General features: G+C 47.4%; 3 protein-coding genes and 1 pseudogene across 4 annotated transcripts; 2 read left to right on the top strand and 2 right to left on the bottom strand.

The window, feature by feature from the left end:
• On the top strand, positions 582-1294 carry LOC102181054 (60S ribosomal protein L9). The gene has a single exon (XM_018041699.1). The coding sequence runs from the start codon at positions 610-612 to the stop codon at positions 1186-1188; it is 579 nt and encodes a 192-aa protein (XP_017897188.1). The 5' UTR covers positions 582-609; the 3' UTR covers positions 1189-1294.
• Positions 62357-90519, top strand: GPR26 (G protein-coupled receptor 26). Its single transcript, XM_018041735.1, has 3 exons — positions 62357-63056; positions 74027-74140; positions 87161-90519. Exons 1-3 carry the CDS (start codon positions 62389-62391, stop codon positions 87390-87392), a joined length of 1014 nt encoding a protein of 337 aa, XP_017897224.1. The 5' UTR covers positions 62357-62388; the 3' UTR covers positions 87393-90519.
• On the bottom strand, positions 107749-109679 carry LOC102171683 (annotated as a pseudogene).
• CPXM2 (carboxypeptidase X, M14 family member 2) lies at positions 136985-272684 on the bottom strand. Of its 2 annotated transcripts, XM_005698585.3 has the most exons (14): positions 272072-272684; positions 261155-261253; positions 240304-240413; positions 219133-219272; positions 181608-181692; positions 180523-180673; positions 172184-172272; positions 162068-162191; positions 160348-160544; positions 159121-159300; positions 151896-152193; positions 145845-145984; positions 143745-143844; positions 136985-138327 (listed from the first exon to the last, which is right to left on the bottom strand). In XM_005698585.3, exons 1-14 carry the CDS (start codon positions 272379-272381, stop codon positions 138074-138076), a joined length of 2277 nt encoding a protein of 758 aa, XP_005698642.2. In that variant the 5' UTR covers positions 272382-272684; the 3' UTR covers positions 136985-138073. The 2 variants fall into 2 exon arrangements, with proteins under 2 accessions (XP_005698642.2, XP_017897143.1); XM_018041654.1 differs by lacking the exon at positions 261155-261253 and having other exon boundaries at positions 272072-272383.

Genomic DNA, 288358 nt, shown 5'->3' with positions numbered 1-288358 from the left:
TTTTTCTTGTATGAATGAGACTATATTATATGTCTCATTCCGTCATGCTTTCTCCACTTAACACTGTGTCTTGGAGCCCCTTTCATGCTGTTCACGGAGGCCCACACTCCACTTACTAATGCCCACACAGTATTCCTTAGGATAAACATGACTTATGAACCAGCTCCTGTTTATGACCATCTGGGTTGTTGCCAAGAACTTAAGGGGCCTTCCTGATGGCTCAGACAGTGAAGAATCTGCCTGCAACGCAGAAGACCTGAGTTCGATCCCTGGGTTGGGACGATCCCCTGGAAAAGCAAATGGCAATCCACTCCAGCGATTTTGCTTGGGAAATCCCACGTACAGAAAAGCCTGCTGGGCTCCGTCCATGGGGCCATATAGAATCAGACATGACTGAGCGATCACAGTTTTCACTTTCCCGTTTCTCACTATTGTAAACAATGAAACAATAAACATCTTTGGCACATAAATCTTTGAAGACTTTATGTAGATCATCTCTTTTGGATAGATTCCTAGAAGTGGAATTGTTAGATCTGGAGTTTTGATATCTATACTTATCAAATGATCTTTAAAAGCCTCTCATCCCTCTTTGCCGCATCTACTGCGAGAATGAAGACCATTCTCAGCAATCAGACTGTCTACATCCCAGAAAATGTCGACATTAACTTGAAGGGACGGACAGTTATTGTGAAGGGCCCCAGAGGCACCCTGCGGAGGGACTTCAATCACATCAATGTAGAACTCAGTCTCCTTGGAAAGAAAAAGAAGAGGCTCCGTGTTGACAAATGGTGGGGAAACAGAAAGGAACTGGCCACTGTTCGCACAATCTGTAGTCACGTACAGAACATGATCAAGGGTGTTACACTGGGCTTCCGTTACAAGATGAGGTCGGTGTATGCCCACTTCCCCATCAACGTTGTTATTCAGGAGAATGGTTCTCTTGTGGAAATCCGAAATTTTTTGGGTGAAAAATACATACGCAGGGTTCGAATGAGGCCAGGGGTGGCCTGTTCAGTATCTCAAGCCCAGAAAGATGAGTTGATTCTTGAAGGAAATGACATTGAACTTGTGTCAAATTCAGCTGCTTTGATTCAGCAAGCCACCACAGTTAAAAACAAGGATATCAGAAAATTTTTGGATGGTATCTATGTATCTGAAAAAGGAACAGTTCAGCAGGCTGATGAATAAGATCTCAGTGATCCTGCTGCAGAAACAACAAGATAGCAGATGGTTCTATGGACTCAGTTATGATCCTTTAAAGAGACAATAAAAACTCTTGATTTGAAAAAAAAAATAAAAGCCTCTCATCCATTTTCACGCCCACAACAATATACAAACATTCCTATTTACCTGCATATATGTTAACACTTGATGTTATCTTTCTTTGTAATTCTTGATTATATGACATGAAAATAAGCTCTCATTGTTGTTTTAACATGCATTTCTTTTATTACCATGGACCATGTGCACCTTCACATGGACAACACAGGACGAGATGGTTGGGTGGCATCACTGACTCAATGGACGTGAGTTTGAGTAAGCTCCGGGAGTTGGTGATGGACAGGAAAGCCTAGTGTGCTGCAGTCCATGGGGTCGCCAAGAGTCGGACACGACTGAGCGACTGAACTGCACTGAGTTCTCCTGTGTAAAATTCCCCTGTTGAATAAATAGACAGAAACAAATGGAATGTCACCCAGGTTTTCAGTAGATGCGGGGCGTGGGGAGGGTGAGAAGGAGGAGAGAGCAGTCGTTTCCATGGGGGAGGAGCTGGTGAAGCAACAAGCAACCTTTTCTCCACCCTCTGATCTCTGCGGCAGAGCTGAACGGAGCTCACAGGGTGTGGAAGACAGGACAGGTGGGCCCAGCCAAGCAGCACTTCTCAGGACTGCCGTTTACGACGGCGCAAGTTGTCCCTGGACCACAGGTACCTTACCACGGGGTGCAGGTGGGGCTAGGCACCAGCCAGAAACCCAGGCACTCTCGGTTCTTGGCTGAGACTTGTGCAAGTCATCACCTGCCGGAGCGCCTGTCTAATTCACACAGAGGCTCCAGAGGCGGCAAAGGGTTAACCTGGCTACACCAGCCTTTGGAGGCCCACGTGGTCAGGGAGTAGGTGGGGACATGGGCCGCAGGGCTAGGGGACCTTTGAGACTGCCTCTCACCTCTGCCACCCCAGCCATATCTTCAGAGGGTGCTGAGGCACCCCCATTCTAGCACACACCTTCCCCACCCAGACCCAAACCCCCTTCTTTCCAATGGGGGGACCATGGTTCAAAGTAGGGAGAAATACAAAAGCTGGCCAGGCTTGAACAATGTGGCAGATGAATTACTCAAGCCACCAAACACCCAGGCACTACAAGACTGGACTCTCACCTGGCCTTGAACTTCAACAGACCCTTCTGTGTCTGGCAGCAATGAGTAGCTTTATAGATTTCCTGCGGTGAGACGCCAGTATTTCTCAAGGACAGGAAATGCTGTAACAGAACTCCTTTCTTTTGTGGACTTCAGAGAGGTTCCAATATGGTATCCCACTAGCCTTTATTTATTTTCTGGAACATAAGGAGTTAAAATAAGAATGAATCAAGTCGCTGTAAGTATAGAGCAAGGGATCCACGAAGATGATTGTTTGGGACATTCAAATTACTGGTGGTTTAGGGCCACATGGAGGGTTTCCCAGGTGTGGTAAACAGTCTGCTTGTCAATGCAGGAGACGTGAGAGAACGCAGGTTCCATCCTTAGGTCGGGAAGATCCCCTGGAGGAGGGCATGATAACCCACTCCAGTACTTTTGTCTGGAGAATCTCCTGGACAGAGGACCCTGGTGGGACACAGTCCATGGGGTCGCAAAGAGTAGGACAACTGAAGTGACTTAGCATGCACGCACGCACGCAGGGTCATGAGGAACGCCATGAGAAAGGTAACACTTTTGTTATGACATTTCATCAACTCCACTGCTTCATAATGGAAAAGTGTAAATAATCTTGCTCTCTTAAAAACCTAGGGACAGAATGCTAAGGGCTTGTGGTTTCTCCAAATTTACAACATTATTTTGTCCAAATAGTCGAGGGATGAACTAAGAATATCCGAGGGGAGTAATCGGCTGCCAGAGATGGCGTGATTATCAGAACTTGGGGCTGGGCAGGTCAGACTTCAGGCCTGCATTCATCACCGACACGCTGGAAACAGGCCCAGAGAGAAGGGGTACATTGCTCATGAATCTTTAGCTTCGTGGGATCAGAACCCAGACCAGGGCCAGGACTGTCTGATTCCTTTCTCGAAGCTGGACTATCACACCCCGCTTCCACCCCCATCCATGGCCTCCAGCATGGCTGTCCGTGGTCCAGCCTCAGCACCAGCCCTTCTGCCTGGAATGGCACCCACGACCTGCCAGGAGGAGGCTGGCGTGTCCTTTGGCAGAGGGCAAAGCCAGTCATCCCTCACCAGCTAGCACTGGCCGGCATCCGCACACACTCCCCTTGCTCCAGCAGATACGGCCAGACACACCCTAATCAGTGGGAAGTAAAGGGATCCATCCAGGGCTTTGACGGCAGGATGGGAGTGTAGACCCAGGCTCCCAGCTTCCCCAACAGACCCTCAGCTGGGGACCAGAAGGACCATTTTCCAAGCAGTAGCAAATCTTTTGTGCTTCCCCCACCATTGCTTCCAGGAACAGTCTGTCAAAATAAATCGTATATTGTGGATTCTGGGGGGGACTGGGGGGACCAGCTGTTACCAAAATGCCTGGGCTAATTTTAAATCTATTCATTATGCATGATTAATTACCGAAGCCCTGAGAGAGAGACGTGAACATAGCTCCTATAGCATGTCAAAGTCACTCCGAGGATGTACTGAGTCCTCCTTTCGTTGTTGTTTTTGTTGTAAATTTTTAATCTTAGGGGAGACTTAGATTTGCTTTGATGTTTTTGAAATATGGTTGATTTACAAAGATGGGCTTAGATTTGTATACAAGTTGCCATGGGACAGCATTTGTGTGTACCCTAAACCCTGCTTCCCCTGTTATTAGCATCTTACCTTATTGTGGTACATTAATGTGTCACAGGTAATGAACCACCGCTTTAAACTAAAGCGCATATTTGACTCTGGTTTCCTTCGTTTTTAGCTAATCTCCCGTCTCTCTGCTCCAGGATCCCAGCCAGGATTCCACATTACCTGCCCTCATGCCTCTTTAGGCTTCTCTTGGTTCTGACGATACCCGAGACTCTCTGTGTTGTCAATGACCTTGACAGTCTTGAGGGGCACCAGTCAGCTATTTTGCAGAATGTGCCTCTATTGGAATCTGTCTGATATTTTCCCCACTGGCGCTGTGGGTTTTGGGAAGGAAAACCACAGAGGTAAGGTGCTATTTTCATCACATTGTATCAAGGGTGCCTACTATCACTGTGAGTTGTCATTGTTGAGGTTAATTTTAACCATCTGCCTAACAGCGTTCGTAAATGCCTACTCTGTGTTCCTAAGATTTCTCCACCGTAAAGTTGCTCTTTTTTCCTGTTCTACTCACCTCCCATATTCTGTTCTTTGAAATAAAGTCACTGCATGAAGCCCACATCAATTCTTTGAAATTCTTCTGCACAGGAGGGTTTATCTCCTTCCTCCTTTTATTTGTTTATTCATTCATCTAGTTAGCAGTATGGACTCATACTTACTTAATACATCGGGTTATAATCTGATACTACCATATTTATTTTTTGTTCAATTTGGGAGCTCTTTCAGTTAGCTCCTGTGTCTTTGACATAGCCTTATCACTTTCCGTGCGTGTGTGTGTATGTGTGTGTGTGTGTGTGTGTGTGCATGCATGCACACATGTGTCAGCACTCCCATACTTTCTGGTGTAGGACACTGTGGGTTTATCTTGCATATGTCCTTCTTTAGTCCTAGAATCAGTCAGTTCTCCAAGGATCCCTGGTTCCTTTCATTGGAGAAGGGTATAAGAAACCAAGATCTGGGTGCAAGGTATGCACCTTGCTACTGGAGGGACACCATAAATTGGGGGAGTTTCATCATCTGCAACGTGGAGGCCCCCAGGGCTTGCTGGTCTCCCATTCACATCACTCATATGTTACAAATCAGAGACTCGGTTTCCCAAGGCAGAGGTGAAGCATCTTGCTAATTCAGTCTCCTGGCAATACGGCATTCCCCTGAGCCCTAGGCTTGAGTGGTCTGAAAGAGAGGCCCCCTAGGAGATCTCATCCCCTTATCTCCAGATAGGAAAATTGAGTCTCCAGAGCAGCAGTGTCTTCCTTAAGATCCCGGAACGAGCTCACAAAGCTGGGCCCGTGGCTAGACAGCCTCCAGATTCTTACATGGCCCCTCCTCCAAGCCTGGCACTCGTCCATCACCACCACCTCCCCAGGTTGCGTCATGGCTGGACACTGACTGATGCCATTTCCCGTAAGGAAAATGTTCCCGGAAGTCGTGAAACTCTTCCAGCCCCATATTTCTAACCTGGGAACTCCGTGTGGGGTGTATCTTCTCCAGCTCACAGCCTTTCTGCTCAGTCTATGTGTCCTTGTAGAAAAAATGCTACTTGGAGAATTTCTCCTCTCTCAATACCCATCTATCCCGGTCCCAAGGGACAGAACCACCCCCCCATTGTCACACTTGTCCCATGGGCAGAGCTCCAACGTGATGGGGAAAGGGTTCAAGGAAATCTGACTTACCCACCTTCTTGCCACCTTACACCCAGATTTGTCTTTCTCAGGAAGTGGTGGCCTCAATCAGAAGCCACTTGCTGCAGCCACTTCCCTTAAAGCCACCTCTAGGGCTTCCTGGATGGTTCACTGATAAAGAATCTGCTTGCCAATGCAGGAGACAGGGGTTCAGGCCCTGGTTGGGGAAGATACCACATGCTGCAGTGACTGGGCCTGGGTGCCAAGGCTGCTGAGCCTGTACTCTAGAACCCAAGAGCCACAGCTACTGAGCCCACGTGTAACTAGAGTAGTCCCCCACTCACTGCAACTAAACAGAAGCCTGCACAGCAACCAAGACCCTGCACAGCCAAAACTAAAACAGGCAAAAAGCCCACCTCGAACCTCCAGGCTGGACATGTCTCCCTTAAGCGGAGGCCAGCTTTCTTCTTCCTATTTCCTTCTAAGGGAATCCTTTCCTCCGCGCATTTCATTCTGATCCCATCCTCCACTGCACGTGGCATTTACTCCCGCACCTCCTCTTCTCACCTGCACCACCTCTACCATGGGGACACAGTGCCTGCCACTCAAAGCGACCTCCCTCCGTTGGACTGCCTGGGACACTTCTAGGAAGACAAGCACAGGCTGCCAGGGTTAACTTTAGTTCATTCATTTTATAGATAACTGTGTGGGGCTCGGAGAGGCAAAGAGACTGGCTCAAGGCCCACAGGTCTCTGGAAATGAACCAAAATCGTCTATCTCAGATGCTCTACCATGAAATGACCTATCTATCTATTTATCTATCTACCTATCTATCTAGTTCGACCTATTTATTGATCTAATCATCTACCGATTTAAGATCCTCACAGTAGATTTGGCGGTCTCCTAGGGTGGAAGTTCACTTCCAGGCAGGCAGGGATGTTTCCTTAGCCCTGGTGGGGTTATAAGAGTCCCTATGCCCAAGGAGACAGGGGTCCTGAGGAAGGAAAGCTGCTCTTACATGCCACCTGCCCTGAGCAGCCTTCAGCACCATCGCTGGGCTCAGGGTCAGATGTCAAACTGTCCCTTTTCCAGAAGCCGCTGGAAGCTGTGGAGAACTTGGTAGAAGAAAGAGGATGCTCGGTTTCCCAGCCTGGATATTGAGGAGCTGGCACAAAGTGGCTCTGAGGAAGGCCTTGGAAAGTCACTTCGTTCATCCTGCTAAGAACACAGACTCCTTGCCTCTCCTTGAGTCTGGTTTCCTAAGTTTTGGATGGGATCTCATCCAGGGGGTTCTAAGACCCAGCATATTTGTAAACCCCTGTGATGGGTTGTTTTGACATCAGGAGAATCTGCAAGGGACAGTCAAGCCTAGTGAAAATCAGGGCTGATAAAACCTCCTCCCTTGGGGGCTGGGCTGCAGAGAGAGCTTGGGCTTTGGGTACCAGGTACCAAGCGGCCCTAGCGTCCATCATCCGTGCCCCTTACTCACCAGAATCCAGGGAGCCAGAGTCTCTGCTCCTAAGCAACTCCGGCTCCTGAAACTCTGGAGCTAATATGTGCAAATTACTTCAGGGAATGTCCATTGCCCAAATCCAATTTGAATACCACTATGTTGCTAAGAGCACTTGCCACTGCAAATGAGCTAATGCAAGACTGACGTTTACAAAAGTCTTTACAGAAAAGTGAAATGGCCTGGGCGGTGGGAAGATCCCCAGTTTGCAAATTTCCTTCCTGCTTTCCTTTCCTTCTTGTTTATTCTTCCTGCTCCTCTCCCCCGCTGCATCCCCTGCCCTGTTTTTTTTTTCTCTCTCTCTCTCTTTTACTTCTGCATCCTGAGAACATTTTAATTTTAGAAAGAAATGCTATATAGGCCAAAGTTATGTGATACGTAGACGTGTGGAGTGTGGGAGGGGAGGATCGGAGGAAGTATATAAACACCTACCAAATTCCCAAAGCAAGGAATTAGCTTTGAAGACAATTCTACAAAAACAGTAAGCCCAGCAGTGGTCTTCAGTCTTCACAGTCTTCCTAGAGGCAGCCCCTCAAGTGTCCTAATACTGAGAGGTGCAATGACTTGCTTGGTTCCTGGGGATCAATCCACCTTCATCCCAAGGAAGGTCAGGGCAAGCATGAGAATCAAGTGTGTTCCTTTTAGTTGGAGACCGTTGGTTTACAATATTGTGTTAGTTTCAGGGGTACTGTATAGTGGTTTAGTGTTTTTGTAGATTATATTCCATTAGAGGTTATTCCAAGATAATGGGTATAAGTCCCTGGGCTATACAGTATATCCTTGTTGCTTATCTATTTTATAAGCTTCTCTGGTGGCTCAGACAGTAAAGAATCTGCCTGCCAGATTTGATCCCTGGGTCAGGAAGATGCCCTGGAGAAGGACATGGCCACCCACTCCAGCATTCTGGCCTGAAGAATCCCATGGACAGAGGAGCCTGGCGGGCTACAGTTCATGAGGTTGCAAAGAGCTGGACGTGACTGAAGCAACTCCGCACGCATGCACACACACACATGATATCTGTCCACCCTGTATTTCCTGCTTGTCCTCCCACGTTCTCTCTCCCATTTGGTAAACCCAAGTTTGGTCTGAGTATCTGTGAGTTAGCCCTGTTGTGTAAATGCATTTTTCTGGCTCCCCACAAAGCAGCTCAAGCAGACGTCACTTTGCTGCCCAGTCTCTCCACTCTTGGCTGAGCCTTTTAGAACGTGTGACTGGTAAATCCTAATCTGAATTTAGGATTGCATGAGAAGAGATAGAAATCTAGGAGTGAACGTGAAAAGCAGTTTCCCAAATAAGCAGGAGCACTTTAGTTCTTGAGTCTAGAATGGAAGTTGATGGGTTGATCCAAAGGCTGCCTTGGAGAGGAGCATTGGCTTGGGGTGGTATCAGGTGGGATGTTTTATAGAAAGAAACAGGAGTGTTGGTTAGTCAAGCAGAAGTCCGTTAAAAGAGCACCCATTCCATCTGAGAATTTCCAAACAACAGCTGTCCTCCTCGTGTGCCGTCTTCTTGGGCTGTACTCCCAGCCTCCCCACTGCCCACCGTGCTGGGACTGACAGCCGCTTTCTCCTGGGCCAACACCTCTGCTCCCTGGTTCAGCAGACTCCCTCCCTGGGTCAGCTGTGCTTGTCATTTCAATGAAACAGTTTACAAAAACTGATGAAATAAGGAGCTTTCTAGGTGCCGCTAGTGGTAAAGAACCCGTCTGCCAATGCATGTAGACGTAAGAGATGTGAGTTTGATCTCTGGGTTGGGATGATCCTCTGGAGGAGGAAATGGCAACCAACTCCAATATTCTTGCCTGGAGAATCCCGTGGACAGAGGATCCCGGTGGGCTACAGTCCATGGGGTTGCAAAGAGTCAACACAACTAAAGTGACTTAGCACGCATGCATGATAAAATAAGAAAGCCTGAAAGAGAGTGGTTTCCACAAAAACTAAGTTCAATTCTTTGAAAAGTCTCTTTCTATCAAGGGATCTCACTAAAAATAACTGCAATTGAATTAGGCATGGGTGAGATGGCTTTAAAATATTGAAGAGAGTTGTCTAAGCCTGAAAATATGTGCACTTACAAGGCTTTAAATTCTCACTTATTTTAAAGAAAATTGGAAATTATAGGCGATGTGTTTGGGGCAGGCTTTACATAAGAAAGAAGGCTGGAAACTCCAAGCAAAGGGCTTGGTCTCAGAGAAAAGCTCTGGGCATGCCATGAAGTTCTTGGCTAATGGATGATGTAGGTTTTAAGTTAAAATATAATAAACTGTTTGATGTGTTATTGTTTTATGATGGAGGGGAATTGTAAACATCGTGATGGGTCATGTACTGCTCACAAAGGAGGTCAGGTTTTCCCTTCGCCAGTGGAAAGCCCCTGGAGAATTCTACATAGGCAGTGATGTGAGTGGTTCGACTTCCCAGGTAGATCCCTGACTTCGTAACAGAGCTGGATTGCAAGGGGTGGGGATGCAGGGATCAGAAGAAAAGATTAGCAAAGAGGCTAGAATCTGGGATGAGTGATGAGTCTTGAAACAAGCAAATGGAGATGGGAAGAACAGGACAGAACAGAGAAATATTTGGGAGGTAGAACAGACAGGATGAGGTGTTTGGATCTAGGCAGTTGTGGGCTGGGTGACTGGAGATGCCTGTAATTCATTCTTGGGAGAGATTCCTCTGCACTGAAAAGGACCAGGCAAAAACGTGATTGAAGCGAGACAGCAGTTGGCGCATGCCCTGTGCTGTGTCTCAGATGAACTTCCTCTTCCCGTCTGTCTTCCCAGGACAAGCATGTCTTCCAGACCCGCATGGAAGTGTCCAGTTCTTGAAGCCCCATCCCAAATGGAACCGGTCCCCTAGATGGATCTGCAATCCTCCTCTATCACAAGCTCTTATATTGTAGCACTGAACTTACTACCTTGAATCCTAGAGTTACTGGTTTGTTCATCTCTCTTTCCCACTGAACTGTGAGCCTGAAACCAGAGGCAGCATCTTCCTCAACTTCACGCCCTTCATTCATAGCCCAATGTCAAGCGCGCTCTGACACCTCAAGCAGTCATGATTAGTCATAAACTAATCAGCAGTTGTCATCTTCCCAGTGATTGTTTGAATATATTGGTTTCTCCGTCTACTCTACACTTTGCCATAGCTTCTCTGCTGATAGTAATTTTCATCAAAAATTTATCAGTTCTGCCCTGCCTCCTATATCCAAAAAGGATCTGATACAACGGCATCGGTGGTATGTAAAACACCATAAGAGCTTGTTGTTGTTCAGTAGCTAAGTCACATCTGACTCTTTGTGACCTCATGGACTGCAGCATGCCAGGTTTTCCGTCCTTCACTCTCTCCTGGAGCTTGCTTAAACTCATGTCTGCTGAGTCAGCGATGCCATCCAACCATCTCATCCTCTGTTGACCCCTTCTCCTCCTGCCTTCAATCTTTCACGGCATTAGGGTATTTTTCAATGAGTCAGCTCTTTACATCAGGTGACCAAAAGTATTGGAGTTTCAGCTTCAACATCAGTCCTTCCAATGAATATTCAGGGCTGATTTCATTTAGGATTGACTGGTTTGATCTCCTTGCTGTCCAAGGGACACTCAAGAATACTCTCAGAGCGTTAAATCTGTGCAAACCATTTATAGAGATTAAAAGATTATGCAAAGTTATCAGAACCTAAGAATATTGTTATTTAGCATCGAATTTGTTCTTAAGATTACTGACTACCCAATGCTAAAAAGGCAATTAAGCAATTTTTCAAAATCGTGTTTTACCCAACAGTTGCATAGGATGCCAACAGGCCATGTTAGTGGGAGAGGGAAGACCACAGGGCACCCTGGGTGTTCTGTCCCCAAATTAGTTTGAAAAGTTAAAGATGTTCTTTTTATTAGAAAACTTCCTGAGGCTTGAATATGTCCAGGCAACATCCTGAAACTCTCAGTGCCAGGTATGGGGGTGGGGTTGGGGGGAGAATTTAACCCTTCATCTTGGCACTTAATTAAATCTCCCAGAATGTTGCTCTGTGGAACCCCAGGCTGGGGAATATTGGTTGGATGCAGGCAGGAACACTGCAGTGTCAGGAGAGGTGGCTACAGTCTAATCATTAGGAGCCCTCAGGCAGATGAGCCGCTGTTCCATATGTATGGGCTGGTCAGAAAATTTCGCCTTCTGTTCTGTGCATTCTTTGTCCCTCCTTTTATTTAAGGTATGGTTTTTAAATACAGTAAAACCCCTTCCCCTTTCACGTTCATTTCTGCCGATTTGGACGAACACATGCAGTAGTGTAACCACCGTTACAACCAAGGTACCGAACAGTTTCATCACTCAACCCCCGATTTCCTCGTATCCCCTTATAATCAAGCCTCCCCCCAAGCCCCCAGGCAACCACTGATCTGTTTTCTGTCTCTACAGCTTTGCCTTTCTAGAAAATCATATAAATGGAATCAAGCAGCATGGAGCCTTTTGAGTCAGTATAATATTGATGAGTTCACATAAGTTTTGCTTCTCAATGGCTCATTGTTTTTACTGCAAGTGGGGAGGGACCGTCTCCATTGATTATCCTTCCAGCAGTTGAAGGACATGTGGACTGTTCTTGGCGATTACCGAGAAAATTAAACTGGGCTCCAAAATCACTGCAGATGGTGACTGCAGCCATGAAATTAAAAGACGCTTACTCTTTGGAAGAAAAGTTATGACCAACCTAGATAGCATATTCAAAAGCAGAGACATTACTTTGCTGGCTAAGGTTCGTCTAGTCAAGGCTATGGTTTTTCCTGTGGTCATGTATGGATGTGAGAGTTGGACTGTGAAGACAGCTGAGCGCCGAAGAATTGATGCTTTTGAACTGTGGTGTTGGAGAAGCCTCTTGAGAGTCGCTTGGACTGCAAGGAGATCCAACCAGTCCATTCTGAAGGAGATCAGCCCTAGGATTTCTTTGGAAGGAATGATGCTAAAGCTGAAACTCCAGTACTTTGGCCACCTCATGCGAAGAGTTGACTCATTGGAAAAGACTCTGATGCTGGGAGGGTTTGGGGGCAGGAGGAGAAGGGGACAACAGAGGATGAGGTGACTGGATGGCATCACTGACTCGATGGACGTGAATCTGAGTGAATTCCGGGAGTTCGTGATGGACAGGGAGGCCTGGCGTGCTGCAATTTATGGGGTCGCAAAGAGTCGGATACAACTGAGCAACTGAACTGAAGAAAATTCCTATAAACACTAGTGCATCCATGCCCGGTCGCTTCAGTCAGGTCTGACTCTTTGTGACTCTGTGGACTGTAGCCCACCAGCCTCCTCTGTCCATGGGATTCTCCAGGCAAGGATACTGGAGGGGGTTGCTGTGCCCTCCTCCAGGGGATCTTCCTGACCAAGGGTTTGAACCCACATTTCCTGAGCCTCCTTCATTGCACATGGATATTTTTACACTGAGCCACCAGGGAGACCCATAAACATCAGTACATAGGTTCTTAATTTTTTGTGAACACAAGTTTCAGATCATTTGGGTACATACCTAGGAGTGGGAATGCGTGGGAATGCTGAGTCAGGGGTGAGCGTATGTTTAACTCTGGACGAAACTATCGCACTCTTCTTCCAGGGTTGTAAGCTTCTGTTCCATAGGGGAGCTGGGGGAGCAGAGTGGTCTTTCTGCCCTCCTCCTGCTGTCCCCTCCCTTAGGGAGCCCCACCAAGGAGACTTTGGAAGGTCTCTGGCCCCTAGTCTTTTGTGTGAGCAGCAGAGGAGGTTTGTGGAGGACACCCAACCCGGGTACGAATCCCCCTTAGGTCTGTGCCCCCGTACCCTGGTCATCTATAATTCCTTATTTACCTACTCCGACTTTAGCAACTTCCTAACATCTTAGCTGAATTCTCCTCAATGGTGTCCCTTTACGCAGGTGCTCAGAGCGCTGTCTGAACCTGGAGGTACCAGCCTGTCCTCAGATGTCTGGTTAGTTGGTTGCCCTGTGACCAGGGCTCACTGGTGGGTTCAGGAAAAGGTGTGACCCTGCAGACTGCCCATCTCCTAAGGATGGGAGCAAGCCTCTTTCCAGCTCTCTCCATCCTCTACGGAAGCTGGAAGTCCTGCTGATGAACATCTAATCATGCGAACTTGAACCCTGGTGTACCTTTCTCCTCTGACTCAGGGGTATTCAGAGAAAGAACAGGTGAAGTCTGATGGAAGATTATTTGTTCATTTGGTCAGTCTTTATTGAGCCCTACTTTGAGCCAGGCGCCGAGCAGGAACTGGAGATTGAATAGTGAATTAAGAGGGCTTGCTTGCTCCCAAGCAGCTTAGTCTAGTAGTGAGGCAGGTGCACAGGTCCGTGAGGACAGAGTGCTGCAGCAAATGTGGTCCAGAGGGTAGGAAGTGGGAGGTGTCCAGGGAAGCTTCCCAGAGAGGGTGATGTCTGAGACCGACCTGAACCTGGCCAGGGGGCACAGGGTGGGCTGTATCAGTGGCGAGTGCTGTTCACGTGGTTGGAGCATGGACATGGCATACCAGGGGGCTGGAGAGAGTTGAGTCTGCTGTGCCCAGCAGGCTGATTCATGGACGGGTCAGAGTGCGGCTTTGGGAGACAGCTGGGCTGTTGGGTCTCTAATCCTGGCCCTGCCACTTAGCATCTGGGTGGCCTCTGAAACACCACTCACCTTCTCTGTTCCTCAGTTTCCCCTTCTTGAAAGTGAAGGTGTGGCAGCCCCTACCTGAGACCCTTGTGAGGGGTTAGGTGTGTGATAACCCGGAAGACACGGAACTCAGGGCTGGGGTTATGAGAGCTCCAGGATTAGCCAGAGTCAAGCAGGAGCCAGGCCCGGAGGGGTCCAGAGAGCCACCCTACCGTGCTGGATAGGGTCTTGAAGGAGTGGGGAACACTGGAAGTTTTCAAGCAGGAGAGTGATATGATTAGATCCACTTCAGAAGGTAAATCTGCCTGGAGAGCAGGTGGAGGGGTTGTGATGGAAAGATATCAGAGACATGGAGGGCATTTAGGAGGCAGAGTTGATGGGGGTCTGAATCAAGGTGGTGGCAGGCCTGGAGAGGGAAGTGGATGGATTGGAGTGGATGGAATGTGGAGGGAAAGTGGATGGGGTGGACACACCTGGCGTTTGACTTAAAGAAAACGTGAGGGCAAGAGAGGAGCCAGGGAGAGCCCAATTTTCTGTCTATGGAGGATGCTACATGCGTATGGGAAGGAATAGAGATGCTCTTAATCCTCATAGCAGGCGTCATGTCTTCTGAAGTTTTACATTCTCTGAGCCACGTATAGCCCCCAGAATAGAGAATGTTTTGAAAAATCGGTCAGCAGAAGGCTTGCCTTCCCCACTGGTGAGTCATCAAGGTAAACCTAAGTGGAGATCTTTTAAACATCTAGCTGGGACCTCCCTGAGCTTCTTTTAACTCATCATTAAATCCCAAAGAGAAAGGTGCATGAAAAGAAGGGAAAGTACAAAGAAAGTACAACGTAGCAATAAATGTACTTCTCTGGAAAAAAAAATAAAATAAAATCCAGCACCTTGTAACAAAAACACAGTAGTTCTCTGCAACTTGCGTCTCGGCCAGGACTTTGAGGCAGCCTCCTGTTTCATGCCGTGTGAAAGACTGCCACTGCTGGGGAAACTGACAAGAAAGTCATATCTTTGGAAGTTTGGTAAAGCGGATATTGTCTTTCACTTTTCCCTTGAACTTAGTCAGAGAGGATCCCCAAGACGCAAAAGTCACCTTTTCTTTCTCTCTCACCATCTCCAACACCCATTGTTCCCTCTGCCACCCACTCCAGTCAAATATTTCAGCTGTAAAATTGGCATGATTTCAAGGTCAAAAATGGGTTCATTTTCCCTCCGGTGAAAAGTCATACACACTCATTCAATTTATAGGAGGTGATTACGATACTTTGTCCTTCAAAATGCCTTTCTGGCTTATAGTAGCACCAGAAGAAAATTCCTAAACAACCCTCTTTGAAATTCACTGTGTCTGAAGAAAGATCAGGTACAGCTTTTTCCAATAAGACATTTATTCTGCTATGTCTCTTGTGTTCAGCCAGGAACAGTCATGAGTAAATTGAGAAAGAGACAGATACAGAGAGAGACAGAGACACAGAGAGGGCTCCTCTGAATGATAAAGATGAGTGTGTTCCTCCCAGGTTTCTCACTCCAAGTTCCAAGGCTCCTGACAGCTTGTTTTGAGGCTGACTTTGTGTCCCACACCAGCCAGGTGCTGGAGGGAAACGAGTGTGATGGGCTATAGGGATCCTTCAGGATGGCCTGCTGGCAGGATGATCAGACGTAGCCTAATGCTGAAGGTGAAAGCAATAAGATGCGATCTTCATGGAGGAGCCTGGGGAGGAGGACATAAGGGTTCAACTGGTAACTCAGAGGAGCAAAGGCAGCTCTCATCTGGAGCTCCAGTGATGTCCCCAGAGGTTGGTGGAAGGACTCCATTCAATTCTCACAATGCCTCTGTGAAACGGATGTCACCATCCAGCTTGCAGACAAACAAAAGGTGTTCTGAGAGGTTAAGCAAAGGACCCAAATCAAGAGTCAAACTCAAGTCTGTCTTTTCCAAAGCTGTTACTTGTGGTAGGCAGAATAATAGCCTCCCAATGACACCCATGGGCTTCCCTTGTGGCTCAGCTGGTAAAGAATCCACTTGCAATGCAGGAGACCTGGGTTCACTGCCTGGGTTGAGAAGATCCCTTGGAGAAGGGAAAGGCTATCCACTCCAGTATTCTGGCCTGGAGAATTCCATCGACTACAGTCTATGGGGTTGCAAAGAGTCAGACACAACTGGGTGACTTTCACTTTCACAATGATGTCCATACCCTACTCTCCAGAACCTGTGAATATGTTAGGGTTCGTGGCAAAGGGAATGAAGGTTGCAGGTGGGATTAAGGTGGCTAATCAGCTGACTCTGAGATGGCAAGAGTCTCCTGGATTAGCCAGGCAGATCCAATGCAGTCACAGGGGGCCTAAAAAATGGAAGAGGGAGGCAGAAGAGAGAGAACTAGAAAGATGGCACCTGGGCAAGGATGCGACCTGCCATCTCTGGCTTTGAAGATGGAGAAAGAGCGTCATGGACCGGAAGGGCAGGCGGCCTCTGGAAGCTGGGAAAAGCGAGGAAAGGGACTCTCCGTTAGGGCTTCCAGAAGGAAGACAGCCCTGCTGATTCCTTGATCTTAGTGCAATAAGACCCGTGTTGGCTTCTGACCTTCCGTGCTGTGAGAAAGTAAAATCTGTACCATATAAGCCACAAAATCTGTGGTAATTTACTGTAATATCAACAGAAGACCAAGACATTATGCCACACCCTTCACATGAATTCTTTTTCTATCATTTCAATAGACATTTCATGCCTAGAGAGCCACTGAACTTGAACAACTGAGGCAGGGGAGTCAGGCTGCTTGATTCAAGTCTCAGTTCCACTCATTACTAGCTGTATTACCTTGGGCATATTGTTTAAAATTTTATAAGCCTCCAGCTTTTATTCTCTGTAAAACAGAGATGATAAAAATACCCCGGCCCACAGTGGTGTTGTGAGGGTCAAATGAGATAATGCGTAAGAATGGACTTGCATACTGCTTGCTGCGGACCAAGTGCTCACCACAGTGTAGTTATCACATTTTATCATCAGCTTCTTCTCCATCACTGCATCCCCATCATATCCCCATCCTCATCATCACAGATGTCATTAAAGAGTCTCTTTGTGGGGTGGGGGAAGGTACTGGGACCTGTGGGGATTGGATGTGAATAGACAGTTGAAGCCTTTCCAGCCCCACGTCCTGCCTCTGTAGACATCTCTGTGCGGCATCCTCTCGCTGCAACTGGAGCCTCCCCTTGGGTTAAACCTGGGTCTTTTGGAGCCAGGACATGCTCTGGGCTAGGTCTGGGGCACGTTGGCATGTACTTCTTGATGTACACATCTGAGCTCTGCCCATCTGTAGTTCCTCCCCCTCCCATCCCAGCCCCAGGGCCCCAGGGACCAAGGCCTTCCCTGGCAGCAGCCCAAGATCAGGTAAGGCAGAGATGCCTCATTCCATGAAGGGAAACCGAAGTTCAGATTCCCAGAGAGACCGTCTCTGGGGTCCTGCCAGCTTCTCCAGAGATGACCTGATTGACCCCAAGTCCTTGAGCTTAGCCTCTGTCCTGGCCAGCCCCCCCCCCCCACACACACACCTCTGTTCCCATCCCTCACCTCTTGGCTCAAGGCCTCCATCCAGCAGGACTCCTGTGCTGCTCTAGCCAACTGGAGCAGAAAGGGCACCCGATTCAGCAAAGCGAGAATTTGCAGAGAATTCCAGGAGAGGCAGTTGGGTTGCAAGGGATGGGAACCACAAGTCCAACTTAAAAAGAGGTAAAGATGACTAGGGGGCAGCCCTGTGAGGGTACCGCAACTCCAAGGACAGAAAACCAAGTGAAGCCAGGTCTCTCACACGCTGGAACCAGCAGAAAGCTGCCGGGAGGCCAGTCTCCCCTATCATCTCAGACAAAGCAAGTCCTGCCCACCTCTCTCCTCACTGGACATCTGCTGTGAGCTCATCACTACTATGATGTCATTGCTGCTAGGCCACAGACAAGATTGGATATATTAAATCATGTGTTCATCCTGATATCTCTGATTCAAAGTCAAGGCCAGGGGGCTCTTCCTCACCTTCCACCACCCTAGATTTGATTCTCAACTTCTTTCCCAGGGAGAACCCTGGTTCTCAAGAATGTCACTATATGTGGTCATCTGCTTCACCCCATGATATATTCAATACATCCAAGAGCATCAACCCTAGTCCTAGCGTTAGTCGTTCAGTTGTGTCCAGCTCTTTGCAACCCCATGGAGTGTAGCCTGCCAGACTCGTCTGTCCATAGACTTCTCCAGACAAGAATCCTGGAGTGGGTTGCCATTTTCTTCTCCAGGGGACCTTCCTGACCTAGAGATTGAACCTGGGTCTCCTGCATTGCAGGAGGATTCTTTACCATCTGAGCCAGCAGGGAAGTCAACAGAGTCAGACCTACCGCATTGTTACCACTACCAACAGCAAACCTGCTTGCTCTTCTGTTGTCGTTGGAATCTATTGCAACAGGGGTGTGCGTTCTGGGGACTCTCTTCAAAGGCAAGGGCCACTTTACTGCTTCAACCAACAAGGCACCAAGAGATCCAGAAAAGGAGGCACTGGCCAGTCCGCCTCTGCCATGGGTGCCTGCCCACCCTTAAGCTCAAACGCAGCCCTGGATGGCACACACACAGTCTCCATGGTAAAAACAGAGGGCCAGACCCTCAGGAAGCTGGGTTAGTCAGTGACACTATTTTACCTGGTGTTTGCAGCCAAATAGAGCTTCAAGGGTATAAGATGTCCCCTGTGGCCCAGCCTCAGGTCAGACACCTCTGGAGGCACAACAAACATGGCTGCAACAGACAGAACGCACAGTTTCCCGAGGGTGTCTGAGCCTGCTGCTAAGCGAGTTTCTCTACATTCATTGCCGTCCTCATGCACTCACTGGCTGGCAGCCTTGCAGAGCTCCCAAGCTTGCTGGGGGCCCATTGGAAGCCTCAGGTCTGCATGGCCCTTACTCCCCACACGCCGAGCTCTCTCCACCCTGAATGGACCTCCATTTCTGGATCTGAATGGATGATCACCCCGTGGGGCTTGGGAAGGCTTTCTATGGGCCAGATTATACTCTCCAGAAGTACGGAGGGGTCAACGCCTGGTGGGGCAAGTCTGGACTCAGAAAACAGAGCCGGGTGGGTCAATTCCTGCCACCTTCTCCCCCCAGGGAATGGAGAGTAACTGCTAATGGGCACAGGCTTGCTTTCTGGGGGTGATGAAATGTTCTAAAATTGGATTTTATCGATGGCTGCACAACTCTGAATATGCAAAAACTACGGAACTGTACACTTTAAATGGGTGAATTATGTGGTATGTGAGTCATATTTCAATAAAGCTGATATAAGTGAAACAGTGAGATAAATATATGTTATTTTTTAAATGTATATGTATGTATGGACACATACATAAGGTAAGATGTATGTGATGAAAGATATATATGTGTGTGTACATGTTTCTGTGTATATATATATAAATATATACAATTGCATCGATTATTTGAATATGAAGAACAACACATATATAGAAAGAGGTTACAGCTGTTGACTGTTTTTTGGTTCTCTTCTTCCTACTTTTCTGCAGAGTTTTAATTTTTAAAAATAAAATTTTGGGGAAAGTAAACCTGCTGTCATAGAACTACGGGGAGGAAACCCACATTTTTGAGTCAGTCAGTGGTTTCTGCCCTGTTAGGACTCTGCAAAGCCATTCACTTGACTGCTAACCATTTGGGCCCTTGCCAAACGATCCCTACCCCAGCTGCCCGGCTCCACAACTCACAGTCAGAAAATTCAAGCTTTCGAAGCTGGATCTTGCGGGCCTGCCTGTCAGGGGAGCAACTTAGTGAGGACTCCGCCTCCTTAGAGTCCCCTGGGGCACCTGCTGATCACGCGGATCCCGGGGGCTGGACCCCCTGCATTAGAACCTCTGGCCAGATGTCCACAGGTTGAACCAGCTCCTGAGACGTTCTTGTGCCCGTTCACGCTGCAAAGCTCTAGATGAGTGGATTGTTCAACGTGCTTTTGCACCTTCGTCGGCCATGGGTTTTGAGGATACATAGCGAAGATTCTAGGTCAGCATAGACAGCTATGGGTGTGAATGCAAAATGCAGTCACCCCACCCCCACCCCCACCCCACCCCCGGAAACAGACACTGTGGATATTCCCAGAGACACAACTGACGTCACGTAGCCGTCTTGTCAGAAAGGATTCTTCTCAACGCGCCGTCGCCTCAGGAAACGTCAGGGCTTTCCCCCGGGTCCCAACGGCACGCCTGTGGAACAGTAAGAACAATGAGCTGGCGACACCCCAGATTTCATGCCCCCGACTTTGGGGCAAGAATGGAACCCGGAGACGCTCACGGATCACGGCGTGTGTTTCCTCCCACACATCTCCCCCCCTGGTGCCCGACAGCAGGGGGATGACTCAGCTGCCTGAGGCTGCCACCCACCCACAGGACACAGGTCTCAGGAGGGGCCCTGAGAAAGGATGCCTGCAGGTGGCTTGCTTCCTTAACATCCTGGTGCTTGACCGAGACCAGCCCTGTTTTTCACATCTTTGTCAAGGTATTGCCCCTTCCTTCATACCTACCTCTGACTATGCGTTTGATTAATGACCCAAAATATTATCTGTGATGATCTGTAGGCCTCTGACAGAGTGAGAAAAATAATCTCATTAAGTCCTCTTTTTTTCTTTTTTTAAATGTTTAAATAAGATCCACTCAGAAGAATTTCAGGTTATGCTCCATTGAATCAGAAGATGAATCTTGGCAGATGAGAGACATTTAAGTCCATTTGCAAAGATTTGTTTACTTGCTGTTGAGATATATACATTTTTTAACAGCCAAGTAAGACCCAAAATACTTCCCTGACGGCTCAGATGGCAAAGAAACTGCCTGCAATGCAGGAGCTGCTGCTAAGTTGCTTCAGTCCTGTCTGACCCTGTGCGACCCCATAGATGGCAGCGCACTAGGCTCCTCTGTCCCTGGGATTTTCCAGGCAAGAACACTGGAGTGGGTTGCTATTTCCTTCTCCAATGCATGAAAGTGAAAAGTGAAAGGGAAGTTGCTCAGTCGTGCCCGACTCTTAGCGACCCCATGAACTGCAGTCTACCAGGCTCCTCCGTCCATGGGATTTTCCAGGCAAGAGTACTGGAGTGGGGTGCCATTGCCTTCTCCTGCAATGCAGGAGACCCGGCTTCAATCCCTGGGTTGGGAAGATCCCCTGAAGGAGGAAGTGACAATCCACTCCAGAATTCTTGCCTGGAGAACACCATGGACAGAAGAGCCTGGTGGGCTACAGTCCACAGGGTCGCAAAGAGTTGGGCACGACTGACCAACACTTTCACAAAATCCCAAACTGCTTACTGCTTGAACTCAGGTTTGTGAGAACAGAGAAAGAATCTTCCTAATCAGAATGAGGAGTTTTGTCTGGATAATCTTACGAAGTTTATTTGAGGGGGAAGATATTAAAATGTAAGTAATTGCTCATATAGTGGTATCATTAGATGGCACGAGTGAGGTTTCTGCCGGGCTTGCCCCCTGCTCTGAATTGTCAGGCGACACTCTCCACTCGAGGCTTCTCCTGACTGATCGCCCCGGCAGGCTGGCTGTCCTGGAGGTCAGGCCTCCAGAGGAGAGACAGGTCTGGAGCAGAGTTCAAGGCCCTGCCCTGGCTGGAGGGTAGGCAGGAAAACGATGGCTGGAGCTGTTTCTCTGAGCCTGGCTGTGTCAGTGGGACACAGGAGCTGGGGACAGAAGGAAGGCTTTCTCTTTTCCCCACCTGCCTTCTAGGGGGTGGTCAGCAGCTTGAAGAGTTGTTAAGGGGCAGTTGGGATATTTAAACAAAGTGAAATTTGGGGAAAGTTGGATCTAGTTACCTAAAATCTTAGCAAAACAGTGTGAGAAGTTTCTCAGAAAAAATCTTTGGGTTATGTGTATAAAATAAACCTTACTAGCTACCCAGCACCTTCTCTTTTTTTGCCTTTTCCTTCTTCTTCTTCTTCTTTTTTTTTTTTTTTTTTTTTTGCAGTACTGTAAGGCTTGCAGTATCTTAGTTCCCTGACCAGGGATAAAACCTGTGCCTCAGAAGTGAAAGCCCCAAGTCCTAAGCTCTGGACCACCAGGGAATTCCCTCCCCAGCACATTTTTAGTAGAGCTAACCTCATCATCAAAATCTCTGCTGCTTTTTGAATCATTATCTGGGCCTGTCTTTGGCTCAGAGTGCTTCCTTTGCCTGCAGTATTTGAAAGTGTTATCTCTCAAACTATGTAAATTGCCAGGCCAGCTTAGATGCAGCTTTTTCCAGGAAACCTATCATGATTGGTCTATGGAGAAATTGTATCTTTCTCTTTAAACTCCCGTAATCAATCATTCCGATCTCTCTCTCTCTGTAAGATTTAACTGGATGCTTGCTATTTTTATTTTTAGATCACTCTATTACAGTTTATATATATTCTCTACTAGAATCATAGTTTAGCATGCTATTTAAATCATTTACAGTAGCTTTATAGTTAGACAGACATGTGTTGGAATCCTGGCTTCACTACGTACTGGCTAGACTTTGGGTAGTCTTTTACTTTATATCTCGGTCCTTTTTTCTATGAAATGGAGGGTTATGGACTGAATATTTGACTATGCCTCCCAAACTTGTGTGTTGAAACCCTTACCACCAGTGTGATGCTATTAGGAGGTGGGGGCCTTTAAGAGGTCATTAGGTATAGATGAGGTTATGAAGATGGGGGCTCCCATGATGGGACTGATGACCTTATAAGAAGAGACCAGAGAGTTAGCTCACTCTCTCACCCATGTGAAGACACAGTGAAGAAACAGTCGCCTGCAATCCAGGCAGCTGGGCCTCACCAGAAACCAGATCCACTGGTAGCTTTGCCTTGGACCCCCCAGCTTTCAGGACTGTGAGAACAAATCTCTGTGATTTAAGCCACTCAGTCTGCGGTACTTTGTTATAGAAATCAGAGCTGACTAATACAGAGGTCTAGTAAAAATACTGACTTCCTAGGGATTCTGTGAGGTTGGATGATGCAGGTATGCTTGTGAAGGCTTAGAAGATAGAAAGGCACATAATAGATGCCCAGGGCATGCTGGTCATCCTTGTCAAATTGTGATCTCCTTAAAGTACAGACCACAGCTTGTTAACTCAGCTTCCACCCTACAATGCAACACCTATCAGTGTGCCTTGCTCTTAGCAGACATTCAGTGACAGCTTGCTACATCAAAGAGTGAATTATGAATTAATAATGAAATGATATCCTCATCTGCTCTTCAACTTGGCAAGTATGCCTCCTCTCCAGAAATTCCATGACTGATCTTAAATTTTTTAGCTGCAAGCACATCTGGCTCCTGATACTCAAAAGGAAAGGTTCTCAGTGAAGCTTCCCCTCCACATTTTCTCTGGAGAGTACTTGGACAGTGGCCCAAGGTCATTCTAAGAATTTGCAAAGACCAGGAAAGAGGAAGGGAATACACAGTAAATGCATTCGACTCTGTTTTGAGCACTGTATATGCCAATTTCTTTATGTTTGTTTCTCATTTCAATCTTTAAGACAGTGTTGTTATTCCTTTTCTTTTTTTTTTTTTTTTTTTGTATAAAGAAACTAGAGCTTCAGGAAGCTAGGTGGTTTATTTAAAGTTACACAGAAAGTGGCAGAGTAGCATTTGATAATCATCGAGGCATCTCCAAAATCTTACTTTGCCTTCATTGTGGGTCCCTGTGTCAGTGACAGGGCCAGCATTGGCTGCCTGATTAGCTAACCCACAATTCGCATCTGAAATGGCCAAATAGAGATTGAGAGAGGACAAAGCTAGTGCCTGGAATGAAGGCCAAGACTTGTTTAAATCAGCAGGCAACAAGCTTGGTGAGTGGTAAGATCCTGCAGAAGCAGGGAAACGGTTATCATGTGTGTGTTGGGGGGTGCGGGGGTGTTGAGGGGTACTGTCAGTACCATGGACAGCTCCCCAGTGCTTCTTACGGAGAGAATGTGGGGGTACCCTGGGCAGCTCCAACCCCTCCAGATAACTGTCTTAAATGGGCTCTGCTTAGAGAGACTGGTGGAAAGAAACCCAGCTCCAGGCTTCCTGGGGAGTGAATCTATCAAGTATCACTGAAGACTGATGTCTTTACTTTAGGGCTGAGAGTGGGTGAAGGGCTTGGTTGGGCTACTTGGAAGTCAACAGGCTGACTGAGATTTTCATGGACTGGACTCTCCTCCATTGGCCTCCACTTCCTCCAGGGCGCAGACCATGCTTTCTGCAGCAAGGGGTCCCAACCAAGTGCCTCTTAGCCAAGATCTTGGCACATAGAGTGTCAGGAGCTCCTGGGAAATGTCAAATTTTGATTGAGTAGCAAAAGAACCTTTAAATTCCCAGACTGAAAGCTAGTAACTGGCTACAGCTCCTTAAGCAGCATTCCTAAACCTCTCCCTGAAGTATCCACAAAATTTAGACAAAGACGACCAGTCACAATAGCACTGAAAACTATGATGCTATGTGAACTGAGGCTAAAATCTAAGGCAGATGGAGCTCAAACAGCAAAACCTACTGAGGCTCTGCCTAATGGGATAGCAAATCACAGACAGTTGCCAAACTCCCCTACCTCCCACCACACACAAGCCACACATACACACACCCCACACACACCACAGACAAACCACACACCCTCCTACACACAAGCCACACCCACACACACACATTAAACACACCTCACACACACTCCATACTTCACTCACACACATCACACACAAACACACATGAATGTTGCACATATTTCACACACACATTACACACGTACCTCACTTACACACTCTCCATATTATACACACATACTCCATACATCACACACACACCACACATCACACTAACCACAAACAAAGCAAGGAAGGGACTTAGGAGACTACATTTAGGTCATGGCATCACTTATGATTATTACAGAGCAAATTAGTTTAAATTAAAATCTTTAGGTAGCAAGCTAATTCATTACTCAGTGTTTAGCTATAGCTCCAACCAGAAAGGATGTCATTTGCCCCACAATTTTTCTTGTTGTCTGAGTTGTACGTTGACAGATGCTTGGAATGTGCATATCAAAGTTGGCTGAAATTAATAACTGAGGCTAAGCATTTCCAGACAGACCTAGATAATGGCAATGACAGGATTTGGAGGGTTTCCACTGCATTTACCCCTTCTCTGAGCTCCCTAAGGTAAGAAGTTAGGCAAGACTTTCCCTGAAGATACTTACACAGAAGAAAATCAAGATGCAAGACGTGCCCCTAGCAGAGTCCCCTGGGGAAGGACGGGACACCCTGGATCAGCCCTTCCTTGGACCCAGATGTGATGCTGTGAGAGTGGCCGCCTGCAGCAGAGGCCAGCCTTGCCTCCTTGTCAGGTAGCACCTTAGAAATTGTAACAAACTAACACAACATTGTTAATTAACTATACTCCAATATAAAATAAAATTTCAAAAGATAAAATTGTGATGTAAATTCCAGTATTTCCAAATGGCTTAGGAATTGGCTCCTAGACTGCCAAGGAGGGAGGGCTGCCTTGTAGGAGAGAAGGAGAGAGAGAGGGGAGGGGAGCAGGAGACTGGGGGCTTGGAAGTGTGTTGGAGCTGCCCTGCCGGTGCCTCACCTGCCTGCGGGGCCATAACAGCAAAGGCACCACATTGTGTTTGGGTGGCAGCCAGGCTTTGTGCATCACGGCCCATCCATCATCTCAGTAACAAATGCTTCAGTTCACTTACCGGGAAGTAATGAGCAAACTGCATTTTTTCCATCACATAGATGAGAGGTGCAGAAATGTGCGGGTGGCCTTGGATACTTGGCAGCCTGGATAAACTTACTAGAAACAGCTTATCCCAGGGTTCCCGGGTGGCTCAGTGGTAAAGAATCTGCCTGCCAATGCAGGAGACCCAGGTTCGATCCGGGAAGATCCCACATGCCACACAGCAACTAAGCCCGTGTGCCCCAAGTGCTGAGCCTGTGCTCTGGAGCCGGGAGCCACAACTACTGAAGCTCGTGTGCCTGAAGACTGTGCTCGGCAACAAGAGAAGCCTGTGCAAAGAGAGGCGGGTGCGTGAGTGGCCCACATACTACAATGAGGAGGAGCCCCTGCTTCCGCAACGAGAGAAAATCCTATGCGGCAGGGAAGATCCAACAGAGCCAAAAATGAGTTCATAAATAAGATTTTTTTTTAATTTATTTTTAAAAAACAGCTTATTCCTCCAGGAAAAAATGGACAAATGCGATTCTGCCCATCCTTGGAGGTAGTGGACCTCGGAAAAGGCCTGCTGAGGTTAGGAAAGGAGAGGTCTTTTCCTGCCTCTCTTGGAACACTACATCCTCTCCTTGGCCTCCACCCCAATCCTCCATTGAGGAAAGTCAAAGTCATTGTCAAGGCCAAGAGGCCTGTTGGACATGGCCCTAGGAGACAGAGGCTATAGAATCAGGATAAAGGATTTGAACCTCTCCTGTTGTACCCTTGCCTGGTAGGGCTTCCCTGATGACTCAGATCCCTGAGCTGAGAAGATGCCCTGGAGAAGGAAATGGCAACCCACTCCGGTGTTCTTGCCTGGAGAATCCCATGGACAGAGGAGCCTGGTGGGCTACAGTCCACGGGATTGCAAAGAGTCAGACACGACTGATTGACTACCTGAGTGACTACCACACACACACACACACACACACACAGAGGTATCTTCACCTGGTACCCTCACCCGGAAGCACTTCCTCTCTTAGAATTGTCCACTTCCAGATTGCTCCTTTAGGTTCAGTGCTTCTTTTCGTTTGGAAGCAGATGATCATCTTCTTAGAAAGACAGGAAGGGACTGGCTGGTGATCAGGAGAGATGCTGTTCAAGGTGCTTAGGACCAGTGGAGGGGGTTCCTTGCTGCTCTGTTCACCCAGCCCAGCTCGCTAGAGTTGGGGACCAGAGAGGGACCTCAGGCTTCCTCTGTATTCAGCAGAGGAGCTTCTTGCATTTCTTACAAGGGCTTAGTTTTCAGATCTGGTGCTAAGCCCTTTCCTGGACGCATCATATAAATCATCAGGACCATCCTCTGGCATGGGGATCTCTGTAACTGGGGGAGGGTTGGGACCCTGGCTCTCCCCAACCCGTCACCCTGCCATTCGCAGGCCAGGCAACGTCAGCTCATCGGGTCACCTGCGCATCAGGTATTTTTTAGTGGCATTTGCCCATGTCCCTTTAAAAATGATTTCGCATATTTGCTGGCTGTGCCCTCATTGCTGTGAGGACTCTTCTCCGGCTATGGTGAGCAGAAGCTTCTCTCCAGTTGCGGTGCGCGGGCTTCTCATTGCAGAGGCTTCTCTCGTTGTGCAGCACCATCTCCAGGCACACAGGCTTCAGCAGCTGTGGCTCGAGGGCTCGGTGGTTGCAGCTCCTGGGCTCTAGAGCACAAGCTGAGTAGTTGTGGTGTACAGACTTAGTGGCTCCACGGCATGTGGGACCCTCCCAGATCAGGGGTTGAACCCTTGTCTCCTGCGTTGGCAGGCAGGCTCTTCACCACAGAGCTACCAGGGAAGCCCTGGGTCAGGGATTTTAAAGATTAAGAAACTGAAAGTCAAAAGAGGCATGGAACACTCCAGGAGCAACGTGAACAGAAAGTCAGGCAAGAACTCAGCTGAGGTGCGGCTGCCTCCATAGCACATGCTCTTTTACCCCAAATTCACTTCTTTGCCTTCCGTTCAGTGCTAATCTTGCCTCTGTCACCAGCAACCCCAACTTCCCTCTGACCCCATGACCATCTCTCAGATGCAGCCAGGAGCTCAGTGACTCATACTCAACCTGCCCCTGAGAGTCTCATCCTCAGACCATGTGAACTTTGGCACATTAACTGACAGTCTCCTTATCAATAAATACACAATGCACATTAAATAAAATGATGTAAATATAGCCTTCATTCCAGCATCTGACACAGAGTTGATACTCAATATGCTCTGCTGGTGGTGGAGGGGTTATTATTATTATTGCTGCTACTGTTGGCAGTTCTATGTATCCGGCTTGTCCCGGTCTCACCAGCTGGATGTGAACCTCAGAAAAGTCCCGTCCTGCATCTCTGAGACAATATTACTGAAATAGACAGCTTAGTGATGTGAAGAAATCACATTCCAGAAATCACAGCTTCTAGCTAACCTGTAAGCTATAAAGGTTAAGAACAGTTTAAAAAAAAAAGAAGAAGAAAGAGGGAAAAATGTCTATTTTTATGCCTTGAGACAGACAGCCTTAGCAAAGTAACAGGTCCTCTGCAAAACGCTTTTTGAAAATAAGTTTCTTATTTTAGCTTAATGACATTCCAGACTGAGCCAAATGATTAAATATTGAAACAGGACTGGCGATCTTGAGTTTCATCCGCTGATCAATTTAAGATGAAGCAGCAGAAGGGGAAAAAAAAAAAAAAAACACGCAAATGTCAAATAACCAAATCCAAATGAAGTCTGAGCCTTTGTAAAATGTCACAGGAGGTACCGGCAGCATTTATACATTATTTTTAACTGGAAGGTAAAATACAGAAGGAAGTGATCAGGACTTCCCCCCCACCAGGTTCTGCCTGGGAAGCCAGTGCTGCTGAGAAAGGTCATCCTTGTTGACTAACAAATGTACACAGTAGAGGATCAGAAAGGCCATAAGTAAAGTAATAGACACACATCCTGCCAGGGCTTCTTTCTGTGAAGCCAGTCAGTGCCTGGCAGGTATGAGAAAATTCAGAGCAGACAAGAGAGGAATCCGCACACCGGGATCCACCGCTGGCCCCTGTGGCTCAAACCTAAGCCCAGCTGCATCAGTATTTGGGACTGACAAACTAGGAAAGCCAGAATAGCATCACTACCATACCCCACAACTTTGTAGCAGTTTTCATAAAAGCAAAAGACTGAAAAAGTCTAAATGTCCATGGGGCTGGGGAGTCCACTTGAAGAAACCATGGTATACTTTTTCAATAGAATTCCTTGCAAAGGAATGAGAGATTCTTTCCACTAAATTCCCTTTTGCACTATTTGAATTTTTACTGTGTGTTTATATCACCTTTAACATGATAAAATTAAAAAAATTAAATTAAAAAATAATTAAGATTAACAAACAAGCCGAAATCCAGTTGAAGTCAAGAATTGCTTTTTCTTCAACCTGTCTTCACCCTGCCTTTGCCCCTAGCCTGGGTCTGCATGATGTTGAAACAAATGATTTATTTGGAGAGTTGGATCCAAGTGGTTCAAGAATCAAGCTATGCAAACTGTGAAATTAACTTGCCCAAAGAAATGCCCCAGCAGCCCTGGCTGGACACACATTTATGTTAAAACTTGATCAAGCAGCACGCACAGCCCGGCTGCCTCCTGGAGTCACAAAGTGGCTTTGGCCCTGCACATACAGCAGATGTGAGTCCCCTGGCGTTGACTGGAAGACAGTGGTCCATCTGGACCAAGAGTGCTGTCTTCTCTAGTTACAGAGGACTGGTAACTGGAGTTAACTGGAGTTAACTGGAGTAAGTTATTTCTTACTTCTCAGCTAGCCTCCTTGCTGGGACTGAGAAAAGAAACATCTGATGCTGTCTGCTCAACTGATGAAAGAGCCAGTCTCTGACATGAAAAGAATGAAGGATGAAGCCCTTCCAATCTGGCTCAGGAATGAGGGAATGAGCGCACAAGCAGTCACGTGATAGCCACAGTCTTGGCCTTGGGCAGACCCTGATCACTTTTGCTGAGTTCCCGAATGAGGCATTGTTCTCTTTTCTCCACCTCCTGAGAAGGTACCAAGAGATAGCTGAGGAGTAAGTCCAACAGGAATTGGTGCATTTTGGATGACTGAGGCCAAAAGTGGGTGGCGGGTGAGTCAGAAGGACCCAGTGATGCCTGAGTTAATTCAGTGATCAGAGGCAGATGCTCCTAGTTATCAAAAAGGAATGTGTTTTCAAAACCTTTTCTTTTGAACTAGTTATAGGTTCACAGGCAGCTGCAAAAATGTGTAATGAGGTCCGAAGTTCCCCTCACCCCAGACCACCAGTGTTGACCTCTCATTGAACTGCAACACAGTAGCACAATCCAGGGGTTAACACTGGGGCAGCCCTCAGAACACACCCAGAGTCCATCAGGTTTACAAACTCTTGCTTGTGTGAGCACGTATGTGTCATTCCATGCAATTTTATCACACATGTGGATTTGTGTAACCACCACCACAGTCGAGACATAGAGCTATTCACCACCACAAGGCTCCCTCCCCTCAGCAACCTCTCTCTGCTGTTATCATTTTGTCATTTTGAGAAAGTGCTGTAAATGGAATCATACAGGATACAGCCTCCCGAGACGGGCTATTTTCCCTCAGCATTATCAGAAATGGAATGGCTTTATAAGAACCAACCCTCCCCAGCAATTAACACAAGTACAACTCTACAAGCCTTGCAGTTTGGCTGTCTGATTTACAGTAAGCCTTTAATAGGGAAGACGCAGCCATTCTACCAGCCAACCCACCGTTGGCTAGGGGGAGCTGATTGTAAATAAAGAAGAAAGAGGGATATGATGCCAGCCCTGATGATGGTGAAAATGATGAGGATGATAAAGGGCCAAAGGCTGAAAGTGGAGAAGGTGATGCTAATGATGGTAGAGGCAACAGTCACAGCAATGACAGCTATGCCAATAATGAAGGTGGTAACGACCCTGGCGATAATCGGGGTGCTAAAGACAGTGTGAGTGAACACTGTGAGGGAAGGATGAGGATAAAGGATGGTGGGAATGGATGAGGATAAAGGATGAGGATGGCAATGGTGGCTATCTCCATGGAGCTGGTAATGACGGTGATGAGGAAGACTTTAGAGTTTACAAAATGCCACAGTTTACATTGTCATATTCTCTCAACAAAACAGTTAGGGTGATTTCATTTTGCAGGTGGGGAAATTGAAGCAAGAATAAGTGAATGGTTCAAGGCACTTACTGGTAAATATGAGAGCTAAAGGAGACAGAATTCTTGGTCATTCCTGGGGAACCACTTTAGCTCACTTAGCTTCTTTCCATTTTCCCCATCCTGCCTGTGAGAACCATAGGGCTACAAGGAAATGCCTGTTTTGATAATGAGTAATGAAGAGGAGAGTGAAAAAGCTGACTTAAAACTCAACATTTAAAAAACAAAGATCATGGCATCCGGTCCCATCACTTCATGGCAAATAGACAGGGAAAAAGTGGAAACAGTGACAGATTTTATGTCCTGCAAAATCATTACAGACAGTGACTGCAGCCATGAGATTAAAAGATACTTGCTCCTTGGAAGAAAATCTATGACAAACCTAGACATTGTATTAAAAAGCAGAGACATCACTTTGCCAACAAAGGTCCGTCTAGTCAAAGTTATTTCCAGTAGTCATGTATGATGTGAAAGCTGGACCAAAAAGAGGGCTGAGTGCTGAAGAATTGCTGCTTTCAAACTGTGTTGTTGGAGAAGACTCTTGAGAGTCCCTTGGACTGCAAGGAGATCAAACCAGTCAACCTTCACTGGAAAGACTGATGCTGAAGCCGAAACTCCAGTACTTTGGCTACCTGTTGCAAAGAGCCTACTTATTGGAAAAGACTCTGATGCTGGGAAAGATTGAAAGCAGAAGGAAAAGAGGGAAACAGAGGATAAGATGGTTGGATGGCATCACTGACTCCATGGATATGAATTTGAACAAACTCTGGGAAATAGTGAAGGACAGAGGAGCCTGGCTTGCTGCAGCTCAGGGACTGAACGACCACAGTGACGTACCATTGCAAGGCAGCAGGGGTAAGGGGAGCTGGGATTCCTCCGTCCCAAAAAGGGATCCTAGCTCAGCTCCACCTCCGCCAACTCTGCACAGATCTCTAAGCCCTTCCTTCTGTCATATCCACTCTAGAGGACACAGCTCATCTCACACCTCCTCAAAGACCAAGGAGACAGTCATCTAGACCCAGAAGGCAAAAGGATTCATAGCCACACACGCATTGGTCTGAGAGCCGTGGCTGGTCACAAGGAAGAAATAATCAAACAAGTCAGTAGCTTGTTTCCACAAACAAGGTGGCCGAGTCCATGGGGAAGGAGAAGGGAGGGGAGGAGGCGATGGGGAAGAACTGGGCAGTGCTCCAGCCGATGGGGTAGACCCAGAGGGAGACGTGGGACAGTGGGTGACTCATGAGCCCCAGCTCACCAGGTGAGTTTTTAAAGCTGCTTTAGAGCATGTCTGTGGGGTTGATCTCAACCCTTGCATCTTGCACTCTTAGTCATCAGTCTGGAGGCTGCCCTTCATTACTTTTGAATGCAGCCAAGAAGAGTGTGGTTGTTTGAACTGTGTCTGTGTCCTCAAAAGCCAGCAGAGAAGACAGAGGTGGCCAGGAAGGGGGACTAAAACATGGCCCTCAGGGGCGGCGGCGACACAGAGTCAAACAGGTCTCCCAGCTCCCCGCCAGGTGGGACGTGGCGGGGAGCCGCTTGATGCAGACGGGAAACCTGCTGGAGAAGGTCCTGCCACCTTGTGTCTCAACCACGTCTCAGGATGCCGTTGCACGTGCGCTGTCGTGTCCGACTCTGTGTGACCCCATGGACTGTAACCTGCCAGGCTCCTCTGTCCATAGGATTTGCCAGGCAAGATTACTAGAGTGGGTTGCCATTTCCTACTCCAGGGACCTTCCTGACCCAGGGATGGTCTCTTGCATTGCAGGTGGATTCTTTACCACTGAGACACCTGGGAAGCCCAATTTGTACTACAGAGTTTCCCATTATCTGGATTTTGCTCATCAAATCCCCATGGATTCAGAAACTTGTTTTTCTGTTAAAGTGGTAGTTAGAATGGGATTCTTTATCAGATTCTGATTTTTTTTTTTTAATATTTATTTATTTGGCTGCATCAGGTCCTAGTGGCTCCATGTGGAACTCTCGCTGCGGCCCACAGACTCTAGCTGTGGCACAAGCTTAGTTGCCCTGCAGCATGTGGGATCTCTGATCCCAGCCAGGGATGGAACCTTCACCCTCTGCCTTGCAAGGCAGATTCTTAGCTGGTGGACCCCCAGGGAGGTCTCTCTGGTTTGATTCTGTTTGGTTTCTTTTTCTAGCAAGACTACTGTGTTCTTCCAGCAGAAAGCACATAATGTTGGCTTTCCCCCATGCTGTGATTTTAGCCATCGCAGAGAATCATTTGTTCTGGTTTTAGAGCACAAAGGTAAATTCATGGAGGACATGAGGACCAGAAGGAAGAGCATTCCAGGCACAAGTGAAAATGAAAAGTGCGTGACTCACCTGGGACTCAGCATGTTGGAGCAGAGAATACATCCTAAGCAAGGGGGGAAGCTCAGCAGCAAAGCTCAGATATTCCAGAGCCTGGACATTATCTCAGTGGATGATGGAGAAGATGAATAGCCATGGATGTTATTCCATCCCAAGAAAAGAGGAAATGGCTCCTCGTTCGATTGGGTCTGCTGTCATAGGAAGCTAGGTTCACACTTGGCCCAGCTCCACTCAGACCAGCCTCTGGATGGCTGCAAACAGTCCCCCCTTCATACGAGGCCAGGGTTGTTCCTTGTCTAAAACTGCCATGATAGAATTTGTTCCTCTCAAAAGCGCCATCATCTTTGAGTCTGACTTAGTCTGCTCATGGTACCACACCAAAACACCGCAGGCTAGACGGTTTAGCAGAAATGCACCATCTCACTAACGCCACTGTTGGTTCCAGCTTCACCATTTATTAGCTCTGTGACCTTGTGCATTTACGCCACCTCTCTCCACCGCACTTTCTCATTGGTAAAAAACTGAACAAATTTATTTTTAAAACATGGGATTCATATTTTAAAATCAATTTTCCTAAGGTATAATTTACGTACAACAAGTGCATCCACTTCAGTACCAACTTTGATGATTTTTGACAAATGTGTATTACCCAGGCAGCCACCACCACAATCAATATAAAGAACATTTGCACCCTCAAAATTTTCCTTGTGACCTTCTCCTATCAATTTTATCCCACACCCCAGCCCTAGCCAACCTGCTGTGCTGTCGCTACAGTTTTGATTTTTTTCTAGAGCTTCCTATAAAGAGAATCAGGCTTCCCTGGCGGCTCAGCTGGTAAAGAATCTACCTGCAATGTAGGAGACCTGGGTTTCATCCCTGGGTTGGGAAGATCCCCTGGAGGAGGGCAATCATATGCTTGTGCTCTTTGGTTTCTTTTACGTGGCATGTTTTTGAGATTCACTCATGCTGTTGGACGTCAGGAGTTAATTCCTTTTTATTCCTTTATACTCCAGTAAGTTAATATATCACAAAATGCTTGTTGATGAATGTTTACAATGTTTCTGGTCTGGAGAAATTATGAATAAAGCTACCAAGAGGATTGTATAAAATACCTGTGTGGAGTAAGACTTTGAGAGAAAATTCATACAATTTTATTAATAGTCCTGACAATATTTTTGTATCCAGAACATTTTTATCTTAATAATAAACACACCCACATGTAAAAGAAATTGCCATAGGATTTTAAAGGGCATTTTATGATTTCCCTGGCGATCCAGTGGTTAAGACTCCATGTGGACTCAGACTTTGATTTCTTTTGGGTAAAGACTTAACAGTGGAATGGCTGGATGTTATGATAAATATATTTTTAACTTTTAAAGGAAACTGCTAAATTGTGTCCCAAAGTGGGTGTATCATTTTACATTCTCACTAGCAATAGGTGAGAGTTCCACGTACTCCCCATCCTACACTTGATATTGGCAGTTTTTTAATTTTTTCCATTCTATAAAGTGTAAAGTGGTATTTCAGTGGGTTTAATGTCTATTTCCTTGATAATCAGTTGACCAGTTTTTCTGTCATTTATTAGCCATTCATATATCTTTTCTTGTGAAATGATTTTTTGTTTATTTCATTTTTTTATTTACTTAGTGCCACACTGAGTGGCGCTGGACTATTAGCTCTCCAGCCAGAGATTGAACCCACGCCCCCTGTAGTGGAAACACAGAGTCTTAACCACTGAACCTCCAGGGAAGTCCTGAAATGTCCTTTTAAACCTTATGGCCACTTTTTAAAATGTGGATGTTTGTAATTAAGATAAAAGTGTTCTGGATACAAAAATATTGTCAGGAACATTAATATAATTGTATGAATTTTCTCTCAGTATGTGGCTTGCATTTTAAAATTTTTCTTAAAACTATCTTTAGAAAAAGAGTTTTTAATTTTGATGAAGTTCACCTCATTCATTTTTAAAAATGGTTTGTGCTTTTATGTTCTGTTTAAGAAATGTTGCCTACTCCAAAGTAGTGAATATTTTATTTGATGGTTATTATTTTTGTAAAAGGTGTACAGTGTTTGCTTTTAAATCTAGGTCAATGATCTTCAAGTTTAACCTTTGTGCTTGGCATGAGGTAAAAGTCAAAATTCATTTTTCTCCATATATATATCTGTTTTATTCCCATACAATATATTGAAACGACCATCCTTTCCCCATTGAACAACCTTGGAAGCCTTGCCACACTTAAACTGATCACATATGTAGACATATTTCTGAAATCACCTTTCTATTTTTCTATGTATCTATGCTTGTACCAGTATAACAGCCTCTTAGTTATTTTATTACCATGGTTTTATAGCAAGCTTGAAATCAGATAGTGCAAATTCTCCAATTTTTCCAAAATTATTTTGGCTATCCTAAGTCCTTTATTTTACCAAATAAATTGGAACTCCTTAAATGGTTTAAGAAAATATTAAAAGTATCTAGAGGAAAAATATCTATTACCTTCAAAGAATGAAAAAAAATTATAACAATGACCAAGTCCTCAGTGGTAAACAGGAAGCCAGAGGGTTAGGGTTAGGGTCTTTGTCTTTTACAAAAAAGGAAGGTGACTCAACTGATCTGATTTTTGAAAAAATTCTTTTTTTTTTTTTTCTGAAAAATCTTAAATCCTCAAAATACTGAGGAATTTGAATCTGTTCACTAATTCTGCTTCATGATTCTGAATGTTTATAATATATGGTAGCATAAACAGAATTTATATTTTGTGTTTAATGAATATAAACTTGGAATGTGTAAAAATGCTTGATTTAACTTTTTAATCTCATTAGCAAAGTAGAAACAATGCTTTTATTAAAGGTACTTATTTATCATTTTATAATTTTTCTTTTTAAATGTTCTATAATCATGGAGTCTTAGTATCCATAGTAGTTAAGCCTTAACTTCCCAGGCTTCTTACTGGGTGCTTTTTAAGAATCACCTCCATCTTAGAAAGATGGACTTTTTATTAAGCTCCTTTTCCTGAGTACAGAAAAATTACTGTAGGAAAGCATTGTGTCACCAAACTGCTTATGTAAGCTAAATGGAAAAAGAATATATAAGGTTTTTCCTTCATATCAGCTGAGAGTTGTATCTGAGTGGAATGATTGAATAAGATATTTTTAACTATTAAGGAATAGTCAATGGGAAATAAAACATAAGGTTACCCCCCCAAAAGTGAAAGTAATAGGTTAGGAATACATATATATCAGGGAAATACTCATAAAAAGAGAGCTGGAGTAGCTATATTAGCTTTAAACAAAATTAATTTCAAGGCCAGAAGAAAAGAAAAAAAGCATTACGGATAAAGAAGATCAATGTGTAATGGTAAAAGAAAGGGCTCCCTGAAAAGAAATAACAATTCTAAATTGGTACCTATCCAGTCATATAGCCTCAAAATGTATAATAATAATAACAAACGGAAAGAGTAAGAAACCATCCATCAATTTGGCAAAAGTTTTCATTTTTCCCCCTACGTGGAGGCTAGCTGAAGGAAATATAAGTTGCAATAACTTTGGAAGCAATTCGACAACATTTATTAAAGCTGATGAAAAGAAGCCCTCCAGCCCTGGGTCTGCTCCTGGGTTCCCTGCCGGGACCATGTCCACTTCTGCACATGAGCAAGAACAAGGGTGTTTATTCACTGAAACCTTGCTTGAAATAAGGGGAAAAGGCATACTACCCACATGCAACTTGACTGGACAAACCGGGATAGTCATATGACAGAATAACATACAGCAGCTTAAAATAAATGAATGGACTGGCCTCAGTAACAAGGTGGATGAATCCCCAAAACATAAAGAACCACAGCAAACAGCCATCATTGTTTTTTGGGTTGCTTTCCCTGATGACATTTCCTCTGACTGATGGCACGGGGATGGCTGCCTTCCCAGGGCGGGTGATCAGGGCCTGGGCTTGTGGGTGCACCGCAGATACTACCAGTGTGTTCTCTGGAGACACGCCTCCATCAAGCACTGCTCCCCCTCTCTTTGGAGGGCCCTGAACACAACAGCCTGGGAGTGGGGATGCCCAAAGTAGGTGCCTAGAGAAACTCCCCCTTGGAGGTTCACAGCATTGGGGCATGACTTTTTAAATCATCCGGTGCTCCCACCCACATTCTGCAGGGAGAGAGAGAAGGCTGGGAGAGGATGCTGTCAAGGCCAACAAATGCTGCAGAGTGTGTGGCGTCAGGTCTGCAAGCAGCAAGCATGGTTTCTCATGGTCAGGCCAAGACGGCCTTCACAGCTTCCCAGGGAGGGATCAGACTTCGCATTAACACTTCCCAGGGGAATGTGCTGGGCTGAGTTCTGCGTGTTTGCAGTTCTTCCAGACTGCTAACTTCAAAAGACATGCAGAGCAGAGACGGGCCTTGATCAAGACCCACTTTAATGTTTACGTCTTGTTTTCTTAGCCAGACCCCTTGAGACAAGAGTCTATATCTTAGTCCTCGTATCATCTATTGGGAAAGTGAGTGACAGTGTTGGTGATCAGTCATATCTGACTCTTTGCCACCCCATGGACTCTAGCCCATCAGGCTCCTCTGTCCATGGGATTCTCCAGGCAAGAATACTGGAGTGAGTAGCCATTCCCTTCTCCAGGGGATCTTCCCAACCCAGGGGTTGAACCAGGGCCTCCTGCATTACAGACAGATTCTTTACCATCTGAGCCATCAGGGAAGCCCAAGCAGTACCTGGCATGGTTGTTGGTAGCAAGGGGCACTCACCCACCAATGCCTGGTGGTTCCATGCAGGCTCACACACATATTCATGCATTCAATTATTTATTCATGGGTTCAGTCAATGATACTGAATATCTGCTCTGGCCTGGTCCTGATGTAAAAATGAAGAAGACATGACTGAATCCTTGAGGAGCAGAGTTCAGTGGAATACACCTATGTAACAGAGTTCTGTGGTGCCAGGATGGATGCTGGAGAGTGATGGTCAGTGCGGTGCAGCTCAGGGAAGGAGCCTGGGGAAGCAGGACAGGGCTGAGGGGCTGGGTGTGTGATGAAGGCTTGAAAATGGAAGTACATTTGAACTGGGTCTTGGCAGCGGGCCGACAGAGGGCAGGAGAAGACTTTGGAATCACAGAGAAGTACATGAGGTCACTGGGCTTCCCACGTGGTGCTAGTGGTAAAGAACCCACCTGCCAGTGCAGGAGACATAAGGGACATGGGTTCGATCCCTGGGTCATGAAGATTCCCCAGAGGAAGGCATGGCAACCCATTCCAGTATTCTGGCCTAGAGAATCCCATGAACAAAGGAGCCTGGTGAGCTAGAGTTGCAAAGAGTCAGACACGATTTAGCGACGACAGTCCATGGGGTTGCAAGAGGGCGGACCCAACTGGAGTGACTTAGCTCAGATGCATAAGGGATCATTGAGGCTTCCCTGGTGGCTCAGATGGTAAAGAATCTGCTTGCAATGCAGGAGACCTGGGTTTGGTCCCTGGCTTGGGAAGATCCCCTGGAGAAGGGAATGGCTACCCACTCCAGTATTCTTGCCTGAAGAATCCCATGGACAGAGGAGCCTGGTGGGCTACAGTCCATGGGGTTGCACAGAGTCAGACACGACTGAGCGATGAACATTTTCAGTTTTTTCACAAGAGATCATTAGTTAGTGAACAAGTGATTTCATGTGCCTGGAACATGGGAGGAGAAATTGGGTTGATGGAGGAGAGGCTGGATAGGGAGATGAAGCTGGGCCTTTGGGCTTTTGGGTTGGAGCCACAGATAGCATGCTGAGGAGGTGGGACTCTACCACACAGACAGCAGCCACAGTCATAAAGATTTGTAGTCACAGGGGAGGGGGACACAATCCGATGATGGTGTGGCCAGTGATCAGGAACAGGGGGGGGGGGGGGCATCAGGAGGCCACTGCGCGCATCCAGGCCTGAGATGATGAAGCCCTGAGCAGCAACGCTCAGTTGGAAAAGGGAAAGGCGCTCTGGTTGGCTGTGGACATCACCCTGAAGGATGACTCATCTCTTGAACTCCCTTGGCCTCTTCAAGTACAAGCTTAGGCTGGCTCAGCTTGACCCCAGGCTGTATTAACTTAAAAGATGAAAAACTGTAGTCATTTACTTAGACAGAGAGGTAGCTTTGGAAACACATTTTCTCAAATTGTGGGTTGACTTTGCATCAGGTTGGTCCCATAATGAGTGATTAATTGAGTTATTAATAGTTATGCACGGCTGGAAGTGTTTGAGCAAAAATGATAACTGGCAATTTGAGGAACACTTGAGAGCTTTTCCCACCGGGTGATGCTAAATGGGATCAACTCTAAAGCTCGAAAGTCTGATAATTTTGTGATTCTGTTGTCCAGAGAGGAGGTAGAAAAACCTTGCCCTTCATGGGTTCATGTCCTGAAGGCTTTAACTCATGGCTGCAGGGCAAAGTTGAGTTCCCAATAAAATTTTATCTGCATGATATGAAAAGCTTCCAAGTGGAAACCAGGGCTGCCGGTGACTCATGTTATTGAAATATCTTTCTAAGCCACAGGAACTCAAGGATGAGACACACAGTTCACTGCCCAGAAGAATTTAAGCAAGAGAGAGTCTGTTGACAATAGGTCCAGTTTTCCCTGTGCTGCCTTTGATATATTCTTGCCTTTTCAGCATCTCCTAAGTGTCACTCTTTTCTAAAATGAGGAAGGAAGTCCAAGTGGGATTTGAGGAGTCTGGAAACATCACCGGCTTGATGTGGAGCAGGACTGCTCCCCTGGATAATGCATAGGAAAGGACAAGTTGAGAGTCTGGGAGCATCACCAGCTTGGTGATCCTCAGGATAACTTGTCTCTATACATAGGAAAAAGGTTTTGCATCATTGAAGTTGAAAATTCCTTGGAAACCAAGTGGAGAAGAATAAAGATTCTCTCCCCATTGGATGCAAGTATGGCTTTCCCGGAGTTCCACGTTTGCTGGCTGCCACAGTGTGTCCCGGGATAGAGCAAAGTAGTCGTAATTTCCCTAGATAATTCGCAAAATGCTTACCTTGGCTTTTAGGTCCACATTCAGAGGGTAAATACAAGGACGACCATCCCCCAGTTCTTGGGGGCACTGAGGGGGCTTGACATGTGTCCCCATCCTCAGCGGATACTGTCAGGCCAGTGACTGTCATGCTCTGAGAAGAGAGAGCGGGGCCACCTCATGACCTCAGGGGACCCACTCTGCTTGCCCCCAACCACGCTCTACAACTTACCTTGTCTCCTTTCTGTTACACCTTTCCTAGGACCTGTTCAGTGGGATCATTGCTCTTCCGCTCACATCCCCAGCACTTCCCCACCTCTGAGACTCAGCCTCCTTGAGAAACTGACAATTTGAGAAATTGTCAATTTCTCAAAAATCCTGTCACTCAGAACTTGTCTCCTCTTGCCTAAGACTCCTTGGCATTCATGTGTTTGTCTTTCTTTGCAGGGAGCCCTCTGCCCCATCCCCACTACCCACAAAGTGCAGTTGAAATGCTACATTTACCCAGAAGACTGGTCCTAATCCTCAGTTGAAATGAAACTGTTTGGGGGGCTCATATAACCTATTCTACCTTTCATGATGCAATGAAGCCTCTCTGCCCATATTACAGTGACCCAAATACAGGTCCCATATCTAAGTCACAAGCTCCTTGGGATCATAAACAGAATCTTCTCTGAACTGATGTCTCTAGCTCCAAGCATGGTGCCAACTATATAGTAGATACTTCAGCAAGGAATATGGCATACCTCTGATCCCTCTGGATACCAGAGTGTTCTACTAAGGACATACGTTACTGTGGACAGGTCCCTCCAAAGCTACAGTGGATTTGCCAATATAGTCATGATCAGACAGCATTCTTTATAATACAATCATGGACTTTAAAGTTCCTCTTAAAAATCCTATCAAAATGAGTGTCCTTTCAAGTTTATGAAAAATTCATTTTTCCTTTCATGTTATGAAAAATCCATTTAAAGATGATATGCACTCAAGGGAAATAAATACAGCAAAAAGGTCTTTGCAAACACCTCTGGGCTGACATCAGCTCTGCATAAACTCCAGCCCACGTGCTCCAGGCCGTTTGCCTCTAATGACAAAAACAAACAGCCTAATGAAAATAGAAACATTCTGTCAATTGCACAGTGAGAATTTGCCTAAGTATTTGAAAATATAATTGGGCTATATTTTTACAGGTCTAATCAAATGTTTTCTGTCCCAAGAGCTTTGGCAATTATTGGCCACGAATCAAACACAGGATATCTGAGGATGCTAAACAGGGCACAAACTTAGTACTTTCCCCTGGCATTAAAAATGGAAAAGGGTTGAAAACCAGAAAGCAAAAAGACGCATTTGCCTGCACCGGGCAAAGAATAGAATCAAGCAGTTCAATCGGCCCCAGAAAAATGGAATATGAGGAATGTTTGCAGCAACTTCCTTATCATCTTTGCCTGCAAATCCAGTCTTCTCCCCAGGCTTACTCGCTTCTTCTCAGGCTGGAAGCTCGGGTACTTCTCTGGGAGCTGTGAAAATTACCCAGCATCTTCCCTGGGGCTGCAGGCCAGGTGCTCTGAGGTGGGGCTAGGACTGACACGCGCGATCAGCACCCCAGCTGCTGTTGTTCCTGGTGAAGTGCGAGAGCTCCAGCCCTGCACCTTCCTCTTGCCATCCAAGCAGACCCAAGGGAGTCTACTGTCACTGGTCAGAGCAGAGGTCAGTGTCCTTGCACGGGGCTTTGGCACTGTGGTTTGAGCTTCTGTCCCTTGGCCTGCCAGGAGAGAGAGTGAGAGAGACTGACATTTACAGAATCCAAGACGATTCCTCCCTCGTTGCTCCTGACAGGCTCCTTTCAGAAGTGAATGCCAAATCCCCATCTTTTTAAAAGAGATTTGGCCCACGCAAAACTCAGGGATCAAGTTGTTGGATGTTTTTACCCCTAATGAGGGAAGTTCAGATGCTTTAACAGCCAGTTTCTGCACATTGAATTGCCTTGGTCATGCTGTCCATCTAATTTATGCCCTCAGATTGCTGGGCACGCAGGACGGGCCAGTGTTTAATATTAGGAGGTTCTCTCTGGATTTCTCTGATCTCTAGTCTGACATGTGGCTCTGTCACCACCTTCCTTAAGTGGGACTGCTGGGTCAGATGACTGCCCACCTGGGGAGAGCTCTCTTGGGGGACCTAGAAGGACAGCTGAGGTGGCTGCACGTGGCATCCAAAACCTTCAGAAGCAAAGGAAGAAATGGGGGCCTTGCAGTTCACCAGCAAACCTCTAAGATACAGAGCTGCATGAAGACAGCTCTCAGTGTGTGTATAGCTAGGCTCAAGCACCTGGGCACAGGAGAGACCCAAGCTATGGAGCTGGCAACATCCTCCATGCCCCCAGATCTTATTGGAAAGTTAGCTGTTCTCTTAAAAGAACAGGACAGACTGTCAGCTGTAGACTCTCTACCAGGGTCAAGGCTGAGAAGATTTTATGATCAGTTCCAGTCTCTCTCTCATTCCAAGTAAACTTACAAATAACTCGAATGAATGGACAGACCTCAGGAGTGGGGGTTTTGAGTCCTTTAACCTGAGATGGAATCCCGGCTTCACCCCTCGCTAGAGGCAACCCGAAGAGGAGAGTTTCAGTGTTAAGCTGTCCCCCATCCCTTCTGCTCCCATTCATTCCCCCTTAATAGTCTCTGCAAAGGGCTTCCCTGGTGGTTCAGTGGTAAAGAATCGCCTGCCAACGCAGGAGACACAGGTTTGATCCCTGGTCTGGGAAGATCCCACGAGCAATGGAACAGCTAAGCTCCTGAGTCACAACTAGTAAGCCTGTGCTCTAGAGCCTGGGAACTGAGACTGCTGAGCCCATGTGCCACGGGTGCTGATGTCCGAGTGCCCTAGAGCCTGTGCCCCACAGCAAGAGACGACTAGAGAGTGGCCCCCGCTTGCCGCAACTAGAGAAACGCCTGCACAGCCCAAAGTAATCAATAAAGTATATTTTTTTAACAGTCCCTGGAGGAGGCCCCTGGGCTTTTCCGCTCTTCCAATAGAGATTTCCAGCCATTTTCAGGTGAAAAAAAGGAAAACACAGACCCGAAGAACCTCTGGTAGGTGCAGCCCACAGCCTGGGGACCCAGAGGCAGAGTTATTCTGAAGAGCAGCCAGAGGGGCTGGCCTAAGGCCAAGGCTGCCTCCTTGCTGTCCTTCCTCACCTTCTGGGGTTCCTGGGGGTGGAAAGGAGAGAAACCGACTCAGTGACCTGAAGGCCAGGCCACTCATTAACATTCTGGATAAAGAGGACTGAGAACCCACTCCTTCTCATTAGCAACCTGAGTGATGCGTGGTGTCTTCTCTTGTGCCAACGTCCCATCCACAGACCCCTCCCAGGCCCTTTCTGAGCCTCTCAGCGAAAACACATATCCTCTTTACTAAGTGCCAATTCCCTGCCAACACACACCCAGGGAGCCAGGACGTGCGTGTATTTAGCACATATGAGACACATGCTGTGCTTTCGACAGGCAGGTGCTGACAGCAGGCGCTGTAGGATAGGAAACTTGGGGCGGGGTTGGGGGGGCTTGGGCTGGGGGTTGGTAAGAGGGGACAGGATACAGAGTCCCCTTTCCAGGACAGTGCAGTCCCCTCTACACAATTCTACAGGACAGGTAGAGTTTTCTATCCTGGAAGCCTGTTTCCTGTGCCCCAGGACCTGGGGGGCGAGAGGAGTGGGCTAGACTACCTGAGGCACGAGGGTCCCCTTTCTATCTAACAGCTGCTTGTGGGGGCCCGGGATCCTGGCACCTGGGCACGGCCACTCGCCAGCCTGCAAGCATGCTGACTGCCTGCCACGGCTGCACACAGAGAGGGGCTGCAGCACGCCCTCTCGAGCCGCACTCTGCAACGTACAAGCTGCACGACCACAGCCTTGGGCCAGTGACTGACCTTGGTTTCATTCATCACTTAAGACCACGTTTCCTAATCATGAGACGGTGAGGATAAGTAATGACAATAAATGGTCATCACACCTTCTTTTCCCTGCCTCTACATGCCGCCCCCGCCCCCTCCAAGTATTTACGCTGGTCACCTCCTTCTGATTTTGTTCAAGTTATCTTTCCACTTCAGGGCAATGTAATAATTCCTGGCTTATGTGTTTGCATACCCATTACCTCTTTGGATCCTTCAAACTGGGAGTGGATGGTTTATTGTTTCTGTGTAACTGGTGAGGAAATAGACGTGGAGAGACTAGGTCACTTCGCACAGGACGCAGAACGGAGTCCCCATAGTCCAGGTTCACAGATTACAAGTCAGTGATCGTGCTCTCTGCCTCCCCCTGGTGGAGGTGCAGGGAGAGGAGCTGCCGTCGGGCAGTGCACCCCACCCTCCGTTAGCACCGCAGTCCCTGCATCGCTGGTGAGAATCTGTTATCCAACCCTCACGCCGCCCAATGTCACGCATTCAGCGTTTTTCAGCGGTAACATCACCATACCTTGTTGTAAAAGAAGCAAAGATACAAGAGCAGGTGGCGTTGGAGATGAAACGTCCCTACTTGGGACCTAATACCTCCCCCTTCCAGGATCCTCTGTGAAAGTTCTAGAACCTCCTTCCAGCCCTTTTCCTGAGCATCTTCATGTATGCTCATGTATATGTATCAGTTCACTTCAGTTCAGTTCCATCACTAGGCTGTGTCTCTTCATGACCCCATGGACTGCAGCACGCCAGGCCTCTGTCCATCAACTCCCAGAGCCTACTCAAACTCATGTCTATTGAGTCAGTGATGCCATCCAACCATCTCATCCTCTGTCGTCCCCTTCTCCTCCCTCCTTCAATCTTTCCCAGCATCAGGGTCTTTTCAAATGGGTCAGTCCTAAACATCAGGTGGCCAAAGTATTGGAGTTTCAGCTTCAGCATCAGTCCTTCCAACAAATATTCAGGACTGATTTCCTTTAGGCTGGACTGGTTATATCTCCTTGCAGTCCAAGGGACTCTCAAGAGTCTTCTCCAACACCACAGTTCAAAAGCATCAATTCTTTGGCACTCAGCTTTATGTTTCTAGACAATATCTATTATTCTGAGAATTGACCTCCATAACGTGTCTTTGGAGCTCTCCAAATCCACTGCCTCATTTTTAAGGCCTCTAGAGTATATGGTTGATCTCTGTCTTCCCAGTACCCCCATGACAGACATTTAGATTGCTTCCTTTTTTTTTCCCCCTTAATTTGAATGTTATAAAGATCATTGGGGCTTCCTGGGTGGCTCAGATGGTAAAGAATCTGCCTGTACTGAAGAAGACCCGGGTTCAATTCCCGGGTCGGGAAGATCCCCTGGAGAAAGGAATGGCTGCCCACTCCAGTATTCTTACCAGGAGCATTCCATGGTCAGAGGAACCTGGTGGGTTACAGTCCATGGGGTCGCAAAGAGTCGGACATGACTGAGTGACTGACAGACACGTAATGACCATTCTAGATGGTGGTCTTGGTGCCTATGAATAAAAACATCCATATTACACCCATTTTACAGATGAAGAAAATGAGGTGAGATGAGGTGAATAGATTTGCTGGGACCAAAACATGGGAGTCCATAATCTTCCACCAAAGCTCTGTTCTTCGGAGCCCAAAGAAGAGAATGCTGGGACTTTCACAGAACGGGCAGATCTCATTGTCACAGGGCATTCGGAGCTCATGTTCTTCCTCCATCCATGGCAGCCAGCGCGAGTCTCTAAAATGCAGCTCTGCCTGTATCACAAGCTCTTTATTTTGCTACTGGACACTGCTGTCATCAGTAAGGAGTCCACAGCTCTCAGATGCTCCCAGAAGTCGGTGTGACCCACTGCCCCTCCAGGGCTTGACCCAACACTTCATCCCCTTGGGAGCAGCCTCACCATCCTCCCCCGTCTTCCCTCAGGCTCTCCTGCGCTGCCACATGGCTGTTGCCCTTGAACTTCCTCTCCTATGCCGCTGCTCACCTAGTCACCTTCCCTCAGCTCTCAGGGCCCCTTGGCCTGTCACCTCACCCACAGACTTTATCACCCCAGACTGCAGCTCAGTGCTTGCCTGCCTGTCCACACCAGGCCGGGAGCCGCTCGGGACTAAGGATGCTCCCGCCGCGTGTTTACTGGTACGTCCCTCGAGGGCTATTGGCCTGATAATGACTGTGGGTTTGTAGCACTATTGAACACACACTTGCATTCATGCCAGAGTCACACTCTGCTCTCTGCCTGGTGCCCTCAGAAGTTGGGTATACTCAAGTGTCGCTGACACTCCCACCTCAGTGCCTTGTGACAGTCACACAGACACCATGTAAGGTCACTTCAGTTGGCTTTCTTTTTGCTGCTAGAGTAGCCAGAGGCTCAGGGTTTCCCTCAACAGAAGAGGGAAAGACAGAAAAGAAGGAGACCGATGAAGAGGGAGAGATGCTCGCGAGGGGATGTCTCCACTGAAGATATCTCCAGACACAGCAACCTCGGTGGCTGTGAATATTGCCTACTTAAACGCAGCTGTGTTTGGAGGCCATGAAGCAGGGAATACTGAAATGGGCAGAGGCACTGGTGCACTGCTGCAGGATCCCCTCCCGGACCCCCGGCATGAAGGGAAACAGAAGCACAAGGAAACGTGCTCTCATGATGAGAACTTCCCGGAAGCCCAGATACTGAGAGGACCTGGGGCAACTCCACCTGCAAAGACCTGGGAGATCTGACCTTCTGATGTCACTGGCCCATCTACCTGATGCTGCTGGTTCTGTAAACATCAGCCTTAACAGGACCCTTGGAGGGCTTGCTACCCACGCACATGTTATCCCAGCATCCTCAGTACCTGTGTTCAGCATCATTGCTGCAGTAACATAGTCCTGGGACGTGGTTGTCATCATCCACTGTGCAGTTGAACAGTGGAAGTTGGAACTTGGAGAGATGAGCCTCACGCCCATAGGCTCAGGAGGTCTCTGTCTCCTGGCATTGCCGCTGGGTCCTCAGAGTCCATGGAGGCTGCAGACAGAGGCACCATGCCATCTCCACTTCCCTTCCCCTCCTCTCTCTCCCAGCTTCCTCTGTCCTCTGCTATGTTCCGTGCCAAGTTTCGTCCTCGGAGCAGACTCCGTGGGTAGTTGTTCCTAGGAACATACCGTCCCCAGGAGAAGACCTGCTGCCCTTGTGGAAGGGTCCGTGAAGCAAAAGCAGATTGAAAGCTCGGGGACTGGGATATTTTTGATTTTGAGGCAGGTGGCTGAGGCAGGATAATCCCTAAATTTAGAGAAATGTGTAAAATGTAGGCTTTAGACTCTTCTTGGGGGAAGACTTCCTGCCTGGGAACCGGGCATCTCCGAGTCCCTCAGCTGGCAGCCCAACTCAGCTTCTCACCAGTGCATTTGCAATGAGTTTCAGGTCAGTGAATGCCCATTCTTCAGGAGTGGTTCAAATGTTAGAGTCATGCAAAAGTTCCTCCATCTTCCAAGGGGCTGGATAGCAGTGTCCAAACTACAGAGGAAGAAAAACCAGCAGAAAGAGAATGGCCAACACATCTGAGAGGGCAGAGGGAAAAAAATCAGAGAAGAAATTATCTGTCAAGAAACAATAACCAAAATTAAAGGGAAAACATGGGGTTATAAGAAAGCCAGGAGAGAGGAGAATAAATTAATGATGTCATGAGGAAGGAGCTGGAATCTAGATGGTGTGTTTGTCTTCAGGGAACCTGGCATGGTTTCCTTAAGTTTGCTTCACTTAATTGGGACCTTGCTGAGGTAATGGAGACCTAGAGACCTAGCAAGATGCCCTGAGTGGTTCTGTAGCAAAGGCTGCTTTGGACAAGTCAGCTCTAGAGAACATCATTGGGGCAATCAGGGAAATCAGAGAAGGGTCTTGGTGGTAGATGGCATACAAACATTCTGAAACTAAGAGCAAAGTGGAGATTGTTTACTGAAAAAAAAAATCAGATTATGAAACATTTTGTGCAGAATGATCTCATTTGAGTGAATTAAAAAAGGAAGAATATGTACTGAGGTGTTAATGGTGGAAAGCTCTGGTTGGTAGGAATGTAAAAAGTTTCATTTTTACTTTCCCTTGACTATATTTTCCATTTTCTCCAGCACATGGGCAGGAAGATGGACCTGGCCTCTTCAACCAGTCTGTGTCACTCCACTGAGCTAACAGGGACCTGGGAGCATAACAATGTGCCCTGAGTGGTCCTGCAGAGCTTCTGAAACAATGAAAGATGAATTTAAAAACTAAACAGTTTAGGCAACATTACCATGTTAGGTAATGTTGGGATGACCCCCTGGAGAAGGAAATGGCAATCCACTCCAGTACTATTGCCTGGAAAATCCCATGGACAGCGGAGCCTGGTAAGCTACACTCTATGGGGTCACAGAGTCGGATACAACTGAGCAACTTCACTTTCTTTTCACCATGTTAGGTGGTGTTAACGGAGAAGGCAATGGCACCTCACTCCAGTACTCTTGCCTGGAAAATCTCATGGATGGAGGAGTCTGGTAGGCTGCGGTCCATGGGGTCGCTAAGAGTCAGACATGACTGAGCGACTTCACTTTCACTTTTCACTTTCATGCATTGGAGAAGGACATGGTAACCCACTCCAGTGTTCTTGCCTGGAGAATCCCAGGGATGGGGGAGCCTGGTGGGCTGCCATCTATGGGGTCGCACAGAGTCAGACACGACTGAAGCGACTTAGCAGCAGCAGCAGCAGTAGTAAATAACCCACCAGCCAATGCAGGAGACTTAAGACATATGGGTTTGATTCCTGGGTTGGGAAGCTCCCCTGGAGGAAGAAATGGCAACCCACTCCAGTATTCCTACCTGGAGAATCCCATGGACAGGGGAAGCTGGCAGGCTACAGTCCATGGGGTCACAAAGAGTCAGATGTGACTGAAGTGACTTAACATGCATGCATGGAAAAGAAGACCATACGCTGTGCATCTCCGTGGCTCCTGGAAGCTGCATGCCACCCTGGTGTTCCTGAGCTCATGGCAGGATCACTCCAATCTCTGCTTCTATCTCCACGTCTGTCTTCCCAGGGTCTGTGTCTCCGTTCAAATTCCCTTCTACTTATGAGGACACCGGGCGTCAGATAAAGGTCCACCCTAACCCAGGATGACTTCATTGTAGCTAATAATATCTGCTAAGAACTTATTTCCAAATCAGGTCACATTCTGAAGTTCAGTGTGGACATGAACTTGGGGGAAAGGGAACATCGTTCAACTCAATACCTGTAAGGAAATGAATCACCTACCAGATGCAAAGATAAGGCACTTAGAACCATGCCTGGCGTATAGAAAGCAGCATCGAAGTGATGATGATGAGATTCCTTCAGCTGGAATCTGAATCTGCCTGCTTACCCTGCAGATATTCACAACCAGGAAGACATTCAAAGCTGCAGAACCAATAGTCCAATCATAAACATTCTCCCCATTTTATTGCTATGCATGTTTTCATTCCTTGGTGGACTGCACCCACATTCCACGATAGGTTGAACCCCTACAGCAGGAAGTGGTGAAGTGGGAGGTGGGGAGTGGGATAGGGTGACGATGTCCACCAGGAAGGCTCCTTGGTCCTTGGGCCTGCGTTTGGTCACCCTCTCCTCTGTAGGCGATGTGGCCTAGCCTCTCTGGACACACCACTCGGTTCTTACAATGCTGTCACTTCCTGTTGGCATCCTGTCACTTCCTGTTGGCATCCTGTCACTTCCTGTTTGCGTCCTGTCATTTCCTGTTGGCATCCTGTCACTTCCTGTTGGCATCCTGTCCCTTCCTGTTTGCGTCCTGTCACTTCCTGTTTGCGACCTGTCACTTCCTGTTGGCATCCTGTCACTGCCTATTTGCCGGCACAGGTGTCTTGGGTCCCAGGAAGCTCAACTGCACTGAGTCTCCACAAAAACAAGGGCCTCCAAAGGGAATTGTAGCTGCCTTCATCATCCCAGCCACTGCCGCACTGGGGCTGTAGGTGATCCTGTTAGAAAAACCACCTCTGATTTTTAGCCAAACTGGAGGCAAATGCGTTTTACATCTTTGCATTTCCTCTCAGCCCTGTAGGAGCTCCCACTTCAAGTTTTTTATGTGCAAAGCTGATGTAGAGAGAGCAGCAGGGTGAGCGGTAGGAGAGGAGGTGTGAGGAGAGCGCAGGGGTCCAGATCGGCCTCCAGGTGTCTGTGGGGCACAGTGACTCGCTGACTTGAGGTGGCGTGGCATCCATTTCCTGCCAACAGATCTCCCCTTTTGCCAAACTAGTTCAAACTGGGATGCTGCCCATTACAAACAGGACGTGCAGCCTAAAATAACTGGGTATGTGCTTGGGACTTGAGGGTAGTCCCTGTCCTCTTGGGATTGATTTTTTTTTTTTTTGGAAGAAAGGAGAAAACTGAACACATAATTCTAGCTGTGACCAGAGTTATGAAAAGGAGATACATGGGGGACAGTGTGGTCTGATGCTTGGGTTTTAATATACTCCCTTGGGCTTCCCTGGCTCAGCGGGTAAAGCGTCTGCCTGCAATGAGCAAGACCCAGGTTCAATCCCTGGGTTGGGAAGATCCCCTGGAGGAGGAAATGGCAACCCATTCCAGTATTCCTGCCATGGAAAATTCCATGAACTGAGGAGCCGGTAGGCTACAGTCCATGGGGTCGCAAAGAGTCGGACATGACTGAGCGACTTTCTTTCTTGTTTCTATAGGAAATAAAACAAAGAAAGAAGTGTGTGTGTGTGTGTGTGTGTGTGTGTGTGTGTGTGTGTGTGTGAGGGGGGGGGGATTAAACATAAAAACAGCATCTTGTCCACCCCAGCTGAATATTCAGAAATAGTCCCCAAATCTTCAAAAACAACAATGTGCTAAGTCACCCAGGGTTTTATTTTTCAGGTGCTGGTGGGTGACAGGTGTTCTCTAAATCCAGCTCTTTTGTCAACTCCTCAGAGTGTTTCTAACACTATTTCACAGAGTAAAAGACTGGTGATGGAGGGTGGAACCTCCCCCAGGCCAGCCAGGGATGGGAAGGAGGGGGTGTCACCTACTACCTGAAGGGGCTTGTGCCTGGGGGCATGGCCACGTGTCATGTTGCCCAGGGAGCCTAACTGTGTCCCAGCAGAGAGCATCTGTTTGTGCCATTTGTGTGTGGTTAGTGACATCTATCAGCTTAAATCTAAAGCGAGGTTAAAAAGAAAGGACTGGCTCCTTCCCCCTGCAGTGCTGAAGGTTCCTCAAAGGCTTCAGGTGTTCTCACTCTGTGCATTTGCATAAAATATTCCTTATGTGGAAGATGCCTTTCCTTGTAGGAAAGTTTCAAGGCTCACCCCAGACGTTATCTGTTCCCTGGGCAGGCGACACATCATTAGCAAGCACCTTGAGTGCCAGGCCTGTAGCATCTTTGTGCTCTCAGTGAGGTCCAGAGGCACTCTGTACTTTATTGAATGAAAGAATGGGAGAATGGATGGATGGGTGGATGGATGGATGGTTGAATGGATGGATGGATGAATGGATGATAGATGGATGGGTGCATGGTTGAACGGATGGATGGATGGATGAGTGGATAGATGGATGGGTGGATGGATGGATGAGTGGATGGATGCCATGTGGGAAAGTGAATGTGACTGCTTTAAGACAGCTTCTTAGAATTAGCTTAAGGACACAGAACTGATTCCTAAGTTATCAGTGAAAAGTAACTGCAAGCTTCTGAAGTGACAGACACTGTTATGGGGCAAGCCTTTTGCAGATTCTCTGGGGTTGATAGCAAAGCCCCATGCCCTGAGGAACCCACCGCAGCCTACATGGGCCTCCTTTAGGAGCTCTATTTCTTTCATAAGAAAAAAAGCTTCTTGATTCCCGTATGGATGTATATAGCGAGCCTCAGCAAAAAATAAAAAGATAAAAACCAGCACAACCCAGAGGAACCAAGAGCCTGGGTCTTGTCTCAGCATTGTGTGACTGGATGTAAGGGTTGGGGGTTCCAGTAGCTGGAAGTTGCAGGGATGGGGTGGGGCCAGTCTAGGATTTCGGGACCATCAAGTTGAAGTTCATTGGCCCTTTGTCTGTTTTCCTGTTGTGGGCACTGTGCCCACTGATGGAGAAGACATAACGTCTGAAACTGCCTTCAAGTCCCATGTAGATGCAACTTGCCAAAACCTGGAGAGAGTGAGTGAAAACTCCCAGAAGTGGCAGAGGAAACAGTCAGCAGCAGTGAGCCTGCTTTCCCCAGTTCATGTCCTGACCCTTCTTTTAACTGACTGAAGAGATGGCCTGGAGACCGCTCAGGTGGCAAAGAATGTGGGCTTCGGAGCTAAACAGACCCTGGTCCTAACGCTGGACCTACTGATTCTTATTGTATTAATAAATCCTGGGCCAGTTGCTTGATTCCTCCCCAAATCCCTCTGTAAATGGGGATAAAAACGCGCTGTGAAGTGGAAGGATGAAACAGCATGAAAGACCCTGTTGATGCCCCCAGCCCTTGCCACTGTTCTGACTTTATATTGATTAGGGGAGCTGAGAGTGCTTTCCAGAGAGGACCTCAGCTTCCTGAACAAAGCCGAGAAGGGGTCTGAGTGCTGGGGGTGTTGGAGGTAGGAAGGCGGATTTTTCAGGAACAGAAGGAGGCGGGAGATCCACAAGAAGCCAGGAACTTTTCTCCAGGCTCCTCTACCTGGGCTGCTGTGAGGGGAGTGCCCTCAGGAGCTGGGACCCTCTCAGCCAGGATAGCATCGCATCCAAAGTGGATATATTTAGTAGATGTGTCTTAAGCCATGTCCGACTCTTTGTGACTCTGTGGACTGTAGCCCGCCAGGCTCCTCTGTCTATGGGCTTCTCCAGGCAAGAATACTGGAGTGGGGTGCCTTGCCCTCCTCCAGGAGATCTTCCAGACCCAGAGATCAAAACAGTGTCTTAAGTCTCCTGCATTGGCAGGCAGGTTCTTTACCAGTAGTGCCACCATTTAGCAGATAAATACGGAATAAAAAGACAGTCAATATAATTACTCAATATAGAAGTTCAAATTAAAACTACACTGAGATGCTTTTGCCCACTATCAGAATGGATATCTTTTAAATCAGTGACAATACCAAGTGCCAGTGAATGTGCAGAGCAACTTGAACTTTTATGCATATCTGATAGGAGTGTGAAAATGTCACAACCATTTTGAAAACCAGGGTGACAGTGTTTTATAAAGGGAACATTTCACAAGTCTTTCTATGAGGCAGCATAACCCTGATACCAGAACCAGACAAAGCCAGTGGAGGAAAAAAAACCATGGGTTGACATTTCTCAAAATGCAGATTCAAAAAAACCTGAAAATCTTAGGAAGAAGAATGGTCCGCTAGGAACGGAGAGTTGGTGCAGCGTTAAAGAGTTAATGAATGCATTTCCGTAGACAAACATCATAAAGGAGAAAATACAAAGAATGACACTTTCCCCAAGTTAGTCTACGGCGTTGACGTCATCAAAGTCAAATAATAATACCAAGCATTTTTTGTTTGTTTGCTTGCTTGTTTTGGGTTTTATGAACAGTGTAAGTTCAATATAAGGGACTTCCCAAGTAGCTCAGTGGTAAAGAATCAGCCTGCAACACAGGAGACCAGGCTTCGATCCCTGTGTCGGGAAGATTCCTGGAGAAGGGAATGGCTACCCACTCCAGTATTCTTACCTGGGGAATCCCTTGGACAGCGAGGAGCCCGGGAGGCAGGGTAAGTTCAATATAAAGAATTATTAACTATAGTTACTCAGAAGTAAAGGGAACTCTAAAGATCAGAGGAAGAGTCAGGTTGCCTTTTTTTTTTTAAACATGGTAAAAGATTTAATTTCTTTTTCACTTGTGAAGATACTTTTCCCATTAAAAATAAGAAAATAAATTATCCAAATTTATAAACCTACATAGGCATTTATAATGCCAAGAAAACTGATGTTTCCAATTGTTCCTTCATCTCCCTCTATAAGCAAATCCAATAAAATACCCATCAGCATGTTTTCTAAAAATTAAATTGGCAAGCCAATTATAAAGTTTATATGTCATCAAAGGACATCTTTAAGAAAAGGAACAGACAAGCCATGGGATAGGAAAGTAGTTGCAGCACATAAATCCAACAAATGTCTGCTATCCAAAATATATTTGAAAGCTCCTACAACTCAATAAAAGAAAGATCAACAGCCTGCTTCAGTGTTAGCTGCAATGTAAAATTGTATAGGTACTTTGGAACTCTGCTTGGCAGTTTCTTGTAAAGTTAAATATAAACGTAGGCATTTACTGAAGGGAACTAAAGCATACGTATGCTAAAATAAATTGTACAAAAATGTCCACAGCAGTTTTATTCAGCATATCCCATAAAACAGGTGTCCGTTGTCAGAATATGGCTCAACAAAATGAGACATATTCATACAATAGATTTCCACTCAACAACAGAAAGGAATGAGCTAGCAAAATACAGGACAGCATAGATCAACCTGAAAAAATAATATGCGGAGTGAAAGAAGCCTGATATAAAAGTGCACACACCGTATGGTTCCATTCATGTGAAATTCTAGAGCTTGCAGAATTAATCTAGATGACAGAAAGCAGAGCAGTAGTCAGCTGTGGGGTGGGAGGGGGTGGTGGACTGACTGGAAAGTGGCCTGAAAAACCTTTAGAGGCTAAAGAAACATTATGTGTCGTAATAAGGGTATGGATTACAGATGATGTATTTATCAAAACTCATCAGTGGTATGTGATTTGTGCTTTCACTATGCAAAGCAAACCTCAGTAAGAAAAAAATTCCTTATAATAAAAAAATTTTTTTAAGTGGATCTTCATAGGAGAAAAAAAGATGCTTCCAATATTGGAGTCACAGCATATGAACAGAATGACTCAGGAGATCTTACTGGCCACTGAAGTGCCTCACCGTTGGGGAGTAGGGTGAGGGGAGGGCCCAGTCATCCACTCTCGTCTGCCTGGATCAGCCAAGGGGGAGACCCTTTGGTAGGACCCTCAGGCACCAAAGCTATGACATCTGGTTGGGACAAGAACTTCTGATGCTGACAAGTGGTGTCTGAGAACATGTGGTCAGCCTTGGGTCTGAGGGAAGCACCTCCCTGACTATAACAGCCCGACCCTCACCTCTCTGCCATAAACTAATAGTTTGGTTTTCCATAAAGGGCCTCTCAGTGTTCATACAAAGTAAATAATGGACGTTTCTTGCTTTTGAAATCTTGCTCAGCCTCAGAGTTGTCATTTAGTGGAAGAGATTCATGTCTGCCTCAGTTTCCTACGTTACCAAACCACTTTCCATGAGAAAGTATCACCTTGATGTCTCTAGCGAATCTCTCTCTCTGTCTCTGTCTCTCTCACATGTACACATAGACACACACAAAGGCACGCACACGCTACCTCTGTACCTGAGTGCACACACACGCTACCTCTGTCCCTGAGTGCACGCACAGAGCAGGGCTCACTAAGCACACACAGGCCCCTAGGTGTGGTAAGCTGAGCCCTTGATTGTTCTGATCAGGGCACAGAAAAGGAATAGAAAATGCCCACCCCAACACAGACCTCCAAAGCTGGAGTGGCTCGTGGGCTTTAGCTGCACGGCCTCAGAAGGCACTGAATTCCAGCCAAACAGGGAAGGAAGGCCCACAATGCCTGTCTCTCCCTCCTTTCCCTGCTCCCTCTCCCCTTACCAAGTCCCTGGTGACATTCTCACATAGCCTAGATTCACGTGTGAGATTGCCTCACCTACCCAATTCATTTCGAGGATGGGGAGTCTGAATTACATATACCGACAGTTAGGGGCAGTGACTAGACCAGAATCCTGAACTCCTGCCTTCCAGGATGCCGCCTGCTGCATGATGCTGCCAGCCCAAGGCCTCTTTCTCATTGAAGAAGTGGATGAGAAATGCTAACAGGAATTTCTAACAGGAATGCCTGTTAGATAATATTGGAAAGTGATACTCAGATCAAGGGCTTCTCCCATGCTGAGGATATGATGGAACCATTGCCCCAGTCCTGGGGTGGGGACACAACTAGGGCAACTTCAGAATCACCAGTAAAGGGTGTCTTCCTTCAGACCACTGGGAGCATATACCCACAAAGGGAAAGATCCTGGGAGCAGCCTGCAGGAAGCCCAGCAGAAGTCAAGTCAGGCCACATATAGGTCAGAAAGCATCCCAGCATGAGCTCTGTGCTGTATTTGTTATAGGAGCTGCAAAATGGACAGAGGAAGTGAAATGGTTTCAAAATATTGCACATCTCAAAATGATATGGCGATACAATTCCATGATTATAAGCATGAGCTTTGGATTCCAACAGACTTCTCTCCGAGACTTCCAATACTGCTTCTCAATAGACACGGGTCCATGAGCCTCAGTTTCTGAGTATGCAAAATGGGAGGAAGTGGCCTAGAATCTGCTAAATAAATGACAGCTGGACCTGGCTCGTTTTTATTTTATTTTACTAATTTATTGGCCATGGCTGTGTGACTTGTAGGTTCCCAGTTTCTTGATCAGGGATTGAACCCAGGCCCTCAGCAATGAACGCATGGAATCCTAACCACCAGACCACCAAGCAGGAATTCCCTGCTTCATTTTTAAAGACCTGACTTCAGAAGTCAATAGACACAGCACCTGGAGGTCAGCGCTGGGCTCCACAGCCAATGTTTCTTTGAAAGTGATCAGAGGACAGGAGAAAGAGTGGGAAGAGAGGAGCTGTCCACTGTCTCAGTGCTGAACTTTCTGGAATACAGTCCTTGGCAGGAGCCTCCTGGCTTCCAACTGCTTAGGTCCCCTGGTTCCAGGGAGTGGTTGCAATGAAGTAGAGATAGGAGTGGGACAAGAAGCTTGAAGAAATATCTCTTTCTGAACATTCTGTTCCTGGGGATACGCGACAAGCTCCACTGCTCCACTGCACCTCAGAAACAGGAAATGAACAGAGGCTAGACAGCCTTAGATGTCAGTCCTAACTCTGAGGAGCCATTGTTCATGGACTGGTTCAGCGCCTCACAGCCTAACACTCAGGAAGATCAATCACACCCTTTTGTCCTCCTGGAGCCCATGCAGGCTGCAAATAAAGGACAGGCTGCCACCATGGGCAGGTTTAATGGATTTTCAAGGCAAAGTGCAAGCCTCCCTGGCTGGCTGGGTGGGCAGTGGTAAGCTCAGCGGGGAGGAAAGGCCCCATATCTGGGCTAGGCAGACTCTAGCTGGACTGCAACTCCTCCTGTTTTCCCAGCTGTGGGGGCAGCTTTTGGTATAGGTTGTGGAGCCCCGAGCTAGGTAAGGTGGGGAGGGAATTGGCATTCCAATCTCAGCCCTACCACAGGCCATGAGATCTTGGGCAAGCGACTTAGCTGGAAGACTCTGTCACCCCATCTGCAAGTGAAATGGCAGTCCCTGGCAGTAAGACCTGGCCCACAGGGAGCTCTCAGACATGGTTACAAGTATCCATTATCACTTCCTGACTTCGTACCTGCCCCCCAGCTGGCATGCAGCCCAAGGGTCCCGTTTACAAAGGGAGGTAGAGGAGGGGAGAGTGGGAGCGATGGTTGATCAGGCATCACCAGGAGAGCTGGAAGCAGGGGCATTCAATCTGCGCACCAGAACAGAGTCACGGTGATTCCACACATAGGTGCTGAGTCAGATGCGAATCCCTCCATGGTTCTGACACCCTGCGCAGCCACTTAACCTTTTCAACCTCAATTTCCTAAGCCATATGGTGGGGATAACTGCAGTCTCTCATACAGGGCAGTGGTGGAACTTAAATGAGATTAGGTAGGCAGAGGGTCTGGATGACAACCAGCCTCTGACAGGTGACAAGCATTCCATGCATCCTGTGTCCCCTCAGACAGAGGTGGCTCAGCTATTCCCAGGAGATCACCAGGAGAGGCTGTCAGGTAGCTGATTCCTTGCTCCCTTCCCTGGGCCCATTTCCTGCTATGCCTGGACTGTGGGGGCTGGGACAACCATGGAAGCTGAGGAGAGAAGGCTCTGCCCAGAAAGCCAGCTCCTCTGATAACCAGCATGTGAGCCAGAGCCCGGACGATCCCATTGGAAAGACTCTGCTCAGTTGATTCTGCTTGCCCAGCCGGAGGGCTGGACCAGGAGGTGTGCAAAAACAACCTGCCTGGGAAGGAACCACCAGTCTGGGAGTGGGCAGCAGCTGGCAGCAGAGAGCGAGAACGCTGGACAGTGAGTCATGGCCCTGAGCAAAGGGAGCATCTCTGGGTCACTCCTTGACCCCCCCGGGGTTCTCTAGGTCACATGAGGTAGCGGGTGTGTAAGTGCTTAGAAAATGCAGACCCGCTGGGAGACTCAGGGATGTGTCCCTATAGCAGTTAGAGGTTTCAGGGCCTGGAAGCTGTCATCTGAAAGGGACTGACATTTCTGTCCTTCAGTCTGGCATTGGGCTGGCCTCCAGAATTTGCCATCCCCTGCCTTTTCAGCCTTTCTGATGGCCTACCTTTGCTCCAGAGCCACAGATACACACCAGGCTTCAGCCTCTGGGCTCACATTCAGGCACCTCCCTCCCCTGGAACACAGGTTTCCAGGCTTCCCCTCCACTTGCAGAAATCCAGAATCCTCCATTCCCCAAAGGGATGTGTTCTCTGTAGCTACTTCAGTGAGACCTCTCTTGGGGCATTGGTGACACTTTGTATAAACCTTTCCTATCTGTCTAAAGATAGCTGTGAAGAGGACCACTTCAGTGTCAACATCTCATTGTAGTTTATGAGTCATGCGTGTCTGTGTTCAAGCACATGTGTGTGATAAATGCAATGGGGAGAACATGTTTCAATGTTAAATAGATGTGGATTCCAATTCACACGATGACTCTACCTTCTTAATTTACTTATACTGCCTTATTTATGGGGCTTCCCTGGTGGCCCAGATAGTAAAAAAATCTCTTACAAGGCAGGAGACCCAGGTTCCATCCCCGGGTCTGGAAGATCCCCTGGAGAAAGGAATGGGTATTCATTCCAACTTGGAGTGACCTTGAGCAAATTAAGGACCTTTCTGGGTCTCAGCTCCTTCACCTCATCAAGTTGGGATCATGATATCTGTGTTGAAGGGTTGAGGCAAGGATTCCCAAAGATAGGTCTGTGTATCTGCCTCCGTGTGGAACTATAGTAAACCATCAAAGCGGGTGAGACTCAGCCCTGCTGAGCCCTCCCTCGGGGCTCAATGACAGCACTTAATGACTCGTGTTAACACTGTCACGAATATCCCATCACTTCTTTCCAGCTCAGAGAAGCATGACGTGCAGATCTGGCCACAGTGTTGCCTCCTGGCAGGCACACTCCAGGCCCTGAAGATTCATCTCCTGGTCATGTGGGCCCCCTTTCCTGAGGAGCAACAGAAACCCCATATCAAAGCCTGGACAAGGACAGGCATCTTGCTTCCTCGGTGAGCGTGACCTCATTGCTGGTCTGGAGCTGTCAGACCTGTGCTCAGTGAAGCCCAGCCTGGGAGCTGAGAACCTGGTCCCTAAGGAGACCAGCCCTCCCACAGCACCACCCCCCCCCCCCAGCTGGCTCCACCCTAGGAGAAGGAAATATTGTTCACAACCAGAAGAAAATGAGCTTCTTTTCTTTAATAAACTGAGTTAAAATGTTCTGAGCAGCTTTCTGCCATTTTAACCTTTCAATGTTGCCTTTAAAATTTCAGAAAGCAAATGATTTTCAAAATGATGTGTGGTGTGTGTGTGACCCTTGGTTTATGGCTGCTGTGCCTGGTCACCTGATCACCAAGATCATTTTGATGTTGCAAAGTTGAGATACTTTCTAGTTCCAGACCAAGGACACTCACTTGAGAAAGTGACTGAGGACCTCTGGAATGTGCAGAAGGGGGGCAGTCTATGGAGTTAGAGATGCTGGCTTCATCCCTGACCAGTTTTGTCACTTAATCTTTTTGAGTCTCAGCAGCTTCATCTCAAAAATGTGGATGAGAAGCTTTTTTTTTCTTGTCGTTGGGCAGAGATGAAATGGAGTGCAATAATGTTTGGATGTGTCTTATAAACTCCACTGTGCCGTAAGAGATGAGTTAACACTTCACTTTGCACTTCCTACACATGCTGGTGACCCTCCAGCAGGAAGCTCCAGGCCAAAGCATTAGGCCACTGCTAGAGGATGTACCACGTGATGAGTTGGCATCCAGCCCCGCCACCTGACCGCTTCTCCTGGACTTTGCTCCTCAGGGCATAGTCATGGACCACGCTCATCAGTATCACCTGAACAGCTCACTAAGAATGCAGATTCCCAGACCAACCTCAGAAGTATGACCCAGGAACCTAACTCTTAACCAGCACCCCAAGCTTCTCAGGCGATTCTGATAAACCCTGAAGTATAAGAAGACTAGACCCAACAGTGCTCAGAGCAATGTATTTAGCTCACGCATTTATTCCACAAACAGTACCTGGTCACCTGTCTCTTGCTAGGGGCTACTTGTGGGAACAAAGTCTTTGGGAGCAGGGGAGATATGCAAGTGAATATCTCACTCTGATGCCAAGTATCTAACGAAGACATAGCCAACCCTGAAGTCAGCAGGCCACGTGATGGGCCAAGCGATGAGGAGATGGCTGGCTTCCGGTTCATTTCCTCCTCTGGTGGGCACAGCTCTGCGCACACAGTGTCTTAGTTATTTCTTACCAGAACCCTGAGAGGTAAAGAAGGACAATGAGGCTCCTTGAGGTCTGGTAACTTGCCAGGATCCTGTGACATCAGTGGTGTGTTAGTAAAAGTTCAGTCACAGGGTAAGATGGGAGCCCTGATCTGCACACCCTCCCCCTGGGATCTTTTTTTTTTTTTTCTAAGATTTATTTATTTTTGCCTGCACTCCGTCTTCGTTGCTGCACACGGGCTTTTTCTAGCTGTGCCGAGTGGGGGCCCTTCTCCAGTTGCAGTGTACCGGCCTCCCACTGTGGTGGCCTCTCTCATTGCAGCCTGTGAGCTCCAGAGTGCAGGGTCTGTAGTTGTGGTGCTCGGGCCCAGCTGCCCCTCGACATGTGCAATCTTCCCGGAGCAGGGCTTGAACCTGCATCTCCTGCACTGGCAGGCGGATTCTTAGCCGCTGGATCACCCAGGAAGCCCTCCACCTGGGGCCCGGACAGAAAGAGAGCAGGGCCACAGCTGGGGCATGCTTCCCGGAGGAGGAGATGGGAGCCTGCTTGCTCAGAGTGCTCAGGGTCTCCACCAAGCCACACCAGCCACCCTCCTGCCCTTTTTCTGAAGGTTTCCTGCAGGGTGTGTCATTCAGGTCCTTCGCAGACTGGAACCAGCTGCCCCACCAGACCCACAGCACATGGTGTGTGGGCTGGCAGAGGGCCACAGGGGAGCCTGGGCTGGGAGTGCTGAGTTATCAGCCACCCCAGGGCTCTGCTGAGACTGGCTTTGGACAGGCAGAGCCATCCATCCACCTGTGAGCACTCAGGGCCAGATAAAGGCCTCTCTGGACTAGGGGGTGTCTCAGCATCACCCCAGTAGGCTTGAGGATGCGGCTGAAGCCCAGGCTGAAGGGCGGTGGGAAGACAGCCCCGTGAACCAAGCGCCCCCAGGAGTGTAGCTGCTGCCCTGGGGACAGGCTGGGGGGACCCTGGGAGACATCAGGGGCCAGGGCCTTGATCACAGAGGTTGGAGAGAGGTGTGTTCCTTCCCATTTCAGCAAACAGAGCTCCTGCCGCTCAGCCCACAGAGGGAGAAACTTCAGCACTGCGAGGCTCCGAGGGACAGGTGGGGCAGGACCTCCCCGTCCACGTCTGGCCAGGCTAGCTCTGGGGCTCGGATGGGTAGCCCTGAGCCATGAAGGTGCCCAGACATCCCTCCCTTTTCTCGGGCAGACTTCCTTGACTCAGCCTGTCTTTGACACACATTCAGGGAGGATTGGGGAGTGGGGGTGGGAGACAGGAAGCTACCAAGAGCCAATCACCCCGCACCGGAGCCTTCAGGGCTGGTTCTTTCTGAGTGTGTGTGCGCGCGCGCTCGCGCGCCTCAGCGGGGAATTTCTGTGATAGAAGCAGCCAGATTCTGGAGTGAGCCAGACGAGAGGAGAGGGAAGAACAAGAGGGGAGGAGAAATCTGGTGAGGGGTGCGAGAGACAGACGGAGAGAACAGCAGTGGGTGAGAAAGAAAGCACAGCAGAGGGGAGAGAGAGAGAAAGTGGAGAGGAAGGCAGAGAGGAAGAGCGAGGAGAGCGAGCAGCGGAGAGACGGGAGGCAGAGAAGGCAAGGTTGCAGGAGGGGCCGCGGAGACCGAGACGGAGCGCGGAGGGATGGGGTGAGAGGCGGCCGCCGGCGCCCGCAGCCCGGGATCCGAGGGCGCGCAAAGCTCCGGGTTCGGCGGCGCACGGGCGCTTGCCCGGGAGGTGGCGCCGGGCTCCGGGGCGGCCGCGCGCCCTCTCCGGGGGGCGGGGGACTGGGGGAGCCATGGCGGCGGGGACCGGGGGGCGCGGGGCGGCGGCGCGGCCGCCGAGGGGCTGAGCCGGCGGCGGGCTGCGCCATGGCGGCGCGGGGCGGCGGGCCCTGAGCGCCAGCGGCGGGCGCGCACCATGAACTCGTGGGACGCGGGCCTGGCGGGGCTGCTGGTGGGCACGATGGGCGTCTCGCTGCTGTCCAACGCGCTGGTGCTGCTCTGCCTGGTGCGCAGCGCCGACATCCGCCGCCAGGCGCCGGCGCTCTTCACCCTGAACCTCACGTGCGGCAACCTGCTGTGCACCGTGGTCAACATGCCGCTCACGCTGGCAGGCGTCGTGGCGCAGCGGCCGCCGGCTGGGGACCGCCTGTGCCGCCTAGCCGCCTTCCTCGACACCTTTCTGACCGCCAACTCCATGCTCAGCATGGCCGCGCTCAGCATCGACCGCTGGGTGGCCGTGGTCTTCCCGCTGAGCTACCGCGCCAAGATGCGCCTCCGCGACGCCGCGCTCATGGTGGCCTACACGTGGCTGCACGCGCTCACCTTCCCGGCCGCCGCGCTCGCCCTGTCCTGGCTCGGCTTCCACCAGCTCTACGCGTCCTGCACGCTCTGCAGCCGGCGGCCCGACGAGCGCCTGCGCTTCGCCGTCTTCACGGGCGCCTTCCACGCGCTGAGCTTCCTGCTCTCCTTCGTCGTGCTCTGCTGCACGTACTGCAAGGTGCTCAAGGTGGCCCGCTTCCACTGCAAGCGCATCGACGTGATCACCATGCAGACGCTCGTGCTGCTGGTGGACATCCACCCCAGGTGAGGGCGCGGGGCGGGGCACTCGGTGGAGGAGTGGGGTGGGAGCTTTGTCGGGGAAAGGGGGTCCTTGACTCCCCCCACGCTCCATCGTGCAGCTTTGGGCAAGCTCCTTTAACACCGAGCCTCTGTGTCCTGTTTGGAAAACTGAGGTAGGAGAAAAGGGGCAACGTTTTGGGTCTCAAGACAGGTGCTTAGAGCATCAACCAAGCAGGACCTCCCCAAAGGTGGGTGCGATATGAATGTATACAGTCCACGACTCTTGGGGATGGAAACCGCAGAGAATCGGGACTTTGCCGGACTTCTTTGGCATGTGTAGTGTTCACTTTAAGTAACAGCATATACGGGAAGGCAGTGATCTCTGTTCACTGCTGAAGGCCTTTGCATGGCTCCCATCAGGCCCTGAGAGCCTGGCCGGGATGCTTGGGGTGCTGCTCAGAGCTCTTCAGACAGCAGCGTGCCGCTCTGCCGGCTCTTTCCTTTCTCTGGTGCCTGGCACTGCTTCTGTCTCCTGCTCGTGTGTGTGTGCGCGCGCGCGTGCAATAGAAAGAGAGAGAGGGAAGGGGAGAGAGAGTGAGTCCTGGGCGGCCCCTTCCTCTGTGGTCCTTAAAGGAGCCTCTGAAGGGCTATGGCGGGGTGAGGGGGGTCCTCCTGCCCCCCCCCAGACAGCACCCTCTGGTGTCCCCTGGACTTGGAGTCCCTGCAGAGGGAGGGTGTCATCCTGAGACTCCCATGGTGAAACCTGCCCACCCACCTCCATTCTCCCCTGGCTGCTGTTTCTCAGGAAGGCAGCTCGGGGTGGGCAGTACGGGTTAGGGTGCCTCCATCTCCCCACCCCGACCCCAGGAAGTCTTACCATCCTCCCTACCCCTGCCCCCCAGCCCCTCAGGGACAGAAGGCGGAAAGACTCAGCTGAGCTGTCCTGAGAGCACCTTGGCTTTCCTTACGAGGAGAGGGGAGTGAGGAGGGGGACTGCTGCTGGGTCCCTGTTCTATAGACTCTGCTATTTTATGTCCTGATGCTCTGGACCCTTGAAAGGCGGTTTTGGTGTCAAGATGGCATGAAAAGTGAGGCAGGCAGAGAGGACCGGTGCATGGGAGGCCAGGGGCCAGGGAGGGAGCTCTGTCCTCAGGGTGCGAATGCCTCCAGGGCCAGGGAGAAGCAAGCTCCTAGGTGAGGGGAGGGGAGTCAGTCTGACCAAAGGCTCCTTCAGTTCTGAGTTATTTTGCGCATGAGCAAAAAACAAAGAGAAAACCTTGAGCTTCATGCTGTCTGGACACAGAAGGGCATGTAAGCCTGTGCTCCCCACTCCCCTCAGATGGTCCTTCCAGATTACACGCCGGCCCAGAGCTTCTAGTTGCAGAATCTTCCTCCCAGAATCATGTACACTACGTCCATTGTGAAAGACACCAGGGCGTGTGAACCATGTATGACAATGTGTGAGCTCCACACACACAGGCTTACATGCTCGTATTTCAGCTGCCTGTGTAACGGACCACAGGTGTGCACCGACACAAAGGCTCGCCCTGCCTCGTGGCACGTGGCCGTGCATGGGTCAGTATCACCTAAGGATCCCCTTCCCATCACCCTGGGGTGAGAGGACCTCCCTTGAGAAGGTGCGTCTTCTCTAGGACATTCACGGGGAGCACTCTAGAAGCTGTAGGCAGTGTTATTGAACTCCCGGCACTTGAACGAGTGAGCCCACTCGTCAAGAACCTAACAGGGGAGGAGGGAATCAGCTGGGAAAGGAATCAGTTCTTATTTAGACCAGTACAAACCCCATCACCTCTCTCCCTTCAACTTCCAGAACAGGATGATGGTGGGTCCTTTTCAGCCCTTTTAAGATACTACTCAGTCATGTCCACCTCTTTGTGACCCCATGGACTGTAGCCCACCAAGCTCCTCTGTCCATGAAATTTTCCAGGCAAGAATACTGGAGTGGGTTGCCATTTCCTCCTCCAGGGAAATCTTCCCGACCCAAGGATCGAACCTGCATCTCTTGCATCTCCTGCATTGGCCGGCAGATTCTTTACCACTGTGCCACCTGGGTGGGCTCCAATTTTGCAGATGTCTAATGGCCTCCAGGTCAGACACCATGGAAAGAGCTCCTGGGGGAGTCAGGAGAAGAGGCAGCTGCTCTGCTGGCCGCTGGGCCTCTCTTCCCTCCTCCGCGCCGCCCCCCCCCACCCCGGCAGGGGGATGCTCGTCACTTCTGAGCCCCAGGAAGCCCCAAGGAAACCCTCTCCCCAGAGCCCTGGGGTCCTGCAGGGCCAAGGAGCAAGAGCAGCCTTCAGTAGGGAGAGGAAGGGCTTCTGGGGGATGGTGGGGGGGGGGATTGCCTTGTGCTGATTCCAACAGGCCCCGCTGGCGGAGGCTGGTCGGAGGTTGCAGAGGAGTGGGCGGGCGCGACAGCCCTGTCCCTTCAGTGGCCACAGCCTGCCCTTTTCTATGGGGTCCACTCCCAGAGGGACAGCGTGAGCGCTGGCCTCACAGGAGGGCACTGGCTCTTGGACAGTGGATCCTCAGGCTTGTTTTTTGGAGGCTCCAAACTCATCCTCCCCACAAGTGAGAAACGGCACAGTTAGCTCTGGGGTAGCGGGGAAGGAGGCTGCCCCTAGGCCCCCCGAACCTCCGGCACTAAGGCTTCAGGCAGCTTCCAGGGCCAGTTGGTGCCAGGAGCTGGGGGAGTCCAGTCCCGATCAGTAGAAGTCAGACTTCCTTGTCCAGGGTGGCAAGTCACGGTGCGTTTGTTCACTGGAAGATTCCCTTCACAGCCACCGCCCTGCTGGCCTCCTGGGACTTAATTTTGAGTTTTCCCTGAGGCCCAGGGTGGCATTTGTCAGGAAGCTCCCGAGGGATGCTGGCTCTTCCTGCAGAACATTTGACAGGGAGAATGACAGGCTGGATTCCTCTGCTTCAGCACCACCGCAAGGTCAGGGACTCTCAGCTCTAAGTTGAATCAGGGACCCTGAGAGACCCTCCCTTCTCCCATCTTTCTGGAGTGGTCTCTCGGGTTACTGCAGGCACAAAGGAACTGGGAATTACTAAGTTTTTACCCACCTGGGCTCTAACCAGTCAGTCTACTGGCTTCAGTTCTCCCAGATCACAACTTGGAACCAATTATAGTCAGATCCTGTCGCTGGTGCCCTCAGGGACGCGGATGGGGAGCCCTGACGGGGAGCCTTATTGGGGGCCCCTGCATGGGGACCCCTGGTGTTGATGTCGCAGCCCTGCTCTCTGCGTCCAGCTGAGGGCGCCACTCGCCGGCACAGGTTCATGACTTCAGACTGGACCTTTGGTGAAACATACGCATGCTTGTGATCAAGGGCTACAGGGTGAGAGCTGAGCCAGAGGGTCTCAGAACTGTGCAAAGCCAGATGGAAGGGCCTTCCCTGTGCTGTTGATTTTGTAGATGAAGAAGTTGCGGCCCTCAGGGAAGAGGGGGCACTTGCCATATTTAACAGATCTAGATTGTGGCTCCACCTGGATCTGCCCCCAAGTTTTATGGATTATGTGGCAATAGTGCAAATGGAGTTTCACAAGCCATCTACATGAATACTGAGAATTTCAATAAATTCAACTTCAGTTCAGTTCAGCTCAGTTGCTCAGTCGTGTCTGACTCTTTGCAACCCCATGGACTGTAGCACCCCAGTCCTCCCTGTCCATCACCAACTCCTGGAGTTTACTCAAACTCATGTCCATTGAGTCGGTGATGCCATCCAACCATCTCGTCCTCTGTCATCCCCTTCTCCTCCCACCCTCAATCTTTCCCAGCATCAGGGTCTTTTCCAATGAGTCAGTTCTTTGCATCAGGTGGCCAAAGTATTGGAGTTTCAGCTTCAGCATCAGTCCTTCCAATGAACACCCAGGACTGATCTCCTTTATGATGGACTGGTTGGATCTCCTTGCAGTCCAAGGGGCTCTCAAGAGTCTTCTCCAACACCACAGTTCAAAAGCATCAAGTCTATGGCACTTACAAACTGTTAAATGAAAGATATTCTAGCCTTCTGCCTTGAGAAGTATGCATTTATAACGCTTTGCAAGGCTGGGTTTAAACTGAGGGTTCTCAGGTTCCTCGGACGTGGTGGGGAGAGCAGAACTGGCTTTGTGCACACAGCCCGCCTGCCTCGTCTCCCAGCCTGGCTCCCCCAGCACAGAAAGGGGCCTCCGGTGTACAAGGTGGACACTGCAAGATCTGTGTCCACATGTTGCTCACAGATGTCATGTCTCTGGTCTCCAGCCGAGCACAGAGGTGGCACAGTCCACCCTTAGGAGGAGGGGCCCAAGGATGATGCCTGCACACCTCCAGGAAGCAGGACCAGGGCGTTTGGGCAAAAAATTCCATGTCCCTAGGGCTTGGTCTGGGCTTGCCAGGTGGCACAAGTGGTAAAGAACCCACTTGCCCATGCAGGAGACACAAGAGACTTGGGTTCGATCCCTGGGTTGGGAAGATCCCCTGGAGGAGGGCATGGCAACCCACCCCAGTATAATTGCCTGGAGAATCTCATGGACAGAGGAGTCTGGTGGGATACTGTCCACAGAGTTGCAAATAGTGGGGCATGACTGAAGTGACTTAGCACATACACACACACACACACACACACACACACACACACACACACAGAGCTTGGTCTAGGATGGAGCATGTGGGTTCTGAGTGTGCCCATCCCCTTAGCCCTGAACTCCTCACTTCCTGGGCAGGCCTGGGTCCCTCAGTATCCAGGGCCCAGGACAGGCCCCCACTTTTCAGGTCTCAGGGCAGGACTGCTCACACCAGTCCTGACCCCAAACTCGAGGCTTTTCTCCAGGTCAGTCAACCTGTTTCCTGGCCTTTTGTTTCATTTTCCTAAAAGCCGGAAGGCAAATCCCGATGTCTCTCTGAGTCCTGGGCCAGCTACTGTCCTCTGTGCGTCAGTCAGGACCCACGCCCCACAATGTTTTAGCCACAGTCACCTCATGTACTGACTTTTCAGATATCCCCAGGATAATCCATCCCTCTGCCCCATTCCTGAAGCCTCCTGGGGAACATGTCTTTGACCTCACATGTCACCAGGAGAGCCCATCTCCTTTTGGCTCAAGGGAATGCTGTGTCTTGTCACAGCCTTTGGAACCAACTTCGCCCCCCTGCTCCGCCCTACCCGACACACACACACACACACACACACACACACACACTGGCGCTGCGCTTGCACTCTGGGCCAACAAACCTGGCCAAGACAGCTTCTGGCCTCTCAGCCTCTGCACCGCATGGGAGCCCAGACTCAAGCTCAGATCTTACCTGGCAATAGTCGCTAGTCGCTGTGTGCTCTCTCTCATAAATATAGGAAGAGAAATTTTGCAGTGGGAGGGAGTTTGGGGGTTCAAGGTAGTGCTGGGCCATAGTCATTGTCTCATAGATATATACTGAATGAATAATACTTAGGATCCACACTGAATGAGCTCTGACTCTGAGCAAGCACTGTCTTAGCTCCTTCCGGGCTGTTTACTTAGTTAAACTCAATAGGATCCTGCCACACAGGTACTTGCATTGTCCCCATTTTAGAAATGAAGAGGCTGATGCACAAAGAGCTGTGTAACTTGCCTAAAGCCACACAACAGGTCAGTACAAGAAGCATAGACTTAAGCCCAGAGGTCTGGCTCTGGCGCTGCTTGTGTGCTGACCTCTCAGTATCAACCAGAGAGGACTCTCGGCCATGGAAGGGTTCACAGCTTGACATTCTATTGATAAGCCTTGCTTTGTCTGAAAGGCTCAAGATTCTGAACTCTCAGCTTTGAAAAAATCTGTGCTAGAGCAGACTTCTACTATCATCTCTTTTGATAAGGTCACTTTAAAATGATTGAGTATTAATTTTCTTAAGGGTTGTTCATTAATTCAAATGGCATACTCTTGTTACGTTTTTCTGGGTACAAGATGTTGAGCTTCGTAGTGTGGGAACCCAGAAAAGGAATGTGTCTGCGGAGTGCCTGCTGTTTAATCTTTCTCTCCTGTACAAAGCTTTGCAGGAACAGATAAAATGAATTCCCCACAGGTTTTTACAATGAAGAGTGACCTTGATCACGCTAGCCTCTGAAGGGTCTGTTTTATTCCTCGGAGAGTCCCTGAGATGTTTCTGTTTATCCTTTGAGGACCTTCAAAGCTTTAATGAATGTCTGTCTTTAAATATTCTTCAAGGCTCAGGGGCAGGATTGTCTGCTGTGGTGGGAGGAAGAGATGCTGCTCTTGGGGAGACAGTTGGGTCCTCAGACCCTCAGCAGGAACCCAAGTGCCCCCTCAGGGGTGGGGTTGGGGGGCAGAGGAAGCTTCTCCCTCCTCCAGAGCTGGGTAGCAGGTGAGTCCCTTCTATCTCTGCTAAGTGGATGCTCTAGCTATAGGCCTAACTGTGAAATCCACCTCTGATAAATGAGGAACTGGACTCAGAGAGGTTGAGTGACTTCCCTGAGGCCACACAGCTGTGAGGGCACAGCTGGGACTAGGACACATGGCCAGAGCTTCCTCACTGATCAGGGTTACTCTACAATGTAGAGTACTGGAGAAATGGAAAATATGGTTGGAGGTCACACCCCGGAAGAGGGCCAGCTTCCAGTGTTACCACCAGCTTCTCTGGTGCCCCTTGATGAGTCATTTACCGAATGACTTTGATCCTCACGTTCAAGGAGATGTGCAGAATCCTATGCTCCTTCCAGTGGGGGAGTGTACTGCGATGACTCAGGACTCCCAGCTCACACCCCACACCTCCTGCCATTCCTACGCTGATCGTACTGAGAGTTTTGATTGACGGATTTCATTATTAAAACAAGCGGTGTTGTAAAGAATGTACCAGACACGCCGCAAGGGTGACTGTTATTCTGATTTGCCTGGGACTGAGGGCTCCCAGGATGTGTGACTTTGAGCCTGAAAATCAAGACCGTCTCAGGCAAACCAAGACGGGCTGATCACCTCACTGCACCCAGATGTCCAGGGTGGGGACCCGTGCCTTCTCTCCATGCCCACTTGTATCTGCACAAGTCACAAGAGCCAGAGGTCTTTGTAAGAAGATGCTACAGACACCCAGGTGTAAATGGAAAGTGAAAAGATTTACGATGACTCTTGCTGTGTGACTTTAGGCAAAATTGCTCTTCTGTTCTCTGCCTTCTTGGTTGTATGCTTCAGATTTTCTGAATGAGGTGACGTACACACATCCCCAGGGAGGTGTAATGACCCCAGGGAGTTGGCAGGTGACATTCAGAGTCAGATGACCTGGGTTCAACTACGGCTATCATGTAGGGAGACCAACCATCCTGGGTTGCCTGAGACGGAGAGTGGTCCTCAGATGTGGGATCCTCGGTCTGAAAACTGGACAGTCCTGTGTAAACCATCCAGGCTGCAGGACTTTCAGTACTAAACCTGGGACGGTCCTGATTGCCCGGGGCAAGTTGGTCACCCCACTGCTGCCCTTCTCCCAATCATTGTGCAATCTTGAGCAAGTTACTTAACTTCTCTGTGCCTCTGTCTCATCTGAAAAAGTGAAGATTACAGTTTTATCAGTCCTAATCTTATAGGATTGGGATTCCCTGGTGGTTCAGATGGTAAAGTGTCTGCCCGCAATGCAGGAGACCTGGGTTCGATCCCTAGTTCGGGAAGATCCCCTGGAGAAGGAAATGGCAACCGACTCCAGTACTCTTGCCTAGAAAATTCCAAGGATGGAGGAGCCTGGTGGGCTGCAGTCCATGGGGTCGCAAAGAGTCAGACATGACTGAGTAACTTACTATCTTACAGAGATGTGAGTATCAAATCAATGAATGCAAATGGACCCCTATCACAGTATCTAAAGTGGTGTATATATTAAATTAAGAAATCAAGAAATGTGGGTGGCTATTGATATGAGTGATTAGAAATTAATTCATGATGTTAGTCATGAGTAATACATTTCAGCCAGTATGAAATCTGTCTGTACTGGGCCAGACTCCAGTTCTCAACTTTCTAAATTCCTGGAAGGATACAGTCAAGGGAGGGAAAAAAATTCTGCAGGAATTTTAGGGGACCAGTCCAAACTAACATGGAATTGTCCATCTGTGACCAGAAATCTGACAAAGAAGAGCTGTGATTAATTAGTAGAATGTTGGTTCTTGTGGAGGGAAGGGGAGGCTGCCTTTGCGCCCATGCTGCTCACGAGCCTGGCTCATGAACGTCCTCCCCACTCCTGGCCTTCATTGAACAGACTGACCTAGTTTGGTGTCAGGTCACTGCAGCCTGGCTTCCCAGGAGGCTCAGTAGTAAAGAATCTTCTTGCCAATGCAGGAGACACAGGCGATGCAAGACTGGGTTCAAGCTAAGGGTTCTCAGGCTCCTCAGACGTGGTAGGGAGAGCAGAACTGGCCTTGTACATACAGCCCGCCTGCCTTGTCTCCCAGCCTGGCTCCCCCAGCACAGAAAGGGGCCTCCGGTGTACAAGGTGGACACTGCAGGATCTGCGTCCACATGTCGCTCGCAGATGTCATGTCTCTGGTCTCCAGCCGAGCACAGAGGTGGCACAGTCCACCCTTAGGAGGATGGGGCCAAGGATGATGCCTGCACACCTTCTGGAAGCAGGACCAGGGCGTTTGGGCAAAAAATTCCATGTCCCGCTTCCCTGGTGGCTCAGAGGTTAAAGCGTCTGCCTCCAATTCGGGAGACTTGGGTTTGATCCCTGGGTTGGGAAGATTCCTTGGAGAAGGAAATGGCAACCCACTCCAGTACTCTTGCCTGGAGAATCCCATGGACGGAGGAGCCTGGTAGGCTACAGTCCACAGGGTTGCAAAGAGTCGGACACGACTGAGCGACTTCACCTTCACCAGAGCTTGGTCTGGGCTTGCCAGGTGGCGCTAGTGGTAAAGAACCAGCTTGCCAATGCAGGAGACACAAGAGACCTGGGTTGGGAAGATCCCCTGGAGAAGGAAATGGCACCCCACTCCAGTATTCTTGCCTGAAGTATCCCATGGACAGAGGAGTCTGGTGGCTACAGTCCGTGGGGCTGCAAAGAGTCAGACACAACTGAGAGACTGATCATGCACGCGTGCATGCACTCTGCAGCCCTGCCTGACTTCTGCCAAGTTACCTTCACTCCTGGATGACTCTGTCCACAGTCTTCCTCCCCGTTCATTTCTGCAATCATGTCATTTATTTTAATGTATGCCTGTGGCCGATTCATACTAATGTATGGCAGAAGCCATCACAATATTGTAATTATCCTCCAATTAAAATAAATCAATATATTTTTAATTGTCAAAAAAAATAAGTAAACAGTAGAAACACATGGCCACGTTGGGTCCTGTGATCTGGAGGACGTGACGCCTCGCTTGTGGAGATGGACAGCCCGGATGTTGCTTGTTCATTTTGCTGAGGCTGCAGGAAAGGGGTTGCAAGAACCGCTGCTCCCAGCCAGCCTGAGATGGCAGTTCTCGAAAGGCGGGGAGCAGAGCGGAGTCAGGAACAGGGTGTGGTTAGAGGTGCAGGTGGGCATCCTCAGAGCTGTGTCCCCGATTCTCCAGGGACTTAATGGTCCTGTAGCTTCACCAAGCTTCATCTCTGAAGGAATCAACTAACTTCTTCAAACACCAGTTCAGTTCAGTCGCTCAGTCGTGTCTGACTCTTTGCAACCCCATGAATTGCAGCACGCCAGGCCTCCCTCTCCATCACCAACTCCCGGAGTTCACTCAGACTCGTGTCCATTGAGTCAGTGATGCCATCCAGCCATCTCATCCTCGGTCGTGCCCTTCTCCTCCTGCCCCCAATCCCTCCCAGCATCAAAGTCTTTTCCAATGAGTCAACTCTTCGCATGAGGTGGCCAAAGTACTGGAGTTTCAGTCACCTGATAAAGTGATGTCTGTCGCCCTGGGCTGGCTGGGGCTTTGGGGTGGAAGAAATAGGGCTGAAGGTGTGGAGGAAAGGAAGCCTGGGCCACAGTGCACACAGAGTCCGGGCTGCCGCAGCTGGAGGGTACCTGCCTCCAGTCACCCAGACATGCGTTCAAGTTCTGCAACCGCTTACCAGCTGAGCAAATCATTTGGCCTCAGTGAACTCAGGGTCTTCATTGTAAGGCAGGACAAGTAGCACCTAGCAGGATCAAAAGATAAAGAATTAGAGATAAGAATTAGGTAAGGGAAAGGTAAGAACTAGAGACACTACCTAGGGAGTGTGTTTATTTGCACTTGCTTGGGCACTGTGCTAATTGCTTTGTATGCTTCAGGCATTTAATTCTCAAAGCAGCCTTTTGCAGCACTTTATTCTATGTCATTTCTTTTTTTTTAATTGGAGAACAATTGCTTTACAATGTTGTGTCAATTTCTGTTGTACAACGGAGTGAATCAGCTATACGCGTACAGAAATCCCCTCCCTCCGGCGCCTCCCTCCCACCCCACCCCCCATCTCGCCCTCTAGGTCATCACAGAGCACCAAGCTGAGGTACCCCTGTTGTACAGAAGCTTCCCACTAGCTTATCTGTTTTGCACATGATAGTGTATACATGGACTTCCCTGGTGGCTCAGATGGTAAAGCATCTGCCTATAAGGCGGCAGACCTGGGTTCAATCCCTGGGTCGGGAAGCTCCCCTGGAGAAGGAAATGGCAACCCACTCCAGTATTCTTGCCTGGAGAATCCCATGGACGGAGGAGCCTGGTGGGCTACAGTCCAGGGGGTTGCAAAGAGCCGGACACGACTGAGCCACTTCACTTTCACTTCAGTGTATACGTCAGTCCTGATCTCCCAGTTGGTCCACCCTCCCCTTGCCCCTGTGTGCAGAGTTCTGTTGTATTACTCTCCATATTTTACAGATGATGACCCAGTGATGTCAGACAAAGTACCCCAGGTCACGTGCTTACGGCCTAGTTGAGCTCGGGTCTCTCTGGCTCCATGGTCAAGTTCTTGCTCTCGCAGCCACCACCTGCATGCACGATAGTGAGTCCCTGTGACTGGCCGGCCCGCCCCGTGACTCACCTCCTCCCTCTCTTGTGCGCAGTGTGCGGGAACGCTGTCTGGAGGAGCAGAAGAGGAGGCGGCAGCGAGCCACCAAGAAGATCAGCACCTTCATAGGCACCTTCCTCGTGTGCTTTGCACCCTACGTGATCACCAGGTGAGCTTGACCGGCGGGCCCAGAGCTTGGGGCAGGTGGGGTTGGGTGCGGGGCTCCAGAGAGCCGTGCCGGCCCACGTGGCCTTAAGCTATGGCGGGCCTCACTTGGCCACGTGTTTTCCAGAGGGTGGATCGGAGGATGAGAAAGAACTTGACAGATGAGGGAGAAGGAGGCCGTATGCTTTTGCTTTTCAGCCTCAGATTCTTCTGGATTAAACTTAGGACTGAAAGGTGGTGAGACTCCCCACTTGATTGCAAAGCACATCATTCTAATATTCAGTCCCCAAACCCAGGAAGCTCTAAAGGAGGAGACAAGGGAGGAGAGATAGGGGAGAGCAGCCTGCAGGGCGTGGGTTCTTGCTGCCCACCGAGTGCTGGAGAGCCCCCCCTGGAATCCCCAGCCCAGACACCATGATCAGCAGGTGCCACCTGCCCAGGGCGCAGGGAGCATGCTCCATGCCCAGCCAGACAGGCCCACTCATCCACAGCTCCAGGATCTGCCGCTGTGAGTCCAGGCATTGTGGCTTGTCACGTTCTCTCCCTGTCCCCACCCCCCATGCCAGCCAAGGTTGCAGTACAATGGCCTCAGGGCTGTACATTCCAGAAGCCAACCTCCTCCAACTACAGAACTTTCCTTACATGTTGTAACCAGAAAAAAAAAAAAAGTATTAACCACTCAGTTTTGCTCACTGGAGAGGAAACACCCCTGCAGACACAAATTTGTATCCAGAATGACTTAACTATTTAGGCAGATGAAAACAGAAAGGATTTTGATATTCTATTGGAAACTGGATGTTGAGCCTGGGAAGTAGGAGCTGTGCAGGGTTTTGTGTGCGTGTGTGTGTGTGTGTTTGTGTGTGTGTGTGTGAAATAGAGAGCATATGGCCCATCCCCCAGCAACCTTCAGCCTCCCTTCAGCATCCCCAGAATCCCTCAGTATCCACTTGCACCCCCAGTATCTCTCAGCATCCTCAGCAACCACCAGCATCCCTCAGCACCCATATCCTCCAATATCTCTCAGCATCCCCCAGCATCCTCCTGCATCTCCCAGCATCGCTCAGCATCCCCCAGCATCTCTCAGCATCTTCAGTATCCCCCAGCATCTTCAGTATCCCCCAGCATCCCTCATCATCCCCCAGCATCCCTAGAATCCCTCATCATCCCCCAGCATCCCCAAGCATCCTCCTGCATCCCCCAGCATCTCTCAGCATCCCCAGTATCCCCCAACATCCCTCAACATCCCGCAGCATCCCTCAGCACCCCCATTGTCCCCCAGCACCTTCCTGCATCCTCAGGTGTCCAGGACCTGGAAAGGATGTCCTGCCTCACCATCCTCCAGAGAGGGGTGGCCCTCCAGGGAGGAGAGGCTCACTGTGCCCAAGCCCCTCTGTCTCTCCCTGTCGCTCCTCACACTGAGCTGAAGCCTGGCTCCCCATAGTTCCACCCATGCTCCCAATCCTGCTTTTTGCAGTCCAGGAGGACATCTGTCCTGGGGGCCCTGCTGATGGGCAGTGAGCCGGTCTTCCCCTCAGCAGCACCTGTCTTCTCTTCTCCAGACAGCACAAGCCCAGAGCATCTCTCACTGTCATTTCCTGTGGTAGCCACGCCCTCTGGGGGAAGGCTGGTGGGCTTACCTCTCACTTTAAACGCAGGGTGTCAGGCTGTCTGCAGATCTCTGTATGAGTCTGTCCTGAGCAGAGCAGATCCATCAGTTCTACCTTCTAGAACTACCCACGAGACCTCAGCCCTCCTGACAGTCTGTGCTGTGGGTGGGGGTGTCCTGTGCATCGTGAGATGTTGGCAGCCCCTCTGTCTTCTACCACTGCCCACCAGCAGCGCCTCTCCCCTCCCACTCCCCACTTTTGACAGCTAGAAATGTCCCCAGACACTGACAGATCTAGGCAACCTGGGGACCAGAACCACCCCTGGGTGGGAGCCCCAGTGTAGGTCTGCCATGCCTAGCGAGAACGTCAGAACTTGCAGAGATGCGGTTTCTGTGGGACAGGAAGCCCAGACAGTAACAGGAGAATGGGTTTCAGTTGCTCTCTGAGGGTGGGCTGCAGAGTTTGTCAGCCTGGGCTCTGGAGTTCAAACTCCAGCTCCTTTGCTTCCTGCTTGCTGTGTGACCTTGGGCCAGTGATACTGCCTCTCTGAGCTTCCAACCTGTCGTCTATAACCCAGAAGTGAGCAGTGCCTGCCCCTTAGGGTTGTTGTAAGCGTTTAAGGGCTTCAAGCCCGGGGAGCATGTGTGTGTCATGGGCTTGGTCTGGACGCATCCACCCTCCCTCCCCTACGTACCGCACCAGCCACGGTGCCTGGCCTGGGACTGGCTGGCGTGTGAGCTAAAGGGGCCTAGATAGAGGGGGGAGAGATGAATCAGGAAAGGAGGGCAAGCGGACACCCCTTCTCTTAGCTCCCACAGTAAAGGGGACTTATGGGCTAATGAGGTGAACTTGAACCCTGAGAGGACAATAGGTAATTCAGCTCCAAATTTAAGCTATTGGATTTTTCCCTGGCTTAATCGCATTTCCCCACAAAATTTTCCTTTTTTCTGATTATAGCTTGCTTCCCTCTAATGGTGCCCAGAAAAAAAAAAAAAACTGTTTCAGTGAAATTGACGGTCGGTTCACAACTCAATATGTTCTCTCCAAATGGACATGGTGCATTTGGACTTTTAAAAAACACTCATAAAACTGTTCATCTTTTGTGGGGACAGATGGCAACTTACAGGGGGAGGAAAAGAGATGGTTAGGAAACCTCTGCGAAACCCTCCCCCACCCCCACTGCCACCACCCCATCCAGCCACTACCTTGACTTTCCTGTGTGTGCAAAGGAACCATCCTAAACCAAGCTCAGAAAACATGCAAGGTTAGCTCAGTCGCGTCTGACTCTGCTACCCCATGAACCGCAGCACACCAGGTTTCCCTGTCCATCACCAACTCCCAGAGTTTACGCAAACTCATAGAGTCGGTGATGCCATCCAACCATCTCATCCTCTGTCATCCCCTTCTCCTCCTGCCTTCAATCTTTCCAAGCATGAGGGTCTTTTACAATGAGTCAGCTCTTCGCATCAGGTGGAAAGGCTGAAAGTATTGGAGTTTCAGCTTCAGCATCAGTCCTTCCAATGAATATTCAGGACTGATTTCCTTTAGGATAGGCTGATTGGATCTCCTTGCAGTTCAAGGGACTCTCAAGCGTCTTCTCCAACACCACAGTTCAAAAGCATCAATTCTTCGGCACTCAGCTTTCTTTATGGTCCAACTCTCACATCCATAAATGACCACTGGCAAAGCCAAAACACGCAAACACCCCGTCATTTCATTTTGACATGCGTTTCCCCAGCACCTTCTCTGTGCAGAGCCTGAAGGACACTGGCAGGGGAGGCGTGGCCTGGTGGGGCTCTGCAGGAGACCTCCTGTGAGGGGGGCGCAACCCTGTAGATCCGCCCCTCCCACGTGGATGGAGCCCCATGACGGGGCATCTGATGGGGAAAAGTCTCAGACTTCTGAGGCAGGAGCGAGTGAAGTGGGCGTGGCTACGCAGGGGGCAATCCCAGCAGAAGGGACAGCGTGGGCCAGGTCTGGAGCCCCACAGGGGAGCCACCAGCCACGGGTCCCACTGAAATACTTGAACATGACTTGTCCAAACTGAGATGTGCCGTAGGTATGACATGCATGCTGGGTTTCCAAGACTTAGCACGACTGCACACACACATACATATATGTACATACATACACATATATGTGTCTATATATGAGATTCCTGGTGGCTCAGCAGTCAAGAATCTGACTGCAATGCAGGATACACAGGTTCTGTCCCTGGGCTGGGAAGATCCCCTGGAGAAGGAAATGGCAGCCCACTTCAGTATTCTTGCCTGAAAAATCCCCTGGTGGGCTACAATCCGCAGGGTAGCCAGAGTCAGACATGACCAGGTACTAAACCACCAATATAAGTATAGTTAAAACTTTTCATATAAATTCCATGATGAAATGGTGCTATTTTGGATATATTGAATTAAATAAGGTTTGAAGTTAACAGAACTTCACATGTTTCTTTTCACGCCCGGGGCTCACCTTCTCGTTCTGTTGGACAGTGCTGGCCTCTAGTCAGAGAATCTGGGGTCCAGGCGTGCCCGTGTTCTTACTCCCAGCTCCCTCATCCCCTTGACCTCTAGATTGTTCTTTTCTGAGCAGGAACACCTTGGTTCCTGGGATGGTCCTTCTGGCTGCACTGCCAGAGTGCTCAGAACGCCTCCTCCCCTGTCCAGCGCCCTGCTCGGCGCAGCTCGTCTAGACGGGCAAGAATGAGCAGTGGCCACATCAATGGCTTCCTCTGTGGGTCAAGTGCATCGAGGCAGGAGTCCTCGAGGGTCTGAATGAGGGGACGTCAGGTCCCAGCGCAGAGTGGCAGGCAGGCACTTTGTGGCCGGCAGATCCTCGTGGCTAAGTCTCTTGAGATGACACCCGTCTTGGAACCACCTTCCCCTGCCCACGCCCTACCCCACGCCCCACCTCCACGCCCCTTCCATGACTGAGGACAGAAGAGATTCCCATGAGGGGCCTAGTGTTTGTGGTAGCAGGGGCCCCAGGCACACCCCGGCAGGGGGGCACGTGTGAACTTGCTCATCGCGTGTGAGGGACCTTCTGCGCTCCTGCTGTGTGCTGGGTAAGTCCAGGGTCACACCTGAGCTGCACTTCCAGTGCCAGGGCAGCAGAACTGCTAAAACAGGCGAGGTGGGCTAGAATGGGGGTGGGGCAGCATTTGCCCTGACCCCCACCTCCAAGGAGCTGGACCCAAACTCTCCCATTGTACACTGAGTCAGGGCTGAGGACTGCACGCTCATTGTGGGGAGAAGTCAGCCTCTAGGAAGGAATGCATAAAATAACCCATGCAAGGCCTTCCTCAAAGTGTACCCCCCACTATCCCAGCACTGGAATCAGGACCACTCATATTTTTGGTGGCAGTTGATTCTTCTGCTGTTGTTCCCAAGCTGGTTTCCGAGTGTGTACTTAATCTACCTGGCCTCAGAAGTGAAGTCAGGCTCTGCTCTGAAATGTAGCTGAGAATTTAACTTCTTGCAAATGATTCCCCATGGAGAACTTAGAGCCATGGGTTATGGAAATGGTAGTTTCTCTAGCAGCCGCTCATCAAAGGAGAGTGAGCTGGTTGCAGGCCAGCTGGGATCCACTGCACGTGGCAAGCCAGCACAGTTGTTGAGATGGATTCTGAGGCCAGTCCTGTGAGTGACTCAGCCAGGGTTCCTGCCAGGGTCTGCCTGGAACCAAAGCCCACCCGTGGGTCCCCTTGCCCCGCATGGAGGCTTCTCCTTCCTCCCAGAGGATATAGGAAGATGCTTGGTGCCATGACCCACTCAGAACCACAAAGCTGCAGCTTCTGCGATGATTAAGGTCAAGTTGCTCGAGTGGTGTGCTTAAACCCCTCATTGAGCCGTCAATACAGATACTACTATTTCTGCTAACTCCACAAGGACAAACTCCATCTAAGCAGCCTGCCTTGCTGCTTCTCCCCCTCCGATCTTATAGGTGGAGACATGTGCAAGCCTGTGGGCTGATGTTAGATCAGCCATGGGAAACACCGGGAGCTAGCAGAATCAGAACATCAAGAAAGAGAAGGGGCTTGTGCTGTGTATGACATCTGCCCCCGATTTGAGCTGATCAGGAAGGTCCAGCTGGCGGGGAGCGGGGGGTCCCTTCTCCTTATCCCCAGTCTGTTCACATCTGCCTGATAACTGTCTCAGATCAGGAAGCACCATTCTTGGGTTAAGAACCGCTCAAGTCTTCAAATAGATCCTCAGACTTCCCTTATTGGAGGATGTGGCGTCTCTATAACCATGCATGTGTGCTAAGTTGCTTCAGTCGTGTCTCTTTGTGACCCTATGGATTGTAGCCCTCCAGGCTCCTCTGTCCATGGGACTCTCCAGGCAAGAATACTGGAGTGGGTTCCGTCTCCTTTTCCAGGGGATCTTCTCGATCCAGTTACCAAACCCTCGTCTATTATGTCTCCTGCATTGACAGGCAGTTTCTTTACCATTAGCGTCACCTGGGAAGGCCCTTTATAACCATGCCTATCACTTGTTCAACACCTATAATGTAGCCACGATATGCCAATACCTGGTACCTGATTGTACCCTCTACAGCTCTCCTTCAAGGCGAGTGCTAGAATCCCCAGTTACGGAGGGTCAGCAAGGTGAGATGAGTGGCCCATGGCCATAGCAGCAGCGACAGGCAGATCCAAGGGTTCAAGGCCAGCACCAGGCCTGTTGGCAAAAATTTAGCCCTGCGACCATGTTGCATCTCCAAAGCCTGGGGACCAGGCACTGAAAATATAGACATGTTCGTCTGCAGGCTTTTGTCCAACTTCCTAGGCACAGGCCTCTTGGCATGATCCTAAGCATAGTATCCTGTGGGTTAAAGCAGGTAGGTGAGTGAGTCCTTTCACTAGAAGCAGCAGTGTTTGCATGCAGTCACCTCTGACCTCCCACCAGACTGACAGCAGCTTGTGCGGACCTGGAGTCGGGCCCAGAGCTCATCACTACCGGCAGCTGGAGTCATCAGCAGACGCGGGTGGCCCAGCGCTGACGATGCATCCTTACCTCTCAGATTCCCGCATTGTACCAACCAACCCAAAAGCCCCTTGCGCCTGCATCTTGGGGCATGTCAGATGACAGAGGAATGCGCTGGAAACCTCCACCCTCACTCTTTGCGTCTGTTTGGCTGTGCTGGGCCTTAGTCGTGGTGCACGGGGTCTTCTGTTGCAGGGTATGGGCCTGAGTTGCAATACGTAGGCTCGATAGTTGCAGCACGTGGGCCTAGTTGCCCTGGCGTGGCATGGGATCTTCAGGCATGGCGTGTGGGATCTTAGTTCCCTGGCCAGGGATCAAATCCATGTCCTCTGCAGTGGAAGGCAGATTCTTAACCACTGGACCACCAGGGAAGTCCCCCCGACCTTCACTCTTAATAGGGGTCACTGCCTTCTATTCACACACTTACACCAAAAGCCCTAGTGGGCCAAGTCTGGCTTTTTGCAGAGTGTGTGAGCAGGGTGTGAGGGAGGATCTGCAACAGATTCTCATCCAGAAGCTCGAATTACAGTTTTCCGAATTAAAATGCACTTCGTAGAAGCATTTGTAAGGCTGTTGTCTCCCCAGCGATATATGCTTACAAGTAATTACGACTATCTCAGATCATCGGAGTGGGGCTTCGAGGCCTTTGTGGATCCGACAGCAGCATTACTATGGCTTTTCAGAATCATGGGATTATGCCAGCAGAGGGCTTTAATATGCCCAGTGCTAATATTCTATTAATCAAAGGCCTTTTCCATGCTGATGGCTCATGAGCATTTGAAGCTCACTTTGTTGTTTAGTCGTGTCCAGCTGTTTTCCGACCCCGTAGAGCATACCCTACCAAGCTCCTCTGTCCATGGGATTTCCCAGGTAAGAGTACTGGAGAGGGTTGCCATTTCCTTCTCCAGGGGATCTTCCCCACCCAGGGATTGGATCTCCTGCATTGCAGGCAGATTCTTTACCAGCTGAGCCACCAGGGAAGCCCAGCTTGTTACCTACATATCTTCAAATACACAGACCAGATTCTCCAGAAGCCTTGAGAAGACATCGGGCTTGCTTCCCAAAGGATGTTCTGTGGCCCGCGGTGCACGTGGTGCACAGCATGTGCGTGTGTGTGCATGTGTGAATGTGTGTGTGTGTGCGTGTGTGAATGTGTGTGTGAGTGTGTGGGGGGGAGAGATGATATCATGGAAGTGTGAAGAGGGGCACCGATTTACCACTTTAAATCCGAGGGTTGAAAGTGAAGGCCTTTTCTGCACCCTAGAACTGACTCAAGGAGCTGGGAGGTTCTGCCCGGCACCCACAGTCCACGGTTCAGATCCACCCCCCACTCCCAGGCCATGTGGCCTCAGCCTGTCACTCTGCCTCAGGTCCTGCCCTGTCGTGTGAAGGGCAAGGGACGCTGCAAGGGGCACTTGAGACCATGTTTGTGGAAGTGGCTGGCAAAGCCCCGAGCCTCTGAGGACCCAGAAGAGGAGCTGGGTCTGGGATTACTGGTGTTACTGGTCTTCTCTCCCCCAGAATTTAGTTTCTTTGCAGATTCCCATCATCGAGCAGAGCTGAGACACTGGTTTCTCTGGGGGGGGTGGGGAGGTTGGAGACTGCCCAGGAGTCCTGGCAAGGGTACCTCCATCCTCCTCCCGGGACCAGGGTGGCCAGGCTGCCAGGTGGGGTGTGAGGGCCCTGTGGGTGAAGGCCGAGGGGGCGGCTTCCCGACTGTCAGCGCTCTGCTGTGACAGCTGGCCCAGAGACCTCCCTGGGACCTGGATCAGAGGGCCTTGTACCCAGAAAGGGGAGATGCTCCCTGGAGGGGTCCCCCGGAACAAATACAGAGCAAAGGGTGTCCAGAGGTGGGGACAGGCAGGTAGGCCAGGACCACGGGTGTCTGCTCTGGGTCACCTTGAGTCAGATAAACACCCATCTCCACGCTCAGCTTCCCACTTGGCAGCAGCGACATCCTGCAGCATCTCACACCTCCCACATATCCAGGCTGTGCCCTGGGACCCCCAGGGGCTCACTGCCATCTCTGAGCCATCCGAGATGCCTGGGAAAGCAGACTCCTGACCTCCCCTCCCCCTCAGTCCCTAGCCTGACCGGCTGCCCAGCCTGTGTGCTCTCACCCAGGGGCTCCTCGGGGGAGCTGTGTCAAGGTTGTTTAGGACAGACACGTGTGCATTCTAAGCACAGAAGTATAAATGTTCCCCCGGCACACTGCCCGATGGCAGAGGTTTCTCGGGCACACGCCTCAGGCAGGACCTGGAAAGTCACCTTGGTGCTCACTGGACAGTGGGGGCAGGGGGCAGGGAGCCCTGCTTTGTAGGGAAAACACCTTTCTCCCTGGAGGGCAAGGGCCAGTGCCCTGCTCCAAGGGGCTGTTGACCTCTGCTGACCCCAAAGTCGGCCCTTGGTGCCCACAGGCTCCAGGAGCTCCAAAGGGTTTGGTGCCATGTTGGTGTTATGACCAGGGGCCCATGAACAACCGGATCCTGCCTAACACCCTCTGCACACCCACAGGCTCCTCAGTGGACGTAGGTCTGTTTCCCAGCCCTGCCGCTGTAGCTAGCTGCCACTCACTGAGCGCCTTCAACAGTAGAACTGTGCAGCTTCAGTTAGAGGCTGGAAGTTCAGGATCGAGATGTCAAGCAGGTGGGTCCTTCCAAAGCTGCCAGGGTGCTCTTCCAGGCCTCCCCGCTGCCCCCCCTGGAGCTTCTGATGCCATCTTTAGTGTCACTTGGCTTCATAAGCATCACCCCGTCTCTGCCTTCATCTTGCAGCATTCTCTCTGTGTGCATGTGTGCCCAGACTCCCTGCTTTTGTAAGGACACGGCCATCACATGGGCTTAGGGGCCCACCCTTCTCCAGCAGGACTTCATCTTAACTGATTACACCTGCAACAAGCCTGGTTCCAAATAAGGTTCCGCTCTGAGGTGTTGATTGGAGAAGGAAATGACAACCCACTCCAGTATTTTTGTCTGGAGAATCCCAGGGACAGAGGAGCCTGTGGGCTGCTGTCTATGGGGTCACATAGAGTTGGACGCAGCTGAAGTGACTTAGTATGCATGCATGCATTGGAGAAGGAAATGGCAACCCACTCCAGTATTCTTGCCTGGAGAATCCCAGGGACAGAGGAGCCTGGTGGGCTGCTGTCTATGGGATCGCACAGAATCAGACATGACTGAAGCGACTTAGCAGCAGCAGCAGCAGCTGAGGTGTTGAGAGTTAGGACTTCAGCCTATGAATTTGGGGAGACATAGTTCAACCTACAACAGGGGGCTAGGGCGAAAGGAAACCAAGTCCCCTTTGATTAACTAACACCTGAGCCAATAACCCCTAAACTCAGGGCTCTTGGGCCAGACCTGCAGGCAGGGGCAGGAGAGCAGAGCTCAATAGTCCATCATGTGCAGTAGCAGAGAGGAGAGGCAGAGTGTGGCAGGCCACATTGAGCACACGGTGACCCTGCTCACGAGGAAACTGTGACTGATCGGAATAATAATGTCCCTTTCCTGGAGGGGAGGGTGTTCGGAGGAGGTGGCTGGGCCTGGTGTGAGAAGACGGGTTGGAGCGTTCCCTTGCTCAAAGGTCATCTGGGGACCACGTGGCCATCCCCTGCCCAGATATGAAATTAGAAAGAAGCAACTGTAGCAACACAGAAACCCCTGCCCATTCCCCTAAAGCAGTAGGGACTTGGAACTGTCAGAGCTGGAACAGAACAAAGCCAGCCACGGCGGACACATGGCAGGGAGGGTCCCCATGCATAGGAAAATCAGAAAGCAGGTCAGCCAGCCACACCCAGTCACAGAAGGGAGCCTCCTAGGTTCACCCTGGCCCGGGGGCCCCGTGGGAGCAGTGCCCAGGCCCAGGCTGACCTGAAGCATCTCTTTGCCGGGAGGCCTTGTGAAGGCCAGATGCTGGCTTTTCGGAATAGAAGTCCTGTGCACTGTGGAAGGAGGATGACAGAAATGCTGGGGAGCACATGGCAACTTCACGGAAAGGGAGTTCTCAGGGCCAGGGGGGGACCCCAGAATTCACCCTGTCTAATCGGCAACACAGAGATTTGAATCCCAGCGTGGCACCCAAGCAAGACGTGGGTCGCAGTCAGATGCAGCTGGGCTTCCCATTGAGGAGATGCTGGCTTGCTGCGCAGTCCCTCTGAGCCTCGATTTCCTCATCTGTAAAGTGGGACGAATGACACCCATTCTGCAGAGGGTAGCTAAGATCAGAGAGTGTGCACATCTCATATTTGGCCCAAAGGAGATGTGCAACTGGGAGTTGCCATTACTGAGCCAGGCATGTTCAGACTGGACATAAAATCTCTGAGAAGCAAATGCAATAGGTTTTACCTCTTAATTATCTAAATGGTGAAATTTAAAATTGTCCTCAAAAATTTTATTCTGTGAAATCTACAGAACCTGCAAATAATAATTTTGATCTTGCTGGATGGTTTGATGCTATTTGGCTCTTCATAAGTTCTCCTAGGAGGGCTCAAATGCTCAGACTGAATTTATCTATATGGAGAAGACAGACATTTTGGAAAAGCGACCGGGCATCGCGTAGCAACAATGTGTTGGCATTCAGCTATTTCATTGTTGTTATTAGGTGTGAATTCTAGACTCAGGGGTTTTGGTTCCCTTATGCTCATCACTTCCCAACATAGATTTCTTAAAAGTACAGATTTCCCAAATGCCAACAGCTCCATTTTTCCCCACTCAGGCTTCCAAGGAGAGGAGCAGACCATTGGCCACACTGGCCACATTGCCCCTCGGGGTGGGAGGGCAAGGGCAGGTAGTGGTGCTGGAAACAGGATGCCAGATAGAAGGGCCTCAGAATGGAGACATCAAGGATCTGTCCAGAAAGGGGATCATTGCAACAGGGGTTATCTCACCCCATCCGCTTCCTTCCTCCTCCTTCCCGTCATGAGCTCATCTTTATGACCTAAACCCAAAGAAGCCTTCAGGAAAATCACTCAAGTTGGCAACACAGGGTTACAGCCCAAGCTCGGTGATTTCGGTCCCTGGGTTCTCACCTGGGCAGCCCTCCATGCCGAGAGGCACCCTGCCTTCCATCCTGCCGACCCCTCCCTCACCCCCGCTCCCAGAAAGGATACAGATGCCAGATCCCAGTCTGAGCACAGTTAGTGGCTCTCTCCCATCACAGACTTGCTGTGTGATGTTGGGCAACCTCTTTCCCTCTCTGGGCCTTGATTTCCTCATTTGATGGTGGGTGGGGAGAGGGTAATTTATGATTTCCAAGCTCCCTCCCAGCTCTGTGGCCTTTTGTACCTTCTATTAATTCTGGTTAATGTCCAAATATGGCCAAAGGTTCTAGAGGCATTTGTGAGAGAAGAACTAACGTATTGATTTGGAGGGAATTCCCTGGTGGCTCAGACGGTAAAGAATCTGCCTGAAATGTAGGAGACTTGAGTTTGATCCCTGGGTCTGGAAGATCCCCTAGAGAAGGGAATGGTTACCCCACTCCAGCCTGGAGAATCCCATGGACAGACTCTGCAGGGCAGGCTACAGTCCATAAGGTTGAAAAGAGCTGCACACGACTGAGCGACTGACGATTTTACTTTCTTTCTATTTACATAGAGGAAGGCTGTCACTCCCTCACAGCATGGCCTTAGCACTGTTGAATGGAGTTGTTAGATGGGTCTCAGAACCGAGCCCCTCTGGCACAGAAGCCGCCTCTTCCCTCACCTCCTCCTAAAGAATGAGGTCACGTTAGGACATCCCCTACTGCTGCTATTGCCAGGGCTCCCCAGATCCCAGCCCTGAGAAGAAGCCTTTCTCACCAGCAGATTCTTATTTGAGCTTTGCCGAATATTTGGAAAATTGTTCTCAGCCCTTCCTCCCAAACCTCCCTTGGAAGGCAGAGCTAGGATTTGGAGCAAAGAATCCCATCTCTTCTGGCTGCAGTGATCACAGAGATGATCTTATCCAACTTCTCCCTTTTCATGTGAAACATCCAGGCCCCAGGAAGGGAAATGACTTGCCCAGGGTCACAGAGCAAGTCAGCAGCAGAATTAGAGCCAGTGGCCTGGATGCAATGAAACCCTGAGTGCGTTTCTCAGATCAGCGTGGGCTCCCGAATCAGACAGACCTGAGTTCAAATCCTGCCTTTGCAGCTTCCTGGCAAAGTGCTTAACGTCCTTGGATGTCGATTTCCTCGCCTGTGAAGTGGAGATGTCTAAACTTCCGGGGTTCCATGAAATCACATATAATATGTGTCATAGCGCAGTACCTGGCCTAAATAGGACGTGCCTGGTGGGCGGCCACGGTTGTTAATGGTTGTTACTGCTGTTGTCGTTGTCCCTGGAGGAGGCAGCCTCAGAGACCCTGAAGCTCCGACAGGAAGCCGGGGTCAGGGGCTCAGGCCGCAGCGCGGGCATCACCCAGCTGTGCTCTCGTAACCCGACACCCTCCGGGTCTCTGTCCACAGGCTGGTGGAGCTGTCCTCTGCAGTACCCATCAGCTCCCACTGGGGGGTGCTGTCCAAGTGCTTGGCCTACAGCAAGGCCGCGTCCGACCCCTTCGTGTACTCCTTACTGCGACACCAGTACCGCAAGAGCTGCAAAGAGATCCTGAACAGGGTCCTCCACCGGCGATCGCTCCGCTCCTCCGGCCTCACCGGGGACTCCCACAGCCAGAACATTCTGCCGGTCTCCGAGTGAAGGACGTTGCTCCTCTGGAGAGCATGGAAGGAGGCGGCTGGTGAGAAGGGAAGGGTGGGCTCGGGGCGCCCGGGTGGACACGGCCAGCCGCCACCACCTCCAAGCCTAGGGATGCTGGACCCCCGGCTCGGGGCGGCTCTGAAGCCTGGTTCCTGGTGCCTGCAGGGCAGACGTTGAACTGCCCCTGTTTATCACCAAAGGATGGCCAAGGCGCGTGCTGTGTGCTCTGGCCTTTCTTTCTGAGAAGCTCCTTTGAGCTCTGAGACTCAGCAGAGACTCCCCAGGAGTCACTCCCAGTGCGGTCATGATCAAGGACACACAGCTGGTGGCAGGAGGGGAAGCATGGTGTCCACCTGCTTGCTCACCCCGGGACCGTTGGGCTCCACGCTGAAAAGAAGCGGTGACCTCCGTGGGGCATCGGTCACCCCGGGAGCGAGGTTGGCAGTGGCCATTTGGCTCCACGTCTGGCATGGCTACATGCCGTGGTGGCTGCTGTAATCCAAATATCATTCAGCTGGTACTAATTCAGTTGTGCTCAGCTGGGACCTCGGGCCCCCAAGCCCAAGGGGAAAATGTCTAACGGCTAGTGTTACCCAGCTGTGGCTGACAAGTTGCGTTAGACATGGTTATATTGGATTCAACTTTTCTCTCTCTTCCCTCCCCCTGCCCCAAAGCTAACATGTGTGTGTGTGTGTGTAGACAACCTTAGCATGCAAATGGTTTTCAATAGGCAGGTACTACATGTAATAATGTTCTTGGAAGTCTGACCCAAAGTCACCTTCTTCTGATTCACATGTCATAACTATTGGAGCCAAGGAGAGGGCAGAGGAACGTGCCTGGCAGGTCCCCCAACCCTGGTCTGTGACTTGAATTTGCAGGAAGCATTTCACCTTGTCTCACGTGTCTTGTCCGGCATGTTCTTTGAGGTGATTGGAGAAGAACAGACCTGAGCAGGTTTTTAGCCTGATTTTAAGGCACCTGGTTCCATCATCCCTAGGGTTCAATATCTTAGTTTCTGTAGACAGTAGAGGCTTCCCAAGGTGATCCAGAAAGTGCTCTGGGCCCATGATGGGAGAGTGAATTTTTACTGAAAACCATAACTCGGAAAACTGTGCCAGCTCACTATCAGCCACCATCTTGTTTTCATCAAAACAAGGTGAGTGGACCAGGCTCTCTGCCTCTTTGTCTTTTTACCGTTTTGAGTGATGTGTGCATGCTAAGAGCAGTTATTTTTCCATCCTTCACTCTAACAAATGACTCCTCCAGGGTGGAAAGGATGGGAGCAAAAGGCTCAGAGGACTCATTCTCCCCTTCCTTTTCTGGGCACAGCCTGACTTTGGAGACATAGAAGGGAGGACTCTGTTCCACAGGGACCAGCCAGGAAGAACCTGATGCTTTTCACTGCCGAGCGGCCCTAGTATCGAAAAACAGCCAAGTGTGTGCATGTTTGAAAAGATGGCGTCTTACTAACCTTAGCTCCTCATTTAGAAAACCAATCACTGAGCCTGGCCTACTCTTGTCTCATTTCTAAGTTTCCATGGATACCAACGTAGCCTTGGAAGCCTTGACACCTCCCCATCGCAGCTGGAGGTATACCCACACCTGCTTAGAGGAGCCAGTGGCACACAGCCCTTCCCAATTCCGCGTTCTGGGACATCACCTTGGTAGCTTGAAATCAGCCATGATGAGCATATTTATACCATGAAAGTCAGCAAAGGCTACAAACCAGGCTCTTTTCTCCACTGAAAACTCATTGCTAAACGTCTCCCAGCACATCACTGCCCATACAGGACTTTGTGTGCCACTGAAACAAAATTGCTCTGGTTCAGAGCACTTTTGGCCCCTCAGGTTTGAATCACAACAGATACTCACTTTTGTTGTGCTTTCCTAGCATCAAGCAGCTGTTCCCCCTTCGCTGTCCCAACCCCCAAAGCATCAGTGAGGCTGAAGACGAGCAAAGAGCCAGGAAAATGTGCATCATTGAATCCGCCCGTCCCTCTTTCGCACAAATACTCTTTGGGCAGTGGAGGAGTAGTGACCCAGTGGCTGAGGTCAATAGTCAGATTCAAACGGTCAAATAAGTTTTTATCAACGTCAGGTTGGAGGAATAACTGTCAACTCCTCTTCCTGCTTGCTCTGTGCAGGCAACACATTATACTCCCAGAAGCAACTTGATTCCTTTCACCTCTTCTTTAGCTAAAAAGTAAGGTCTGTCGCCTATAATGCCACATATCTTGAGAAGAGACATTTCGTAGTTTATACTAAACCTTAGGACTGCCAACAAACCAACAGAACCAGTTGTACTGGCATCATGGTGACAGTCCCCCCAATATGCCAGTTGATCGGGTATTTTCATCATTATTAGGACACAGGTATCAAGACCCAAGGAGAAGTGAGAAGGAGATCACTTCATTAGTGATCAATATCCACCAACTCTGCTAGGATTACCTTTAGATAAATGTTTATATTCATCTATATACAGTCTATAAAATTTCCCCAGCTTCATTATTCCCAAGAGAATTATCTACCTCATTTGGTAATTTATCAAATGTCACATGGATTTCTCAGGTAAAACACGTAGGAAGGTCCAGATCAGCATCTCTGTGAAGGGCCTGGGATGACTTCCTTGACAGCAGCCCAGCGGAAGGCTTGATGTTGAAGGGCTGAGCGCTGGTGGACAGCTGGGCTCGATGTGAAAGCGTTTCAAGAAGCTGGAGAACAGAGCCTAGAATGGAGAGGGTCTCAAATCCTAAACCCACATACAGGGCTCAGTTCCTAGCCCAACATGCTCTGAACTCTTAGGTTTAAACTCCACCCACAATGGCTTTCTCAGTCACTCTGCAGCTCCAACTTTTCTTTATGCTGCTTCTTGAAGGAGGGGATTTCAGAGCCCTGGGGCCTGCTGAGGGGTGAGGGTCATGGCTTTGGGGTTTGTGTGTCTCATGGTCAGCTGACCTCCCAAAGACGTTTCCCTGAGAGCCTGCCTGCTTTTCTGGACAAGTCACAGCGGCGGGGGAGGAGGGGAAGTTGCCTTGACTCTTCTCACACCGACTGTACCTTCCTTCTAGGACTCAGCTCAGCCTTCTGTCACCATGAGCAATAAACCTCTCTCCTCCTGTTTGTGAAATTAGTTTCCTTTCTCGTGATGCCTTTCTTTCTGAGAGAGGATGGAGAGATCGGGCCACGTCCTGGTTGCTGTCCTTTTACATACATCCGTGCCCATGGCTGATGTCTTTGCAGGACTGTTTTGTGACCCTGTGCGGCGGGTTGGGGGGGGCTGTGACCATGGGCTGCACATATTTAGAATTTACCCCAATTCAGCATCCACTCATTTACCTATGATTTTAATGAGGATGATTTATCAGGGCCAAAAATTCCTTGCATCCTCTCGTGTCCTTTGGATCACAGGCACCGGGGGCAGGAGAGAGGTCCTAGATGTACTTGGGGCTCCCACTACTTTCCTGAAAGATCCACAGCATCTGGAATGAAGCCCTCAATGAGCTAGCCTGACCTCTGGCCAGCTGCCTTTGCCCTTCTGGTGGAAGGAAGAGATGTAGGGCCCTCAGTCTCGTTCCTGGCTCTCCAACTGAGATGCAGCCACAAAGTCAAATCCCTCTTTCCACCTCCTTCCACACATACAGGTCAAAGGAGCAGGCCCTGGGCATTTCTGGGAACCAGCTATCTAGGAGAGAGGCATCCCCGTGAGTGGAACTGCCTGCCTTCCCAGGTAATTGCATCAGGAGGGGAATATAGCTAGGACATGAGGCTCTGCTCAGCCTGACCCGGACTGATCACTGTGCAGAAGCAGTGGTCTGCGAAAGTCCAGGGAAGCCGAGTTCTGGAGAGGTTGGAGAGTGGCCCACGGCAGCCACGGTTTCCAGCCCAGCACTGCAGGAATGCCCGCCTCTCACTCTGACATTTAGAGAGCACCCTCTGTGTGTGCAGCCCTGGACTGAGTCAGGCTCTGGGGAGACCGGGATTACTCTAGAGAATGGAGGCTGAGGCTGCCCTTGTGGGCTGTGCACAGGGCTAGGGGCACGTGGGAGGGCTGACACACTGGACAGTGGGGAAAGAGGGTTCAGGAAGGTTTCCTAGAGGTGGTGACATTGGGCCTGAACCTGCACTGGGGAAGATCATGTGACAAGACACGAAGGAGGCATGAATAACATGTCTGGTATGGAGTTTGGTGGGATGAGAGCTAGACGTGTGTCCAGGTATGAGATCAGGTGTGTGCTGAGGAGGTGACGTGCCTCCTGAGACAGAGTGCACGTGATCTGTGACCCAAGGGAGGGTGTCAAGGTCTTGAACTTGGGAGTTCCAAAACTAGAGCTCTTTTAGAAAGAAGACATAGGGGGAAATCCACATAATTTAGCTAGTGAAAAAGAGAAGGAAGAAAGGAAGGGTGGGTGGGAGGGTGGGAGGTGCTGAATTCATTGCATTTCTTCTGTGGAACATCCAAAGTTATACAGTGAATTGGGAGACCAAGCAAAATTCACTCTTAGGAAACCAACCTCATTGACCAGGGTGCATCCGCTGATAATACACCTGAGAGGGAATGAAGCTATGTCTTCAGACGGATGTGTACACATTCCATAATGACACAGGGTCCATGTGGGCAGGGCGCATAACTCCTGGGGACAACTGGAAGAATCCACAGCAGAAACAACCAGATTTGCAAAGGTTACCCTTGTGCCAAGTAACAGTTCAGCCACCCTCCTGCCCTTCACACTCACACCTGTCTCGGGGCGAAGCGAGGGGCTGTTCAATTTGCTCACATGGTGTGCCATGTAAATATGCATTTAGCACTGACGTTCCAACATTATGCATCTGCTCAGTCTTAGCAGTGTTATGTTGTTCAGTCACTCAGTCGTGTCCGACTCTTTGCAACCCCACAGACTGCGGCAAACCAGGCTTCCCTGTCCTTCACCATCTCCTGGAGTTTGCTCAGAACTCATTGTGAGTTCCATTGTGTTGGTGATGCCATCCAACCCTCTCATCCTCTGTTGCCCCTTTCTCCTCCTGCCTTCAATCTTTCCCAGCCATGTAATAGTTTATCACATATACCCACATGTAAGGGACTTTTGAAATAATGTAAGTTTTTGACTCAAAAGACTGCGTTCATGCCTTTTGGAGCATGTGCATGCTTAGGAACACTGACTTGGGGGCATTTCCTGTGCCCTTTCTCTTGGAGGCCCAGTGACTATAGTGAGTATCTTACTCCTCGGCATGGAACAGTGGTTGCACACGTGTGTTTTTTAATACGTTGATTTATTTACACATTTAATATTCATTTATTTGTTTTTGGCTGTGCTGGGTCTTCATTGCTTGGAGGGCTTTTGCTCTAGTTGAGGCGAGCCGGGCTTCTCTCCGGTTGCACTGTGCGCTGCTTCTCACTGCAGCGGCTTCCCTTGTGGGGCACAGACTAGGGGCACAGAGGCGTCAGCACTTGCAGCACATGGGCTCCGGAGCTGTGGCTCCCAGGCTCTAGAGCATAAGCGCGGTAGTTGTGGTGCATAGGCCTAGTTGCTCCATAGCTTGTGGGATCTTCCCAGATCAGGGATGGAACCCATGTATCCTGCCTTGACAGGTGGGCTGTTTACCACCGAGCCACCAGGGCAGCCTGGTTCCAATAGAACCTGAAGTTCACATTTTGAAGAGTCTAAAATCTGTTATTTGGAGACAGGAATCCCACACTGAATCATTAGAGTCAGATTAGAGTCATCAAGGCCTCCGAAATACCCCAGATGACTCATAGGGACTGTATTTAGGGAGTATCAGATGCTACCGCAATGGTGCACAACTGACTGATTGACCTGGGCTGGTCAATTTCCCAGTGTCCAGATCAGAGACATGGCTCCTGCCTGCCTAAAATACCAAACAGCCAGCCCCCAGAGGCTCAGTCCAGCATGGCCTGGCATTCAGGCCATGTCTGCCAAATCTTTGCTTGGATTATCAGTAAGCAAAGCCCATGCTGTATTCGAATGCCAAGTTCCCTTGCAAGTTGAAATCGTTTCAAACCTCAGTGACCCCGTTTTACAAGTGTGTAAACACACTTCCTCAAGTGTGGAACATTTGAGGGACATTTAAGGAGTTTGGTGTCTCGCCAACCCCATCAGGATTTCTTCAGGGGAAACCTTGCAAGTCCAGGGACAAATAAAAGAGCTGCCTTGCCATACCCTTGTTACCAACACGGGGCATTTTTATAAACACTGGGATAGGCCAGTCTGTGTTTTCTTAGGCTAGTTTGCAAGAAGGAATTCAGATCTTTGCCATTTGGCTGTTCATTGTCTACTGTGGTGAGGAGGCTCCTTGGAGGTCATAAACCTGTCCCTCTGGCTGTGGTGTCCTGTGGAGCGGATGCCAGTGGACAATTTCAGCCACCCTATTCCCCGGTGGCTCTGCCTGCAATGCAGGAGACCCAGGTTTGATCCCCAGGTGGGAAAAATCCCCTGGAGAAGGAAATGGCAACCCACTCCAGTATTCTTGCCTGGAAAATCCCATAGACAGAGGAACCTGGTGGTCTACAGTCCATGGGGTCGCAAAGAGTTGGACTTGATTTAGCGACTAAAAACCACTGCCCTGTCTGAACATCCATCCTCCCTAACGGAGCACGGCCATCTCCCACACAGAGGTTCATCCCGCCCCGTGTCCAAATGGGAACCACCCACCTTCCTGCAGTAGGTTGGTTAGATGCTACCCTTTGAACCCTGGTAGCTCCAAGTTATGAGTGCACCCAAGTTGAACTCTTTGCTTTCCTTCACTTTTCATGTGTGTGTTTGTCGCTCAGTCGTGTCCAACTCTGTGACCCCAGGGACTGTAACCCACCAGGCTCCTCTGTCCATGAAATTCTCCAGGCAAGAATACTGGAGTGGGTAGCCATTTCCTTCTCCAAGGGATCTTCCCCACCCTGGGATCAAACCCGGGTCTCCTGCATTGTAGGCGGATGCTTTACCATCTGAGCTACTAGACTTCTTTATTTGGGAGGAGGCGGGGGTTGTGCAAAGTGAGGTGGGGGGACTTACACAATCCATAGCTTGCCGGAGGGTGGGGTGGGGGGTCCAGAGAACAGAAGGGAGCCTGCACTCAGGAAGGCTAAGGTAGGTGCCAGCTAGTTCAGCATTCCACATGGAAATGTACTTTATCTTTAGATGCTTCAAAAATACTTTTGGAAACTGGGATTTAGAAAAACTAAAGACATTTTATTTTAAGGGAACAGAGGGAACTGCAAATGCCTGGCTCCTGTACGATGTTCTGTCTCTGAAGTCAGACCTATAGGAAAAAGGGTGGACATCTGCGTGCTTATGCTGGACCAGACGTGCCCGTCACCATGTACCCCCGTGACTCTGCTTCCCTGCGGGCATGCATATGGGCAACTGTTCACCAACAGCTGCAACCCGAGCATAAAACAAGCGAAGCAAAATGTTACCATCCTCTATAGTGTTTGTCTCCGTCAGAGTTTTAGCTTTATTTTCTCCTTTTATTAAACAGAAGTACAGCTCCATTAAAAATAATTACCAGAAGCCCTCCCCATGTGGCACTGTTAACCTTTCATGCAATACACTTGCCAGCAGTTGTTTTCTGTTGCAGCGGGACTCAGGATTGGAGAATCCAAGGCCAGTGTTGCCTGCTCTGTTTACAACGGCTTGTGTTTAGCACATACATATCAAACGCTGTAATAAATTTTTATGAGAGAATTGAGAGTTCCTACAAGGGAAAATATGTATTGAGATTCTGTCCAATAAAGCCTCCTGTTATGAAATCTCATCCACACTTTGTTGACCTGGTGTGAACGTAGTTTTTATTACACACAAGTAAATGATCAGAAATGGCGATTTCACGATTTCGTGGTGGGATATATTTATATTTCTTTGTATTTATCTTCCTATCTTCTATTCTGCATCCTCTTTTCTCTCCCACTGTCACCACCTCAGATGCCCCTCGCCCTCACGCATCCTCCCAGTGATAGCACTCATCCTTTGGGACCGTTTGGTACCTGCCCAAGCCCCCAGCAGCTACCCTTCCCGTACATACCTGCCCAGGGACTGACTGCCTAACCCTGGGAGACCTGTCCCCCACCCTCCCAGATATTCAATACCAGGCAACCTTGGCCACTTTTGACCCAATTACTTAGGCTTTGCTTGATAACTCATTGCTGCTCAGATTCCAGAAGGAGAGCAGGAAGTGCTGAGCCCTGTGCTAGGCACCTATCACACGCTGAATGTGTCCTCCCAGAATTCATGGGGTGCTTCCCTGGTAGCCCAGATGGCGAAGAATCTGCCTACAGTGCAAGAGTACCCGAGTTCAATCCCTGGGTTGGGAAGATCCCTGGAGAAGAGAATGGGTACCCACCCCAGTAGAGTACCCGTTCTTGCCTGGAGAGTTCCATGGACACGCAGAACAGAGGGGCCAGAAGTCATATGTTGAACCTAATCCACAGTGTGATGTCACAAGGAGGTAATGAGAGTGTAACCCTCATGAATGGGATTGATACCTTTACAAATAAGACCCCAGGAAGCTCTCTTGACCCTCAGCCACTGGGGGACACTAATGTGAACCAGAAGCCACTATCTGTGAAGTAGAGAAGCAAGCTGTCACCAGATACTGAATCTGTTGGTGCCTTGATCTTGGAATTCTTAGCCTCCAGAACTATGAGAAATAAATTTGCACTGACTTACTGTGTGACCTAGGGTAGCTTAATTCTTACCCCTATATTTCAGTTGAGGAACTGTGATGGTTAGTTTAATGTGTCAGCTTGACTGGATCATATCCAGATATTTGGCTAAACATTATTTTCCAGTAAAGAAACTCCCTACAGTGCAGGCGACCTGGCCTCAATTTCTGGGTCACGAAGATCCCCTGGAGAAGGAACTGGCAACCCACTCCAGTATTCTATCCTGGGAAATCCCATGGACAAAGGAGCCTGGTGGGCAACAGGGTGGCAAAGAGTGGGACACGACTGAGCAACCACGTGATGTGATGTGGTTATTTTCTGGGTGAATCTGAGAGTGTTTCTGGATGAAATTAGCATTTGACTAGGTGGGCTCAGTCAATTTGTTTACCCTCTCCAGTGTGGATGGGCATCATTCAATCCACCGAAGGCCTGTGCTTTGCTTAATCATTCAGTCATGTTAGACTCTTTGCAACCTCCATGGACTGTATGTAGCCCACCAGGCTCCTGTGTCCATGGGATTCTCCAGGCAAGAATACTGGAGTTGGTTGCCATGCCCTCCTCCAGGGGATCTTCTCAATCCAGGGATCGAACCCAGGTCTCCCACATTGCAGGTGGATTCTTTACCATCTGAGCCACCAGGAAAGCCCATTGAGGCCCTAAATAAATCAAAATGGAGGAAAGAGAAATTTACTCCTTCCTGCTTGAGCTGAGACATGGATCTCCTCCTGCCCTCGGCATCCCCCTGGTTCTCAGGACTCTGGGCTTGAACTGAATTACACCACCATCCTCCCTGCTTGCAGATAGCACACTGTGGGGACTTTCCAGCCACCATCATTGCACGAGCCAATTCCTTATCATAAGTTTCCTCTCATACATACAAAGATATGCGTGTGAAATTCTGTTTCTCTGGAGAATCCAGACCAACACAGGAATCTTCAGGGATGGATCAGCTTGTGCGAGGTCACAGGGCTGCTCCATGAAAAGCCAGCTCCACCTCTCCCCGTCCCAGCAGAGTCCCCCAGCATCAGTATCCTGCTACTCTTCACTGTCCCCCTCTTTACTGACTCCCAACAGGAATTAAAAATGAGTATTTAGCAGACAACGAACAGAGGAGCCTGGTGGGCTACAGTGCATGGGGTTGCAAAGGGTCGGATACGACTGAAGCCCCTGAGCACGCATAGCACGACTTTTTCTCACAATGGTTGGTGGATGCCACTGTGGGCAGTGCTGATATTGCCAGTGGAAAGGAAAACTTGAATAAAAATGAATATTTACACAAGCCACATTCCATCTTGACCTCTGACTTATTTGATTTGACCTTGTACAAGGCTTTTTCCTCTCTCAGCTCTAAATTCCCAGGAGGAGCAAGTGGTAAAGAATCCTTCTGCCAATGCAGGAGACATAAGAGATTGGAGTTCGATCACGGTGTTGGACACAACTGAAGCGACTTAGCATGCACACACACGGTATAAGATTAAACATATGTCAGTGGGAAAGCAGAGAGAGTCCAGAGATAGACCCCCACATATATGGTCCACTGATTTCATCCATTCTCCTTGGACTGCAAGGAGATCCAACCAGTCCATTCTGAAGAAGATCAACCCTGGGATTTCTTTGGAAGGAATGATGCTAAAGCTGAAGCTCCAGTACTTTGGCCACCTCATGCGAAGAGTTGACTCATTGGAAAAGACTCTGATGCTGGGAGGGATTGAGGGCAGGAGAAGGGGACGACCAAGGATGAGATGGCTGGATGGCATCACGGACTCGATGGACATGAATCTGAGTGAACTCCGGGAGATGGTGATGGACAGGGAGGCCTGGCATGCTGCAATTCAGGGGGTTGCAAAGAGTTGGACACGACTGAGCGACTGAACTGAACTGAACTGATTTCAACAAAGGTGCTAAGAGAGGTCAACAGGAAAAGGAGAGTCTTTTCATCAAATGGTGCTCAAAGATCTGAACGTTCATATGCCAAAAGAAATAATAAACTTTGACCCATACTGCATCCTGTGCACTGTGCACACGTGCAAAATTGTGTCCGACTCTTTGCGACCCTGTGGACTGTAGCCCGCCAGCCTCCTCTGTCCATGGGTTTCTCCAGGCCAGAATATTGGAGTTGGTTGCCATGCCCTCCTCCAGGGGATCTTCCTGAAACAGGGATTGAACTCTCATCTCTTGTCTCAGGCAGGCGAATTCTTTCCCTCTGGCCCCACCTGGGAAGCCCTGAAACATGTTACCAAAAACATAAAGACTAAAAATAAAAAATATTTATATTATATTTATTTATATTATAAAAAAATATAAAACTTCCAGAAGAAAATGTAGGAGAAAATCTTTTTAACTTTGGGGCAAAGATGTCTTTGATAGAATACGAAAGGCATGACCATAAAATAAAAATGTGATGAATGATCCGCATCAGAACACCATTAAGAAAATGAAAACAAGCTACAGAACAGGGTAAATATTTGCAGTACATGTGTCTAGCAAAGAAAAAAAAAAATTGCATCCAGATTGTATAAGACAGCCCAATAAGAAAGGGCAAAAGAGTTAGACTCCTCCAAAGAAGTCTCTCATGGCTCACAGACACAAAAAGACATTCAATGTTATTAGCCATCAGGACAGTGCAAATTAAAACCACGATGAGATGCCAGCACACAGGGCATGGCTGAAATCAGAGACTGAGAATACCTAGTATTGGGAAGAATGGAAAACCACTGGGACTCCATACATGATTGCCGGGAAGGCAACATGATGCAAGCTCTTTGGAAAACAGTTTGGTCATTTCTTATAAAGGTAAACATACACTTATCATATAACCCAGGAACTCCACACCTGGATTCTTTCCTAGGATAAATGAAAACATGTGTCTACGGAAAGACATGTCCAGTAGTGTTCACAGTAAATTTGTGACAATCTGAAACTTGACACAACCCAAACATTCAACAACAGGCGGACAAACAGTTGGGGTATATTCTGTAGGATTCCATGTATGTGAAATGGTTGATTCAAAAAAGACAGAACTAGTCTATAGTGACAAAAAGTGAATCGACATTTACTTAGGTTTGGGGTAGTGGACGCGATAAAGAGGCACAAAGAAATATTTTGGGAGTGATAGAAATACTGTGTATTTAATTGTAGTGATGGTTCTCAGGTATATTGTCTTAACTATCAAACTGCATGCTTCTAATGAGTGCATTTTACATAATGACGTGAGTGAGTATGTTTAACACAGCTGAATTGTACACTTGAAAATGGTTAACATGGTAATGCTTATGTTATTTGTTTTTTGCCACAATTTTTAAACGGTGAGCATATGGTAAAAAATAAAAGATGCATTTTATTTCATATAAATTAAAGCTGAATAATGTCAATTTAACAAGTGAAGCTGTATATCTCTAAGATCTATTCTAGCTCCTGGAAATCTTGGCAAATACTCAGAATAATTTTTTTTACCATTATTGAGACTTCTTCACTTTTCCACAGTGCCCCATCTTCAGAGTCATCTTAAGATGACTTCAGAAGTGGAGTGTTTAAAGTTTAATGTATGGTGGACTTGTTGGCAACCTGCGAACCCTGTGGGCTCGTCCAAATGACATTTTTTAAAAGGAATGAATACATGAAATTTTGAAAGAAAACAATCATATTAAAATTTTGCCAAAATATTTTCATATATGTTTGCAAGTATAGTGATATATGTGCTTTGCTATTAACACATTAATAACAAGGAATAGTGACAATCTCAGAATTTACTATCATTTCAAAAGATGAGCCCAAACAAGATTTGGAATATCTGTGTTGCGGTTGTTCAGTTGCTCAGTTGTGTCCGACTCTTTGCGACCTCATGGACTGCGGCACGCCAGGCTCCCCTGCCCTTCATTATCTCCCAGAGTTTGCTCAAACTCATGTCCATCGAGTCGGTGAGGCCATCCAACCATCTCATCCTCTATCATCCCCTCCTCCTGCCTTCAATCATTCCCAGAATCAGGGTCTTTTCCAGTGAGTCAGTTCTTTGCATCACATGGCCAAACTACTGGAGCTTCAGCTTCAGCATCAGTCGTTCCAATGAATATTCAGGGTTGATTTCCTTTCAGACTGACTGGTTTGATCTCCTTGGAATATCCGTATCAACTGTAAAATGATGTGAAGTTACCTGTGATTTCCATTGGTGATAAAGGTATAGGCTGACTAACACCCCCTATAATCTAGTAATTGAAGGTAATGCTTAAATTTTAGTGAAAACAAGGACATTTTCACCCAAATTCATAGACTGGATTCTGTCTGTGAAATGCAGTTTGGGGGGTGGGCAAGAAGGGCATGAGAAGTGTCCATCTAGAAGTCTCATGGAGGGCTGGTTTAACCTCCCTTCTCCTTTAAGTAGCTTCTCAGAAATGGGATACAATGAGGGGGGGTCTCATGGATTTCCCCCCACTCTGGAGTGCTTAGCTCCTGCAGAAACTCGAGCACTGGCCTAAGGATGGGTTGGCTGAGTTCAGAGTGGTGTGAACTGGTGTCCAGGCTCTCCTGGAGGCAGGCTGGACACAAGGCAGACCCTCCCTCTCGCCTCTCACGCGGCTCCAGTGCCCCCAGGTGGGTTGCATCATGATGGCAGGACAGGACCACCCCCAGAACCCCTCCCGCAGCTACCCCTCTGGCTCTCCCTGTCTCGAAGGTGGCCTCCACCCAGGGCCCCCGGCTTTGCCTTCAAAGTGGTTTGCTTTCTGCCCTGAAAAATTCCCCAAGGAAAAGAAACACAAAGAGGTGGTTACTTGCTGAAATTCCTGACAGGGTTACCCCGGACTGAGGCCCAGGGAGGGGAGGGGACCCGGCTTGGGTCACCAGGAAGCAGGTGAAGGGGCTGGGACCTGATTCAGGTTCAGGCTGGCCCGCTCTCTTCCCCCTGAGACACGGGGTGTGAAGGAGGCCCGGCATCACAGGGGGCCCCCAGGTAGCCTGTCTCTGGACACACAGGCGGTTAGAGGTAGGGCAGGCCTCGGAGATCACCAGATATATTTTATAGATGGGAGAAAGGGAAGGAGGAGAAGCGAGGAGGTGCCAGACTACACTACCAGCTGGAGGTGACGAAACACTACTTTGGTCCTTGGTTAGTGGCTCCCAAGCCTGACCAGGCACCAGAATCCCCTGCAGCAGTCATTCAAAACACAACTTCCGGGACCAGTCCCAAACCTGCACATCAGAACCTCTGCCCAGGGCCCAGTGTCTGCCCTGTTGCTAAGCAACCCAGGCCCTCCAGTGTGTAGCCAGGATCAGGAACCATAGCCCTGAGCCATTCCCCGCTGTGCCCTGGAAGGGGCTGGGCGGGGACCTCTGCACCCTGCACTGGGCTCTTATGGTATGGTGGGCAGATGGGAGGGAAGGAGAATGTTCTTCCCTTGGGGAGGGAGAATGGACCTCAAACAGGTGCTAGTTGAAGGAGAACCGTAAGCCTTGACCCAACCTTTCCTTTTCGTTGGGAAAATCTAGACCTAAGGGATGCGGGGCAAGGGAGGGGATGGCAAGGGAACTTCCTTCGGTAAAGCATCATTTTAGCTCTCCGATTCTCTCTGTTAGGTCCAAAGAAGGTCAGCGGCTGCATCTTACTCGTTTCTATAGGCCAAGCGCTCAGCCCAGAGCCAGGTACACAGCAGGCACTAAATAAATGCTCCTGCAATTGATTTTCCATTATCAGCTATACTGCGTGAGAGGCGCTTTCAAGATGGATATTTTTTTTCTGTCACCTCTTGAGTTTCCACAGACACCGGGAGCTGCTCAGAAAGCTGCATTCCAAATCAAAATACTCATTATGACACACGCTGTTTGCAGTTTCCACAATCCCAGTCATTACCCCATAATGTGCATGAGGAAAACAAGCCGCTCTCGGAAACACAGCTGTGTGGCCAAGGTCAGAGCCTTGCTGCCACAGGCAGTGACCTTTCCGGACGTTTATCTGTTGACCATGACCTGGCCAGTGGATCTTCGGCCAGTCAAGAGCCAGTTATGTAACTGACCTTTCCAGTTACATCTCGGGTAAGGTCACGAAGCCCAAGGACTCCAGGGGCGAGAATTACCACCCTCTAACCCCTACATATGACCAACCTAGACAGCATATTAAAAAGCAGAGACATTACTTTGCCAACAAAGGTCTGCCCAGTCAAGGCTGTGGTTTTTCCAGTAGTCATGTATGGATGTGAGAGTTGGACTGTGAAGAAAGCTGAGCACCAAAGTATTGATGCTTTTGAACTGTGGTGTTGGAGAAGACTCCTGAGAGTCCCTTGGATTGCAAGGAGATCCAACCAGTCCATTCTAAAGGAGATCAGTCCTGGGTGTTCATTGAAAGGACTGATGCTGAAGCTGAAACTCCACTTGGGCTGCCTCATGTGAAGAGTTGACTGATTGGAAAAGACCCTGATGCTGGGAGGGATTGGGGGCAGGAGAAGAAGGGGATGACAAAGGATGAGATGGCTGGATGGCATCACCGACTCGATGGGCATGAGTTTGGGTAAACTCCAGGAGTTGGTGATGGACAGGGAGGCCTGGCGTGCTGCGATTCATGGGGTCTCAAAGAGTCAGGCACGACTGAGCAACTGAGCTGAACCCCTACATATGCTAATTGCAGCCTGTTTATTTGAAACCCTGGGGACCCTTTCAGTCATCGGGAGCAACATAGAAATCCCTCTCTCTGACATTTTCCCTATTTATCTCATTAAAAAAAAAATAGCTGCACAGTACAGAAGTTTGCTCCTGGTCTCATTAGCTGCCTTCTCGTAATTGCAGGTTTTTAAGCAAGCTCAAGGCAGAGCCTCTGATGGAAATTAAACTCAAAGAGAAAGAGAACAAGAAAAATGCGTAGGAGCTGGATAATTGCACGCCTGTGTCTCTAGTGGTGGGCCTAGGCAAACAGCAGCAGATGGGGTCTAAATTGAAGGAAAAATGGAAATGAAGCTTAGCTCAAACGGTGATCAGAGCAAGTCCTGAGAACTGTTCTGGGCAAGCCTCTAGCTCTCAAGCTAGTTTTTGTAACTTTACCTGTTGATTGATTGTCTGTGACTTTTCCCCCCACCCCTGGACCTCCTCTCTCTCCTCTTGGCCGGGAGAGGGTTTTGGGACCTGCTGCCAGGGCTGCAGGTCACTGGACACAAGCCAGGGAACATTTGGCCTGCACTCTCCCTCCCTGCCTCTCCCGTCAGCTGCACTCACTTTCATCTAATTAGCTGCAAAGCTAACCAGGGCATTTGAGGGCTCCGGACTGTCATAAAGCAGGTGCTAGATTTTTTTTTTTTTTAACCTGGAATCCTGCTTAGCTTGTCCTCCAGCATGGGAAAGAGGAAAAGTCATGGACTTTGGAATCAGAATGACCCGGTACGGAATCCACTCATTGCCATCTTTGGGGCTTCTAACGTCTCAGAGCCACCATCAGTAAAACGGTGAAAAGAACACCCAAACTGTTAGAAAGAGTAAATGAGCTCTCTCTGGGAAGTGCTGGCACACAGTAGGGACTCCATGAATGTCAGTTTCCTTGTTGTTCAGTAAGTCGTGTCCAACTCTGCTACCCCATGGACTGTAGCGCCCCAGGCTTCCCTGTCCTTCACTATCTCCTGAGGTTTGCTCAAACGCATGTCCACTGAGTCAGTGATGCTAGCCAACCATCTCATCCTCTGTCGCTGCCTTCTCCCCCTGCCCTCAGTCTTTCCTAGCATCAGGGTCTTTTCCAGTGAGCCAGTTTTTTTGCATCAAGTGGCCAAAGTATTGGAGCTTCAGCCTCAGCATCAGTCCTTCTAATGAATACTCAGGATTGATTTCTTTTAGGATGGACTGGTTGGATCTCCTTGCTGTCCAAGAGACTCTCAAGACTCTTCTCCCACACCACAGTTTGAAGGCATCAATTCTTCAGTGCTCAGCCTTCTTTATGGTCCAACTCTCATATCCATACCTGACTACTGGAAAAACCGTAGCTTTGAATATACCGACCTTTGTTGGCAAAGTAATGTCTCTGGTTTTTAATACACCGCCTCTGTTTATCATAGCTTGTCTTCTGAGGAACAAGTGTCTTTTAATTTCCTGGCTGCCTACTCAGCCTCCAGTTTCCGAGCACTCCACAATGTCCTCTGAAGTGAAGGTCAGATTACTGGGGAGTTTACGAATTGCTAGCTTTCCAGGGTTGTCTCTCTGGAAGAGACAGAGTGGCTCAGTGAGAGGCGACCTTTGGGTTTGAGTCCCCTGTGCCCTTGGTCATGGTCCCAATCCTTTTGGGTATCCGTCTCCCTGGTGCCATCACAGATGTGGTAATACCATTCTAGGCCAGAACTGCTCAGCCGACAAGGCTGAGTTCTGGGGAGTTAAGGTGTAAGAACAAGCTCTATAAACCAATAAAAGGAGACCTTTACCAGCAAAGTAAATCTTTAAAGTAAAGTAATTTTTTAAAGTAGATGGTATTTAAGTAAATCTTTACTGGTAAAAGGAGATCAAATTGGTCTTTTATGGGAACAGGCAGCTCTGGAAACCCACAGAGGAACAAAGTTCTCAGGACTTTCATTGGAGACTCCATGTGGGCTGGTAGCATGACTTTGGTGCAGCTGGGATGGGAGGAGCTACAGCTTTGCAGCTTAAAGACTCTCGCTGACAAGTGCCTGCCGTGTGACTTCAGGCAGATTCCTCATCCGACAGCGGCAAGCAGAAATGCCTGTGGTAATGGATGTAAGTGCTCTTTATAAACTGCAAAGCACCCATCCACCTGTTAGCTGTTTGGTCTTCTTCACTCTAGCTCCAAGGATACTCAGCTCAACATCACATACTGGTTGGTACTTAGTTTAAAATCCCTGTAGAAGGGAGGATAGCCAGTCCCTCCCTCAAAGCCCATTTATGTCCAAACAGTCTTTGAAGCAATTAACCTCTACAAGATGGTATTTAATGCAGATCAGTGTCTGAGAATAATGGCTCCCTAAAGATAATCCCTGGAGCCCGTGAATATGTTACTTTACGTGGCATAAGGGACTTTGCAGATATAATTGAGTTGGGGATCTTAAGACAGGAATATTATCCTGGATTACTTAGACAAGCCTAATGTAATCACAGGGTCCTTAAAAGATGGAAAGAAGACAGAAGCGGGAGAGTCAAGAAAGGACAAAGGAAGCAGGGGTCAGAGCCAGAGAGAGACTGAAGAGGCTGAGCTGCTGGCTTTGAGTGGAGGAAGGAGCCCTGGGAGGCAGGCAGCCTCTGGGAGCTGGAGAAGGCGAGTGGGTTCTCCCCTAGGGCATCCAGAAAGAACGCAGTCCTGACATCTCGACTTTAGCCCATTGAGACTCATTTTGAGACTGTGTTGATTTAAAGTGCCAAATTTGTGTAACTGGTTACACCAGCAAAAAGAAAACAATACTCAGGTAAATGGAAACTTCTGCAGCTTGCATACAAAAATCCAAAAGCCCAGGCCCCCAAAAGGCGGAACTTGGCAGCAGCTACACTGCGAAACAGAGCTTAATGACTAAATGACATTGATGTGGCCCTGGCCACAATGGCAGCTTTGGTGTTGAAGTGTTGTTTTTTTTTTTAATGACAAGTAGAGTAACTTGCCTGAGAGAGGGCGTTTTACATTCACTGAGGTCATTGGGTCACACAGAAACAGTGGGTTCAGTTCAGGGAAAGACAGTTCCAAGACAGCATTATAAACTGGCTCATCTCCTAACCATGAGAGACAGCAAGCACTCACCGACCTTGCTGGTGGAGAGCAAACTGGTGCCGCTTCATTGGGTGGCAATTTGGCAATGGGCATTAAAATTTTAAATGCACAAATCTTTCAATCGAGCAATTGCATTGCTCTAAACTTATCACACAGATATCCTGCACGAAGAGGAATATGCATTGCAAGGATATTCATGGTTATTTCGCTTGCAGTGGCAAAAGATTGGAAGCTGCCTAGTGTCCATCAACAGGGGACTGGTTTAATGAAATGCAGTTTTAAAAGAGTCAGGTGGGCTTTAAATTCTGATGTGAAATCATCTCCAAAATTTATTATTAGGTTCAAGAAAAGCAAGGTGCAGAATAGTGATGTAATACTTTTGCCTAAAAAAATAATGTGTATACTTTGCAAGTGCATAGAATTCTCTTGTAAAGATAGGAAGCGGTAACCTGACTGTTTCTTGGGGGAGGATTCCAGAGCCTGGAGGTCTGGCTTATTTGCCCTTCATCTTACTTTTATACTCTTGCGTGCCTTCATAATATATTAAAGAAAAAGAAGATTAAAGGGAAGGAAACAGAGGTCCCTGACACCAGCTCATGGGTGAGGCTGTTAAAAGAACTGGAATGTGTGTTCTGTGCGGAGGGCAAGGCTGAACCCATGGAGAAGATTTGGTCTTTGAAATAAGGAAGAATTTTCCAACATCAGAGCAGCCTGAAGGAGAACCAGGTTGCCTCGGTGAGGAGCGAGTTCTCTGTGGCTGCTGGGCTGAAGAAGCTCAGGCTACAGGAATCTTTTTTTTTTTTTTTTTCATAAAAAAATTATTAATTTATTTTTGGTTGCTCTGCATCTTCATTGCTTTGTGTGGGCTTTCTCTAGTCATGGCGAGTGGGGGCTACTGTCTTTGTGGGGAGTGGGCTGCTCATTGCAGTAGCTTCTCTTGCAGACCACAGGCTCTAGGGCCCTCGGGCTTAGGTGGCCCATGGCATGTGGGATCATCCCAGGCCAGGGATTGAACCCATGTCCCCTGCCCTGGCAGGCGGATTCTTAACCAATGGACCACCAGGGAAGTCCCTGCAGGAATTTTTCTTGTGGGGCTGTAACAGGGTCTCAGGTTTGGAGGACTTAATATAATGCAGGAAATTTCACCTAGTTCCATACTATTATTTTTTAGTAATAAAAAACATTTCCCTGGTGGCTCAGCCAGTAAAGAATCTGCCTGCAAGGCAGGTGACCCAGGTTCAATCCCTGGGTTGGGAAGATCCCCTAGAGAAGGGAAAGGCTACCCACTCCAGTATTCTTGCCTGGAAAATTCCATGGACAGCGGAGCCAGGAGGGCTACAGTCCATGGGGTCGCAAAGAGTAGGACATGACTGAGCGACTATTTTAGTAACAAAAAGGATCCTTTAAATGTAGATAGTCCTATAATTCATCAAATAATTTATAATAGTTAACTGCCTCTTAAATATAATCTTATAAACGATGCCCTCTGGAGTTGAAGGTAATGTGGATGCAATCTGTTTAAAATTATCTATTTAGAACATGATAACAGAAGTGAAAAAATGTCTCCTATGAAGTCTTCTAAGAAAGGAAATCATAACAATTTCTGATCAGATAAATGCCCTTCCATTACTAAAATGGATTTAAATGAAGAAGCATAAATAGATTTGAACAAGCATGTCAATTTCCTGGGTTTTGTCCTTCTCTACAAACTTGACTCTTTATCGAGTTACAATTATACTCTGGTTTTCTGTCATAAGCAAAAAAGTTCCTTAACAGCAGCTCAGAAGTGACCTTCACATCTTGGTGAAGCCTACTTCTTCACCTCCTGGTGGTCCCTCTGCGCTCCAGTCCCCAGTGTATCTGCTGTGCCTCCACTAATCTTCTCAGGCACCTCTGTCCAAGGAGGACAGGTGTGATGAATCACCATTCCAGCCGCAGTGTCCACGTTAACCCTCCAAATGCCGCCGTCGTCAGGAGACACCAACAGAGCACCACTGCCTTTGTGGCTCAGGAGATCAACCACTCTCAGGCGCCGTCCAGCTAACACTGGGATAGCCAGTTATTCTTCCCAGCTTCAGTTGCTGGGCCCCTCCTGACCCATGACACTTCATGAGCCTCCTGATGAACGTGTTTCTGACATGTCCAGGCAAGGGAGATTATTTAAAACCAATCCATGCTCTTCATTATAAATTCAGATCAGACTTGGGTCACCATAGCCACACCCCTTAAGCACTCCTAGGCCTCCTTCCTGACTTAGGCAGCCCTGGGTCACCAGACACTTACTGATCTGGAGGTGATAGAGCTTCTCCCAGTGAACAGCTTTGGGGGGTTTTTGCCTTCTATTGATAAAATTGGGTTGCAAGGGTTTGGCATGGGGCTCAGATATATGTATCTCTTGATAAACATTATCCAAATATCATTGAAGTGATTTACAACCCAACTTCCTCCTCAATTCAACATGTTTATTGATATTTCCAAAGCTTTTGGACCCGAGGTCAGGTCTTATGGAAAAATACTACTTCTCCTATTCATCCAGCTGAACATGAACCAGTCTCCTCATGCATGTCACGATATCCTGACCTTCAGGAGAACCATATGGTCACCTTTTTCCAGATATGTGTCCAACTTTAGAGCCAGGGATGAAGAAGAGTTGACCTCCACCATCCAGATCTGATGTGGTATTTCTAAATTTTCTCCTTCCCAGATATTTGTGCCAGTTCACTGTCCAGTTCAATGAAATAGTTTCTGTTCAAGGCAAACAATTCTCCAGCAGCTGTAGGTGATTTCATTGGAAAAGTAGCTCCTGCTGGTCCTCCAAGCTTGGAGAAGGGAATGAGATCCCATCTGAAGGGGAGCCCCCTGTTGAATCCTCCCCACAACACAGGGGATTGAACTGAGGTGAGGGTCAGCACTGATGGTGTTTGTCACCAGGCACCCGGTCCTCCTGGAGGACAGACAGCAAAGGCTCAGTCACATCATAGTTGCTCTGATCCTTTCATCCTCAGATCAATCCCCCATGCGTTGTATTTATTACTTCAATTTTTCCAAGGAGTTAGTTTTGAACATATCCATCTAGTTCTTCATCCAAATTGTTGTTCACAGGAAAAATCTAAAGAAGCTGGGCTGGCATGTGGTCTAGGAGGCTGTGGATGGGCCAGAGCCAGGCATACAGATTTCACTGTAGAAACAAATAACACCACCAGTCACTCACAAATCCACTGAGTCAGACTTGTCTTTCCATGCTGTGTTCCTTGTGTGCGGCACATCACTGCAACAGCCAAGCCCTTACTCAGAAGCTTACTAAAGGCATGTTTCTGATAACCCAGGTCTCTGAAGGGCTGACCACTTTCATTAAAAATTGTTCCCAATGAAGAAGAGAATTTCACATTATCTTTCTATGGGATCTTCAATGTGGTTATCTATGACATAAACGATTTTGTTTGCTTTGAATTATCATTCTAACACTCAACTTGGACCTGGAGTTAAACAGGGACAGAATTTGGGGTGGTGGGGAGGGTGGTGCAGAGTGATCCATCGGAGCCAGACACCTTGATAAACCCATTCTTGAGTGGCTGAGTCACTTCACTGAAGTTGAAATAAACTAAGAGCAAAACCACCCAGGTTGCAGTTATAAATGGCCATCCACACGGTGACGCTTCCCTCTGCAGACACAGCGTAGCTGAAGGGCCTCTTGCAATGTCTTGGAGCAGAATCTGCTGGAACTGTAAACTGGTGCTGAAGGCTCGGCCTGGACTGGTGCGGGAGTGAGAAGCTCTGGGGATGCAGTCTTAGGCTGGGGGAGGTCATGCTTCTGTGGTTTCACCTCGAGAAGCGTGGCTCCAAACCGGCATCACATGGGGAATTTTACATCTCCCTGGTGCCTCCCGCATACCAAGACCAACTGAATCAGGTCCTGGAGTCTGGGCTTCATTCTGGCCGCATCCATACCTGTCCCACGCGGAGCTCAAATTGTCCGAAACTTCAGTCTGATCATCTCACAACCCTTCCAGAACCGTCCAATGGTTTCCCACTGTAATTAGGACAAAGGTCATGTCCTTGTGAAGGCCTGGAGCCCCTCTGAGTTCTGTTCTGCACCGGTCTTTTTTAAATTCATCCATTCATTCACTTTTGGCGGTGCTGGGTCTTCAGGGTTTGTGTGGACTTTCTCTAGTGGCGGCGAGCAGGGGCTCCTCTTTGTTGTGTTGCTCAGGCTTCTCAATGCAATGCCTTCTCCCGTTGTGAAGCTCGGGCTCTAGAGCTGGTGCTCAGCAGTTGTGGTATACGGGCTTAGTTACCCCAGAGCACGTGGAATCTTCCCAGACTAGGGAAAGAGCCGGGTCCCCTGCTTCAGCCGACAGACTCTTAATCACTGCACTGCCAGCGGAGGCCGTCTCCAGTCATCCTGTCATTCACTCACGTGGATGCAACCCAGCTGCCCACCACCATGAACTTACCGGAGGCACATTAGCACATTTACTATGTCTCTAGATTGCCCCTGGTTATTCTTTTCCAGTTTGATTAAAAACACAGGTGCACATATTACTTCTTTCAGGTATCATCTAGGGGCAGAGACAGCCGCTTATCCCATTACAGAAATCACGTACCAAGAATAATGATCGTGTCTCAGAGGAATCTAACTGCGTCACTTCAATAAAGTCAAAGCATTTACATTGCTCTTAAGGAAATTGGGTGTGAACAAGAATGACTGACTTGTTGCTAGGGGAGGTGCCAGCTCTGGATGGAAACTCTGCCAGCCGTGATCAAGAGCACAGGGTCGGGAATGATGGGTCTACCGTAAATATGCCAAGTCTGAGATTCAGGGGGGACTTGGGTGGACAAGTCCAGTGTGCAGTTGGTTGGATGATTTTGAAGAAGTGGGGAGGGTTCTAGGATGGAGACAAGGCTTCAGAAGCATCACGATTTAGGAAGTGGTTCAAACTGAGTGACAAGGTCACCCAGGAAATGGATGTTCAGTGGACGTTTCTGGGGCAGGTGGAGGGAAACAGAGAGAAGATGCAGAGAAAAGACCGTGGGAGCCTAAATCAAGGAGTGGAGACATTTAGAGAAAGAGTGCTGCTGCTAAGTCACTTCAGTCGTGTCCAACTCTGTGCAACCCCATAGATGGCAGCCCACCAGGCTCCCCTGTCCCTGGGATTCTCCAGGCAAGAACGTTGGAGTGGGTTGCCATTTCCTTCTCCAATGATGAAAGTGGAAAGTGAAAGCGAAGCTGCTCAGTCGTGTCCAACTCGCAGCGACTCCAGGGACTGCAGAACCAGCTCCTCCCTCCATGGGATTTTCCAGGCAAGAGTACTGGAGTGGGGTGCCATTGCCTTCTCCGAGAGAGAATGACAAAGTGGCAAAAAAAAAAAAAAAAAAAAAGAGGAGTAGGAAGAAGCCATCTCAATAGTCCAGGCCAGAGGAAGGAGGAGTCTGCAGAGACTAGGTCAGGTATCATTTGAGGACCAGGATGAGGTAGAGGTCAGAGAACAGAAGACAGAGGTGAGAGCAGGGCCTCGACAGATGAAACGGCTGCGCCCCTCTGCCCATTAAATAAAGCTAAAAAAATAATAAAGGCTAGCGTCCCTGTTTTCCAGCTCTCTCTGGCCCACAGGCTTCTTTTTCCAACCTCGTAGCGTGTGAGGTGCACGCGTGTGCTGTGTTGGAGTCACTTGGCTTTCAGATTCTTGCCTTTCATCTATTTAAAGCAAAAAAAAAAAAAAAAAAAAGGAATGTAAAGGCATCCGGTATCAGCCAGGGTTCTCCGAGGAAATAAAACCAAGTATATGAAGAGATTTATTTTAAGAAGTTAGAGCATGTGATCACGGGGGCTAGTAAGTGTGAGTTTCACTGGGCCGGCAGGCCAGAAGCGCAGGCAGGAGTTGCTGTCAGTCCGGAGATGGAATTTCTTCCTCTTCGGGAAGCCTCAGTGTTTATTCTTCAGGCCTCCTGCTGATTGGATGAGCAACCCCTGCCCTTACTGAGGGCAATTATCTCCTTTATTTGCGGTCATCTGAGTATAGATGTGAACCACATCCACTTTCCAGAAACACCTAGGTCAGCGTTTAATTAAGTAGCTGGCTGATGAAGACGAACCATCTCACCTCCTAAATCATGAAAACTGCCAGTCTCCTGGTCCAGGCAGACTTCTGACGAACTGTAGCATTTCTTCAATAAAATGCTAGAAAATGGAAGGGCATGAGGGTCCTCCTGGTGTGTGTGTGTGACCAGTCGCTCAGTCCTGTCTGACTCTTTGTGGCTCCATGGACGGTAGGCCACCAGGCTCCTCTGTCCATAGAATTTTCCAGGCAAAAATATCAGCATGGGTTGCCATTTCCTACTCCACGGGATCTTCCTAACCTGGGAATCCAACCCACATCTCTTGTGTCTCCTGCATTGGCAGGCAGATTCTTTACCGCTAGCAACAATAAGATCCCTCAAATAAGATGTGAAAAACCAAAAGAAGCTGAAATTCACTTTTTCAGACAATGTTTTTCATCTTCTTCAGAATTCCACCCTCTCCTCGCCCCCCCCCCCACAGCCTGTAAGATACAAGAAACCGTCTTATTATTTATCCTGCAGAGCAGCCGCAGAGTAACTTCTCTGCACGTCAGCAAGCAGGCACCTTTACAACCACAAACAGCGGGGAGCTGATCACTCGCACACTCTGCTCTTCCGGTGTATTTAACAAGACTAAATCGGTCCTCTGAGCTGGCTGGTTTTTCCCTCCCTTCTTCTCCTGTCAACCAGTCAGTAACATGAGCGGATGAAAACTTAGGGTCTAACCTCTACCATCGCAAGGGTAGTGAGGTCCCCTGAAACACCCACACAGCCACCTCTGAACAATCCTCTTCCTCCCAACAGAATATGGTTGATCCGAAGTGAATCCAATTGCAGGGCTAGTCTGCAGTTTGAGTACTTGCTTTAGGTCAGGATGGAGGGCGCAGGAAGTTGAAAGGGCATCTCTGGGATTCAGGTGGCACTAGTGGTAAAGAACCTGCTTGTTTTCTCCTCTAAACTGCAGGAGACGTAAAAGATGCAGGTTTGATCCCTGGGTCAGAAAGATCCCCTGAGAAGGGTATGGCAGCCCACTCCAGTATTCCTGCCTGGAGAATCCCATGAACAGAGGAGTCTGGAGGGCTATGGTCCTTGGGATTGCAGAGTCAGACACAACTGAACGACTTAGCATGCATGAAAGCAGATGCATAAAAACAGGAAGCTTACCACCCAGGGCTGGGGCGAGGGTGAGGCTAGTGAGGTGCTGGGGCCACAGGAATTTAAGGAGGTGCTCATTTTCAAATCCATGACAGTATTGAATTAGCACCTCAAAGTGACTGTTTCCTGCAAATTTACGCCCTAGGTGCCTCACTCTAGCCCTGGCCCTGATACCAGCCGAAAATCCCCATCGAGGAACTTCTCATGGATTTGCAGGTTTGGGACTGGTCCCCAGAGTCATGTTGGGAATGATCACTCCACGTGATCCTGGGGCCTGGTTAGGCTTGGGAACCACTATAGGACCAAAGTGTCTGTTTGGACCTATAGTTTGGTTAGGACCAAAGTGTGTGTTTTCACCTCCATCTGCTGGTGTTGGCAGCCGCTGTGGGTCACAGTAAGGATATTGATCTTTACTCCATCTATGCAAAGAGGGAGCCACTGAGGGCCTTGTGGAAGAAGAATGATGTGGTGTGACTTGGGTTTGAAAAGAATCGCTCTGGCTGTTTGGATTGAGAAATAGATGGAGGTGGAGCAGAAGTAGCAAGAGAAATCTATAGCAGACGCGGCTAGACATGAAATGATATTTGTCCATCAGATCTGGAATTGCTTGGAAAAGAAGCACCAATGAGGTGCACTTGGGGATGGTCTGGGGGTGAGAGAGAAAGAGGGAATCAGGTTGTATGACTCCAGGACTTTTAGCCAGAGCAACCAGAAGGACGGGCTCTGCACTGACCTGTTGTAGGGAAAGCTGTGGGAGAGGCGGGGGGTGAGGCAAGGTCAGGGCTCAGCTGGCTGAGTCTGAGATGCCCAGGTAACTCATAAGTGGGAATGTCCCCATGCTCAGTGGACGGTCTGAGTTCAGGGGAGCAGTCTCAACATAGACACCAATTTTGGAGTCATTAATGGTGTGAGATGAGCAGAATTCCAGAAGGGAAGGGGTCTAAGATCTGAGTCCTGCCCCCTACAGCCCCCAATCTCAATGATGAGTGTGTGATCCAGTAGCAATGCATGGATATTGGTGGGGTCTTTTAAAATCAAAGATCGTTCACATCCGCTGTCTTGGCAGATACTGGGTGAATGCTTGTTATGTGGCTGACTACAGGCTCCACAATCCAGTTCTAAGCCATGTCCCAGCTCCCCTGGGGCCACCCTTGCCGAGCCTCCTGGGACTGATCCTGGTCATGCCATCACACCCACCCCCTGTCCTCTGCATATTCCCTTTCCTCTCTTTACAGAGCTCTTCCCATCTCTCCAGCTGACAAGTCCACCTCACTCAGAAACCAGATCGCAAGTCCCCTCCTACATTAGCAGATTTTTAGGGCCACACGTATCAGGAGACAGCCCCAATCTAGGTTGGGGAAAGAAGTGGGATTGTGGTGGGCTTCAGGTGCTAAACCACAGCGGGGAAGATAGAGGCCAGGCCAGGATGAGGGACTGTGCGGCCAGCAACTCTGAGGAGGGGTAGGGTCTATGAAAAGTCGCATGCCCCACTCCCTACATATTCGAAGCAAAATGGGGAGTTTGACGGGTTTCTTCAAAATGCACCAGACTTTCCAGGCCTCGGGCAGGGAGGCAGCTCTATTTTCTGGCTCTGTAACTGTTTGCAGCTTGTTTGCTCTGATTCCTGGTTTGCTGTCAGCCTCCCGGTATAGACTGTGAGCTGGTGGAGGGAAAAAGTTGCATTTACTGAACAGCTTGTGGCTCAGTGGCCAGAAAGCAAATAGATGCTCAGTAAAGACAGTGCAGTGAAGAAGGAGGCACAGACTCTGAGATGGTGTGGGTGTCCCAGAGACACACAGACTCTCATCTCTGCTCCCAAACCACATGCATCCAGGCTCCAGGAGACCAAAGTCACAGCGCCTACCTTTGCCTCTGGAAGACCAAGTGCTTGTCCAAGCTGTTCACATCCACGTAACTGAAACTGTGATGCAGTCTATCCTCTGACGTTAAAGATTAAGAAATACCAGCTACCCAGTAGCCCAGCCAGCCTTCGGCAGTGGGACTCCATTAACAGGAGGATTTGTGGTCAGCTATCCTGGAGATTTCTCCTACATCATCCACGGCACGGATGGTGACTTTCCATTGTGATTTCCAGGAGTGCATGTGTCTCTTAAGAGGCCATCACTTGTGCACTTGTGGATATAGAATTTCACGTCTCTAACATACAAGCATTTGTACACACACACACACACACACACACCCCTCAACACAGAAGATGCACAAGAACAAGGACTGCCAGTCTCCTGATTGCATGGGAAGGTGCTGAGTCTTCCGAAGCTACCTCTGTCTGGACTGCCGTCTCCATGGAAACCTTGAAACCAGACAGGACTAGGCCAGGCTGAGTTATTTGTCTCCTAAATAAGGAGCCACAGCAGAGTCCAGACCCTGCGGCTAAGAGTTAATAAGATGACAACCTTTCAAATAGACAAGCACTACACTTCTCTGCCTCTAAATACTGGGTTGCGTAGAGCAGAGAGAGTCCTTCAAATAGAGCCAAATGCACTTCTGCGTGAATATAGTCTGCGCTAGGACCAAATTCAGGCTGGTGTCTTCAGAGACAAGAATATCAATTCATATGATATAGATACTGTTCAATAGCACTGCTGCTGCTGCTAAGTCACTTCAGTCGTGTCTGACTCTGTGCAACCCCATAGACGGCAGCCCACCAGGCTCCCCCATCCCTGGGATTCTCCAGGCAAGAACACTGGAGTGGGTTGCCATTTCCTTCTCCAACGCATGAAAGTGAAAAGTGAAAGTGAAGTTGCTCAGTCGTGTCCGACCCTCAGCAATCCCATGGACTGCAGCCTTCCAGGCTCAATAGCACTAACAGAAATAAAATAATAATAGCCATCCATAGATGCGCATTTACCATGTGTTGGGCACTGGATGTAATGGTTTACCTAAAATTATCTCCTGTAATCCACACAAGGGTAGACGTCGCTATGGTTACATAAACGCCCTCAGGATTCCCAGTCCAGCGGCTGCCTGCCTCTGCTGGGGTCCCCGGACATCCAGCTGTAGCTGACTGTTGCTTGGATCTGCTCTTCCCTGGTCCACTGCCCTTCTTCTGAAAACCACACTTTGGTCTTCCTTGGAAAAGCCACTTCCCTGCTCTCTGTCTGGGTTGACAGGCAGAGCTGACTGTCTTCCAGTTCCAGGGCTGGATGTGTGACCCAGATCTGGCTGGTCAGCATCTTCCTTGGCCACGATCATACCAGTTCATGGATGGACACTTGGCCTGAGTCAATCCTGTGAGGATATAGGTTTGGAACTGTCAAACACCTGTTTGGGTTGCTTATTGCTATATAACAAGCCACCCCAAAACTTAGTGGCTTAAAGCAACAACCATATTATTATCTCTCAAGATTTTGTGGCTCTATTGGGATCATCAGGGAGGTACCTCTGTTCCACATGATGTCTGGGCTGTACTCACCTGAGGGCTCTTGTTTACCACCCAGGGCTGGGACAAGGGTGAAAAGTGAGGGGCCAGGTGTTCAGTCGTTCAGTCTTGTCCAACTCTTTGTAACCCCATGAACTGCAGCACGCCAGGCTTCCCTGTCCATTACCGCCTCCCAGAGTTTGCTCAAACTCACGTCCATCGAGTCGGTGATGCCATCCAACCATCTCACCCTCTGTCATCCCCTTCTCCACCTGCCTTTAATCTTTCCCAGCATCAGGGTCTTTTCCAATGAGTCAGCTCTTCACGTCAGGTGGCCGAAGTATTGGAGCTTCAATTTCAGCATCAGTTCTTCAAATGAATATCCAGGATTGATTTCCTTTAAGATTGACTGGCTTCATCTCCTTGCAGTCCAAGGGACTCTCAAGAGTCTTCTCCAGCACCACATTTCGAAAGCATCAATTCTTCGGTGCTGTCTAGGTTGGTCATAGCTTTTCTTCCAAGGAGCAAGCATCTTTTAATTTCATATCTGCAGTCACCATCCCCACTGATTTTAGAGCCCAAGAAAATAAAGTCTCTTTCACCTTCATCAAGAAGCTCCTTACTGAGCTAGAACATCCAAGATGGCATTGGTGTTGACTGTTAGTAGAGAAATTTCTGTAGGAAAAGGGAAGCAAGAACTTGGGGGCACGCTGAAGAGTCCCTAGTTCCCTGATTGGGCTGCCTGCACCTGAACTGCTGGATTGGGACAGGGGAGTGTGTGATGAGGAGCTCTAGCTATGGGCTGGCTCTCCTGCAGGCATTTAGGTGCAGCCCAGGGCATAAAAGGAGTGGGCGTCTTTGGGGGATGCTCAGCAATAGACTATCCTGCTTGGGGACCCCAATTATGTCCATTTGCCCCAGGGAACTCTGGCCCAGCCAGTATCCTTTCTGGTCTTCCTGGACTATAGCTTTTGGCTGAAAACTAACATGGCACCCATACTGCCTGTTGATCATCCCAAACCACCTTAGCCTCGAGCTCGCCTGTGGATCAGCTGGTTCTAAAGCACAGGTAAAGACAGACCTCCCTGCTCTAGGGTATCTGACTCCAGGAATTTTTCAACACAGTTTTTCAAGATGTCTCCATGGAGATGATGCAAAGTCATGTCCCTAGCTTCTAAAACTGAATTTACCCTTGGTCAGGTTCAGGGTCAGGAGATGAGAAATCAGCAGGAGAGTGGAGAAGACAGGATGACCAACCATGCCACTCAGGACTGTGCTTTTATCCTTCCCAAGACTCTCAAATGACGTCTTTCTTCAGGCCCTCCTGTACCCTGATCCACAGTTAGAGCCATCTTGACATTTCAAAGTACAGTTAATGCAAAAGTCCTCATTAAAAAAGCAAACCCACAGCCTAAGTTTTGATGGCAGAAAGGTGTCAGAAGTATGTCGTAGGAAGGTAGAGGAAAACAATGTGTTTTTCCTTGACACAGGTCAAATTTGAAAAATCGTGGTCAATCCGAATGCTCTCTTGGAGTTACTAGGGAAAGGATCTCTCCTCTCTTGGTGTTAATTTGGTCAAATGAAGGTCTAACACTACTAAGGCTCATCTCTGATAAAACACATTGAGAACCCACTCACCATGAAGCAACTTCAAAGAAAATCAGAGACAAGTCATGAAGATAGGTTCTCCATGACCCACACCCAGATCCAGCTATACCTGATGTCCCACTCACTCCTTGAGTTTCAGTTGCATTAGTTAAGGCATTCCTTTGCATCTTAAGCCCATTTCCATTGCTCTTCTATCACATGCAATTGAAAGAGCCCTAACGTCTCTCATGGGGATGATCCTATGTACCCGTTTCAAATGGAGATACCCTTGAGAAGCAAAGTCAGGGAACAAATCAAATCCTCTTCCTCCACTGGACCCCCACTTACACTCAGACCACTGCCAGCTGAGTTCTTTCCTCTTCTCCATCCCCATAACTAATGCTACTTCCCTTCCCCCATCTTCACCTCACCTCGACACCCAATATCTCAAGTCCCTTTCCTTTGTCAGCCCATTTTGGGAGCCATTCCTCTCTCTGTCCTTTTCTCTCAGTCATTTTTGGTGCCAGGAACCCCGACGCTGGGAGAGGCCCCTCACCTAATCTCCTGACCCCAGAGGACCACTTTTCCTTCCTGTCCAACCAGTCCATTCTGAAGGAGATCAACCCTGGGATTTCTTTGGAAGGAATGATGCTAAAGCTGAAACTCCAGTACTTTGGCCACCTTATGTGAAGAGTTGACTCATTGGAAAAGACTCTGATGCTTGGAGGGATTGGGGGCAGGAGGAGAAGGGGACGACCGAGGATGAGATGGCTGGATGGCATCACTGACTCGATGGACGTGAGTCTGAGTGAACTCCGGGAGTTGGTGGTGGACAGGGAGGCCTGGCGTGCTGCGATTCATGGGGTCGCAAAGAGTCAGATACGACTGAGCAACTGAACTGAACTGAACTGATGCTTGCCAGGAGAGAAGAATCATGCAAAAGCAACATGTAGCATCTTATCAGGGCTTCCCTGCTGGTTCAGCGGTAAAGAACCTGCCTGCAATGCAGGAGACCCGGGTTCTATCCCTGGTTGGGGAAGATCCCCTGGAGGAGGGCATGGCAACCCATTCCAGTATTCTTGCCTAGAGAATCCTAGAACCGTAACCTGGCAGGCTGCAGTCCATGGAGTCACAACTGAAGTGACTAAGCAGCAAAAGTGTCTTATTGAGCTTTTCTAGGACAGAAAAGATATATATATATATGCACACATATATTTCTTTATATATATATATATATGTATATAGAAATATAGAGTATAGCCTTTCCTTTAGCAGATTGGTAGACAGTAGGGGTTACAAGCAACTTTAGAAGACAAAAGTGCCTTTATTTAAATTGCTTGAAGACAATGTTACTTGTTTCCCCAAAAGGTTAATACAAATCACCTTAAAAGTGATCTTGGTAACCTCAACTCCTCTTAGAGATCTTAAATATGATATAAATAGCTTAGAGATCATATTTCCCACTGACAATGTTTTGGGGACTGGCTTAAGCTATAATTGAGTTAAATGCTTTGAAAAGATTGAATCAGACTCTTAAGTTCAAACAAAGATGCCTCTTGTTTTCCAGAGTTACTGATAGGATCTTAGAGGCCTAGGTTGTATGTGCTAGTTCTTTGGGATTGGGGTGGGGAGGAGGAAAGGAAAAGAAAGAAAAATTTAACAGAGCTGAGTTAAATCAGAAGTCATAAACTCATCCCCACAAACCCCAGCCACTATTTTTATTTAAACTAGTGACCAATATGTAAGTCTTGTAAAAATCTCAATTTCAGCCTTTTCTTAAAAATCTAGCCGAGCTGGTAGCTCTGGGCCACCTCTTGGTGGTGGTGTTTTTCAGTCACTCAATCGTGTCCGACTGTTTACGACCCCGTAGACTGCAGCACGCCAGGCCTCCCTGTCCATCACCATCTCCCAGAGCTTGCTCAAACTCACGTCCATTGAGTCAGTGATGTCATCCAACCATCTCATCCTCTGTTGTTCCCCTCTCCTCCTGCCTTCAATCTTTCCCAGCATCAAGATCTTTTCCAGTGATCCAGGTCCTCAAATCAGGTGGCCAAAGTATTGGAGCTTCAGCATCAATCCTTCCAATGAGTATTCAGGGTTTACTTCCTTTAGGATTGACTGATTTGATCTCCTTGGTGTCCAAGGGACTCTCAAGAGTCTTCTTCAGCACCACAGTTCAAAAGCATCAATTCTTCAACTCTCAGCCTTCTTTGTGGCGCAATCTCACATCTATACATGATTGCTGGAAAAACCATAGCTTTGAATATAGGGACCATTGTTGGCAAAGTTGTGTCTGTTTTTTAATATGCTAAGTTTGTCATAGCTCTTCTTCCAAGGAGCAAGCACCTTCTAATTTCAAGGCTGCAGTCACTGTCCGCAGTGATTTTGGAGCCCAAGAAAATAAAACCTGCCACTGCTTCTACTTTGTGCCCATCTATTTGCCATGAGGTGATGGGACCGGATGCCATGATCTTAGTGTTTTAAATGCTGAGTTTTATGCCTTCTTTTCCACTCTCCTCTTTCACCCTCATCACGAGGCTCTTTTGTCTCTCTTCACTTAGTGTAGTGGTTGGTGATTCCGGACTGGGCATGCACGCTGCGTGTGTCCCATTCCTAGCCTGGCATATTTGGCTGCTACCCTGTCCTGCATCTTAGTCTGAGCGAAAGCGAGATGGCACCTCCTCTCATGAAATGCCACCCCTGGGAAGCCAGCCAGTTAAGGCACGTGAATCCTATGCAGAGTGACCGCAGCCTTGGCGCTGGCAGGAGAAGAGTGGCAGCTGTTCCAGCAAGGCCCTCCCTCCCCCTGAATCTCTTTGTCTATTGAGGGTCTCCCCAGCCTCCCTCTAGGCTTGTCTCCTCCACCCTACTCCCCCCTGCATGGGCTAGTGTGGCCACACACTTGGGCTTGAGAAGGTAGGCCTGCGTGGGGTCAATTAACCCCAGCCCTTTGGGAAAGGGTCTGGGGCTGGCTCAGATACCATTCCTCCTGGAAAAGGGTTCCAACTAGAAGATGGACATTGGGAAATCCTTTTGAAAAAAAAAATTTTTTTTTCTTTTTAGTGTGGACGTTTTAAAAGTCTTTGTTGAATTTGTTACAACACTGTTTCTGTTTTGTTATTTTGGCTATGATGCACGTGGGATCCCAGCTTCCTGACCAGGGATCGAACCCATACCCCCTGCCTTGGAAGGTGAAGGCTTAACTCCTGGACCTTCAGGGAAGTCCTAATTCAAATCAGTCTTCTAAAAGTCTTCAGGTAAGGAAGCCCCGATGACCCTGTGGGGTAGCCTCCAATCAGAAGATGGGATGGCTGCATTTCTGCAGGTGGCTAAGTGGTGCTGGTTGTCCCCAGGGGCTGAGCATGCAGGGTGCATTCCTAGGTTGGCACTGTCTTTTGTTGACTCTGTGCCTGTGTCTCAGCTTGAATAAGAGCAAGATGATGCCTCCTCTCACAAACCGCTGCCTGGTCTGGGAACCCGCTAAAATGGGCAATAATTCACCTTTCAGGGAATGCATGAGAATTTGTAGAAATGACTCTCTGACCTGGTTTCACACTAACACCTAGCTCTCCAGGGACTTTGGGTTTAGGAGGGCAACTCCTTGTGGTGTGAAGGCTGGAAATTGTCAAGTGGTGCCCACTAAAGGAAACCCCTAGAATAACCTCCCATTTCTCTCACCTACAGTTATTTTTCTATTGCCTGATAAATGTTACATCCAGAGCTCATGTCAGGAACAAGAATGTAAATCAGCCTCTGGCATTTATGCTGAATGGGATGATTGATAGTCAGTAACTTAAATGTGTAAGCTGATAGTATTAATTTTTCAGTAGATTGACGCATCCCCAGGAAAACACATAATGTCTTTGCAGAGTACAGATACTTCCTTCCCACAGAAGGTACATTTTTTTTTCATAAGGGTGTGATGCGTGCTCAGTTGTGTCTGACCCTTTGGACTGTAGCCCAACAGGCTTCTCTCTCCATGGAAATTTTCAGGCAAGAATAGTGGATTGCGTTGCCATTTCCTCCTCCAGGGGATCTTTCCTGAGTAGGTTGGTGATGTGTACTCAGTCGTGTCTGACTCTTTGGACTTCACAAGGATATTAGGATATAAACAGTACCTGATTTATGGGATGTAAAGATACACGAACAGACAAGAACTAACCCTTTATCTATTAGGAAGGCTTGAGATTTGCTGGCCTCCTATCTGCCTCTAGAAATTCACTTCTTTGGATGAAGATGTTTACATCCTGCAGACCTCTTTGTCCTTCCTGGATGACTTTAACCTGCACAGTAGCTGAGCACCTCAGTCCATTTGACAAGGAATTACCGTACCTGACTTCCTATACCTGTGAGTTCAAGGATAGTCTTCAGACCAGAGCACACTCACCAGGAAACCCAGAAGAACACTTGGAAAGAACCATTTCCATGAAGACAGAAAGCAGCTTTTGGCAGAGAAGTGTTCTCTATTGGGGGGGGGGGCACTTTGCCCTGTCCCTAACTTTAAACCGGGTACCCCCCATATTCTACTCATCTCTGGCCCAAGCCCACCTTTCAAATCTTTTGATCACACAGTTCCTTGCCTAATCTGTTGGCTTTCTCCATAGATCAAAGAAGTAGAAATGAAGACCAAGTAGTTAACAGATGACCAGATCTCTTTCCCAGTTTCCCCTTCAGTAATCTCGAGAATAAACCGTGAACGAAATAGCAGCAAAACAAGAAGCCAGCAAGCCTGTACACAAGCCTGTACACAAGCCTGTACACAAGCCTGTACACAAGCCTGCACACAGTGGGAGATGGTGATGACTCCGACTCCCATCGCCATGATTAACTGAGGTGACTCCTGTTTCCTTTTGAAAATGATCACGACTGAGCAGCATCTTCGGAGGTGGTTTTTGAGGGACACTAAGTCCACCGTCTCCCCAGATTGCCGACATTTGGATTAAAAGCAACTTTCCTTTCTACCCACATCTCTCTGATTTTCGAGTGGCGAGCAGCCAGACCTGATTTGGTAACATTTCCTTCCCTGCTGTACCCCTGGGGCTCAGCAGAGTGTTTGGTGAACAGTAGGCTTCAGTCCATCTGTTGAGTAAATGAGTCGATGACTAGAAATGTTCAGCCCAGCTCCGGTTCACTTGCTACCCTCCGTTGGATTACTATGCATCTTCCATCCTGAACACGTGGATGAAAGAACAATATGTTCTATCCTGATTCATAGACAACACAGTCTAGGATTCCTTGTAACCAGCAGCATATCAGACAAACGAGAGGGCAGAGATCACTGGGGTCTTCACTAATGCAGGGTATGGAGGTGCTCAGTTCAGAGCATCTCCCCCTCGGTCCTTACGTGGATAAGTCAGGTTCCTGGTCCCACTTCTCACATGTGCCCTTAGGGATGCATTCAGTGACCGTGCCCTTAGGTCCATTCTCCTGTCACCGGAGCTTCACACTTACTTCCTGCCAGCAATGTCCCCCTCAAGGCTCTGTGTCTCACACTCAGGCCCTTCTTTGATACCCAGGAGCCCACCAGGCTAACACCAGCTCCAGCCTCCTGTCGCTCTCACAGATGATAGCAGCTGGCATCTGCCTGCTTCTCAAAGATGCTGGGGGCATGAACCACCATTGCCAACCGCAGCAGCCTTACCTTGGCGTCTCCTTTCTGCATCACTTACCCAGCTCCTTCACCTCTGCTTCCTGGGAGCAGCCCCTTAAGAAACTCCCTGCACCCAAATTTCTGCCTTAGACTTTACTTTCACAGATTCCCAAACCAAGGAATACAGTTAGACAAAATATCTCACTGTGGACCTTTTTCTGTTCCCATCTTGCAAACCTTTTAATTATCTGTCCTTTTACTAAACACTGCTGCTGATGCTAAGTCACTTCAGTCGTGTCCGACTGTGCGACCCCATAGATGGCAATTTCTGCTTCTCAATAAACTGAAAGGAGCTTAGGCAAGTTCCTGACCATTCCCAGGCTTCATTTCCTCCTCAGTGTAATGGAAATAATTACACCAGTCTTCCCATTTCACTGCTGTCTTGGGGGAGAGTGCTGGGAAGATGATGCTTGAAATGCTTACAGAGGCACAAGATTCACCAAAATTAGATTTGCAATTAGATCCTAAAGCTTGTCCTGCAATTTCTTAATTGAAAAGAAAAAAAAATTTTTTGTATCTTTCTTAAGAATTAAAGAGTTTTTCCACTCCATTTATTTTTTAAAAAGGGTTTGTTTGTTTGCATTTTTTGTTTTTGTTTTTACTAAGCAAATACTGTTTAATCTTTGTGGAGGAGTCAATCAATATCAGCAGCTAAACCTCTATGAAACCAGCCAAACGCTCCTAAGGACCCAGGGTTTTCTTGCTGTCCTGTCTAAACACAGTACCATTTATTTTGCCTTCTTTCTCTGTCTCCTTCTGAGATGTTCCTAAAGTCAAGATGGACTACATGCATTTTTTTTTTCCTTTTAAGGTAGTTGAAGGAGAAGATCAACAAAAGCCCATGACACACTTGTAAACTGAAGGAGCCACTCTCTGAAATGTTTCCATTACTCCTCAGCAAGAAGCATGCTCCTGCTCTTCTGTGTTTCTTGGAACCATCTGTGTGGTCTCTGCTGAGCTCCCTGTGGGCCTGGAGCACCCCCAAGGCTCTGCTCAAAACCCAGTCCCACATCTGAGGCCTGGTGCCATTCTCCCTGCCTCCTCTTTGCCACCACCAGCTTCTCCTCATTGTAGATTGCTATACCACTCTCAGGTTGGATCCTTTTCTGGCTCCTCAAATACAGCACACCGGTGTCTACCTGGCCTGTTGCACAAACTGTTCCCTCCCCCCGGAGAGATCCACCCTTTTCTTCTTCTCTTGATCTGTCAGTGGGACCGGTTCATGTTTTGAATACACATATCATTGTCTGAAGGCTTTCAGTTTAGTTCAGTTGCTCAGTCGTGTCTGACTCTTTGTGACCCCATGGACTGCAGCATGCCAGGCCTCCCTGTCCATCACCCACTCCTGGAGTTTACTCAAACTTGTTTCCATTGAGTTGAAGGCTTTCAGTCCTGGACAAACACTCCCACGAGCCAAGCAGTCGCGTTTGGGTTGCCTCTTTGTAGTAAAAGGGCTCAGGATGGGTAGGAGCCTTGCACAGCTGCCCCTGCAACCCTTACTAACAGGCCAACCAACCAAGTCGACCCTAAGGTCCTCTGACCTCCTTCCCTCATTTGCATGTGTGCATGCGTAGTTGCTCAGTCATGTCTGACTCTTTGTGACCCACGAACTATAACCCGACAGGTTCCTCAGCCCATGGGGATCTTCAGGCAGGAATACTGGAGTAGGCTCTAGCAGGGAGGCAGCCACTACCTTTTGCATTTTGGGAGAGATTCAAAGGCAGGCAGAGGAGTAGAAAGCTTTCTAGTGGAACAGGGAAGATTCCAGGTGTGCCCTCATGGGAGGCTGTTGGCCTAGGGAGGCTGGAGGTGAACTGAAGAGAAGCAAGCAGTTCAGGGGATTGGTTAGGGAGCATCCCAGGTGGCTCCGTGGTAAAGAATCGTCCTGCCAAGGCAGGAGACGCAGGTTTGATCACTGGGTGGGGACCATCTCCTGGAGGAGGAAATGGCCACCAACTCCTGGCCACCAATTTCCTGGGAAATCCCCATGGACAGAGGACCCTGGTGGGCTACAGTCCATGGGATCGCAAAGTGTCTAACACAACTTAGGAACTGAACACACAGGGAGCATACTGGACTGTCTCTGGTTAGTTCCAACTTAGAAGCAGGGACAGAAATTGGGGACGGTGTGTGTGATTCATCAAGTCCTGGCCATTATGGTTTGACCATTTACAGGGGTTTTTGTTTGGTTTCCTGAATTATTATAAGCGATGGCATTCTGACTTCCTGCAAGCCTGACTTCGAGCAGGCTGGTTTCCTGGGCTGGTCGCTGCAAATTGTGAGTCAGATCCAGTTTCTACATACGCTCTGACTGCTGTGCCTTCATGTATTCAGTTGCTCATCCCCTCTACCACTGACTCAAAACCCGGTCTTTATAACAAGATACATTTCTTTACTAGGGTTTTAGGAGAACACAGATTATTTAATCTCTGTTAAAGTAACTGAACAAGCAAGCAACCACCCTAGGGTGACCCTTGAAACTGAAAGGGTCCCTCAGTCATGTCTGACTCTTTGTGACCCCATGGACTGTAGCCCACAGGGCTTCTCTATCCATGGAACTTCCCAGGCAAAAATACTGGAGTAGGTAGCCATTAAGGTCACCAAAGGGTCTTCCTGACCCAGGGATCAAACCCCAGTCTCCTACACTGCAGGCAGATTCTTTACTGTCTGAGCCACCAGGGAAGCCTTCCTTTCTGTTAACCAAAAGAAGTATTTTGAAAATTCTTTATTTATTGATCAGCAAGAAGGTTTGATGCAGTGTTTTGAAATAGTATGTTTCTATTCTTTGCACTGGCAAAATGATCCAAGGTCACTGGTACAGATCCACTATGCTGCAAGTTCCCATCCAAATGCATGACCACAGTAGCATCCAAGGCTCCATCAAGGTCAGCGAACTGAAGCAATTTTACACTCTAGAGTCCTTAACAATGGCTGCCGAGTTAGGGGGTGGTGCCCAGCGACAGCTTGAGAAACATTAAAAATAGCAGGCAATTCGATGAGGTTGTCCACAAAGGACCTTGGTGCATAATGGAACATCTGAACAGAGGAGCTGAAAATACCCCAGCAACACAGTTATTCTTTTTAGTCACCATTTAGCATTTTGGCTTTTGGTTTCTGAAGTTCGGAGGCAGACTAAATTAGTAAAATATATGCAAAAATGTTCCCGAGTTCAGTGTTGCTGAAGGGTTGGAGATGCTAACTTTCCCATCAGAGAGACTTGTATTTGAGCCTTGAGTCAGTTAGGATAGAGATCTGTTGCATACAACCTGAAACCCCCTGATAATGCAGGCTGAAACAGGTAGGTGGGAATTGTCCAGAGGAAGACAGCTGGGGACTGATATGCTGGCACGTCAGTATCTCCAGGCTGTAGGCTCTGCCATGCTCAGGGCTTGGTTTCCATCTTTGAGGCCTGGATCCAAGATGGTTGCTGGAGTGCCAGCCTTCATGTCTCTGTTCCAGGCTGACAGAAGGAGGAAGAAAAAAAGAACAAAAAGGCAAGCCCTCCTTTTAATTGCACATCCTGGAATTCTCATTTATATCTCATTATCCAGAGCTTACCAACGTGGTGCTACTCCTGCCCTCAAGGACAATTTAGAAATGTAGCCGTTTCCTTGTTCATATTATTAACCATTGAAAATGCCCTTTAAAGAAAAAAGAACCTTGAATATACTCAGGGTTCAGTTGCTAAACATGAAGGAGATATTAAATAAACAATTGGGTTAGGTTTTCCAGAAGCAGCTTCAGGAATGTGGATTTCTGTGAAAGGGATTCACTGGGAAGTGAGCCCAGGAAAACGAGGTAAGAGTGTGGAGACCTTGAATCAAGAATGAAGCGTTCTAAGCAAGGACATGAGAAATGGAGTATTCCTGCCATATCAGTAAACAAAGATGTCACAGTCATTGTGATTACAGCCCTCCAAATGTGAACTGCTGAGACCTAAGGAAACCAGGAAGGAAAACAATACTTGTGATCTAGCAGGCATTGGGCTGCAGCCACTCCCTATGGTGAGCACTGAGGGACACACAGGAAACGCCCCAGACAGCTGAGATGCGTGAGAAAGAAATTATTTCAGTGAGCCCAGACTCTTGCATCTTCCCATACACAGAAAAGCACTAAATTCCTCAACTTGGGATATCTGGTTTTCTTTAAATAACAATAATCTTTTGATGTTCTGACTACCTGCCCTTTGTTGTAAGATTTCTATATAACCTGGCTCCTTCCCTTGCTTCCTTGGAAGAATTCTCTCAGAGCTACTTGAGACACTGTCTCCTGGGCTTAAGTCCTAAAACTTTCTGCTAAATAAAACATAACTCTCAACTGTTAGGTTGCAACTATATTTTTACATGGACAAACGTGTTATAAACCAAGCGCCATCATGAGTGACCTTGACCAGCCCCTCTGGGACTCCTGGAAAGAATCTACATTCAACTCAAGGGTCAGGCAGTTGGAGTAATTACACAGTCACACCTACCACTCACTGGGGAGGGGATACCCAGGGGAGAAAATGTCCTCACTATTCTGGCTCTGCAGATACAAGCAAAGTGAACCCTAAAGCTGGAGGGTAGCCCCAAGCCTAGAAAGATCATTGCTGGCTGCTGGAAGTAAGATCTCACCTATAGTTTTTTATTTGTCATCTGCATATTTTGAACACAAATCAATTAAGAATTGTATATCTGCTTCCGTGGTGGCTCAGCTGGTAAAGAATCCACCTGCAGTGTGGGAGATGTGGGTTCAATCCCTGGGTTGAGAAGATCCCCTGGAAAAGAGAAAGGCTACCCACTCCAATATTCTGGCCTGGAGAATTCCATGGACTGTATAATCCATGGGGTCAAAAAGAGTCGGACATGTCTGAGTTATTTTCACTTTCACTTTCTTTTCAAGAAAGACAACAGCAATTTTCTATTTGAACCTGTGAGTTGTTATGAACAGTGTCTAAGATGGTAGTGTGGAAGCTGTCAGCCCTCTATGGATACTTATGTCCGTGTCTGTAGCTCAGAAAGAACTTTACCTTTAATTGTGTATTGGATGTTTTCCTATCTTCAGAAGCTGTTAATAAGTAAAATTACAAAGTCTTTGAAACGAAAGGAGCAAGGATCTGATTGGTTTATAGAGATAAACACTTACATAAATTATTTCATACAATTATCAGAAAATAAGGACCTTAAGCTTATAATTCTTTAATATGCTGGCTAAAGCTAACTTAGAAACATTTTAGGAATCCATACAACTAAGGTAAATCTTTGGAAAATGAGACTAATTTAATTATTTTGACTTAATAAATACTACTATGTCTTCTCTAATTGATTAATGCTATGTATAATAGGGGACTTTTATTCTAAAGGGTGTTTTTTCTTAGACTTATTCTCTTCTACTTATCAAAGATGCTAACATTATTCCTAGTTAATATTTCAGGCTCTGAAAAACGTGAAGTTTGTGTTCAACTAAATTGAATCATTTTTCTGACACACTATATTTCAACAGCAATTGTGTTTTGTAGTGTGTCAGCATGAAGATAATTTCCAAGATCTTTAAGTAATTTAAACCCTGGGACTGACACCAAATTGCATTAACTGAAGGATAATCATTGGCTGCCTAGATCATTTCTAAGCAAGATGAATGCTGAAATGATTACTAAGCACAGTTTTGCATTGATAGAACTCTGCTTCTTATTTTTATATTCATTGGGCTATATTAATGAACATGAACATTTTTGCTACTTTTAGAGATTTTTTTAAGGGAGGTACATGGCTACAGAAAGTTGTTATATTGATATATGAACTCTGCTAGTTGCTAAAATGCTGATGAGTGACAAAGTTCTCAATTAACCACCCCACAGTTTGCTGGATAAAAAAGAAGTTGCTTACTTTGGTTAAAAGCTATATTGGACATAATCAATTAAGACAATACCAGAAGCAACAGTGATAGGGAAATACAGCTATGTACATGCTCTTATTTTTCAAGGAAAAAAGTAGCTTTGCCCTAAAGTAAGCTGTTCTCTAGTGGAGTGTAAGTTTATTCCAGAATATGGAGAAGCTAATGAAGAATAAACTTACAAAGTGAATTTTATTTGTTTTATTTTTTAAAGCTGAATTCAGAAACTTACTGAGTCTCCCTGTTTTGAATGGCTCTATAGTTGTTTGCATGGGTTTTGTAGGAACCCGGTCTCTTTCTTCAGTTCAGTTCAGTTCAGTTCAGTTTCTCAGTCGTGTCCAACTCTTTGCGACCCCATGAATCGCAGCATGCCAGGCCTCTATGTCCATCACCAACTCCCGGAGTTCACTCAGACTCACGTCCATCGAGTCAGTGATGCCATCCAGCCATCTCATCCTCTGTCGTCCCCTTCTCCTCCTGCCTCCAATCCCTCCAAGCATCAGAGTCTTTTCCAATGAGTCAACTCTTTGCATGAGATGGCCAAAGTACTGAAGTTTCAGCTTTAGCATCATTCCTTCCAAAGAAATCCCAGGGCTGATCTCCTTCAGAATGGACTGGTTGGATCTCCTTGCAGTCCAAGGGAGTCTCAAGAGTCTCTCTTTCTTCCTAGGATATAATTGAAAAAATTACTTATGCAACCAAGGTCTTGTCTGGAATGTTATATGAGAAAATGATTCTTATTTATTCTGGGATGACCTTTTTTTTTAAACAGCCTTATTGAATATAATATATATCAGACAATTCATTAAAGTGTACCATTAAATGACTTTTCAGATATGTGCAGTCGTTACCACGATCAACCTTAGAACATGTTCATAACCCTCTAAAGAAACTCCATACCCCTCAGCCATTACCTCCACCCAACCTCCTGATCCCTGCAGCTCTAGGCAACCACTAATCCACTTTGTCTTTATGGATTTGCCTATTCCAGACAGTTCATGTAAGTGGAATCGTACAACATGTGGTCTTTCGTGACTAATGTGTTTTCACTTGGCATAATGCTTTCCAAGTTCATCTGCGTTCAGCACGGATCAGTATTTCATGCCCTTTTATGACTGAACAATGTTCCATTGTAATACTAGGTCACATTTCATTTATCCACTTAGCCGTTGATGGACATTTGGCTTGTCTCCACTTTCTAGCTACTATGAATTATGCTGCTCTGAACGTTCCCACACAAGTTTCATGTTGACAAGTTTTCATTTCTCTTGAGTATTTATCTACGAGTAGAATTGCTGGATCGTATGGTAACTCCACGTTGAGCATTTTAAGAATTCTGCCAGACTGTTTCCTAAAGCGGCTGCACTTTTCTCTAAAAATAGGCCTTTTTTGTTGCTAGATCTTTTGGATGCTGAAACTTCCAAACATTTCAAATACATTAACATTGATTGACTCGCCACAGTATCTGTAAGCAGCAGGGATGACTAAACCCGTTGAAGAGGTGGGAGATCTCAGATAAAGAGGCTTTTTAAGTGCCACTCAGATGGCCAAAGCAAGGGTTACACTTAAGCCCATCCCTCAAAGCCCCATCCCTTCCCTCTCTATTTCATTGCCCCCCTCCCAAGAGGGGCCATGATTCATGGGAGGACTCTTTCCTTCCTCTGCAGGCCTGGGGGTGCCAGTGGAACTTTCTCCATGAGGTTCAAAGGTCCCCCCTTTCTTCTTGCCCTGAAGAATCCCCCTGGCCCTGTGCAGTGCGCTCTGATGGAACCTGCTGAAGGCACAGAACCAGAATCTGATGTCCTGGAGTCTCTGGGCTTCCCAGAGCTTGACGAGGACAACACCCGAAGGACAGTGGCCGTTGCTGCGTCCCCGTCTGGGAAGCCTGACAGTTAGAGCACATGTCTGGAGAGAACGGCGAGGCAGACTCAGACAGGAAACCCCAACTCTCGGTGAAAATTCCTTAAAAGCTGATGCCATGCAGTAAGGATTCTCCACGGCCAGATGTGCTTCTGTGGCTCCGGGAGCGTCTGTCTCCTCAGCTCAGCTAGCTCTCCCGTCTGCTCCGCTAACACAGGTTCCCAGAGCAGATCAAGGAGTAGATCAAGATGGTTGCTTCCATAGTAATGATTAACTTAGAAAACGAAAGCAGAAATTAAAGTAGATGATCTATACTGATTTCTTCCGGGCCTCAGCCTGTTTTCTCATTTGAGAATAGGAATGAGGCTTATCTCTAGGTGCAGCTATGAGGATTAAGGAGAAGGAACTGGCAACCCACTCCAGTATTCTTGCCTGGAAAATCCCCTTGGACAGAAGAGCCTGGTGGGCTATAGTCCATGGGGTCACAAAGAGTCAGACATGATTGAGCAACTAACACTTTACGAGGATTAAAAGTCATACACATGGTGCCGGGGACATAGTACCTGAATAAAAAAATACTTAGCTTCTTCTCTGCCTCTTAAGTGGCATTAGTGGTAAAGAACTAATAAGAGATGTGGTTTTGAACCCTGGGTCGGGACGTTCTCCTGGAGAAGGAAATGGCAACCCATTCCAATATTCTTGCCTGGAGAATCCCATAGATAGAGGAGCCTGGTGGGCTACAATCCATGGGGTTGCAAAGAGGTGGACACGACCAAAGCAATTTAGCATGATTTACACTGCCTCTTAGTGCCTGCAGTGTGCCAAGTGCCAGCCTAAATGCCCCCCAAGATGGACCCTCACCACAGACATGTGAGGGAGGTCCTATTATTATATAGACTCTACAGATGAGAAGACTGAGTCACAGAGGCTATATCATTTACCCAAGTTTGGCTAGGAGCTTGGAGCTGTATCTGTGTGGCATAGGACAGACGGACAGAAGGAAGAACTCTCATAGTCTAAGAGGCAGGGCTGGGACGACAACCCTGATTGGCTTCAAGAAAGATGCTTTTAAACATTTTGCTCTAAAATGAGTCAGAGGTGAGTGAGAAAGGCTTGAAGGGGCCTCCAGAAAGAGGTCCTCCCGCAGAAGCTGAGAAACGGACCAGACGCAGAGTCCACTAACACAGGCTGCAAGGAGCGTGAGCGGAGCCTGCGGCCCTTCTCCATCAGGCCTGCTCTCATGAGAGAAGAGGCAACAAGGAGCGCCAGGGTGATGCTCACGAAGCTGCGAAGGACACAGAGCTGCACCCCCAGTGAGCATCACTAACTGAGAATCAAAATGGGGCCGGGAGTGAGGGCAGCATCCAGCTGTCAGGCCGTCTGAAGTGGGCAGAGCACTCTGATGGCGAGAAGCACCCAGAGTCAGGCCCAGCGGCTTCTTTAGGGCTGTACTGCACGTTCATTGGCTCCTCACCGACAGTTTCCCCGGACAAGCTGATCAGACAAGGGTTCCCATCTTCCCTCCTCTGATTTCCCAAGCTCACCCCGACTCCATCTCTTTCTTTGCTCCTAGGAAAGGCCGAGAGGCACAGAGTGCAAGGCTGCTCCGGGACCTAATTATGGTGTTCCAGAAGGGCAGTGGAAAGAGCATTGCTCTGAGAGTGTGGCCTCTGCTGTGAACTGACACACAGCTTTGGATACTTTGCGCCTCTCCCCGGACCTCGGTTTTTCCATTTCTAAGCCCAGGGGGATGGGACTATTTAAGGATGGAAACGTGGGCCATCAGCGCTGTCACCCCTTCCCACACCCAGAGCAGACATAGCTAATCAATTGTCACATTGCTTCCTACTGAGGCAGGGCTCTGCTTCAGAATCTTTCTCAACACAGGGCTCCAAGCAGCTACTTACTGATGCATCAGAATTGGCCTGCAAGGGGACACGTGGTCTCCACCCCTGGAAACCTCATTCATCTTGAGGTGCCCCTCGGCTCTAAAGACCTGTCATTCTCCTCCGTACAGACCAGCAGGCACTGGAGACTCTATCCCAAGGGTTCCATTGCTCTGATTTTTTTCTAATTTTTTCTGGACACCTTGTGTCTTGGCTAGGAACTTGGAGCTGTATCTGTGTGGCAGGGGATAGACGGACAGAAGGAAGAACTCCCATAGCCTCAGGAGAGACTGTTCCTGGTACCCAGAGCTCAGCTGCAGAATCTGGCTGTGGGGAGCTTGTCTCTAACCAGCTTTCTGTTTAGTCCTTCAAGGTGCGGCTTTGTGGGTGGCAGCGACCCCAGCCACTGTGACTCCCCCAATGGCCATGGGGATGTCAACACAAAGTGGGGTGGGAACGTGAGCTTCTCCAGGCTGGGTGGTGACCTCCAGGACCAATTCTGAACCTGAGAATCTGTGCTACTTTTCTGGCCCAGCCACCCAAATAGCACGTAAATATTAATAAAACATCCTTTATGCTACATCATGACTTGGACATTAACAAAATGTCCAGTGCTTTAAAGTTGTTCATTTGGAATTAGCAGATGTAAGCCTGTATACATAGAATGGATAGACCACAAGATCCTACTGTAGAGCACAGAGAATTATATTCATTATCCTATGATAAACCATAATGGAAAAGAATATTTTAAAAGAATATATATATATACACAACTGAATCACTTTACTGCACAGCAGAAATTAACATAGCATTGTAAATCAACTATACATGGATTATACACAGGCCATGCAGTTCTCCAGGCCAGAATACTGGAGTGGATAGCCTTTTCCTTCTCCAGGGGATCTTCCCGACAACCCAGGTCTCCTGCATTGCAGGTGGATTCTTTACCAGCTGAGCCAACAGGGAAGTCCATATATATGTATGTATGTATGTATGGGAGAAGGCGATGGCACCCCACTCCAGGTCTCTTGCCTGGAAAATCCCATGGACAGAGGAGCCTGTAGGCTGCAGTCCATGGGGTCGCGAAGAGTCCGACATGACTGAGTGACTTCACTTTCACTTTTCATTTTCATGCATTGGAGAAGGAAATGGCAACCCACTCCAGTGTTCTTGCCTGGAGACTCCCAGGGACGTGGGAGCCTGGTGGGCTGCCGTCTATGGGGCCGCACAGAGTCGGACACGACTGAAGTGACTTGGCAGCAGCAGCAGCATGTATGTATGTATAACTGAATCACTTTACTGCACAGCAGAAATGAACATAGCATTGTAAATCAACTATACTTCAGTAAAAAAATACTGAAAAAAAGGTTGCTCTTAATATCTTTGTTACACAAAGACTAGATAAATCTCAGGGCTTCCTGTTAAAGTCATTGAAACTGAGATGCGATCCCTGAAGCATCCTGATCTGAGCAGCTCCTTAAATGCCCTTTAACCAAAAACACAGGTGACATTAAAAAGAGCAGGGCTGCAGTGGCCACCTGGGCCCTGAGTGGGAGAGTAAGGATAAACAGAGGATTTTCTGCCAGAAGCAGATGTTTTGTGTTGATTTTACTCTAAAGAAAGACATCCAGATGGAAAGCAAAACCCTTTTACAAATCTTTCAAACATGTTTCTATTCAGTCAAGTCTTACACTTACCTATAAAAGTGAAGACTTTTGAAGAGGTAATAACATACTGAATAAATCCATGGTACAACTTTTCAGTTTCTGAAATCACATCTTCTTAACTTTTAAGGGATCTTACAAAGCAGCACACAGACTTCGCTGGTGGTCCAGTGGTTCAGACTCCGTGCCTCCATGGCAGGTAACACAGGTTCGATCCCTTGAGGGGGAACTAAGATCCTGCACGCTGTGCTGTGCGGCCAAAACCATACAACCAAGAAGCAGCACGTGCACAAGGCTGGTTCAGTTCCACACGTATTTACTGAGCATGTGCTGTGAGGAGGAAGCTGAGCCAGCCAAGTGGGGCAGAGACCCAGGGTGACGACATCATTCTTGCCCTTGGGGAGATTCTGGGACAATGGCCAGGAGAACCAGCCATGAGACGACTCCTAGTGGAAAGGGGTGGACAGCTAGAGGCCCTGAGGGCCCAGTCCATCTGTCCCAACATGTCCATGTTGTGAGAGCAAGGAAGGCTTCCTGTAGGAGGTGGCATTTGAAAAAAGGCTTTGAGAGGAGCAGGAAGGTTTCCAGCTGTGGGGAGAGACAGGGATGCAGAGGCCCAAGGCCACCTCTCAGCAAGATCCGGGAGGGGTAATTCTGGCTGGAAAGCAGGAGAGAAGCCCCAGGAACTAGGTGAAGGAATATGGTCTGGGCTTGGCTCAGCAAGGAGAAGCCACTGAATTATTACAGAGCCAACGGGGAGCCCACCAAAGCAGCTGAGTAGAGAAGCAGCTCTAATGGACCAGAGCGTCAGGATCTGGAATATCACCTCTCCCCCAGAGATCAGGGGACATCACAGCCCCACAGGCCTTCACAGTCCACAAGCCCACGGGCTTACTCCACAGGAGCAGAGGAGAGAACAGAGAGGCTGCCCCGCCCGAGATCACCCACCAAAGGGCAGTGCCAGGCCTGGAAGCCACAGCTCCAGCCTGCAAACCCGACACCTGTGGCTGGGCTAAGTCTGAAGATACGCTTGCAGGGGGCTGAGAATTGCTGAACGTGGCAGATTGTGAACCATAGCCCCACGGGTTAGAGAGATAGACGCTGGCAATGAGAGTCATCTCGGTGCCAAGTGCAGGGACCAAGCTTCCCAGCAGGATGCAGCAGGGATCTGTCGATCCACCATCTGCCGATGCCCTTGGAATGCTGATCCTTCTGAACTGCAGGGCTGGTTGATCATTTCAAGGGTTTTCTAGTGTCACCTGTCACAACTAACGCTGCAAGGGTTTTCCTACAACAGGCTCCATGGAGAGCTATGTGGTGAATAGCTATATGACTATAGAAAGTTAAATTCATTCAAATCATGTAACTAGAAATGCTTTCCCCAAGTTGTACGAGTCACATTTCAAGTGCTCAAAGGCCATGTGTGGCTACTGGCTACTGTGTTAGGTACCACAGAATCAGACATCTCCATCACCACAGAAGGTTCTTGTAAACAGCAGGGGTCAGCTAACAGTGCCCCAGACTGTGGTCAAACCCAGCTGCAACATGTTTTTAGTTTTGGCCTCCTTGTAGGATCTTAGTTCCCCCACCAGGGATTGAACCTGGTCCACCGCAGTGAAAGCATAGCATCCTAACCTTACAGGACCTCCAGGGAAGTCTCTGCCACATGTTTTAATGAAGTTTTACTGGAACACGGCCATGCCCGCTTGATTTATGTATGGGGTATGTCTGCTTTTGTGCTAGAATAGCAGAGCTGAGTACTTGTGACAGAGACTTTATGGCCTGCAAAACCTAAAATATTTACGATCTAATCCTTTATAAGGCTGCCGATCTCTTGTGTAGATTCTCAGAAAATGCCATGAGACTCTTTTCTGGGAAGGCACTCCCTGGCATCTCCAGGAGTTACTAGTGGGTCCCAAGTGTCAGGATGACTTCACCCCAGCACAGGCGCCCCCATCCCCACCCTGCGGCAGGAGGCAGGGGACACAGAGCTGGCCGCACCTCTACGGACCTTGATCTGGGTACAAGCTGCCCCTCTAGAACAGGTGCCTTCTCCAGAGTGACCAACTGCAGAGAGAGGAGGTGGGGCATGGCGTCTGGGTGGCTGTGAGTCTACCCGAGAAAACCACACGACTAGAAGGATCTCACCACTTGCTTTATTTTTCTCTTCTTCCCAGGTCAGTGAGGCAGCAACATTAATAAAAAGCGAGACGAACTGTGCTCTTGCATGGAGATTCAATAACCCCTCCCACACCAATGCTCCCTGATAATTCTAAGAGCTTTTCATCAAATGGAGTCTAATCTGGATGGCCCAGCATCCCACATACCAAAAATAACTGCCAGGGTGATGTCAGGCCAGCTTAGGAGTGCTCGTTTCTAGGAAAGGAGGACTATATTGAACAGGGAGGGCTGGCGGTCAGCCTCTTCTGCTCTTTTCAAGTCCCAGCAGGTCAGAGAGCCAGGCTAACTGCTCTGGTTCCTTAGGGAGGCTGGCACCTCCTTCTGTCCCTGTTTAGGGAGCCCCCGACTGCAGCAGCAGGAAGTTTTGGGGGTTCTCTGTGGGCCCCACTGCACAGCACTCGACCCAATGCACGCCTGCTGCCCACGTTCACTCTTGAATTATTTCAGCCTTTCTCTCCTTTTATGAGCATGATCCTTTGTTGAAAGGGGAACTAAGCTAAATCAAGAGGCAGACTGATGCTCACTTGGTAATGTCTCTATTGTCAACAGAGTGCAGGATTCATCTGTAGCAGCTCGGAACGCCCTGGGGCCAGAGAGAGTGGGTTCTTAGAATGCTTGTGAGCATCTCAGCTGGTAACATTTGGGACAGCAGAGCCCTGGGAATGCTGCCGCTTTCACTGAGCAAATTGTAAATGCACCAGGAATTCTTACTGTCACGCAAACAGGAGAAGCACCGGTTTCCTTTCCTGTACAGCCCAGAGACCCTCAAAAGGAAAGTTCCTCCCTCTCTCTCTCTCAGAGTCCCAGGGTGGCTTGTTGAATTATTTCACCTCTACCAGCCTTCCTCTGCTGCTTTGCCCAAGTTATTTGGATAAATGGGAACAAAGAAACTATCCTAAGTCCGCTGCTGGGGGCCAGCCTTGCAGTGCACACATACTCCCAGCCCTTCATGAATTACAGAGAAAACAACAAGGAGTGAGTCCTCTATGGAGCTACAACCAAGGCGGTTTAATTTGCAGGGGTCCAGGACATGACTCAAGAGTTGGGAGGTCACCCGCGCTGTCGTCTCTTCCGCCCCCGCAGCTTCAACCGCCTGGCTGGCAGGCTGACGGGCTGCTTTCCGAACTTCTCCATGATCTCTCTGATCCTGGCCAGGTTGGTTTTGCTGAGCGTGAAGTCGCATTGCGTGGCCCCCATGTCATAGCCGACCATGCAGTTCTTAGTGGACGAGGTGAAACCTTCTGCCTTGGCTGTGACCACATACTCTCCAGGGTTGAGGAGGCGCCAGTAATCCCCATCGCTGGCTGTGAAAAGGAAACAGGAGAATTGAGAGCAGTCCCTTTCTAACACAGATACCAACCAGCCCTGTTATTCCAAGACCAGTCTCCTGGCCAGGGAGAGACTTGGAGGCAGGCAGTGTGGAATTCGAGCCCCGGCAGATGCAAATTCTTAGTACATTTTGGAGGCCAAGATGTTTTCCTTTTGGGACGTTACCTTAATGGTTTTAACAGGAAGGGGACTGGGGTGTAGGCTCCCTGCAGTGTTAATACGCATGAGCAGAGATGGAGACATGATCGCTAACATTCCTTTCTGACAATACACACCATTCATTATGAACTTGAACTTCTAAACCGTATGCCCTTGCCACAGAATGCCACCTTGAAAAGCCATCTGTGCCTGGTTTCCTGGCTTCCCTTAGCACGGCTATAAACATAGAAGAGTAGTATGAGGGCGGGGCTCTCCACTTCTGAAAAAGAAGGAAGAGGCTACAGAGGACTTGGGCCAAGTGACCTGGAAGGAGGTCCCAGATGTCTGCACCTCATTCCATGGTCTTCCACGAAGAAGTGGAGCTTCAGGGGCAGGTACATGTTGCAGGCAGTGTCCCTTGCCTCCTCCCCAGCACCCGCTCAGTGACACCATTGATCAGGCATCCAACAGGGATCTAACTGGACCCATATCCATCCTCAGCTCAAGGCTAGATTCTTGTTGAATAAAGCAGGATCTGAGGCCAAGGCCACTCCTCCCCAGGGAACCCACACCTGCTGAGATCACTAGGACCCCTGACATTAAGGAGGCTTTGCAATAGAAACTTCAGTTCAGTTCAGTTGCTCAGTTGTGTCCAACTCTGCAACCCCGTGGACTGCAGCACACCAGGGTTCCCTGTCCATCACCAACTCCCAAAGCCTGCTCAAACTCATGTCCATCGAGTTGGTGATGCCATCCAACCAACCATCTCATCCTCTGTCATCCCCTTCTCCTCCTCCCTTCAATCTTTCCCAGCATCAGGGTATTTTCCAGTGAGTCAGTTCTTTGCATGGGGTGGCCAAAGTATTGGAGCTTCAGCTCCAGTCCTTCCAGTGAATATTCAGGGCTGATTTCCCTGAGGCTTGACCAGTTGGATCTCCTTGCAGTTTCAAGGGACTCTCAAGAGTCTTCTCCAACATCACAGTTCGAAAGCATCAATTCTTTGGTGCTCAGCTTTCTTTATGGTCCAACTCTCACATCCATACATGACTACTGGAAAAGCCATAGCTTTGACTGCTGCTGCTGCTGCTAAGTGACTTCGGTCGTGTCCGACAGACCAAAAAGGAAATGTCAATTCTGACGCAGCGCACAGAAGGATGAGACAGGTGCCAATCTCCCAGACTGACCCAGTCAAGCTTCGTGGTAAGCGGTGTGACAACCTCCATTTCTACAGGAGTAACTGGACGCCCAGGGAAGCGTCACATCTGCACAAGGTCACACAGCTAGTGCTCTGCTGGTCTCAGGGCCAGGCTTGTTCTCTCTCTCAGGACAATCTGTCCTGTCCAGTCTAAAGAGAAAAGGCTGGGTTTGATCAAGTGCTATGTAGGCCTGGGCAAGGTTTACTCATCTGAACGAGTCCAGAAGTCCTCTAATGGATGGACGAGAACTCTCTGTGTGAGTGAATATGTATCTTTCACACACATAACACTCTAAAGCACCACATTTAAACTGACATCACAAATCTCTGTTTATCTGAGACGTCCCATGCAATGCGTGCAGTGAGCTCACGAAAGCACAGGATGTTGCGGAAAATGAAAGACACAGGCAGTTGTTCGCCGCACACTTGCAGAGTCCGCTACCTGGTAAACAGGCCTCAACGTGAGAGCCCTGGGCATATAACACAGGAGGGCAGCTCCCTGTCTTTCTCAGCACATGCATCTTTCTCCAGCGAAAATGCAAGGTTCTCAACTACATAAAATGCCACTTCATGGTTTTTCAGAGACCAAGAGCCACGTCTGGCCGTCTTTGTCCAGTTAATCAGATGGCCCCGACCTCCTGGGCAGGGCAGGCATCCCCTAAGACATTTCTCCAAGCTCTCAGCTCCCAGACACACCCATCGGGGGAGCCTCTGCTCCTCTAGACCTCATGACCTGAGTGTGAGTAGCTTCCCTGTCCCGTCCTGGCCCTGTGCTGGGCCTTGGGCTCCATACGACCTGTGCTTCCTCTTTCCCACTTAATCCTGGGTTTCAATAGTGCGTCCTCCAAGCACGCCAGCTGGATTGAGCAGGATGAAGACAAACAGTCATACAAACATGAACCCAAATGTCCTATTCCTGCGAGAAGTTGAACACCGTACGTCTCAACTACTGTGGGTACTTTCTCCCCACAAACGCAGGGGTGGGTTAGTTAAGGTCAGGAACCAGCCTCCTGCCAATGGCTGCCTACCCTGATGGAGGCCCCTGGAGGTGAGACCTCTCAGTAGGAGTGTCCACCTCGAGGACACACGGGAGGTCAGTTTGAAAGCCCCCAAGGAAGGGGCAGCCCAGGTTCTCACCAAGGGAGGTGTCCAGGGAGCCAGAGGAGTGAAAGCAATCCATAAATAATACATGCTTGTCAGCACTACTAATTCAGATTTATAAGATGGCTGTGGAATTCTTTTTCTCCCAGCAACAGCAGAAAGCTCCCTCCTCACACCCTCCTTGATCCACCTGTCTTTGGTGTGCCAGCCTTCTTATTGTGGTGCCCTGCCAGGTGTGTGCTCGGGGGCTGCATTCTGCGGGGCTGCATGGGGAGGCTGGCACCCAGCTGGCACTGCCCGGCATGGGTGTATGGAAGGGACAAGCCAGGTCCTAACGGAGGGCCATTCATTAGCAGGTTGTGTTAGTGTCTCCCGAACAAAACAGTCACATGGCATTCTGAGCCAGATGTTGGGCCAGCACATTTGCCTGCATTTAGAAAGCATTCTTAGCAACTTCACTCCCTGTGGAATTCCATTTCATACACCTGCTTATTTTATGCAAAATCCCTCCTGGAATAAAACCTGTCAGATCACATAAGCCTCAGACAGAAATCAGGGCAGATTCAGAGCTTATGTGATGCACAGGAGGACCCTGAAACCAACACGATGAAGAACCGTCCGTGACACACGGGATTCCTCTGTAATGAGAAGGTGCTGGGAGATTATTTTGGGGGAATAAAGGGAGGGTGAGCAGAGTTTCCTATTAGTTCATCGAAACCCTCCTTGATGACAGGGGCTTGAAATTCCAAGCTCATCAGGCAGAGTTCTCTCTGCTGTCTTGGAGGGCCCTGCAGACATTTTATCTCCCACTCTGTTTAAAACTCTCCTTTTCTCACATTGCCTACAAGGCACTAATGGTCCAAGGAATGTTTCAGGCTCCTTAATGAATCACTTTTTTATAGAAGCTCATTAATAATGTTTAAAATACAAGTCCTGGGCAGAACCAGATCACACAGCCCATTTGATCCATAAGGAACACCCGTCCCTTGCATGTCTGGCCCATGACGAATTTACAATCTGCATCTGTTGAGTGACTGAATGAATGGACCAGTGTGTGCCCGTCTATGTGGGGCTCAGTTCAGTCCAGTTCAGTTCAGTGGGGCTCCTACGTACCAAATGCCATGCGGCCCAGTGTGTGGCCTCGTGGTCAGTAGCTATAAGATCCTGGGGGACAAGTGGTGGGATGCTCAGGAAATAATGGCTGAGTGAAGAAACAGGTTAACTACCTTGAGAGAAGGTGATTGGGGGCATCACACTGTAGACCACTGCTTCACGGCATTTCAGATGCATGTCACCCGTTGACACCATAATTGTCCTTCTCTGTCAGGCACGTGAGTGGGCAGCCTGGCATCGAAGAACACCTGGGCCAGGGTGACACTCTACATGTACTGAATCCCAGCCTCTCCCTGCCCAGAGCCTCTGCTTCCTCGCAGGTCAAATGGGGTCATTTCAGGGAGGACAGTGTCTCCATGCATGTGATTAGCTAGTGGGGAAAAGGCCCCTTCTCTCCTTCAGGAGGAGCAGCATGGACAAAGGAAGGTCCCGCCATGGAGAGTCTCAACCCCCAGCTCAGTCCCAGTTCAGCCTCTCGCTGTGCGTCTCGGAAACGCTGTGTCGTGACCAGTGCGGCTGGCTGCCTGGGCCCAGGGCAAGCTCCCAGACCCCAGGCACAGGCCAGGCCCAATCGGTGTCAAGTCTCACTTCTCCCAGTTCAAGGGCGTTTGCAACTGAAGAAGTCTTTTTTTTTTAATGACAATCATGATTTCCTTCCTCTTGCTGATGGTGCATCCGTTCCCTACACCTGGGCAGGACCTGCCCTGGGTTCAGTGATGCCGCCCCATCCCCTACCCTCCCAATGGCCCACATCCTACTACCCAGGACCTGTGAATTGATCTTATTTGGAAAAGCGTTTTTTGCAGATGTAATTCAGGCTCTTGAGATGAGATCAGCCTGGATTACACGAGTGGGTCCTAAATCCAACAATCTGTCCTCAGAAGAGACAGAAGAGGAGGAGCCAGGAGGAGACGGAGGCAGAGACTGGAGTGACGCAGCCAAGGACGCGCAGGATTACCCAAAGCCACCAGGAGCTGGAAGAGCTGTGGGGGACGCTCCCAAGGCTCCAGGGAAGCACAGCCCCGCCGACACCAGGACTGCAGACTCCTGGCCTCCGTAACAGAGAGAAAATACATTTCTGTTTCTTTCAGCCTCACCATTTGTCATGGCAACCACAGGAAGCCGATGCAGGACCCAGCGCCCTGCTAACTGCCGCTGACAGCAAAGCGTCTGCCTTGCAGACTCAGTGCCCTCTAGAGTCGCCCCCACCCCCTACAAAAACCTCTGTGTTGGGCCCGCCATCTCCAGCAGAACTCTTGCTGACAATCTAACTTGGGCATCCAAGCAATTCTCTGCCACGCACTTCTGTCACTGCCTTGTGGCGCCAATGTCATCCATCAAAAGTCAAGGTCTCTGTTTCACATTTTCCCCTGAACACACCAAGTGCCATCCCAGGTGATAGGAATCCTCGGGCACTAGGGAAAGCCTGGGCGTGTTTTCGCCTCACTTTCTGATCAGCAAAGAAGAAGGCAGCCAATGGGCAGGTGCCTGGTGTCTGCAGGCTGCCCTCCCGCCAGCTCGGGAACTCTGGAACCAGCAGGGACATGGCACGCAGCTGCTCACACACCTCAACCCAAGCCCCACCCGCCTCCTGAACCTTTAGTGGGTCCTCCAGCCTCTCGGAGCATCTGGCTTCCACCTGAATAAGGGACAGAGAGAAGGCAGAAAGCATAGGCTGAACACCTGGCTTCCAGGGTCTCCCATGGAAAGTTGGAGGAAAGAGAAGATAAGATAGAGCAGAGGAGGAAGTTTCTGGACCTCACCTTGTGGTTCTAACTCAAGTCAAATGCTTCAAGAATATGAGTATTTCCTCCTGAGAAACAGTTCACAGACATTCGCAGTTACCTGTTCGGATGTCATGGTTAACGCCTTCCACGGAGATTACAGCATTTGGAATTCCTTTTCCATGCAAATCCCTCACCAGGCCTTTGATGCCCCGATGGACCTACTCGGTGAACATGAAGGGAAACAGAGGGGCTCAGAGACCATCCGGAACAGTGAACGGACCTATAAACCTACTGCCAGCCCAGGGCTACCCAGAACTCCCCCTCAGAGCCACATCTGCCTTGAAAGCTCCCCAACTCTGTGTGGATTTGGTGTGTAAACTTCTGTATTCCTTTCAGGTCCATCTACTAGAAAGTCTCCCACTGGAGTTAAAAATGTTCCAGAGGTTGAGAAAATATTAGGATCTGAGATGGTTCATAAAAAACACATCCCATAAAAATGGAATTTAATTTTTACAGGCACATTTATTTTGACTTTCCTGGACTCTACAGACTTAAGAAATAGACTCTAAGAATCAAACAGGAGAGAAAAGACTCAGAGGCTCCTGTAAAGTACAGTTCAGTCCCCAGGGCCCTTCCGTTGATGAGGTGAGTCATGTGACACACACTGATTGGGTTTCCCCATCTGAAGATTCAAAGAGACATACCATCACTTCCAATGACACTTTTTACACATACTGTTATGCCTGAGCATTTTATTCATAGGAGGGTCTTTGGCTAAACTGGGATCATCATGTTAGAATAACTAGAGTCTTCTTTCTCTGTGTATATAAAATGAAAAAGAGCCTTCCCCCACAGAATTCCAGAGTGGGGATGGAAAGTGACCTCATGGCGTCCTAAGAAGGGAGAACAGGTTCACAGCCTTCTCCACCAGGAAAGTGCACTATGGGCTGCACCGACCCTCCAGGACCCTCACGGATCAGACGTGGATGCTATCGCTATAACCTGGTGCCAACCTCTGCCACCATGTGGAGGTGCAGGTATCAGGAAGCTGGCGGCCCAAGCCCTTGGCTAAGATGCTTCTTCTGACTCATCTACAGCCACCCATGGAAGAAGGGCAACCTCCCAACACAGCCTCAGAATCTTACTTCTAATGAATGGGAGTCGTGGTAGAATCATCTGAAGTTCAAAATTCATTTTTATCTCTCTGGTTTCTGTGAGTCTATTACTTAGTGGGGAATGGATGTTACTTGGAGAAGGAAATGGCAACCCACTCCAGTATTCTTGCTTGGAGAATCCCATGGAGGGAGACGCCTGGTAGGCTACAGTCCGTGGGGTCACAAAGAGTTGGACACGACTGAGCGACTTTACTTTACTGGCTAGTTTTAGTACCAAACGAAAGCCAGTTTGCCCAACACTATGAGACAGGTGCGTCATTGAGAACAGAAGAAAAGAAAGGTGTGGGAAGGTCCTAGCATACACGGCAAGGCTTCCTCACTGGCCACAAGCAGATGCTCACCAGCTCCAAGCAGAAACTAGCTGGCACGATTTAGAACTGTTCCCAGGTGGCACCCGGCTACCTGCAGCAGTTAGTCCTCAGCCTCTGAGCTGATGTTATGGGTTGAACTGTGTCCCCCACAAATCCGTATGTTGAAGTCCCCATGCCACCAGTACCTTAGAAGGTGACTGCTTTTGGAGACAGCATCTTTAAAGAACTGATGATGCCAGAAGAGTGGGCTTTATCGTCTGACTGATGTCTTTAAAAGAGGAAGAAACCTGGACACACAGGGACATCAGGAGTGTGCACACACAGAGTAAAGAGCATGTGAGGACAGCGAGAGGGTGTCCATCTGCAAGCCAAGAAGAGAGGCTTCGGAATGAAACCGACCTGCTGACACACTCATTTTGGACTTCCAGCCTTCTCCTGTTTCCCAGCCTGTGTGTTTCATTATGTTAGACCTAGCAGATGAATACAGGAAGCCTGGGCATGCTGGCTAGACACAAATCACCCCTCCCAATGGAGCGGCGATCTGGACTCTCACTCACCAAGAACCAGCGGGAGCGACTGACACTGACACAGAGCTCAGAGACAACAGCTTCTTCTGACACTGTAGTCACCAGCCCAGGATGATGGTACTAATGTTGATCTCAGGCTTTTGGCCATCTCGAGGGCTTCGCCCCCCTAGCGAGCCCCCATCCCTGCCAAGTGCCCACGTCATACCTGCTCCATGAACACGATCAAGGATTCCCGATTATTCTCCCACTCCTCGGGCAGCTCGCTCTCGTGTGGATATTTATCACAGCCCACGTAGATGGACAGCTCGAAGCAGTTTGTGTGAAGGTAGCTGAAATCGTTGAGACCTGTCAAGCCAACCAAGTACATTTTAGCTTCACGGTGCTCAGAGGGGCATGAGAGACAGCAAGAATGTTCAAGCACATGACTCCGAGGACTTCATTTGAACAAGGAGGCATCAAGTATCTTCTCTACACAAAATATTAATTAGAGAAACTGCTGGGGAAAGGAAAGGGGGCAGGGCAGGTGTTGAGAGAGAGACAAGATGCAGCTGGAACAGTTTATGGGGAAGACAGGCATTCGCAGAACATCTCTGAGGAAAGGGGGACTGAAAGAAGTGTCTTCTAGATAAAATCATTTTCATTTTATTGAACTCAGTTTAATACTATTTTTAGGATAGCGGTATCACTTCTTTTTCTCGTTTAACTTTGTTGTGATCATTTTATTTCTTCATTTTTGGCTGTGCTGGATCTTTGTTGCTGTGCGGCTTTTCTCCAGTTGCAGCGAGCAGGGGCTCCTCTCCAGGTGTGACGTGCGGGCTTCTCTCGTTGCCGAGCGCAGGCTCTATCCTGTGCCCCACGGGCTTAGCTGCTCCTTGGCAAGTGGGATATTCCTGGATCAGGGATCAGACTCGTGTCTCCTACACTTGCAGATGGATTCTTTACCACTGAGCCATCAGAAAAGCCCCACTTTTTTCTATTTTGTTAAATTCTTGTTGTCTCTTTTTCTTTTGTTTCTGTGGCTTTTTGTTTCGCTATTTTTTAAGGTCTCATTAATAATGTAGGGTTTTAGTGTTTAAATTTAGCTCAGTCATTATGCTGCTCTCGCTGACAGCTCTGTAACTGTGGAATGAAACCTGTAGTTGTCGATTCTAACTCATAAACACAGCTATCCATCTCACCGTTTATTGAGTTCCTACAAAAGCCAGAACCTGTCTTCAGTGCTCTGCAGCCAAGCTCACTTACTCTTCATCACAAACCAGCTGAGAGGTAGGTAGCTGTAGCCCAATTTCTCAAGAGAATTGAGGCAGAGAATGGTCCAGGACTGCATTAAGGAATGTATCCAGAATCACGCATCTGGACAGAGTTGGGCTTTGAACCCAAGTGTGTGTAATGCCTGCCTAGAACTTGCTTATCACTGCTCAGGGGCTGTAGGACAAACGCCCTCACCACCCGGCTGGAGAGCAGACAGCCTCATGCATCCTGACATGCCTACAACAGGACTTGGTCCCTGCGCTCATTTCTTAGGGCTGCTTTTTATCAAGGATCACACCAACTGAGTGGTCTAAAGCAACAGAAACTTATCCTCTCATAGTTCTAGAGGCTAGAAGCCCAGAATAAAGGTGTTGGCAAGGCCACACTCCCTCCAAAGGCTCTTCCTTGTTTCTTTCAGTTCCAAACAGCCCTTGGTGTTCCTTGGCTTGTGGCCACACCACTCCCAGCTCTGGCTCTCTCTTCACGGGGCCTTCTCAGTGTCTGTGTCTTCTCCTTGTCTACCCCTTACAAAGACATCTGTCGCTGATTTTAGGGTCCGTCTGGGTGACCCATGATGACCTCATCTTGAGATCCTTAATGACACCTACAAAGACCCATTTTTCAAATAAGGTCACACACACAAGTTCCAGAGATTAGGAAGTGGACATATCTTTTGGGGGCCCCATTCCATGAAAGTACCCATCATTTGCAAAATGAACAAATGAGTGTCAGATGGCATGAAGTTCAGGGCATGTCTACCCAGCATTTTCAGTTTGGGACAGCAGAGTGATTAGCAAGAACACAGTGCTACGGTGTCCCAAGTGACAGCCAGGCAGATTCTCCCCCTGCAGAAGGTGCCTCCACCAAGCCTTCCCTGGGTTCTGAGAGTTAAGGCCACAGACAGCAGGAGTCGGCGGGGCTGGTTCCTCTGTTGACTGGGGGTAAAAGGTCCTCCTGTGCTTGCACCAGCCTCGCCTGTCCCATCTTCCCTCCCTCCTCCGAATGCTCAGTGGAGCATCCTTTAGCACAAAAGTCTATTTAAAAATCATGGCTTTGGGTGTTAAGAGCAATTCTGTATCAACCTGCTGCCTAAATGAGTCAAGTCACAAACAAAATGGTGCAAAACATACGGCCTCTCTCTCTCTACCAGATTCCAGCTTTGAACCATTCACGTGTCAGCAGCCATGGACCTTTGATCACATTTGTGATAAAATATGGAAAGTGACAGCAGGGGAATAAGCAAGCTGGAACAATGTCAAGTTCATGGACAATCCTCGCAGGGCCTGGTCTGGCTGAAAGAGGTTGGTCAAAATGCCAGGCCAGCTCATTCAGTGGAACCTGAGGTGTGGAATCCCAGACAGTGCAGGGAGGCCTGTGGACCGTGCCCACAGAGCAGCATGACAGGCAGGCCCTCCTGGATCGCAGGACTGCTCCAAGCGCGCACGCGCGCACACACACACACACACACACACACACACACACACACACACACACACACTTCCCATTATCCCAACCTTCAGACCTTGTTAGTTCTAAACTAAATAAATGTGCTATTTAAATCTCTGAGGTGGGCCTGCCATTTTGCAGTAAGTGTGTGCATGCATACACGCATGTTAAGTCACTTTCAGTTCAGTTCAGTTCAGTCGCTCAGTCGTGTCCGACTCTGCGACCCCATGAATCACAGCACGCCAGGCCTCCCTGTCCATCACCAACTCCCGGAGTTAACTCAGACTCACATCCATTGAGTCAGTGATGTCATCTAGCCATCTCATCCTCGGTCGTCCACTTCTCCTCCTGCCCCCAATCCCTCCCAGCATCAGAGTCTTTTCCAATGAGTCAACTCTTCATATGAGGTGGCCAAAGTACTAGAGTTTCAGCTTTAGCATCATTCCCTCCAAAGAAATCCCAGGACTGATCTCCTTCAGAATGGACTGGTTGGATCTCCTTGCAGTCCAAGGGACTCTCAAGAGCCTTCTCCAACACCACAGTTCAAAAGCATCAATTCTTCGGTGCTCAGCCTTCTTCACAGTCCAACTCTCACATCCATACATGACCACAGGAAAAACCATAGCCTTGACTAGACGGACCTTTGTTGGCAAAGTAATGTCTCTGCTTTTGAATATGCTATCTAGGTTTGTCATAACTTTCCTTCCAAAGAGTAAGTGTCTTTTAATTTCATGGCTGCAATCACCATCTGCAGTGATTTTGGAGCCCCAAAAAATAAAGTCTGACAGTTTCCACTGTTTCCCATCTATTTCCCATGAAGTGATGGGACCAGATGCCATGATCTTTGTTTTCTGAATGTTGAGCTTTAAGCCAACTTTTTCACTCTCCACTTTCACTTTCATCAAGAGGCTTTTTAGTTCCTCTTCACCCTAAGTTACTTTACTTGTGTCCAATTCTTTGTGACACTATGAACCATAGCCTGCCTGCAGGCCTCCTCTGTCATGGGGATTCTCCAGGCAAGAATACTGGAGTGGGCTGCCATGCCCTCCTCCAGGGGATCTTCTCAACCCAGGGATTGAACCAATGTCTCTGATGTCTCCTCCAATGGCAGGCGTGTTCTTTACCACTTGTACCACCTGGGACGCCCCTTTGCAATTAGTGTGTATCTTCAACAGCACCAGAGGTACTCGAAGAATGGGCAAAATGCTGAGAAACCAGAACGGTGGAAAGGCCTGAGCCAAGCTATGGTGAACACCGAATTCCAGTCCTTTAGTGAATGCGGTGCAGCGGAGAATCCTGGGTAAGAAATGGCTGTGAAAGTGAAACGTGCGGGCAGAAGGTGTGGGGCAACCCAGATAGTGCTTCCCACGCCTCGCTCGGGTCCTGGCTGGGGATGGTGAGACCTCCTCTGTGCTCTCCCTGGGCTTCAGTGCGGGAACACAGAGCACTACATTCCCTAGAGTGCCGTGTGCCCAGAGCTGCCACAACATCTGCCTTCCTTGCTGGGGAGAGGACGCCGGACGGCAGCTGACACGAAGAAGGGCTCAGATCTCTTTGGAGCTGAAACACACACACGGCAAACGATGTGCCTTTTGAGCGGGACTGGACCCTGCTCCCAGCGGCCCACTCCCACTAGCTAAGACCTGTCGGTCACTGCTGATGAGCCAGCAAGACCCGAACACAAAAAAGAAGTGGAGGGGTGGGGGGTGGGGGAAGAAAGGAAATTAGAAATCGCATCTCATTAGTCTACAAAGAAATGAATCTGCAGGCTTCATCACACCGCCTGCAGGAAGAATGATTAAAAAGGCTCGAGCCACCACATGGCTCTGCCACAAAAGTCCCCAGCATAATGGAAAACATAATGGATAGAAACAAATCAAATGCTGCCAGTGTGATTAGATAGCAACCGACTTCTCAGAACGGTGCTATTGGCCTGCTGCTGACACATTCCACAGTGTCCGAACCTGATTTAGTCACAGTGGCCACAGAAACTAAGCAGAGGCTTCCCATAAAGATTATCGTAGGTTTTTAGGACTAGAACTGAACAAGCAAGCATGCTTTTCGCTATTAGGATATTTTTCTTGATAGACAGGGCTAGGGGTATTGATAATTGATAGTTAGGGTTTTTTGGTTTTTTTTTTACTTTGAACAGAGCAAAGCCATGATGGAGAAAAAAATAAAACAACTCTGCTTGGTTTGTAACCAAGAAAAAAATGGCAAGCTTTCTGCATGGTTTTTTTTTTTTTTTTTCAAATGGCCAAGGGAACAAATATGCCTACTTTTTAAGCAAAATTTTCCCCCAGAGTGGAAACATACCTGAAAAGTTTGTGAAGGCTGAATCTCTAGCAAAGGAAAAATAATATTAAAGTGAATCAGTAGGGTAAAACAGAGAACAAGGATGTGCTCATAAAAGAGGCTTCATGGAGAGCACTTTCCTAGAAGAGTGGGGAGAGGAGGAGTGGGAATTTATCACAGTGCTGCTGGCAAGCAAGACGCAGAACACACACCCACCATCTCTGTCATCCTCACAACAGTCCCAGGGGGACCATCAGCATCGTCCTTATCATCACCATTAACATCAAGCCCATTTTACAAACGGAAAATACGAGGGTCCAGAGAGGTAAAGTCCAGAGTCACACAGCATTTACGTGATGAACTAGGTCCATCTGACACGGAGTAGTTTGACCAACTTTCACAAAGTCAAGAAAATAAGCAATGAACATTACGTTTGGGGTCTTGCCATCCCAATGCAGAGACCCCTTAGGGAATGTGATGTCTTCAACCCTCCTCACTCGAGAACTCTAGGCCAGGAGCAGCCCTGACCTAGGAAACAAAGGGCTGACTCTGAAACTTGGACCATGGGGTCCTCTGCTGCCGCGAAAGAATCCCTAAAGTCTCTGCTGGGCTTCCTGTCTTCAGCGGATTCTGGGGACAGGACATCACATTCCCTGCATCACAACAGTGGCACTTTGACCAGATGCCCTGGTGGGACGGCAGGGCCTCCAGTGAATGAGCAATTTGAAAAAGTCTTGAGCATGGGCTCACTGCTCCCCGCCTCTGCCCCCCTTCCAAGGGCTGGCAGCATGGGGCATCTCCCACCGTGGGGATGGCTCCAGGTACAGCGCCCTGGCTGCCAAGCACCAGAGTGCTCTCTGACTCTTCGCTGGGTTTGCTTTTCTGGCCAAAAATTCCCCTAAGACTACACTTACCAACTCTGACCCTGTAACATCCAAACAGCTCGGCGGCTAAGAGTAGACCACAGGGTCAAACAGGTCCCAGTTCTGCTCCTTGGGAGCCTGGACAGATCCCTTTCCCATCTCAAAGCCCCAGTTACCTCTTTTATAACAAGGGAAGTAAGCCACATCCACTTGAAGACTATTGTGAAGGTGAAGAAGAGTCTAGGCAGAGTGCTTTGCACCCTATACATGGTTAATTACAGCAGTTATTCTGCTGAGAACAAGGATAGATGGAGAGCTGGACCACAAGGTCCCCCCAACCTCCATCCCGCAGTCCACTGTCATTGGGCCCCACGATGACAGCAGGGCCATCGGAGACTTACTTCCAGCCACAGTGTGCCAGGAAGCCCCATTGACGGTCCCATCCTCCTTCTGGAAGTCTTCCGTGTGGCACACCCTCCTCCTGGCGTCCGTCATGAGGCGGTGAGTGGAGGCGTAGGAGTAGGCCAGCCAGCGGAAGACGTGGTCGTCGGGCGTGGGGGTATGCTCCTGGGTCTTCCACAGGGACCTCACCATGTCGTAGGGGTAGGCCACCACCAGCTCGCCCCCCTGCAAGTTGCCACCCAGCACGAAGGGGATTTTTTCCATCCAGGCTATGACTGCCCTGGTCTCCACTGCCACCTGTGAACATTCCCAATTTTAGCACATTTGAGAAATAAAAGCAGAAGGAAACTGCCTTCTCTCCTGAGCTTTCCAAAGAGGGACATAGTTGAAAAAGCAGTCATTTTACGGCATCATCGGAGCAAAATTTAGAATCTTAAAATTTGCCTATGGAAAACTGGCCACTGTGGAAGTAATGGATAAAAAGAGAAATCCAGAGAAATTTCTTATTGGAGGAATACTCCAGTTAGTATGCAAGGAGGGAATGACAGAATTAAAGGATCAACATTTGGCAACTTCACTGACTTCATGGGTCAGTCAATGAATTAATGTTCATCAGTGACTCAATGGACATGAATTTGAGGAAGCTCCAGGAGTTGGTGATGGACAGGGAAGCCTGGCATGCTGCAGTCCATGGGGTCACAAAGAGTTGGATACAACCGAGTGACTGAACTGAACGGTAACAAACAGCACAGAGAGAGAAGCAAACAAAATTATTTCCTGATGAAAGAACACACACGTAAAACTCCATCCACCCTGTATGTGAGGAAGCCTCTAGTGCAGGGGTCAGCAGACTTTTTCTATTAAGGGCCAGATAGGAAATAGTTTAGGCTTTGAGGGCACTGAAGTCCTTGGTGCAACTACTCAAGTCTGCCAGTCGCGAATATTCAACTCTACCCCTGGAGCAGTGTGGTACCTTGGACAATTCCCAGATGATGAACACGGCTGTGTTCCAGTAAAACATATACAGGAACAGGCCTGGGCAGGACAAGACCCACGTTACCAACCCCTCCCTAGTCTACGCGGCCGAGTGGTCTGAATCTCACTGCTAATTTATAAGAAACACAGAGAAATATGTTACATTACATCACGAGAATACAGTTAGCACCCAGACAGTAGAAAATGCTAGACGACAATCTAGGTGTTTATATTATAGCTGTTACAAGATCAGCAACAACAGAATTGCAAGAAAAAAGGGAGAAAGTGATAGAGGAGAAAAGTACAGTTTAAAGACAGGTTAAAAGGCTTATAAACTAATCAAAATGAATGGGTTTTAATTAGATCCCAGTTAGACTGTAAGAGACAGAGATGGAAAATGATTATAGGAGAAATGCAAACACTGACTGGATATTCTATAATATTAAGAAATAGCTTATTTTGATATGATAATAGTAATTTATGGCTCTAAAAGAGAGTCAGATCTTTTAAGGATACTTAATGAAATATTTACAGATGAAATGACATGACGTCTGGAATTTTCTTTAATAGTCTTGGGGAGGAGGAGAAAGTTACTGAATATGTAGATGGAATGTGAATTTATAAGTGTTGATGTTGAGATGGGTACATGGATGGGATTCTCTACAGCTCCCTCTCTAGTTTTGTATGCTGAACTTTTTATGATTAAAAAGTTAAGAGAAAAAAAGGACAGAAAGAGGGTTAATGGCAGGGAGGGAGGGAAGGAAGGAAAGAAGAAAGCCAGGAAACAGAAGTTAAAACTGAAAAGCTTGATATGATCAAATACTGATCAATGAATCAAATATTTGTCATAAGTTACTGATTGATAGCTCTGAAGATAATTCCAGTAGAAAAAAAAACCCTAATAATGGAAAAGAAATAAACATCGGAAATGGTCTAACTTTGCTATATAGCAAATTGATTAAGGAATGAAAGTAACCTGAAGGATTCATTAAGCTTTGCTTTTGTTCCTAAACACATCGGGGCCTTGGGTTGGATGAAGCAGAACATTCAGCTCACAATGCAGGATCATTATGGATCCACGCTTCATCCTCTTCTTTCATATTTTGATACAATAAACACCTGTGAACCTACCATCCATCCCAATGGTCAGCTTTTATTGACCATTTCTGCACACATCTGATTCCTTCTGTCCCATCCTCCTGCTTCTCACTCAGAGGTAACCACTACACCCTAAACAATATGATTCTGAATCTCTTTTGTTTAACTCCATACATGTATGCATAACGGTTTGATCCCTAGGTCAGGGAAGATTCCCTGGAGGAGAAATGGCAACCCGATCCAGTATTCTTACCTGGAAAATCCTATGGATGGAGGAGCCTTGTGGGCTACAGTCCATGGGGTCGCAAAGAGCTGGACATGACTGAGCGACTGAACACGCATGCACATATACATAAGTGTGTATCACTTGGCTTTATTTTCTTTTGATCTAAAAAAAGGGTGGGTAACACACTATTGTCTTCTGTAAATTTTTCCTCTTATGTTTGTAAGACGAATCTGTGTTTCATAAAGCTATATTGTTCAGTCTTTTTCACTTCAATATGAAGATTTCATCATTTATCTGTTCTTGTTATGATGGGCATGTAGAAAATTTTCCATTTTTGCTATAGTGAACAGCATTGCTTTTAACTTGCACTGTCTTCTGGTAGGCTGTGCTAAGATGTGCTTAATCGCTCAGTCAAGTCTGACTCTTTGTGACCCATGGACTGCTCTGTCTACGGGGATTCTCCAGGTAAGGATATTGGAGTGGGTTGCCATGCCCTCCTCCAAGGGATCTTCCCAACGCAAGGATCGAATCCAGCTCTCCTATACCTGTGGTGAAATTCATCTTGCCTTAATCGCTAGAAGTATAGCTGCAGTTACAGATAGATACATATTTCACTTTACACAATAATCAAGTTATTTTCAAAGTTACTGTGCTAATTTCAGCTCTCACAATGAGTAAGAGATCCACCGTCCCATATCCTCCCCAACACTTGGCTACTGTTAATTTTCCCAATCAGTGGATGCCGAATGTTCTCTAACCTGCACTCCCTTAGCACTAGTAACACCGAACATCCTTCGTTGCTTTCTGACCATATGTTTCCTCCTCCATGAATTGCCTCTGCGTATCTTTTACCCATTTTTCTCTTGGTTCTATTTTTCTCATTTGTTTTTCTTTATTCTTTTAAAAATTCGAGTTCTTTTCCAATGAAATAACTTTCAAATAACACTTCAGTTTTTAACCTGCCCTTATGATAGTTTTGAAAGTCTTCTGATGAATGGGCTTTCTTATTTTGATGTAGTTGAATTTACCAATCTTTTCTAATAAATGCCATTTAAAACTGTTCTCCTCACCCTGAGGAATCATTGTAAATGCTGTTAAATTTTATCAAATGCTTCTTTCTGCAGACAAATTATTGGTTTTTTTCCTATCATGTCATTGATTTCTGCTCTTTTTAATCAAAATCTTTCTACATTTTTGGGGGCTTCTTCTGTTGTCCTTTTGCTTACTTCTTAAATTAGTTGATGTTCAATCTTTCTTCTTTTGACATGTAATCATTCAAAGGTATAAATTCCTGAAAGCATTTTTTGCTGTACTCCACCAATTTTGAAGCTCCAATACTTTGGCCACCTGATGCAAACAGCTGACTCAATGGAAAAGCCCCTGATGCTGGGAAAGATTGAAGGCTAAAGGACAAGAGGGCAGCAGAGGATGAGATGGTTGGATGGCGTCACCAACTCAATGGATACGAGTCTGAGCAAACTCCAGGAATGGTGAAGGACAGGGAAGCCTGGCATGCTGCTGTCCATGGGGTTGCAAAGAGTCGGACATGACTGAGAGAATGAACAACCACCACCAATTTTTATATTTAGTGTTCTCATTATCATGAATTTCTACTTATTTTTAGTTGCCAATGTGAAGTTTTTCTTTGACCCATTGCTTAGAAGTTTCTTTTTTTTCGATTTTCTAAATACTTAAGAGTTCTTTTCACACTGTCTGCTAGTTTTATTGTATGGTGGTGAAAGAATCATGGTCTGCCTGTCTCTCATTTTCTGAACTTTGCTGAGGTTTCCTTTATAGCCCAGAGTGCCATCAATTTTTGAAAATGCACCAGGGATTATTCGGAACAATAAATATTCTTACTTCTTGTAGAATTCTTAGTTTCCTATGTCAAGGCTGCTAATTGCTATTCAAATCTCTATCTTTGCTGATTTCTTATCTATCTCAGGGGGTGTCCTTGGTGGTTCAGACAGTAAGGAATCCACCTGCAGGAGACCTGGGTTTGTTCCCTGGCTTGGGAAGATTCTCTCGTAGAAGGGAATGGCTACCCACTCTGGTATTTTTGCCTAGAGAATCCGATGGACAGAGGAGTCTGATGGGCTAGAGTCCATGGTGTCACAAAGAATTGAACATGGCTGAAGGGACAACACTTTGATCATCACTTTATCTATCTCACCTGCCCATAATTGAGAAAGGTACTGGTGATGGCAGGGTTGTGTAATTCTCCCTGTGTTTCTAAAGAACAAGCTCAAAAACTAAATTCTGATCTTAACACAAAGACTGAAATTCATGGACTTCCCATCACTGTGCTAAAATAATTCTCTCTTAGCACCTCAAGGCTAAGAAAGCTGGCAACCATGTTCCAATTTTGGTCCAAGGGTTCCCAAATTATAACATCCCTTGAATCTTCAGCTTTGCCAGATGTCACTAGTATGTTAGCTTGAAAAATAAGAATTCTAGGATGGAATTAGGACATAAGAAAGGATTCAGAAGACCCAGAGGGTCCAAGTCCTTTATCCCCCATAAGCCGTCCTTGGGCATCCTAAGTACCATGCGGTACTGCTGTCTGTCCCCATCATTTGCTTCTTGAGAGACCAGATGACACCACCCTGTGCAACACTAAATGAGGCAACCAGGCTGGCCCTCCTCCAGGAAGTGGTACCCACGTGTGACGTGAGCTGAAGCTCTGAGAAAGAACTGGAGAGCTGCCCTCTATCTATCCATCCTTTCTCCCTTGATTCCTCAAGAAGAGAAGCTAATTAATCATTCTTTTTGAGACTGCAAATATGCTTGCCTAAAACACAGCATTCACCAGCCTTCCCTTTGGTGCACTGATATCATGTTTTGACTAAATTCTGGCCAATAAGATTTAAATGAAAGTATTACGTAGGAATTCTAGGAATGCCTCTTAATGCCATTGACTTATCTGAGAGGAGGAATTTTTTTTAACCTTTTCTCTCCTCTTCCTCCAAAGGCATGACAAATTGCCATCTTGGATTATGATGACCCGGAGAATGAAAGTCTATCTGCTAACATGTGGAAGCAGAAAGACGACTTCTGGTTTCCTGATGATCACAGGGCTCCTATTTGTCTGGCCCTAAACCATCTCCTCCAGGGCTCTTTGTGTGAAAAGAGAAAAAAAAAAAGTCTCCCTCGTTGTTACTGTTGCTCAGTCGCTGTGTCACGTCTAACTCTTTGTAACTCCATGGACTGTAAGATGCCCACCTTCCCTGTCCTTCACTGTCTCCCAGAGTTTGTTCAAATTCATGTCCATTGAGTCAGTGATGCCATCCAACTATCTCATCCTTTGTTGACCCTTCCCTTCCTGCCCTCAATCTTCACCAGCATCAGGGTCTTTCCCAACATGTTGGCTCTCTGCATCAGGTGGCCAAAGTATTGGAGATTCAGCTTCAGCATTACTCCTTCCAATAAATATTTAGGGTCAGTTTCCTATAAGATTGACTGGTTTGATCTCCTTGTTGTCCAAGGGACTCTCAAGAGTCTTCTCCAGTGCCACAGTCTGAAAGCATCAATTCTTCGGCACTCAGCTTTATTTATGGTCCAGTTCTCACATGTGTACATGACTGCTGGAAAAGCCACAGGTTTGACTATATGGACCTCTGTCAGCAAAGTGATGTCTCTGCTTTTTAATATGCTGTCTAGGTTTGTCATAGCTTTTCTTCCAAGGAGCAACAGTCTTTTAATTTCATGGCTGCAGTCACAATCAGCAATGATTTTGGAGTCTAAGAAAATAAACTCTGTCACTGTTTCCACTTTTTCCCCACCTAATCACCATGAAGTGATGCCATGATCTTCAGTTCAGTTCACTTCAGTCACTCAGTCGTGTCCAACTCTTTGCAACCATGGACTGCAGCATGCCAGGCCTCCTTGTCCATCACCAACTCCCGGAGTTTACTTAAACTCATGTCCATTGAGTTGGTGATGCCATCCAACCATCTCATCCTCTGTCATCCCCTTCTCCTCCCACCTTCAATCCTTCCCAGCATCAGGGTCTTTTCCAGTGAGTCAGTTCTTTGCATCAGGTGGCCAAAATATTGGGGTTTCAGCTTCATCATCAGTCCTTCCAATGAACATTCAGGACTGATTTCCTTTAGGATGGACTGGCCATGATCTCAGTGCTTTGAATTTGAGTTTTAAGCCAGCTTTTTCACTTTCCTCTTTCACCTTCATCAAGAGGCTGTTTAGCTCCTCTTCATTTTCTGTCATTAGAGTGGTATAGTCTGTGTATCTGAGGTTGTTGATATTTCTACCTCTTTAAGCCACTTTTACTGTTGGTATAGCCAAACCTAACACTCGCGTATACAGCAATCAATGCAGACCTTTTTAAAGAGCATATAGGGCCAAAGACTAAGGGTATAAGAGAATTTACAGTGAGCAGAGGAGACAATAAGAGGCGTGGGAAATTTTGTGAAGATTATTTATTTTACAAGACACTTTTTGCTAAGACCTAACTAGATCTAAGAAATGTGGGGGAAATATTTCCCATCCAATTGCATTTTTCTTTCCAAAGAAGCACCATGAGTAATAAATCCATAGGGACTCATGAAATAAAAATAAGATCTCTCAAGCAATCAGTGAGGTCTAAGGACAATGTCACTGGAATTTCACAGCACTGTCAAATGTAAGGGTAATAATGACATTAGTGAATATGTGCCATTCAGGTGAAGGGGTTTGTTTTTGAAGTACTGCAAAGAAATCTAATTAAATGATTTCTCTTCTGGGAAGAATCTCCTCACATTTCAATTTAATAGGTAGTTATTATCTAGCACATTTCCCTAGTTTTGGAGAAGACCTGAAAGGGAAAAAGTGATTTTGTCTTGTTCTTAAATGTTACATCCTCGGCCAGTAGCAGTGGGTGTTTACTTTGGCCTCCTCTGCTTTGCAGATTATGGGGTATTTTTACTCACCGTGGCATTTTCAGACAGAAACCACTCGGGGATGGCGATATAGTGATTGGGAACTTTCCTTGGGACGTTCTGTCGGTCCTCTGCCTCCCAGAGCAGCGTGTTTAAGTCAGGAAAGTTGTTGTTGATGTCAATCCCGTCATGGGTCCAACGGCCCAGGGACCAGCCTCCCAGCTCGGAACCCTGGGAGACAATTCAGAATGTGAGGGACCCACAGACCTCTGGACCCTCCTGTCTCCCACACACAAGGCCGCTCCATGTCGGTCTCCATCTGGGGTGTGCCTCAATGCCTCCAAACACCCTCTGACACAAAGATGACATCCAAGGGAGACTATTTGGCTAATAGGCTGTTACTGTTTGGTGGGTGATGGATAATGTAGTCATTATGATTATTATTCCCACTCTGAAGAGGGAATGTGCAGAGTCATCCTGCCACAGAGCAGTCCTCAGAAAAGGAGGCCTCTCCTGCCTCCCCTGCCTTCACCTCTTCTACACTGGTTGAATGAAACTCCAAGTAATAATAAGTTTAAGACTCAAAAATCAAGAGCCGCCATGTTATGTCCACCTGCAGTTCTGGCTCACGATTCAGCAACACAAATCTCTAACCAACTATCTGCACCAATAAACACAAGCAAAAACCTGTAAATCTGCATTTGATGGGCACCATTGTTTGAAGTATAGTTTGCCATTTTATTCCCAGATACTGTGATATATAATTATGAATACACAATACATTATACTAATTGTAATCTCTACATAATTCTATACATATATATATTCCATATAGAACTATAACCTATAAATTCTACATTATAACCAGAACATAAAACATAAACCATGTATCAAGATAATAAAAACAGCTGTCCTCAGAAAACTGATGAGAGGATTTATAGGTAATCATCAAGGTTAAAATATGCGTTAAGTATTCAATCAATGTTACGTGTTATTATTATTCTATTAGCCCCATTGTATATGTAACAATATTATCTTTCTCATCCTTTTCTTCAGTCTGTTAGTGTGTCCACTTCCCAGGGTCCCCATAATTCTCAATTACGCATGTTTATAATTATGCAACTCATCTTTCATAAACCTCTGGGTTCCCCCGTCTCAGCAGAAAGACACTGAAAAAGAAAGCTAGTGATGTGGAATTTAGGTCAACTCAGTGCATCGTGCGTGTGTGTGCAGGGGGCGGGGGCGGCTGCTGCGCTGGGGAGGGAGGTTGTCCATTACCCCCTCGTAGGCCTTCTCGTAGCCGTCGGGGTTCAGGGAGGGGAGTATGTGGATCCGGGTCTCCTCCACCAGGCGGACGATGCGCAAGTTCCCCGCCAAGTACTCCTGGCACAGAAACTGCATCAGCAAAAGCATCAGCTCCCGGCCCAGCACCTCGTTGCCATGGGCCCCGGCAATGTAGTGGAACTCGGGCTCACCTTTACTCAAAGATGGGAAAAAACAGACAATCATATCGGATGCTTACAGCAAAACAATCCTCAGCACATTGTATTAGGAAAGAAATCTCTGAATAACAGAAACGTACAATTTTATCTCTTCTTGCACATCAACTGAAGCTAATCAGTACAATTTTTATTAGCTCCCAGATAGGCATATGGGAAAATGTGTAAAAACAACCTTAGATGGTAACAGCCACAAAGCAAGACTGTTTATTCTCATTTGGCAAGAATAGATAAAATAACACAGGGTTTATGGTTTAAGAGTTACAAATTAAACACAAATCATAGCAATTATTTGGGGAGGTAATTCTTTTTCTTAAAAGGACTTTGTATTTAGTTTTATAAAGACATGGAGATGAATAAAGGCAAGCAGAAAACAGTATCATGGGAAGTCACAATGACTCAGTTTTGTAAAGGGAGCTGTCTTTGCCCTTGTGCTTTTCAAAGCTCAGCTTTTCCCTGTTGGATTTATCAGTGCTGGGCATGAGCTGATAGCACTTCTGCCTCCCTCGCTGGCCAAGCTACTGCTTTTGAGGAAATGTGACTTTACCCACAGATAAAGCCCTCACCCTTTAAAAGACATTCCTGAGGGAAACTCCCAGAATACTGATGAACATTCAAGTCAAGAGAATCAGACAAATCTCTACATTTAAATTCCAGTGGATCTAAAGGGCTCACAATTTTAGCAAAAAGAAAAATCTTTCACCCATCCCCACCCCGACCCTGCATCCCCTAACCTATAGGAGAACACAGGTTTGGGAGTGATTAAATGAGAAGTGGCTAAAAACAGGAAATGCTTAAAAATAGGATGGAAATTTAAAAGAAGATGAAGGGAACCACCTCTAACTCCAACCCATAATGACCAGGGAGTCCAGAATTTTCTCCAGAAAAAGGAGTCTGTTTTAAGCATCTCAGCCATTTTCCTTTTTGGTTAGTGTGACTGGTCTCAGAGAAGAACAGAATTAAGCGTGGTCCATTTGGAGAAAAGTAGGGTACTTCCAGCTTAAATAATTTGACAGCCTACCTCATACAATGTGGGGTGAAAAAGTGTTAGTTGCTCAGTTGTGTCTGACTCTGTGTGACCCCGTGGACTGTAACCTACCAGGCTCCTCGATTCTCTAGGCAAGAATACTGGAGTGGGTTGTCACTCCCTTCTCCAGAGAATCTTCCCAACCCAGGGATCTAACCCAGGTCTCCTGCATTGCAGGTAGATTCTTTATAGCCTAAGCCATGAGGTAAGTGCCAAAGTGAAAGTTAGTCACTCAGTCGTGTCTGACTCTTTGCGACCCCATGGACTGTAGCGTCCCAGGCTCCTCTGTCCATGGAACTCTCCAGGCAAGAGTATACTACACAGAACCAAAGTTGGCAGAAGCTGTCTGCGAGAGTGTGTACACGGCCAGCTCCTGCCCTGCTTCGTGAATGTTCTCAGAGTGATCTCTGCCTCGCTCTTTAAGAAAGCACCGGACACAGAGGGCCAGGGCACTGCGCATGGGCAGCCTCACCGACTTCATGCTCCCCGGGATGGTCGGAGATCTCCACGGCGTACAGCTTCAGGCCCTGGTGGCTCTTGCCAATGTTATAAATCCTTGTGATGTTGGGGCACATTTCATTCACAACCTTCATCAACTGCAAAATAAGATGGATTTATGGCTCTGAGCAATGATGGCCGTGCACTGTAGTGGGCATAGCTCTCAAGGAGACAGCCCCCTCCCATGGCCCCCTGCACACTCCCACCCTCCCATACACTCAAGTTCTCGCCCTTCCTGGAAGGTTCCCCTTCTCCTCCCCCTGCCCTATCTCCCAGCACCTCTGGCTTGTGTTTATCACCTCCCTGGGTGGTGGTATCACCTCCCTTGGTGGCTTTATTACCTAAAGACAGCCTTTTCTCTCTATGGTGGTGGTGGTGGTTTAGTCCCTAAGTCGTGTCCGACTCTTTTCAACCCCATGGACTATAACCTGCCAGGCTCCTCTGTCCAAGGATTTCCCAGGCAAGAATACTGGAGTGGGCAGCCATAGACTTGCCTAAAGTGGTGAAGTGAAGTCGCTCAGTCGTGTCCAACTCTTCGAGACCCCCATGAACTGTAGCCCACCAGTCTCCTCCATTCATGGGATGTTCTAGGCAAGAGTACTGGAGTGGGTTGCCATTTCCTTCTCCAGGGGATCTTCCTGACCCAGGGATTGAACCTGGGTCTCCTGCACTGCGGGCAGACGCTTTACTGTCTGAGCCACCAGGGAATCCCTTGCCTACATAAGTATTTATTACTGAGCATCATGCTGTCTTATACTTTAATGAGCGTTTGTGACGTCAGGCTGCTCTGCCCTCCTGGAGCCCACTGCGAGGCAGCAGATAGAGTCGGACAGAGTCGGTGCCAAGTAAGGGGCATGAAGTAATGGGAGCCATGCCGTGAGAGGGTGGGGGACACAGACTTCCAAGGAAAAGTCAAATACATACATGCCATTTCCTGAATTTTGCTTTGATAGTTGAGCTCGTCAGACAAGCTTCCAGAGGAGGTGATGAGGGTCTGCTAATGACAGGGGCAAAGGACAGAGACACACCCACCAGAGGCTGCGGTACCTCCATCTCTGAGCGGGTACCTGTGGGTGAGCTGGTAAGTCACCTCGACTCTCTCTGTGTGAAACCCCTATGCCATCCCCAAGAGAAAGAAGCTCTGATTCAAAGGACATTCCTACCAGGCACCAGACCAGCCACACTTCCCCATGGTGGCGTCAGGAGGATACACGAGTTTTACAGACCAAGAGCGAAGCTCGGGTACCATGCAAGCTGTGAGTGAGGGCATCCCAGCCTGGGTGTGTGCCCACCAGGGAGAGCTCCATCCTTGTTCAAGCTGAGCAGGAGCTGGGCTAACGATGATAGAGCAAGGGCTCACAGAGGGGCAGCGTGGGCCAGGACGTGCTCGATGCACCTTTCAAATCATTCCTATCAGCCAAACAATCTATAAAGTGTCCTGATAAATTGTACATAGACAAGTCTGCTGCAAACGTTATAGTAGGTTGAAAGCTACGAGAACTGGAAAAATGGTATCAGGTAGAACTTTTACTGGAGTGCATAGCATCACACCAGTTTGCCTTTTCTGCATTCTGCGATTTCTTTGCAATTCTTGCAATTTCTTTGCATTTCTTGCCTTTCTTGCATTCTGCACTGATGTGTGGAGGGCAATCATGGGTCACTGCGGGGCGGGGGGCAGGGGCATCACTAAAGGAACGGAGGATTCATTGTCGCTGGAGCTTGGCTCTCATGACACAACTACGAGGTGTCACAACTGCAGCCCTGGTCAGGCATTCAAGGTCTAGTTTTCCCACCACTCCTGCGAGGGGGAAACACTTCGATTTTTTAATTTTTTTTTTTTTTAAATTTTAAAATCTTTAATTCTTACATGCATTCCCAAACATGAACCCCCCTCCCACCTCCCTCCCCACAACATCTCTCTGGGTCATCCCCATGCACCAGCCCCAAGCAAGCTGCACCCTACGTCAGACATGGACTGGCGATTCAATCCTTACATGACATAACTCACTTTGTGTTTTAATATCTAGGTGAGAGAAAGAGAAAGACGACTGTAAAGGACTCTTGTCCAACCATAGGAGAGATGGAAACCCACCATCCATGGAGAAACCACACGTAAGCAAGGTTGATCTAGCTTCACATGTCTCACTATGAGGAATACACAGTGCGGGGCTGAACTGGAGCCATAGAGGATAGGCACCAAGTTTTACTAAGAGACTCAGTATTGATGTCATTAGTCACAGCAAGTTCTGTTTCTCTACTGAGTCTTATCATGACAAACACCAGTGAAGTAGACAATTGAAGTAGGTAATCAAAGGGGCTTGAACCCATTCTACAGATATGGAGACTGAGGCTCAGAGAGACCATTGAGGGGTTTGCCCGAGGTCACCCATCTAGAACCAGGTGGAGCCAGGGCTTTGGACTCGGGGGTCCGTATCTGTCCACGTTGTCATTGTTGTTGTTGTTCGGTCGCTCGGTCATGTCCAACTCTTTGTGACCCCTTGCACTACAGCATGCCAGGCTTCCCTGTTCTCCACCATCTTCTGGAGTTTGCTTAAACTTATGTCCATTGAAGTTGGTGATGCCATCCAACCATCTTGTACTCTGTCATCCCCTTCTCCTCCTGCCTTCAATCTTTCCCAGCATCATCTTTTCCAGTGAGTTGGCTCTTCACATCAGGCCCATATACCGGAGCTTCAGCTTCAGCATCAGTCAGTCCTTCAAATGAGTATTCAGGGTTGATTTCCTTTAGGATTGACTGGCTGGATCTCCTTGCAGTCCAAGGGACTCTCAAGAGTCTTCTCCAGCACCACAGTTCAAAAGCATCAATTCTTCGGCTCTCAGCCTTCTTCACGGTCCAACTCTCACATCCATACATGACTACCGGAAAAACCATAGCTTTGACCACATGGATTTTTGTTGGCAAAGTAATGTCTCTTCTTTTTAATACATTGTCTAGGTTTGCCATTGCTTTTCTTCCAAGAAGCAAGCATATTTTAATGTCATGGCTGCAGTCACCATCCCCAGTGATTCTGGAGCCCAAATAAATAAAGTCTGTCACTGTTTCCATTGTTTCCCCATCTATTTGCCATAAAGTGATGGGACCAGAAGCCATGATCTTTTTGAATGTTGAGTTTAAGCCAGCTTTTTCATTCTCCTCTTTCACCTTCATCAAGAGGCTCTTCAGTTCCTCTTTGCTTTCTGCCATAAGGGTGGTGTCATCTTCATATCTGAGGTTATTAATATTTCTCCTAGCAATCTTGATTCCAGTTTGTGCTTCATCCATTCCAGCATTTCACATGATGTACTCTGCATGTAAGTTAAATAAGCAGGGAGACAATATACTCCTTTCCTGATTTGGAACCAGTCTGTTGTTCCACGTCTGGTTCTAACTGTTGCTTCTTGACCTGCATACAGGTTTTTCAGGAGACAGGCCAGGTGGCCTGGTATTCCCATCTCTTTAAGAATGTTCCACAGTTTATTATGATCCACACAGTCAAAGTTTTCAGCATAGTCAATGAAGCAGAAGTAGATGTTTTTCTGGAATTCTCTCGCTTTTTCTATGATCTATCAGATGTTGGCACTTTGATCTCTGGTTCTTGTCTTTTCTAAATCCAGCTTGAACGTCTGGAAGTTCTTGGTCCATGTACTGCTGAGGCCTAGCTTGGAAGATGTCGAGCATTACTTTGCCAGCACTCTGTCCATGAAGGAGCAGTAAAGCAACCAAAATCAACTCCGCCATCTGTTTTGTCTGTTCTACATGGGACCATTCTGGAGGATGGCCTCGGCACAAGCACTATCCGATTGGGTCTCGCTTACTTGTCCCTGCTGACCGCACAGTCATTCTCCGCTACCAGTGTGGACCTCCCCAAATCCCGGTCAGCTGGTGGTCCCCTGTCTTGCGTTCAGATCAATGACCAGTTCTGCAGACACAGAGCCACTTGGCTCATCCTTAACTAGGTGATCAGCACAGAGCCTGGCTGCCATTTAATGCTTACCCTCCTTCCCCTTTCATAGAGCTGCCTGAGAACTGGGCCACCCTGTGCTGGAAATCTCCACCTTGACATTGGAAAAAAAAAAAAAAGACAAATGGCATATTCCCTAGGATGAGCAGTCAGCCAGCGACACAGCATCTCAGGATGGGATGACTCTCAACCATGAGTCATCAGAGTCACCTCTTCATCCTCCACACACCACTGCAGTATTTTTATACCAGTCAGGGTTTCCTCTCGGTGTTTTGATATCACAAGTATCTTTTCTACACACAGGAATGAGAATACGGGCATTTGGAGACTCCCTTTAGGAAGCGTGAATGAAAGTCGCTCAGTCGTGTCTGACTCTGTGCAACCCCATGGACTGTAGCCCATCAGGCTCCTCTGTCCATGGGATTCTCCAGGCAAGAATGTAAGAGTGGGTTGCCATTTCCTTCTCTAGGGGATCTTCCCAATTCAGGGATCAAACCCAGCTCTCCTGCATTGCAGGCAGATTCGTCACCATCTGAGCCACTAAGCCTGGTGGGCCCCTGCAATGTGGGGAAATGTTTCTCTGGGGGCCACAGGCACCATCTAAGACTCAGCTGGTGATCCATCTTACTTACTCCCAAAAAGAGTCAAAAAGGACATTCTGGAGTTTGAGTCTTACTGGTAAATGTTTGGGTCTTGAAGTTTAAAGTGAGAGGAAGAGACAGAATTTTCTTGATGGCCTTAAAAGCATGCATCCTCAACAAGGGTGACATCATCCTAAAGGAAGTGAAAATTGATTCTCCAGGGGCTAAAAATCTTAGCTCTTACAAGCTTTATGACCCTCCAAAGTGCAACCTTACCCAACAAAATCTTATTCCTTAGTTTTTAATATAATGGGTAATTAGGAAAAGTGTCTAGAAAGGGCCGGTAGGGAAACATTATCCTCGAGGGAAGTGGGTTTTGTAAGATGTTCAGCATCCTCAAGACTCTGTTTCCTCATCTCTGAATAAATCATATCCTGGGAGCTGCTGAATCCCCCCGTCTCTGTTGCTTCCTTCTTGTCCTGAAGGAGACAGAACAGCGAGCCCCTTTCCTGGTAATTCAGTTTCTAGGGATACATGGGAGGAAATTTTCATAAAGAGCGGTAAGTTACATGCATGATGACACTGGTTGTAGCTGTTTCATCCTCTCTCGCTATTCATTACAAGTGGGTGCTATCCCGAAGCTCCAGAGCAGGAAGGTAGCTGAGAAAACTCTGATTCATCCTGGAGCATTTCACTGACAATCACGAAGCCAGCAGGAGCCGTGGCTAATGATCCAACGTGACGTGAGACAATCTGGGCAAAGCGGCTAACCATACTCTGATCAAAATCACGTGAATTCTGTGAACATAGAAATGCATACCCTGGAGAGAAATGGAGTGGGGATGGAAGCCATGGGTTCATGGAGGATTAACCTTGAGACTTTTGGTTTGCATTTGATATGGATCCAATGTTGTTTATCCAATGGATTAAAAAATAAAGAAAGAAGTGAGAAGAGAAAAAGTCCTCTTCTATCATCTTAACTCATTTGCTGTGTCCATATCAAGTGAAAAGGAATTCCAGAGGGAGGAATTCCAGACAGAGCCAATGTAGGAGGTGTCCCATGGGCGCAAAGCTGGGCTGGTCTGCGTCTGTAAACCTGTGGTCCTGCCCTGGCTTGCTGCCACCATCGCCACCCCCATGGTCAAGAGCTCAGCAGTCCCACAGCCTGCTGCCCAGGACCATCCTTAGCTGCCCTGGATATCAGAACCAAAAGAGAGCTGGTGGGGTGCCAACCCTCCCACCTCCACGGTCCTGCTCCCCTGTCCTTGCTGCTGGGATCCACCCGCCTCCTTCTGTCTCTTTCTGCCCCAGGCCCTGGACCACAGCTGACCTCACCTGCAACCCCATCCCTTCCCAACCACGGCCAACAACGCCAGCCACCTCTCCCTCCTGTCCCCCACATATCTCCCCACAACAACAACAAATCTCGTACACTTTATGGATTTAAGAAGATTGAGTGTCTGCCCTCACGGTCCCAAATGAAGGCGAAAGGTAAACATCCATGCAGACACAGAGATGATTAATCGATTATAAATGGTTACATGAGGTGTGAAGTCCTTTCAGTGTTCAGAGCAATTAACTCACTCTGCCTCACAGTATCAGTGTTCACGTGACTGCCTCCAGCCTCCTCGCTCCCCTCTCCCCTCCCCTCCCAAGCCCCCTGGGGGGCTCCCTTTCGGGGAGCACAGTGTCTTATAGGCCAGTGCTCCAGAAAGAATTCCCCCACGAGTCGCTCACATTCTCATGATTTTCCCCTCCAAAGCAACAGCTGTTCTGTTTTCTCTTTTCAATCCCTGCTCCTGCATCTGCTTCTCATTTTTATGTTTTTTGCAAATGTCTCTCTCAATACTAGGATAAACTAACATTGTCCCCCCGCTTGAAGTAGAAAGATTTCTGCAGGCGTTTAGCAGTCTCCCTACAGGGTATCACTGAAAGTGCTGGCTTCTCTCTCATCCCCAAGTGCCAGGAATCCAAATGGCAAGCCACTTCTGGCCTGAACACTTCGGGATTGATAGATGCCACCCTCCCCCCAGGACAGTTTCCAGTTGCGGGGTCTGGGAACCTCGGAGTGGTCACCCACTGTCCCCTGCAGGGGTCGGTTGCCTTCCCAGGTTCCTCTTAGCTCTGATATCTACCAAATGATGGGGACCAGAGTCCCTCAGGGTAAGGAAGCACATCCATTAGCTCTTTCATATGAGAAGAGCCCTCATTCTCCATGTGGGATGACTGTTTAACGATACCAGACTCTCTGTGCAGTGAGCTCATTTTACAATGCATTTAGATAGGTTACCTTTGACATTAACTGTACCAGCTGAGTTGATATTTGCCTAATTTCTGGGCGCAAAGATGTCCTGAGATACTGAGCAAAGCTGAGTCAAGACACAAATGCTTCATAAAACGGAAGGTTGAGCAGAGTCACATCAACACCCCAAGACGGAGAGCGGCAGGGATGACTCAGACTCAAGTCCGAGCATATTAGCCTCGCTTCTGCAGAGCCAGACAGCAAGACAATCTCCTTAGCATGTCCCACCTCCACATCTGTGCCGACAGGTATCTGGAAGCTGTGTGTGAGGATCTCAGATTAAATGACAGCAGGACGAACACGGGTTTGTTGATTCCCTGTGTTGAGGCAGAGGGCCCATGTGGCACAGCCTAATTGCTCCAACCTCAGGGATGGTCTTGCCTGGAAAATCCCATGGGTGGAGGAGCCCGGTAGGCTGCAGTCCATGGGGTCATGACCACTCGGACACGACTGAGAGACTTCACTTTCACTTTTCACTTCCATGCATTGGAGAAGGAAATGGCAACCCACTCCAGAGTTCTTGCCTGGAGAATCCCAGGAACCGGGGAGCCTAGCGGGCTGCCGTCTATGGTGTCGCACAGAGTTGGACACGACTGAAGTGACTTAGCAGCAACAGCAGAAGGGAAGTCTCTGGCCCTCGTGCGGAGGCTGGCTCCCTCCCTTGGCACCTCTGAGCCCTCACTTTGAGCCATGCTCTCTTGGTCTTTGCTGAACACTTGTTCCTCAAACACCTTTGTGAGTCTATTTCTCTGCTCCCTTTCGGCAGATTCTTCGATATCTAAGGATTTCTCCACTTGCCAGCACTTCCCTGGGCTTTCTAGCACGAGGCTGGGGGCATGCTGAACAGGGGTTTCAGACAGCTCTGGGCTGCTGTTTCAGCCCCGCCTACTAAATGCTTGGTCCACTCCCTCTTCCACACCCAGTGTGCAAATGTTGGCAACAGCTCAGGAGTACCTGGTTTCTTTCTCTCTTATTTTGTTTCCAATTATTGTGGAGATGTTTATTTTTTTAATTACTTTTCTTTTTCCGTAATTTTTATTTTTAGCTGGAGGATAATTGCTCTACGATGCTGTGTTGGTTTCTGCCGTACATCAACACAAATCAGCTACAGGTATACACATGTCCCATTCCTCTTGAAACTCCCTCCCACCTCCCACAACATCCCATCCCTCCAGGCTGTCACGGAGCACCAGGCTGGGCTCCCTGCACGATACAGCAACTTCCCACCACCTGCCTATTTCACACACAGTAATGTATATATTCCAAGGCTACTCTCTGAATTCGTCCCACCCTCTTCTTCTCCACTGTGTCTGTAGGTCTGTTCTCTATTGAGTCTCTATTCCTGCCCTGCAAATAGGTTCATCAGTACCACTTTTCTAGATCCCATATGTATTTATCATGTAGTGTATGATATTTGCTTTCCTCTCTCTGACTTACTTCTGGAGTACCTGGTTTCTGTATTTATGTTTGAGGACAATCTCCTCTGTAATGCCTTTTCCTCCTAACATTACTAAAGCACTAACAGTCATCAAGGTATCAACCAGCTGTTCTGAAACCTCCCTGTATATTAGAATCGCAAGCACAGCCTTCATTAAAACTTTAGATCCCCAGTCCCTTTTCCTAAGGATTCTACTTTAATTGGCCTGAGGCAGGTTTCAAGTATAGGTATGTTTTCAGATTTCTTCCAGTGGTTCTAATACTGAGAATCAGAGAATCAGAATAACAAGGGGGTGTTATATATTCCCTCAGTGACTCAGTTTCGCCATCAGTAAGATAATAACAACAATAATCTTGCACTCCCAGGGCGGTTAGAGAGACTGACCAGGTTAACACATGCAAACTCCTAATGTAGGGAAATAGCTGTAGGTGCTGTGTGAGAGCTTCCTGCTATTGCCATCACCAGTGTTGTTCTAGATCCTTCTTCTTCCACTCTGCACATGACCAATGTCCTTGAATCAGTGTTACCTCTCAAGCCCACGGTGATTCTTCAGAACTACAGTATCTTTTTAATTAAAGTATACTTGACTTACAATATCATGTTAGTTTTAGGAGTACAACAAAGTGATTCATATATATATATAGATATAGATATAGATATATGCTGCTAAGTCACTTCAGTCGTGTCCGACTCTGTGTGACCCCATAGATGGCAGCCCACCAGGCTCCCCCACCCCTGGGATTCTCTAGGCAAGAACACTGGAGTGGGTTGCCATTTCCTTCTCCAATGCATGAAAGTGAAAAGTGAAAGGGAAGTTGCTCAGTCGTATCCAACTCTTAGCAACCCCATGGACTGCAGCCTACCAGGCTCCTCTGTCCATAGGATTTTCCAGGCAAGAGTACTGGAGTGGGGTGCCACTGCCTCCTCTGATACATATATATATGTGTGTGTGTATATATATATACACACACACATATATATATACACAATGTCTATGTTATTTTCCATTATAGATCATTACAGATTCTGACTGTACCTCCCTGTGCTATCCAGTAAATCCTGTTGCTTATCTGTTTTACACACAGTAATTTGGATCTGCTCATGCCACACTCCTAATGTATCCTTCCAACCCTCCCTTTCTCCCTTAGTAACCACAGTTTGTTCTCTATGTCTGTGAGTCTGCTCCTATTTTGCACATAAAATCGTTAGTGTTACTTTTTAGATTCCATATACAAGTGGTGTCATAACATTGGCCTTTCTCTGCCTGACTTACTTCAGTAAGGATAATTTTTTCTTAATTCATCCATGTTGCTGCAAATGGCAACGCTCTTTCTTTTTTAACGGCTAATATTCCATTGTATATATATATATACACCACATCTTTTAAAGCCAATCACCTGTTGAGGAACACATGGCTATGAACACTGGGACACATGAATCTTTTCAAATTAAAATTTTCGTTTTCTCTGAATACATACCCAGGTATGGGATTGCTGGGTCATTCGGTGTAGCTCTATTTTTAGTTTTTGAATGAAACTTCATACTGTTTTCTTGAGTGGCTGCACCACCTTTCCATCAATAGTGCAGGAGGAAGAGCTGCAGTACTAACTCAGAAAGTTTGGGTTTGAATTCTGCTTCAATCGCCTGCTGGAGAGAGAGGCTTCCTCTGGGCGCCCCCAGCCCCAACAAGGCATTCTTAACCTCGAAACCACAAGATTAAGTGTGGCCTCAACAAACCACAAAAACACAAACGCCTATATGCTCCTGGGCACAAGACAGATTTCCCTCTGACAAACCAGAGTCTTACCTGGCGCATCGCCTTATAGTTGTGGTGCTTAAAATCTAGGTCATCGGTGGTGGTCATTTCATTCCGGCGGTGATAATAGTTATTCGGATCTAGGGACAGAAATACGGTTTTGAATTCATCCACATCATTCCTTTACTTATGGTGGCTCTGTTAGGGGCCTGATTCATGTGGGGACACAGCCCAACCTCCAGCTTCTAGCATTCACACAGAGGTGAAAGAGCCAAATTTCAAGAAGCATTTAAAGAGTCAGAACTAACCTAGTGGGGAAAGCACAGACCTGGAGCCAGAATGCCTGGGTTCCAATCTCTGCTCTTCTACTCATGAGCTGCGTGACCTTGGATAAGTCACTAGAGCAGTTTTTCCTTTTCCTTGGATAAGTCACTAGAGCAGGGTTTTCACCCATAAACAGGGAACAGTGGTACCTCCCTCACGGATTCATTGTTAGTATTCGCTGTTCAGTCGCTCAGTCATGTCTGACTCCTTGTGACCCCACGGACTGCAGCATGCCAGGCTTCCCTGTCCTTTACCATCTCCCAGAGCTTGCCCAAACTCCTGTCCATTGAGTTGGTGATGCCGTTGTTATTTTATCAACAATGTTAATAAGTTGCTATTAACAATTTATTATAATATATGCATTATATATATTAATAATATAAAATTGTTAGTATTAGTGTCTGGCAAACTGTCACGCTAAATGAAGGAAGGGATAGTGAATGAATAAATGAATTCGAGACTGAGCATCACAACTGCATGGAAATTTCTGGAAGTGTGGTGGACACTATCAGTTGCTCACCCAACATGCAGTCCGCTTCTATCCTTCCTAACAGGAGCCCTGTGTTGTTGGGAATCCCCGCTCCTCCACTTCTAGGAAACTGACTTCACACCCTCAGCTGCAGGAGTACGACATGACTGGTCTAAGCCAATCAATCAGAGCACAGCACCCCTGGCCACTCTTACTAGTCTGGACTGAAGGGAAGACCTTTAATGGCACAGAGGAGAGAGTGAGAAGAGAAACTCAACAGTTACTGAGTGAACCAACCCTAGATCCCCATCAACCTCCCCTGGGACTTTCAGTCACGTGAGATAAAAAATTTCCTGAACTGCTAAGCCAGTGGGGGCTGGGCTTCTGTTGCTGAGGCCAAAGCACCCGAACAGGCATGATCAGCGTGCATTCACAGTGGTGACCTCTGGGGACTGGGGAGGAGACGTCCGTTCTTGACTTGACTCTCTTCTGTATAAACTGATTTCTTTCTTTAATTCTTATTAGCTGATACTGCTTATATAATTCCAAAAAACAAAGAACACTCAGAAGAAAGGAGGGAGGAGGGAGCAGGAAGAGCTAGAAGAAGGATAAGGGGGAAAGGACCATCCTGTGGGCCCTGAGGACTCCCTCCTGGCCTGACAGAAAGTTGCGAGGTCTACAGAGCCTCAGCCAGGCTCACGACCTCCATCTCTATCTCCATGCAGCCAGGAATCCCGACCAGCTTAAGTCTCCTTGCAATGTAGAGAGCACGTGGTACTTTAGACAGGTCAACCTATGAACGCAGGAACTCAGGAACCACGTGAGCAAAGCTAGAACCATAGCAGGCATCTGATCCAAGTGGCTCCAAGGACAATTTGCAGGTGGTGGCCGTGGCAGGTGATGGAAGGAGGACCACTTGCTCCCAGTGGGGTCAGGAGCACAGAGTCCCAATTTGTGCCACCAAACAAGGCCACAGACCAGCAACACCAGCTGCTTGCAAGATCCAGCCTACGCCTACTGAATCAGAATGCACGGTTTTAAAAAAATCAAGAAGTTTGAGTGGCACCGTGTTAAAGTACAGAGGACACTGCCAGCAATATCACACATGCTGAGATCACCTGAGCCAGCTACCTGTCTGCATCCCACGGCCACAGGGTGTGACTGCCACGTGGACCCAGCCCTGGGGTTCCCTTAAAGGCTGGCAACAGGTTGAAAACCACACACAGACCCAAAGGCCAAAAAGGCGGCTTTTAATGATCACAAAAGGGTTTCCAGTAACACTATTAGAAGCAAATAATGTATGCAGAGGTAGGGGGAGGGGAGCAAGCTGATACTCTGTTCATAGAAGAAGCTAAAGCAACTCAGGTTTAGCAAAGGCCCCCAGTTCTGTTCTAAGCTCTCTCCTTTGGGGAGAGCAGGCTGACTCCATTCTCTGGCAAGTCACCTGCCCTTTGACTTCCAAACCTGTCAGTTTCAAAGTCAAGGTAAAGCACATTTTTCACATGACTTGACCCTGAATGTACCCACAAGCTGATTCCTAAGAGCTATTCACCACCCTCCAAGTCCCCAGAACCTCTCTCTAAAACTCTTTTTGCAATGCCCCTTTTGTCTCCAAACACAAGTTATGGCTTCAGGGTTCTTAAAAAGGACTGAAGGAAAGCTCAGAACTGTACATATGAAATATCTCCATGTTTGGTAACTTCCTTCCTTCCCTGAGACTAACCAATTTGTCTGAGGATGTTGATCCAAGTTCCAGAATTGTCTCAGAACCCTAGGTGAGCATTTTTCACAACTTTCCACCTTCCACCTTTTGTACAAATACTTCTTTACTTGTCCGCTTATTCTGATTGGATGAAGTTTTACAGAGACCCTCTTAGGAGCTCAACACTGTAGGTAATAAGTGAGAACCAAACCCAGCCGCCCCATCCTGGGGCTCAGAGTCTGCAGGCACGCCCCGTTATTCAGCCAAACCCACTGTCCTCTTTTCCCTTCTGTGGATAAAAGAATCCCTATCTCCTGTGCAGAATCTATCCCAGATGCTTCGGATGGAACAGCCTCACCCAACACTCACAGGGATGGGCATGTGACCCAGGTCCAGCCCCTGAAAATACACATGTTCTGGCCACAGCCACTGGCTCAGAGATGATCCCAGGATACAAGCTGGACTCATAAGTTGATTTTCCTTCCAGAGCCATAGGAGGAGGGCCTCCTGCTAGAGTCAGCTCACATGGTGAATGAGTTTGGGTTGTTAGTGGCCAAGCTCCCCGCCTGCAAGCTGGTGAGGAGGGGAGCTCTGACTGCACCAAGAAGGCCCCGAGATTGTCGACCCTTTCTTACCTGAAGCCAGAGTCACATCTACCTCTGAAACTTTTATTCCTGTGAACTAAAATTTTCCTTTTCTCCCCCTCCTCACTTCAGCGAATTTGAGTAGGACTTCCGACATTTGAAACAGAAGTCCTGATTCAGTCTGCAAGACCTTATTCTCACAGATGGTGCCTTGGGGAATCAGCCTCCTGCTTCCTTTCATGTGGCTGGCTTCATGCATCAGATGTACTGAAAACCAGCTTATCCCTTCTGGAACACCTTAGTTACGGGAATAAACTCACTCCAGAAGGGGATCTTGGAGTCTACCACCTCCTCCCCCCTTCACTTCTCTTACTCAATGACTCAAAATCCCGCTCCATCCCAACGGATCTACTCATTCAGCCTGTTTTGGGTTGGGTGATGTCCCCGCCCCAAAGACATATGTTGGAGTCCTGACCCCCAGGACCTTAGAACGGGACCTTATTTGAAGAGACGGGTTTCACAGAGCTCATCGGGTATAAATGAGGGGCTTAGGGTGGGCCCCATTCCACTGGGACTGCGTCTATCCAAAGCGGAAAGGTGAGCACAGAGAGAAGCACTCGGGGAAATCATGTGATGATGCAGGGGGCAACGGGGGCAAGGCGCCCACAAGCTGAGGGGCGTCAGAATCAGACAGCAAACCACAGCAGCCCACGGGGGAGGCAGGAACAGACGCCGCCGCACGGCCTCTCAAATGATAACTCTGTTATCCAAAGCCATCCACTTTTTGGTACTGAGTTATGCCAGCTCTGGAAATGACTCCACACCCTGAACATCCCTGGCTCCTCAATGACGTGGACACACGCTCTTCTCCCAAATCCAGCACCAGCGCACTCCACAGGACGGTCATAATCACAGAAGAAACCCCATTAGTGGACATCCAAGGGAACACCCCAGCGCTTGGACCATTCTGCTCAGCAGTTTGCCGCTCTAGGGGGCTGGGATCTTGCTTGATGGGAGGGAGTTCTCAATCGGGAGAGGAAAGGCTACCTTTGCTGGACCAGGGGCTCACTGCTATCTACAGTCCTTGAGCTCATGATGCACTTTATCCAGAACAGGTGACTCTACAGACACTGCAGATTAGAGGTTACCCAGAGATGGAGGAAGGGGATTCGAAAGTGATTACTCAGTGAGTCCAGGGTGTTTTGGGGTTAGAGAGCCAGCGATCACACCATCTTGTGAATATACTAAGTAGCACTGAACTGTGCTTTAAAATGTTTAATTCCATGTTACACTAGTTTCACCTCATTTAAAAAGAAAAACAACGGCTGACCTCAAAGTGCTCTCTGAGGACTAACAGGACACGAGAAATGCAGCCACCGCAGCCCTTTTCCTTCCCTGCCACGAGGCCAGCCGCTCACCCAAGGAAATGCCCACTACCTATAGCTTCCCTGTCTGCAAGGCAGGAGACCTGGGTTCAGTGCCTGGGTAAGGAAGATCCCCTGGAGGAAGGCATGGCAACCCACTCCAGTATTCTTGCCTGGAGAATCCCATGGACAGAGGAGCCTGGTGGGCTACAGTCCACGGGGTCACACCGAGTCGGACACGACTGAGCGACTAACACTTTCACTTTCACTCACGTCCTTACGGTCACCCTAAGCCCTGATGCCTCGACAGAGAGTCCTGAGCAGAGATGACCCGGCAGCAGGGCAAACAGCAACAAACCCCTTCCGCAAGGTGCTTGGCTCCCTAAGGAGAAGAAGCTGCGCTTGTCCAACCCCATGTGACTATTCTTACGACAAGGTCGCTCCAAAAGGAACAAGGGCAGACGTGGACCCTTGGCAGAGCTTGTTTTGATCCCAGGTCATTACTGTCAGTGAAAGCATCAAACCCACAGCTCCACGTGGCTCCGAGGAGGGTTCAGCCCGTCGTTCATGTATCTTCCGCCCCATCTCGTGTAACCTGACCTCGCAGCATCTGCACCGAGCCATCATTCATGCCTATCTTCTGCCCCAGCTTATATAACCCCCCCCTCACGGCATCTCTACCAGGCTGCTCGCCCGAGTCCAGGAAACCCTCTGATTAACCATGTTCAAGAGTATAGTTGAGTAGCATTACATATATTCACACTATTGTAGAAACAGATCTCTAGAACATTCTCATCTTACAAAACTGAAACTATAACCATTAAACAACCCTCCCCCTTTTCTATTAGTTTTGAGCTTTTTTGTTGTCCCTGTTGTTCAGTCACTCAGTTGTGTCCGACTCTTTGCATGTCAGCATGCAGCGTGTCAGGCTTCCCTGTCCTCCACCATCTCCCGGAGTTTGTTCAAACTCACATCCATTGAATCGGTGATGCCATCCAACCACCTCGTCCTCTGTCGTCCCCTTCTCTTCCTGCCTTTAATCCTTCCCAGCATCAGGGTCTTTGCTAACAAGTTGGACATATATAGGGTAATTCATGTTCTAGTTCAAAAATTTCTAGAAACATTATTCATGAAGACTTAAAAAGCATCTTCCCCTTCCTCTGCCCCAACCTGAGGGTTCGCAGGAAGACAGTGAGGACAGAACAAAGAGAAGCCGAAGCAGAGGTAAATAAATTTTTTATAAACAAGAGTTTCAGGAAGAACAGACGTTGGGCAGTTGCATCACCAGCACAAAGTCACGCTGGGCTGAGTGATGGACTTGGTCAGGTCACCTCTGCCTCTGGTCTCATTAACTTGCACAAAGGAACCACGTCGACAGCAAGGCAACTGAGCAAGACTCACCTACCCACATGGCCGTGGGGACCCGTGGGCCACCCCAGGACCTCAGATGCGACCACCACCAGGGGCATGTACAAAGGCCAGCTCCCCTCCGGGCAGACTGCTAAGTAACTTCTAGAAGAAAAACCGCCTTGAGTATTTGGGGTTGGAAAATAGAACCACTCCAAGGCCATACTTGAAACCTGTCCAGATTTCACACTGCAACTCTGTCTTTGTGTTTAAATTGCCCCCAGGACCTGTCTTCAAACACACACACACCAAGAATAACTTCACAGGAAAATATTTATTTCATGAGACTCTCACAGGCTGCCCTTTGCCCTTAACCAACAACAGATGAATTCCTGCCCTCAGAGAGAAACCGTGACCCTGCCCTTTAAAGCAAGCAGAGTGAGGCCGCACTGAGCAGCCAGGCACAAAGCTGGCCTCACGGTCCCCTGCCTGGGTCTGTGTCTGCAGACGCAGTGAGCTCAGCAAAGCCCAGCAGGACCCCGGCGGCAGCGGCGGGCCCTGTGATCACCACCCCAGGATGAATAAGCCACAGAAGGGGGCCCGGGTCCCACACTGGAAGGCCTTCACATTTTCTCTGGACCCGCCTTGAAAACACACACTCCTTTCCCACCAGCAATCCCACCTCTTGCTGTTGTTCAATTGCTCAGTTGTGTCCGACTCTGTCTGGACTGTAGCACGCCAGGCTTCCCTGTCCTTCACAATCTCCTGGAGTTTGCTCAAACTCATGCTCATTGAATCAGTGATGCCATCCAACCATCTCATCCTCTGTTGTCCCCTTCTCCTCCTGCCTTCAATCTTTACCAGCATCAGGGTCTTTTGTACCATCATCTAATTTAAGCAATAATCCCATAATTCACTCAATAATTTTGGACATGCACAATGACACAGAAATGAAGACATCCACTGTGAAATTCTTTAGAATCAAACTGATTTTCCGACTTTATTTCCAATTTTCGAATCAAACAACTGAATTTCCAGCTATAAGAGGCAGTTTGAAAACCTGAGATATGGTGGATAAAAACACCCACAAGCTATATGGTCTCTAACAGTGTTAGTGACATGAAAAAAGTTTGTAATCAAGTAAGTACAAGTAAGGAACAAAGAATCTGTCTGGTGGGAGGGTAAGTAGATGGCAGGTGAGCAGACTTGTCTTTCTCACCAATATAGAGTTTGTTTTGAGTAAATTCATACTAGGCAAAGCAAGATCATGGATATCAGAGGGTTGAGGGAAAAGCAATAAATGATATGAAATACGCTCTGAAAACTGAGTAAGTGTAAGTTCACGGTGGGTGGGGGGGGGTGGCTATAGAAATAGCATGATGGATATAGAAGCACCTGAGAACATCAGAACTGGTGGTACCCCTCCTTCTGGCAGGGGGAATCCAGAGATAGTCAGGCCTGAGTTTCAGATAAGACAAGAATGCTGAGACTTCCTTGGAGGAGGAAGCAGAGGAGAGATAACCCAAAGCTGTGCTCCTTGTTTGTTGTGGCCTGGCTGTGGGTGGACAGGAGGCAGAAATTCCCAGAGGCTGCTCTGGTGAAGGGCCTTAGGAATGTTCTGGAGGCCAGCTTCCTGCCCTGGAGACGTCTGGTGAGGATGAAGAAGCCGCCACAAAAGGCTCCAGTAAATAGTAGCAGTGTCAGTAGCTCAGTTGTGATCCCAAGGACTCTAGCCCGCCAGGCTCCTCTGTCCGTGGGATTTTCCAGGCAAGGATACTGGAGTGAGCTGCCATGCCCTTCTTCAGGGGATCTTCCTGACCCAGGGATTGAATCTGGGTCTCCGGCATCGCAGGCAGACTCTTAACATCTGAGCCACCCGGGAAGCCCACAAAAGGCTCCATACAGGCACAAATCCCTAGGTTCTGAAAGGCCGACAGAGCTGCAAGCCAGACCAGATTAGCTTGTCCAGAGCAGACACCAGCAAAGGTCCACAAGCAAAAAGCTCATGTTAGTTCAAGCCCTTTATTTCCTTCCACCCTGGAGTTACACCCAGTTCCATCATGTGAAATCAGGGCAAGGGGGACACAACCTAAAGGAACAAGCACCCAAAGATACAGGCAACCAAGTGAAGCTACTTAAACAGAAAGAGGCTTCACTATGTAAACAGAACAAGACTACGTACATGGTCAAGTTTGAAATTAACTTCTGCCATGTCCTGTAACCAGTGTGGCAAGAGCACTCAAGGGCAACTAAACACGTTACCAAAAAAATTTTATGCCATTTTTTGCCTGCTTCTGAGCAGCAGCGCTGGGTGAATTCTTAACCTTGAAGTAAGCATCATCTTAAAGTCCCAGTGGGCAAAACCACAACTGGCATGTTACCTTAATACCCCACATGCTCAGAGAGTTTCTGAGTGTTGTTCTGGGAGATTTTTGTTTTCTTTTTGTTTACCTATGTTTTCTAAATATTCTGCAGTAGACATGGTAATTTTCTTAGATGAGAAAAAGACTGTGTGGCTTATTTTTATTCACCTTGCTGGCTAAACACCTGTCTTCCACCGGCGTTCCCTCCCTGCAGGAAGCACAGAAGGGCAGACCCACCTGGCAACGGGCAGCCAAGGATCTCCATCCTCAGGCAGATGCTCCCATTATCGAACCAGGACTGGGGGTTTATGCGGATGTAGCGCGCCACCATGGGGATGGGCAGCTCGTTCAGTACAGGGATCTCCTTTTCACTGTTTCCTTCAAATATCTATTTATGCACAAAGGGGAAAAGGAGACTCTTTTAGAGCTTCATTATCAAGTCATGAAAGAGTCAGTAATTCACTCAGTCCGCAAGATTTCATTAAGGCACACCTAAATGTGAGGTTGGCATTTGGGGGATGGGGATGGGGAGGAGGAATGGATCAGGACCTCAGGAAACACCCATCTAATGGGGGTGGAGTGAGGAGGAGGAGGGTTAAACTTAGATATCATAGGTGAAATCTATTAGAGTCATGGCAGAGAGACAGCCACAGAGCTTTGGGATTTCTGAAGAAGCAAAGCTTTGGGGATGAGGTGCCATTTGAACTGGCCCTGAAGGAAAACTCAAGATGCAGGAACGGGAGGGATGCTAGAGAAAAGGAAGTGATGGCTAGAGGAGCTCAGACATTGGATTCAGCCACCTCACTTTTACTGGAACACAGAGGAGTGGGTACAAGGCGGGGGTGGGGGCTGAGAATGGGAACAAAGGTCAAACAGAGGCTGCAGGCAGGTTGTGTAAGGCACTGTACCGTGATAGGAACTCGCATTTGGGAACCCGAGGAAGAGGGCGACAGGGCAAGCTTGGAGGGAGGCATGGAGCTGAAAGGCCAGGTAAGTAAAGTAAGTTCAGGAACTATTATAACTGAACAGCCATGCGGGCCCCAACATAACCCACATGCCACTGGTCTTCCAGGGCTGACCTGTGACCTACGGAAGATACCACATCGCAGCAACTCTGACTTTTACACGAGCCCTGGACGTGGACCACATGGTTCTGAGCATCAGGGCATGGAAAGGGCGGTCATCATCCATCACTCTGGATGGTTGTTTGAGTTGGCACAGAATCAGCCAACATCCAGGTGCAAACACTGGCTGGGTGTCCACTGCTCTCCCTGGAGAGCCCTGACAGCCAGATCCCCAGGGCATGGTTAGAGGGGACTCACCATGTCTCCAGATCCATTCTTAACAGTGACCCACGTATGGCTGTCATTGCTGACCATGACCTTATAGGAGGTCACCCAGTCACTCCTAAGAAAAAATAAAACATCATTGGGACTAAGCACTTCAGAAGGTTTCCCTCTTCCGCACAGAGGTACAGCAATAGGCAAAGGGGGTCCCAGAGGTGGACAGCATGGGGTCACACCCTGGCCCAACTCTCGCCCTCCCTGTGGCCTTGGCTAGTTAAGTGACCCATCTATGCTACAGTTTATTCATCCGTGAAATGGGAATCATAAAAGCACCAAGCTTAAAATATTAATGTAAGCAGTAAATGGTTGCATACCCGTTAAACACTTAGGACAATGCTTGGCCCCCGATAACATTAAAAGTTTATCATGCACATAAAGATCCACAAATACCTGCATGTTTGTTTATATGGAACATTGACATCACATGTAGTAGTAGAGTTCCACATGGAAAAGTAATCTCAGTAAAGGTGGAAAAGTCAGTCTAGAAACTTCATTTGGAAAACTGATTTGGGAATGTAGCAAATGCGATCCCACCAACCCCAAACACAGCAGCCTGAGTCTCTGAGAGATAGTAGGTTTCTCCTTTTTTCTGGCTGTCAGAGCCGGGCAGACAATTCCCTGACCCCACCTCCAGCAATAATCCAGAGATATCCAGGCTCCAGGCCAGATGCCTGTCACCACATCCTACTGCACAGAAATTACTGAGGGAAAAAGAGCCAAAATGTGACTTCCCAGTGTGGAGGTCAATGTGGTAGGCTAGGCGAAAAACACAAACAAAAAAAAAGACTTCCCCGCGCCCCGCCTCAGTTCTTTATAACATTATTTGTTAAAGCAATGGAGAAAAGTCTTCCCGAGCATCTTCCTTTTTAAATTTTTAAAATATTGGAACTAAAAGCACCAATGGACTAATCTCTTAGAACATTCCACCAGCTGAAGCATTTGGAATTCTTGTTTTCCGACTGTGAAATCTCCTTGGACTCAGGATACAGATAGATCGCAAGAAGGATCCCCTGTCAGGCTCCTCTGTCCATGGGATTCTCCAGGCAAGAATACTGGAGTGGGTTGCCATTCTCTTCTCCAGGGGATCTTCCTGACTCAGGGATATAACCCTGTTCTCCGGCACTGCAGGCAGATTCTTTACCATCTGAGCTACCAGGAAAACCCAAAAGTTATTATTCTTAGATGCTTTTATATGACCTTGGGAACCAATCTTCAGCTGAACCTTCTTCTTTCACCTGCCCACCAGCTTTGTGTGAGTACCTGCTGGAAGCCAGGATTTATCAAGCAACATGCTTCTCCTAGGGAGGTTAAGGACTTGGGCCCGTGCCTGTGTGTGAAGACCCAATAAGCAAACCTTCTGAAAGGCACTTCAGCAAGTGCTCAGATCCTTTGCAGTAGGAAACTATCTTCACCCCAAATAGCAACCTGTTTCCCACATACAAATCATTTTCCAATGGCTTGCATCCTTAGTTCCTTTGCCATCTGTTTTTCTGCTGATCACGCCCCATGGCGACCCTGCCAGGCAGGCAGCAGAGGTGAGGGGTGTATCCCTCACAGTGGAGACGATGAATTTAGGAAACTCTCAAAAGAAGCTGGGCTTCCCAGGTGGCACAGTGGTCAAGAATCCGCCTGCCAATGCAGGAAACGCAAGAAACACGTGCTCGATCCCTGGGTCAGGAAGATCTCCTGGAGAAGGAAATGGCAACCCACTCTGGTATTCTTGCCTGGGAAATCCTATGGACAGAGGAGGCTGGTGGGCTACAGTCCATGGGGTTGCAAAGAGTCAGACACAACTGAGCATGCTCAAAAGAAGCACATAAACAGAGAGGTATGGAAAGAAAAATTCAAACAAGTTCTCCAAAGAAAAGGGGAGAGAGATAAAAAACAAAGGTTGAAAACCAAATAACGATTTCTCAAACTTAATAAAAAGAAAAAATAAACATGAACCAGTTCAACACTTGCGTTCGAAGGGTGATTAATTGCTTATGTGGTTCAGCCCTCTCTTCTGACCTGCAGACCTGCATCATGTCCTCCTGCCTGTCTGACCTCTCCACATAACATCTCAGCCACGTCTCAAATTGAACCTGCGCCCAAACCAACTGATTCATTCGTCCACTCTGTACCCCAACCTGGGAGCCCTTGCCCCAGAAAAAATACTGCCATCCATCCAGGGCAACAAAATCTCAGAGTCCTCCTTGGTTCCCCACCCTCCCTTTCACCCTGATAGTGAATTCATCACCCAGTTTTGTCAATTTTACCTCCCAGAGCTTTCTAGAACCTCCCACTTCCCCCAGCTCCACTGCCACCATCCAGCCCAATCTTTCAGGCCAAGACTACTGCAGTTGCCTCCAAACAGTCTCTTAAAATTTAAACTGCCCTCCAATCTATCCTGCAGTCAGAGGCTTACTTTTTTTAAATGAAATAGGTGGGCTGCCGTCTATGGGGTCGCACAGAGTTGGGCACGACTGAAGCGACTTAGCAGCAGCAGCACCCCCTGCTGAAAGTATCACTCTTATCTTAGCATTAAGACCAAATTCCTCACTGTATTCTACAAAACCCTTGCTTACCCCTTGTTTTCCATGCCCTTTCTCTCAATTCCTGATACAGATTACACTCTCTCTTGTCTCAGGGCCTTTGCACATACTGTTGCATTTGTCTGGACTTCCCCTGTCCTGTCCTCTGTCTGCCTCTAAACTATTAGGATTCAGTTCAAAATATGAATTTCAGTGTGGTTTCTTCTTTGTGATTGTGATTTCTTCTTTGACTATGAACTATTTAAGAGGACAATTTTAAATTTCCAGGTACTAGAGGTTTTCCGGTTATCTACTTACTGCTGGTTTCTAGTTTAATTTCATTGTGAACAGAGGACATACTTTGAATCACGTTGATGCTTTGTTGAGACTTCCTTTATGGCTCAGCATGTGGTCAGCTTTGGCTAATGTTCCGTGTGCACTGAAACTCATTGCAGTTCTGTGACTGCCGTGTGCAATGTTCCACACATATAATTTTGAACAAATGTCGGCCTTTCCTGGTGGCTCCGTGGTAAAGAATCCGCCTGCAATGCAGGAGAGCCATGAGACATGGGTTTGATCCCTGGGCCAGGAAGATCTCCTGGAGGAAGGCATGGCAACCCACTGCAACATTCTTGCCTAGAGAATATTATGGACGGAGGGGCCTGCTGGGCCGCAGTCTCTAGGGTCGCCAAGCGTAGGACACAACCAAAGCAACTGAGCGCGAGCATGACTGACTATGTTGCTCAGGTCTTCTGCATCCATGATTTTTTGTCTGCTTTTTCTAACAGTTATAGAAAGAAGTATGTAAAAAAGAATGCCAAACTGACTGCGAATTTGTTTCTGCTAGTTCTCTCAACTTTTGCTATATACACTATGAAGCTATGTTGTTGAGTGCATACAGATTTGAGGTTGTGATATATTTTTTGTAGATTGACTTTTATGATTACGAAAGATGCTTTTTAAATCTCTATCAGTGCCTCTTGCCTTCCAGTCATTTTGTGTGATGGTAGGAGAGCTAACCATGCTTTGTTTTGGTTAAGATTGATATATATCCTAATTCTTTACATTTAACCTCTGACATAGTTTAAATTTAAACTATTTAAACTGTGTCGCTCATGAATTTTTTTCTTAGGTACAGAATGATAATATTATTCTTCTATTGGACAATATAGTTCATTTAAATGTAATTAGTATTATATTTAGATTTATATTTACCACCTTACTATTTCTTTGGTAAGAAGAAATTTCCATTTTGTAATGAAATAGATTTCATTTTCTGTTTTGAATTTTCATTTTATGATCAAATATTCCTACTATTCTATTTTTTTCTTTATTAATTTACTAGTTAAATATTCACACTATTCTTTTCATAACTAGCCTAGAGATTACATATGTATCCTTGAATTAGTAGTCTTACTCAAATTTTAATTTCTGACACTTTCATAATAATACTAGAACCATACAATAATTTAACTTCATTAATCCCTCCGTCTTTTGCATGATTTTGGAATTTATTTTCAATTTTATAAATTCTTTAATTTTTCTAAGATATTTACTACTCCTGCTTTGTATGGTTAGTAATTGTAAACCTACTTATTTAACCTTTCTGCTAGCCTTCATTTATTTTTGCATTTTCAAATTTCCATCTGGGAAAATATTCTTTCTGCTTGAAGAACATCCTTTGATATTCCTTTTAAAGCTGATATGTTGGCAATAAGTTTTTAGGTTTTTAAGGCAATGGCACCCCACTCCAGTACTCTTGCCTGGAAAATCCCATGGATGGAGGAGCCTGGTAGGCTGCAGTCCATGGGGTCGCTGAGAGTCGGACATGACTGAATGACTTCACTTTCACTATGGTCTGAATAGGCTTCGTCTCACCTTCATTTTTGAATGATATTTTTTCTGGGAATTCTAAGTTGATGTTTTCTTTCAGTACTTTAAAATATTGGATTTCATTAGCTTCTGAGGCATTGCTTCATTTACACACACGCACTTCGAAACTGCTGCTGTGACATTTAGCAAAAGTGCAGTAAGAGTGGGAGTGGAGAAATGAGCATGAACCATTTCAGCTTAAATCCGGCTTTGTTGTTTACTAACTACATACACTTGACAAGCTGCCTAATCTTTCCAAAAATAATAAGGCTACCTACCAGGAAGTTATATCTATCTACTCATGTATACACTGAGAGATGCCATAGTACATTGATTAAGGCCTCAGGCTTGAGGTCAAGAAGCCCAAACTAAACTCCTAGTCCTTCCACTTGGCAACTGTGACCTGCATGAGAGTCATGCGATCTCTGAGCTCCAGCTGCAAGGCAACTGTAAGGTCACGCTACGCCCTTGCACAGCGAGTAAGGGATGAAGGAGGTAACGCATGCAGAGTCCAAGCACAGTGCCTGGAACATAATAACTGCTCCATAAATCTGAGCTCGTCATATGAACGACGTATCATAATTAATATACTGCCAAATGCTATACGAGCATCTAGGACTATCAGTTGAACTGTAAACATAACTCAGATGCTCCCTTCAGACACTTTCAGAGAACCACTGATATCCAAGCCTAACCCTTCAGGCCCTAGTAATGATAATAATTGGGGCTGTCACAGCTATAAAAAAAAATTAAGAATTAATTACTTTTAAATTAAATTTAAGAAGGTCGATAATCCAGGGTGATAGAAGAGAGAGATTTGCCAATCAGTAATGCTGGGGTGTGGAGAAGGAAATGGCAACCCACTCCAGTGTTCTTGCCTGGAGAATCCCAGGGATGGCGGAGCCTGGTGGGCTGGTATCTATTGGGTAGCGCAAAGTCGGACACAACTGAAGCAACTTAGCAGCAGTAGCAGCAGCAGCAATGCTGGGGTGGGATTGATTTGTGTCTAAAATTTCTATCTGCCCGAAAAGATTAAGGCAACGTGGAATGCGTTAAATCCTGTTCCTAACCCTGCAGCTACTACACTGCCAGTACAATTCCAGCCTCTGAACTACAAAGACAAATCCTACACGATCCGTTTACTCAAGATGTTTACAGGTTAATGAGGCGGAAGGGGAAGTAAACTAGAAATTTCGAGAGACTATGATGAAGTGCTGTGATGAGGTGAGCGCAGGAAGTTGTGGCAGGGCAGAGAAAGGGTGTGCAGCCCAGAGGAATGAAGGAGGATGGGGGTAGGTTAATGAAGGCAACATACTCCTTATCGAAGGTAAAAGTCACATATTTCATTCTTTGTGACAGACACATCCATTGTGGTGAGAGACCCAGCTTTAAAAATCAGAGCTATAATGCCCAGTGTTTCCTGGTCTCCTAATCCTTGGGGAGGGCTTGAAATTCACAGCACTTTGTGGCTTTTTTCCATTCCTTCAGAGAGATTTTCCACATCACAAAACCACCTTGACATTTAATTCTCTGTGACTGGAGATTTCAACTAAAAGCAAAGCAGCCCAAGTAAAGAAGGGTTTAATGTCAAAGACGTCCCGACTGCAGGAAGACTGAGAGGCCACGCTGACTCTCCTTTGGGCTCCAGCCACCTCCCTCACTTAAAACAAAAGCAGAAATAAAAAAACAAAGCCCCTCCCCCCAAATCCTATCCTTCTATGAGATTCCCACCAAACCAGCCTTCCTTCAGATCAGGGAACAGAAGGTGGGCTACAAAGGAAAAAAAAAAAAAAACTGGAACACATTCAGATAATTAACTTGATGGTAATTTGGTTGAAATAAAAGCCAAGAACATCCATCACCTAAATACTTGCACAGCTTTCTACTTCAGTACAACTAGCTGCTGGTTACGTTAAAACTACTGAATGTTTTAAAGCATCAGAGTGCTAGAAAGCAAGTCAAGGAAATCTCTAAGGGGGGAAAACAAAAACAAAAGAAAGATCCGTGAACTGAAAAAACAACACGAACAGTGAGCAAAGAAAAAGAGCAGAGTTGCCCCAGAGGAAAATGCATATAGCAGTGCTGGAATCAAAACACTAAGCCTGGGGACGACAAGAGACAGGAAAGCTGATTCAGGGACTTTTCCCAGGCTCTCAAAGGGGGCTGAAAGGGCTTCAAAACATCAGCATCCACCTGGCTCCCCCAAAGAAGCTCCCCATGAATTCCTGGCTCCCCATGAATCCTCTCTAAAGAAAAGAATCTTCAATTTAGGTTCTCAACGATTTCACCAAGTTCCATGACATAGACACTCACAGTTTAAAAAAAAAAAAAATCATTAAACACACAAGAAAACATCCTCCATGGGAAAGAAGTAGCAGAAGCAAGAAGCAAAAATATTCAGATCCCAAAGAATTTATCTATCTACAAAGAAAACGCAAAAGAAGCTAGGAAAGTTATTAGACTTGATAAGAGAGTTCAGCAAGATGACTGGACATAAGGCAACTATACAAAAGTTGACCACAGCTCTATACATCAGCAGCCAAAAATAAAGCACCTAGAAAGAAAATAAACAAAAGATGTACAGGGCATGTGTGGAGAAAACTTTATTGAAAGACATTTTAAAAGACATAAATAAGTGGAGATTTATATACTATGCCCATGAAGAGAAAAGTATGTCAATTCTAAGCAAAACATCCTAAGAGCATAGTAAAGAAACTGATAAATTGATACTAAAATTTACATGGAAGAAAATAATCAAGACTCTTTATAGGAAAAAGAAACAGGGTGAGTGGGAATTGCCCTATCAAGATATTAGGATTTATTTTAAAGTTTTAGTAACTAAGACACATTATAAGTGGAACAAAATTGAGAGCTCAGAAACAGACCCATGCCTTGACAGAGATGTCATGTATCAATGGGAAATGTGAAAGTGAAAATCACTCATTCGTGTCTGACTCTTTGCAACCCCATGGACTATATGGAATTCTCCAGGCCAGAACACTGGTGTGGGTAGCCTTTCCCTTTTCCAGGAGATCTTCCCAACACAGGAATCAAACCCAGGTCTCCTGCATTGCAGGCAGATTCTTTTCCAGCTGAGCCACAAGGGAAGCCCAAGAACACCAGAGTGGGTAGCCTATCCCTTCTCCAGGGGATCTTCCCAACCCAGGATTCGAACCGGGGTCTCCTGCACCCCAGGTGTATTCTTTACCAACTGAGCTATCAGGGAAGCAATGGGGAAAAAACTATTACAAAACTGTCTGAAGGCAACTGGCTATTAATAGAAAAAGAAGTTGAAATTGGACTGATCTTTCACATCTTTTACAAAAATCATAACCAGAAGTATCAACTACTAAATGTCAGAAGCGAAACTTGAAAAAATTAAAGAACATATGGGAGAATCATTTTGTAAACATGAGGTATGAAAGGATTTTCTACATGACACAATATAATCAGAAAATACAAACAAATTGAACTAACTAAAAATTAAAAATTTTCACTTTTCAAGAGACATCATAAAGAAACCAGTAACAGAAAACTTAAGCTGGAAGAATATATTTTGAACACATGTAATTAACAAAAGGATTAGTATTCAGAATATGTATTTTTTTAACTCTATAAAACAATGAGACAAAGGAAAAAAACAACATAAACATAAAGAAACATGGTATTTCACAGTAAAGGTAACAAAAAGGCAAGTAAAAATGGGAAAAGAAGTTCATCTCTATTAGTAATTAGGGAAATGAAAGTTAGGGCGACAAGGGAAGATACTGCTTTATATTGAGAAGACAATGCTTATATTGAAAATTTAGGAGAACAGCAATACCAAAATGCTGGTGAGAATGTAGAAGAACAAGAACTCTAAAACACGACTGGAGAAGGAGAAGCTACTTGGGCGAGCGCTCTGGAAAATGACTTGTCATTATTCCATTAAACTCAATATTTGCATACTCTGCACCTCGGCAGTTCTGCTCCAAGTACAGACCACGAAGCTCCCCTTGTACATGTGCTCCAAGAGATATATACAAGAATGTTAACAGCAATATTATGTTTAAGACCAAAAATATGTATAATAAAATAATTTAAAAAACTGAAAAGGGAGCAATCCAATCTCCATGAAGGAGAGTGGATAAATGGTGGCATACGGTCAATCCATATGAAAATCAGCCCTGAATATTCACTGGAAGGACTGACGCTGAAGCTTCAATACTTTGGCCACCTGATGTGAAGAGATGACTCACTGGAAAAGTCCATCACCATTTTCCTGATGCTGGAAAAGGCTGAACACAAGAGGAAGGGTGGCAGAGGATGAGATGTTTGGAGAGCATCACTGACTCAGTGGACATGAATTTCAGTGAACTCCGGGAGATGGTGGAGGACAGAGAAGCCTGGCCTGCTGCAGTCTATGGGGTCCCAAAGGGTCAGACACGACTTAGTGACTGAACAACAACAAATTTACAAGGTCAAACACAGAACAAATTAGCGAAACACAATTATAGGCAACAAGAATGATCCTCTGAAGCATAAGTTTGGGGGGAAGACAAGTTTAAAAAGCTAGATAAAGTACAAAATCATTTTTATAAATCCCAAAAGAAGAAAATCGTTTGCATGTGTGATACATGATAAGACTGTTTTTAAAAGGCAAGGGGATAATAGATAAATAATAAAGAGAACAGTTTTACTTCTGGGAAGAAGCATCCAGGCAGGATGAGGAAAGAGCGCATAAATAACAGTATTGGCAATGTTCCACATCCTCAGGTGTGCAGTGGGTCTGTGACTGCTGGTTTTATTATGATGAAAATGAAATGTTAGTCACTCAGTCATGTCTGACTCTTTGTGATCCCACAGACTGTAGCCCACCAGCCTCCTCTGTCCACGGGATTCTCCAGGCAAGAATACTGGAGTGGGTTGCCATTCCCTTCTCCAGGGGATCTTCCTGACCCAAGGATCGAACGCAGGTGTCCTGCAATGCAGGCAGATGAGTTACTGTCTGAGCCACCAGCTGCTGCTGCTGCTAAGTCACTTCAGTTGTGTCCAACTCTGTGCGACCCCATAGACGGCAGCCCACCAGGCTCTGCCATCCTTGGGATTCTCCAGGCTACACCAGTGAAGCCCTTTATTATGATACTACCTTAAGTAGTATGGGCTTCCCAGGTGGCACTCGTGGTAAAGAACCCACCTACCAAGAGACATGGGTTTGATTCCTGAGTCGGGAAGATCCCCTGGAGGAGAGCATGGCAACCCACCCCAGTATTCTTGCCTGGAAAATCCCATGGACAGAGGAGCCTGGTGGGCCACATTCCATAGGGTCGCACAGAGTCAGATGCGACTGAAGCAACTGAGCATGAAGTATACATTACATCAATGCTTTTGTATCCATCAAACATTACACAATGAGAAAGACAAAATATTTATCTAATGTTATGGGCTAAGCTTCTGCACAGGAAAATGGCCCAATCATCTCTTGGGACAGGATGTAGATGAAGATGCTACATTCATCCTTAAAAACATATTTTAAGGAAAAAAGAAAAATACTTGCCCTGGTAATTTCCTATAAGGGGCTTCCCTGGTGGCTCAGTGGTAAAGAAGCCACCTACCAATGCAAGAGACCCAAGATCCCCTGGAAGAGGAAATGGTAGCCCACTCCAGTATTCTTGCCTGGGAAATCCCATGGACAGAGGTGCTTGGGCTACAGTCCACAGGATTACAAGACTCGAACACGACTTAGCAACTACACCATCACCACCAACTTTTTATAAATATACAATTTTCGCCTTCTTTGAAAGAGCAACTATACTAACATTTCCTAATAATAACTCATACGTCCCCAGCCTTTAGTTTACGAACTGCTTTCACACACATGACCTTACTGTATCTCAGAAGAACAAGTCGAGTGTCTCAGCAAGGATGTGTGTGTGAACTGGGAGGAAAGGGTCAGATTACGTTCATTCCTGCTCGTTCATCCTGGAAGCTCCAGTCTCCCAGTCTTTGGTTTTCATCATACTCTTTCCCTTGGCTCTGGGTGCAGAATTTTAGTACCCCCAGATTAATCGCCAACCTGATCTCGCCTGATCTCATGAATCCTTCCCAGCATCTTTCACTTTGCTTCCAAGAAACACGGAATGCAGCCAGAGAGTAGATCAGCATCATCACTATCCTCTAACAACTGTCATTCGTGAAGACTAAATGAGCTCGCGTATAGATATGCATCAACTCCGGTACTCAGGAACATAGCAGATATACGGGAAGTATAATCCCATCCTCTTTCGAACCTCCTGATAAAAATAATAGGGCCTGACAAGGAATATTAGGTACCAAATTGGAACAGATATGTCTGGATGATGGACAGCAAGTAATAGGATTTAAAGCTTTCCAAGTAGTCTGGAATTTTGGTTTCTGCCCAGAGCAGGCCAAGTCTCTCCAGCTTGCAAAGCTCTGTATTCTGGCCAGTACAAACATGCCCACTCACACGCATGCATACACACACACACACACACACATGTCTAATAGACCCACAATTATCACATGAATCAAAGGATCAGTGTTCACTCTGAAATGTCTGCTCCCAAGTCCCCCTGCTTTGGGCTCTATGCTCACTGGACTCTCATTTTGACCTCTAGACTTTGAGAGCTATGTCAGTTTCCTATGGCTGCTGTAACAAATTACCACATTTACTAACTTAAGACCAAAGAAATATATTATTGCACAGTTCTGCAAACTACAGGTCTCCCTGGTCTAAGGTCAAGGTGTTAGCAGGGCTGGTTCCTGGGGAAGGACTTTTGTTTCCTCGCCTGTTTCAGGTTCTCGAGGCGCCCACTTTCCTCTGCTGGTGGTCCCCTTGCTCCATCTTTGAAGCCAGTGGTGTTGCATCTCTGTGACCACTGTCTTCTGAAGTCACATCTCCTCTGGCCACAGTTGGAGAAGGCTGAAGGCAGGCAGGAGGAGAAGGGGCCGACAAAGGATGAGATGGTTGAACAGCATCACTGACTCCATGCACATGGGTTTGAGTAAGCTCCAGGAGTTGGTGATGGATAGGGAGGCCTGTTGTGCTGCAGTCCACGGGGTCACAAAGAGCTGGACACGACTGAGCAACTGAACTGAACTAAACCCATATTTTGATCGGGCCACGTAAATAGCTTAGAACACTTTCTCCATCATGAAGTCCTTGACTTAATCACATCTGCAAAGTCCCTTTTGCCATGAAAGGTAAGAGATTCACAGGTCCCAGGATCAAAATGTGGACATCTCGTGGGGGGACACCTGCTCACCACGAGGGCCCCACTTGGATTGTAGCCCCATTCTTAGACTCATTCCAATCGTTTCTCTCTTCCCCAGGCTTGTGGGTCCAGGCTTGTTCCCTAGCTGCATGCAATGAAAGGGAAGGCTCAGGGCTTAGCCAGAAAACTACAGCCATAGAAATCTAAGTCACCCTGCCCATCTCAAAATATCAGTCTCTCTCTCAAGGTGGAATCAGAATTCAAATCAACACTCAGGAAATTCCTTCCCATCTGAGAAATCAATGTTTAACTTCATGGTCCACTTATCAGAGTTGAGTTTCCTGGTATTTCTCAGAACATTCGGTTCCTTCTATGGGATGTTGGAAGGCACGTGCCAGAAACACACATGCTCTGTTCTTTACCCATCATAAGCCCAACTAGCAAGAACAAGCAGGTCATCGTATTGGCACTGGAGGCTTCTGGAAACACTTCCAATTCCAGCTCAAGACCCGATATGCTCTTCTGAGCACTCCACCCACCACATGGGTGGACCCCCACTGCTCTGGGGAATGCCAACAGGCCCTGGGCAGTGCTACCAACTGTATGTGTCTGGGAAGAGACCCCAAGTCTGCACGTATACCAGTGGATCTCAATGAGGGGTGATTTCGCTCCCCAGGGGGCATTTGGCAAGATCAGAGACATTCCTGAGTGTTATGACTAGGGGTAGGGGGCGAAGTCGGGGGCTACAATGGGGGGCATCAAGTGCATAGAGTCCAGGATGCCACTCACAGCCTGAAACGCACAGAACAGACGCCCAGAGTGAAGTTATCCAGCCCAGAACGCCAAGAGTGCGGAGGCCAAGAAACCCCACTCCAAACAAGTCAAAAACGAGATGGCAATTCTCCATTTGATTTGCTCAAACTATTTTGAGATAAATGCTACTGGCAATTTCCTAACAAGGAACCTGAGATGGGGGTTCATGACAGTTTAAATACCAGGATGGATACTGGCAAATAAAACTTGCTCCACATTCTCCTGTCGATTTGCCTAAATACCAGGAAGGACTCACATACCTGACCGAGGCAGAAAGTGGTGGCTGAGTGAGTTCACGGAAGGGGGCTAGCTGCCTGACGGACGCCTGTGACGAACAGAAGCTGTGGCGAACAGATGTTCAGTGAACAGAAGCTGGTTTTCTTTCAAGTGGTCTGGAACACCCCTGAACAAGGTGACACTGCGCCTTTGCTTATCAAAACTTGTCTTTACAGACTGCCCACCTCACCGCACACCACGTTCATCCCAGCAGAGCTGCTACCCGTGTTCCCTCGAGCACCAAACATGCATGAGCCCCAGGAACGGGGAGGGCGCCAGGCACTGTGCCAGAGTGAGTCTCGACACAAACACTGGCCTCAGGGAGCTCACGGTCTACTGGGGAAGACGGAGACTGCAGAGTTAACTGTACGATTACTTACTAAGCTGCAACCTTGAAGTCATTCAGAGGAGAAATAAAGAAAGCACTTCTAAATGGAGGGCTGTGCTGACTTATCTAAGGCTGGATGGAGAAAGGGCTCCCGGAAGGTGGTGTCTGAGCTGAAATGTGAAGGATGAAAACGAAGTAACAGGGTGAAGAAAAAAAATCAATGTGAGAGATTCACAAGCAAATAATAATTTTTAAAAAGTTGACAGGAGACAATGAAGATAGAATAAAAAGGAGGAGGAAGGAGAAGAAGTGAAGAATTTCCCAGAACTGAAAAATACAAATTTCCATACCTCAAGATCACATCAAGTGCTACCTACATGGAATTCCCTGGGGGTCCCGTGGTGAGGAGTTGGTGTTTTCACTGCACAGGTTCAATCCCTGGTCAGCGGCCTAAAATCCCACAGGGCACACGGTGCCGCCAAAAATTAATGAAAAAGAAGTGCCAACTAGAACATGGCATAACACTGAACAGTTGTTAACACAAGGGATATAGAAACAGTCCTAAAACTTTACTGAGAAAAAGAGTTCAAAAGTTTTAAAGTATGAACATCCTCAGCTCTTTATAAAATTGAAGATAAAGAGGAAATGGAAAAAATAAGAAATAAGAAGTATGAAGTCTGTTTTGGGGACAATGAAATGTTATAAATTAATGTTGTGATGATACCACAACTGTGTGAGTAAGTTAAACACAATGAACTGCATACTTTCAATGAGTGAATTGTACAATATGGGAATTATCTCAGTAAAGCTGTTAAAAATTGTGAGGGAAAATCGCTTCCAAACTACCAGTCAAGAGCGAGGTCAACAAAAACACATTTTCAGACACTTAAGGAATCCAAAATTCTATCTCCTGAGTTCCATTTCCAGAAGCTATGCACCACTAAAATAAACAGAAAAACAGAGAGTCCTGGGATCTAAGAAATAGAGACTAGAACTCAGGAAAGACAGGAAGAGAATTCCAACAAGCATGGTGAAGAGACAAGAGCAAGGCAATCGGCTTGAAAACCAAACAAATTCAGATGCCAGCAGAGCCCAGATGGCTTCAGGAAGGATACCTCCAGGAAGGAAAAGAAAGAGTGACTTGTTCTTAGCAGGCACACATTCAGAGGAGGTTTTCAGATCTAGCAGAAGGTTTCAGAATGAATTAGTAAGAGGTAACTAGAAAATGAAGGAAGCCATGAAAAAGTAGTGATGATTACCTCCAGTAAAAGCAAAAACATTGCACAGGAAAGGAAATTTAATAACAGCATACCATGGGACCCAGCTATAAATAACAGCTCAACAATGATCACGATGCAAAATTTAAATGCTGATTTAGCTAAAATTGATAATATAACTGGAGCTTCCCTGATAGCTCAGTTGGTAAAGAATCCACCTGCAATGCAGGAGACCCTGGTTCGATTCCTGGGTCAGGAAGACCCCCTGGAGAAGGGATAGGCTACCCACTCCAGTATTCCTGGGCTTCCCCTTGTGGCTCAGCTGGTAAAGAATCCACCTACAGTGTGGGAGACATTTTAGCTAAATGCTGATTTAGCTAGAATTGATAATATAACTAACTCTTTTGGGAGGAGAGGGAGAGAGATACAAAGACAGAGAGAATGAGAACATGTGGGTGTATGTGTGTATGTGTGTGTTAGAGCCAACTCAATAAGAGACTTAAATTCTCCCCTCTTATAATTGAAAGTCAACACATATAAATAATTTAAATGAATCAAGAAAGAGTACTAAAACTATTTTGTTCAGAATACACAGGGTTTAAGTAAAATAAAACAGGAGAAACAGCTAAAGGGATTGCAGTAGTTGCCTTAAGACACCAGGAACCAGGACCAAGAGGTATGGGGACATGGGCAACTATTTTTAATTATAAGTAGTGCCAGTTGATCTTTAAATTACACACATGATTTGTTAATTACAAAATAAACCCCCATATTTATTTCTCATTTCTGCTTCACTCCTCTGGCACTTTCTCAGTTTTTTTCCACTCAGTTCAGGGTCATTTTCTTCCAACGCAGGCATGAATTGAGGCCAATTTGTATCTCAGCTATAAACTGAAAGCAGGATTAAAAAGTTGAGTTTCTTTTTTCTTTTTCTTTTAAGGGTTCGCATTTTACTATGTTACTCTGGAGAGAAAGTCAGTGGAATTTGACACGAGCGAAACTGGAAAGCGCTTTGCTTTTTGCTTCCCATTGCCCGCTTCGTGTTCTAGATGTATTATTGCCAATTGACTACTCTGTTGGCCACACTAAATGTTATTTTTCAGACAGACTTTAAAGAAAAACTGAAGATCAGAAGGTTACTGAAAAAGAAGAAAAATAACGACTGCTTTGAAACTTAGCAAAGAGTTTGACTTTTAAAAATGCTTAGAAAAATCATGGGTTCAACCTTCTCTCAACCTGAATGGGAGCTAAGGAAGAATGAAAACTCTCCCCTCCAAGTAAGAAAGGTCTCCGCAGAAAATAGGTAGAATCCTACAAGGCACGAGAGAGGGTATTAAAAAAGCAAAATCCACACAGGAGACCGGTACATTCTCAGGCTCAACTGGAGCATGGAGAGGGAGCAGAGAGATCTGAGGACAATTCCTGATGCTGGATGGCACCTTGGAAACAAGAAGAACTGGGCTCACAGACTCACTGGGCCACTACTGATTATGCCACCTCTGGCCCTTGCAGTTCTCTGCAAGAGTAAGCAGATAAATGCAGACTGCCGGGATGCCATAAGGAACAAAGTCAACGTACAATACATTTACTACTGAAGCAGCTCAACACGAGGTAGATATTTTCGCTGTGACTGTTTGAGAAAGAAACGGGACATCTTCCAGGGCTGAAGGACACCGAGCAACAAGGACTCGGGCATTTCGCCTGACCGACCGGAAGGGGCGGGATCAACGCAGAAGGGCCTGCACCCAGAGGAATCGTGTCTTTGTCTATGTGAAAGTCTCCTTTTCCCAAATCAAAACTACTAAACATGGTTGGGAAACTTCTGCTGAAATGCTTGGACGCCTACCAGAAGTTCCAGGAAGACCAGAAGCTTCTGGGTAGAGGATGATGACGGGAAAGCATTCATCTTCTGGACCTACGTTGTGCCTTAACCACAATTCAGAGTGGATTTCATAATGTGGAGCATCCACTGGCAAGGCTTCATGAGGGCCTATCACACCACGTGTTCCACACAGATATTCAATGCATGTACATGGAAGATACTCATTAGAAAGGGGGCAGCAACAATGCATAAAAGGCCCGAGTCATCTTGGTTCATACTTGATGGTTTTCTAGCATTGTCCGTGGTTGAACCACCCAGCGACAGCTACCAAATGGAAGACACACCCACTCACCTGAAGGCAGAGGCCACAGAAGTTTCCAGCATGGTGCGCAATGCCCACCTTCCTCTGCTCAGTTTGGCCACGTGCTCTGACTTGGAAGTGCTGAATGCATGCTTATTTATTACCTTTGTTCAGAAAGAGTATGCAAAAGACAAGCACCCGGAGTCTTCGTCTCTGCTCTCACATTTCGCCGAAGTTTGCAGCTGCAAACCTCCCTACTTGCCCTCAGAGGATAAGGCCCGTGTATCCTTGTCTCCATGAGCATAACACAGTATTCTCCACCCTTCCAAGCAACTCCACTTTGTGGTGAAAAGTAGTGCCCTTTAAGTATCTGAACACAGGATGCAACATGTCTTTAGCTGTGCTGATATTTTTATTAGGATTGTTGTTGGTTTCAGTGATGTTCTGGTTCCAAGTTGCTTTGGTTTTGTGAGGCCAGCCCAAATAAGCTCTATTAAGTGTACAATTCTGCAAAATATGAGGTCTTTACAGGCTGATGTGTTACCGCAGAAAGGGCTCTGCGGCATGAGAAGGGTGCCATGGCTTTCTAACTGCTCTCAGCTGCAATTAACGTAAACATCTTCTGTGATCCATCCTCTGCACCATAAAGCTTCGTCCAGTTCCAGTAATCACGATCATTACGGCGTAACTATGAACTCCTCTGGCTGCTGACTGTGGACCAGACACAGCTCTAACCATGTTAATTATTTTATTCCAAATAATCAACACTACGTGGTAAGTGCTATTTTCTTCTTGTTTTACAGAGAAGGAAACAGAAGCACAAGAAGTTGTCACTCACTGAAGGTCAGAGGAAAGTGGAAAGTTCCCCTGCCTCCCCCTGGTAGGCGTATGGTCTCCTCTGCAAGCGTTCCTCTGCCTGGCCTCCTCCCCACTGGCCAGAGTTTAAGGGGATTCCCCATTCACTTAGAGGTGGGATGAGACCCCACACCCAGGTACCCTGGCTCTCTTTAACTTGCCCTTAATAGCTGAAGAAGAAGGGTGGTTAAAAGATATTAAAGGTAACAAATCAGGCAGTAGAGTTTAGGGACATTTAATAGGCAAAGGTAAACACTAAGAAAGGTAATTAGCTAAAATTGGAAGGAGTTAGAGGGTGAGGATAAAATATGAAGAATTACATAAATTTAATTATTGGTTCATAACAGAGTGTTAACAGACAGTGTCTGGAGATATAGTGTATTAGGAACATTATATAAAACTGTAATCAGCCAGAAAGCCACTGGAGCTATATTACAGAGCTATATTCTTAATTATCAGAGGAAACACAACTCTGTGGATATACACAAGAGACACAAAATGATTCAGCAGGATTGAAACAGAAGTACGGGCACAGAAGTATCAGCCAATACAAATAGAGAGAGAGCTGAGACAGCAACTGTAAAACCTGGAGGTTGAATTCACTGAGAAAAGGGCATTAAACCAGACAAAGAATGGCAATACATGATTCCAAAAGATACGGCTCACAATAAGGCATTAAACAGTTATCCACCAGACCACAGTATCAATATTCAGTTCAGTCGTTCAGTTGTGTCCAACTCTTTGTGACCCCATGGACTGCAGCACACCAGGCTTCCCTGTTCGTTACCAACTCCCAGAGCTTACTCAAACTCAGGTCGGTGATGCCATCCAACCATCTCACCCCCTGTCATCCCCTTCTCCCCCTGCCTTTAATCTTTCCCAGCATCAGGGTCTTTTCCAATGAGTCAGTTCTTCACATCAGGTGGCCAAAGTATTGAAGTTTCAGCTTCAGCATCAGTCCTTCCAATGAATATTCAGGACTGATTTCCTTCAGGATGGACTGGTTGCATTTCCTTGCAGTCCAAGGGACTCTCAAGAGTCTTCTCAAACAGCACAGTTCAAAAGCATCAATTCTTCAGCGGTCAGCTTTCTTTATAGTCCAACTTCACATCCATACATGACCACGGGAAAACCATAGCCTTGACTAGACGGACCTTTGTTGAGAAAGTAATGTCTCTACTTTTTAATATGCTGTTTAGGTTGGTCATGGCTTTTCTTCCAAGGAGTAAGCATCTTTTAATTTCATGGCTGCTGTCACCATCTGCAGTGATTTTAGAGCCCAAAAAAATAAAGTCAGCCACTGTTTCCACTGTTTCCCCATCTATTTCCCATGAAGTGATGGGACCAGATGCCATGATCTTCGTTTTCTGATTGTTGAGCTTTAAGCCAACTTTTTCACTCTCCTCTTTCGCTTTCATCAAGAGGCTCTTTAGTTCTTCTTCACTTTCTGCCATATGAGTGGTGTTATCTGTGTATCTGAGGTTATTGATATTTCTCCCAGCAAGCTTGATTCCAGCTTGTGCTTCATCCAGCCCCGCATTTCACATGATGTACTCTGCATATAAGTTAAATAAGCAGGGTGACAGTATACAGCCTTGATGTACTCCTTTTCCTATTTGGAACCAGTCTGTTGTTCCATGTCCAGTTCTAACTGTTGCTTCCTGACCTGCATACAGATTTCTCAAGAGGCAGGTCAGGTGGTCTGGTATTCCCATCTCTTTCAGAATTTACCACAGTTTATTGTGATCCAAACAGTCAAAGGCTTTGGCATAGTCAATAAAGCAGAAATAGATGTTTTTCTGGAACTCTCTTGCTTTGTTGATGATCCAATTGAAGTTGGCAATTTGATCTCTGGTTCCTCTGTCTTTTCTAAATCCAGCTTAACCATCTGGAAGTTCATGGTTCACTTACTGTTGAAGCCTGGCTTGGAGAATTTTGAGCATTACTTTGCTAGCATGTGAGATGAGTGTAATTGTGCATCAGCATTAATGAAACAAATTACTGGAGATACAAGGAGAGAGAGCAGGTGTTGCTAGGCCATGATGGATCATTAATAAGAAGGAGACTAAATACTATAATCAATAATGTAAATCTAACTATTATACATAAAGTTCTATAGTCTGGAAACAAAAATAGTCTTTCTATTCAAACATTCATAGAGCTTTAAGAGAAAAACTGTCTCCAGTTTAAGTCTCAAAAGAAACTTTCAAAACATTATGAAATTAGAAAGTAGAGATGATATTCATATGCAATGAGAAATGCATAAAATTTAAATTCTTAAACCCTCTTTTCTCAGGGAATTTAAATCAGTCTCCTGAACAATCTTTGATGAAAGAGAAAATCAAAATTGAAACGGCAGAATCTAGAAATCAGTGATAAAAACATTTTATATCAGAACCCACAAGATACAGCAGAAACACTACTCAGCACAAGGTTCTCAACCTTATAAACATATCACTAAATAAGAAAGAAAAATAAACTAAGAATTCAACTCAGGAAGTTAACAGAACAATAAAATAAATTCTTACAAAGGGAAAGAATCGATCTAAAAAAATAAGGAATTCAAAAACAGAAAAATAGCAGAACTAATAAATAATTACAAGGAATGCTTGCTCTTTAAAAAAGGGAAAAGAAATAATAGGCAAATGATTGAGTAAGAAAAAGAAGAAATTCACAAATACTTTAAAATACTGAGAAAATAATAATCAAACAGAAAAAAAGTTTAAAAACCCTTAAGATAATTCCAGGCTTTGCTGAATCAAACACAAACATATTTGAAAACACAAATTTTCTAGGACAAAAGAATTTATCAAAACTGACGGAAGAGACAAAATCTGAACAGCCTGAGTGCTACAGTGAAAAGAGGGCCAGTTGTCAAAGAGCTCCCTACCAGCTCCCTCGAGACCTCATGTCTGGATGTATTCAAAGCATAGAAAAGGAAGGAAATATCCCCTCATTTGGAAGACTTGATACCAAAAAGCAATAAATATTGTTCACAGAAAGGAAACTATACCCTAAGGTCACATCTGAATATTGATGCAAAAATCCTAAATAAAATATTAGCAAATAATACCATTCACAACTGCTCATGAAATTCTTATTATTAAGTGCAAATTACTAAAACCTGTATAGGACTTATATGATAAAAGTTATAAAGTGCTGATAAAAGAGATCAAAATAAGATCTAAATAAATGGGAAAACATTGTATTTGTGGAATGGAAGACTCAACATGGTAAAGTTGTCAATTCTCCCCAAGAATCGATACACAATTGATACATAATTAATGAGATACACAATTAATTGATACACAATTTAATGAGACTGCTATCAAATTTCAGTAAGATTCTTCTACAGATATAAACAAGATGATTCTAACATTAATGTAGAAAGGCATAGAAACTAGAATAGCTAAGACAATTTTTAAAAAGAATTAAGTGGTTCCAAATACAAAAAGGAGTACGTCAAGGCTGTATATTGTCACCCTGCTTATTTAACTTATATGCAGAGTACATCATGAGAAATGCCGGGCTGGATGAAGCACAAGCTGGAATTAAGATTGCCGGGAGACAATCAAAAAATGGGCCAAAGAACTAAATAGACATTTCTCCAAAGAAGACATATGCATGGCTAACAAACACATGAAAAGATGCTCAACATCACTCATTATTAGAGAAGTGCAAATCAAAACCACAATGAGGTACCACTTCACACCAGTCAGAATGTCTGCAATCCAAAAATCTGCAAGCAATAAATGCTGGAGAGGGTGTGGAGAAAAGGGAACCCTCCTACACTGTTGGTGGGAATGCAAACTAGTACAACCACTATGGAAAACAGTCTGGAGATTCCTTAAAAAATTGCAAATAGAACTGCCATATGACCCAGCAATCCCACTGCTGGGCATACACACCGAGGAAACCAGAATTGAAAGAGACACATGTACCCCAATGTTCATCGCAGTACTGTTTATACAGCCAGGACATGGAAACAACCTAGATGTCCATCAGCAGATGAATGGATAAGAAAGCTGCGGTACATATACACAATGGAGTATTACGCAGCCATTAAAAAGAATAAATTTGAATCAGTTCTGATGAGATGGATGAAACTGGAGCTGATTATACAGAGTGAAGTAAGCCAGAAAGAAAAACACCAATACAGTATACTAACACATATATATGGAATTTAGAAAGATGGCAATGATGACCCTGTATGCAAGACAGCAAAAGAGACACAGATGTGTATAGCGGACTTTTGGACTCAGAGGGAAAGGGAGAGGGTGGGATGATTTGGGAGAATGGCATTGAAACATGTATACTATCATGTAAGAATCGAATCACCAGTCTATGTCCAATGCAGGATGCAGCATGCTTGGGGCTGGTGCACGGGGATGACCCAGAGGGATGTTGTGGGTAGGGAGGTGGGAGGGGGGTTCATGTTTGGGATAGCATGTACACCTATGGTGGATTCATGTCAATAAATAAAATAAAATAAAATAAAATGTATAATCAACACACAAAAAAATAAATAAATAAATGGCCAAAACTATATAAAAAAAAAAAAGATTGCCGGGAGAAATATCAATAACCTCAGATATGCAGATGAAACCACCCTTATGGCAGAAAGTGAAGAAGAACTAAAGAGCCTCTTGATGAAAGTGAAAGAGGAGAGTGAAAAAGTTGGCTTAAAGCTCAACAATCAGAAAACGAAGATCATGGCATCTGGTCCCATCACTTCATGGCAAATAGATGGGGAAACAGTGGAAACAGCGTCAGACTTTATCTTTTTGGGCTCCCAAATCACTGCAGATGGTGACAGCAGCCATGAAATTAAAAGACGCTTACTCCTTGGAAGGAAAGTTATGACCAACCTAGACAGCATATTGAAAATCAGAGACATTACTTTGTCAACAAAGGTCCGCCTAGTCAAGGCTATAGTTTTTCCAGTAGTCGTGCATGGATGTGAGAGTTGGACTATGAAGAAAGCTGACCGCTGAAGAATTGATGCTTTTGAACTGTGGTGTTGGAGAAGACTCTTGAGAGTCCCTTGGACAGCAAGGAGATCCAACAAGTCCATCCTAAAGGAGATCAGTCCTGGGTGTTCATTGGAAGGACTGATGTTGAAGCTGAAACTCCAATACTTTGGCCACCTGATGCTAAGAGCTGATTCATTTCAAAAGACCCTGAGGCTGGGAAAGACTGAAAGCAGGAGAAGGGGACAACAGAGGATGAGATGGTTGGATGGCATCACCGACTTGATGGACATGAGTTTGGGTAAACTCCGGAGTTGGTGATGAATAGGGAGGCCTGGTGTGCTGCGGTTCCTGGGGTCACAAAGAGTCAGACACAATTGAGCAACTGAACTAAACTAAACTGAAAGTGGGAAAAATCCACTTACCCTATTTCAAGATAGTGTATAGGTATAGTAATCAAGACTGTACTAATTATTAGTAGAGGGACAGATACATTGACCTATGCAAGTCATGTCCAACTCTTTGCAAACCTATGGACTGTAGCTTTCCAGGCTCCTCTGTCCATGAGAGAGAACCCAGACATAAATCCATACACATACGACTGACCAGTCCTTAGCAAAGATGCAAAAGCAGTTCCATGGTGGAAGGACAGTCTTTTCAACAAATGACACTGGAATCATTAATATGTATCTACAGACAATCATATATCATTAGTTTGCAACATGTATCATTAAATGTCACTAAACCCAACACTTTATATAAAAATTAATTCAAAATGAATCACACATCTCAATGTAAAATATAAAACTACAAAACTTTAGAAGTCAATATAGGAGAAAATCTTTGGGATCTAGAGTTTAGTAAAGTGTTCTTAGACATGACACCAAAAGCACAATCCATAAAGGAAAAAGAATCAGTTAACTGGACTTGATTGAAATTACAACTTTTTCTCCAAGAAACCAGTGTGAAAGCTAGTATTTAGAAGATAAAAGAGAAGCTTCAGACTGGAAGAAAATATTTGCAAACCACATTATTTGACAAAAGACATATCTAGAATGATGAAGAACTCTTAACACGTTAGAGTAAAAACACAATCAAGGCAATTAGAACACAGACAAACGATATGAAGAGACATTTCACTAAAGAAGACATACAGACAGCAGATATGTACGTGAAAAGATGTTCAACACCGTCAGCTATTAGACAAACGCAAATAAAGACCATGATGAGATGTCACTACACACCTATGCTGCTGCTGCTAAGTCGCTTCAGTCATGTCCGACTCTGTGCGACCCCAGAGACGGCAGCCCACCAGGCTCCCCCGTCCCTGGGATTCTCCAGGCAAGAACACTGGAGTGGGTTGCCATTTCCTTCTCCAATGCAGGAAAGTAAAAAATGAAAGTGAAGTCGCTCAGTCGTGTCCAACTCTTAGCAACCCCATGGACTGCAGCCCACCAGGCTCCTCCGCCCATGGGATTTTCCAGACAAGAGTACTGGAGTGGGGTGCCATCGCCTTCTCCGCTACACACCTATAAGAACAGCTAAAATAATACAATAATGACAAGACCAAATAGTAGAGAGGATTCAGAGAACCTGGATCACATACATTGTTTGGAAAATAACACAGCCTTTCTTACAAAACTAACTGTGCAGTTAACACAGAGAACTACTAGGGGGGAAACAGTTTTTAAAAAGCACAGAACAGCACAGAGTTAGAATGGGATATGTGAACACAAGGAAAAAGCCATTTAAGAGGAAGACACTCTGATCTTGAGGATGCCAGTTAGAAGGGAGCACAATTAGTGAAGGCGTTCTCCTCTAAGACATCACCCAGAACTCTTTTTGGAGATAATTTGGACTTATTGCAAAATTCATATGAAAAAAGAACATGGCAAGAATATCCAGGAATATTCTGAAAAGATTAATAAGGAGGAGGAACTAGATCTAGGAAATAGTAAAGGACATGCTGTAGTAAGGAGACAGCAGTGTGGGACTGGTTCATAGAGACAGCAAAGAGACAGAATAAAAGTCCTGAAGCAAACCCCATAGAAGACGAGAATTTAGAATATCATGTTAGGGCACTTTAGGGGATGTCTTAGTCCCTTGAGGCTGCTGTAACAAAGCACCATAACCTAGTAATAAACAGCAGAGTTGATTTTTCACAATGCTGGAAGTCCAAGACCAGGGTGCCAGCACTGTCTGGTGAGGGCCCTCTTCTGGGTCACAGACTTTATGCTGTGTCCTCATGTGACTGAAGGGGCTGGGGACCTCTTATGAGAGCACTAATCCCAACCATGAGGGCTCCGCTTACATGACCTAATCACCTACCACATGCTCCACCTGTAAATACCTTCACATCAGGCATGAGAATTTAAATTTTGGGAGGACACAAATATTCAGATCACAGCAGTTGGAGATAATATGGAAAATAATGTTGGGACATCTTAGTGGCCATCCGAAGGCACAAACAGCCTGATCTATTACGTATAACCTACATCAAAATCCATGCCACACGATTTAAAATGTCAATGTAAAATCAGCAGTCCAAAAATACTAGAAGAACATATGGGGGGGAATTACTTGTATTGTCAGCAGAGACAAGGTCTTTCTAAGCATGACACCAATCTTAGGAGAATGATTACGGTAACCATGTAACAATTCAAAATTTTGGTACATGGGAAGGTCCTCTAAGCAAAATGATAAGAAAGAGAATAATTGGGGAAAGCATGAGTAGCTCAAATCACAGTCAAAGGACTAAAATCAAGTGGATGTAAGATAAAATCTGATGGGGCGCACTGGAGGTCTGTCACACTGGAGTTTCAGGGCAATCGCTCGTACTAGTAAGCTGTATTCACTGGAATGAATGATGCTGAAGTTGAAGCTCCAACACTTTGACCACCTGATGAGAAGAGCTGACTCATTAGAAAAGACTCTGTTGCTGGTAAAGACTGAAGGCAGGAGAAGGGAACGACAGAGGATGAGATGGCTGGATGGCATCATTCACTCAATGGACATGAGTTTGAGCAAGCTCTGGGAGATGGTGAAGGACAGGGAAACCTGGTGTGCTGCAGTCCATGGGGTCACAAAGAGTCAGACACGACTGAGTGACTGAGCAAACAAACAAACAATCAGATTCTTCTCTCCCTCCACCTCACAAGAGAGAGAATCTCCCCAGACCTTGAAAACAACCATCAAGAGCTTCAGCACACACCATCTGATTAGGTAAATGAGCATCCATCAACTAATTCACTCCGTTGTGAATAGCACCGGGTGTTGTCCGCTTTCTCATACAAGTAGGGAAAGTGAAAGTGTTAGTCACTCAGTCATGTCCAACTCTTTGCTACCCCATGGACTGTAGCCTGCCAGGCTCCTCAGTCCATGGGATTCTCCAGGCAAGAATACTGGAGTGGGTTGCCATGCCCTTCTAAAGGGGATCTTCCTGACCCAGAGATTGAACCCAGGTCTCCTGTATTGCAGGCAGATTCTTTACCATCTGAGCTAGGAAAGGCCAAATCCCAAGTAGGGAAAGCACTGTTAAATCCCTTTTCTCTCCTAGTTTTTAATGCCAATTTTCTGTTGGAAGCTGGCAGCTTCTTCTTCCTGTCCATCACCTCCTTGACAGAACTTAGCAGCCTCAAATCCTGGCTGTGGCCCAGCTATAACTCTGGGCAAGACCACTACTCCCCAGAGGTCTAACCTTGCCTTTGTGACTTCCAGAAACAATGCAGGAGGCAAAGGTTTACCTGGGGGTCTACAGCAAGCGTGGGCACCCCCCAACACTCAAGAACACGAGTGATACTGATTCTCTTTTCTCTTTCTCTCTCTCCTCCTCTGTCTGCTGGAACCACACACAGTTAAATAGTTCTGCCACATTCTCAGAGCAGACAAATGTTAGACACTGAGAAACCAGCCCATTGATTTATTAGATTTTTTCACTTCAGACTGGTTTCCATGGCTATTTGAGAATCCAGACCATTGGAGGGAATGTTATAAACTTAGAAATATTATCTATTTTCCATTACCTCCAGCAAAAATTGTCTACCAGGGAAAGGGGGGGAAATGCCACTTTGGGGGCCAAGTCCAATAAATTTGGGTAAAGAGGGAGGTAGTTCCTAGTGAAGCCCCACTGCAGAGAACTAAAAGAAAGAAAAAAAGGTTTTTTAATTCCCCCAAATTTGAAAGAGATGCTTAAAAGATCGAGAAGAAAGGAACCAAGGGAATGGCTCACAGGAAACCTAAAGAACGCAGAGGGGAAGGACTGGCCCCAATTCTGCTGTGATATCATGAGCGGAGTATGACGGCATGACGCTGCCTGGCAGGCACGGTCCACAGCTGGAGGTCTCCACCACAGCCTCACACCAGAGACAGCACGGGGCAGGGGGCAGCCAGGGCATGGGAGGGATCTCGTGGTCTGTGGCTACTTCTGCCCCAGTGGATCTATTAGTTTTCTAGGACCACTGTCAATTTTCTGCCAACTCGGCGGTTTATACAGCACAGATTTATCAGCTTACGATTCTGGAGGTCAGAAGTCCTGCAATAGAGGTGCTCAGCAGGGCTGCGTTTCTTCTGGAAACTCTAGGAGAGACTGTTTCCCCACCTTTCCCAGCTTCGAGGCACCCACGCTCTCTGCTCATGGCCCCTTCCTCCGTCTTCACAGCAACCAACAGAGGGCCCTGCTCACTCATGCTGCCAGCTCTCTGGCTCTCACTTCCCCTTATTGTTCCACATTTAAGGACCCTTAAGTGTCAGCTTCCCTCAGAGCTCAGTTGGTAAAGAATCCACCTGCAATTTGCAAAAGACCTCGGTTCAATTCCTGGGTTGGGAAGATCTGTTGGAGAAGGGATAAGCTACCCACTCCAGTATTCTTGGGCTTCCCTGGTGGCTCAGCTGGTAAAGAATCTGCCTGCAATGCGGGAGACCTGGGTTTGATCCCTGAGTTGGGAAGATCCCCTGGAGAAGGGAAAGGCTACCCACTCCAGCATTCTGGCCTGGAGAATTCAATGGGCTTTTATAGTCCCTGGGTCTAAAAGAGTTGGACAGGACTGAGTGACTTTCACTTTCATTTTCATGAGCACATTGGGCCCACCCAGATAATCCAGGGTTATCTCTCTATTTAAAGATCAGCTAATTAGTGATTAAACCGTGATTCCATCTGCAACCTTGAGTCCGATTTGCTATAAAAACCTACATATTCAAGGTTTTAGGGACTCGGTTTTCAACATGAAGAAAGAAGAGATCCCTTCCTCTTTAAAATAAAATAATTAATCATATTTTATGACTGTGTGTGTGTTAGTTGCTCAGTCATGTCCAGATCTTTGCGACTATCCATGGATTGTAGCCCACCAGGCTCCTCTGTCCATGGGATTCTCCAGGCAAGAATAATGGAGCAGGCTGCCATGCCCTCCTCCAGGGGATCTTCCTGACCCAGAGATCAACCTGCTTCTCCCGCATTGCAGACAGAGATGCTTTACTGTCTGAGCCACCGACTGTATTGATACAAAGATGAATGTATTAACATTACATATTAAAACATTTTCTTTGACCTGAAAGTTCATTTACTTTCTCCAGATTATAAAAGAAGTTCAACCCTTTGCTGAGTCCCTAAGGGTCACAAGGTCCCAGGCATGGTGCCTGCTGCGTCTGACAGCTAGGTCAGCCTTAGGGGTAGCCATTCAATGTCCCTTGATAAAGTGCTAAGAGGAAGTACACCCGAGCCACTCATGGGGCTTGAGGCCTGATGAAAAGTGTGATAGCAGGGGAAGGAGGCAGCAGAAGGGACAAGCATTATCACAAGCTCTCCAAGCCTCAGTTTACTCATCCACAAAATGGGGACAAGAAAGGGACCTTCTAGGCAGAGTCACTGAGACACCACGTGAGGTAACACAAACTCAGCAGCCCCAGGCTAGGCGTTTCATTTAAAGGAATTTCCTGCTGACCAAAAGTGTCCAAAAAAATACAGATGAGTCACAGGAAGAATTCCACAAAGTGTCAGGCTCTCCTCAGCTGCAGTGGGATTGGTTTGGTTCCGAAGTCTTTCCTGGCACACTTGGGGGCACTGGGTCTCTGGAGGTTCAATCCTGGATGGTTGGGGGGCTGGGGGCTCGGAAACAGGGAGGGGTGCGATGAGGCCACTTCATAAATAACAGCAGCCATGGTTCCTTGAGCATCTGCTGGGTCCAGAACGTGCCAGGACTTTCCATCTGCCTCTCATTGAAGGCTCAAAATAAGCTCTTCTCACCGACCAGGAAACTTGAGGCTTGGAAGGCTAAGAAGACCACCAGGAACACCCATACCCATTCAGGTTCCCCTCCCCATCCATTAACGTCTCTAAGACCACATAGAGGGAGCAAGGGCCTTCGTGGAGAGGAGAGACAGCAAAGGCGTGACTAGAGAGGAGAAAGAGGGGTGGGGGGCTGGGATGGAGGGGAGCATGTGAGTAGGACCCCCCCACCAGAGAAGGGAAGGGATCCTAAGACACTTGTCAGGCACTCACCACGTGCCAAGGATGGTCTTTACAGCCTGATACTCATAGAAGTGAAGTGAAAGTCGCTCAGTCATGTCCGACTCTTTGCAACCCCATGGACTATACAGTCCTTGGAATTCTCCAGGCCAGAACACTGGAGTGGGTAGCCATTCCCTTCTCCATGGGATCCTCCCAACCCAGGGATTGAACCTAGGTCTCCCGCATTGCAGGTGGATTCTTTACCAGCTGAGCCACCAGGGAAGCCCGAGAATACTGGAGTGGGTAGCCTATCCATTTCTCCAGCAGATCTTCCCAACCCAGGAATGGAACCAGGGTCTCCTGCATTGTAGGTGGATTCTTTATCAACTGAGCTATGAGGGAAGCCCGCATTAACTCATTTAATCCCCACAGCAATCCTATGTGCCAGGCACTATTTTCACCTCCATTTTACAGATGAAGAAACTGAAGCACAGAAAGGCTCAGAAACACACCCAAGGCCATGCAGTTGGGAGCCCGGAATCCCAGTCTCACTGGAGAATCTGCACTTTTTTCTGCTCGGCTATACCAGGTGACCATTGAGACATCTGAACAGGAGGGACACCAAAGGAATCCGACAGCTGCGTCCCCACAGGGTGTGGCTTATTTTCTCCCGGTGGTCTGTTCATTAAAGAGCCCCTTCTGGTGGGCAGACCCTGGGTTGGGATGGGGGTTGCTGGCCAGCCTCAGAAGAGGAGAGAATCAGGACAAACTGCTTTGAATGATGGAATGAGGCAGCGCATGGCAGGGTGTACCTTTGGGCAGGGGGGGATGGCAGGTGCAAAGTCCCCGAGGCAGGAGCATGCTGGCTTATCTGCAGAACAAAGACGAGGCTCCTGGGCTAGAAATGAAGGAGCAAAGGGAAGGAGGTCAAACGGGCAGTGGGAGTCAGTCTGCACAGGCCCTGTGGGCGCAGGCCTGTGAGAGCATTATGTGAGCCCAGCTGGGGAGGGTGCCCCCTCAAGGGGACCCTGGCCACCAGGAAGAGATGAGAAAAAAGATGAGTGCACCCAGAAACCTCCTAGAGGGATTCCCGGGGAGTGAGAGCCAGGGGACAAGAACCCTGGAATAACCCATGGTGGAAGCTTCATCTCCAGTGCTGTTTCCTTTTCAGAGATTTTACCTTCTGAACAGATTCCTTAGTCACCTGGCACCAAGAAACCAAGGATGAGCCATTGAGCCACAGGAGAGAGCTTGACTCGGTTTGAAATAAGTCTCCCTGCATTGTGGGAACGTAACGCAAGTGGCGATTCGATGGCATGCCTGGCCTTCTACTCGCACTTGGAGATGTTGTCATCGAAACCCCTCCATTTTAGCCAAACTCAGCAGTTCAGAAACTGACGGTTTTCAAAGAGGTTAGAGAGGAGTTCAGAAACTTCTGTCTTCCAGCCTCCACAGGTGCCAAACACTTCATTTTGCCAGTGAGGGAGGAGACGCAAAGGGGCACGTCCTAAAAACACACACAGGCTCTCTCCCGAGATGTGCTGTGTGCCATGCTGAGTTGTGTCCGACTCTTTGCGAGAAGATGAGCAGGTGATTCACAAAGCGCAGCGGTGGCCCCGTGAGCCCTGCCTCCAGGGCCTCCGCACTCCGGCCCAGCCCGGCGCCCCTTCCCTCTGCACCCTGGCGCGCTGCTGCAGGGCTGCGGCCTGAGTCCTCCGGGAGTGGAAAACCAGATGAAGTTGAAGAGACAGGGAGGGGCCGGGTGAATACTTCTCACTGTGGAAACCAGAGGTCCAGCCCCTGGGCGGAGCCCCAGGCCAAACCAGCTGTTGGGAAGGCGCCATCTCTCTCCCTGGTCTCTGGATGAACGTCCTCCAGCGGCCTCTGCACAGGCCTCTGTCCCTCCTCACCTTCATTTTCCTTCCCACACAGACCCCGCTGCCTCCTCAGCTGCCTCTTCATCCCCCCTCCTGATCTAGGGTCCAGCGCGCCTTGGAGATTCTCCCAACACGAACAGCCCTGAGCAGCCAAGCCTGCGACCTCAAGATTCCCAGACGTCTGCTCCTCTCCAGCCCCACTCCCTGACCCCAGTCATCACCTCAACTGCCCCCGTGGAGCCCCCAGATGGTCAGTGTCCTCCTCTTCCAAGTTTCTGTCTTTTCTGAAACCTCATCTCCCCCAGGGGCTCTGTGAACTTGATCTTAACTTCCAGGGAATCAGCCCTCTGGCTTGGACTCCTTCCTGACCAGCCCTGGATCTCAACCTCGCAACCCTTCACTCCTAACGCGCTGTGTCCTACTGGGTCCTGCGATGGCCTGGTCCCAGGATTTCAGTTGCACTGCAACCAACTCCACCACCCTCTAGTGGAGAAAGCATCAGTGGTGCCTAATGCATATGTGCGAGCTTCCCTAATGGCTCACACGGTAAAGAATCTGTCTGCCATGCAGGAGACCCAGGTTTGATCCCTGGGAAGATCTCCTGGAGAGGGAATGGCTACCCACTCCAGTATTCTTGCCTGGAGAATCCCATGGACAGAGGAGCCTGGTGGGCTACGGTCCATGGGGTCACAAAGAGGCGGACACAACTGAGTGACTAACACTGGGGAAATGCATGAGTGCAGCATGCTCAGTTGTGTCCGACTCTTTGCAACCATATGGGCTGCAGCCCACCAGGCTCCTCTGTCCATGGGATTTCCCAGGCAAGAATACTGGAATGGGTTGCCATTCTCTTCTCCAGGGGATCTTCCTGACCCAGGGATTGAACTCACATCTCCTGAGTCTCCTGCATGCGCAGGCAGACTCTTTACCACTGAGCCCATTACAATTCCCTGAGCTTGGGAGGCCAGCCAAGTCCTTTCTCTAATGGGACAGCAAAGCTCCCTGTCCTTACATCTTCAATCCCTGAATCTGTCTCACCCACTGTCTGCAGAGGACCTGCCTCCTACTTCATCAGGAGTAGAAAACCCTCCGGTGTGAAGGCTCTGAACCCACTTCAGCACTTACTCCCCAACTCCCCAACTCTGCTCTCTCAGGATGGGTGGATGCCCTCCTTCCAGCTGAGGCTCTGCACCCCCATCAGCCCCACCGCTCACCACCACCCTCACCCCTCGGGGACCCACTCCATCGGCCACCTGTCCTTCCCAGGACCATGGTGTGTCCAGGAAAAGAGCAACAACAGGCCTTTCCTTGACCTTGTCTTCGTCTGGCTTGGGTACCTCATCTGCTCATTTTCTCCACCCTCAGAATTCTCGAAGGGGACACTCACATTCAGAATATCAGCCAAGATTCTGCACCAACAGACTGAAAGCCAGCTTCTTCGGGCTGCGGCTATTTTTCCTACCATCTCTGGGTTCTCAGCCATAAGCCATTCATCCTGCTTAATTAGCTGAACTGCTTTTAAAAAATTCAGCCAACCAGACAAACTTTCCCCAGCCCTCACCTTATAAATCCATCAATCAAACAGCTGCTTCTCTTTAAGGACACATTTACACTCTCAAGAGAGGATGAGAATTGTCCTGTTTATGAAATAATTAAAGTCTAAACCATTTGGTTGTTTTAAATTGCCTGTATTTTGCCCAAGTCATTAGATACATCTATTCACCTCAGGCAGAATAATTAACTTTTCAGTCACCATATTGGTTATAACTGCGACACTCACACATCTAATATACTTTCTGAAATCAGCAAAACAAAAATTGGCTTTTTCTAGCATACTAACATTTCACTAAACTGCAATGCAATGGGAAAGAATCATTTATATTGGTGAAAAATGTAAATTATTCAGTATCATGGAAACAATTATGTTTTATTACTTTCAAACAGCATGAATTATTTGAAAATTATCAAAACTAGAATCATAGAGTTTTTCATCAACTTGGTTATGAGCTAGTCCCGGGTCATGGCTAAGCATCACCATCCCCTGTATTGCCCTTCACATCTGAATCACAGGTTTGAGAACTGCGCCCCTCTTCCCGTCCTACCAGTGTGGACTGTGCTGATTCTAGCGGATCTGTCAACATATCAGGTTCTTCCAGGCTGAGAGCTCCCTGCAGGCAGGCCGCTTCTTGTACAGAGTGTTCAGATCAGAGTGCTCAATAAAGAGATGAGTGAAATCATAAACACATAAAGAAGAGGTCAGGAACAAATAAGATGATGGATGACTATTTTTAAATATCAACCACAAAAGTTTTATGAATGAAAAATATTCACAGTGTTCTGATATTAATACTCCCAGTTCCAGGAGTTGGTGATGAACAGGGATGCCTGGTGTGCTACAGTCCATGGGATCACAAAGAGTTGGACATGACTGAGCAACTGAACTGAACTGATTAATATGCCAAAGTGCTTGTGCCTTTTAACAATCAGATAGGCGCTGTTCACAAATGACAACATCTGTTTGGCCAGCCTGAAGGAGCCATCACCCCATTTTCCTTCCATTTCTAAAACATCACCAACCAAACACAGCACTCTGAGCTTAGTGGATGTTCTTCTCGTTTAACTCGAAGAAATCAGACTCTGACTCCAACTCTGCCATTGCTTGTTTTCGTCTGAAATCCGCACCCGCCTGTTACCCAGCTGGAGTCAGGAAGAAGCAATCAGCGCTTGGAGGAGCTGGCAGGATTGTAACCTACAGAGAGGCTCCCTGAGTAGCACGCTTGTGACACAGCGATCCTTGGATGGATACATCCTCCAAGGACACGCCTGTGAGAGGGCGAAGGGAGGGCCCGGCAGGCAATGCTCCCCTCTACCAGATGCACAGGAATCAGCTTCACCTGTCTGTATTTTGGTTTCTTTTTGGTTTATTTATCTGTATGTGTTTGTTTCTTTCTGGTTTATTTATTTATTTATAGCCGCCCTGAGTGTTTGTTGCTGCGTCCAGGCTTTCCCTAGCTGCGCCGTGTGGGGGCTGTGCTCCAGTTGAGGTGTGCAGGGTCCTCACTGCGGTGGTTTACGTCGCTGCAGAGCACCAGCTCTAGGTCACTCAGGCTTCAGCAATTGGGGCCCACGGGCTTAGCTGATCCAAGGCATGTGGGATCTTCCGGGACCAGGGACTGAACCCGGATTCCTGCATCGGCAGGCAGATTCTTTACCACTGGACCACTGGGGAAGTTCTGTCTGTGCTTTCTAAATGTTTCCAAGAAAGACTTTATAAGAAGGAAGACCTGTGACTAAAAATAAGCTTGAAAACCACTGTTCTAGATAAACCCAAGGAGGTGCAAAGGGAAGAAAGTCCCATCTATTGAGCACTTACTATGCGCTGGGTAATTTTGAAACATCATTAACATAATTGCATTTAACTTTCACCACATCTTTATGAGCTAGACAGTAGTCAACCCATTTTAAAGAAGGGCATATTGAGGTTCAAAGAAGAAAAATCTCATAACCAGCAAGAGTCAGCCATGATGTAATTCCAAAGCCATGCTGTTTTCCATGCTTTCATCTCTAAAATTCCTCGTCACTCCTCAACTCGACTTTCCACAACCCCTCTCCTCTCCCCTTACAATTTAAGCCTGCTCTCAGTCATTTTCACTCGAAAATTAATTAACGCGTCAGTATTTGGTGTGAATGGCTCTTTGCTAATTTGTTACTTCCTTACAGTGTTCATTAAGAATCATTCATTGAGCATCTCCCGGATGCCGGGTACTAGGCCAGGTCCCAGAGACACAGACTATCAAAGCATTGCCTCTATTGTGTCCATAGACTAGTGGTGAGAAATATGGAAACCAATAAACAAAAATATTAAAAGTCATACGATGGCCACAGGGGAACAACTCAAGGACAGCCTGGGAGAGGGAAAGAAAGACAACTACTGCCTTCTTTACTATGGGTATTTGCTGGTTCCTGTTGTTGGCAAGTTTTCTGCTCATAATAGAATATAGCCAATGCCTCCAGCATTATTCATGCCTCTGGGAAAAGGGGCTCAGATACCAAAATGTGCTCTTGACCATTTCCTCCTCACTCCTCAGTGCACAGCCCTATTCCAGGAGGTAAGATAAACTGAAACTCATTGGATTTCTTTTCATTGTCCTTGACTTGAAATACATTTAGACATTAAAAAACTGACTCTTAAAAGCAATTCTATCCCTTGCCTCCCTCTAGATGTTCCTGTCCCGGGCTAAGTCAAAGAAAGATATTGTTCTACTTAATTTCTTATTCACTCCAAACCCTCTTGTGTTTCCAGCTGAAATGGAATGTGAGCGGCACTCCTACCCAGCTCTTTCTTTCTGATCCGATAATAACCCAACTACTGCACCTCTAATGATAGTGATTAGACAGCCTAATATCCAAGCATTAAGGTAAAGCCCTTTCTCTCATCCCTACGGATCATCTCAAATCAGTCTTTCTGAGTTTCTATTCTCCCTAAGCAACTCGACTTTGCTTCTTCTAAATTCCTTGACTTTTAAGAATCTACGCAGTGAAAACAATAGTTATGGTAATAAGCCACTGATTGAGCAAAACACACACTGCAGAGCAAACATCAGCACAAATGAACAAATACAGAAGTGTTACTAGAAAGTAAAGTGAATAAAATCTGATACGCAAAGTAGCACAAATACATAACCCAACATCATCAAAACACACACATTATCCCTGCCCTGGAAATTTGTTTGAAGGAAGTAATTCAAAGAAAGAAAAAAAGTATATAAATGCTCTCCTGCAAAATGCTATGTGATAGCAGAAAATTGAGATGGTGAGTGAGGCAAAGCTGAGTAAATTATAGGCTATTAACAATGATCATTATGAAATCGGAGTCCCAGCATGAAAATGTTATGGATACTTTTTAAATTAAAAATAATAATCGCATAGGTAATATGATTACAAATATGTAGAAAAATTCTGTCTGCCTAAAGACGGTGGAATCACCAGTAATGTTTCTAAACGTCGTTAGTGGTTACAGTCTTGTCTTTACAATAAAAAAGATTCAGACAAAAACAGGATGAGTCCTTGCCTGACAACTGTCATCTAATAAGAAAGTCCCCTTTACAGCGACAATGAGAGGCATTTAAATGTGAGCACAAATGCCAGGTTCCCTTCTCTTATCCTGGTTTACTTATGAATGTTGACCTTTCTAGGAGTTAAAATTAATCTAATCAACCAATGATAGATTTCAAATGGCTGCCAACTGTCTCTGTAGGTTTATTTGCTGAGTCCTGTCTACTCTTTGTGATCCTGTCCATGGGATTTTTCAGGCAAGAATACTAGAGTAGGTTGCCATTTCCTCCTCCAGGGGATCTTCCCAACCTAGGGACTGAACTCACGTCTCCTGTGTCTCCTGCATTGCAGATGGATTTTTTTACCCGCTGAGCCATCAGGGAAGCCTAGTTGCCAACTAGTAGTCAGTGAAACCGAAAGGGGTCAAGACACGGGATTTGAGTGTGCAGACCAAGCAGATGGAGGGGCGCCAGGACAGGATGATGCTTGGCTAACTAGGTGCACAGTTACCTGATGTCTAAGGGTGGGGTGTTTGTGCTCCTGGCTTCTCAGTATAAAGACAGATGCTAGAGGAACTGAAAATTCTTGTTTAAATTCAGAAAACGCCCAAGGTTCTGCAGTCCCTCCTGACTCTCGCCCAGCCCCCAGTCTCTGCACATTTGCTCTGGACACAACGTGAGCCACAGAACAACCTCACAGATACTGTCCTGCCTCTGTCTCTACCAACAGCCCTGGGATGAAGTGAAAGGGTTTGTTTTGTTTGTATAGATTTTTTTGTTTACTGTAGCAGAATATACTTAACACAAAATGTATCACTTTAACCATTTGGAAGTGTGCAATTCTGTGACACCATCACCACCATCCATCTCCAGAACTTTTCATCATCCTTAACTCAACTCTGTAGCCATTAGATAATAATGCCATTCCCCTCCCCTCCAGACTCTGGCAGCCACTGTTCTTGTCCCTTCTGTCTCTATGACTTGACCTGCTCTAGGAACCTCATGGAAGCGGCATCATGCAGTGTTTGACCTTTTGTGTCTGGCTTATTGCACTAAGCATAACGGCCTCAGAGTTCATCCATATTCTAGTGTGTGTCAGAATCCCCTGCCTTTTTAAAGTTGAATAATATTCCATTGTATGTATCCACCGTGAGACTGGGCTTCCCCGGTAGCTCAGTGGTAAAGAACCCGCCTGCGGTGCAGGAGACACAGGAGACGCAGGTTTGATCCCTGGGTTGGGAAGATCCCCTGAGGGAGGACATGGCAGCCCACTCCAGTATTCTTGCTGGGAAAATCCCACAGACAGAGGAGCCTGGTGGGCCACAAAGAGTCAGACATGACTGAAGTGATCGACCACAGCAGAGCACCATGAGATGAAGTATTGTAAGGGACTATAGCCCACCTCTTTGGGGATTACCATTCTTACTGACCCGGCCCTGATCTCAAGCTCTGTTCTGAGCAATGGGATTCCATCTTATTCTCGCTGGTTCATCCTTCCATTCCCCACCTCCTCTAGAAGTTCTTTATTCAGGAACTTGCCTGTGCGTCCTCTTTCTTCCCAGGATCGGGAAGATTCATTCCTTCTACCCCAGGACAGTGGGTGAAGCCAGCTACCGGTTGCTCACTGAACACCAGTTCAGCCCATCTGCCAGGGCACCAGTGACTCACCCCACATCCAAGAAGGCAGCTACTTGCCAAAGAGTATCCTTGCCTCCTCAGTCTAATCTGCAGATCCCTCTCTCTGCTCCTGTGCTGGGGAAGGTGTTGACCAAAAGCTGCACCTTCCCAGGGTGTCTACAGCAAGGCCAGCCTCCCGTCTTCCCTGTAGCTTTCTTCCCTTCTATTGCCGGTCACCAGATTCTTCTCTGCGACTTCCCTGACTCTGTCTGAACCCTAGAACTCCAGACCCACAGCCCCGAGCCTAAGCACAGGTCCAGCCACACTTACAGCCAGAGCGAGTTCCTCCCTTGAGTGATGACACCCGTGAACTTGGTCAGTCGTCTGGCGTCCACTTCAATCCACTGGTGGAGGTCATTCCTCCCTGCGCACCATGCCCCGTCATAAAAATCATTTTCATTAATGCCCGCCTGAAAAGAAAGAGAGGGGTGTTCTTCAATACTACATATAAAACAGACAACCAACACGGACCTACTGTGTAGCAGTGGGGACTAGGCTCAGTATCTCTCAATAATCTATAAGGGAAAAGAATCTGAAAAGGCTGTATCTGAAAAGATGGAGCTGAATCACTTTGCTGTATACCTGAAATTAACACAACATTGTCAGTCAATACACTTTAAAAATGGAGAGGGACATGGCAACCCACTCCAGTATTCTTGCCAGGAAGAATCTCAAGGACAGAGGAGCCTGGCAGGCTACAGTCATAAACAGACAGACATACGGTCATAAAGAGTCAGACACGACTGAGTGACTGAACATACACACAGATACTTTTTAAAAAAAAAAAGAAAAGAAAAGAAAGGGAGGGCATTCTTCAGAAAGACCCTGAATATACTCAAAGAAAATGTAGACAAGTTTTGTTTGTGACATTTCTAAGAAGGTGGGTGGGAGGGATAGAAGAGAATGAGGAAGTAGATAAAGGAAAAAGTCACTGTGCCCTGAACTCTTAATTCCAAATCATAAAAATGAGCTGCTTGTTATTAACAAGTTGGAAATATTTCAATATGATAAGTCCTCCTCTTGCCCAGTGTGAAAGATGAAATTTAATGAGTTCTCCTGTTACTCATTCATCCAATAGACACAGACTATCTCCCACGTACCAGCCCACACACGCCAGGTGCTGGGAGCACAAAGGTGAATCGTTCCCTCCTGGAACCTCAAGATCCAGGCAGGAAGAAAGATATGAAAATAGGTAAGTGAGAACACAATAGAGCAGGTGTCATTTCAGGAGTAGGAACACACTGCTTTGGGAGTCTTCAAGGACAGCACAGCTACCTTGAGCTGGGGGAGATGATGGACAGAAAGCCGCCAGGCAGAGGAGATATTTGAACCGGATGTTAAAGGTTAGGTTTATCTAGTGAAATTTACTTATTAGCATTTAAGCCATTTGATGGGTCTGAGTATCAGTTGCTTTTGCCACCAGGGATTCTCCTGATCTGAATTTACAACGTGGATGAATTTCTGCTCTAGAATTTTCCCTATATTATCACCATTTGAAGAGACAACTCCCTGATGTTTAAAAAAAAGAAGAAGAAGAAGAAGGCATCAATCTCATTCTCCCATGCCTATTTCACAGGTACATAATCATATGAGAAAAAGTTTGAATGATACTCAAGAGATGAAAATGACAGGCCAGTCTGTCTTCCCTACCTCTGAGCACTTTTCAGCTCAAATTCTGCGTCAGCCTTATTTTAATGGCCAACAGTGATGTGGAGCCCAGAGCCCAGCTACAGCAGAGGGACAGCTTGGCAAGGGGTCCTATTGACAGGACTCATCCAGCACTTCACTGGCTAACTTAAGCCTTGTAACAAGACCAACACAGGGTATGCATCCCAGTCCACTCCTGGAACAGTCCCGAAAGAGCTCGGAGAGCAAACGTTGGAGCTAATGTACCGTGGTCCTCTACTCCCACCTGGGAAAGTCCATGAACAGAGGAGCCTGGCAGGCTACATCCATGGGGTCAAAGAGAGTCAGACACCACCGAGCGACTGAGCACCAGATGCTCTCCTAAAAGCACACCCATCTCAAATGAAGGTGAATAAAATGGCTGTTAGTCAACATTCTCCAGAAACCCGCACTCTCAGCTAACCAGCACCTCTGTGTCTGAAGGCACACAGGGTGTCTATAGTAAGGACCTAGAGGTGCTGCAAGATTTTGCCTTCCAGAGCCACCAAAGAAAAGCTCAATTTTGCACGTGTGTGTGACTTGTTCTACCTGCGCTTCAGTGAGTTTTGTTAAAGCGATGTCGACTCTTAAGTATAATGTCTCATTTCCCAGGGCTGCTGGTCATCAGGGAGATCACCAACCCTGTCTGAAGGCTATAATTACACAATTGTTCCCTTTCTTCATCTACGGCACTTATCCCCCCAAAGGAAGAGGCCTGCAACCCATTAATGACTTACAGTACCACAACTCATCTTCTTTCAAGAAACTATAATACACACTGAGTTTTTGTTGAGGTTCCTCTGTTCTTGTAAACCACCCATGAGACTGGTGCTTAGAACAGTCTCATTTATTTATTGAAATTAGCCTTCACCTTGCCTCTGCTATTTGCCAAGTAGTGGTCCAGGCAGGAGGAATACAAGGGTAGACAACATGGGGTCAGACCTGCCTTCTGGAACACAGAACAGGCAGATGGACTAAGGTCCCCTCACGGCATCTTCTGGTGTTAGCATATCAAGATCAACCACCACACAGCAGGCTGATTAACAGCTTGTGCTCTGAAGCCCTAGCTGGGTGTGAATCTCAGGTCTGCAAACTTCATACTGTACAAGTTCAGGCAATTTGCCTAAATTGCTCTGTGCCTCGGTTTCCCCATCTGTTCAAGTGAGAGCAATGCTCATTTCTCCCTTAGGATGCTGACTCTGCTTTCAGCAGGGGCTGGCACTTGGTTAACATGGATGCCAAAAGAACAGAACACTCAGCTAACACTAGTTATCAGTACATCTGGGCTTCCCTGCTGGCTCAGTGGTAAAGAATCCACCTGCCAAGCAGGACACAAGGTTCGATCCCTGGGTCAGGAAGATCCCATGGAGAAGGAAATGGCAACCCGCTCCAGTCTTCTCGCCAAGACAATTCCACCGACAGAGCAGACTGCCTGGCGTCGGCTACAGTCCATGGGGTCTCAAAGAGTCAGACACAATTTAGCGACCAAACAACAAATCAGTACATCTAAAACAATGAATATTTGGTAAATCATGAAAATATGGAGGTTTTAAGAATTAGTTCACATTGGAATTGCAACACTATTCCAGTCAACTGGTGTCATAGTGTATACAAATATCCAAACACCAAATATCCAGAAGAGAGTTATAAAATCTGAAAAAAGAGGAGGTTCACTGTCTGCCGTTCTCAGCAGGAGTCCATGTCATCTCCCCCCACATCTGGCAATGCTTGCAGCTGTGTTTGGCTGTGACAGCTGGGGGCAGTGTGTGCAACTGGCAATGACAGATAGAGGCCAGGAATGCTGGGAAACATTCTACAACCCATGGGACAGCCCCAGCCACAAAGAGCTGCCCAGCCCCAAATGCTGATCATGCAGAGCTTAAGCATGCCAGCTCCTGGGCTAAGCAGACAAGAAAGAGCTGCCACATAGCTCAAGATGTTTACCCCTCCAAGATCATGAAAGCTTGGAGCAGCTGTCCTCATGCCATTCAACCAAAGTCTACTGTCTGAGATCTGACATGCGATTTCCTGTTCCTGGTTTTGCTAGCCTGGACATCCTGTCAATCTCAGCTCTTCCTAAGCACACCAGACAGTCAATTAAGTGTAATAAGGTGTCAGGGGATTGAAGAGCCCTGTGCGAAGTTGACTCTTTGGGACATGACAGTCACCTCTGCAAAATCAATTACAAATTTATAAAGCAAGAGTCCAGGAGAATTCAATGAAAGAGGGGGTACCAGTCTCAGAGATGTCACCAAATTACACCAGAGTGCCAAAAATGATATCAGTAACATGTCTGAGAAACCAAGAAACATTCATCCCTTTTTGTTTAATAATGCAGAGAAGTACTTCATAAATTTTGGAGAAATTTCAGTCAGAAATTGTTGAAATAGAAGGTTTGATTCCTTAAACTTTAAGGAAGCTAGTTTTCAAAATACCACTTACATAGAATGATTGTTTCTTCTACAGTACCAAAAAAATTAGGAATTAATGTAATTTTCTCAAGGCAATTTTTATATGCATTATTTTTTCCCTTAAAAATCCCTATCAAGACATCTAATAGATGAAAGATTTTGCTTAAAAAAGGGGGAATTATTAATTCCATGACAAAGAGAAAACCTGATACTCTCCATTTAAGATCGATCAAATGGGAATTGTCTGTTTCAAAATGATGGAGTAAATATGTTGGTTTTTCCAGGTTCTTCTCTCACTAGTTCCCCTAAACAAGGAAAACAAGATAAAGAAACACAACTTTGACCACTGATAGAACTAGGAGATGTTTATAAAACTCAGATCACAATATATGAAGACAGAAATGAGGTGCAGGGCTCTTGAATAACTCAGAGAGAAGGAAGCGCTAACTTCCAAGGTGCACACCAATGGGAAGTAAGCCACACCGAATTTAAGAGAGCTCAAAAACTGGATTCTTAGATATCTTGGAAGGTGAGTGAGAGAGGACTAAAAATGAGGAATTGATTCAAAATGTGAATCAAAAAAATTAGATTCTCACATCCGCCCCACCTCCCCAGCCTTCCGCTCAGTTCGGTTGCTCAGTCATGTCCAACCCTTTGCGACCCCATGGACTGCAGCACGCCAGGCCTCCCTGTCCATCACCAACTCCCAGAGTTTACTCAAACTCATGTCCATTGAGTTGGTGATGCCATCCAGCCATCTCATCCTCTGTTGTCCCCTTCTCCTCCTGCCCCCAATCCCTCCCAACATCAGGGTCTTTTCCAATGAGTCAACACTTCACATCAGGTGGCCAAAGTATTGGAGTTTCAGCTTCAACATCAGTCCTTCCAATGAACACCCAGGACTGATCTCCTTTAGAATGGACTGGTTGGATCTCCCTGCAGTCCCTGAGACTCTCAAGAGTCTTCTCCAACACCACAGTTCAAAAGCATCAATTCTTTGGCACTCAGCTTTCTTTATAGTCCAACTCTCATATCCATACATGACTACTGGAAAAACCATAGCTTTGACTAGATGGACCTTTGTTGGCAAAGTAATGTCTCTACTTTTTAATATGCTGTTTAGGTTGGTCATAGCTTTCCTTCCAAGGAGTAAGTGTCTTTTAATATCATGGCTGCAGTCACCATCTGCAGTGATTTTGGAGCCCCCCAAATAAAGTCTCTCACTGTTTCCGTTGTTTCCCCATCTATTTGCCATGAAGTGATAAGACCAGATGCCCTGATCTCAGCTTTCTGAATGCTGAGTTTTAAGCCAACTTTTTCACTCTCCTCTTTCAATTTCTTCAATTTAAGTCTGAATTTGGCAATAAGGAGTTCATGATCTGAGCCACAGTCAGCTCCTGGTTTTGTTTTTGCTGGCTGTATAGAGCTTCTCCATCTTTGGCTGCAAAGAATATAATCAATCTGATTTCTGTATTGACCATCTGGTGATGTCCATGTGTAGAGTCTTCTCTTCTGCAAAAACTTGATTTTTTTTTTCTCTTAAAAAAGGCAACCAGAGAGACTAGACTTGGAAATCCTGGACACAGAGGAGGGAAGATATGATAGACAAGTACAGGGAATTCAGTGGAAATCAATCAACATAGTGAAGCGTGAGATGACCCACCTCTCTTTCTCCATGCAATTCTAGAACACAATGCATCCAAGTGTAGAACAAACAAAAAATAAATAAGCTAAGAATATACTGGAGAACAGGAAAAAACCTCAAAGACACTACAATTATGATCCCTTGAAAGAGAAGATCTTGTTTGCATGAATCAAAAATAGGATAGTCATAGGGAGGAAATAGTAGTACACAAGAAAGAACTCTTGGAATGTGAAAATTCCAGTAACAATAAACAATGCCAGAAAAAGAAGAAGAGCAGAGTGTAAAGTCAGAGATTTTTTTTTTTCCCAGAGGAAGAAATTGCAAAAAACTATTATCTGAAAATGTCCCAAATCTCTATGGCTTAAGGCTCCAAAGAACTAAGAATATGGGACATTGAATGAAATAAGAACCACGCCAAAGGATATCATTGTGAACTTCAAAATAAAAAGCTTTCAAAGAGGAAACAATAAAACAAAGAGGGGATGGAAAAATTGGGAGATTGGGACTGATATATATACACTATATACACTCCTATAATATACATAAAAATGGTAACTAATAAGAACCTACTGTATAGCACAGGAAACCCTACTCAGTACTCTGTAATGACCTTTATGAATCTAAAAAAAAGAGTGGATATATGTATATGTATAACCGATTCACTTTGATGCACAATAGACGCTAACACAGCATTGTAAATCAACTGTACTCCAAGAAAAATTAATTTTAAAAAATAAATTTAAAATAAAAGATTAAGAATAGTACCAGAATTCTCAATAACAACATCCGAAGCTAAAAGAATGAAGAGATAACAACTCCAAAATTCTGAAAGCAAAGATTTTCCAACTTGGAATTTTATACATAGACTATTGATCACAAAAGACAGTTTTCAGATTCACAGATCCTCAAAAAGTTTCTCTCGTACCGTTTCCATGAAGCTACTACAGGATATGCTCCACATAAAGGAAGCAGAACACCAAAAAGAGGAAGATGTCAGATTGAGAAATCAGAGGTTCTGAAACAGGGTGATGGGGAAGAAATCCCGACACAAGTGATGCAGAAGATCCAGAAACACAGCAGGTCAAAGGGCTCCTGAAAGGATGTCTACAGAAACAGGAAAAGCAAGAGTCACACTAAAAATGCCTGAGCAGATCTGACCTAACAGAAAGTTACACTGAAGGCAGTTTTACAGGCCCAGACTATTGCAGGGTGTGGGATGGTTTTTTTAAAACATGAGCGTTTCCAGGAAAACAAAATGTCGTCAAGAAATTATATAATGGGAATAAATTCTTGACTTAAAACTACAATAATTCTTGGCTCAGTAGTAAGCAGTATTTACAGTCATAACAATGAAAATCTCCAATGTAGGTTTTTGTCCAAAATTTGAGATACAATTTTGTTGGAAAGATTAAATAGGGATGATTAGAAATGAGCTGAAATCATCATCTTCCATAATAAAGATTCAAATGATAAAGTCCAAAATTTATAAATCAGTATATATCGATACATGCACATTATTTAGAAATTAAGATTTAAATTCCCAAAGAAACAAGTGAAAAAGGCTGGAAGTAGCTGCCCCATTCACAGCATTTGATGGGGGTCAGGGAGTGGGGTGGAATGTAGAATGCCTCTACAGAGACTATCGCTTTGTTTTTATTTTTGTCTTTTCCAACTTTATTAGGACTAATCGACAGATATAATTGTACATATGTACAACTTGATGATTTGATAGGCATATACATTACAGAAGGATTACCAAGATCAAGATAATTAATATAGCCATCACCTCAAGTGTTAACTCTTTTGTTTGTGTGTGTGGTGAGAATGCTTAAGATCTATTCCTCAACAACTCTCAAGTATTCCACAATACTGTATTATTAACTATAATCACCATGCTATATATTAGATCCTTTGAAGTTACTCTTCTTATAACTCAAAGTATATACTCTTTAACCTACATCTCCCCATTTCCTCTCCGGCTCAGCCCCTGGCAACAACCATTCTATTGTTTATCTGATATAATCCTTTAATGTTTTGATTTCTTTAACTCCTTGCTTATAAAACTGGCTAAAATAAAAGGAAAGGAGACACACAAATATAGATAGATAGACGCACAAATACAGTTCAGCTCAGTCGTGTCCGACTCTTTGCGACCCCATGGACTACAACACGCCAGGCTTCCCTGTCCATCACCAACTCTCAAACCTGGCTCAAACTCATGTCCATCGAGTCAGTGATGCCATCCAACCATCTCATCCTCTGTCATCCCCTTCTTCTCCCGCCTTCAATCTTTCCCAGCATCAGGGTCTTTTCAAATGAGTCAGTTCCTCATATCAGGTGGCCAAAGTATTGGAGTTTCAGCATCAGTCCTTCCAATGAATATTCAGGACTGGTTTCCTTTAGGATTGATTGCTTTGATCTCCTTGCAGTCCAAGGGACTCTCAAGAGTCTTCTCCAACGCCACAGTTCAAAAGCATGAACTCTTCAGCACTCAGCTTTCTTTATAGTCCAGCTCTCACATCCATACATGACTACGGGGAAAAACCATAGCCTTGACTAGACGGACCTTTGCTGGCAAAGTAATGTCTCTGCTTTTTAATATGCTGTCTAAGTTGGTCATAGATTTTCTTCCAAGGAGCAAGCGTCTTTTAATTTCAAAGACAAATATGGACAAACGCAGAAATATGATATACAACCAATTTTTTAAACTATTCTTTAATTTTCTAGGTGTCTACATGAACACCTACTATGTGCTAGGTACTATGTAATTTGCTTTATGGCATATATAGAAAACTGTGCATCTCAAAATCACTCTGCTGTCGTGAAATCATTGATCTGCACTGTACATACTTCATGATCATGGGCTGCCTCACTACAGAAACATCTGGAAGCAAATTAAAAAGTTATATCCAAGTGAGTGTAACAATTTAGCAATTAGCAATTCCCAGATAATTGACCCAGCTGCCACTTTGTAAACATAACCCAGGGCTATTTGGACTGAAACAGAGTAAAGTAATAGTTCTTTTAGAATCTTTTTCAGAAAAAAAAATTCTTAGAGGCTGAAACTTTATAGTTACCAACAAGTTACCCCTTTTGGAGGCAGTGATTACCTAAAAATGTTAGCTGTGATATCTGATTAATATAGGTAAGTAACTATTCTCCCAAAAGAGGCCATAATGCTCTCTGAATATCCACCTTTGGTAAACCTCTGTGATAAACTTTTGATAAACGCATAACACTGCCTGGGTGCCAATCAGCTGATCCTTTGGCAAATAAGCAGAGTTTCTTGCCGCTTCAGACCTTAATCATCAGTGTTGTTGCTGTTCAGCCACTAAGTCGTGTCTGACTCTTTGCAACCCCATGGACTACAGTACACCAGGCTTCCCCGTTCTTCATTATCTCCCAGTTTGCTCAAATTCATGTCCATTGAGTGGGTGATGCTATCCAACCATCTCATTCTCTGCTGCCCCTATCTCCTTTTGCCTTCAGTCTTTCCCAGCATCAGAGTCTTTTCCAGTGAGTCAGCTCTTCGCATCAGGTAGCCAAAGTACTGGAGCTTCAGCCTCAGCATCAGTCCTTCCAATGAGTATTCAGGGTTGATTTCCTTTAGGATTGACTAGTTTTATCTCCTTGCAGTCCAAGGGATTCTGAAGAGTCTTCTCCATCACTGCAATTTGAAAGCATCAATTCTTCAGTGCCCAGCCTTCTTTAAGGTCCAACTCTCACATATGTACATGACTAATAGAAAAACCATAGCTTTGACTATATGGACCTTTGTTGGCAAAGGAATGTCTCTGCTTTTTAGGTTTAGTACGCTGGCCACCTTATGCGAAGAGTTGACTCATTGGAAAAGACCCTGATGCTGGGAGGGATTGGGGGCAGGAGGAGAAGGGGACAACAGAGGATGAGATGGCTGGATGGCATCACTGACTCGATGGACATGAGTTTGGGTAAACTCCGGGAGTTGGTGATGGGCAGGGAGGCCTGGTGTGCTGCAATTCATGGGATCGCAAAGAGTCGGATATGACTGAGCGACTGAACTGAACTGATCTAGGTTTAGCATAGCTTTCCTTCCAAGAAGTAAGCATCTTTTAATTTCATGGCTGCAGTCACCCTCAGCAGTGATTTTGGAGCCCAGGAAAATAAAATCTGTCTCTTCTTCCAATTTTTCCCTTCCATTTGCCATGAAGTGATGGGACTGGATGCCATGATCTTAGTTTTTTTTTTAATGTTGAGTTTTAAGCCAACTTTTTCACTCTCCTCTTTCATCTTCTTCAAGAGGCTCTTTAGTTCCTCTTCAATTTCTACCACTAGAATGGTATCATCTGCATATCGGCAGTTGTTGATATTTCTCCTGGCAATCTTGATTCCAGCTTGTGATTCATCCAGCCCAGCATTTCACATGATGTACTCTGCATAGAAGTTAAATAAGTAGGGTGACAATATACAGCCTCGTACTCCTTTTCCAATTTTGCACCAGTCCATTGTTCCACGTAAGGTTCTAACTGTTGCTGCATGACCCACATACAGGTTTCTCAGAAGACAGACTGGTCTGGTATTCCCATCTCTTTGAGAATGTTCAACAGTTTTTGTGATCCACACAGTCAAGGGCTTTTGCATAGTCAGTGAAGCAGAAGCAAATGTTTTTCTGGAACTCCCTGGCTTTCTCTATGGTCCAAAGAATGCCGGCAGTCTGATTTCTAGTCCTCCGTCTTCTCCAAGCCCAGCTTGTACATCTGGAAGTTCTCGGTTCACATATATGAGCTCATCTTCATGTGTCATGTGTTTTGCCTTTTCATAATGTTCATGGGGTCCTTAAGGCAAGAATATGGAGTGCTTTGCTATCCCTGAGGACCACGTTTTGTCGGAACTCTTCCCTATGATCTGTCTGTCTTGAGTGGCCCTGGATGTCATGGCTCATATCTTCAGTGAATTATGCAAACCTCTTCACCACAACAAGTCTGTGATCCATGAAGGGGTAATCATCAATAAAGCTGATTAAAAAGAAATACTCATTGCTTTAAAGTCCATTTTTAAACCCCAAATCCATTTTTTAAAAATGTCTTGCACTAGCTAAGGAAAACAATAAACATCTCGAGTTTGAAATGAAAAATGATTAAAACAAAATCTATCAGGGAGTTCCCTGACACAACTAAGAATTCACAACAAAAGATCCTGCATGCCACAATGAAGATCAAAGGCCCTACATCTGGTGCAGCCAAATAAATAAATAATTTTTTAAAAAAATTTTACGAAGTGCACTCACCCAGGTACTCACACCCAGATCTAAATGAAGAACATGACCAGCACGCCACAAGTTCCCACTGGTGGCCCCACCCAGGCATTATCTTTCCCTAACATAACCATTGTTCTGACATCCATCTTCCTGGACTGATTTTCCTGTTTTCTTTTTTCTATAAATGGAACTTTCTGTGAGAGCTCTTTTGTGCCTGGCTCCTTTTGGTCACTGTGGTATCTGTGAGATTCATCCATATTATTACAGGTAGCAGTAACTTATTCCTTTTCACTGCTGTATAGTATTCCACTGTACACATATACAAATGATTTTATCCATTATACGGTCTGATGGACATGGGGATTACTACCATATTGGGAGTATCATGAATAACAATGCTATGACCCTATCTGTACATCTGTACATATATGAATGCATTTCTTTTAGGTGTAAGAAAGAATTTGTTAGACTAACAGGTACAAGGATGTTGAGTTCAGTAGATACTGCCAAACAGGTTCCCAAAGTGGTTGTGCTATTTCATGATCCCAGCACTATATAAAATTTTCTATTGCTCCATATCTTTGCCCACACTTGATATTGTTGCTTTAAAAAAAAAAAAAAAAGCCATTCTAGTGCCTACATATCATTGTGATTTTAATCTGTATTTACTTAAAGACTAAAGATAAAGAGCACTTTCTTAGGTTTATTGGCCATGATATTGCTCCATAAGCACAGCACAGGTCCAGTCACACTGGCTTTGGTTCTTCAAATATAACATGTTCCCTCCATCATGGGGCCTTTGCACACACTGTTCCCTTCAACTGGGAATTCTCTCCTGTCCCCTCTGTCAAATCTTTGTCTGATAAACTCTTAACTTTTAATCCTGCTTCAAACCTTGTAGCCCATCCTCAGGAAAGTGTTCCAGATCTCCAGATTGAGGCAGGTTTGTTGAGTTAGAAAACTATAGTGTTATGGGTTGGATTATATCCTCCAAAAACACAGGTTCAATCTCTAACTCCTGGAACCTCAGAAGGTGATATTACTTGCGAACAGAGTTGTTGCAGATGAAATTAGCAGACGAAGTTGAGGGCCTAAACCTGATGGCTGCTGTGTTTGAAAGAAGGGGAATTCTGGTTACAGAGACAGACACACTGAGATGAGAGATGATGTAGGAGGGAGACCGCCTGTGACCACAGAGGCAGAGACTGGAGAGATGCCACTACAAGCCAGGAACAGCCATCCTGGGATGCCTGAGGACTGGCAGCGGGAGGAGGCAAGGGAAGATCCTCTACGAGTAGCTTAAGAGGAAGCTCAGACCCCCAAGCACTTTGATTTCAGACTTCCAGCCTCTGGAATTGTGATAGGATAAATTCCTGTTGCTTTACGCTGTTTGTGACACTTTGCTATGGAGGCCCTCAGAGCTAACGCATCTGGTCCTCTCCTTCTATGCATTCATCAGAAGCTGTCACTGGGCAATCTCACCCTTGAGTTTTTTTCAAAATAATTTCATTTCCCCATTTCATGACCCAAGGCCAAAATAACACTGGAGGAGGCATCCTGGACTCTTCTTTTTCTCTCTCGCATCCAAACCTCATTCTCCTCCTTGTCAGAAAAGCCTGCTTTCAAAATATCCAAAACCCAAACACTTCTCACTGCCTCCACACCCCTGGCTTGGCTGGAGCCAGCATCACCTCTCATATAGGGTGCTAACGTCACCACTCTCAGGCCCCCTGCTTTGACGCCTGCTTCCCTAAGTCAACACAGAGACTGGGTTACTCCTTAGCACTTGTAAAGCAGAGCATGGCGTTCCTGCACCCCAAAACCTTTCCACAGCCCCTCAATTGGCTCAAAAGTAAAAGTCAAAGTCCTCCCAGACTGACATCTGGGCTGGCGACTCCCCTCTGCCCTCTCTGGGCCCCAGTCACCCCTGCTCCTTGTTAACTGGTAATGTTCAGCCTGTTGTCATTACAAGACACTCAAGTCACTCCCACTGCCGGAATGTTCCTCCCACAGCTACCTGATCCCCTGCTGATCCTTAAGCCAACTTGGCCTCAAACCTGATCTTGATCACTTTCAACTATAACCTGACCCCTCCCCAGAGGTGGCCCTCCCGACCCCATTGTTGGCTATACGTTTGTTACATTTATCACCTTTTGAAATACTATAAATGTCATCCTGTTACATTTCTTGCTTTTATGTGCCTCCTTTTGGCCACCTGATGTGAAGAGCCAACTCATTAGAAAAGACTCTGATTCTGGGAAAGATTGAGGGCAGGAGGAGAAGGGGGTGACAGAGGATAAGATGGTTGGATGGCACCACCGATTTAATGGGCATGAATTTGAATAAACTCTGGGAGATAATGACGGATAGGGAAGCCTGGAGGGCTGCAGTCCATGGGGTCAGACAACAGTCAGACACCACTTAGGGACTACCAACTCCCACTAGATTGTAAGTTATCAGATGGTGAGGATCTCTGTTTTGGCCACAGAGGCATCCCAAGGACCTGGGACATGACCCAACACACAGAAGGCCTTCCTTAAATATTTGCTAAAAGATTAGAGAACGTTTCTGGGTTTGTTCACCATTGTCTCCTCAAGATGTCTGACAGTGTCTGCCTGGCACCAATAAGGTTCCCAGGAGGCGGGGTTTTGAATGAAATGAGTGAAGATGAGAAAAACTCTGCTCTGATCTGTCTTTCGCACCTCCTCTCCCTTCCTTGTCTTTCATCCTCTCTTCACACAAGTCTTCTCTGCCTGGGCAGTGTGTGCTGTGTCCACCGAAACCCTCGCTCAGAAGAACATGGACTCCTGCCTCCCAGGTGTATGTGCCCAGGAGACAGTGTGGCTGGGCTGACAGCCCAGAGGCCCATCTTTACAAGGCATCATTTGAGAAGGCACAGTGGGCTCTGCCAGCTGGATGGACATGAGGCCCATGCGGATGACTGTTGACACCCCTCAAACGTCTCTGGGTCCTGCCAGGATGGTACTAGGAGACTCAGCGGTCAGGGAGATGAGTCAGAAGGTGGGGTGCTGGAGGAGACCACAAGCTGAACCTTCCCATGGGCACCTTTGCATGAGATGCGAAGAAAGGAGCACGGAAAACCCTTCCCTTTGCATCTCAGCTCTGCGCTTACTAGGTATCACATTAGGGCAGGTCACTCAGCCCCTGACTTCAGTTCCTCTTCTCTAAACCAGAGTTTCCCTCTGAGTACACTGCAGATGAAATGGAATAACAATTTAGTGAAATTTAGTAAAATAGTAAAGAAAAAATTCAGATGGCAAGTGGCGCAGGGGCCGCTTCAGCACCAGGGGGTTAGTGGTTTCAGAACGGTCGGAGACACAGGCCCGGCATCTCTGCTCCTCGGGGCGCCCCTGTCCTCCTTCGCCTGCTCTGCGCCCAGCTCTTCTCACCGCACTTGCCTTCAGGATGCAACCGAGAATGACAACAGCAATCTCATTATGGCAAATTCTCACTTAGAATTTTCCGAAAGTCATGATTCAAAATATTTGGTCCTGTTATTCCCATAAAAATCCAAATACCCCCAAATTCCTGCATCCTGGCATCTGGACACTGTGTCCCGGACCGTTTCTTGAAGCCAGATGCAGAACAAAATCCCTTTATGGGAACGAGCATGACATTCTTGGGTTTGGAAACTATATCCACTGTGATGATTTTTGCCTCTGCAGCACCCAGCATGTAAACAGCCCCCAGGGAGGGCTTCCTGACTTACAGCAAGGTTTTGTGCAACCGGAAAGAAACGAGAGGCTGCTGCCCAGAGAACTGGGACGGAGTGAAGGAACAGAGAGGCTTTGGGGTCAGAAGACCCTGAGTGCAAATGATTCCAGGAACAGGCAGGAGTCAGGGTGCCCAGGGCAACGCCTGAGAAAATGGTGCTGCCCTGGGTGGGGTCCACAAGTTAAACGTGGTCTCCATTTTTGGCCAGATGGGGCTTCCCAGGTGGCATTAGCGGTTAAGAATTCACCAGCCAGCACAGGAGATGTAAGAGATGCGAGTTCGATCCCTAGGTTGAGAAGCTCCCCTGAAGAAGGGCAAGGCAACCTACTCTAGTGTTCTTGACTGGCGAATCCCATGGACAGAGGAGCCTGGGGGGCTACAGTTCATGGGGTCGCAAAGAGTCGGACACGACTGAAGGGACTGAGCAAGCATGCCTGCGTATTTGGCCAGGGTGGGGCACCAGGTGCCACCAGGGCCCAAGAGGACTGGCAGACAGACATGTGGGATGTGCTCAAGCTCCTGAACTTCAACACCAGGGTAAAAATTGGTTCAGTGCTCTCTAACCAACTCCCCATAGGTATACCGGGCTTCCCTTGTGGCTCAGCTGTAAAGAATCTGCCTGCAATGTGGGAGACCTGGGTTCGATCCCTGGGTTAGGAAGATCCCCTGGAGTAGGGAAAGGCTACCCACTCCAGTATTCTGGCCTGGAGAATTCCATGGACAGTCCATGGAGCCGCAAAGAGTCGGACATGACTGAGTGACTTTCACTTTCACATATCTGAAGCCATAGGCAGCGACCATCTTCTTGGCTTACACCTCATTTCAGGTAAAAAGATGTTCAGAACATTGGCAGTGGATTCTAATATCAGGATCTGGCTCCTCTGTAGAATTCCTTGAATGGAATGACTTCCAAGAGGAGCTCAGTTTCATTCCAGCGGTGCTGAGAAGTGGCTCAGACAGATGCTATTATTATAACTATACTTCCTCATGAAAGACAGCTAACACACGAGACAAGTCATGGGCCAGACAGAGTCAAATGACGACCGGGGATCGCAAAGACATCTGAAGGTGTTGATGTTCCGTGTTTTCCCTTGTGACCTCAAAACATCAGCTCTTTCTTCAAAACTCTGATCAGAACATCACCCTCTTACATTCCTGATTATCGGCAGGAATCACGATGACATCCTGAGGTTCAATCAGGCTCTCAGTATTTCATTTCTTTGCATCACATGTCAGGCTTATACTTACCATCATTTTAGAGTCTTAAGAATGAAACTGAAACCCAGCCCTTTGAAATGCAAGTGCTGCCATAAGCTGCTCAAGGCTTTTCTGCCAATAACAGTGGTCGTGGGATAAATCAAAGACTAGCACTGTCTCTGACACCACCTTGCTGAATTTACAAGCCATGGAAAATCTCTCAGGGCCCTTAGAAGATTCTACTAGGACAGGACAGGCAATGGCTACTGTTAAATGGCCCACCTGAATACAGGGCTATCTCCTAAGACCAAGCACAGGCAAACAAATGCTCCAAGGGTGATTTTAGAGATCATTATTGAAACTTTTTCTTTGAGACCTGGGATGTTAATTTCCAATCTGCCTGTGACTGGTCCCAGAGCAGAAGAAGCCAATGATTGTTTCTAAATGAGACCACAGACATCCTCACAAGTACATTAGTAGAAAAGGACCCTGGGACACTGCCAATATAAACCTGGGTAAGACTATTCTGATGCTGTGAAAGTGCTGCACTCAACATGCCAGCAAATTTGGGAAACTCAGCAGTGGCCACAGAACTGGAAAAGGTCAGTTTTCATTCCAATCCCAAAGAAAGGCAATGCCAAAGAATGCTCAAACTACCGCACAATTGCACTCATCTCACACACTAGTAAAGTAATGCTCAAAATTCTGCAAGCCAGGCTTCAGCAATATGTGAACCGTGAACTTCCAGATGTTCAAGCTGGTTTTAGAAAAGGCAGAGGAACCAGAAATCAAATTGCCAACATCTGCTGGATCATGGAAAAAGCAAGAGAGTTCCAGAAAAACGTCTATTTCTGCTTTATTGACTATGCCAAAGCCTTTGACTGTGTGGATCACAATAAACTGTGGAAAATTCTTCAAGAGATGGGAATACCAGACCACCTGACCTGCCTCTTGAGAAACCTATATGCAGGTCAGGAAGCAACAGTTAGAACTGGACATGGAACAACAGATTGGTTCCAAATAGGAAAAGGAGTATGTCAAGGCTGTATATGGTCACCCTGCTTATTTAATTATATGCAGAGTACATAATGAGAAATGCTGGGCTGGAAGAAACACAAGCTGGAATCAAGATTGCTGGGAGAAATATCAATAACCTCAGAAATGCAGATGACACCACCCTTATGGCAGAAAGTGAAGAGGAACTAAAAAGCCTCTTGATGAAAGTGAAAGAGGAGAGTGAAAAAGTTGGCTTAAAGCTCAACATTCAGAAAATGAAGATCATGGCATCTGGTCCCATCACTTCATGGGAAATAGATGGGGAAACAGTGGAAACAGTGTCAGACTTTATTTTGGGGGGCTCCAAAATCACTTCAGATGGTGACTGCAGCCATGAAATTAAAAGACGCTTACTCCTTGGAAGGAAAGTTATGATCAACCTAGATAGCATATTGAAAAGCAGAGATATTACTTTGCCAACAAAGGTCCGCCTAGTCAAGGCTATGGTTTTTCCAGTGATCATGTATGGGTGTGAGAGTTGGACTGTGAAGAAAGCTGAGTGCCAAGGAATTGATGCTTTTGAACTGTGGTGTTGGAGAAGACTCTTGAGAGTCCCTTGGACTGCAAGGAGATCCAACCAGTCCATCCTAAAGGAGATCAGCCCTGGGTGTTTTCTGGAAGGAATGATGCTGAAGCTGAAACTCCAATACTTTGGCCACCTCATGGGAAGAGTTGACTCATTGGAAAAGACCCTGATGTTGGGAGGGATTGGGGGCAGGAGGAGAAGGGGATGACAGAGAATGAGATGGCTGGATGGCATTACTGACTTGATGCATGTGAGTTTGAGTGAACTTCGGGAGTTGGTGATGGACAGGGAGGCCTGGCGTGCTGTGATTCATGGGGTTGCAAAGAGTCGGACAGGACTGAGCGGCTGAACTGAACTGAACTGAAGACTATTCTGATGAACTGGACCCCTCCCTTGAATTCCTAAAACTATCTCTTGTCCAGTATACCTGTGAAACGTAAACCTGGGCTTCTCCTCTGAGCTTATATTATTAAATTGACACAAGCAAAATTCCACTTGCAAAAAGGAGAATTTAGAAGTCGAATTAGAAGCTGCTTTTAATCTATCGAAGTCTTATGCTTAAAATGAGGAAAAAGAATGCTATAGACTGAATGCATATGGCCCCTCAATATTCATATCTTGAAACCTAATCTCCAAGATGATAGTTTTAGGGACCTTTGGGAGGTGATTAGGTTACAGAGGTGGAGCCCTCTTGAATGAGATTGCTGTGTTCAGTCACTAAGTCCTATCTAACCTTTGCAACCCCATGGACTGCAACACCCAGGCCTCCCAGTCCTTCACTATCTCCCAGTGTTCACCCAGGAGTTGAGATTAGTGTTCTTCTAAAAGAGACCCTGAGAAACTCCCCTTCCACCTCCTGAGGACACAGAAGACAGTCATCTAGGAACCAGGAAGCAGGCCCTCACCAGACACTAAATATGCCAGGACCTTGGTCTTGAACTTTCCAGCCACCAGAACTGTAAGAAATAAACCTGTGTTGTTTATCAGCCACCTGGTGTATGGCATGTTTTTATAGCAGCCCCCAATGAACTACAGCTTAGTTGGTAAAGAATCTGCCTGCAATGCAGGAGACCCCGGTTCGATTCCTGGGCTGGGAAGATCTGCTGGAGAAGGGAAAGGCTGCCCACTCCAGTATTCTGGCCTGGAGAATCCCATGGACTGTATGGTCCACACGGTGGCAAACAGTCGGACAGGACTTGCACTGCACTGCACTCTCCAACGAACTACCACAGAGATGGGTGTTTCTGCTATAACGTGGAAAACGCAATCCAGTGAATGCTCATAGTCTGCAAAATCTTGCACTCATAAAAACCAAGTGCACAGGAAAAAAATAAGGTTCAAAATCTATGCAACTCTGTAATCAGAAGAACAAAAAAACTCAATCAATTCTAAAAAAAAAAATTAGTTCTGGTAAGGAGACACGTTAAATTGCTAAGATAAAAATTTTAATACATTTTTAAATTTGAAACATTTTAATATCATTTAATTATATCATTAAATGATAGAACTTGACCTTAAAAAACACGGTGAAAGCAGTATGATAGAAGAGGGTGTCAGGAAGTATGGAAGCTGGTGGGTTGTGGGCACAACGGCTAAATGGGCAAAGGACCTGAGCAGCCAACAGCCTAGGATGGACCACATGGCCACTCTGAGCCAGAGTAGCACCGAGTGACGAGCATCATGGACAGGACTGAGTTCTTCAGAGGCTTCTGCCCGCAGCTGTGTGGACAGTGCCCTGGGGTCAGGGCAGGTAGCTGGTCCCGTAAGACACTGATATACTGGCAAAACTGGTACACGGACCAACGCTACCTCTGGGTCATAATGCCACCGTTCTCGGCAGTCACATTGCACCAGGAACACACGTATGTGCAGACACGGTGCCCACACAGTGTGGGAATCTCGGACAAACATGATTCACACGACCTGTGGAGGTAATCCCCCAGTAAATCAACGCGAGATAAAAGTCAGAAGAGAGACTGGCACACGGCTTAATAAGCATCCAGAGGGGCATAGAACACTTTAGTTGTTGGTTGGGGCTGTTTTATGGGGTCGTTGGGAGCCACAGCTCCAAGTTTAAAGCTGCTTGGAGTCACATCCTTCCTCTCCTGAGAAATCTTAAGCAAGTTACTCTACCAATCCATGTAGCTGCTTTCTTAGAGACAGAGGTGATAAAAATAATAGTCCTTGTCTCACGTCAAGGAATAAACGAAACAGGTAAAGCACCCAGCATAGCACCAGATCAGAGCTGATTTCTAGTCTTCTTGCTGGAGACCGAGGCATCTTGGGGGAAAGGAATAAGCAGGAACTTTTATCCTCTGCCTTTTTTTAGGGCCACCCAGTTCTGACACATAAAGGGCACTTCGAAATGGTCAGGTGAGGAAATGGATCTAATGGGAAGGAAAATGGCATTTGAGGATCAAGGAGGACAATTCTCTTTCTTCCTCCTTTTAATCTTCATGTTCTGAGAAGTTAGCAAAGGTGAGCATCTTGCCTAAAGCCCCTCAGCTCGTTAGCAGGAGGACCAGGGTGCACGCCGAGCCTGCGTTCTGAGTGGATCACATTCACGCCCACGGAGCCAGAGCAGCGAAGGGCTGGACTGACCTTGCTCACCTCCTGTGCTAAATGCATTTAAATATAGTTTCTAATGCCAAAACCTTGCTGTTTCTCACACATAAAATCCCATTAGCTTGACACACCTACCAAATACTCAGATGTGAGACAAGACGTAGTTATTTTTAAACTGCATTCAACCTCCATGTGTGGGAAGATGCATTCCGGGGCACCTGTCGGGATGCAATCAGGCTTCACGTGGCACTGATTCTGGAAGGTGGAACCCACCAAAGGGGTCCTCACAGCTTCAGCAGAGGAGTGAGATAATCCAGTAAATGCTTTAAAATTGTTGCTGTTGTTGAGTCACTAAGTCGTGTCTGACTCTTCGAGACACCATTGACAGGGAGGCCTGGCGTGCTGCAGTTCATGGGGTCACAAAGAGTCGGACACGACTGAGCAACTAAACTGAACTGAAAAGTGGAAGGGGGAGACAGAAGGGAGAACCAGAGAGATGGCAGCCTGAGAGGGACTCGACCTGCCATCGCTGGCTTAGAGGAAGCAAGGGGCCACGAGCAAGGGATGCACACGCCTAGAGAAGCGGGACCAGGAAAAGGAATGATTCTCCCCAAGAGCCTCCAGGAGGAACGCAGTCCTGCCCGAACCTTGATTTGAGCCCGGTGAGATGTCTATCCTCCAGGACTCTAGGAGAATAAATCTGCGATGCTTAACGGCTACACGTATGACGTTAGAAAAGCGTGAGCATGTGAAGCCGTGGATGAACCAGGGTTTACGCTGCTTGGACAAAGCGGCAGGCAGGGAGCTGCAGGCAGGGGCCCCGCTTGGGAAAAGGCCTGCAGCCCAGAAGCGCACGGTGCAGAAAGGGAGGCAGGATGACCCCACCTTCCAGGAGCAGGACTGGGACAGCACCAAGGGCCAAAGTTACAGAGGCCTTTGAGCCTCAGGGTGGGAGGCCAGACACGATGCGCGCCACTAAGGGCTTGAGCTGGCAGAACACGGCAGAAGGAGCCACAGAAGAGCCTGGAAGAGGCGTGAGTGGCGGAAAAACACGGGCCAGGAGGCGAGAGAGGACTAAGGTCACTGCCTGCCCACGGTCACAGGTGGCCAGTGTCCCCACGTGTCCTTTCCACACAGATCACATGGAGTCAGTCCAGGCTGGGCCCAGGAACCAGCATCATCCGTTTCACCAACCAGTCTCTGGAGAAGACACGTGTCCTGAGTCTCAGGACTCTTTCTCTGTAAAATGTGGATTAAGCAGCAAGCTCCTCCCTGGCGTGAGAACTACAGCTGATTCGTGTTAAATGCCAGGCACGGAGCCAGCCCCAAGCTCAATGAACCCTCACCATGTCGGTGGCCAGAGCCACTAGCGGTACAGCCTGAATCCTCCCCTCCGTGTGGGTACCTGGATGTTGAGTCTCCCCCGATGGGCCCCCAGGCCGTAGCGCTTGGAAGTGGATGCATGGAGCTGGAAGTCTGTGATTTTTAAGGTTTCCAGACCAAGAGGTGGGCAACCTGGAAAGGACAAGGCTCATTAAAAACAAGGACAGATATGGACAGAAACGAACTTTCTGATTTTGAAAAATCTGGCCACCTGCTTCTCTGTCTTTCCCCTAAACTCTAGCTCTGTGTCAGCCCCACTCCCTGGGACGCCTGGTGTTTCCGGACAAACACTGTCGATTCAGCCGTCCATGTTATGCCAGTTTTCTTTCTGGTCGGCATTTCCTCTCTGGGTGTTTCTGCCCTAATATTCCTCTGTCTGATGCTCTCCGTGCTACTGTCTGAGGCTGTTTCCAATTAAGGATCCTTCCGCTGAGTGACTTAGCCAGGGAACATTATTGGTTAGAAATATCAGAGCGATTCCGTAGCTGAGTTCTGCAAATTAATCAGAACTTGATGGTTTTGCTTCAGCAACTCTGGCCTTTGTATCGTGCATACTAATGAACACAGCAACAGACAGAGGGGAAAAAAAAGACAACCCTATTGCCTTCCATTCCTAGCAAAACTGGTAATTCTGAGAATGGCTACTCAACACAGTTTAGTCCAAGCTGCTCCTAGAATATGACGCTGGCATGTGGGCAGCTCCTTGGCCATCGTCCCAGTCCAGCCCATTGTCCCTGCAGATATGAGCTTTAACAGCAGCTCTGGGGCCTCCTGACTCCTGGGTTGCTGGTCTCACCACCCACCCTGCCACGGGGCTGGAAATGACCAAGTGATGCTCTCCCCTTCACACCTGACTCTGGGGAAAGGAAAGAAACAGTTGGAAGAAGAAATGAACAAATCTATTTCCATAAGAAGTATCAGAAATCCCTGATGTAACATAACAGCTTTGAAAAGCCCCGTGGGTCACTCCTGAGATGGGAGTGCCTCCTGGGGATCCCGGGAACACCTGGGGACGCGGAGTGTTTGTCCATCCATGACAGACCCCTGCAGGGCAAGGCCCTTCTGGTCTTGGGATGCTGAAGGAGGCTGGCAACGCACTGACCGCAGGAGATGCTCTGAAGGCGCCAGGTAAGGAAGTTGGCCCATGTACTGCAGTCAGAGGAATTCAGACCTGCCAGGACCTGAGATCCCTTCAAGTCCTCCCCTTGAGTTTTCAGCAGAGGAAACTGAGGCCCCAAGACTTGAGCTGAACCATCCATGGCATCCTTGCCAGCAACAGAGTGCACTTCACATCCTAGTCTCTAGGGTCTCAGCTGCAGGCTCTGAAGTGATGCCACTCTGCTCCTCTGCCCGTATCTACCAGGAGGCTTGGTAGAGAGGCTTGGCACAAAGAGGCAGCGTACTAGTGACCAGCAAGGTAAAGAGCACGAGGGAGGTGACATTTCGTCACCTGCTCCATGCTGCCTGAGGACTCGGAAGGCTTCAGGTAGCCCCGTGGTAATTCTCAAGATTTTTGGCAGGTCCATGTAACATCCAACAGAAGCAAAAATAAGCTGTCCTTCCCCCTTGAACTCACTCAAAACATGGAACAATAAGGGGAAAGAAAACAATGCAGATGATTAAGAAACCCGGCCAGCAGCAAAGGCCACCTCTTGGTCCTTGATGGGATATCTATGGGACTTCAGCCGCTCAGTTGCTGCCTGGACCTGGACACAGTAAGAGATTGCTGCTAACACATCCCCAAAGGCAGTAACTGAGCAGCCAAACAAAACCCACAGGATGAATCAGCCATCTTCAAAGGGGACTCCAGAAGGGCAGAAGGGACAGAAAGGAACTGAGAGGCCCCATCCCAGCCACAATTCCTGTCTTATCCATGACTCCCCAGAGATTAGAGAGTGACAATCATCCTAACACGGGGCTTCTCACTGGCGACTGCTGGGACAAAGGCCTCGGGAAACCCACTATCTGTCAACAATCAAAAGGACATCTTCATAAACCAGACAGAGAAAGATAAACATTGTATAACATCCCTTATATGTGGTATCTAACAAGAAATGATACAAAAGAACTCATTTACAAAACAGAAGCTCACAGACTTAGACAATGAACTTATGTTTACCAGAGGGGAAGGATGGGGGGAAGGGATAGATAGGGAGTTTGAGACAGATATGTACACACGGCTATATTTTAAATGGATAACCAACAAGGACCTCCTGTATAGCACAGGGAATTCTGGTCAATGCTATGTGGCAGCCTGGGTGGGAGAGGAGTTTGTGGGAGAATGGACAAAGGTTTATGTATGCCTGAGTCACTCCGCTGTGCGCCTGAAATTATCCCAACATTGCTAATCGGCTATATTCCAATATAAAATAAAAAGTTTAAAAAATTTTTCCAAATATTGTCCTGCCCCCCACCCGCCACCAAAAGAAAGGGCATCTTCAGACAAGTGCTTAGAAAATTTACCCACCTCCCATCATAACCTCAGATTCTTGAAAAACACACTGTTGGAACAAAGTGAAACACACACAAACACACACAGACACGCAGACACCAAGCAGCACAATAAGAGCCGGGTGCCCTGTGCAACGACTCTCCGCAAAAGAGCCCAGTCGACTCGACCCACCATGGAACTCCATAAGCAATGCAAAGTTGGAGCAAGAGGCAAGAATTCCTTTGGCTCTAAATTCTCAAAGATACATTTGGCTCCATCCAAAGAGCTGTCAATTGTGATATCACCACACGACAAGCAGGACTTTCCTCTATCTTTAGAAAATATTTCTGAGAAAGCCAGGAGTGCCGCCTTGAGGATCGAATAAATGGAGGAAATATTCGTGTTTCCAAGCCTAATTTAAATCTCCACCATCAGAACCAAGGCCAGGCAGAACGCTGGCATCCTGGCTGGAGTGCGACATGTTGGTATTATCATCAAGATTATAATATCGATGGAGGAGGTAATTACCAGGTTTAAAGAGTGCTTGAAATCAATGGGAAATGCACTCCCAGCTCCTCACCCTGCCCCTGTGGATCTAAGGCCCCAGAGAGGCTGCACTGAAGCAGCTCTGACTGTAACTCAGCCAGGACTCCTGGGCCAGTTCGCTCCAGCAGCAGCCCCTGAAGAGCCCTCCAGAAAGCTCCCTGCTCCTCCTCCAAAAACAAACAACAGCCTTTGTCATCAAATCACATTTGTGTTATTTCTAACAGGAAAAAGACTCTTATCCTGAGAAGCATGTGGGTGAGGAGAACATAAAAAAAATTAAAAAGTGTGAATAGAACACTTTAGGAAAATATTAATTAGAGACAGGAGATGTGTCAGAATCTGGAGGGAAGAGTGACAGTCATCAGAGATGACTCGACTTCTCTCTTCCAGGCAATGCCACTCTCTGAGAACACCCTGTGCCCAATGGGGGGCCCTGCCTCCCAGGCCTGCGCTCCATGCCCAGGAGGTGGGCGAAGAGAGGACCCTCTGCCTCATTATACACCTCCCCTCCAACTAGCGCACATGCGTTCAATCAAATCTGTCCCTAACTAAAATTCTCTGCATTGCAGCCACTCTACAAAATGGACATCACCACTAGGGCATGCTTCCCAGGTGGCGCTAGTGGTAAAGAACCTGCCTGCCAATGGAGGCTACATAAGAGATGCGGGTTCGATCCCTGGGTCAGGAAGACCCCCTGGCAGGGCCTGGCAACCCACTCCAGTGTTCTTGCCTGGAGAATCCCATAGACAGAGGAGCCCTGCAGGTGGGCCACCGTCCATAGGGTCTCAAAGAGTCACGACTGAAGTGACTTAGCACATGCGGTATGGCAAAGATTCATTATTATCACCCTGACGATTACCACATGCATACACCAGCTCTCTAACAAATCAGAAGTGCTCGTGGCATTTAATCTGTGACCTAGAAGTTACAGGGCACAGTCAGAACAGAGTGTAGAACCTGGAATTCGGAGTCGGGGACATCAATTCCAACATCCCCTTCCCAAGCCTTCAATCTGTCTGGAGGGAAGGCCGTTATGAAAGTCAAGTCAGAAAAATTATTTTAAAAGGATAGTGACTTTGGGAGCAATGCAAGCAACCACTGTGAGCCAGAGCCTCTGCAGACACTTTGCCATTTAACCTTTACAAGGACCATGAGAGATGGCCAATACCATCCCCGTTCTACACACAAACAAAGACTCAAAGAAGCTTACAGAGTTAAGCAGCTCCTAAGCGGCTGGACCTCCCAGGTGGCTCAGTGGTAAAGAATCTACCTACCCATGCAGGAGATGCAGGAGACACCAGTTCGATCCCCGGGTTGAGAGAATCCCCTCGAGGATGGAATGGCAACCCACTCCAGTGTTCTTGCCTAGAAAATTCCATGCACAGAGGAGCCTGGCAGGCTACAGTCCAGGGGGTCGCCAAGAGCCAGACAGGACTAAGTGAGCACACAAGTGCCTGAGCTAGAATTTGAAAGTCAAGTGTGACCTAAAGTGCCAGGCACAGTCTTTGCACCACCTCTCTTTGACTTGGAAACTCAAGAATGTGGTACAAATGCAAGTTCTGTGAAGGCATTTGGGGTCACATGCAAGACAGGAAGTAGCACTGAAACAGGCTTCACCAGTTGGCAGAGGGGAGCTGAGTCCGAGGCTTTCTGGCCTGCAGTGGTGTCTGCTGGAAACAGAGCAGAGAGTTCTCCAAGACCTCAAGGGCACTGCCAGGGGCCAGCTCACAGCCATCCTGAACTTTGCTTTCGTGGTCGCCTATAAACCAAATAGCTCTGACTTAGGACATTCCTTTCTTCGCCTTTCTGAGCCTAACATTCTCTTTGATCAGTGAGAGTTCGGAGGCCCGGCCTGGTACACTGGAGAAAAAGTGTTTGCAGTGGCTCTTTGCCTGTCTCAGAAGCCGCTGACTTCCCAAGGGGGATGCTTCCCTCGGAGTCTTTCAAAGGAGCTAATCCCAGCCTTATCTAATCACGCTTGGAAAGCTCCTCCTTGACTTCTGGACTCTTCAAGACTGCAGTTCTCACCCTGAGCCAACACCAGAATCTTCTGGGTTACTTCACTCTGTAAGACAGACCTATTTGCAGGGCAGGAAGAGAGACACTGGACACAGTGGGGGCAAGAGAAGATGGGAAGAATTGAGAGAGTCACACTGATAAACACAGTAGTGTATGTAAAACAGCTAGCTAGTGGGCAGCTGCTGTGTAGCATGGGGAGGTCAGCCCAGTGCTCTTCCTAGAGGGGCGGGATGGGAGGTGGAGTGGGAGGCAGGCTCAATACGGAGGGGATATATGGATCCTTATAGCTGATTTGGGCTTCCCAGTGGTTCACTTTTCACTTTCATGCATTGGAGAAGGAAATGGCAACCCACTCCAGTGTTCTTGCATGGAGAATCCTAGGGACGGGGGAGCCTGGTGGGCTGCCATCTATGGGGTCGCACAGAGTCGGACACGACTGAAGCAACTTAGCAGCAGCAGCAGTGGTTCAATGATAAAGAATTTGCCTGCAGTACAGGAGACTCGAGTTCAACCCCTGGGTTGGGAAGATCCCCTAGAGAAGGGGATGGCAGCCCACTCCAGTATTCTTGCCTGGCAAATCCCATGGACAGAAGAACCTGGTGGGTTACAGTCCATGGGGTCACAAAAGAGTCAGACACGACTGAGTGACTAAAGAACAGCAAGCAACGTCACAGCTGAGTCACGCTGCTGCACGGCAGAAACCAACACAACACTGTAAAGCAATTATCCTCCAGTTAAAACAAAATCCTATGATCATGAAAGAAAAATCTTCTGGGAGGGGAAAAAGACGCCCAGACCGCTCCCCACAGACCATGATCCATGGTACTACAGAAGGGCCCAGGCCCTAATTTAAAGTTCCCAAGTGAATCTTCTGATACTCTCAGAACCTGGTTGGCTGGCGTTTCTTTCCTGTCGTTCAGTCGCTAAATCGTGTCTGACTCTTGGTAACCCCATGGACTGCAGTACACCAGGCTCTCCTGTTCTTCACTATCTCCCGGAGTTTGCTCAAACTCATGTCCATTGAGTCAGGGATGCTATCTAACCATCTCATCCCCTGCCGCCCCCTTTTCCTTTTGCCTTCAATCTTTCCCAGCATCAAGGTCTTTCCAGTGAGTTGGTTTTCCTATGCTGCTGCTGCTAAGTCGCTTCAGTCATGTCCGACTCTGTGCGACCCCAGAGACGGCAGCCCACCAGGCTCCCCCATCCCTGGGATTCTCCAGGCAAGAGCACTGGAGTGGGTTGCCATTTCCTTCTCCAATGCATGAAAGTGAAAAGTGAAAGTCAAGTCACTCAGTCCCCAGGAGTCTATTTCCCAGGCCCCAGGGGACAAGCAGAGGAAACTCTCAGGGAAAGGGTATCAGCTCACGCTGGTGGAAGCCTCTCACACCTGGAGCCTGCCCAGAGGCGCAGCGGTCTAGAGGCTCCCACCTCGGATCAGTGATGGCCCCACTTGCAAAGCCTCCAGACACTTCCTCTCTCAACACCTACCCCTCTCATGCTAAAAAAGATACAAACCACACTGAATATCACAGGGCAGAAACTGTGAGTTCTCATCACTGAATCCCAAAGCCCAATAGATGTTTCCTGTGTAAATGAATGAATGTGTATTACAATCCAACAGAACTAACAATCACTGTGTCTGCACAGTTATGGAAAATTAATAGTCTGCTTTTTACATATCACTTATAAAGCCAAAAAAGAAATTACTGGTTTGAAAAAGCTTTTCTCAAACCTTAATCCCTTGTGTATCATCTTCATGAATCCTTCTATGCATTATTAATTAATTACTATTACTTAATTTCTGTTTATGTCCAGTAATTTTAATGGAAATATGTAATGTCAAAAGAAATTTCATTGCTACAAAATAACACAAAAAATAAATTCATAATCTTTGTATACATTAAAAAATGGTTTAAACATAAACAAAAGTAAGAAAGGAAATAGTGATGATTGTTCTACATCAGATTTAAGAGAGACACGAGTACCGAATGAAAAAGAAAGCCAAAGAGTGCAAAAAGGTATTTACTATGTAAATGTGTGCCCTTCCTGGATCACTGCCTTGTCTTGGCGAAGGGGCTTGCATAACTCAATGAAGCTATGAGCCATGCGGTGCCCAGACCCTGATGCTGGGAAAGACTGAAGGCAAAAGGAGACTAGGACAGCAGAGGATGAGATGGTTGGACAGCATCACCAATTCAATGGACATGAACTTGGGCAAACGCTGGGAGACAGTCAGGGACAGGGAGGCCTGGTGTGCGGTAGTCCATGGGGTCACAAAGAGACAGGACTTAGTGGATGAACAACGACAACAATGCAAATGTATAATGAAAGACTCACATCCACAATATTTTTAAGAAAAGCAAACAGACCAAAAAAAACCTCTATTATTGATAAGAACAATGAGCAAAAGAGCTGAAGAGGCATTCACGAAAGAAGATGTCTTAAAGGTGAGTAAACAGGAGTCATTAGCCTTCAGGAGAACGCTGAAGATTAAGATGACAATGAGATACCAGTACACACCCAACAAAGACATGAGAAACCTAAACAGCATATTAAAAAGCAAAGATATTACTTTGCCAACAAAGATCTGTATAGTCAAAGCTATGGTTTTTCCAGTAGTCTTGTATACATGTGAGAGTTGAACCATAAAGAAGGCTGAGCGCTGAAGAATTGATGCTTTAGAACTGTGGTGTTGGAGAAGACTCTTGAGAGTCCCTTGGACCTCAAGGAGATCAAACCAGTCCATCCTAAAGGAAATCAGTCCTGAATATTCATTGGAAGGACTGATGCTGAAGCTGAAGCTTCAGTACTTTAGCCACTTGATGAGAAGAGCTGACTCATTAGAAAAGACCCTGATGCTGGGAAAGATTGAACGTAGAAGGAGAAGGGGACGACAGAGGATGAGATGGTTGGACGGCATCACTGACTCAATGGACATGAGTTTAAGCAAGCTCCGGGAGATGGTGAAGGACAAGGAAGCCTGGCAGGCTACAGTCCATGGGGTCACAAAGAGTTGGACTCAACTGGGACTGAACAACAAGGAAGACGTACTATCAAATGTTGGTGCAGAAATGAAGCAAGACTGCTGGCACAAGTGTTAACTGGTACAACCAATTTGGAAAACTCTCTAGGAGTACTTGCTCCAGGTGCTCATGCTCTGTGCTGTATCCAGATACTCAGTTGTGTCCAACTCGTGGTGACCCTATGGACTATAGCCTGCCAGGCTCCTCTGTCCATGGAGATTCTCCAGGAAAGAATACTGAAGCAGATTTCTGTGTCCTGCACCAGGGGATCTTCCCAACCAGGGGATCAAACCCTCACCTCTCATGTCTCTTGCACTGCAGGTGGGTTCTTTACCACTAGCGCCACCAGGGAAGCAATTCTAGGTATATTACCCAACAGAAAACATGTTCTTGCATATGCCAAGACTCAAGCAAGAATGATCCCAGCAGAACTGTATGTAATAGCTAAAAGCTGAAAACAAGTCAAATGTCCGCTAATATGAGAATGAATAAATTGTGGGATAGTCAGTGACTAAGCACAGTGTAGCACAGTCATGCAACAGAAAACTATAATGAAAATAAATGAGCCATAGCTCTACACAATATGGATGAATCTCATCAACAAAATACTGACTGAAAGAAATTAGCCACAAAGAGAATAAAACGTATGAGTCATACAATGCATGCATTTAAGTTCAAAACAGGTAAAAATCATCTCTGACAGTGGTTATCTTTGAGAAGGAGTCTCAGAGATTCTGATCACATTCTATTTCTGATCTAAATGACAGTTACAATGGTGCATTCTCATTATATCAGAGTGGTGTAGGTGACAACCAGTGAGTTATGCCCTTATGATTTCTAGACTTTTCTGCATGCATGGTACACATCAATAATATTTTTTTTAACAAGCTTAGCTTTTTTTGTCTATTACAAAATACTTTGTGCTTGCTAAGTTGCTTCAGTCACGTCCGACTCTTTGCAACCCTATGGACTATAGCCCGCCAGGCTCCTTTGTCCATAGGGATTCTCCAGGCAAGAATACTGGAATGGGTTGCCATGCCTTCCTCCAGGGGATCTTCCTGACCCAGGGATCAAACTCACGGCTCTTACATCTCCTGCACTGGCAGGCAGATTCTTTACCACTAATGCCACCTGGAAAGTTCATTACAACGTATTAATACAAAAGTAAGTCTATGTATCCAGTTCAGAATTATGCTGAAAGGATAAACCCCTCCCCCCAAAAGAAAGCTGTATACTGTATGATTCCATGTATCTAACATTATTTAAAAAAAAAAAAAAGTACAGAAATGGGGCACAGATCAGTGGTTGAGGAGTTAGGGACTCAGGGAGGAAGGGTGTGAGTACAAAGGGGCAGCACCAGGAAGCACTAAGGTGACAGAACTATCTGGATCTGCAGCATTCACTTCAATGAAAGTACACAGGGCACAACTGCACCGGACCACACGCACACACACACGTGTGTGTGTACATGTATAACCAGCAGAGTCTGAACATGCTCTGGGGATTGCAGCAATGCCAATGGCCAGCTTTTGTTACTGTGCCAGTTACACAAAATGTCAGCACTGAAGGTTGCATAAGGCCCGTTTGTTTGCAGCTTCCTGTGGGTTTATAACTATTTCAAATAAAAAGCTTTTTTAAGGGATATCAAAAGGAAAAACCTTCTCATAATGTGTTCAGGGTTACTTACTGATAAAGTCACCAGCTGTACAGGCATCACAGACTTTGGGGAACTCCAGCTTAAAATTTTGCAACCTCTCCCAAACCCATCCTAAAAACCTATAAAGATGCAGATGAGGAAAGACCCCCAACAATGCTTCAACCTAATGCCAGAGGTGGAAGGACACTCACCATATGTGACTGCAGTGGAGACAAGTGAGGAAAAAATGCAGATGACCACAGGAAGGGCAGAAAACCCTTCAGCCCTCTTGCAAGCCTCTATTCGTGAAAGCCCAGGTCTGCAGCAACTAGAAAATCGGACACCTATCTCTAAAGCCCAGACGTGGCTTTCTGAGGTGGCCAAGTGCTCACCTCACCCCCTAGCCACGTTTTCACAACTGTTTGGATCAGAAATCCTTAAAACACAACTGGACAGGATGCAGGGGCAGGTGTGACTGTCTGAGTGTGGGGACAAGAAGAACACTGCCAACAGCGTATGGAGGCGACTAGAATTCCCCATGAGTTCCGTTGGGTTGGACTGTCTATGAGCCAGCAGCGAGGGAAGAGGCTGGCACCACAGAAGTCCAGACTATGTGAAAGCGAAAAGGCTGCTAGAAAGCGGAAACTGTACTGGGGGTCTGCACACTGACTGGGCCAACGTCTCCAGATCTGAGGAAAGCCTCAGACTGTCTCCAGGGAAGGCAATCTGCCCGGATACTGCCTCAGTTGAAGCTGACTGAAGAGCAGATACTAACTTTTAGTCTGTGAAGAACAAAAATTCCACACAAAGGACATCGAAAGAGGTCCACCACCCAAGAAACTCCGAAAAAAATCATGTGATTTGATGTAATAACCAGGAAAATGTTTCCCCATAAATTGTTCATCCTAAGTATAGTGCAAGAGACAAGGCCTGCATTTGCCAGGAAAAAAAAAAAAAAAAAAGACATGCTGGGGGAAAAAACAAAGAAAACTAAAAATCCAAAGACATAATTAAAACATACAAAGAAAGATCTACTATTTTTGAACTATGGTCTTTGCCAATGCAGTAGGGGGAAAATAAATAAAAACCTCAAAAAATGGAAAAGAACAAGAAAATTGTCATTATTTAGTATATACTGATTTTTGTACCCAAATCTAAGTTAATATGCAAATAAATTTATAGTTAATAAGACTTTAGCAAGGTTATCAAGTATAAAATCAACATTCAAAGATCAATTGTACTCCTGTAACACTATCATTAAAGCATCAGAAAACTGAAATTAAAAGAATCACAGAAGAGCATCTAAGAATAAATCTATTAAAAATATAGAAGACCCATATATTGAGAGATATTTTAAAAGATCTAAGAAATAAGGAGATATATCACATTCATGGATTAGAAAACTCAATGTAAATATCTAAATCCTCTCCAAACTGATTTTCTGGAATTAATGCAACTCGAGTCTAAATTCCAGGGAAGGTTGTAAAGAGCTTGACTGAAAAAGTGAAAGTGAAAGTGTTCGTTGTTCAGTCATGTCCAATTCTTTGCCATCCCATGGATTGTAGCCTGCCAGGCCCCTCTGTCCGTGGGATTTTCCAGGCAAGAATATTGGAGTGGGTAGCCATTCCCTTCTCCAGGGGATCTTCCTGACCCAGGGATCAAACCTGAGTATCCCATGTTGCAGGCAGATTCTTCCCTGTCTGAGCCACCAGGGAAGCCCAAAGAACTTGACTAGATGGTGGAAATATCTGTGTACACACACTCAGTGAATCAAGAGTAACCAGAATTACTGAAGAATAACAAAGGTCTGCTCTATCAGTTATCAAGATTCACTATGAAGCTATAATAATGAGGTATTTTATGGATGAGTATAAAAATGAGTTAATGATAAAAAACAGAACTGAGCCCAAAAACAAAGCCAAGCATATACAGACTCTTGATATCCAGCACATAGGGTAGCACTGCAAAACAGTGGGCAAAGAATGACTGTTCCCTTTAGGTACTTACAAGAAAAAAATTAAACTGAACTTCAATCTTATATCACAAACAAACAAAATCCACTCCCAGTATATAAAGACCTAAATGAGAAAGAGAACAAAGGTATACAAAAGCATTAGAAAGCAATATAAAGAGTAGCAACCATAAAGAAGATTGATATATTTGACTATATCATAGTTAAGAATTTCCATTTATTAAAAGAGTCCATAGGAACAAAAATTAAGCTACAAAAGAAAGAATATATTTGGGACAAACAATATAAAGTCAAAATTCATACTTGAATGGATAAATTTATAAGAAACAAATTGAGTAGGAGCTTCATCCAAAAAGATATTTAAATGACAAATAAATATACGAAAAGATGCTCAAACTCATTAGTACTTGGGAAATGGAATGAAATCACAGTGAATTACCATTATACACCCAGTAGACTGGGCTTCACTGCTGGCTCAGTGGTAAAGAATTTGTCTGCAACATAGGAGATATGAGTTCGATCCCTGGGTTGCGAAGACCCCCTGGAGAAGGAAATAGCAACCCACTCCAGTATTCTTGCCTGGAGAATTCCAGAAACAGAGGAGCCTGGCAAGCTATGTTCCTTGGGGTCAAAGAAGAGTCGGACACATCTTAGTGACTAAACAACAGCAACAGATTGGCAAAATATTAAAGTATGATCACACAGTAGCTGTTGGGGATGTGGAACCGTGGCGGCCCCACACCATGCTGATGGAAAATGAGGATGAAATGATCGGTGAGGAAAACAACCAAGCATCTGTTCAACAGCCAAGTGTACCCAGCCTTTCCACAGCTAACTTCACACACACCAGGAGAATCTCAAGCCCATGGGCACCGGGATATGTGTGTAAGAGTTTTCACTGGCAACCCTTTTCATAAAAGAGAGAAACTGAAAACATGTCAAATGTCCTTCAGCATTAAAATAGATAAAGAAATTGCCGAGTATTTCTATGATGGAATGAGCCAGGAAAGCAGAGCAGTGATAGAAATGTACACAGTACGATTGCACTGAGATAAATTCCAAAAACAGGTCAAACACACGAATTTAGAAAATACAAATGTAAGTGGTAAAACTATAAAGAAAGCTGAGGAAATGTTAACAAAGTTGGGATGCAGGTAACCTCTAAAGTTGAAGGGTTAAATGCTGGATAAGGAGATTAGCAATGGTTTGACTTCTGGAGCCAGGTGATGGTTACATAGGAATTGGTTTTATAAATATTTGTTAATGGAACATATATTTAGTGGACTTTTTCCATAAGTATGTATTATTTCACAATAAAAGTAGGAAATATTCTACACAAAGCAGAAATACCACACAGAAAATTATGCCCATGATAGTGATGTGGTAACAAATGTGTAAAGTGCATACTGAATGGACAAAAAAAAACCCTGAAAATACACAAAAAAAAGGGAGGGAGGTAACACTGAATTTTTTTTTTTTTTTTTGGGTAAACCAGGGTACTATAGAAGGGACAAAACTCATTATAAGACTAAACATACTCTTATCATGTGATCCAGCAGTCACTATCCCTGGTATTTACTCAAATGAGCTGAAAATTTATGCTCACGCGAAAACCTGCACATGAATATTCATAGCAGTTTTATTCTTAATTGCCAAAATTTGGAAGCAACGGAGATGTCCTTCAACAGATGAAGAAACAAATGTATGTGGTGCAGCCATATAGTGGAATATTATTCCATGATCAAAAGAAATAAGCTCTCAAGCAAGCCATGAAAAGACATGGACGAACCTTAAATGTAAACTGCTAAATGAAAGAAACCACTCTTTAAAGGGTACATATTGTATGAGGCCAACCACATGACATTTTGGAAAAGACAAATCTCTGAAGACACGGGTCGCCAGAGGTCTGGAGGAAGGAAGGATGAGCAGGATGAAAGCAGGAGGCTTCCCGGGCAGTGGAGCTATCCCGTTATGTGTGGCAGTTACTTGTCCTTATGCCTTTGTCCAAACCCACAGAATGTTTAACAAGGAGAGTGAACACTGATGCAAACTACAGACTTCAGCTAATAAGAAGGTGGGTGTGTGCTAAGTCGCTTCAGTCGTGTCTGACTCTGTGCGACCCTATGGACTGTGGCCTGCCAGGCTCCTCTGTCCATGGGGATTCTCCAGGCAAGAATACAGGAGTGGATTGCCATGCCCTCTTCCAGGGGATCTTCCCGACAAAGGGATCAAACCCACGTCTCTTATGTCTCCTGCACCGGCCGGGAGGTTCTTTACCACTAGTGCCATACTCTACGCCATACTCTACTCAGTTGCAACAAATGTACCACATGAATGCAAGGTGTTACTAATAACAGAAGCCAGAGCTGGAGGGGAGGTACATGGGAATTCTTTCCTCTCATTTTTCTCTAAGTGTGAAGAAACTGCTCTAAAATAAATGAACAAGTTTCAAAATATATATTAATATATATATTAATTTAATATATTAAATTTTATCTTGAAAAATAAAACTTTCAGTATAAACTCAAAAGAATAGAAAATCTGATAGATCAAGAACCATGAAAGAAAATGACGCATTATCAAAGAATTTCCTCTATGGAAAGTGTCCAGCTCAGATGAATTTACAGCCTAGTTTTTTCATACTTTCAAGGAACAGATCATTCTATGTTCCTACATGGTTCCAGGTCTTTAAAAAGATAATCCAAGTTTAAACAGATTTTTCTAAATTGCTATAAAGTTTCTTTAATGTCACACAAAATAGATTTTTTAAGTCAAAAAGTAGTCATTTAAAGAAAGTCAATACACAATAGAAGAAAAAAACAATACTCCATGAATACGAAACAATTTTAAACTTGTTCTTGTTATTCAGTCACTCAGTCATGGCCAACTCTTTGCAACCCCATGGACTGCAGAATGCCAAGCTTCCCTGTCCTTCACAATCTCCTGGAGCTTGCTCAAACTCATGTCCATTGAGTCAGTGATACCATCCAACCATCTCATCCTCTGTCATCCCCTTCTCCTCTTGCCTTCCATCTTTCCCAGGATCAGGGTCTTTTCCAATGAGTCTGTTATACAAAGAAAATCCTCAAGTTTCTCACACACACACACACAATCTCTAAGAGTGGTACCTGGTAGGGGCCTCAAATCTCACCCAACCCAGGCCAAAGGCAGAGCGCTGAGGGTGCTCCATTCACAACATGTACTGCTTTGCAAAACCATCTTACTTCCATCATGGTGGGGAAAGAGGCTTCTTTCCTACAGAACAAGAGCACTTCCTGTGCAGAGCCCGTCCTGCTGATGTGGACCATGGACAGTCAGCTTCAGCATACATAGAACACCTGTTCTCTACCCCTGAACACTAGCCGCGACACAGTGCGGAGTGCTTGATAAACAGGCGTGATCAAAGGGCTTCCCTGGTGGCTCAGACAGTAAAGAATCTGCCTGCAATGCTGGAGACCTGGCTTCGATTCCTGGGTCAGGAAGATCCCCTGGAAGAGGGCACGGCAACCCACTCCAGTGCTCTTGCCTGGAGAATCCCATGGACAGAGGAGCCTGGTGGGCCACAGTCCATGCAGTGGCAAAGAGTCAGACACGACTGAGCGACTAAGCACAGCACTCTGATCAACAGTTGCTTCTTCCAGCACTGGGCATAGCCTTAGGTGAATCAGACACAGATCCTGCTCACAAGCATTCACAGCCTCCCAGGACAGAAGAGTCAGGCACAGGAATCACTGTGGTGCGAGAGAGGAGAGGACCAGGACCATGAGGAAGAGATACAGGAAAGCAAAATACAGGTGATCAGGACAGGCTTCCTGGAGTCAGCATTAGCACAGCTGTCAAGCTCTAAGAAGTCCCTTGGACAGCCAGGAGATCAAACCAGTCAGTCTTAAAGGAAATAAGCCCTGAATATTCACTGGAAGGAGTGTTGCTGAAGTTCCAAAACTTTGGCCACCTGATGCGAAGAGCCAACTCACTGGAAAAGACTCTGATGCTGGAAAAGATTGAAGGCAAAAGGAGAAGGGGGCAGCAGAGGAAGAGATGGTTAGATAGCATCACCGACTCGGTGGACATGAGTTTGAGCAAACTCTGGGAGATGGTGAAGGACAGAGGAGCCTGGCGTGCTACAGTCCATGGGGTCCCAAAGAGTGAGACGCAACTGAACAACTGAACAACAACAAGTCCTGAGGCAGAATCCAGCAAGCTACAGTCCTCATCAGGGCCAAATTCAGTTCACCATCTGTGTCTGTATGGCCCACGAGATAAGAATGGTTTTTATATTTTTTAATGGTTATTTAAATACCGACATAATAGTCTCGACTTTGCTTGCTGGCCAATAAAGTGTGCAATATTTATGATCCTTTAAAAATATCTGCCAACTCCTATAACTAAGGCATGAAAAAAATCCCAGGACAGCAAATAAAAATCACAGCTAATGTTCGCTGAGAGCTTACTGTGTATGCTCCACTCTGCACACATTATTTCATCTCCACAAAAATGCATAAAGGAGATATTATCCCCTCTTTACAGAGAAGGAAACTGGGTCATAGAGATAGTAACTAGCCCGGAGCCTCACAGCCAGTGAGGGTGGAGCCTGACCCCAAAGCTGCTTCTCCATCACCAGCTGAGATGCTTGCCCAATTCCCTTTGGAGGAAACACACGAGCAAGCTTTCAGCACAGGGCATGTCTGAGAAACAAGCTCTTATCTGGCTAGAAAAAAGGAGACAGAGGCCAGAAACAGGTCAAATCATGGTGGGCTCTGAATGTCAGCCAAGGAGCTATTCTGCAACCAATGCATGGTAAGTTCATTGCAATACTCCTCATTCAGTAGCAAAATACTGAAAACAATCTAAATGTCCATCACCTAGAGGAGTTCAAATAAATTATGGAATGTCCATTCAATAAAACATGATGCAACTTTTTTAAAAATGAGGATCTTCTTTACTGTATCTGTCAGCTACTGCTGTGTAACAAACCACCACAAACTCCCACTGGCACATAGGAAGCACTTATTTCTTAGTTGCCTTCAGATAAGCTGGGCTCAGCTGGTAGCTCCAGGCCGCAGATTGGGCCTGTTTCTGCTTCACTCATCTCCTAGGCTCCTTGAACCAGTGGGTTAGATGAGTGTATTCTTCTCATGGAGATGGCAGGGCATAAGGAGAAAATGAAAACGAGCAAAGTCTCTTAAGCACTCAGCCCAGAACGGCACTTTTTCAGTCCACCTTATTCTATTTGCTTCCACAAAAAACATGCACAGCCCACAATCAAGGGGCTTTCAACTTTTACAAAGGAAATTGAAAAGTCATATGGCAAAGGCTGTAGATTTATAGAGATGCGAAGACTACACCAGTAATTCAACCACTGCATATGCTATTAAAGAACAATATCCAAGATGTATTTTGGAGACTTGCCACAGATGACGCTAATCCTTAGTCATGGTGACAGCCATGTACATAATCTCTCCCTTAAAACTAAGGCTCTCTCAGGGTGAGTCTGAAACAGGAGGGAAGGGAGCAGGGCACAAGCTTTAGAAGAATGACATAGCCATTGTTGTTCAGTCGCTAAGTCATGCCCAACTCTTTGTGACCCCATGAACTGCAGCACACCAGGCTCCTTTGTCCTCCACTGTCCCTCAGATTTTGATCAAATTCATGTCCACTGAGTTGGTGATGCTACCTAACCATCTCATCCTCTGCTGCCCTCTTCTCCTTTTGCCTTCAATCTTTCCCAGCACCAGGGTCTTTTGCAATAAGTTGCCTCTTCCCATCAGGTGGCCAAAGTACTGGAGCTTCAGCTTCAGCATCAATTCTTTCAATGAATATTCATGGTTCACTTCCTTTAGGATTGGCTGGTTTGACCTCCTTGTAGAAGAAGGGACTCTCTGACAAAAATTGGTTAGAACCAACTAGGTACAAGACGGCGGAAGAGTCAACTTCCAGAGGACCTTGAAACTCATCATACTCTCCCTGTAATTTTCTGTTGTTGTTGTTTTGTTGCTAAGTTGTGTCTGACTCTTTGAGACCCCATGGACTGTAGCCCACCAGGCTCCTCTGTACATGGAAGTCTCCAGGCAAGAATACTGGAGTGGGTAGCCTTCCCCTCCTCTAGGAGATCTTCCTGACCAGGGGATCAAACCCACGTCTCCAACATTTGCAGGCAGGTTTTTACCACTGAGCCACCAGGAAAGCCTGTCCCTGTAATATATTAGTTGCTAAATGACACACCCCAGGAGCCATGGCAGTTCTGAGGCAGACCATAAGCCTCCAAAAAGTGGGAGCTGGCCCAATTCCTGGAAATCTCCACCTCTTCTCCAAAACAGTTGGAATAATCCTCCCACTCATTAGCTTATGAAATACCCAGGCGATAAAAACTAATCACCCCATATCTGGGGGCTTCTCGCCTACTCAGATGGCCCACATTCTGTGCAGGGTATTCCTCCCAAAGCCCTTCTCACTTTTTGAGAGAGACCACATTCTGTCTCTGAAATGTGTATCTCTCTAAATAAGTCTACTTTTTATCTATCACTTTGTCTCTCACTGAATTCTTTCTGTGATGAGACATAAAGAACCTGAGCTTCATTAAGCCCGGAGACAGGACCTGAAATACAGTGGGTTCAAGTCCCGATCTGGGTTGTGTGGTTTCAAATCCACATCTGACCTGAGCCCTTTGATGCCATCCACTCACATAGCTCAGTGTGCCTAATATCTGCTCTGCCCACCACCCTGAAAATGAAGCAAATGCCATCTGTTCCACCTGCCACCTTGGACGTGAGGTAGATGACAACCATCCTCCCCACCCCATCATTCTGCCATGTCTCCAGCAAGGCCTCAGCACGACCGGAGGAGACGCTGAGAATGATGGACGAGGGGTCCTGAGCCTGCACAGCTGCCCATCTGAGGCCCTGCTCTTCCCAGCTCCACCTCGAGGTGACCCCTCCTGGTCCAGACCCATGTTCCCCAATGGCTGTGCCACCTGCCTCCTGCACACGACCTCCCCTCATCACCATCCTTCTCCCTCCTGTATCTGCACATCAGGGCCCCTGCAGCTTCTCTTCCCTCCAGGGTTTTCCTCAATTTCTCAATTTCATTTTAATAGAAGAACATTATGAATAAAGTCCTCAGGCCAAAACCACATCTAGGACACTCAGTGAATCAGAGTCAGAAAGGCTGCCTTTGAGAACGGGGGTCCCAACTGTTCAGACAGGGCTCTGTGGTTAAGGTCAGGGGAACAATCCTCAGTGGTCCGGAGTGGGAGATGGGGAATGGTCGTGTGGCAGAACAGGGAACAAGTTCAGACTTCAGTGTGTGTCTGTGTGTGTGCGCATGTGTGTACATGTATTTGTGTACAGAAATGGGCCTTGAAAAGTCTTTGTGATAAACAACAAAGCAAGATTTTTTAAAAATTCTGAGTGATCTTTCTAAACATATGGTCTTACTGTATAGCATATGGAACTATGTTCAGCATCATGTAATAAATCATAATGGAAAAGAATATGAAAAAGAATACATATGTATGTGTATGTATGTATAAAATCACTTTGTACATGATAAACCAAAACGGCATAGCAAATCAGTTATACTTCGGTTCAATAAATTGAAAAAGAAAAATCTTTGTGAAAATGCCTTTTGAAATTATAACAACTTCCAACTCTGGTAATGAAGAAATAAGATAATTCAAACCAGCCCTTGTGCTAAGCTACTAAAAAATAAATCTGGAAAAATATTTTTTTTAATACTTTTGAAAGCATCAAAGAATGAACAAGACAAGAAAGAACTCTCTGGTCCCAGATCTGACAGCAAGAGAACCTAGAGAGGGAAGACCAGACCAGAAGCCCTTCTAGCCCCGTGGCTTGTAATCTGGAGAAACAGCTGGTGTTTTATCAGCCTGTTGGGGCCAAGGGACAAAAAGTCATGCCGGGGCCCACCCAACGTGGGAGTCTCATTACCACCCACTGAGTGGAAACCCCAAAGGACTCCACTCTCAGGGCAAACCCACAGGAACACAGCCCCAGCACTCCTGAGTCCTCCACTCACCCTCCTGACACGCTGGGTCCTCCCAAGGGCGACGAGCCCAGGGCTCACCCACCCACTTTACAGCAGAATAGAATTCCCATATATTAAGGGCTGCAGAAGTTCACTGCTGCGAAACTTCTGTTTTTATTTCAGGATATGCTGTTAGTCCTCTCTGTGATTTCTTTGATGGCAAATTCTTGGTTAGAAACCCAACCCCATATCATCACAATGTGCCTAGGGGAACATACAATTCCCTTTGTGACAATCAACTCTGTTACATGGTTTACGGGCTCACATGGCAGCTGAAATCAGATCCTGCCTCTATAAATGTAAATTTGCGAAATGCTCTATATATGTCAAGCAGCTGTGCTGCTAAGCAGAACGCCTAGAATCGGAAAATCTGGAGTTCAAATCCTTATTTTACAAACGGAAGGCCGCACAACAGTAGGCAAAGGACCCATATTACTGAGTATCATTTTCCTCATCTGCAATATGATGATGGTAATAATAACGATAATAATAAGACTATCCACAATACTCAGAGGGCCATCAAGAGATGCAGAGTAAGAGGCCCAGTCCACAGCAATTACTGAGAGCGTAAGTGCTTAATACATGTTCAGTATTACTGAATGTCAGCAGAAATGTCTTTGAAATACACCAATTTAGAGTAACAGATACAACAATGGTAATCGTAATAGTTAATAATCATAATATTAGCCAGCGCTTGTCCGTGCGTCTAGAACTAATGGTGTTGACTATCCTAAGGTAAGTAATTGAAGGACTAATATTTTTACATGACTGTAAAACACCAGGCCTAGCATCACGTGCTTTGGGAGTCAAAGACTTGACCTCTGACCCTGGAGGCTCTGGGTTTTGTTGGGCGATAAGAAATGTACACACAAGGCTGTGGACAGCTATGAGGCCCCACAGGAAAGGAAATGAGGTTGTCTTCAAGGGGGAGGGGGTGAGGGAAGGGCAGGGAAGGCAACTGGGAGCTCCAGGAGCTTCAGCCAAGCTGAGTTTGAGTTACTCAATGACTGTGTAGTTACTGTACACGCAGAAGAGAAGGGATGTGCATGTCTTCATTCCTCACCCACGGATGGTTCAGAAAGGCAGAAGACCCCAGGGCCATCGCCCCCTCCCCCCACTCAGAACTCGGCTACTGTGTCCGGGCCCATGTCCTCCCAAGGCCGAAGACTAAGCTGGGGCAGAAGGCACATCAAGGGCCTCACTCACCCTCTCGGACAGCGTCACGGGCCAGGGGGGTGCCCTGATCATCACTGGCAGCCTTCTCAGAGCTCTTGGTTCTCATGCCTTTTCTGCTGATATTTTTACCTTAAAAAAAAAAAAAAAGAGAGAGAGAGAGAGCAAGAGAGATGCCTTCACTTCCCAATATGTCAGAGTCATCCCAGGATGGTGAGACTCAACCATCTTCTCCTGCAAAGCAACCATCTCCACCCTCTGCCTGCCCAGACCCTAGTGATGGCACCTTGAACTCTGAGAGGCTGGTGGTTACAGGAAAGGAGTGTGTTCTGGTGAATGCCCTGGGATATAAACACGGTAACAAACAAGGCACATCTGCAGGTGGCTGCTATTCTGAGGCTGCAAAAGGTCCTGTGGGCATACTTTTGACCCTCCCTGGCACTCCAAGAGTAACACTACGTTTAACTGATAAAATGGATAAAACGGAACTGAAGCTCCAGGCCTCTGAGCCTGGAGCTAGATTTCCTACCATGCTGGGCTCCTCCCACCTAATTCTCTCCAAACACCAGCCTCTTTTCAGCCTTCAGATCATATTTTCTGTCCACCAGAACTCAGTATATGTTGTTTCTCCTCTGCAGCACCCTTCCATTCACTCTCCACCCATTTCACTTCCTCTGATCTTGCAAATCCCAGCTCAACCATGCCCTCCTTGAGATGGCTTTCCTGAACTGCCCACCTAAACCACTGCCTCCTTTGATGAGTTCTGATAGCACCTGTCTCTGGTCAAGCTGCTTCTGTGTGGAGCCTGAGGCAGGGGTTCCGTGCATGTAATGTACTGAGGGAGGGGTCTAAGGAAAAACGTGGGGGGAAGCAAGATGAGGTAGAGGAAGGAGCTACGCTAGGCTGGGCTCCCAGCGAGAATCTGACTCAGCCTCACACCACAGGGAGCTCTGGAGCTGACACTGCACAGAGTGTTGGCCCCACCATGAGACAAGGGGCCACCTTTCCTAAGCTGGTTGGTCTCTGGCTACAGACTGATCTACTGGGGGTGGGAGATGTCACCTTCCAAGGGTCAGGCTCCAGAGAAGGGAGCAGCTGTGAGTCATCACAGCCAAGAGGACCGGGGTGAGGTGGGGGGGGGATGTCAGCAGCCCTCACTGCAGCTCTGCTCCCCGGTCTGGGATAACATCATCACACACACACAACACATGTTGTTCTGTGCATGGGGGCAGGACCTGCGTCTGATTTTGCTCATGCTCTCCCTCCAGAGTCTGGTTAAGCCTGTGATGAACAAATGATCATGAATGATTATGAGTCAGTGAATGACCAACAAGGCAAAAATAAGGGGAAGGGAAGGTCTATGGAGAAAGATACTTAGTTTGGACTTTAAGAAACAAGCTGAAATACCAAAAACATCAAATGGATTGTGCCAATTAATGAAGTCATTTCAGATTAAATTCTAGACCCACCAAAAAAATAAAAGAGAGAGAGAAAGATTTATCAAGAAAACATCATCAAAAAAATCAAGGGTGCATTGTGCCTGGCCAAGGGCAATTCTCTCTCCATCATATTTTTGGGTGATACCCGCTGGGCATATCTTTCATTTGTAATATAAGCTAAGAAAAAAAAAAATCACAAAATCAAGAGTCCTCCTCAGGTCAGGGAAATTAAAACGCCAAAACATTCAGAAAGGCCAGAGGAGGAAGGCTGCCAACCCGAGTGCAGCTGATGACGTCAGCCTGATGTCACTTGGCGTCTGTCCCACTCTTGTCGGGAGGGATGTCACGGCCAGTGATCTCCAAAGATGATTTCTTCAGAAAGAGCCTGATGGTGAGTCGGTAAAAATATTGATTGTTTGGAAAATTGGGCACCATAACTTTTAAGAAGGAAGAGCCTGATTTGGCAGAAAGATAAGATGGTGGTGGCGGGGGTGGCAGGGGAGTTTGACACAATGTGAGAGGAAAAAGCCAAAGTTCTGGGGAACAACATTCCATCCAACACTTCCCAGAAGCCGGACATTCATCGCAGGCCCTCCCTCTGCCAAGTTATCCTCTCTGGGGCCACAGCAGGCAACACGGGAGACGGAGTCAGAGAACGCGGTCCTGCAGACACACTCAGCCTCACTCCCCTGGGCTGGACCCTCGCCTTGCGCTCAGCTCCGGGAAGCCAAGAACGGCCCAGATGTGGGGCAGATGTCCTGTTACCCCTGAGATTAACATATGGGAAACAGAGTCCCCACAGGGGGTGGCAAAGAGGCAGAAACAGGCAGGGCCCCTGGCACCTAGGAAGATCTACTTCTGGGATAGTTACCTACAGATGTGATTCCAGCCCCGGGCAGCTGGGCTCCACCACTGCACCGACCACGTGTGTCCTCAGGGAACCCACCTCTCCCTCACACATGCTGCCTGCCTCACTGGAAGTCATGGGGCGCACACAGATGCCATATATCCAAGCACCAAGGGCAGTGCCTGACAGACGGTGACCAGTGAATAAAAGACAACCTCTTCTCATTGTTCATATGAGTCCCGAGTTCCCACGGTCACAGAGCACCATCCCAGTGGCTGGGCAAGCAACAGCCGACACGTGGCCCATGAGTCACAATTTACAAGGCATCCTCTCATAGATTAGGGCTTCCTCTGTGGCTCAGCAGTAAAGAATCCGCCTGCTGATGCAGGAGATGTGGGTTGGATCCCTGGATCAGGAAGATGCCCTGGAGGAGGAAAGAGCAACCCACTCTGGTATTCTTCCCAGGATAATCCCATGGACAGAGGAGCCTGGTGGGCTACAGTCCATGGGGTCACAAGCAGTTGGACACAACTGAGCAACTGGACACGCATATAGGTTCTCATAGATTGAAACGTTCCATCTTGGCATATACCCATCGAGGGCAGGAAGCTTGCTGTGAACACTACTCTACAGATGGGAACACAGAGGCTCAAAGGAAAAGAGACCCTCCCAAGGTCACTGAGAGAGCCAGGAGGTGGCAGAGTGGGAGCCCTATGCCAGGCCTAGGCCCTTCCCAACCTCCTCTTCTCTTGCAGCGAGAAAGGCAGCATATGGTCTGTAGAGATGAAAGGAGAGAAGTGGAAATAGTGCTCAAAGGAGGAGCCAGAGCCAAATCAACATCTCCATCTGGGCTGCGTGACAAAACCGAATTCTTTAAAAGTAGCAAACGGAATTGCCAGTGGGGGCCGCATATTCTATTCTGGTCCATGGTGATAAATATCAAGCTTCTTGGTTGATAGGAAACTATTTTCCCCCCTCTCGATATACAAGGAGCTTACAGTAGCAGCCCCAGAAACTGAAAAAATTCTTTGCTGCATATTTGCATTTTCCCCAGGAAATTCCAGCCCGGGAGCATCCATCAGCACTTTCTCTCTCTCCTGAAGGATGCAGCCCCAAGCCCTGAGCCCCTCACCAGCTCTTGGGAAGGACCCTGCCTGGGAGGAAGGTCCTGGCCCCAAGCCACTGAGGGTTCTCGAAGCTCCCCAGAGAGGCCGCCTCACTGCACTGTGACAGACGATAATTTCACTTTCTCGAATACCACAGAACCAAGGAGGATCTTGCAGGAGGACATGAAAAACCCAAACTAAGCGGTTAGAAACTGGAGCTCCCTGTGTGTGTTAGCAGGAAAAGGGTCGTGACACGCGGCGGGGACTGCCCTGTGCCCTCTTCCAGATCCCAAACCTGAGAGAGCCAAGGTCCTGGTGGGAACAGGTTTCCCAGGGATCAGGTAAAAGCCTGGGGACCAAAAGGTTGAGTGGAGGAAGGATGTGCTTGCTTTGGTTAACTAGCGACCTGAAAGGTCTGAGCTGGAGATGGAGGCATCGGGTGTAATTTCTTAAGGTTTTTTTTTTTTTAACCAGGACTGGACCAAAGTCTATCGATCAATCAACCAACCAGCCAATCAAGCGCTTCTTCCCACCCATCCCCCCCGTCCCCCACTCAGCCTTGTCTTCCCTGGGAAACCTTCCTGTCAGCCCCTGGCCCCCTGTGGGCCGGCCTTTTGTTCAGAAGACTTGGTCTCCACCATGTCCCAGGGGCAGAAGGGACAGCCCCTCCCAGCCTCTGGGCAGCGGCAGCTACCTTGCTGACTCACAACCAAGTAAGAAGCCCTCAGCCTTTTAAAGAGACACCCCCAGAACCGCAGCAAGGTGGGGTGCGCCAGGCCCTGCCAGGGGCACTGCAGGTATGTGCAGTCTCAGTTTGGGTTCTGCCTGGAATCAGCCTGGGACAAGGCTTTGCGCTGCAGGAGTGACGGGGGAGGCGATTATTTCATGAAGCGCAAATGAAGAAGGGGAGACAGTGAGACTCGGAGAAGGAGACGCCAACAAGCTGAGCTGCAGTGCTGGCAGGAAGCCATCAGGACTCATTGCGGCTGCAGGCCCGCAGACCCTGGGTTGAAGCTGCCTCTCACCCATCCCTCAAGAGACTGGGAGGCTGTGCCTTGACCTTCTAACCTCACACCACCTCGGAAGCTTCTTGTTATTACTCCCCTGTCACAGTGATGACTTCAAGACGTGAAGATGTCACCTGTGCCCACAGTGGCACAGCCAGATTCTGAATCTCTCTGAATCCTGAACAAACTCTGCCAAACCCTTACACGTGCCTCTCATGAACCAAGTATTCCATAAAAGTCTGATGTAGAGCCTTGACTTAACACCTAAAGGTGTCCTGTGTGGCTCTGACATTCCTATGATGCCCAGATCAGTAGCCAATAGGATGCCAGTCAGTTACGGACATGAGCCCTTCCCATAGCCATTCCAAGGCACCCCGATTTTATGGGTTTCATGATCCCAGGGAAGCCAGAGGAACCTCAGAAGGCCAGAGAGGGCAGAGCCACTGCTGGAGACGCCAAGCCTGAGAACTCAGGCTCCCTGACCACCTCGGACACATCCAGAGAAGACCCCCACCTCAGAATTCCAGGTTCCCGGGGACTTCCCTGGCAGTCCAGTGGTTAAGGCTCTGTGCTTCCACTGCAGCAGGCAAGAGTTCGATCCCTGATTGAGGAACTTAAGATCCTGCATGCCAGGAAGCAGGGCCAAAAAAGAAAAAGAAAGAAAATCCAGATTCCAGGGCCCAAGCTGCTGTTGCCATGAGACCTAAGGCACTGTCCTCCGTGAGACCCAGAGTCAGGGATGCTCAGGGCACACAGGAAACACAACGGCTATCTTCAGAAGCCAGGCCTCCAACCCAGCTTCTCCAAACACACAGGTGTCTGCCCCTTCATCACCCACACACAGGCCTGGGTTTCTACAACCACAGACATGGTGGGGAGATAGGCCAGCATGAAGAGTTGACTTTGGAAAGCATGTTGGAAACAGAGGTGGTGTCTTAGGAAAGCTGCTTGCTGATGTACATGAGAAGACCTTTTCTATAAAAAGTCCTTTCCCTTGGAATTCTCTAGGAAGTTGATCTGGACCAAAAAAAAAAAAAAAAAAATTGGATTTAACTCTTCCAGAGAGCATTTAATACCATGACGCAAAGATTTCTTATTATTTATTTAGGTGTGCTGATAGCCTTGTGATTGCTTTTAAAGTATGCAGGGAAACATTTACAAACTCATGCTCCTAATCCTCACACTCCAGCTTGGCCCAAGAGAAGACATTTCCAACCGAAGGGCGAAGCGTGCAAGAAGCCTCGAAGGGTGCTGAAGCAAAAGCTTAAAAGCGAAGCTCTTTCCAGCAACTAGCTGGCAGTGCATAACAGAAAGGACTTTGTTTACAACCAAATATGCTCATATAACAACTCTCTGATTATCGCCAGCCCCTCCCTTTCCCAGGCCAAGTAGAACACAGGACAAAGTACAAACTCGCCAATTCTGGGCACAGACACACAAACAAACGTGGCTCGCTGCCCACTCTGCGAATTCCATGGGCTCAAGACAGAGGGTCAGAGCCATGGGTGTGATGCAGGCGAGCGTGTATTCCAACAGACGTGCATGCTCCCCAGCCCTTGAAGGAAGCAACCAACACGTTAGGAACCCAAAAGTTCAAGGCTACTTCCAGACCAATGGAAAAGGGAGAATAAAACATCTTCAAATCGCCTACTGAGTCTTGTTTATGAACTTGTCTGTTTTTCACTACCTCTTGGGGCGGGGAGCAAGGCGAGTCAGTTATGTAACTATGGTTTACTTCTCTGATGCCTTTTTTTCCCCTCTAAGAGGAGTATGGTTCCAAACCAAAGCCATCAATTTGGAGATGACATGGAAAGTACACCCCACATCCACTCACATGTCCAGACTGTGGTCCCTCATCTCACTCTTCACCCTGGGATGATGAAAACGGGGCCCAGAGACTCATTCTTTGGACCTCCAACTGCAGGGGTCTAGAAAATATTGAATTTGGCGAGAGACAGTTGAATAAATGGAATTAGAGAAAAGCAGCTTGCCAGGTCTTTGTGAGGAAGAACATTCTAGCAATCAGTAGTATTTATCCAATGAACAGGCAGCCTTTCAAGGTGGTGAGCACCCATCAGTGGAAACATAGGCACCTAGACCAATGTAGAAGCCCAAGATGGAGCTGCTTTTGCCCAAGGTGCCACATTACCAAATTTAAACTTACATAAACTTCTTGGCACTAACCATCCCTTCCTGACCAGAAGTATTCAGTTAATTCCCAAATGCCAGGTCAACTCTGGGTCTTCTCACCCCAAACAAAGTCGACTGTGTCACCTCAGCCAACCAGATATTTTCTATTTTCTTCTCCTTGCTCTTTGCTCTATAAAAGCTTCCTGCCTTCTGCCCCATTTTGCCATTCCCCACAAGGAGACTGCCTGCCCACTTCATGAAGTGCTAAAGTCAGTATCATCCAAATAGTCTTCTTCAACCATTTTTTAACACCAAGTAGCCTGCCGGCAGAATCTTGCAATAAGAATTTGCATATAATGAGCATTTAGGTTCCTTGAAGATCTAAAATTCTGGGATTTGTTGATGTTCACAAGGAGGGCCTCAGAAACTGTACGAGATTGAGCCCTACTCAATCACAGACAAGGATTCCGCAGTCCTGTGTCCTGATGGGGATGGTGGTTCCGTGAATCTATAGACGTGAAACAGTGCAGAACTCCACACACACACCCCTGCACACACACAAAAGAGCACATGAAAGCAGGAATGTCAGCTGCTGTTAGTGGTAAAGAACGCGCCTGCCAATGCAAGTTAGACCTAAGAGACACACGTTCAACCCCTGCGTGGGAAAGGTCCCCTGGAGAAGGAAACGGCAACCCACTCATTGCCTGGAAACCAAGGCATGGACTGAGGAGCCAGGCGGGCTGCAGTCCTTAGGGTCACACAGAGTGGGACACGACTGAAGCGACTTAGCGCATCATCTGAAAGTTAAAAGTACTGTACCAATGTCATTTTCCTGTTTCGATACTGTATATAGCAGTGATTCTTAGCCCACTGGTGACATGTGACAATGTCTAGAGATATCTTTAGTTGTCAAAACTCGGAGGGTGCGATCAGCACCTTGTGGGTCAAGGCCAGGCATGTTGCTAAACATTCTACCATGCACAAGACAGCCTTCCCCATAAATAAACACACACACACACACACACACACACACACACACACACATCAACCCCAAAATGTCAATACTCCCAAGGTAGAGAAATCTTGTACTGTAGTTCTTGTACTGTAAATGGTATCATTGGGGGAAGTTGGGAGAAGGGTACACAGGAGCTCTCTGCACTATTTTTACAATTTCCTTCCTGTCTATACTTATTTCCCAATAAAAACCTTAAAAAATTTTAAGCTTCCACTCTATTCAGTATATAAGGGCTCTACTCCAGAATCCATCAGTCACTCAGGGAAAAATGCAATACTCTCAATTAACCAAAGGATTCAGCTATCCAAGCCACTTCCAGGAGAATGTTGGCCCGTGAAAGCCACTGCACATTGGTGGCATGCAGAAACAGCCAAGAGTCAAAGCCAAACTCACACCAAGATCGAATCCCCAATGCCCTTGGCCCCTTAAGTAAACCTTCCTATGGGATTCAGACAAGACTTCCCCTAGACCCAGAGACATAGAGCATTTACCTCCCATCTTCTCTTGAGCCCAGGCTTTATGTATGATACAAGCTATGTGGAAAATATTTTATCATCTGGGAAGACAAAGCACATGAGAAAACTCTCAGTGAGCAGTTATACATGCTCTTACATTCTTCTCTAAATCTAACCCCTCACTCCCACCTCAGTGCCTAGACAGTGCACCACCCACCCAGCCCAAAAGCTCACAAGAAACATTCCCACTGTGGCCCCTGAGAATATTATAAATGCTGTCCTAAGGTGTTATTGCATCTGCTTATGAAATGGTCCCACACAGAGATGACTGCGTTTATCACATCATGTGTGTTGTTGTTTAGTTGCTCAGTCGTGTCCAACTCTGTGCAACGCCATGGACTGTAGCCCACCAGACTCCTCCGTCCATGTGATTTTCCAGGCAAGAATACTGGAGTGGGTTGCCATTTCCTTCCTCAGGGGATCTTTCCAGCCCAGGGATCAGAGCCACGCCTCCTGCACTGACAGGTGGATTTTCTACCACTGAGCCACCAGGAAAGGAGCAGTACCTGTATCAAGCCACCCCTTAAGGGAGGCAAAATCATTTTCTCTTACTGTAATTTCATCACACAAAACTATCACTAACTGCCCTCAACAAAGTGATTCTTAACCAGACTGACCTCTCTGACTTCAGGTTCAGGATAGAGGGTTCCACTGGTCATGGGCCAAAAAGATGAGGATGGGGAGAATCGGAGCTAAAAGCATTGGATCAAGGTAACATTTTGCTTGACAGAGTTGGAGGGGGGAGTCTAAAATGTCCCAAACTGTTTATTAGAAACACACCCTGATTGGTAGCAGGCTTGGGGGTTGAGTCTCTGGAGCTTCCAGAGACCTGTCTTCAGTTTGGGGAATCAACGACGCCGCTCTCAACACACTTGCAACTACCCTCTAAGCACCCGATTCCAGTGTGTTCCAGGAGAGCGGGGTGGGGCCTTTTTGCTCTCCCCTCCCCCAGGACCTCACCCAGCACCTGATGCTGAGCAGGTTCCTGGTAACGACCTGCAGAATAACGAACAGCTCAGAAGGGACCAGCACAAGCATGAGCTGACACATGACAAGCTTTTGCTGAAAAGCTCCTAGAACAAGTGACAGAGGAGAGCGAGGCAGCCGTCACGTGCAGATGAAGATGCTGGGGTCAAGAAGCTGAGTACTGAGCCCCAGAACTGGGATTCAGTGCAGTCCTCGGACTCTCAGTCAAGCCTGGGCCTCCCCCATGTCCTCCCGGCCACCCCCCAGTACATACCAGAACCTGACAGACGTGTCTCCCACCCAACTCGACCCACCATGCCCAGCGCCGCACTAACCACGTGGCAGATGCTAAAAAACAAAAACACATGCCAGCTTGATTCACATGACCAAACAAAAAAGCCCTTAAAAGCACAGGAGAAGGGCCTCCAAAGCTGCCACACCACCTCGCGAGTGACCCTGAGTAGACTGCTGACACGGTCAGAGCCTCAGTTTCCTCATCTGCAAAGTAACAAGAATATCCACCCCTTGGAGCCCGTGAAAGAAATAAATGAAATGGTTGCCCATAAAACTCCTAGCAGAGTCACAGCGAATGGCCTTGTCCCACTTCCATTCCTATTATTAAACCAGTGTGGTTTTTTTACCAATCTTGATAGGCGTAATTCCCCAGAAAATATGGGGAATGCTGGCTCTGTGCAGGGTGAAACAACTCCAAGACGGGCCTGCAGGTTTACAGTCACCCACAAACTCAAACCCCTGGAGAAGGAAATGGCAACCCACTCCAGCATTCTCGCCTGGAAAATCCCCTGGGCAGAGGAGCCTGGCAGGCTACAGTCCACGGGGTTGCAAAGAGTCAGACGCGACTGAGATTGAGCAAACACACAGCACACAAACTCGAATACGGCAGGACCCCCTCCCGCCTCAGGTAAGTGCAAAGCTGCTGCAGTGATGGTCCCCCACGACCTAGGAGTTCTGGACCCTCATCTCTGCTCCTTCCCCATGACCTCCTGCTATCCTCAGTGAACAGTTTAACCAGACAAAGGTGATGACTCTCGTGCCAGGAGCTGTGTAATGGTGCCACCCCCGGCACGAATCTCCTTCCAAGGAAGGCCGTTCCAAGGCCCGGGAACTTGGCCACAGTCCTGCTCTCACTCCTCAATCCTGAAATATTAGGACCGCAGCCCTTTGCAATTTGAGCCCAGGACATTTGTGACAATTAAGAGAAAGTTCTCTATTCACAAAGTGTAAGAAACTGAATGGAAGCTATTTCCCCAAGACTCGGCAGGCAGCACATGCGGGTGCATTTGAGAGGAAGTGGGAGGGGTGGCAGGGGTGGGTGGGTCCCAGGGGGCCTCTGGGCTTCCTGAAGTCCAGCAGCCCCCGCCCTCCTGGGGCTGCAGCCCAAGGCTCCCCAGCAGAAGCGCTGCCATCCTAACCCCCTCCTGAGCAGAGGATTCAAGGCACCCGCAGAAAAGAGGTAGGGGGGAGCTTGCGAGGGGACCTTGGCTGGGGAAGGGCCGGCCGGCTGAGTTCCCCCAGAAGGCCACTGTCAAAACAGACCCCCACTGGTCGCATCACCAAATTGGAAATTCACTCTAAAGAAAACGCCCTGAGCGAAGACTGAAGAAGTAGGCGGTAAGCTCCTTTCCCAGTAAATCTCAAACTTGGCGCTGAGGGACCGGCTCCCCAGGCAGCTGAGAAGGGCAGCTGGTCAGGTTCAAGTTCTGGGGCGCTAGCAGGGGCCTCAGGACGCGCGGTCAGTGCCTAACGAGGTGGGGACCGCGATGGGGGCAGTTCGCGGGGCTCTCTCATCCCAGACACACGCAGAGGGAAGCCAGCTGTCGCCCCAGACCCGGCAGGCCACCGCTGGGACAGGCACAGGGCCACGGGCGCCCCCTCGGGCCGCCCAGCGCCGCGAGTTAACTTACCTGGCCGAGGCGTCTGCGGAGCCAACTTCTCCCTCTTGGGAGCTTTCTTGGGCTTAGTCGTCGCCTTCTTGGGCGGCCTGGGCTGGGGTGGGCGCGGTCCCCGCTCCCCCGCCCCGGGCCCCGCGGGCAGCGGCGGCGAGAAGGGCTCGGGCTCGGGCTCCAGGCGCGCGTAGGAAGGCTCCAGGCTCCAAGTCTCCTGCACGTCGTCGGCGGGGTCCTCGACGGCTGCGCCCCGGGCCCCGACCCCGGCCGGGGCCACCGCCAGGAGCGCGAGGGCCAGCACCAGCGCGGCAGCCCCCCGGCGGGCCATGCCCGCTCCGCCCCGCGCCCCGGGCAGGGTCACGGGCGCCGGGAGCGCCGGGCGGGCGGCGGGCGCGGACGGCGGCGCGGGGCAGGGGCGCCGGGCGCTCAGCAGCACGGGGTGAGGAGGCGGCCGGCCGGCGGCGCGTGTGACCCGCCCGCCGGGTTGGGCTGGGCTGGGCTGGGCTGGGCTGGGCCGGGCCGGGCCGGGCCAGGCGGGCAGGGGCGCGCCGAGGCTCGGGGCGGGCGCAGGGGCGGGGGGCGGGGGGCGGGGGGCGGCCCCGCCCTCCCCTCCTCCCTGCCTTTCCTGCCGACCCCGTGGTGGCTGGCCCTGGGAACCATCCATCCCGTTAACTGTCTGCAAACCGCTCCCCTTCCCCTCACCTCCCTCCGAAGCCGGTCGGTGCTGGGAGCCTGCTTCCCCAGAGACTCCAAGGAGTGTCCATCCGAAAGGGCGCTCCAGCCACCTTACAGGTTGGGGAACCGTGACCCCCGATGGCCCAAGGTCCTAAAGCAAATAGAGCCCAGAGCCTAGCCTCTAGCTCTCCTGACCCCTGCCTCTTCCCTGGTTCCACACCAGACACGGGTTCCCCAGTGGCCAGACAAACCTTCCCCCCACCCCCACCTGACCGTGATCTTATTTCAGGTACTGTGGATGGTCCCCAGGTCCCCAGGGTTCCTTGGAGTCAAGTTCGTGAGGGCGGGGCCTAGCGTCCCTGGAAGTTCTTGTCTGAAAGTGCTAGACTCAGTCGTGTCAGACTTCGTGCGACCCCACGGACTGTAGCCCGCTGGGCTCCTCTGTCCATGGGATTTCCCAGGCACGGGTACTGGAATGGGTAGCCATTCCCTTCTCCAGGGGATCTTCTCGACCCAGGGATCGAACCCAGGTCTCCCGCATTGCTGCCAGATTCTTTACCCTCTGAGCTACCAGGAGCCCTGATCTGGTCTGAGAAGTGGCTGCTGGGTGGGGAGAGAGCTGGAGCCCTCCTAGGACTGCCGTCCCGGGAGCCACAGGGCGCATTTGGGTCATCGGGTGAGCAGATTCCTGCTCCAGGGCCCACCAGGCTGGCAGCGAGCTCACTACCTTTGGAAAAAAGTACCATCCTGCCCCCAATAAAACTCTGTGTTCATCCTTCAGGCCGGGATATTGGGGAAGTATGGCCTGCAGTGGCTGCCTATTGCGGTTGTAACAAATTGCGACAAGTTTGGTGGTTTAAAACAACACATACTTATTACTGGACAGGTCTACAGGTTAGAATCTGAGTGGGCGTCCCCAGGCTAAAATCCAGGCACCGGTTCGCAAGCTGCCTTCTCTAGTAGGGCCTCCAGGGAAGTCTTCCAGGCTCACACGGGCGCTGGCTGAGTTCAGTTCCCGGAGGTGATAGCCCTGAGGTCCTGTTCACTGGCCGGTCTTCACTCCGGGGAGCTGCCTGTGTCCCTTCTCTTGCTGTCTGTGAGGAGCTCTCTGCAGCCTCTGTCTCTGGTGCTCCCACGTGGGACCTGCATCTCAGAGCCGGTGCTGGCGTGCTGAGTTGCTCCAGTCGTCCCAGCTCTCTCCCATTCTGCCACATCTTCCCTCCTCCCAGCTGGGAAAAATTCTCTACTCGAAGTGGTTCTGTGATTGGATGGGTCCACCCATAATTCAGAATAATTCCCCTCTCTTAAGGTGGTGACCTCGTCCACATTTTGCCAGGGAACCTACTCAATTCACAGAGCCCCAGGATTCAGGTAGGAGTGTCTTTGGGGGCTTTTTCTGCTGACCCCAAGGACAGCCTGACCCTCAACCCTTGGTTGGGCTATCCCCTGCCAGTCCTTGGGACCCTGCCATTCCAGGGTGCCACTGAGCTGGGTCTGGGCACCAAGGCAAGTCCTCCTCTTTTCTTTGAAGCTACACTTCTGAGCCCACACTGTGGGCAGACTTGGGCTCTCCTCTGCCTCTGGCCTCCCTCATTTACCAGCTCATTTTCTCTCCTTGTCCCCACTTAGAGCAATGACCAGGCCGTCCTTTAAGGCAGGTCTTCTGGGCTCCCAGGCCTAAGCCAAAGCAGAATGGCTGGGGGGTGGGAGGTGCAGCTGAAGTGGGCCCTGCCCTATCTCCGAGGGTCAGGAGTCCCTGGATCTGGTTGTCAAACCCCTCAGAACATTCTGGAGCCCAGAGCCAGCAGAAGTCTCCAGAGTGAGAGAGGAAGAAGGCCTCCTTCCCCTCTCCACTCTCCAAGTGGCCTGGGCTGAGCTGGTCCATGACCCATTTCTGGATACTTGCCCACCCTCCTCTGGGATATATCTCCCGGGCTCACTCAAGGGACTCTTTCATCTACAGCCAGGCACTTCAGACAACAAATAAGTCCACACGGAGCTTCACTGGCAAAAAGTCAGCAAGTGATACACCCAGAAGTTCCAGCTGGCTATACAAAGCACAAGCAAGAGAATCGCCTGGAATCCTCCATCTAGACAGGGTTGCCCCCCTGCACCACCTCCACCAGAGACCCCAGAGCTGGCTAAATATACAAGCCCCACCCCAAGCCCACAGGGTCTCCTGGGGGTGGGATTGGACACCGCCATGTCTAGAAGCTCCTCACCTGATTCTGATACAGTTAAAGCTTGAGACTAACTTTCTCCCTCCCTTTCTTCAGGGAAGGAAACAGGCCCAGAATCATCCACAGATGCAAAGTAAACTACTGCCAGTCATATTAAACCCTGCTTTCCTGCATTGATCCAACAGCTAAGGTCAGACATTCTGCATCTTGATGGGCCCAAACCCACAGGTTTTGAAAACATGTTACTTTTCTGGCACCTCTTAGGTAACAAAAATAACATACACCTACTTGTGGCATCTGATAAATAATCAGAGACTGTCCTACTCAAACGTGATTCTCAACACATCCCTCAAATCAGGAAATGAATCCCACTAATCGCTGTTCTCTGCGTTATTGCTTGCTTGTTTGTTTTCCATGGAGAGGCACATAATTAAAGCAAGTAGAATAAATAGAACAAGAATTGGCACTGACGCCAATTCTCCCAACACGTAGCAGCCCGCTGTACGGTTCCTGGAGCCGCCTTTGTCTTCCTCTGATTCTCTATCACTAGGGCTGACTCGCCTGGAAATGCGCGGGGCACAGCCAGAGTTCATCAAGTTTACAACGAGGGGTGGCCAAGCTGACCTCATTCTCCTGTTAACCAAGTCTCATCCTGCTTCTCAACCCCAGCCTGTCTGCCAAGGAGGAGTCCTCATGCTTCAGCTTCCCAGATGAAGCCCCGTCTGTGCTCTACCTGCTGAGACAGCCGACGCATCTCCTAGGCCTATTGCTTCTTCTGGCACATTAATCTTCTCTTCCGCTGTTCCCACTGGCAGTACCTGGTCCATTGTTCAGCACCCCATCCCGGATTACCGGAGTACTTGCTTAGCAGGTCCCCCTGCTTCTGGTCTCTGTGACTTGCTGTTCACCCCACATGGGAAGCTACCAACTTTCTCCCTGAAACATCCATTTACAATGTTTCTCTCCTATTGAGGAACTCAAAGAGCTTACCCAGCCCATGGAAACCCAACCCCTCTGCGTACGACTCACATACTCATCTCAAATTAGTTCTCCCAGAATGCCAGCCAGCAGCAATGATAGGAGTACTCTTCATTGTCCCTTGTACAGAGTCATTAGCTCAGTTCAGTTCAGTAGCTTAGTGGTGTCTGACTCTTTGTGACCCCGTAAATCACAGCACGCCTGGCTTCCCTGTCCATCACCAACTCCTGGAGTTTACTTAAACTAACGTTCATCGAGTCGGTGATACCATCCAGCCATCTCATCCTCTGTCATCCCCTTCTCCTCCTGCCCTCAATCCCTCCCAGCATCAGAGTTTTTCCAATGAGTCAACTCTTCGCATGAGGTGGCCAAAGTATTGGAGTTTCAGCTTTAGCATCAGTCCCTCCAGTGAACACCCAGGACTGATCTCCTTTAGAATGGACTGGTTGGATCTCCTTGCAGTCCAAGGGACTCTCAAGAGTCTTCTCCAACACCACAGTTCAAAACCATCAATTCTTCGGTGCTCAGCTTTCTTCACAGTCCAACTTTCACATCCATACATGACCACTGGAAAAACCATAGCCTTGACTAGACGGACCTTTGTTAGCAAAGTAATGTCTCTGCTTTTGAATATGCCATCTAGGTTGGTCATAACTTTCCTTCCAAGGAGTAAGCGTCTTTTAATTTCATGGCTGCAGTCACCATCTGACGTGATTTTGGAGCCCCCCAAAATAAAGTTGGACACTGTTTCCACTGTTTCCCCATCTATTTGGCATGAAGTGATGGGACCAGATGCTATGATCTTCGTTTTCTGAATGTTGAGCTTTAGGCCAACTTTTTCAGTCTCCCCTTTCACTGTCATCAAGAGGCTCTTTAGTTCTTCTTCACTGTCTGCCATAAGGGTGGTGTAAGCTGCATATCTGAGGTTATTGATATTTCTCCTGGCAATCTTGATTCCAGATTGTTCTTCTTCCAGCCCAGCGTTTCTCATGATGTACTCTGCATATAAGTTAAATAAGCAGGGTGACAATATACAGCCTTGATGGACTCCTTTTCCTATTTGGAACCAGTCTGTTGTTCCATATCCAGTTCTAACTGTTGCTTCTTGACCTGCATACAGATTTCTCAAGAGGCAGGTCAGGTGGTCTGGTATTCCCATCTCTTTCAGAATTTACCACAGTTTATTGTGATCCACACAGTCAAAGGCTTTGGCATAGTCAACAAAGCAGAAATAGATGCTTTTCTGGAACTCTCTTGCTTTGTTGATGATCCAACGGATGTTGGCAATTTGATTTCTGGTTCCTCAGCCTTTTCTAAAACCAGCTTGAACACCTGGAAGTTCATGGTTCACGTATTGCTGAAGCCTGGCTTGGAGAATTTTGATCATTACTTTTCTAGCGTGTGAGATGAGTGCAATTGTGCGGTAATTTGACAGAGTCTTTAAACGCTTTATAAATTGGTAATTATTGAAATCTGCTTATTTTGCATCCTCCACAGACACAATAGAGTACAAGAAAGACAGAAAATTCTCAGTAAGTCTTTGCTGCATGACTTATCTTGGCTGAGGGCCTTTCATGGCATTGGGAAAGAGTACTTCTTTCTGAGACCTTTCTGTTCTCAACCTAATAAAGCATTTATGTAGCTTAAGTCTAAGACCCTAACAAAGGCCTGTCATCATCTCCCAATAGTGTAAGCAGAGCTCAGTAAAGTGCTAACTTATCTTGGATATTTGCCAAGCTATAAGAGCAACCCTTCCAGCTGGGTGTAATAGCTGGAGCAAATTTGGAAACCAAAATGGCAGCTCAGGACTCCTTCTGTTCTCTGAATTCTTCAAATGGTATTTCGTTTGATTTTTTAGGTCAACTCATTGCTTGCTTCAGCTGGGAATCTGTTATGTGTATTTCTGTTAAGCAAGGTAAGCCAATGTTTATACATTCATTCATTCATTCCTGAGACTCGGGGATTCTGCTAAGCCAATTTCTGTCCCACAACATAAATCCGTACTTGTCAAATAATCCTCAAACACCTTACAGAGCTAATCATTTTTCAAGTATTTATGAACCCCGCAGAGAAGATTTATATGTTAAGCTGCTTGACAAGGAACAATAAGAGTGTACGGGTCCAAAGAACATTCTGTTTAAGCAAATGTTGTCAAGACATCAATACTTTTTATAGCATTTTCATAATGAACTTTCACACCTGCTTATTTCCCTAATTATCCCCGAGACGTTTACACTCAGAGAGAATGAAAATGAAATTGTTTTTCTTTTTAAGATCAGTAATTTGAAAAATTATCTGCTATATAAGGAAAAATACACGTTCAGGCACAGTCATTGCTAAAAATATAGTCTCAAGCTAGCTGCTCACAAAGAGAGATACTAAGTTGTTATGGCAACGATGATTATAATTACAAAGCTGGAGGGTTTTTCCTGTTCATTACTCTGTTGAGATGTGGTGGTTTCGATGGCAGTGTCCTTTGTAATGTCCTCAGTCTCATTACTGCATAATTACCCATTTCATATTTAATTTTCAACATGCTTGTTCTCACTCAGGCTCTAGCTTCAGCGTCTTTTGATAAGCCTTATTCTGAGTTCATGGTTCCTCCTCCCCTCGCTGCTCAGTTTCTCTCTTCAGTACCGCCTCTGCTTTGTGATTTCAGCTTTAGTTTGACCTGGGGAAACTTGCCTTGGCTTGAGATATTCCACTTGTAAACATTAAGATGCTACTGTCAAAACTGTTAAGAAATCATGCCAACAGACACCTGGGAAGACGTTGAACTCAGATTAGTCAGAGGCTGCTCAACATCCCTGGAGATTCAGCATTTCTTGGTCACCTGCTGCGTACAGGACGATATGTTAGATATGACACCTCTGACCTTTGTGAGGGTTTCTCTCTGTGCATCCCCTCCCATCTCCATCCCTCTTGGTGAGTCTGTGGTCCGGTGGTCCGTTGTCTGCATCCTGCTGGAGTGAGCATCCTTGCCCTCTGATTTCTGATTGGTTATGGTCAGTGAGAGGTGTCAGCAGAAGATAGGAGGATGGGAGAGAGAGAGAGATCTAGGTACTTCTCCCCTCAACCCTTCCACAGCCCTCCACACTTTGGCCCCAGGGGTGCAATTGGTAGCTGCATCTTTGTGTTGCCTGAAAGCCTCTTCCTCTGCTCCTGTTCTGCAAGCTGATGGGCAGTAATGACTTTCTGCAGATCTAAGCCTGCTCCCACTAGTCTCTGGCCCATCACGTGGTCCACGATGCACTTAGGCACAGGCCCCTGGTGCTGGTCACAAAGGATTCTTGGGGTGGCTTTAGCCACACCTTTAGCCCCATCGTCCAGCGGAATGGCTTAAGATCTAAATTCCTCAAATGCGGAAATTCTGGAGCTGCTCCTATGATCACCTAATGCATGAAACCTTAAAGAGAAAGAGCATTAATCTCTGTGGAGTCCCTAACTGCATGAAAGGGCGCTCACTGGGGACTGTGGTTAGGATTCTGTGCTTCCACTGCAGGGGCCACGGGTTTGATCCCTCATTGGGAAACTAAGATCCCACATACCACACAGCCAGAGAAAAGGAAAGAGAGAGATGCTCAAAGTTGTTAGCAATCAGAGGAACAGAAATTTAAATGATGAGGCATCAATTGGCAACTATTAGCTGCACAGAAATGAGAAAGCCGGAGAGTGTCAAGTGCTGGTGATGATGCAAGGTTGTAAGACCCCCCTCCCCAGCTTTGCAGGTGGACATGGGGGCAGGTGACCTCTATCTGGAAGGCAGACTCATTTTCCCAGATGCATTCCTAATGAACTCATGCCCACCATACCTGTGTTCTTTATGTGTATAAGAGAAGGCATTAAAGATTATGGACCCAATGGAAAAGAAACATTTATCTAAAAAGTGTTTTTTTAAATCCCTAGAATGCTTGTACCAACACAGAATATTGTATTAACCAAGATGCAGATTACAGAAACAATGTCTAGCTTGCCATTTGAACACAAAAGACCAGCTTAACTGGTTTTTTTCTCTTCCACCAAATTGAATAAACCAATCAATTGTATGGCACCATCTTCTAGAGTCAGCCAAAATTAATGATTTTAACCTTTTATTCTTCCATACCTTTCTAGTGACTTTTAGGAAGTAATAGATATAGAAATAGGGCAATATATTAAAAAGTGTTTGTAATATATACCCTTTTGCCATGCAGAGACTGTATTATATAACTAACCCTGAACAATAAAAAAGAAGTAGATCCTGTTCTCAAGCTACAATAACCTGACTGAGATCACAACACTGATCATATAGCCAAACCAGAGCAGCGTAGCTTCTTTTTGAGTCAGTTTAATTACATATACCCTTAAGGGCACAATCAGGAAACACAGTTTTTTAAAAAAATCTTGGCGCATTCCTTCACACCTGGGTTTCACTGATGACTCAACGCAAGCTGTAAATCACATGCGGAAAGGCAGAATGCTTTGGAGGGGCTCAGGCAGAAAGGATGGAGCTCCTGTGAGGCACAAACACTTCCTTTGCCTTCTCCTCAGCACGTTCTCTCCTCCATGTGGAAAGGAGGGTAAGTCGTCACATCCGGTTAGAAAGTCTGTAGCTAAGAATCCATTTCTACTTCTAAGAAGGTTGCAAATCCAATGCTTTGTGCCTCCAGCCAAAATTGGCAGCCGTTGCAATGACCTGGATAAAATTCTTAAATCTCTTTTAAAACCAAGCTTCCAAAGTCCAGTGGATAAAACAGAAAGCCTGTTTGTTTATTGTTACCATTCTGCATCCCAGAGGTAGGGGTGAGGGCTGTTCAGTATTCAAGCGTTTAAATTTCATATGTATAAACAGCTTCCCAATATGATTAGCCATCCAGGAGAGGCCCATCCAAGGACCTGCAGCCCAGGGCACTAATAGGTGACCCATCAGAGGCAGACCAACGTGGGCCTGAGGGCGTGTCTCGCCCTGAGTCTACGCCTCACTAGCTGGAGCAGAGGCTGAATGTGCCATCCTGGCCTCAGTTTATGCAACTGCGAAGTGGGAGAATCTGATCCTGACCTAATAGAGAATCGTGGTGAGACTTTAATAATATGATGCACATAACTGCTTAGCTTGAAGCTTGGCACGTAGTAAGTGCTAAGGGAAGGTAAGCTGCTGCTCTTATTTGCTGTGTTTATCTTGTCGTATTGGACACGGCGCATGCTCATCACTGTGTAATGGAGAAAGGAGACCCCACACCGTGCACCCCATCTTTCCTGGTGTGATCCTCCCCCTGACTTTTGCACAGACTTTGCCACCACCTAGATGCTCTCTGGCCCTTCCTTTCCTGGAAAACTGTACTTCAAGATCCCCTCCTGGGGAAGCCCTCCCTGACTGCAGGTCCTCTCCCCTCACGCCAGGGTCGCACAGCACCCTGCACATGGCTCCCACGACCCTCAGGCAGTTGCGAGTTTCCCACTGCCCAACGAGCTCCTCTAAGGAGAGGGTGCAGAAAGCGCTTGGCTTGTCTCCCACGCACAGAAGGTGCCTAGTGCTTACTGGCTACGTGTCTATATGAAAAGTTCTCAGTAGCGTAAAAAGCCTGCGTGCTCTCTGGGTCCCGTTCATACCTGTCCCCGTGCCTGGCGTACTGGAGGTGCTCAGTAAGCAGTCATGCAATGAAATTGACTCTCGAAATTCATATCACCTGGACTACATTTTTCTCCAAGTGACCCGTCCAGCCTTCCAGTGCAGCCTGGTACCTGAAACACCCGCCTATCCTTCATCATCTTGTACCACCCAGCCCTCTGGTCCTCCACTGACATGGATGAAGCCCTCCTAGGGATGGGTGCCCCGTGTGAGGAAGAAAACCCTCCTCCCTGTCTCCCAGTGATGGAGCTCAGGAGCTGGGGGAGAGGCTTCACTGTGTACAGAAAGCGCTCCCCAGCTGTCCTGGCCACTTTAAATTTTACGAAGGATCTTGTTCTTGAAGGAGGAAAGGAGGGGAAGCCGGAGCCAAAGCAAAGAAATTTTTAAACCCCCCAGAGATCCAGATTAAACAAGAAACAAGGTTTGCCAGACACAGCTACAGCTTGACAAAAACAGGAGATTTTCAGCCTCTGACATGGGTTAGCCTGGCCGGACCTGTCTGTCTCCCATTGATTCCCACCCAGTTAGAGGAGCTTCATGCGTTTGTCCCATCTCAGCTAAAGCGGCTCTCAGCTCTTTCTTTGTTAAAAAAAAAAAAAAAAAAAAAAAGTTAATGAGGCTTATAAAGTGAAATAAAAATAGCATAGCAATGAAAATCACTATAGAAGCTTTTCTTCTTCAAATGAAACCTTTACAGATATTAGTTGTATAAATGAAATCCCTTTCAGCTTTTAGGTCTTGATTAAATGTCCCTTGCTCAGGGCGCCTGTCCTGGAAAATTCAGTCTCACGGAGGACTTCTCCCCTCATTTCCTTCTTTTCCCTCACGGCGCCTGGAACACCTTGTCACTGTTTTCTGATGGCTCCAGTTCTTGAGTCAGTAAGAGAGAGGCTGACTGAGAGAGTGGACCCTGGATCAGTGGACATAGGAGATGTGGGTTCAGTCCCTGGATCGGGAAGATCCCCTGGAAGAGGAAATGGCAACCCACTCCAGTACTCTTGCCAAGATAATCCCATGGACAGAGGAGCCTGGTGGGCTACAGTCCATGGGGTTGCAAAGAGACAGACATGTCTGAGTGACAGAACACACACACACACACGCACGCATATAACTGAATCTCGTTACAGTACACCTGAATCACTGTGAATCAATTATATACTTCAATTGCAAATGTATAAAGAAATAAGGGCAGTGGAGGAGGGTTGGAGTGGGAGTCTGAAGTTAGCAGATGCGAACTATTCTATATAGAATGGATAAACAACAAGATCCTGCTGTATACATAGCACAGGAGACCATACCCAATATCCTGTCATAAACCATAATGGAAAAGAATTTTTAAATTATAAACAAATCAGATTAAATAAAAATAGGGCCCACTTCACAAATTTGTGAGGAGTAACTGAGTTAACTGGTGTACAGTGCTGAGTTTAGGGTCTCACCGTGGGAAGGATTAGATTACGTCCTTGTCACCCCCACTGTTAGCCTCTCGGTTTTTATTCACTAAGGGAGAGAGGCTTCCAGGCTTCCCGGTTGCCCCCAGATCTAATCTGCTTCTCGTCTGCCCTGGCCATCGCATCTGGCTCCTCCCTTCCACCCAGCGACCCCCTCCCCTGTACCTGTGAACCCCAGTGTGACCATCACAGCCCCTCCTGCCCAATGAGCTCCCTGATTTCACCACCACCCTGCCTCCCACCCCCAGCCTCTCCCCACTCCATCCTCCTCCCTGAAACTTGAATCTCCCCACCTTCTCAGCCAGTGGACAAGCTCACACCCTTGGGTACTTCCTGGCCATTCACAGGACAGTGCCCAAACCCCAGGGTCTGCGTGCACTGGGCCACCTCCCAACACTCCCCTCTACTCTCCATCCCACCAGCAATGTCCAGATACAGAAATGAGGTCACATCATCCCCAAGTTTCCCCCCCATTCCTGCTCACCCACGTCCCCAGCCAGGAACCATGTCACCAATTGCAGGAAGCATCTCCCGGCCAACCCCTCCACCTGCTCTTGCTCCAGACTCCCGCATTCCCACATTTCATCCCAGAAGTCTCTTCAGAAATGTGGAAGAAAGGGGGAACATGGACAAGACCATGGACTAATCTCATTTAACTGTACCGAGCCTCAGTTTCCTCATCTGTAAAATGGGACAGTCTTGCCTACCTAGTTCAGAAGAGAGCCGGAATAAAGATGCTTCATACCCTAGAAACCCCACAGAAATGTCAGGCTGGTGCCAAGCCAAGGCTCTCATCCCTCCTGCCTGCCCGCAGTAGCCCTCCACACTCCAGCAGACGTAGCAGCTAAGGATCCTGAGGGGTCTGTCAGATTGCCTGTCTCCAAACATCCCCAATATAAATCATGTTAGCCTCCCTCAGCTGTCTCTGAGCCTCTGGGCCCATGTGCATGATTTCAAAATTGTCCAAATTAAATCCAGAAACTCCAATACTTCATAAAAGTCACACTGCAAATACCCCTCCGTGGATGCCAAACCCTCAGAAAAATACTATTAAATAAATACTACATTTTGCACCACGGGCACTGAATTTCCCCCAACTTTGTTCCCCCAAGGACTGGGGCTCTTCCAAAGATAAGAAATCTCTGCAGGAAACCTCTCAGATTTCCCTCAAGATTCAATGCATTCCTGAGCACTTTCTAGAAGGAGAGCGCAAAGCAGGGTCCCAAGCCAGCAAGAGCCAGAATGATGAAAGGAACCCCAAGTGGTTCTGGGTGGGCAGAGCTAACGTGGCAGCCTCCCCTGCAATAACCAGCCCTTGTTTTCTACTGGAAGTTTCCGACTGCCCGGCAGCTGCCGGATGGAAGCCTGCTAACCATCTGGGGCTCACCAGTAGGATTTATGAGTTTCTGCCCCGGCAAGTTCAGCACAGTGAACTTCATGCTGAGAGACACCTGTGAGAAGCCCTAGAAATGTGTGTGCCTGTGTGTTCCAAACAGCTGGACTTCCGTAGGGGGGGGGGGGCTCCCCTCTGTGTTGAGTGTTTACAGGAGGCAGCCCAGACGAGGTCGGATACCTGTTCCCGCTGCCAAAATGATTTGCTAATGTAATTAACATTCGGGCTGAAACTGAAGAAGGTGGTTCAAATCACAATGACTATTTTTAGAGGCCTCCTAATGGAAAACTCTTTTCCTTTCAAACCATCAGCTTTTCTATCATTAGCACAGAGGCTATTATTCAAGTCAGATCTTTTCTTTCTCTTCAAATCTCTGTGCTTTATACAATGTTATTATCAAAATGCTTTCACTTGGGATGGACAAGACACTGAGCAAGTCACGTCGCCCAGGCTGGTGTGAGCAGGGTACCTGCAGTGTCCTCGGCCATCCCATGCAGCAGAGGGAGGCCAGTCTCACCACCACAAGCCCCCTGGCCCCACCCCATGGCCCACCCTGACCCTGCCGAGGATCACAGGGTGACATGGAGCCATCCCTGTGCTCTTGTCTCTTAGGAGCTCCTTGGAAGAAAAGCTATGACCAACTTAGTGTATTAAAAAGCAAAGATGTTACTTTGCCAACAAAGGTCCATATAGTCAAAGCTATGGTGTTTCTAGTAGTCAAGTATGGATGTGAGAGTTGGACCATAAAGAAAACTGAGTGCCAAAGAATTGATGCTTTTGAACTGTGGTGTTGGAGAAGACTCTTGGGAGTCCCTTGGACTGCAAGGAGATCCAACCAGTCCATCCTAAAGGAGATTAGTCCTGAATATTCATTGGAAGGACTGATGCTGAAGCTGAAACTCCAATACTTTGGCCACCTGATGTGGCCTCATTGGAAAAGACCCTGAAGCTGGGAAAGATTGAAGGCGGGAGGAGAAGAGGACAACAGAGGATGAGATGGTTGGATAGCATCACCAACTCAATGGACATGTTTGAGTAGGCTCCAGGAGTCAGTGATGGACTGGGAAGCCTGGCCTGTTGAAGTCCATGGGGTTGCAAGAGTCAGACAGGACTGAGTGACTGAACTGAACTGAAGCATCCCTGAGTGCATTGACATAACTGGAAACTGAATTTTTAAATGTTCTTCCACTGTTCCAGTGATCACCCCATAGATACTCTCCCATAGGTTCACTCGTGCACTCAGAAATAGCTCGTGAGTGTTGGCTTGGTGCTGAGAGGGCTTGGACCCTGGAAGAGTTTAGGACACACTGATGTATGCAAGAGGTACCCCAACCCCCTCCTCGCTGCCTCTGAGAGTTTATGTTCTAGAGGGGAAAGGCGTAAAGTCAGTAAACCAAAACATCGACAAAACATACAGCTTTCGGTAAATACTTTAAAAAGAAAAAGAAGGGAGAGAGGAAACGAACAATGAAGGTAGGATGGGTAATGAATGAATGAAGAAAAGAGGGCGGAGGGTAAGGGGAGACCGGGTGCTCCAACAGGTAGGGAAGGAATGAGTCTAGTCTGGGATGAGATTGGGCAGGGAAGCCCTCACTGAGAAGTCTCAGGACCACCAAGCGCATCTGCCTGAGGCACCAGGGACACTGCAGGGGGAGCAGGCAACCAAGTAGAGTCTTCCAGAACAGCTGGAGTCCAGCAAAACCCATCCCACCCAAATTCTGTCTCTATAAATTCAGACTGCAGTCCACACTAGGCTCCACCTTTTTTTTAAAGACCATCTTTTGCTAAAGTACTGAACCTGTGCTGAAGAAAGTGATTCGCTGGTGCCATGCCCAGAAAGCAGCCGTGTGGTTTACGTTCTGTGCTGCTACACTTGATAGAGCGAAGCCTATGGACCCACCACTTGCTACCTTTCCCCAGCCATTCACTTGGTTCTAAACGCCTTGGTCCAGGGCCGCTTGGATCTGATGAGGCTTAATTGCTGACTTAGTCAAAGCCCTCAGAATATTTCTCTCCCCAATCGCATGTTATGAAATCTCTGCTGACACATCCCCAAGTGCAGAGGTTGACGGTCAGTCTCCGATGTCTACAGCATGACTCAAGTGGAAATCCAGTAAAAGCTCCCCATGGAACAGCTTTCAGCAAGGCATCTGATTTCATTTAGAATCAGCCGAAAAGGCCAAACACACGCGACTGATTATACCATTCTTCTCTCCGCGCCCCTCCCCATCCCCTGCCCCGAGCTATCTGATCATGGCAGGAGTGGGGGTGGGGGGGAGTGGGGATTGTGCACCTTTCTCCTTGTCCAGGGATGGTACCACCCAGGAAGGCCATGGGGAGGCCAGTAGATAGGACCATCACAGACCCACTCTGCAGACCAGCCTGCAGTGCCTGCTGGGTCTCTGAGAGCCACGTCCCATGAGCTCAACCGCACTACATTGGCCCAACCACACAACTGGGCCTCTGCCTTGGGAGAGTTCTTTGATTCCCCTTCCCTCTGCGCATCCATGGCTTTGGATATGGGGTTCCTCTTAGTGACTGACCAAGACCATGAGCTCTTACCCTCAAAGAGCCCCCCAGCATCATCTCAGCATCAATCAAAACTGACCCACTCCCCGCCCCGTAGGTTCTGGAGATTGGCCCCCTGCCTCACCTCAGAGCCACGCCCACAGGTGGGGGCACTCTTGCAGCCCCCTGATTCCACGGGCTCCAGAATTTTGCATCTCAGCAGGCCTCCCGGTAGTGCCCACCAGATACAAGCACTGATTTGCCTCAGAAGAGTCAGTGACGAATATTAGTGGAAATGACCCAGACTGTGACAGATGCAAGATGCGGGTACCCACTGAGCATCCACTGATGCTCAACGCTCTGACTCACCACGGACCTTGTGTTAGTTTCCTGGTGCTGCTGCGATGCAGTGCCACAAACTGGATGACTTCAAACACGTTGAGTTTACCCTCTCACAGATCCAGAAGCTGGGGTCTGGGACCAGGGTGTCCCCGGGCCACGGCCCCTCCAGGCACTCCAGAGGAGGATGCCCTCTTGCCTCTTACAGTGTCTGCAGCCTCAGGTGCTCTTGGCTGGGGCTCGGCCCCCCAACCCCAGCCTCCATCTTTACATCACCGTCTCACCTTTACCTGCCCCTCTGTGCTTTCACATCCCATTCTCCATGAGTCTGTATCTGTGTCTAAATCCCCCTCGTCTTACAAGGACTGCATTTATTTGTGCTGGGTGGAGGCCCATGCTAATGACCTCCCCTTTCATAGATACTGGGGGTGAGGCCTTCAGCATATCTTTTGAAGGGACACAATCCAACCCATAACAGATCTGGATGACTTTTTCCCCTTGATATTTACCTAGCTGGGTGACTCTTTCATGTACTAATGCATTAAACAAGTATCTACTGAGCACCTACTGTGTGCCAGGCACCATGCTACTTGATAGGGCCTCTTGGCTTCCAGGCCTCTCGGTCCAGTGGACAAGGGAGCAGATAATGGAGGTGAAGTGTAATTTGGGGATGCTCACTAGGGGCACGGCAGCTCCTCCACCTGGCGGGGCTCCTCCTCCAGTCCTGGAGCATTGAAACCACTTCTCAGAAAGCGATGATGGCTCTGAGAATGGCAGATTCTGACTCCCCAGTCTGAGAGGTCCAGGAAGGAGGATCTCAAGAGCCCAGGAATGGGAGAAGCTTAGGATCTTTAGCTCATGATTTTTCCAGTAGTCATGTATGTGGATCCATCCAGTAGTCATGTATGGATGTGAGAGTTGGACCATAAAGAAAGCTGAGCGCCGAAGAATTGATGCTTTTGAACGGTAGTGTTGGAGAAGACTCTTGAGAGTCCCTTGGACTGCAAGGAGATTCAACCAGTCTATCCTAAAGGATATCAGTCCTAAATATTCACTGGGAGGACTGATGCTGAAGCTGAAGCTCCAATACTTTGGCCACCTGATGCAGAGAACTGACTCATTTGAAAAGACACTGATGCTGAGAAAGACTGAAGTTGGGAGAATGGGATGACA

This window comes from Capra hircus, chromosome 26, assembly GCF_001704415.2.
Source record: "Capra hircus breed San Clemente chromosome 26, ASM170441v1, whole genome shotgun sequence".
In the NCBI taxonomy this organism is placed as follows: domain Eukaryota; kingdom Metazoa; phylum Chordata; class Mammalia; order Artiodactyla; family Bovidae; genus Capra; species Capra hircus.
The sequence above is the reverse complement of the archived record's forward strand: the minus strand, read 5'-3'. Positions and strand labels throughout refer to the sequence as shown.

What these genes read in the sequence shown, in the direction of transcription:
- CPXM2 (XM_005698585.3), bottom strand. Translation starts at nt 272,381, where the DNA reads ATGGCCCGCCGGGGGGCTGCCGCGCTGGTGCTGGCCCTCGCGCTCCTG. An exon ending in GGGAGGAACTCGCTCTGGCT is followed by an intron (nt 181,693 to 219,132) that starts GTAAGTGTGGCT and finishes ATTTTTTCTTAG; the next exon opens with GAGTGACTGGGTGACCTCCT. An exon ending in TGATCGTGTTCATGGAGCAG is followed by an intron (nt 143,845 to 145,844) that starts GTATGACGTGGG and finishes TTCACCGAGTAG; the next exon opens with GTCCATCGGGGCATCAAAGG.
- GPR26 (XM_018041735.1), top strand. Translation starts at nt 62,389, where the DNA reads ATGAACTCGTGGGACGCGGGCCTGGCGGGGCTGCTGGTGGGCACGATG. An exon ending in CTGGTGGACATCCACCCCAG is followed by an intron (nt 63,057 to 74,026) that starts GTGAGGGCGCGG and finishes TCTTGTGCGCAG; the next exon opens with TGTGCGGGAACGCTGTCTGG. An exon ending in GCACCCTACGTGATCACCAG is followed by an intron (nt 74,141 to 87,160) that starts GTGAGCTTGACC and finishes CTCTGTCCACAG; the next exon opens with GCTGGTGGAGCTGTCCTCTG.
- LOC102181054 (XM_018041699.1), top strand. Translation starts at nt 610, where the DNA reads ATGAAGACCATTCTCAGCAATCAGACTGTCTACATCCCAGAAAATGTC.